Genomic DNA, 288,358 nt, shown 5'->3' with positions numbered 1-288,358 from the left:
CTCTTCACCAACCCCGTCAGGCCGATGTTGTTTCAAGCTTACTACAAGTTTACCGGACTCAATGTCTCCCAACTGGAACGTATGGAGCAGAAGTCTGGGGATTTTCAAATTGCTCAGAATTACAAAGAGAAGAGAATAGATTTTGCCGGAAGATCCTGGGGGGAGTTATTAGTGCACCGACCTTCGTATGCCACAATGAATTAAAATTGCACTACATTGAGGATTTTATAAGAGCCAGACCTGCATTATTTTGGTTAAGGATTTGGCAAAACCCAGCAGCCTCCCTTTCCCGTGAGATCATTATGGATTGCCTGCAAAGTGAGAATTCGAGTCTAATCCCATGGATAAATGCGGTAGAAAGGAGCCTTGTGAGCATCAATTATGGTCATCTATTCTCAAACCCCGACCAGATTGACTGCTCCCATAAAAATTTAGTGAGAAGGGCACTCTACCAACATTTCCATAATGAGAGGGAAAGAGTGGACTCACTGAAACAATCCACAATAAATTACTTAATGATCCGGGAATTACATACTGAATCTCTGATGTTACCCCAGCCCTATTTACGAAAAAAAATGGGCAGGTGGAACAGGATTTTATTATTTAGATTCAGGGACAGGAGCATTGTAAATCTTATCTGCTTCCCACTGGGCTACACTAAAAATTTGTCAAAATTAAACTGCCCTTGTGACCTTGGTGGTACTCAGAGTATGCTCCATTTTATTTTTGGCTGCGGGTTTTACAGGAAATATACAAAGTATTACCTAATCCCTTATTGCAGGAAATACAATCTGACTGATCACAATCATGCTTTTAGACACTTTTTAATGCTTGAATCAGATGAATTAATTTTTAGAGTTACTGGCTTCCTCAATGCAATTGTACGTTCACGCAGGTCTTTGAAAATTGAGTAATTTTATTTTGTATCTTGCACATCAAAACCTAATTTACACACATTTAATGCTTTGCATCTGTTTACATATGCATTTTTGCACTTTGAAGCCTAATTTGCACAAACTTAACGTACTATACTAGTTTACATATGCATTTTGCACTTTAAGGCCTAATATGTATAAACATAATGCAATATGTCTGCCTTGCTCCTATAAAACCAGAGGTTACATCTCAGCATATTTTTATATTTTGTATGTATATGCATAGCTTAGTAAGAAAGTATATTTGTATTTTATTTGTTGTTTTTGTAAGTCATATTTTTTGTTACCTATCATAAATAGTGGCCCGGAATTGAAATATCAAACTGTGTATTTTAACTTGGATCTTGTGCTTTTATGGATGATTTTTTGAAATCCGAATAAAGTCTATTTGAATTGAATTGAATTGATATCCTGTACTAACGACTGAGGAACAGGTTGGAGGAAAATGCACACAGAAAACAAAGCACTTAACAATGACAGGTAGTAGAGACTCAGAAGATGATTATTTAGAAGATATTTTAATGAAAAATCCTCCGCCTTATCAAGAAGGACCGAATAGAACAACCCTGAGTGGCCCAGTTCTAGATACACCTTTAATTCCACAGGTTGTACATGACAAAACAATAGAAAGGGTACTTCTAGAAAAGAGAAAGGGAAGCGATAAATAAAAATAGAAGTTAATTAATACAGAAAATGTCCCAGTTAAACACACATCCTGAAGCTCTGACTATACCAGTGACTATAGGTCCTGTAGTCCCACTATATGGGGATAAATCAAATTGTCCTAAAACACCCGTCATGACTACTCCCATCATTGAACCTAGAAGAGGAAAAATAATAATTGATGACCAAGCTAGTGAATGTGAGTCAGTGATTTCATTAATGGACTTACCGCTAACAGGGCAAATAAATGACACACCGAGAAGGGACACTCCAGGTTGCTCAAAAGAATTACGAATAGGGACATCCACAGGGACGAAAAATACCACCATAGTAACCCCAGAAGAAATAGAAAGATGGGCCCAGGAAATAGAGAAACCAAACCCACCACTGAAAATATTAGACATTCTCAAATTAAAAGTTGAATTAGAAGAAATAATAGCTGGAAATGTAGGACTGGATAGGTTAAACACCTATAGTGAAGAAGAGTTACTGTTCATTTGCAGAAGCATAACCAGAAATACGAAAACATTTCATGAAAAATTGACAGATTTGGCCTCTGAAATGGGAATTGAGATAGGGTGATCCAAGGTGTTGCAGAAACCCTATAGAGCAGAATTTTCTGAAAAGGATTTGGAAAACATGAATCTGTCGGGAAGAAAATTGCAGATAAAGGAGTTGATGACAATAATGCAAAAATGGGGAGATTTAGATAGATGGAAAGTCAGATGGACAAAGAAAAAGGAAGAAGCACAGACAAATCGATCGACGTCTGAATAATTGATGAAAGAAACAGAGAAGGCTGAAAGATTGTACCCAATGAGAGCGGTTCCAGGAGGGGGATATGTAAATGTCCCATGGACCCGACAGGATATTTTATAATTTACAAATGATTTCCCTAAATTGAGAGAAAAGCAAGTGGAATGGTATAGACAAGTTGAGAGGTTTGTGAAGGCTTTGAAGGTTTTGTGGAAAGATTTGGATGGTTTATTTGACATAGTGGTGCCTGCTGATTTGTGGACTGAATGTAAAATTACAGTTGATTGGCCTAGTGATGAGAACCCAAGAGATGAGAAAACAGGAGCCCCGTCAGAGGAGGTTATGAAGAAATATAATCACTTTCTTAAAAGGGAAAATTCCCTCAAAAGAAACAGATTGGATAAAGATAGATAGAACAACCCAGGAAAAGGATGAGTCTGTACATGCTTACTATGAGCGCCTTTTATAGGTGTTCAAGCAGTATAGTAGATTTGCAATATCGGAGATAAGGACATGACTCATTTTGTGTATCGGTTTGTATCAGGGTTAAGACAAGGGATATCCCAAATGATTAAGCAGCACAATCTGTGCTGGCAAGCGAAGCCCATAGATGAGATCCTAAAATATGCAAAATACTGTGGAGATGAAATTGACAATAGACAAAAGAATTTAGCGGTGAAAGTGATGTGGGCTCAAGTGAAATTAGCAGAACAGCAAGAACTCCAGTTACAGAATCAGGCAGGAAATACATGAAAGGAGAAAGGTCATGGTGAGAATAATGGGGGTAAACCAAAAGGGCGATTGAGCAGAGAGGAAGCAAAGAAAAAGTTTCCCTGTCATGGGTGTGGAAAATTGGAGCATTGGAAAAATGAGTGTAAAAGTATACAGAATAATAATGGCCCAAATCAAAAGTTTAATCCACAGATGCAGAATGAGGTGATAATGAGTCAACCGCAGCAGGTTGTAAACCTACAGAGTTAATTGCCACCTGCCCCTATGCCAAATTTTGTGAGTCAAACCAAGTACAGTACGGACACGGGATTTCAAGAAGGAAGTGGTAAGAAAAAATTTGTAACATCGCAATTTCTTTTGCAGGATTCTTATTTTGATGACAATACCTTATGACAGTGCCTGAGGAGGGAGGAAGAGGAGTGCGTACTTGGCTCATCCTTGCCGGTAGATCAGTCAGGTCCATATATCGATGGTAAGGTGGAAGGAAATGACATTACCTTCTTGTTGGATTCTGGTGCTACCCGTTCTACTGTGAGAACAGCAGACATCCCAAACCTACTCCTCTCGGGAGAAGCGATCCAAGTAGTGAGCGTTTCTAATAAACAAATTAGGACTCCAATTACAAATCCAATGGAGGTACTTATTGGCAAATTTAAAGAGATGCATAAGTTTGTAGTGTGTGACTCCAGTCCTGTGAACTTATTAGGCAGAGATCTATTGTGCAGGATGAATAGCACCATATTTTGCACACCGGATGGTGTTGCTATTCAGACTCCAGGTGAAGACAGAGTGTACAAACTCATGCTAGCAAGACAAGGAACAGAAGTAGAAGAATTATATTCTGTGATGACAAAGGATGATTACCAAAAGAGGTCAAAACAACCGTAAATCCTGAAGTGTGGGATTTTACAGGAAAAGAAGTGGGATTAATGAAAAATATAGATCCTGTGAAAGTGACTGTAAAGGAAGGTGCAGTTTACCCAAATACTTGACACTACAAAATGAGTCCTGAAAAAAAAAGCTGGTGTTGCAGCAGAAATTGATCGAATGGTCGAGCAAGGCATTTTAAAAGAAACAATGAGTAGCCCTTCTAATTCACCTATAATTGGCATCAAAAAACCTAACGGAAAATATAGGGTAGTACAAGATTTACGCAAAATAAACAAGATTGTTGTTCCATGCTGCCCTACAGTACCTAACCCTTCAGTGATTTTGTACCAGATACCATGGAAGGCAGGATGGTTTACCATAATTGATTTATGCCATGCCTTTTTCTCTATTCCATTGCATCCTGATAGTCAGTTCTTATTTTCTTTCAAATTTGAGGATCGAATTTATGTTTGGAATCGCGTTCCTCAAGGGTATCCTGAAAGTCCTTCGAGTTTTAATCAAATTTTGAAAAAGTGTCTTGAAACATTAGTGCTGCCTAAGAATTCAGTCCTGGTACCGTATATTGATGACCTGCTGGTCGCATCGAAAACAAGGGATGACTTTGTTACTGATTCCATTGCTTTATTGAACCATCTAGCCCAAGGTGGACATAAAGTGCCCCCAGAGAAATTACAGTTTTGCCAAACAACAGTTAAATATTTGGGACACCAGATACAGAGAGGACTAAGAAAAGTAACCTCTGAGAGAATAAAAATAATAAGTCAAATGAAATTGCCACAAAACCAGAAAGAAATAAGGATGTTTCTTGGTGTTGGAGGATATTGCAGACAATGGATTGTAGGGTTTTCCCTATTGGCAAAACCTCTGATACAAATGACAAAAAAGCGAGCAAAGGACCCAATAGAATGGGATGATCAAAGCATGGAAACCTTTGTAAAATTACGAAAATGTCTGTGTGAAGCACCTGCTTTAGGTATGCCTGACTATTCGAAAGAATTTGCACTGTTCTGTTGCGAGGGAGATAACTGTGCACTCTCAGTATTAATACAGAGACATGGTCAAATGTGACGTCGGTGGCATATTTTTCTGCTACTTTGGACCCTGTAGCATCTGCATTGCCTGGGTGTCTAAAATCAGTAGCTGCAACGTGCGTGAGTCTGGAACAGAGTCCATTGTGATGGGACACCCTGTAAAAGTGTACGTCCGACATGCAGATGTAATTCTTTGAACAAGAACCCAAACTCAGTATCTTACCCCAAGTAGAATGACAAAATACGAAAGAATTATACTAGGGGCTGCAAACGTGACCATAGTCAGATGTACTGTTCTTAACCCAGCTACTTTGTCACCAGATCCATACAATGAAGAGGTGAAGGATGAAGTCGAACATGAATGTCTTGACGTGACGAAACTCAGTACCAAACCCAATCCTGACATACAGGAGGAACCCTTGGAGAATGCTGAACATGAGCTCTTTGTAGATGGCTCGTGTATGCACCATGAGGAAGGTTCACTAAGTGCTGCTTATGCTGTGTGTATATTGGCAGGAATAGTCGAAGCATTCTATTTACCAGGAGTCAAGTCTGCACAAGTAGCCAAATTGATAGCTTTAATTAAAGCTTGCACAAATGGGAAAAATTGAAGAGTAATCATTTACACTGATAGTCAGTATGGTTACGGGGTTGTGCACAACTTTGGCCAGCTCTGGATGCAGAAAGATTTCCTGACTTCTTCAGGGTCTCCCATTAAAAATGGACATTTTGTGAAAGAATTGCTTGAAGCAATACAATTGCCAAAAGAAGTGGCAGTGGTCAAGTGTGCTGCACATCAGTCAGGAAATGACCATGTGGCGGCACGTAACCGATATGCTGACCAGGTTGCCCAACACTGTGCCAAATATAAAATGACAGTGAACAAGAAAGTAGAAACATGTGGATTCAGCTGCCAACGTATGCTACTTTCAGGATTAGAAACATGGAAAGAAGTAGGAGAACTACAAGATGAAGTGAAAACAAGAGAAAGAGAGGATTGGGAGAAAGTTGGTTGTCAGAGAAGGGCAGAAGACGGTGTATGGGTTTACTTAGATTGCAGACCAGTAATGCTAGACTGTATGCTTGCACCAATGGCTAGAATGTATCATGGAGACTCTCATATAGGCAGAGATGCAATAATAAGACTTTTCAGACAAGATTGGTTTAATGCAAAGTTCAGGACTGTTGCAGAGAGTCTTTGCCAGAGATGCTTAACATGTCAACAAATGAATCCAGGCAAGAAAACCATAGTCAGTATGGGAAGAATTGGAAAGGCAGAAGGTCCCTTTGTAAGACTGTAATTAGATTTCATTCAATTGCCAGTTTGTCGAGGTTTAAAATATGTACTTGTCATAGTCTGTTTATTTTCAAAGTGGGTGGAAGCATACCCAACCTGAAGAAACAACACCCTGACAGTGGCCAAACTCCTACTGAGAGAACTCATTCCTCAATTCGGTTTTCCTGTAACCATTGAATCAGATAGAGGGTCTCATTTTAATAATGAAATAATTTAGTTAATTTGTGAAGCATTCAAAATTGAACAAAAGCTGCACTGCGCATACCGCCCAGAGACTTCTGGAGTGGTAGAACAAGTAAATGGCACAATTAAGTCAAGATTGGGAAAGGTGTGTGCATCCACCCCACTGGACTGGCCTGATGCTTTACCTCTTGTTCTAATGGGACTCAGAAGTATTCCAGACAAGAATTACTGATTGAGTCCCCATGAAATACTCATGGGAAGAGCAATCAGACAAGCATGCATACCAGGACACACGCTGTTGAATATATCTGATGATTTGGTGCTAGAGTATTGCAAAAAGTTGGCTGACCAAGTGCGTTCTATGTCTCACCAGGTTGGAGAAGACGCAGGCGCCAGGCAGTCGAACCAAGCGCATGATCTGAAATCCGGCGACTGGGTAGTTGCGAAGAATCACGCTCGAGAATCGTGCCTAGCACCAAGGTGGGAAAATCCACATCAAGTTTTATTGGTTACAACGACAGCAGTAAAATGTGCAGGTTTGCCTAATTGGATTCATGCAAGCCATACCAAGAGAGTACCAGCACCTGACGAAGACGGACCTCAACTGACTCAAGCAGTTGGGAATGCTGAAGATCCAGAGTAACAGATCCTGAAGTAACTGATCAAGAACAGCCGAGCACCAGTCAGGATGATTGGATTCCAATAGTAGAGATACCTGAAGTAATTGTAAGAAGAAGGAGCCAAACCAGATTAGTTAGTCAAGAAAAGAGTGAGGACCAGATAGAAGCAGAAGAACCCGCTCAGGTAAGGGAAAATACGATTGTTAGGGAACCTGAGCAGGACCAGTCAAGGAAAGAACAATCTACTCAGATGGAAGAAACTGAAACCACAGCTCCAGAGTCTGAGAAGGGACAGATAGGCTTAGAAGAATGCATTCAGGCGGCAGAAAGTCAAAGTGCAGTAAGACCTGATCAGGACCAGACAGGAAAAGAAAAACAAGTTCAGGGAGAATCAACCTGTTTGTGAATACTAATAATTGCATTACATACGTTATACAGTATCTAGGGGATGCTTGCCTATGTGTATTACTAACCAGTAACTGGAGTCTCATTAAAATGACCAACAAAACGTGGGAATTTCACTGCGCATGTGTCTACTGCATCTACGTATTATGATGTTTTCTATGCTTGGAGGGAAACTTTTGCAGCTGTGCAATAGCTTTTAAAATGGCTGCTTGAAACTCACATGTTAATGCGCATGTTTTTGCTTAAACTAAACTTACAAGTTTTACTAATTGCTAATGCAAAAGATATAAAGAAGTTAATGGGATTCGAGTAGAGATAGGTGGTATACAGTGAATTCATTTATTTTCGTATTCTAACATGTTTTTCTCTGGCTTTATTATTAGTTCGTATTTGGGCCTCAGAGGGTGACTGCAATCCCTACCCCCTTGGTCTGTGCGCACGTGCACTAAATCCTGCCCGGAACCATGATGACACTGTTGAAACCCAGCCACGGTCAAGCTGGGGAGAATCTCATGAGAACTTAACCCATCAACTCAGACAAGAGCAACAAATATTACAAATTGTATAAATTGTATTGATCATAGTATGAAATGCGGGTGGAAATAAAGCTTTGGGAAAGTAAATTAAGGGGCGGTAACATAGAACAATGGACCTAAAGTAAAATATTACATTTAATATGGTGTGATGAACTCACCTCCTTGCCCTGTCCAATCAGAAATAGGGGATTCACGATATTGAAACATTTGGGGGTGGGACACGAACACAGAATAATATAATTTAGGTTAAGTAGTTAGAGATCTGTCAGACCCGTCATTCCGACTCGTCACAGACCCGACACGTATGCTGCCACAGACGCTGTCCGAGACGCTGTCTCAGACCCTGCAGATGCCAGAGACCCTGCTCGAGAGACCGAAATACTGATCGATAATCCAATAATCTAGAAGGTGAATCGCAGAATAAAAGATCGAGGAGAGTAGTGCCAGAGAGGGGAGCAACGCTGGCGTTGCACTTAGAAGAGGTCACCTTCCCGGTTCTGAACCTGTCCTGATCCTCTGTCTTCCACCTGTCCCGGTGGACTCCATCTGGCTCATCTTCAAGGAGTTGGGTTCAACTATCACCCTAGGTAAATATAGTTCTGTGAAATCTGTCCTTGTACCTGCTCTCTCTTCTCTCACTTTACAGGTACTGTCATCACAATATTTTATTCAGACTTATTATTGAACACTTGAATTTCTTTCTTGAAAGAACCCGATGTTTGCATGTATTTGATCTTTGACTCACAAAACTTTGATCAGATATAACTTTTAAAACTCTTTGAGTCTGTGATTATTGGAGATAACCTTAAATGTTATATTTCTGCCTATACTACTAGCTACTAGATTCATTGACCAGAGGACATTTATTGTCAAGAAGATTGGATTGGTAAGATTTAGGTTAAGATAACAAAATATTGCAGGTAAAACAAAATTGACTACGGCGGTACTACTAGCTTATTTTATGAATGTTATGGGCCCAGGTGAGTATATGGTGTGTGAGTGACCCAAGCTGGTATCCGCTGGATCCGAAGCACTAATAGGTGTGAGCTTTCACACCTGTTATCAGCTAAGTGATTGAGTAATTGGAGAAAAGGATTTCTTGAACATAGTCTGCTAATTTAGATCCTAAAAAAGTGATATACAAAGCATTATACTGTGTGTTAAGAGGGAGAGAAGTGAATATGTTCATTCACCCGGTTACTGGACTGCCCACTTTGTAACAAGGAGATCGACACTCTAATCCTGGCTTCCCCACTTGACTTAATTTTGTGAACATAGGCAAATTGATGTACTCCACTCTGTCTCATTTGCTTGATTGTCAAATTTGAAAGCGCTTGCAAGTAATTCAGTTGACGGTGTGCACTATACAAATAAAAACACACTCCTATATTGTTTACTAAACAATAATGTATCTTTTTCCTTTTATTCTTTACCAAGCAACTTTTTACCTCTTGTTCTGAGTCCAGCAACCTCTTCTTCTTGTTCCTGGATAAGTGACCATTTAAATTTCGATCATGGCCAAGCTACCTCTTGCCTTGCATACCTAGCACAGCAGTGTCTTGCCTCTTGTTGTTGGCTCAGCAACCTCTTGCCTCTCATTTCTGGCCCAGCATATTTTTCTTTCCCCTCAGGCCTTGCCCAGTGACCTTTTGTCTCTTATTCCTGGCTCAAAAACCTCTTGACTTTTGTTGTGGCTATGAGCTATATAAAGAAGTGATCCATTATTGAATCTCACAATAAGTTCTTGAAAAGTGGTTCTGAAATAAGGGCAATGTGGTACATGTAAAGGAGTGAAGTTTACTATTAAACCTGCTGTTGGTCACTGCACTAGTAAGTCATGATTTGGGAGGGAGGCAGTACAGACACTGACCAATTTTGTATTTGGAAAAGGCAGCTTTATTGAAACAGGTGCACATCACAACAGTATCCAGGCAAACCCCCTTACAAAACTAAAACCTTGCTATATGGCCAGTGAACTAGCCCCTAGCGCCCACCACCCCTACGCACTCCCCAAACATACCCAACCTGCAGCGAACTCATTAACTGTATTACATTTCACCATTTACAACTTTCTATTTCCCCTACATTCCATGAGTATCTATAACTCTATCAGAGTTGTTCACCTCTGTGCCCCAGCTCCAGCCTAGGTCATAAATCTGACCACGTACCGCTCATTATCAGGCCCTGAGACCTGCAGCCTGATGATAATATTGTAAAATAAACACAGCCTTCCTTTAACTTTAAAAGGAAAATATGACCTTGTGCTTAATTAAAAATGAACTCAAGGCTGTGAGCTACTCTGAAAGTGTCTGGGGGATACTGGTAGCTAGTGATCGATTGTTTGGAGACACCTGATCTATATGAACCTGTAAGTAACCAAATGTCCTAAACTGAACCTTTAACTACCTGCCTACCCTCCCTTTGCACACGGTTCCCCAAATGGCAATGCCAACCAACTTCTGCAAACTCCTGTCAAACTTTTCATGCCCCCCGTAGCACCTGTTTAAAGCGACAACGTACACAATCCTTGTCTCTGGGCAGCTGTCTCAACAACGGAGCCCTACTAACAACCCATAAAAAAAACCTTTGCAATCCTGAGTAAAAGGATAGGAGGGAGAGAAAATATTTCAAACCTACTGTCACACTACCAGCCACCAGGTCATCTGAGCCTAAAATGGTGGCTAGTAGCCCAACTTGACCCCTTAAATTACAGTGGGCTACTTTTGGCTATAAACAAGCTCAATACAAAATGGCAGTCGCTGGACTCCACAACCCTCCCAATGCAGACTTTCCTTTGGTCAACTGCCCCCCAAATCCCCCATGTGCCCACAACCCTTTTTTTTTTTAAAGCTTTATTTAGTTTTGAAAAACATAACAATGTGAAAATATCGGCTGTGCAGACAGTTAAGAGCAAGTACGGAGATACAACAATACACTTCCCCCTCGTATACAAAAAGCAGTTCAGCATCAAGGCAGCGGACCATAGAAAGACCCCCATCAAGAGCCCACCATTCTCATCCGCCCGTGCCCACGAAAGGGAAAGGACGCAGTCAGGGCACACCAAACATGCTCAACGGACACCCCCATCTTTGGCCCAAATCCCCCAATGCAGCCCGCCTCGAGAGAGTACAGCCCCCCAACACCCAACAGGGAGGAATACCAGAACTACCCTACTCCCGTAGGCAGTATTCCGGAACTGGCTCGCGGTGGGGAAGAGCTCGGGAGGGTAGCAATATAGGTCTTGTAGGGGACCCAGATATCTTTGGGACGCGCCACTGCAGGGAGGAGACTGGCGTAGATCTCGCTATTTGTGCTGCAATAAGCCATAGACGTGAGCCATGTCCCGGCCGTGGGGGCCGTTCTACCGCCCCAATGTTTTGCCACCTCCCGCTTGGTGAGTAGCAGGCCCAGGGAGGCAAGCCTGCGGACATTCTTGGGGAAATTTACTGTGTAGCCCAATAAAGCAACCTCCGGAGTGGGAACCAGCGTGAGCCCCAACATAACGCCAAGGATCTCATGTATCTGCGTCCAGTATGATTGCAATCTGGGGCATGTCCAGGACAGGTGCGCAAAGTCAGCGTGTGGTGCAGCGCATTTCCAGCATGTGTGTGGGCGCGTGGGGTCAATGGCGTGGAGCCTATCAGGGGTCATGTAGCAGCGGCGAAGAAATTTATAATGGAGGAGCTTATGTCGACTATTGAGTGATATCGCGTTAGTGACTTTGCAACAGGCGGTCCATTGGTCATCTGTAATCGGCCTACCCAAATCTGCCTCCCAAGCCGCTCTCAATCGGCCATCCTCACATGGAACCAGCGCTGCACATGCCTTATAAAGCTTAGAAACCATATGGGCACCAGAGTCTTTGTCAATGAGGAGAGTTAGGGGCTCGAAGGATGCAGGCTCGAGAGGGAATCCCGCAATGTCTGAACGAGCCGCACAATAAAGCCGGCGCAGGACAAATTTGTCCATGAACGTGGCCTCACTGAAGCGCTCCTCCTCCGAGACAGAAAATATGTGGCCCCCAGGGTAGAGGTCTCCGATCTTAGTAAGATGAAACTTGGTCAAAGTACGCTGCACCAGTGCCTCCCCCGTGCCAGACAGCAACCCGGGGTTGGGAAGTGGAAGAGAAGAGGAGTAGAGGAGAGGCTGGGCTAGATAGCGAGTAAGGCGATGCCACGCCCAGCTGGTGGTGGACACCGTTTGAATATCTACTGGGTCCCGGGCAACCCCCTTTGGCAACACAGCCGCCAAACGGCCCGGGAGAACGAAATCCGCCTCGGGACGCAGGAACGGAATACGAGCGTCAGGGTGGTACCAGGCATAGGCGTGTGCACACTGAGCAACCAGATAGTACAAATACAGATCCGGTACTCCGAGGCCGCCCCTATCATGAGGGAGCGTGAGGGTCTTCCAATCGATCCGGGGGTGCTTCCCGCCCCATACCAGCCTGATCAGCTGGGATCGCAGCGTGGAAAAAAAGGCCCGGGTGAGAGGGACAGGGATATTATTGAAGAGGTATAAAAATCTAGGGAGAACTATCATTTTTATGATTGCAATTCTGGCCGACATGGACAGCGGGAGCCTCAACCATCCCTCCACCTGTGCCTCCAGCCTATCCAAAGCGCGGCCATAGTTGAGGCGGATGAGTTCGTCCGTGTTCAGATGGATCTGTATGCCCAGGTACCGAACCGAGTCAGAGCACCACTCCAACGGGAACTCGCACTGCCATGGGGAGGTGCTGCTGGTTAATGGGAAAATTACGGACTTATGCCAGTTGATGCCCAGCCCGGAGTGTGCGCCGAAACGAAGGATCTCCCGTATCAGGGGGGCTAGGTTGACCTGCGGTTCTCTTACATACAGTATAGTGTCATCTGCGTAGAGGGAAGCAAGCAAGGGACCCGTCCGGAACTGGAGACCCCTGTGGAGATGGCGCTCCTGGAAATGCCGGATCAAGGGGTCCATGGCCAAAATGAACAGTAGCGGTGAGAGTGGGCAGCCCTGCCGCGTACCACGCGTTAGAGAGAAGGGACAAGACAGCGTGCCATTGATACGTAATCGGGCCGTGGGGCGGCTATACAAAAGCCGCGTGGTAGCAAGGAAGTTCTCCGGCATGCCCATACGTTGCATGACGGAAAGGAAGAAAGGCCATTCTAGGGTGTCGAAGGCCTTCTCGGTATCCAGGAGGACCGCCGCAGCAGGCGTGGCCGGATTAATTCTATGCAGAACCGTGAAAAGCGTCCGCAGATTTAAAGACGTAGAGCGGCGCGGGACGAAGCCCGATCGGACGGGCGAAATGATGAATTCCATCAATTGAGAGAGCCTGTTGGCCACTATCTTTGCCAGGATCTTGTAGTCAAAGTTTAAAAGGGAGAGGGGCCGATATGAGCTACACAACGTCGGGTCCTTGTTTGGTTTTGGAAGTAGAACTATTACCGCTTCGCTGAGGGTAGCCGGAAGGGAGCCGCGCTCCAGCGCCTCCGCATACACCTCTATCAGCTGTGGCGCCAGCAGATCAGAAAAGGCCTTATAAAAATCCCCGGAGAAGCCATCGAGGCCGGGGGCTGTGGACCCGCGAAGGACCTTAATCGCCCCGCGCACCTCCGTCACAGTTATAGGCTCCGCCATGAGCTCCTGCATGCCCTTATCCAGGAACACAAGCGCGATCTCCGACAAGTAGGCCGCACGAGAGGCTGGGGATTCCCCCAGCTTGGTCTTGTATAGTTCGGAGAAGTAGGTCAGGAATTCGTCTCTGATCCCGGTGGGTGTAGTGTGGAGTGAACCATCTACGCCCCGCACCTCAACTATTAAGGACTTACCATACGGAGGCCTCAAAGCCTGAGCCAGCGTGCGTCCCGGCCTGTCCCCCTCACCATATCTACGCGCCGTCTGGTACTTCCCAAGATACAGAATCTCTCTGTCCGCTGCCTCCCGAAAGTCAGTCAGGAGGCAAAGCCGCCTAGCGGACACGTCACCAGCCGGCTCACGCTGCGCTTCAGCATCAATCGACTCTAGCTGTGTCTCCAGTTGCTTAATGGTCGCGCGCAGCGCCTTCAGGACCCCAGCGTGCTTAGCTATGCAAATCCCCCTGATGTAGGCCTTAAACCCCTCCCAGAGCACGGCCTGAGAGTCTACAGATCCTGCATTAATCGTGAAATAGTCTTCTATCACCTCAGAAATCTCGTGGACAAATAAGTCGTCCAGCAGTGCTCTCCCAGGGAATCGCCACTGTCGCTCAAAACCCTCGGGGCGCGGAACATCCAAGCAGAGCGACACAGGGGAGTGGTCTGAGTACGTTCTAGGGAGAGTAAGTAGCCCACGAAACCATGGGGACAGGGCCGGGGACAGCAGCCAATAGTCAATTCTGGTCCAAGTGTTGTGTTGCCCCGAGAAATGTGTGTAGTCAGTGGTGTTCGGGTTGCGCCTGCGCCAAATATCGACTAGGGAGAACTGGTGACAAAGGTCCAAAAGTGCGCGCCGCGCCCTAGGCTTGGAAGGAGCAGCCCCAGACGTGCTATCCAAACCAGCATCCAGCAATAAGTTAAAGTCGCCGCCAAGAATGAGGCCCACTGGTTCAAGCGTCGCAAGCTGGGCAGCCAGCGCATGAAAAAATTCCGGGGAATCAGTGTTAGGGGCGTACACACATACCAGGATGACCGCATGACCCATTAATACCCCTCGTACTATGCAGTAGCGTCCCTCCGGATCCCCCCTGAACAGCTGGCAGTGAAACGGGACTCTCTTGTGAATCAGCACCGCGGTGCCTCGGGCATAATTGCTAAAATTGGAGAAGTATCTATGGGCGCCCCAGGAAGCTGCAAAGCGCGCGGGAACAGAGGTGTGTAAATGCGTTTCTTGCAGAAAGGCAATGTCGACCCTGTGTCGATTCAGATAGTGGAGTACCTGCTTGCATTTTCGTTGATTGTTCAGGCCTCTGACGTTCCAAGACATGAGAGATAGGCCAAGGGGGGTTTCATGTAAGCCTATGTGTACCGTCGCTGCCATACCACTAGCACTGAGAGCAGGAAAGCAGAAGCGTCTCCGTGTATCCGCAAAGTTACAATCTGACCAGCCATGTCAAGAATATCAAAACTCCCCATCCCATCCCCCCTCCCCCCACCCAGCCACATCACGCAAACGTGAGGCAAACCCCAACCTGTGGGAAAAAAACGAAGCTCCAAATAACAATACCAATGATATACAATTAGACAAGAAATAAGCATTTTAAGCCAAAAGTGCTCCCGGCGGTGTCAACCAAAGGGGAATGGCAACGACCCGCCGCCGACCCAGCACCACAGAAAAAGCAAGGACATAACAAAGTGTCTCAAACTTCCCCATTGCAAACAGTCAGAAAAAGAAGTCTAAAGCTGGGATGCGGGCACTGACTCAGCCAGGCCCAGAGCCGGAAAACAGGTCCTGGCTAATCGCAGAACCACTGCGCGGAGGAGAGTGTCCATCCTCATCGCCCCCCGAAGGGCCCCTGCGTGGTTTATATGTTCGGCAGAACTCCTGTACCGCAGTAGGATTGTCAAATATCCGCGGTCGGCCATCGATGTCAACCCTCAGCCGGGCCGGATACAGCATACCATACTTGAGGCCTAGGTTGCGGAGCGCCGCTTTCGCCCCAACATATTTACGCCTGGCCTCCTGTACCATGGCGGTAAAATCTGGGTAGAACGAGAGTCTCGAGCCCTGCCAGGTGATCTCGCCCTTCTCCCTGGCCAGCGGCAGGGCCGTATCCCGGTCTCGGAAGTTCATGATCCGGGCGATCAGAGGGCGAGGCGGGAGCCCCGGGTTAGGTAGCGGCCCCAGGGAGCGGTGCGCCCTCTCGACCACAAAGCCTGGTGTAAAGGAGTCTCTCCCAAAAATGTCCGACAACAGTTGCTCAACAAAAACATCCAGCCTGCCGGTAGCCGTGGATTCCGGAATCCCAGTGATTCGGACGTTATTGCGCCGACTGCGCGATTCCAAGTCCTCGTTCTTGATGGCCACGTCCTTTAGTATGCGCTCCAGCCGATCTAAGCGCTTGGTGTCCTGCACTGCGCCATCTTCCACCGCCGATATTCGAGCCTCAGCCTCCACCAAACGCTGATCGTGGGCCTGGATCTTCGCCCCCATCGTTTCTAGCGTTTTGTTCAGGGCATCAAAGCGTCCATCGAGGGCCCTGAATCCAGCACGCATCTCTTGAAGCCAGTCAGGGGATGGAGCAACAGCCGCCGGGCCAGAGGACTGGCCCCCAGCAGGGTCCGGCATGTCCGGGCGACGGTCCGCCGGCTGATCGTGGAGCCTTTCAAAGGGCAGAGTCTTTTGCTTGGGGTCCTTCCGTCCCATGCCCCCACACGGCCAGACTGCGAGTCGCGGGTAGGGGGCCACAAGGCGGCTGCAAGGCGCTGCAACGACGGCCCAGGAAGAGGAACGGCTCTGCCACTTCTTTGGCCCGTAGCGTGGGCGATGCAGCGGTCCCCCGCAGTCTCCGGTCACGCGGCACACCAGACCCGGGCACCAGCACCGGCCGCACCGCTACCAGGCGACTTCTCCGCGCCAAAGACCAGGGAGTGCCTCCTTGGGGGTCCGAGCCCCGGACCAAGCAGAGCGGGCGGCCAGTGGGGCGTCAGCAGATGCGGCCAGGTGACCCAGGGCCGGGGAGAGGGAGACCGGACGGCGCAGGCCGCGAACCCCAGGAGCAGCCGAGCAAGGTCCCAGGGAAGGGGGTCAGAGGCGGCCCGGGCGCTAGGGTCAGCGCGGATCCCCCCCAGCCCACCCCCACCGCCAGCCAGCCGTTCCGTCGCCCCCCCATACCCCCAGACTGCAACAGCCCGGGGAACCCGAGAGGGGTCAGCGAGTGAGGCCGCGACCGCGGCGCCGAGCAACGGCCCAACGCCCGGACCGCTCCTGGCCAGCGGCGGCGAAGGGGGCGAAGCAGACCCACACCAGACCACGCCCCAGCGCTCAAACGCCCCCCCCCCGGTTCCCCCCCGGCCACCCGCATCACAACCGGCCGCCGCCGCCGCACTAACCTCCCCGGCCGCCGAGTCAGGCCGCCATCTTGGACATCAGGTCCGCTCGGTCCTGGCGTTCGTCGGTCGCTCCGGGCGCAGTCGGGGCCAGATCGCCACTCCGGGTCGCTGCAGGGGAACAGGGGAGTCAGCGCCGGGTCCGGGCAGCCATCGCCCGCATCAGGAGGTCGGGAAAGACAGGTTTAGCGCTGAGTCGGCTACGGAGCTTCAACACCGCGCGGCCATCTCAGCCCGCGGCTTGGCCACGCCCCCATGTGCCCACAACCCTTGGTGGAAAATGGCTGGGCGCGGGCGACCTGGGAAAACGTAAGGGGGACCATGTATTCTTCTGGGGACATACAAAAGGAGTGCTCCTGACAGGAGGGTCGGGGGGGCACACGTTGCACTGTGCAGACTGGGTGGTACCCAAACACCACTGACAGAAGGGGTACACCTACAATCGTATACTGGTATGGAAAAGAGATAAGTGCCACAGTCTTTTCTTTCCTTCTTTTTCAGCGTTTACTGTACATTGTGCACGGTTCATACAATGGAAAAAGTATAAATAAAGATTTGAGTAGAGAAAAGAAAACCTGCTGTTGGCATGTTGGGGATGAAGCTGATGCCCAGTGTCATTTGGGAAGGCACTCTTGGGCTAGCACCTCCTAGTTCTAAATGCCTTCAATACGCATATTGGATTGCCAGGAGCGGGGTGCTTAGTCTGAGGGATGCTCACCTTTTTCCATGATATGGAAAATTTCTGTTTCACTAATTTGGTTAATACCCTAAAAGCTTAAAAAAATCAACTACTTGCTTGAAAAGTGAATTTTGCAGTCCCTTTTTTAGCATAACAGAATTTGGTTTAATGAATGAATGAATATTAGTCTTATAAAGCGCAAACTTTGCCCAAAGGTGTCAAGGTTCTCACATCTGCTACCATTGGTAAGTGGCAGCGCAAAAGATGCCATGGACACTAGTGCAGGTAACAAAATGGGCCTGATTTCCACTGGATGGGTGTTAAAAAGAATCCATAATTGGGGTTGAGTGGATCCCGAGATCTCCTTGACCATGGTGCCACTAAAGCCTTTGCTTCTGTGAAGGAAGATGAATTACTCCTTCCTAATAGGTAGGACTTACTTTAAGAAAAGCTAGTACATATCGTGCATCCCTTACCTCAATCTGTGAGTTTAGGTGCTTGGTCTGCAAATCATAATCCGATCTACATCTGGGCCATTCTTCTGAGAAGCCATCCATTTGATAAGAAGCCAAGAAAAGAGTGCTCAACGCGACATAGGAGAAAACTGACCATTTTTTAACACTGGGCTTTACCCAAGAATAACCCTTTGGCTTGCCATGTAATATTCTTCTGTTGATATTTTTTGTAACTATTTCTGGAATTCAATTTTGTCATTAAAAGTTCTACTCCTGAAGACTCTGACACAACTCATTTCTCTTAGCTATTTAATACATTTCAAATTTCTGCAATAACTGGGGCCCAGGTTATAGTTGGTTGGGAGTGGATCTCTTTATACCATGTACAAGACATTGAGCCTAACGGTAAGTATTCGGCTATTAGCACTGCAGTGTAAAAATTGTGTTTCAAGTCTTGGTTTATATTACTAGCCTCAGAAGCTGTTAAACGCTTCAAAAACCACCATTTCCCCAAAAAATTAGCCCACTGACTTATGTAACATTTCGCATAAGGTATGTGAATATTGGACTCTTTTTTTTGGTCTTGGGGATTACTTCTGGTTTCAATCTGATTCTACTGAGTGGTAGGCAACCTGGTTTTGGTTTGGATGCAGTGGCTCTGTTTGCACACAATGTTTCACCCTGGGATTTGGGTTAATTGAAGCGAGTGTGCATTGCCTGACGTTTCAGAAACAACGAACTAGGTAAGGAGGTGTAATAGGACCTGCCAGAGCGTTGCATAATCCTGGCCTGTACCCATTATTATAATCCTTTTCACGGAGAACAATATCAACGAAGGAAACACAACACTGTTTTTCTCAGTGCCTTGAGGGATGTGTTGAGACCAGTAAATGTAGGTCCTATGTCACTCCTACCTCAGAGAGCACTTCCTGCTGAAGTTTTTAGGACTCTTGGCACACTAAGTTGGGGCTCGTCGATGGATCCTTTGCCTAGGTGGCTGAATTGAGAGGAAAAACAGGGCTTTAGGGTTTGAGCTCTTTGCAGTGTGCAAACAAGGTAGTTAAAACCAGAACTGAACACCAAACTAGAGACAGATGGCTGTCAGCAGGGTTGAGAGGCAAATCATGGTGGAATAGACAATTGTCTTGTAATTACCAGGACTCAAACGCAAGGCAGGAAACTACAATGGTGCTGTGGGAGCAGTAAACTGCAAATAAACCCCAGTTGTGAGTAACAGTTTGACATGCCCTCTAAGGTACCTGACTAGAGATATAGCCTGCCTCCTCAGGACTGGGATGGTGGATTGCTCTCCAAGCCCTCCCTTGCACAGATGGAGGGAAGTTAAATTCTTAGTGTCTCTGATGATCCGCATCAGAATGTAAGCTAGAAATGCATGGCAGTGCGAATGATCAGCACTTGCCTGATGTGGGGGCAAGTAGGTCATTGTCAAATGAGGCTGATGGAGAGGCCCTGGCAGGCATCTCACCAGAGTCCAGGAAATACCTGTCTTGCCTAGGCACCCTTCAGGCTTCTTGTTGCCACACAAGACAGATCATCATCCGTGCAGACATTACGGGCTGCCAAATCACCTCTTCCTCCGGAAAGATTTGTCAAAGTTCCTCAGCTTCTGATCCCAGGTCTCTACCCACACTCCTACACCCCCAGGTGACTGTGAAGTGGGGCTGGGTAATTTCCAGTTGCTCAGGTGACGGGGCACTAAGGTCACACCTAGAAGCGCTCTCTCCTCTGATTGAGTGTTCTGGTTATTTCATAAGAGTCTCTTGATGATGGGAACTAATCAGGGCTTAAAACATTCTCCCATTTCTCTGTCCATGTCTCTAGAGGTGTGGGCTCCAGACCAAAGCCTTAAAGTAGAGAAGCTAGCTGTCAGTAGGCTAAGTGTACACACTATGGGGGCAAGAAGGAAATAATGGCTTGGCTACACCTTCCCAGCACAATGTTGAACCTAAAAAATAGCCAGATTCCACCTCAATGATAACCTTGTAATTCTGCTCTATAGGTAAAAAAAATCAAATAGATCTGTTACACATATTCTTTCACTTAACACTGTGAATCTAAAAATGGGTTGAGCATCAGGCAAAGAAGTGATTCTCTCCACACAAAGTGTTGTTTTGTGATGATTTGTATGCAAGGCTCCCTTTCTGCGTGGTATGGGTTCTGCTTCTAGTGTACCGGGGCTTGGTTGCTGTGGTTCATGCACTAACTCTAGGACATTGTATGGCCCAGAGCTATCCATCTCCATTCGATCCAACACACTGTTCAGGGTCCCGAGTTTTCTCCACTACTGGTGTGGTGGCAGTAGAAGTGCTGGTGGTTTTGGCTTGTTTTAATGGAACACTGACCAGCTTTCTTCATTTGAGTGTCAATATGCTGCTAATTCATAAGTCAGTTTCTCTTTCTGGTGCCTCTTAAAGGTGGATGTTGCATTTGGCTATACATAACTGGTCTTTGGGCCTGTGTGTAGTTCGGTCGTGGGAAATTTCATTGGGTATCTTACAGGACAATTGTGATGTAGAACATTGAAATTTCTGAGTCCACCCTTCCTTTGTACCTTGTACAATGGAATGCCTTGGAATTTGTTGACTGCGAGTATATGGTACCAGATTACGCAGGGCCTGTAATGTAAATACCACTAGAGGACAGCAACACATATTGTGCCATCTACTACAGCAGCCACATCAACACGGCGTCAGGCCTACCATTACAGCCGACTCGAGCAGTTTACTAAACTGCAATTCAAAATGTCAAAATAAACCTGTTTGACAGGTCTAAAACTTCCTTTTAGATATTAACCAGTGGTTATGGTACTGCATGAATACTTTACACATTGCCTCCAAGTTAAGCCTGTCTGCTCTGTGCCATAGCTACCAGGAATTTTAGCTCATATTCATTTAGTTACAATAGTGGTTCACCCTGACAAGGATTGTGTTTATTACTTAATGTGGGTAGTCATCACCTTAACGAGTAACCCAGTACCTCTCAATATCCAAAGTTGCAGCCGCAGCAGCCGTTACTGATCCTTGACACATACAATCTTGCTCAATTTGGCATTCTTGGCTGCATCTTGGAAAGTAAGTTCATGTGCTTTTTCCAGTTATTTTGTGGGATCCTTGACCTTACTCAAATATGTGTATGGGCCACTGCCAGTAGAACTGATTCACATGTCCATTGGTAGCCTCAAATTCCTCACAAAGAAGCGGTATTAGGGAGCTCGCCCGGTGGGGTGATGTTTCCAGCAGTTCTAGGTATGCACAATCATTGAATTATGCTGACTAAACCGAGGCTTCAAGTATTTTTAAAGTATGTGGCATGACCAAGTATGTACGACTGAAGTGCCCCATGTGAGTGTTTCTCTCTCATAATGAGAGAGTAGATCTAGTCTTCTTGAATATTATCAGATTCTCCATTGATGTAACCTACTTGAGAAGTCTCTCCCATGATTGGAATACTGTATGGATGTCTACCTGTCGTGCATTAGGAACTTGTTGCAGCAAACCTTAGCTTTGGATGCCAATAACGAGGTCATTCAAATCCAATCCATAGGCTTACTGGTGGGTAGGGTTTGGATCTCTGTAACTCTTGCTGACTCGGTGCGTTATTACCTGCCTGAGTTGATCTCTCAATGTACTATCTTTTTGATGGGTCTATGCATTACTTACTTTTGTGCTTGTTCCTAATGCCGTAAAAAGCGACTAAAACTTTTCCACCAGAGAACGTCTTCTTTGGATTGAAGTCAACACCTTTTTATCCAACTTGAAAATGGCTAATTGCATAGAAACCTGCTATTCAGCCCCTCAATATTAAATGCTCTGCCTATCACCTATTTAATATGAGCTAAAGTATCCATCAGTGTACAAAGTTGGGATACTTTAATTCACCTATGAATTCAGTGACCAAATAGAGGCACAAATCTGCAGCCCAATTGCTCTTAGAAAGCCTTGAAACTGAGGTGATGTACAATCTCCTCTTTATCTACATACGAAAAGGTTTATACCTTATAAAACCAGATTTCTGAAACTATATATAGTAAATTAGAAAGAAAAAAACATACACACTTTATTAATGCACATCTATTATAAGCAGAAAGTAACAAAGGTCAATGTGGACTTTCAGTATAGCAGACAATGGCAGACATGCGGTGTTACAAATTCACCTTAAAGGACAGAAATTAAATTGGAGCGTTTTCAAAATAGACTCGAAATGAATGGCAGCCAATGGTAGTACTGTTCCCACAGCATTGTTTTACAGCTAGAAAACAGAAAGTCATATATTGGATTTAAAGTATCTGTTCTTTTTCCATGTTTAGATAGTAGCCAAGGTTCACCGCGGGTACCTACATTTGGTAGCCATTGTATCACCATCCGTGTCAGTCAGTTGTGTCAGCATTCCTTTAAGCATTTATTTAAGCTTTTGCAGTTTCTGGTAAAATGTAACCAGTTAGAGAATTTAGTAGTCATTGTCTGCCTGTCTGCTCGTATTCAGTTAGTGTGAGAGGCAGGAGGGAGGGGTGTGCGGGATGTTCCTTGTTACATAGCTAGTTAGCGTGTCATAAATTATGCCACAGGCAACATGTGACACATTTTCTAATGACAGGCAAGTTCCTAAAGTCAGAAGTTGCATGTAATCAGAACAATGGTGTATGGGCTATGTACACTATCCCATGTCTACCCACAGTACAAAGGATTTAGCAGCTGGTGGGCTTTCATAAATATACAAATATTAGGACCACATAAAGAGGGCCATAGGGATCTTAAGAGGGCATTATATATTGCCAAGCGAAGTGACTTCTGTTTCGAAGGACCCGCCTACACATTTCAGAGACGGAGACCGCTAGCTCCATGTCGTCTCGACGAGATGTTTCCAGGTCTACTTATTTCTGTAAATCATTGCTATGTCCAACTGGTCGGAACAAGGACTAAAACTCTCAGAACACCTTAGGTTATGAAATGAAAGCTTGGAACTAGAAGCATGGCATCCAGACAGCAAGGTGGGTTGTGGCAACCGTAATTTCATATCCAAACATTTTTTTAAAAGTTTTTAGCTCTACTCAAGTAACCCTCTTCCTCTGTAAAAAAGAAAAATCTTTATTTTACAGCAGAAGGCCAAAAATTACGTTTTTACCCCGCAAAATGCAACAAAATAAGATTTTAAAAGCTATGATATACGAACACAGAGAAAGGAAACGAAAGCCTGATGATTGATGTATTTGTAAAAAGGTGTAGTGTCGCGAGAACACCTCACAGTGCGACCAGAGGACTGTCCCTACATTCACCCGGTCAAAACCCAACCAACACAGGCATCACCAGTCAGATGACTCTGCTAATAAAATGGAGTTGGGCGCACATGGCCTCTCTGTCTGTATTGTCTTCTCGGCTATGGGACTTAGGACCTCAACACCACATTGGTGACAAAGCGGACTGACCCCCATCGGCTGTCTCAGGCCTGCCCAAGATGAGGTGTGAACTGAGGGTGCAGTGCTAGCACCATGACCTGCTGCTCACCCCACATTGAGACAGGCGAGCCTTTGCCTGGAATTGGTGGGGATAGAAGCGAGCACATGTAGGCTTGTGCACGCGTGGTCTGTCTATTACTACAAGATCCAGTGAGTAATTGGGCCCATAGCCTGCTCAAGATCGCCATGAAGGCCATCACCTGCTGAGGCCAACAAGGAAGCATTTCATTACCCCACATAAAGGACAAAAGAAAAGGGGCGTGTACTGGAGGCCTGCACCCATCAGTGCTTAATTTGAGCCGGTGCTTGCATCAGACTTGGATCCAGATCAAGACAGTGAAGAACACAAGGGGTAAACGAGGAAGACGGAAAAAATATGACAAATAAAGAAAGCAGGAACTTGCAAGAGAGAGCTACAGGGGCAGTCAATGTCTGGTGATGGATTAAAGAGGCATGAGGTGGACTCAAGACTACGGACCCTTGATATTAGGCCCCATGATCTTTGACACCGCTGGTCGCAGGCTTCTGAACAAAACTTTGGGCCTCACTCATATTCTTTTACAAATAAAATACTACCTTCTCTGCACATAGGCCCGCCCACCAGCCTTCCTCTTCACCGAGAGTATCCTATGCAGTTCCAAAGTCATGGAGGCTCCATCTGTTCACTCCCAGCCCTGTCCAGTACCACACATCAGGCGTTACACTAATGCAGGCTTCTCCAACATGTAGCTCGTGAGCTACTGGTAGCTCTCCAGCTACCTGTAAGTAGCTCCTCAGTGAAGATGCCAACCTACTAAATTAGAAGTGTTTGCTTGTTTGAATTAACCCCTTGCGTGCGCACGACGTCTCCCGGCCGTAGTGCATTACGGTGGGCGTGTGCGCACGACGGCCGGGAGACGCCGTGTTCCCGAACGCCGTTTATTTCTCCTGCACAGCGGGAGAAATAAACCCGCACGCAAGGGGTTAATGTATGTATACAAATATTGTAAAGCACGTTTTCGAGAAGAAATTGGGTGCATTTTCAGGGCTTCTAATCTGATGTATGGTTGAATTTCCACAATATATTTATAGCTGATTTTTGAGTGATAAAAATCAAACAGTGTTGAGGAGACTAAAACTAATATTATCATCTTGGTGCTAGGGTCATTGTAGCTATGGCTGTTATGTATTGTATTGTATTGTAATTGTATCTATATAGCACTTACTACCCCTGATGAGGTGTCAAATCGCTTTTTCGGCGAGCAGCACGCTACTCCGGAACCCATAAAGGATTAGTGTTGAATTAGTAAAGTGAAATATAAAAGTGATATGAGTAATGGATATGTTAGTCAGTTATTTGTATTGAGATAGTGGAGGGATAGAAGAGGGAAAAAGGTTTGCATTTATATTGTGCTTGCTACCCTTGATGGGATGTTGAAGCGCTTTTTCGGCGAGTTGCATGCTACTTCGGAACCCATAAAGGATTAGTGGTGAATTAGTATAGTGAAAATATGAAAGTAATTTGAGTGGTGGATATGTTAGTCAGTTATTTGGATTGAAAAGGATAATGGATAGTGGAAGGATAGAGAAGGGAAAAAGGTTTGCATTTATATAGCACTTACTACCCCTGATGAGGTGTCAAAGCGCTTTTTCGGCGAGCAGCACGCTACTCCGGAACCCATAAAGGATTAGTGTTGAATTAGTAAAGTGAAATATAAAAGTGATATGAGTAATGGATATGTTAGTCAGTTATTTGTATTGAGATAGTGGAGGGATAGAAGAGGGAAAAAGGTTTGCATTTATATTGCGCTTGCTACCCTTGATGGGGTGTTGAATCGCTTTTTCAGCGAGTAGCATGCTACTTCAGAACCCATAATGGATTGGTGGTGAAGTAGTATGGTGAAAATATGAAAGTAATTTGAGTGGTGGATATGTTAATCGGTTATTTGAATTGAAAAGGATAGTGGGTAGTGGAAGGATAGAGAAGGGAACAAGGTTTGCATTTATATAGATCTTGTTACCCCTGATGGGGTGTTGGAGTGCTTTTTTGTTGGCTAGCACTCTACTCTGGAACCTATACAGTGTTAGTGGTGAATTAGTATAGTGAAATATGAAAGTAATATGAGTGGTGGATATGTTTGTCAGTTATTTGGATGGAGAAGGATAGCGAAGGGGTAGAAGAGGTAAAAAGGTTTGCATTTATAAAGTGCTTGCTAAGCCTGATGAGGTGTTGAAGTGCTTTTCTGCCGAGTAGCACACTACTCCGTAATGGACATGTTAGTCTGTTATTTGGATTGAAAGGGATAGAAAAGGGAAAAACGTTTGCATTTATATAGCGCTTGCTACACCTGATGGGGTGTTGAAGTGCCTTTTCGGCGAGTAATATGCTACTCTGGGACCCATACAGTGTTAGTGGTGAATTAGTATAGTGAAATATGGAAGAAATTTGAGTGGTGGATGTGTTAGCCAATTATTTGGATTGAGAAGGATAGCGAAGGGGTACAAGAGATAAAAAGGTTTGCATTAATAAAGCGCTTGCTACCCCTGATAAGGTTTTGAAGTGCTTTTTCTGCGAGTAGCACGCTACAACGGAACCCATAAAGTATTAGTGGTGCATTAGTAAAGTGAAATATGAAATTAATTTGAGTGGTGGACATGTTAGTCTGTTATTTGGATTGAAAAGGATGGTGGAGTGATAGAAGAGGGAAGGATTTAGAATTGTTTTTGTTTGTTTGTTTTGGAGCTCTTAGCAGTAGGAGAAGGCTTGGGCTGAGTAAAAGGGAGGTGGAGGGGGATAAGTAAAAGTGAGGTGGAGGGGGAAGAGTCAGAGGGAGGGTTTAGAAAGACTTGTTTTGGGGGATCGGAGTAGTAAAAGAGTTATGAGATGCTGCAAGAAGAGGTGGAGTAGGGAAGAGTCTCAAAAGGGTTATTTTGGGGACCAAAGTAGTGGTATGGGGTTTCGGATGAATGAGAGAGTGGAGGTAGAGGATATATTGATAGAGGTATAGGGTGAGCAATAGGGTAGTGCATTGGAAAGAGTAGTAGAAAGAGGTTTGAGATCAGTCAGAGAGTTGAGGTAGAGAATATATTGAGAGTGGTATAGGGTGAAAAATAGGGTAGTGCATTAGAGATGCTGAATTAGAAAAAAGTAATAAATAAGTAAAAGTAATAAATATATAGATGCAAAAGTAATCAATATATAGATCCATAAGTACATGGAAGGTATATAGATGCATAAAGGATGGTAGTAGATGTAGATTAAAGATGCATTAAATAAACTCTGGCTTTCACGTGTTAATGCACTTTAAATTATTTATATATATATATATATATATATATTACCTACTGGCGGTCGCCAGTAGGTAGTTATAGTTAGGACCCTGTTTCCATAGGAAATCCGCAACATTCTATTTTGAATAACTTTGGCGCCGGTCGACGAATCCTCGCGAATTTTTCAAAACAGGTGGGGCGCTACGCTCCGCTCCTACCCTGAAAGTCTCGGGGGGATTCGTCAAGCGGGGGCTGAGAAAAAAGGGGGGTCCCAAAACGCGTTTTCCCCATGCATTTTTCCATAGGACCTTTAGACACAGCTACAGCCCGAACGGCTGAACAGAATTACTTGAAATTTGGCAGAGAGGTAGCCATAAGGTCAAGGAAGTGCCTTTTGTAGGTTTGGTGTAAATCTGTTCAGTATTTCCTGAGAAAATAGCATTTAAAAGCATATATATATGTGGGCGGAGCCTAACCACACATCTCATCCTGAGATCTGATTGGCTGTCAGCACTTCATCCAAGAAGTGTTGGCAGCCATCTTGGGACCAATATACATGATAGCACCTCATTAAAAAGCATTGCAGTTAATAGAAGGTTTTAAGACTTTAGTTACATTATAAATCATTTGTTGATGGTACCATACTCATTTTAGGAATTGTGGTATGTTCTAAGGTGATTTTACCATGTGAAAAAGCCTTCTGCTGGGATATCATGATTGAGAGAAAAATATTTTCTCATGCTTTTACCACAGAGGTTTGGAAGGTGATCTATAGGCTAAACTGAGAGCATATTTTCTGTAAATTCACATTATCTTTCTCAGTCATGTGAGAATGAAGTCTGACATTCTCAGTAAAACATGTACATCCAACAAGGGCAGAGACTGTCAGTTGATTCCTTTGTGTTCTACTGCAGCTTCCCAGAGTGTTCCAAAGAACTACTAGAGCGCTAACAGTCCTACTTATGATAAACGTATGGCACACCTGAAGCCATCTTGCTTGGATTAAAGTGGTAACTCTTAAAACATTTAATTTAAAAAGGAACAAAATGAGGGGGTTCATTTTTCCATAAAAAGTATGATTAGTGCTGCAGAAAGAAAAATTAGGGCACATTTTGAGTGACTTCTCAAATCCTCTTCTATTTCATTAAAAAATTCTGACATGCAGACTGAAACATGCACTTTCAATACCAGCAGCAGTTTTCCCTGGTGAGCAGTAGCTTTACTACAGTGATCTAATGAGCAAAAAGAGTGCTAACATTCTGAATTTATGGCAAATGTGTGACACATCTGAATGCCTTCTTGATGGAATCAAAGTAAAAAACTGAAAGTATTTCCTACTGAGGAGACTGCAGTAAATGAGGAAATTAGGAAACTTCATAACAAATAAGTCTCCCAAGATGGCCACCAGAGACAAAAGAGCCCAAATGTAGCCCAAATATCACCCAGATGTAGCCCAAGTATAGCCCAATGACAGAATGTCCCAGAATGTTCTTAAAAACAACTAGAGCGCTTACTGTCTTCATTATGACAAAAGTATGGCACACCTGAAGCCATCTTGATTGGAATAAACTGGTAACACTTAAAACATTTAATTTAAAAAGGAACACAATGAGGAGGTTCATTTTGCCATAGAAATTATGATTAATGCTGAAGAAAGAAAATGAGGGCACATTTTGAGTGACTTCTCAAATCCTCTTCTATTTCATTAAAAAATTCTGACATGCAGACTGAAACATGCACTTTTAATACCAGGAGCAGACTTCCATGGTGCAGTAGTTTTACTACAGTGATCTAATGAGCAACTAGAGTGCTAACATTCTGAATTTATGGCAAATGTGTGACATATCTGAATACCTTCATGATGGAATCAAAGTAAAAAACTGAAAGCATTTCCTACTGAGGAGACTGCAGTACATGAGGAAATTAGGAAACTTCATAACAAATAAATCTCCCAAGATGGCCACCGGAGACAAAAGAGCCCAAATGTAGCCCAAAATCACCCAGATGTAGCCCAAATATAGCCCAATGACAGAAGTGTGCAAAACACTTATTATTTTGTGTTTTTGCAGTGTTATATAGTGCAGACTTGTCAGGTATTGGAGTGCTTTACATGAGCATTGGTTACATCACACAAGAACAAATTCATTTTGGTTGTAGACATGGGGAGACTAAGTGATTTGACCAGATTCACAGAATGTCGAGCTGAAGCAGAAACTTCAACCTGGTTCCCCAGTTGCAAAGTCTGCAGTTCTGGAAGTAACACCACATCCTCTCCCCTAAGTGCAAAATTTAATCAAGTGGTCAACTGGATAAAAAACATAAAGATAACAAATAATTTAAAAGTGCTTTGTCGCTATTTGAAAACTCAGAAAATATGTCCTTATTTTAGTCTTTTAGAGCACTAACCATAATTTTGATGCCAATAAGACCCTCTCATATATGTAATTTCTAAAGGAAATGCTCTAGGTATTACAGTTTTGATTACATCAAGATGATGTCAGGCGTTCCACACTTTTGTAATAAATATAGAATGTTAGCAATCTAGTTGTTCATTAGGATACTGTTGAGAGGCAGAGGCCAGGGGCACGGACTCTGAAAATTGAAGGCAGGTAGGAGGGTGCAAAGGCAACAATTTAACCACACTGAGCAGGCAGGAAGGGCCGTGGAAGCACAACAGACTATGGAGGGCAGTGGAAAGGGGGGCAGGGGCAACAAACCAACAATACAGGACTTGCAAGAGAGGCTGTTGGAGGGAAGATCTATTACGGGTCAAGGAAGCTAGGGGCGGTCCCCAGATCCCCGGGAGCCACCACAGAACTGAGCAGGAGAGTGAGTCAGGGACAAAAGGGGCACCTTAATTTGAGCCGGGGTGCCTAGGAACGCTTGCTCCAAAAATGAAGAAAACAGACATATGAGACATGGAATTGGAGGCAGAATACAATGGCAGTTTAATGAGAAGATGCAACTTCAAAGAAACCGCAGAATAGAGACAAAGTACAAAATACAGAATCCAGATAATCATACAGCTGTCATGATATTCTCTGTATCTCAATTAATGTACTGACAGAGAGAGAGAGAAAACACATCTATAAATGCATCATGAGAAACAAGTTACACCAAGGAAAATGTTACCTAGGGAACACTCACGTTTACTCTTAGAGCAAGCATTCCTGCAATTACAATACAAAATCTTTTAAATGCAAAAGTAAAGAGAACAATGGTTAAACATAACATGACATTTCATATAGGTAAAATAGAATAAGATACGCAAAGCAGAGCAAGACATTTTAAGCAAAGGAAGACAAGAGCTCCCAGCTCTTGGGGAAAACCTGCACTGCCTGTTAACCTACATACAGACGGCGAGGTAGTCCGTCGATATCTGTGGGTGCTCCCTTTTTATATCATTTTGTGGGCTCCTTTGCACGCTACATCTACCTACGTATGCTACCCAAAAGCTTCGTCTGCAGATTTTACCAGACATTTCGTCATTTACCCACTTAATGCTGACAATGGACTGGGTGAAAAGGTCAGTCTCTCAGGCCAATCGCTTATCGTAAGTTCCATAGAGCAAGCAGAAAATAATGGGTATTGTACGGGAATTCATTATATTCATGTATAAAATTTCATCAGTTCTCCTAACTTGACGCTCTGCGGTTGCCACTTCCTTAAAAGCGGGAAACCTGCCCAGGAAGCAAGTACCAGTCCAGGATGCAGCCTACTGTATGTCGACAGCTTCAGGGGGATGTTGAACTTTGATACCGAGCACGGAGCACTCGGGTAGGGTGGGGGCTACTAGTTTGGAGCAGAAGGCCTCGCAGACCTGCCTTCAGACTGCTATACACTAAAATTGCAGAGCTATGGTCAATTTAACAAAGAGGCCTACATATTGAACAGAAGGGCCTACACAGGGGTTTTATGCTGGCTGAGTGGTAAGGATGTCTCAGGATAAATATATAGCAACACAGGACCCGCTGGTCAATTTAATACGGCCTACAAATGCAGCTGGCAGGGCAAGGACAAGGGTCTCATACTTCAGGTGTGGACAGAACGGGCCAGGGGGCCCCTGTGATACAAAATCTACCCTCCTTCAAGGCTGTGGCAATGTAATAGACCATTGTGGGCAGAAGGAAGAGGCAATGGTAGTACAACCATACATGCCAACAGACCCGATTCAGCCAGGAAACGTCCAATGTTTTTAAGCTCAAATGGGCTTTATTTGATCTGTCTCCTGTCTACAATATCCTCTTTTTCAATGTAACTCAAAGGGGAAAATCAATACCCCAGTTTTTTTTCAAAATCTCCCTCTTACCAAGTTCAAAATGTTCGCAAGTATGGTACATTGGATCATGGAAGGAAATGGGATAGGGACATGGACTTGGATAACAGAGGACAGGAGGCACATGGAGAGGTGCACCAAACTGACCCTGCAGGGCAGGCATCAGGGTTTGCAGCAGCACAATACACCACACAGGGCATGCAGGACGGGAGTGCAGCACAACAATCCATAGAAAGCAAGAGGGAGGGGACAGGACCATGCACATGGACAACAGAGAACAGAGGGGCAAGAGGCAATGGTAGCTAGCTGACCATAATGGACAGACAGGAGAGAAAGCTGCAGCATAACAGACCATAAAGGGCAGGAGGGACGGATCAGGGGCATTACAATGGAACAGACAAGCCAGGAGGGAGGGAGTAGGGCTGGGGGCAAGGGGGCAGGGCAGGAGCAGCAAGATAGCCATGGAGGTCAGGCAGGATGGGCACTAGAAGCAAGACACACCATGAAGAGCAACAGTGAGACTGTGATGGCATACACACAGACCATGGAGGGAAGGTGGGAGGGGGTCAGGGGCAGCTAACTGACCACACAGGGAAGGTGGGAGGGGCCATGGCAGCACAGAAGACCATGCATGGCAAGTGGGAGGGTTAGTGGCAGCACAATGGCTATGATGGGCAAGAAGGAGGGTGGAGGGGCATGCACAAAGGACGATGGAGGATAGAAGGGAGGGTCAGGACCTGTGCACAGACAAGAAAGTTCAGGGGAAGGGACCTCACAACAGACCACACGGGGCAGGCAGGAGGAGCAGTTGCAGCACAACAGACCAGGGAGGGCAGAAGGGTGTGGCAGTACAATGGACCATGTAGGACAGGAGGAAGAGGATAGGGGCATGGCATGTGGACAGGCAGGGTGGAGGTGGCAGGGACAGGTTACAGTCATTTGACAATGCTAGGCAGGTGGGAGGGGAGTGGCAGCTCAACAGAACACTCAGAGTAGATAGGAGTGGCAGGTCCATGGGACATGGTGGGCAAAAAGGATGGAGCAGGGGCATGCACAAAGACATCGGAGGGCAGGGGGAAGGAGAATAGGGGCAGCAAGCTAAGCACAGAATTTAAGCAGGAGGTCAATGATGGGGCATAGAATTGGGCAATGGAGGGCAGGAGGAGTGGACTGGTACATCATACTAAATTGAGGGCAGTGGCAGCACATCAGACCATGCATGGCAGGAGGGAGGAGGCTAGTCCATGGATTCACACAACAGAGGATAGGGAGGAAGGGGATGGGGCAGCAAGCTAACTGTTCTGAGAAGGCGGGTATTAGGAACTTTATTGTTTTTAAAACATTGTGTCTGTGCGAACTACTTAAAATATGAACAAGTATGCAGCATAATCTCACTTTTATTCAGGAAGAAGAGGACGTTTGTGACTGTGACTCCAGGCTCACTTGGCAGAAACACCCCCTGACCCTCCACCCCCTATCGCAAAATGTAATGCCTGTGAAAAGGGTAGGTGAACACAGTGTTATATAGAACATAGTCCTGAGAGCACGATTGAAAATGAAAACTAGATATAGTGTATGGTATAAACTATGCACCAAAAAGTGTGATATAAGATGAACCGGGCGTGAAATATAATATGCAATACATTGTGCGCAATGACAGATTCATTGGAGAGTGCGAGATAGCACAGGCACTAGCGCGTGCTATGCGATATGCGCCTTGGAGTGTAATATGCACAGGGCAGTGTTGTGTAACCTAACTAGTCTTTAAAGTTGTAATATAAAATATGTGCTGGGGAGTGTAACGTTGCATATGCACTGTGACAAAGATATGGATCCCAGATTGTAATATGTATGGCATAGCACTGTGCGTTATAACATAGGCATCGAGGAAGGCACGTTAGATGGGGCAATATAACCCGTGCGAAGACAAGTGTGGCATGACATATTCACGGGGTGGTGTTACAGTGCACATGGGCTAGAGAGTGTCATAGCATATGCACTAGCTAGTGGAATACAACACAGAGGTGTGTGGCACTCGGCAGGCAATGGTGGGTGTAACACAGCATTGGGCTCTGTCAGGAGCGCCCTGCGACTCTCAAGTGATGTTCGTCCCCTTTCCAGAGAGTCAAATAAAAAGTATTACACATCCGGATGTGTGTTTTATTAACCGTGAGGGGGGTTTCTTGCATAGTTTTGGTCGAATTTTTGTCGAATCCCCTTTGAATGGCTTGGTGTGCATGTGTATTAAATGTGCCCGTCAATAGCTACCCATGTTTGTATAAATAAACGACAAGGGTGTCTACCGGGATTAGGCACGGTAGGGCATCAGACATGTCAGAGCTTCACTAGTGGTGTAAATACATTCCACGTGGATTCATTGCATGCATAGTCGCCTTTTAATGAATATCACGCAAATCGTCATGGTGATAGGTACGTACGGTTTGTCCAGCATGTCCTAGGTGTGTCTATAAATATATATTTTTTAAAAATAATAAAAAACAGTGGCCGGCCCTGGGGATTGGGGTCAAAAAAATATAATTAGGAGACTGGCCCTGGGGGATGGGGTCATCAGGGCCAATAAATTAGAATAAGAAGGGGAACCAAACAGCCCCCCTTCTTAAAAAACTAAAATAAATAAAAGACTGGCATCGTGCCGTAGGCCATGCCCCCTCCGTGCAGCACTCTGCAAACGCGCCCCCAACAGGCATCTCCAGTATGCGCCAGGGAGCTGCGCTGCAGCCAGGTGTTCTGAGGCCAAGCCCCTTTTTACACCTCTCTGCAACGCAGCTCTGTGGCGCTTACTGGAGGTACCTAGTGGTCTAGTTTGACCCTAGGGACCCTTAGGATTCAAGGGGACTTAATCTCTCAACTTAGAACAGCCGCAGGGCGCGTTTACACAGTGGTGAAGGGAGGGACGGGGCCTGAGGTGACGTGTGCAAACACGCACTATGGCACGTTTTAAATTGGGGATATAATTTCCCTTCAATACTGAGGGCCCCTGGGGGCTAACTAGCCCACCAAGTGCTTCCAGTAAGCGCCACTGAGCTGCATTGCAGAGAGGTGGTCCAGGCCGTGCCACTTTTTACACCTCTTTGCAACGCAGCTCTGTGGCACTTACTGGAGGTACCTAGTGGGCTAGTTGGACCCTAGGGACCCTCAGGATTCAAATGAACTTAATCTCCCAACTAAAAATGGACACAGGGCTTGTTTACACAGTGGTAAAGGGAGGGGACGGGGCCTGAGTTAACGTGTGCAAAAACGCCCTGTGGCCTGTTTTAAGAGGTAGTTTTAATCCCCATGCCCTATTATATACTAGGGGCTTACAGAGGAGGTCATGCTAATCACAGGGGGACCCCCAACGCATAATGTTCTCTAGTGTATGTAGGTGTTTTCACTGTATTCTAAGTGTCTTTTAACATAGCACTGGCTCTAGGACTGGTTAGTCAGACTCAGTTACCACCAGTATCCGTCTGAAAAAGTTGAGGGTACAGGATGATTTTGCAACAAGGCTTCTTTCTGCTCTTCTTTTTGTTCTTTCTGCACGTTATCCTTCTTCCTGCACTTATCTTCGTATTTGAGGACTTCTGTTGCTTCTTTCTGCACTTCTTTTGTTTCTTTCTGTGCATTTTTTCTTCTTTCTTCACATGTCCTATCTCTGTAGGCATAGTTAGAAATTAGCATTTAAAAAACCTTTGAAATTCACAGAAAAAACCATAGGTTTCAGGCACGTTATAGTTAGGAATTAGCATTTAAAAAACCTCAGAAATTCACTGAAAAAACCATAGGTTTCAGGGGTGTTATAGTTAGCTGGACTTTTCACTTGTACAAAACCATTGAAATTCCCCCGTTATAGTTAGTTCAGCTAACTATAACTCGCGCGCCCGCAATGCACTACTGATGACGTCACATATTACATCACTCATGACATGGTCAGTGACATCACTCATGACATCACTGATGACATCTCAAATGACATCATTGATGACATCACTGATGACATCATCCAGTGAATGTGTGTTTTTCTGAAAATTAAATATGTTTTATATATGTATATCTCAAGGTCAATGGAAGAATAAATGGTTATATAAGTGTCTAAATGGATGATTTGTTTTTGAAAAATTGATTGTGTAACTGACTGATTAAGTGTATCATAGTGAATACATGGCTTAGTGAGTAATGTTTAAATATGTAAATATCTGTATCAGTCTCTCACTTTGTGTATAAGTGGCTGCATGGGTTGGTGAGAAGCTACATGGGTGTCTATATAGGTTATTAGTTGGTTTTTTGAGTATCAGTCTGAGTGTCTGCATGGTTCGGTGGGGGGTATTACGTAGTGCATAGGTGCATGAATGAGTGACTCACTGTATGTGTTGAACACAGCATGTGTGCAGGACTGTATGGGTGGATGAGTGTGTGTATGGGTGTGTTAGTGAGTGAATGACTGTCTCTATAGTGTCTTTATGAGTAACTACATATGTTTTAAACTAGTATATGTGACTATTGGTGTATATATGTGAGTATATGTGAGAGTGAGAGATTGAAAGAGTTCCTGTATGAATAAGTATGTGTTTCTATAAGTGATTGTTTAAAAGACTAAGTATGTGTAAGTTTCCGTAGAAGTAAGTATGGTGGTGTGTGTATAACTGTATATGCAAGTAAATGTATGTTTGATTCTTTATTAGCATGAGTGACTATGTGTGTGAGTAACTCTATGGATGAGTGGCATTGTGTAACAGGATGTATAGGTGTATGAGTACATATGATGAGTGAGTACATGTATGAGTGACTGTATAGGACTGTTGGTGAATGAGTGGATGTGTATGTGGATCTTAGAATTACTGAAGAGGTTGTTGTAACTGGTATTGGTATGTCCATTGTTTTGAAAATTTTAGTCTCTATTTTTGAATGTGTGTATCAAAGGTTATATTAGGGTGAGAGGAGGTCTGCCACTCTATCACAAGGATGATGTCATCAGTGATGTCATCAGTGATGTCATTTGAGATGTCATCAGTGATGTCATGAGTGATGTCACTGACCATGTCATGAGTGATGTAATATGTGACGTCATCAGCAGTGCATTGCGGGCGCGCGAGTTATAGTTAGCTGAACTAACTATAACGGGGGAATTTCAATGGTTTTGTACAAGTGAAAAGTCCAGCTAACTATAACACCCCTGAAACCTATGGTTTTTTCAGTGAATATATATATATATATATATATATATATATACACACATATATATATTATCTACTGGCGGTTGCCAGTAGATAGTTATAGTTAGGACCGAGTTTCCATAGGAAATCTGAAAATTCTATTTTGAATAACTCTGGCGCCGGTTGACGAATCCTCACGAAATTCTCAAAACTAATGGGGCGCTCCGTTCAGCTCCTACCCTGAAAGTCTCGGGGTGATTCATCAAGCGGGGGCCGAGAAAAAAGGGGGGTCCCAAAACGCATTTTCCCCATGCATTTTTCCATAGGACCTTTAGTCGAAGGTACAGCCCGAACGGCTGAACAGAATTACTTGAAATTTGGCAGAGAGGTAGTCCTCAGGTCAGGGAAGTGCCTTTTGCAGGTCTGGTGTCAATCTGTTCAGTAGTTCCTGAGAAAATAGCATTTAAAAGCATATAAATATCTATAAGCGCGCACCGTGCGCGCACCGTGCGTGCACCGTGCGAGCACCCTAATGTGCGCGAGCATAATTCTGATTAGTGGTTACATGTTAGTCAACGTTTGAATCGGTCGAAATCAGGAAGTGTCGGCCGCCATTTTGTTTGTTTTCAGTGCGAGAGTGAAAAAGGAAGGTGGCGAACGTGAAAAGGGGGCAGGGTAGAGAGTTCCTGACCCCCTAGCCTTTGTCAGGGGGTCCCTGAAGGACCCCGAAGGCAGAAATATTTTTTTTTATTTTATTTTTTTAAATCGCGGGGGTGCGCGCACCGTGCGCGCACGGTGAAAAACCAAAAAAGAAATAAATAATTTTTTAATACGTAGTTTATTGTAAGATAAATATATAAAAAAAATTATAATACATAAATAAATTAGCATTTAAAAAACCGTACAAATTTACTGAAAAAACCATAGGTTTCACACACGTTATAGTTAGGAATTAGCATTTAAAAAACCTTGCAAATTCACTTAAAAAAACCAAAGGTTTCACACATGCTATAGTTAGGTGGATATTTCACTCGTAAAAAACCAATGAAATTCCCCCGTTATAGTTAGTTCAGATAACTATAACTCGCGCGACCGCCACTCTATCACAAGGATGATGTCATCAGTGATGTCATGAGTGATGCCACTGACCATGTCATGAGTGATGTAATATGTGACGTCATGAGCAGTGGATTGCGGGCGCGCGAGTTATAGTTATCTGAACTAACTATAACATGGGAATTTCATTGGTTTTTTACGAGTGAAATATCCACCTAACTATAGCATGTGTGAAACCTTACGCGTACGGTGACAAAGGCTAGGGGGTCTGCAACTCTCTACCTTGCCCCCTTTTCACGTCCTCCACCTTTGTTTTTTAGTGTGAGACACACAAAATGGCGGCCGACACTTCCTGATTTCGACCGACTGGAATGTTTACTGTCATGTAACCACCAATCAGAATTACGCTTGCGCGCGGCAGCATGCGCGTACGGTATGCTTACCGTACGCGCACGGTGCGCGCCTATAGATATATATGTACTTTTAACTGAAATTTTCTCAGGAACTACTGAACAGATTGACTCCAGATATTCAAAAGGCACATCCCTGACCTGAGGACTACCTCTCTGCCAAATTTCAAGTAATTCTGTTCAGCCGTTCGGGCTGTACCTTGGACTAAAGGTCCCTATGGAAAAATATTATATTACATCACTGTATTTAGACACTTATTTACCCATGTCTTCATCCATTAATCTTTAGCTATACATATATAACAAATATTTATTTTTCAGAAAGACACATATGTCATCAGTGATGTAATATCTGACGTCATCAGCAGAGGATTGCGGTCGCGTGAGTTATAGTTGCCTGCAGTAACTATAACGGGGGAATTTCATTGGTTTTTTACGAGTGAAATGTCCAGCTAACTATAACATGTGTGAAACCTATGGTTTTTTAAGTGAATTTGCAAGGTTTTTTAAATGCTAATTCGTAACTATAACGTGTGTGAAACCTATGGTTTTTTCAGTGAATTTGTACGTTTTTTTAAATGCTAAGTTATGTTGGTTTTTTTTTCAGGTTTTACACCGTGCGAGCTCTGTGGGCACTCGGTGTGCTTCGCGAACCGAGCACCCACGGTTCGCAGTGCGCGCACCTCGCGATTTAAAAAATCGCTAGGGGGTCAGAAACTGTCCACTCTGCCCCCTTTTCACGTTCTCCACCTTTATTTTTCACCCCCTCAGACTGCGAGTGACAAAATGGCAGCCGACACTTCCTGGTTTCGACCGATTCGAATGTTTACCGACATCTAACAACAAATCAGAATTGCGCTCGCGCACGGAAGGGTGCGCGCACAGTGCGTGCACGGTGCGCGCGTATAGATATTGATATGCTTTTAAATGCTATTTTCTCAGGAAATACTGAACAGATTTACACCAGACCTGCAAAAGGCACTTCCTTGACCTTATGGCTACCTCTCTGCCAAATTTCAAGTAATTCTGTTCAGCCGTTCGGGCTGTAGCTGTGTCTAAAGGTCCTATGGAAAAATGCATGGGGGAAACGCGTTTTGGGACCCCCCTTTTTTCTCGGCCCCTGCTTGACGAATCACCCCGAGACTTTCAGGGTAGGAGCTGAACGGAGCGCCCCATTAGTTTTGGCAATTTCGCGAGGATTCGTCAACCGGCGCCAAAGTTATTCAAAATAGAATTTTGAGATTTCCTATGGAAACTAGGTTGTAACTATAACTATCTACTGGCGACCGCCAGTAGATAATATATATATATATGAATGATAAAAAGATGTACTTATTTATGCAGTCAATTATATACATGTTACAAACATAGAATAATGTAACTATTAGTAATATGTACATTTGTTAAGCAGAACTAATGAATATCTATATGTATGTATATATTTGTTTAAACATACCTATTCTACAGGTTTATACTAAGCAATATACATATATAGGTACATATCTGTAGAACAAATAAATGCTTATATACAGAGAGATATGCTGTATTTTTCTATCTGTTTGCCTATGGTGGTTATGTGGGGAAGAGCCAATTCTTGAGTAGTATTCTGAAGATAAGGTGGTTATCCGTGGACCTTATGTTGGGAAGGTAAAGAGTTCCATAGTTTGGCTGCTTGAACTGAGAATGATGTGCCACCCATGGTTTTTTCTTGTATCTTGAAATTTTGAGGTGAGGTGCCACTCTAGAGCGGAGGTTCCTTTGTTGAATGTGTTTGGTGATTTTATTCCTGATGAAAAGCGGTCCCGTTCCATGTATTGCTTTGTGGGTGATACAAAGCAGCTTGAACGTGGATCTTCAGGCAACCGGTAACCAATGCAGGGCTTTCAAGGAAGGGGAGATGTGTTCTTGCGGTTTTATATGTAAGAGTAGTCTGGCAGCAGAGTTCTGAATCCGTTGTAGTTTTTTGATGGTCGTTACAGGTGATCCATGGTAGAGGCTATTGGCGTAATTGAGTTTGGACAAAACAAGGGAGATGGTAGCCTGGACCTTGTGTGGAAATCCTAAATGGGGGAAGATTTGTCGCAGAGTTTTTATAGTAACAAAGCTTGATCTTGCTAGTTTGTCCACTTGGGCATTCATGAATAGCTTGGAGTTCATTGTCATTCTGAGGTTTCTTACTTTCTTCGATATTTTAGGTGGTGTTCCCGGATCATCGGGCCATGTGGCGAGCAAGTCATAATGTTTCCAATAGCCACACGTGAGTATTTCCATTTTGGAAGCATTCAATTTGAGATGACTGACATTGATCCACAGCTCTGAGACATCTGAAAATTGGCGAGTTTCTATGTGTCTTTGGGGCATTGCAGTTGAAGGAGTATTTGCGTGTCATCTGCATAGTTATTGCACGTGAGGTGAAATTGATTGATCGGTGCCAATAATGACTTCATGTAGATGTTGAAAAGCATGGGCGCGATAATAGAGCCTTTAAGGACCACTGCTTTTGTGAAGTACGGTTTGGACGAGAAACGCGGGGTATGTATGACATTAGTTCTGTTGCGAAGGTAGGATGCGATCCAGTCTAGAGCAGTCCCCACTATATCGGCTTCGTAGAGTCTTTGTATTAGAGTGTCATGGTCAACCATGTCAAAGGCAGCCGAGAGGTCCAAGAGAAGTAGCGCAGCAACACCTTTGCCGTCAACTGTGTTCTTCAGGTCATCCCAAATGGCAAGGAGGGCAGAATCTGTGTCTCTTCCTGGACAAAATCCTGTTTGGAAGTCTGAAAGTATGGCATTCTCTTCAATGAATTGTGACATCTGGGTGAAAGCTGCTCTTTCTATCAGTTTGTCCAGGAAAGGTCCATTTGAAATCGGTCTGTAGTTGCAGGGTTCAGTGGGTCCAAGTTTGTTTCCTACAGTAATGGGCGTATGTATGACTTTTTGAGTTCTTCTGGAAATATTCCGGTAGTTAAGGAGCTGTTGATGATTCTCCTTACTGGTGTGGCAGCAAAGGTTGTTAAAAGAATTGTCTTGAAGGTTTGAGGTGGACACGGGTCAGAAGGACTGCCAGCAGGTCTGCTTGCTTTGACCAGGTCCATCAATTCATTGTGTGAAATGTGTTGGAAGGAACGGAGAGGCTAGGTTGGAGTATTCTTGGATTGTAGCTTTGTAAAACGGTTAGTGCTGATGCTTTGGCTCTGTTTTAAGTATGAATCCAATGTGTCTTCTTTGTCCGTGTAATGATTTGCCAGTTTGTCTGTGAACTCTTGAGTAACAGGATGAGCTGCTTCTAGGCAATTTGGTTTACGAAATTCATTGAGAATATAATAGAATTCTTTATTTGCACATTTAGCATTTTGAATTCTGTCTGGATAGTATCTTTTCTTAGCTTTTTTGATAGTTGATTTGTATAATCTGTTAATTTTCTGTAGGCAAAGTTTGTCTTGGTTGGCATTTGTTTTGAGCCAGGCACGTTGCAGCTTTCTAATTTATTGTTTAATCTCTTTCTCATCTGCATGTCTCCAAGGTGCTTGTTTTCTTTTGTTCTTTTGTGTGGTTTTTAGTGGTATCAGGATATCAAACGCTTCCTGTAGCCACTCATATAGTTTTTGATCAGAAATTATTGTTTCTAGATCTCTACTGGATGTTAGTTGTGTTTGTAAGTGTTCCAAATTGAGTTTGTTCTACGGCCGATAGGTGGATGCACATAAGGTGGTTTTAGGCGTGTCGCTTAATGTTGTTTTATGTTGGAAGGCAAGCAAATGGTGGTCTGACCATGTGACTGGAGTCATCGTTTGAAAGGTAAGTAGTTCTGTATTAGCAAAAATTACATCTAGGATGTGTCCAGCAATGTATGTGGGTTTGAGGACGATCTGATGCAGGTTCAGTGCTTCTAGGACAGCGATGATTGTTTTTGGTTGGGGCATATTGGGTTTGTCAAACCAAATTTTGAGGTCACCCAGAAGCATAGATTGGAGTGTAGTGTTATCAGGTTTGAAACCGTGTCTAGAAGTGCGTAGGGAATGTTGCCTTGCTAGGTGGAGGTCTGTAAAGGTGCAGGAAGTTACAGGAGTTAGATGGTGTAGGATTATATCTGGTGAAAAGGGCCTCACAATTTTTTATGGAGATGTCGTCAACTTTAGTGAGATGTAATGTTTGTCTGAATACAACAGCTAGGCCACCTGCATATTTGCCTATATGATTTTGGGTGATCGTTTAACTCATGTAGATGAAATCCACACTGAAAGCATTTTTACATTACTGTAAACTGTGTCTGATGCAGTGAAATTATCACTGCTGGTAATATTTGCCTATGGTGGACAGTAATGTAATCTTGTCTGGTTTGGCAACTATTACAACACTAATAAAACTAGTAGTTCTGGCAGCTTTCATTGAGCATAAGTAGCTCTTAGTTCAGAAAAGGTCGGAGACCCCTGCACTAACGCATTTCAGTGTGGTGTTCCGTATCACCGCACTAAAATGCAAAATAACGCATCTCCTCAGCTGTCAAGTCGGAGCGCTGCTATAATGCACCATAACTGTTGAGCTGCACTGGCAGAGCGTGGAGCGTGCTGCTCCCAGCAGGCTGAGGGGTGCAGCTGGGCCTGACTCAAGATCTGCTTGCAGCTCGAGTACCCTGCTACAATGTATCTACTGTAAAAACAGACACACATGAGGGCCCTACACACGCACATATGATGTCACAGAGTCAGTGCCGAATGTCTTGACTACTAGTAACTAAGAGTGAGTGAATTCTCTGAGACACACAGTTTTATGGGTGGGGCGTTAGTCACGGGTCCGACTCTGTCCTACGGCAGCATTTGATCATGTTTTGGGTGCACTCAGAAATGCGCAACAGTGAGGCAGTCGGCAAGGAAGCTTTGCATCTCCCACACAACCCGACATCCACCTTCTGAGCGAGGTGCATGCCTTCCAGACGCATATTCCCTGCTCCCACCTATGTGCTAGTTCCAAACCAGAACAATAAATCAACTCTCAAAGCACACTAACTGTGCTGACCCATCACTGTATAGGTATGTCATGGTACCTCCAAATAGCCCAAGCAAAGAGAAGAGGTCTCAAGTTCATTGCTACCACTTCTCTTGTACTGAATACTATGAGACGAGGAAGTGCTCTACCCATTGCTACAGCCTGCTAGACTCCTCCCCTTCAAGAAATACAGCACCAGTTCCTCGCACTTGCACACAGCCTTTGTAACTGCCCCACCTGGTGACCATCTCACATTCCAAACAGCCTGACTACTCAGTACCAGCGTAGTCACCCCACCCGAGCACCTTACTCGGTTTGCTGTAAGTCCCTTTGCTCCCAGAAGGGATACCCAAGAGTCTGGTTGTCACCTATCTTTGTTGTGCTGCTCATCCTTACATAGACAGACGCCACCTCCACTGGGTGCTTTGCCTCCACCACTGCTGTAAACATCTGTTGGCTCCCTCGTGCAAGGTAGGGATTCGGAACTGTTCCTCAGAGAATGAGAAATGTACCAAGGAGTTGGTACGTGTGCTTATCACGCGGTCGGGTCAAAGTGAGTGTGGGGGAAATTCTCCTTTAGAATGTAGTGCCCTCACACACCCTTTCGAGTGTCATGCTTCATCATTAGGCGTTGCTCCTCGTGGGGGTGGCGCTGCAGTCCCTCACGGGCCCCGCGAGAGGGCTCTTTATCAGAGATCTTTTATGGAGACGCCGCAGTTGTGCATGGGGGTGTGTGGGCCTCTAAAAAAGGGAAGTGAATTAGTGAGTTAAAATTGCTATGCGGAGCCCAGAACCAAAGTTTTTATTCACGGGTTCCGTATAGCAAAGGTTAAAAATAATCCTGGAGCTCCTCTTCGGAAAAAATGGTTGAGGGCAGATGTTTTACTTACTGCTGCTCTCAGGATGGGTGTAGTGTAGGTGAGTGGAAGTCCTACAGAAATGGAGTCAACATGTTTCGCGCTGTTCTGCTGGTCCATAAGGGATCCATTAGCGCTTCGTCAGGACCGGAAATAAGGTGAGAGAAAATGTTCATGAAACCAGGTTCCAGGGAAGAAAAGAACTGTGAACCTGTAGTACCTTAATATTAAAGGGATCAAGCGTCCACACGCTGATAGGAACTCTTTCTTTAAGGAACCTATACCCAACCTGGTGAAATAAAAAGACACACGTATGGAGACAAAAGAGACAAAACAAAACATATAATGTAATTCACTTTTTCAATGATGGTCAAAAAATACTCGCATGTTGTGTTCATATTGCAAGTAAACACAATTGTGTGCTCAATCAAACAGGCATGCACACAACATTAACATGCAGGTTAAACGACCTGGTGCCGGAGCGTGATTCTCCCTGTGCATATGGTCAGAGATAGCAAGATATCTCTTTTTTTCATCTTACGAACACCGTCAGAGGACTGGCGTCCACCTGTAACGGTATTCCGACATCACATTCCCTCTCCTTAGTTTCTCGACTTGCCACCACCGAGGCGCCGACGGAGCCCATCCCCTGAACTAGAAGGGTAGGCACGTGACTTTTAGATCAAGCATGACCATCATTGCAGGAATTTTTTCCTACATAGCTGGTAGTAGCACGCATTAGTTCTATTGTAACTGACATACCGCCAGCTTTTGCCTCGTTATACTTCACACGATATACGTACCTATTGACAGATATCTTGCTATCTCTGACCATCAGTCTCCACCATTGAAACCGAATCACCCTCTTGGTTCTGTTTTAGACTATATTTCACATGCTGCTGGCCATTTGCGGGGTTGTTTTTATAAGGCACACGATCACTGATAATTGCCTATAGAACACGTACCCCAACACAGCGGTCAACTGCACAGGGAGAATCACGCTCCGGCACCAGGTCGTTTTACCTGCATGTTAATGTTGTGTGCATGCCTGTTTGATTGAGCACACAATTGTGTTTACTTGCAATATGAACACAACATGCAAGTATTTTTTGACCATCATTGAAAAAGTGAATTACATTATATGTTTTTTTTTGTCTCTTTTGTCTCCATACGTGTGTCTATTTTTTCACCAGGTTGGGTATAGGTTCCTTAAAGAAAGAGTTCCTATCAGCGCGTGGACGCTTGATCCCTTTAATATTAAGGTACTACAGGTTCACAGTTCTTTTCTTCCCTGGAACCTGGTTTCATGAACATTTTCTCTCACCTTATTTCCGGTCCTGACGAAGCGCTAATGGATCCCTTATGGACCAGCAGAACAGCGCGAAACATGTTGACCCCATTTCTGTAGGACTTCCACTCACCTACACTACACCCATCCTGAGAGCAGCAGTAAGTAAAACATCTGCCCTCAACCATTTTTTCCGAAGAGGAGCTCCAGGATTATTTTTAACCTTTGCTATACGGAACCTGTGAATAAAAACTTTGGTTCTGGGCTCCGCATAGCAATTTTAACTCACTAATTCACTTCCCTTTTTTAGAGGCCCACACACCCCCATGCACAACTGCGGCGTCTCCATAAAAGATCTCCGATAAAGAGCCCTCTCGCGGGGCCCGTGAGGGACTGCAGCGCCACCCCCACGAGGAGCAACGCCCGATGATGAAGCATGACACTCGAAAGGGTGTGTGAGGGCACTACATTCTAAAGGAGAAATTCCCCCACACTCACTTTGACCCGACCGCGTGATAAGCACACGTACCAACTCCTTGGTACATTTCTCATTCTCTGAGGAACAGTTACCCTCCTATTATATATACTGTATTCTGAGGGAGCACGGGTACTGGACCTTTTTCTAATTATGCTCCCGGTCCCCCACTCTATTTGTATTACGAGGGATTCGGAACTGACATCTGACAGCTGGGGCTATTGCATGCTAAAATTACCCTGGGCTGGGCAGGTAAATCACCCATACTGCTGCCCATCAAGCTGGACAGGATGTTCTTGAAGAAAGAAGGAAGAGGAACACCTTGAAGTTCCCACAGTGGCCTCTTTGCTGAAAGTCAGACCAATCATGTTGCCACCTGTAATGGCGACCAATGATATTGCGCCTGCAATCTTATCCAAAGGCTCCAAAATGAAACCACAACATGCCCGAGGGATCTGACTGAGCCTGCTGTCACTCAGTAAGTCAATTATATCCCTTCCTCATCCCTATTAAGACTGACCAGAGAGGTGAAGCGGTACCTGCAGAAGAGAGAGTGCCAGATATATAAATTATTTCTACAGTATACAGCCCAGAGGAAAGAAGAGGAACTGATCGCTTCCTCAAGGCCCTGCACGCTCTGTTTCAAGGCACTACACTTTTACTTAGTCTCAAGAATTGTGCCTGCCAGTAGAAAGTGCCTATATGAACACATTCCATTGAAGTTGAAACATTTGAGGAAAAGCTGTTATTGCAAACTTCATGGCCCCCCAAACCACTCCAACATTCCTGCCTACCAGCCACACCCTCCAATACAGTGCCCAACTTAGTGCTGCAATTGGTAACACACAAGCTTGAGACAAACAGATGTAAACTTTGAACACAGACTGAAGGGCAGAGGCTGACGAGAAAAAATAGGGCACACATCCTGGCGGTTTTAGACCAGCTCCAACACTATAGCTGCACCCCTTCCCCCACGCAATAGAAGCTCCCAGAAGAGGGAGAACACAGGCATGATTGCCTCACCAGACTGTTTTGTACCTGTGAGAAGGAAGTGGTTGATGCCTGCTCCCAGGGTACCCCATCCATTAACTCCAAATATATTTAACTACCTAAAAACTGACTTCAATGCTGCAACAATATACATTTTGCTCTACGCTGCTGCAACATACTTTTGTCTACAGCCTATGGCTGCCATGCAGCCACAAAACAGAAAGCATATGGCTGGGTCCAAACTGATTTGGCATGATGTGCAAAATAACGATAGACTGGGATGCGGCCCCGGGTAATTACCAGTAGCTGAGATTATTAAGGCAAGCAGTCCATTACTTTTTTGTTTATTTGACTGAAGAGCTCGTTCTAGGATTTGTGAGGCCCCGGGCAGAACAGGTACATTGGTGTTAAAGCTGGATTAAGTGAAAACACATTAAATTAATCAAGCTGGGTGATAAAACTTGGCATGGGTCTCTGCAAAACTGATATGATTTCTCCAATGTTCACTTATTATATCTGGATTAGTGCATGATTAAAATTCCAAGTCAGATTGTCTCAGAGCTATATAGCGGAACTTCAAGTGACTCCACAGCCCTCACTTTATGCTAGTGAATTTCAATATAAAGCATTTGATTTTCAGCTGGCCTGGGTGATCAACACAAAAGGATACATGCTAGATCGGGTGAATGACCTTCAAGTGCTGCAGCAAACAACAGAAAGCACAATTTGCAAAAGATAATCACGCATATCATGCACAAGTTAGGTGGCAAATATATTGGCACGCAGAAGCACCAAAAGCTGGACCATGCCTGCACACTGAACTCCTAAACACAGCAATTACTCTCAAACTTCTTTTTTAAGAGGTTCAAAGAGCGGAACTAACTTAAAGATTAGAAGAAATGGCTAAAAGGTGACAACAGTTGTCAGGGAAAAAAGTTTGCCAAAGGCTACACTGGGAGCCAGTCACTCAAGAGTCAAGGTGTATATTAAAACAACAAAACAAGAGCCACTTACTACAGTTAACTATGTGAGGTTTTCTCCTATTTGGAAAGGAGATGTAGTATCGTGGAATAGGTAGATTGGTGGAGATCGTACTTGATTTTCAACATAAAGCTAAAGTAAACCCAGAGATTTACAGTTCAAAACATTTTGAGTCACATGTCCCTAATATCTGAGAAGACACTTGCCAATTTGCAAAGGGACCAGCAACCATGCCACTTGACTCCATTTAGCGTAAGTAGAAACCAAATTGCACCTGCCCTCTGGTAAATCCACTGAAACTTGGTTAAAGATATAATTGAATGCAAGACCATTTCCATCACCCTGAGGTCACTACAGTCACACCCTAGGCAACCTAACCAAACACTGTTGGTCTTCCAGCCTCCAATGCTTCCCCAAACCAATTGGCTACCTACTCACATAGGCTCAATGATGGACAGATCACTCTATGTGCATGGAATGCCGCCCCCACTCCTCAGCTGCCCCCCTCCACAGCCCCCTCCTCCTATACACTTCTCCGTCTGCCCCTAACCTCTCACAGAAGGCCACTTCTATCTGTGCTTCTGAAAAGCCGCAAATTCCCTGGGCCTCAATGTCACTCCTTGAGGTCTGGGATTATTTATTGTGGGAGGAGGCGCACATCATACTGAGCTTGCCCGGGCCAGCCCATTGTCCTTCTGCACATAAAAATGAGCCAGCTGACTTTGTGAGCACAGCTAGACTGACTCAGCGCCTCTTTTCTGCTGATTCTTCCCAATTACATCCACCTCTCCCCTCCATGGTCTACCTTTGACCCTATCTCTTGCCCAGCTTATTACGTACTTTTGCTGGTTCAGCCCCTCTTATATCCACTTTACCCTTGCATTAGCTCCTCTTCACTTCTCATCTCTCCCTAAGCATTTACCTTCTCTCTCATTCTTCTATTCCTACATTATATTTCCCCCTCAATGTTCTGCTCTTTACCTCTCATCTTTCCACCCAGCCTCTCATCTTCTCTTGCTGTTCCTATCCCTCTGAAATCCTCATCTCCCTTCCATGCTCTCCTCTCCTATTCATCTCTCAACTCTCCACCCAGCCTTTTGTCTTCTCTTGTTGGTTCTGTCCCTGTTACATAGACCTCTCCCTTTCTTCCTTCCTTCTTTCCTCTTACCTTCTCTTTCTGATTCTTCTCTTCTTAGATTGACCTCTACATCTCTGATCTACTCCACACCTTTCACCTAGCATATTACTTTCTCTTGCTGGGTCTGTCCATCTAAGATCATCCTTTCCCCTCCTTTGTCCCTCTACCCACCAACCTTTTACCAACTTGTGATGGTCCTGCTCTCTTCCATTCACATCTCTCTTGGTCTCTTGACTCTACTTATGGCAGAACCAGCCTCTCTTCTATCACCCCTCTTATCCCTGCACTACCCTTTACCTCTCATCTCTCCCCAGCCTCTTAATATTTTCATTGGTTCTGCCCCACTTACAGCCATTTCCCAATTTCCAATCCTCCCAAAGCCTCTTATATTTTCTCACTGATTCTGCCCCTCTTAGACACGTCTCTCTTCTCTTCTCTTTCCTTTAATCTTCTTTTCATCAGTCCCCTTCCTTTAACATTATCTTGCTGATTCTACCCCTCTTACATCCATCTCTCTCCTAGCTTTGTCCCTTCTCTTTCTGGTTCTATCCTTCTTATATCCATCTCAAGCCTCCATGCTCTACACTTTACCCCATCTCTCCCCATCACATCCACCACTCCCTCTCTCTCCCCTCTGCTTAAGTACTCCTGCTGGTTCTGCTTCTTACATCTCCCATCCATATACTGCCCCTTGTGAGAAAGTGCCCTCTTTCTTGCATGGTATGCCCCCACTTTTTGCTGAATTGTTGATGTTCTTTGAGTGTGCCCTGGGCTCCTGCTTTTCAGGTACCCAGGGCCTATATTCCTTCCCTAAAATTGCATTAAAGCCTAAACCCAATTGGCATCTCTGGCCACATGTCAGACCCTGGTAAATGGTACCACAGGTACCCAGAGCACTGTGACCAGAGAAGGCCTCTAAGGGCTGCAGCACTTATTGTGCCACCCGTAGAGGTTCTGTAACCTGACACACACACACTGCCTTTACAGGCTGCGTGTCTTGGTGCAGAACAAAGTGAAGAGTCGATATGGCACACATCTCTGTGTGCCATGCCCACAAACCACTGCCCTGGCATAGATCAGTCACCCCTCTGGCAGGGTGCACTATACCAGTGGTGAGGGTACAGGTGCATGAGCCCTGTACCCCTACAGAGCCCAAGTCTATTCTTGGGCACTGTAAGTGCAGTGCCGCCATTAAGAGTATATGGTGCTAGGAGTTTTCATTATGAACTCCACAACACCATAATGGCTACACTGAAGACTGGGAAGTTCAGTATCAAACTTCTCGGCACATTAAACCCACACTGATGCCACTGTGGGATTTATTGTAAAATGCACAACAGAGGGCATCTTAGAGATGCCCCCTGAAACTCGACCAACTTTCTAGTGAATTGACTGAGTGGCTGCTTAGGCTGCCTCCAACTGACATGTTTCTGGACCCTTGGGTCGAGAGCCTGCTGCTCTCGGGAGCCTGAAACAATGCACATCCTGGGACGAGGTGCCAAGCCTCCTCCCCTAGGATGGGCATGGTTCACGAAGGGGAAGCTTCAAAGGCATGCCACCTTTGTGAGCCTCCCCAGACCTTTTGCTGCTTTCAGCAACTGGTCCCCACTGGTTCTACCCCCACTTTGGGCAGGAAAAACAAGTGAGGGAAAGAGGTGTGCCCACCTCTGCCAACTCCACCCCTCAGGTGGGGGAGGCGAGGTGAAGCACAACTCTGAGTCCCCGCCATCTTGAGGATGGGGGGGACCTAGCCAACCAGGGACAGGCTCCTGCCCCCGCCCACTGGAGGGTGGCACGATAGGGGGTGTACCCACTCCAGGGAAGGGACCCATTGGTCCCTGCCCTTTACCTACCTGTAATGCTTCTAAATCTAGCATTTAGGGGGCACCCTGAACCTTGCTTCCTCAGATCCAGATAACATACAAGAAGAAAAAAAGAAGAAGGACCGAACAGCTGTGCAGCAGCTAACAAGAGGACGATGCCCACTGACTTGGCCCCAGCCCTACCGGCCTGTCTCCCCTTCGAACCTGCTCCTGCGAAACAACGGTGTGTCCTACAGCCAGCAACCCTGAGAACCCCGGAGGACCTGCCTGCCTTCACTTCCAAAGACTGCTTCTTCCGTGAACACCGGATTTGTTCAAACTGCAGCTTCTGGCTCCGGCTGGGCACTGCAAATCCAGCCCACTCTGCACCCGCCAAACTCGGCCCGAGCTCGAGTGGAAAAACACAATGAGGAGGCACCCCCAGCGATCCTGAACTGAGATCCGGCGATCCCTGACCTGCCTCAAGCCTCCAGCCGACACCGGCAGCCTAAATCCAGAAGGCCCCCCTGACCGCGACCCGGAGCTGGTAAGAAGATCCGACCCCAAAAGGCACCCATGCACCCGACGCCCCACGACCTTGTGTGCCCAAACCAACGGTGCCTAACCAACCCTTAACTTCCCAACTTACCTCTTGAAGTGGTGGTTGCACCCAGAAGTCCTTCATCTCCCTGCTTGCAGTGCTTTTGCAAACCGAAGGTTCTCCATAGAAAAGAACAGGGCGCCCGACGTCAAAACAGCACTCTGCACCCGTCCGACTCAGTGCCGCTGAGGGTGCACCTTTTGTGCTACTTTGTTTGCCCCTTTGCCCTGACCTTAAACCCTAGGAGCTTTGCTCCCACAACCCAGTGGCCTGCTTGCCAGCAGCCACCAACCGGAGGTCCCCTATCCTCCATAGAATAACATTGGGCCTCAACACTCTGCACCCGGCCGCCCTAGTGCCGCTGAGGGTGAAACAACAGAGCATCACTGACCCTGGGGTACCCCTGAATTTAACCCCAGAACCTTAACTCCCACAGTCGATTACTAACCTGTGAACCGATAACCTGTTTTTCCTCCATAGGATAACATTGACAATTTTCTTCCCAAAAGTTTCTAAGTGTGGAGTTTTAAAATCTAAAAATATTCTTTAAAAATCGCACAAATAACCAAAACGAATTTACTAACCTGTTTGCAGGAAATGTTCCAGTGCTAAATCAAGGTATCCAGCACTGAGTTAGAAAAGTAATGTAAAAAGTAACTTACCTGTAATTTACTGAAAAAACCTAATGCATCAACTGTACAATTTTGATTGCATTTTCAAATTGTTCTACATTCAGTAACTTATTTCTGCAAAGTATTTTATGCTTACGTGAGCCAGACTTACGTGGTTCTAAAATAAAACAACTGTATATTTTTTATACAAAAACAATTGGCCTAAAGTTCAGTTCTTGAGTGTGTGAATTCATTCGCTGACTGAGTGTGCACATCAAATGCTTAACACTGTCCTCTGATACTGCCTTACTGCTCGACCACTCTACCAAATTAGAGAGTAAGGTTCTATCTAACTTTAACCTCTGCCTACCTTTGACGTCACCTGGACTCTATACACACTATACCTCGTTTTGGTGTAGTATATATAGAGCCAGTTTCCTACACCCCTCACCTCGGATCTCTCCCTCCAGCCGCTTAACATTTTAGCTTGTCTGTCCCCTTAGATCCACCTCTCTGCTTTTAAATTCCCAAGACTCTCTCACATTGTCTCTTACATTGTTTTTACTTCTCTTACATTCACCTCTCCCTTACAGGCTCTACACTGTGTCTCATCTCTCCCCACTCTCTTACCTTTCTTACTGATTCTGCCCAATTACATCCATCTGGTACCTCATGTCGACCTATAGCCTCTAACTTTCTCTCTTTCTACCCCTCTACATTTTCCTCTGCCTCTCTCCCTCAGCCTCTTACCTGCTCTTGGTGGTCCTGCCCTCTTACATCCATCTCTCACCAGTCCCTCTCCCTGCCACTTAAGTCCTCCTTAAGGGCCTATTACATCTACCTCTTACATCCATGCACTACTTTTTGCCTTTCATCTTTCCCTCTAACGTCAACTTTTTTGCTGGTGCTGTCCCTTTTCCCCAGCCTCTTGTTGCGCCCCTCTTATATACACATCTCCCCTCTATGATCTACTCTTCATTTTTATCTCTATCCCGCCTATACTCTACTTTTTCTAGTTTTGCTCTACCCTTTCACTGGAGGTGATGTATCCCAGTGGCACAGCCATCCAACAGAGGCTTCATCAGTCATGTGGCCATACTAATAAAAGGAAGCTGGTTGCACATGCCTTGGCTCCAATTATACCCAGAAACCCAGTGTCTGTGTCCTCTTTTCGCAGTTAGGTGGGCTTAGAGTTCCACCATTACAGAAAAGAATGTTGGGCATGCATTCTACAACTTTTCATGAAATATCTGTAGTGATTTAAAACTATATTGTGCAATAACTGGATTAAACATAAAAGTTCAGGTATGTTTTGAATGGTAAACCATGCCACGTTTCTTAGATCCATGCATGATGTACTGCTCCAGTCCAGTTTTTTTCCCCTTTGAATTTCGGGACATGTAGTTATGTTTGCTTTATTTAAAATGCAGGATCACAAGTCCCAAAATTTAAGGGTAAAAAAAACTAGACTGGAACAGCAAATCACACATGGACCTGGGACACTTCACACCTAAGATATTCATCAACAGAAAATAATATTAGGGGGGCGTGGCTAAGATGGCCGCCGAGACGGACGCGGCTTGCTGAGGCTCCGAGATCGGGCTTTCACCTCGCCTGTTCTCGCGGAGCCTGGGGGCGATCTACAACACTCTGAGGCTGCCCTGAGGTGCGGGGAGTCTGGTGCTGGTGGCACGATAGCGGAGCGGCACCTGGGCACCCAGATTCCGAGGCGGGAGCTGATCGGACGAGGAGGAGTGGACCGCAAAATGGCGCCCGCCCGGCTCCGCCGCAGCCACTGATGAACTGCGAGCCCGGGATCGGAGCGCTGGAGGTGGAGATCCCGCTCCCCGCAGGGGCCAGCTGACTGCCCCGGGAGCGGATTGCCCGGAGCGAGGGAGCTGCTGTGACGAACCACGGGTTCCGGTGCCCCGGGGGCGCCGGTGAGCCCCCCCTGTAAACCCCCCCCGTGTGGCGGACATTGGCGGTGAGTCGGGGCGCCACTGAAGCTGAGAGGGGGTGAGACCCGACGAGGGGTGCTGTGGCAGCAAGTACTGGCCAGCAGGGACTGACGCCACTGTCGACCAACGCGGCAGGGAGGTGACCGGAGGGAGACCTGGACGTGCAGTGCGACACTGGAGGCTGTGAAGCAGGTTAGCCCGCGCGGTGGTGCACAGGTCGGAAAGTGACGCCGGGGGGGGGCGACTCCCACGTGGGGAGGCCTCCGGTGGTGCCTACAGAGGCGTCTGCCTGACTTTAAGATGGCGACCGAAGACATCCTGGCATAGTGACCTGGGAGGTGGAGCGGCGAGACTGTAGAGTGTTGCACGCCAGTTTTTGTGACTCGGGGGTGCTGCCTGGAGCCCGCACTAATTGCGGCGAACCCCCCAGGGGTCTGTCTGGAGTACAGGAGAGACGGCGGGAGATCCACGAGGCGCTGCACTCGACTCAGTCTCCCGGACCGAGTACTGCTGATCCGGCGGCGGAGTCTGGCCCGGGGACACGCGGAGGAGGGCTCTGGCTGCAGGCAAGCGGGAACTGGTGACTGCTTTGCCCTCCTACTCCACAAGCGATACGGCCCGGCAGCGGCGCCAGGTGAAAACGGGTAGCGGCGGAGCGCCAGAGGGCTCAGGGCCTGCCACGACCACACCTATCCCGGACACTGTGCCCGTTTCGCGTCTGCGATAGCCCTCCTGGGGGACACCATGGGCAAGACCAAGCCGGGGGCAGCATCAGGGGTCCCGGCCAGCACGCGCGGAGGGACCCCGGTGGCCGCAGGATCGAATGGGGAGCCCTCCTTGTCGACCAACCTGGATCGGGTCCTGGAGGCGATTGAACAGTCGCGGCTATCCTTGGAGCAGCAGTTGGGCACCCTAACTACGGACGTCAATCTCCTCCGGGATGACCACCGTAAACTGGCAGATAGAGTCACGGACAACGCCAAAGCGGTCGCCGACATCCAACCTATGGTGGACGAACACCGGGAATCGATGCACGCTTTGATGAGTCGTATGTCCACCATGGAAGAGCGCGTTGATGACCTGGAGGGGCGGTCTCGACGCTGCAACATTCGCGTCATTGGGCTGCCGGAGGGAATTGAACGGGCAGATGCGGTGGAGTACGTCGAAACCGGGACTAAATCGTTCACCCCTGACGCAGACCGCACGGCCTACTTCTCTGTCGAGCGGGCGCACCGTGTGCCGGCTCGTCGGCCGCAGCCAGGAGCCCCACCTCGCCCGATGCTGGCCAAATTCCTCCACTTCAGGGACCGAGACGCGGTGCTGCGGGCGGCCCGGCAGGTGGGCCCGCTACGCGTCGAGAATAAGACTGTCATGATCTTTCCCGACTACTCGCGTGCGGTCCAACGCCAACGGGCGTCCTTCCTGGAGGTGAAACGGCGCCTTAGAGCAGAAAACATACAATACTCTCTCCTATTCCCGGCCCGTCTGAAGATCATCCACGGCGGTGTCACCCACTTCTTCGCGGCGCCGGAGGAGGCGCACGACTGGGCGGACCAGAACTGTACGGGGGGCCGGCGGACCGGTCGCCCTCAAGAACAACGAGCGAAGGTGGGGGGACAGAGGAGGCAGCGCTCACGGAGACGACGACGCCCGGGTACCCCCGGGGGGCCGCCGCACACTTTGGGATCACTGGACTTAGAGCAGATCGTCCAGGAACGGCGCCAGGCCCTCAAGGCGGCGGCGGGCCTTTGCCCGGCCTCCCCGGCGACGGACTTGGAGCGTGCCCCCCATGTCTTCACGTCAGAGGAAGAAGAGGACAGTGAGGCGACACAGTCCGGAGTGGACTCGGGGGCTCTGCCTTCAGTCACCCCGCGAACAGCTGACGATCTGATATGACTAGCTCTGTGTAGAGGGCCACACATTCGCAGCGGAGGGTGATACTCCCCACCCTGTGTATTTGCCGGCCCGGCGCTCATGGCGTTTCCCCCGTTGCCTCGGGCACTTTCATCCCCTACAGCGCTCACATTGCCCACGTGGCTAGCCATAGATACTGCACATAGCCCGCTTGTAGAGCCTTCAGCAGCCGCCAGTCGACCCCCCTTCATTAATAGGTTCATGCTCTCATGCAATTCGAGAGTCAGTTTGGACGTATCGCGCCTGGCAATATGTCCCCCGTGTTGGGGCAAGTTACGTTCGCCTCACCCTAGTTTCCCCTTCCCTTCCTACGCACACCTACTGCACTATGTCCCTACCCACGCGCCGCTGAGCTGCTGCGTTGATGCACTGGACCCACGGGGGTGGGACGCAGGGATTAGCGCCGGGGGCCCCTGGGGGGACCCGACTGACCTGCCCCGCGACGTACACTAGACACGGGTACTGATGGCGCAAGCCGGTAAAACCACAATCCTTACACTGAATGTGCCGGGCATGCATACAGCGCGCAAGCGATACTCCATTTACGCATACATCAAGCGCCACCAGGCACAAATTGCAATCCTGCAGGAGACACACCTAACGGCGGGGGAGGTGACAAAGCTGCGCAGACGCTGGCGGGGGGCCCTTTATGCCACAACTTACTCCGCATTCGCCCGCGCTGCCCTCATATGGGTGCGCCCGGGAGTGCCCTTTCAGGAATTGTCGCAAGTAATAGATCCGGAGGGTCGCTATGTACTATTACTCGGTCGGTTAGACGGCCAGACGGTATTACTAGGCAGCGTCTATGGGCCGAACGTTGATCAATCTACATTCTGGGACACACTGTCCAATCCCTTGAGCGCATACGCGCAGGTGCCGTGGATCCTGGGGGGCGATTACAATTGCGTACAAGACATAATCTTAGACAGATCTCACCCGCCCCTCCCCACTTCCCCTATTGTCACGCAGGCCAAACGGTTTACGGCCTGGATGCGTCATTGGTCTCTGGCGGATGCTTGGCGGACTCGGAACCCCACCGCAAAACTGTACTCGTTCCACTCCAGACCGCATAACCTTAGAGTGCGCCTGGACTGTTTCCTTTGTTCCCCCACCATCCTCTCTACCGTTCTGGACGCTGACTACCTGGGTAGAACCATATCAGACCATGACGCCCACACGATAACATTGCAATGGCGCCCGCCACATCCCCCCGTCCCCACTTGGCACCTTCCACGGGACAGTCTTGAAGACCCGGTCTTCCGACAAACCTTGGCGGACCACATCAGTCACTATTTTAGGGAGAACGCCGGCACGGCCAGTACGCGAGCGTCGGAGTGGGATGCTTTTAAGGTGGTCACGCGCGGCAATTGCATTCGTCATATTGCGGGGGTCCGACGGGTTCTGGAGGGGGACATTCAGCGGGCGGAAGGGGCACTGGCCGCGCTCACTAAGGAGACAGACCCCGCTAAAGCCACGCCAGCAGCGTTAGCCAGTGCCGAGACTGCGTACGCTGCAGCTTTGGCAAGCATGCGTCGGTTCAATTTCGCGGCATACGCTGCTAGGGCCCACACAGAAGGAGATCGCGCGGGCGCCCTATTGGCGTGGCTCCTACAGCAGGATTCCCGCCTTCCGACCATTACGGCCATTCGTGATGTCCAGGGTACCCTGGTGTATTCACAGGGGCGGATACTCAAGGCCTTTCAAGAGCATTATATGCGCTTGTACACTAGGCCCCATCCCCCGGTGTCGGATGATGCCCGGGCTGAGTTCCTGGACCGTGTTCAGCTTCCCCGCATAGACCGCGAAACGCGTCTGGACCTAGATCGTCCTCTCAAGGCGGCCGAGATTCGGCACGCCATGAAGGCGCTAGCCAGTCATAAGGCCCCTGGCCTGGATGGCCTCCCCCTTGAATTTTACCAGACTTTTGCGTCCCAGCTGGTCCCTCAACTAGAATTGCAGCTCCGGGCAGCTCTGGACGCGGGAGCCCTACCTCGTTCCATGCGCGAATCCGTTATAGTATGCCTCCTTAAACCCGATAGAGACCCGCATCAGCTAGGCTCCTACCGACCCATAACTCTACTGTCAGCGGATTACAAAATCTATGGGAAGGCCCTGGCGGACAGGTACTCCACGATCCTCCCACGACTCGTCCACCCGGATCAGAATGGATTCGTGCCGGGTAGGCACACCTCTTCTAATATCCGGCGGTTGTTCCACGTGCAGGACCAGGTGCGAGAACGGTTCCCTCGGGCAGCGTGTCTGGTGCTGGATCTCGAGAAAGCGTTTGACACGCTCTCCTGGGCCTACCTGTTTCAGGTCCTGCTACGCATGGGCTTCGGACCCAAACTGCTGGGTTACACTCGGCTCAGTTACTCCTCGCCCAGTTCCAGAGTGCGCATAGGCCCTCTCATCTCGGACTCCTTCCCGATCCAGCGTGGTACCAGGCAGGGGTGCCCCCTCTCCCCCCTCCTATTCGCATTGGCGATGGAGCCGCTGGCGACCCTGTTGCGCGGGGCGGGCGAGGAATGGGGCATCCCGATAGGCAATTCTACCCACGTAGTATCATTGTACGCTGATGACGTACTCATATATGTCCGTGACATCCCGATCGACTTGACCCCTATATCACGCATCCTGCATGATTTTGCGGAGGTGTCTGGCCTTAGGGTGAATTGGGCAAAGTCCACTGTCTATCCCTTAATGCAAGTCGTGCCCCAGGGTCCGATACGAATAGGAGATGCTGACATCTCGTGGAGCCCCCAAGCGGTTCGATACCTCGGCGTTAAACTATATCATACGCCGCAAGATATCTATGAGGGGAATTACCGCGCACTGATGGGTAACATCCGATCCCTGGTACATTTTTGGAAGGGTTTCCACTTGGCTGTCCCGGGAAAGATAGCCGCCGCGAAGATGATCCTGGTCCCGCGCCTGCTTTACCTCTTCTCCAATCTTCCGGTGGTTCCCCCGCGATCCCTGTTTCGGGAGTTGGATACCCTGCTCGGGACCCTCGTTTGGGGCAACGGCCGCCGGCGTATTGCTCTGGCAAAACTGCAATTGCCTCTTGATCAGGGTGGGTTGGCGGCTCCCTCATTCGAGGCGTATTTCCTTGCCGCCCAATTACAGTGGGTGTCGCGTTGGACGGCAGGCCGGGCACAAGAGGAGCTGCTCACGGAGACGGGGCGGATTCCAATCCCCGCTGTCCATCGCATGCTGCTGCCGGGTGCGGCACCGCCGTTATCCCGGCCCCTCCAGGTCATGACGGCGCGCGCCTGCTTGGCGCGTGTTCACCGACTCAGCCGGGGTACTCCCCTGTACTCTCCGCTGCTGCCACTGGTGGGGCTCCCTAGGGGTCGGGCGTATTACACAGAGCAAATGATGCGGGTGTGGACGGATCGTGCGGTGACGGAGGTGGGGATGTTGTTCTCCGGGGAGAGCTTGCAGACCTTCGATGCATTGATCGGGGACTTCGAGCTTCCCGGGGGGCAATTCCTTCGGCACAGGCAGCTTCTCACGGACTGCCGCAGGCAGTGGGGGGGGATCGATACGGAGCCCCCCACGCACCCGGTTCTCCATGCGATACTGCAGATGGGGCCGGGTCGCCATCTTGTCACTTGGATTTACAAAGCGGTGAGGACCCTGCGGAGTCCTACGTTAGTGATCCTTAGAGAACACTGGGAGGATGACTTCCAGCGGCCTCTACATGACAGGGAGTGGACCAGGGCTCTGGAATACACGAAAAAAGTGTCCCGCAACTATCGGTTTAAGAACATACAGTTGCATATATTGCACAGGGCGTATCTCACCCCCGAAAAGTTGCAGAAATATTTTCCTAACGGCGTGTTTGGCTGCCCCAGATGCCCGGAGCCTGCTGCCTCGTTTAAGCACATGTTTTGGGATTGTCCGACGCTCCACAGTTACTGGCATACAATTCACAATGCCCTCAAAACGATAACAGGGTTTCAGGACCTGGACACATGGGAGGCGTGTGCGTTGGGTATTCATGGGCGACATAAGCCGCAGAAAGTGGAAAGGAAATTTGCTTTCCTGGTGTTGCTCCTCGCTAAACGATGCATTGCTATGCATTGGAAGACGCCAGAGGAGCCCCCTCTGGCGGCATGGGTGGGAGCAGTTAAGAAGTGGGGCAAGGCGGAGGAAACCACACTTAGAACTGAGGAGGCCCGGGGGATGCGCAAACACCCGATCTCCATGCCCTGGGCCATGTTAATGCACGCTTTCGCGCAGGAAACAGCGGCTGTGGCGAGCTCAAGGCCGATTGACCCCCCGGGAGCGCCCGCGACTCCGGATCCCACCCTGGGAAACGCGCAGGCAGTCCAAACACCTGGTGCCTCGCAGAGGCAGACACCACAGGTCCCACCGCCAGATTCCTCATAGGCTGTGATCGATGCCCCCACCCCCCCCTGTCCCCTCCCCGCCTCCGCGTCCGCGACCACCCCGGCCTTCCCCCGCACGATGGTCCAGCTCTCGAGCGCATAGATACAAGTATTTCGGATAGGCGACATAGTGCACCCCTATTCCCTAGTTCTCTGTCCCCAGTTAGTTCGCGGTTACTCACTGGCTGCACTCCTATAGCCTCTACGACATCCCTCACAGGGATTCAATCACACTGCATGGCATCCCTGCGGCGAGGCGATCACTGCGAGCTCTGGGGGGCCATACCCAGAGACTGGTCCCGAACACACACCGGCAGCCCCACTCAGGGAAGCGGCGAATGGCCTGAGGGCCCATGAGACTGCGAGACCGAAAGGGCTGTGACCGGGCGCTTCTGATATGTAAGTCTCTGTGATGCTGGCGATACCGCCTGTGCCTGCGTGTAGTACTATTGTTTATAAATGCCAATAAAAATGTTTTACAAAAAACAGAAAATAATATTAGGAACGCTTAAGATTGCTCAGTGAGTTATTTTTACTTAATTTGCCGTGGCTTGCAGATCACAAGTTAGAATCCTAGCACGGCATATATGCCTTCTATAATTGGTATATTGGATGATGGTAACATCTTTTATTTATAGACTGCTTATGACGCCGCTGATAACGACGAAATATTTTGCTAATTTCCTGCAGCCTGCTTCCCAAAAAAACGTACAATTTGACAACTAGCACAGCAGCATGCATATAATCTGTGGCTGTCTAACCCACTTTCAGTCATTATTATACAAAGTTTGCCCTCGAATTCTGAATAGAACTTTCCGAGTTAGAGTTCTTCGTGTTTTCCTAAAACGAAGGTAGTGCAGTTACCTTTCACATCCCGTTCTAATATGGCGACCGTCCTCTTTAAAAAACGAAGGTTAGTGTGGGTCGATTGTAGTTCAGTGATCCGTTCGAAGATGGCGGCTATAGTCTGCTTGAACTTGGCCACTTGCCCTATGGTCCCCGCCCCTTCCCCTCGTTCCATATAAACTGTTGCTTCTTCTGTGACTATGTCCCGTTCAGTGTCTTGTCCCCCCCCCGGTCCGTGCATGCTCACCACTGCCTTACTCCGCCAAACCCCCGCTCGCATTGCTGCAGCCATGAGCCTCAGCACCGGGACCTTCAGCAACACCCAACCTCTGAACTACCGCGGGGGCGCCCGGGTGCATCCCGTTGATGGCACCCAGAAAGAAGAGGCTTTCGAACCCGCCACAGGTGAGAGGGTAAATGTAGGTGTTGGGAAGCGGGGGGCACGAGATGGGCGGTGCAGCCTTTGTCATGGAATGGGCTGTGGGCAACGAACGCGGTGAGTATTTCGTGACCATATTTCCTTACAGTTCTACTGGAACTGCTTGTTGAAGGTGATTTTTGGCATTGGACTATGGCTGCCAGAAAAAGACAGTGACTTATAAAAAGATAATATGGGCGGGTGCATTCGATTGATTGAGATATATAATTTTGAATTTGCAAGCAGTAGGATCAGAGGGAAGAGATTTGACTTCTAAAATGTTAGGAACAAATGTGGGTCTCAAATTGGACATTCGATCAGTCACTTTACAGCACAGTAGGACCGCATGTTAGAGGGCCAGTGTGTTCGAATTGAAGTTCAGTGTTCTGTGTTTGTACGATGGAATTCATAAAACCTAATGCTAATTGTACTTAAAAGCTCTACTTTTAACACAGAACATTCCTGAAGTTCATTCCTTGCTTTTGTTCTTCCCAGTTTTACAGCAATTGCTATCGTCAATACCCCATATGTCCTCGTTGCTGCAAAGTCCAAAAGTCCATACTTTGTCAGCACTTTGTTTAGAGGCACTGGTACAAAAGCATTCGAACAAAAACGACAGCTTCCCTTTCTAAAAAAGGTGTGCCCGTAAATAATTGCGTTATTTCAGTTTCCCATTAATTTGCATAGTTAAAAAATGTGCAGTTATGCAGAACATCATGTCAACACGTGTTTTGTGAGATTAACATTGCTTCCTCCGGGCCAATACCTTATACAACGAATATCATTTACTTTGCAGAAGGTGTAACCGTGAAATTTGGTCACCTTCCGAACATCTGAAGGCACTTCGACAGTTACCGTTCCTGAATAACTCTAAAATAAACTTTGTGTGCTGGCCTTGTACTAAAGAGGGGGTATGTTTTGTGACATTTGCCCTACATATTGAAATGTTTAATGGGGTTAAAGAACTGGCGCACACTTGAATCAAACTCAGTGCCGTTTAGAGGCTGGCGCCAACTTATGACACGCTTCTTTTACCAAACAAAACCCCAATATCCTCACTTTCAGATTCGTTGTTGGACTCGGGTATAGGTGGCTTATTGACATGCGTGTTCATGCTGTGTTCATGCTGTCTAAACTTGTTGTTTGACTTGCAGAACACTCAGAAGGATTCCCTCAGTCAACCAAGTTAGGACAGATGTGAGGGAAGCAGTTTGGTTGGGCAGCAAAAAAAATCATTAATGCAGAATAGGACTCAAAATTGCACAAATTGGAGAGAGAGCCTCAATTATTTAGTGTGCTAGGTTACACATTGTAAAGAATTACACCTTTGAAACGGCAGGTGTCTACTTACAGCCTACTGTATCTTGCCAGTGGCTACTCTACTGGCCCTCACTCTAGACCCCTCGGAGACGATCCAGCATTAAGAAAAATGCTGCTCAATCCAGCATGTCATGATTAGTTTGCCTCTTCCCATTGCCACATCAATCTTGTTTCCGCTGCACAGCCTGAGAGAGCTTTCCACATCTCGCCTTCTACGCAGAAAATTAGTTCCCCAATGCAGTGACAATGATGCAGCCAGTTTCTTCTGTTCGCTTCTTGATAGAAAGGGGTTATTTCACTACCAGTGGTCACACTACTTTACTCAGATTGTCGTCCGGCTGGTTCATTTACAAGATTAGTTCCCCAATGCAGTGACAATGATGCAGCCAGTTTCTTCTGTTCGCTTCTTGATAGAAAGGGGTTATTTCACTACCAGTGGTCACACTACTTTACTCAGATTGTCGTCAGGCTGGTTCATTTACAAGAAGGTATGTGGCTGAGCCCGTGACCCTGTGGCAACCTTGTATACGAAGCACTGCAGGACAGTGCTATACAACTACTATCTTCACTCCTGCTGGTTGGGTAAGAACATTTTATTTTGAATGTGTTGTAGTGTCGTGTGATAATGTGCAGTGACACCCTTGTGGTTCTCGGTTGACTCTTTAAAAAGTTACGTAATCAGTTAGGGTGTATTTGGGTGGAGTCAATAAAGTTGATGACTCGGTGCGTTCAGTCAGTGGTTGCATGCAGAAGTATAAAGACGTATGTTACAGAGCTCTGTGTGTAGCGTGGTCATTTATGTGCCCCAGATCTGCGGAGGACGCTACAACTGGCGATTATTAGAGGATGCGTGGCCTGAAGGGACAAGATTGCTCTCCCTGAGGGTTTGCAGTGGTCCATCAAACTGCTCAGCCTGGCCAAGTACCACGCATCAGGCGTTAGACTAACTCATTTCAGTGTGGTGGTCACCATCACCATACTGAAATGCGAAGTCGCGCATAATGACTCCTCCTCAACACTAAGTAAATCGTGCACCAATACTGAAAAACAAAAGCTGGTGTCGTTAGGAGTAGCAGCGCACTGTGCACGCTGCTTCCTGCATGTTTGGAAGTGAGTCTGCAGCTATAAGCTGCTACAATGTAACAGAATTCAAAGCCACGTGCTGCAGCATGATTAATGACTATACATTCATGAGTCATGACGCTGTGGTGTGAGTGGGCAGCTACAGTTCAAACAAACTAATGGCAGGCAGTGGAAGCTGCAGCTCTGCTCGCAGTATGACAAGTTGTGCAACAGTTATTTTATCAAACACTCAAATTACCTGACCGGAGGCTCACCTCACCCTGCACGGACTGCGGCGGAGTTGACCCTCAGCAGCCCAGCACACCAGCCCCTCCTGTGTAGCTGCTGGTAAACCACACCATCATCCCCGGGCTGGTGTTTGCTGCTTCGGGAGTTGTTGCAGCGAGGTGCAGCCTGTATGAAGAATTGTGTTGCAAAGTTAGTAAGTAGTGCCTCGTGAGGTATATCTCTCGGCTGCAAAATGTGTTTTTGGTATTTTATAAATGGCGCCAGTGATGCCGTTTCAACTACCTTCATTTTTCTAGGATTCTGCTTTGATAACTGCATGCAGCGTTAGAAAGGGTCTAGGAAAAAACTAGGCTGATGTAAGTGAGTGATCATCAGTTGATGTGAAGGGGCTCCTGCTAGAGTGACCATTCTCCCTCCAGAATGCAGCAGTAGTGGGATCAAGTAGGTCTGCCTTGAGCATGGGTTGCTTAAGTCAGACAGCTGAGAAGGCAATTAACATATTTATTATCTTACCGGAATGTACACTTCCTTGAGTTCACTTAATGGTGGAAATGTTTGGAATGGAGATTTTTTTTTTTTCTTCCTATTTAAGCCATGTAACCCATCTTAAAGAGACTAAGCACAGGTTTAAATAATACATAACTGATGTGGGAAGGTGCAGCACTGATCAAGGGTTCAACCTGCCCTTCATGATGACAAAGGAGAACCAGATGGTTGGAGACAGGATAGAGCCCATTATACTTCTTAAAACAAATGTTATCATGCCAGCAAAACAGTAAAATTAACTGTCTCCAGTGCCGCGTCTATTGTTATTGAAAACAAAGGTGCACACATGAGCTGCTTCCACATCATGGCAAAGTCCAGGATCATTTGTAGCGAACATGAGGCATAAGAAAACTACTGTACAAGCACCTGTTCTCCAAAGTACTTCATCGAGTGCATGTCTACTTTTTTCAGCACAGCTACTGACATGGGACTGATTTCAACAACAACCACAGTGCACACTCTGAAATAGTGAGTCCATTCCTGTTTCATGGACTAGGGGAAGCTCTGGACAATGAAAGTGAAACTTCATGTAAATGAGAACATTCATCCAGTTGCTCACCAACACTTTCATAGTGCTTTTCATTTACAGGACGCCGGTGAGAAAGAACTATAGACACTGTTAAATCATGAAATTTAGGGCTCTACTGGTCCGACACCATGGGTTTTGCCTATGTTACTGGTGTATAAGAAGGACAGTGGGAGTACAGTGCACAGTTACATTGATATGCGCCAGGTCAACAAAGTAATCAAGAAAGACCTTCAGGTCAGCACATAGCAGATGTAATTGCACAGCTGAATGGCACCGGGATACTATCAACTCCAGTTGGAAGAGAACTGTAGGTACATTACTATCTTTTTTCAACTCATGTTGGTTTGTTCAGATAAAGACTGTTTTGGTGGGTTATTGGCTGCATAAATCTTTCAGGTTGTCATTCCCTGAGTAATTCAACCTGTCGCACATGTGTTTAACTACAGTGATGATATATTGGTGTTTGGGACCACACAAAAGTAACATGACCAACCTCTCGCACAAGTATGTTTGCTTGCTGATGCAGGTCTCACTTTAAATGCAGAGAAGTGTGCGCTTCACAAAACCAAACTCTTATTCTTTGGGCATATATTGTCTGAATGGGGAAGGACTCCTGACCCTGAAAGTATTAGCATTAGCTTGTACCCCACAAGATGTAACAATGCTGCGATCCTTCTTAGGCATGGTCAACTATTGCTCCAGATACATTTGTGACTTTGCCACTATGCGCGGATCTGTTGCTGCGCTAGAAGGAATCTATCTTAATTCAGCTTTATGCCCAGCTCTTTGTGCTGATCAGTCAACTTTCCATTTAACAGCAGGTGAAAGCCCTGCCACCTCGCTGTTTGGGAGAGCTGTTGGAACAAAATTAATGCAATGGACCAGGAGTCGAGTGATAGACACAAAGTTTGTGTTATGGACCCTACTCCCAAAAGCAAGATGAAGCCATGCGGTTGGGCGCAGATGCACTCTAGACACAGTTTTCAAGAAAGGTGAGCAAGTCCTAGTCTAACCGAAGCGAAAGCGCAATTCTGATGCTCCATTTGATGCTGATCTCTTGAGTTGTAACAAGTAAAGGACACCTGGTTGAGCACTTAATGTCCCGGAAAGTCCATTACGAAAGACTCATGTCATTTCAAGCTCCTGCCTCGATGTTCGTCAGCTCCAGACCTCACGAGTGAGGCAAGTCCAATTGAGGGACCTAGTCCAGCATCTGAGTCTACATCTACGATGACAGTGCAAATCCCTCACCTCTTACAGCTTGATCGGAAAGACTGGTGCGAGCACCTTGATGACTCATTGAGGAACTCTAATGTATATATGTTTGTACTTTTTATTTAACAAGGGGGACATTTAGTGTTGTATGAATATGTGCTGTAGGACTCCTTGTGGTCCTCAGCAACTCATTACAAAGTTACAAAACCAGTTGGGGTGTGTCTGGGTTTGGTCAAAGTTTGATGCCATGCGTTCAGTTAATGGTTACATGCTGTAGAACAGAGTTGTGGGGGGGGGGGGTGAGTAGGGGGACCAACTAGTAAGGCCCCTTTCTCTATAAAGGGATGTGGCGGAAAGAAGAAAGTAGGGAGTGTGATGGGCTGCCTCAAATGTAACGCTCCTCCACTGGTTCAGGGAGGACCTGGTCTGGGTGGACTGTTCCTATTGGAGCTGGGTCAAGACTGATTTGCTAATGGCTGAGTCCAAACTGAGGTGGCATAGTGTGCAAAAGAACGATGGACTAGGGTGTGGCTGGAGTAATTACCAGTGGCAGAGATTAATTCCATCCATCACTTTTTTGTTTACTTTAATGAGTGTGAAACACCAGTGTGTCAAGAAAGAAGGTGAACCTTGAGGCAGTAAGTGTGGAGCACAAAGCTCCCCACTAAGCGTTTGTGGAGATGGTGGGAAAAAATAAACCTAAACACACCACACTGGGTGAAAACACTGAATTAACTCCTTACCAAAGAAACCTGCTCCACTGCCAGGCAAGTCTATTAAAGAGGTAAACGGGACTCTTCCCCCTTTTTTTTTTTTTTTTTTTTTTATTAAAAAAAAAAAAACAACAACTATTATGCACACCCCATCGGGCTTCAGTTTTAATTAAACCAGTCATCTTATTTATTTTTTTCCCCAAACTGCTCTTAGCAACCACCGGTGTTTCTGCTATAACCACCAGTGTTTCCTGCTAGACATCATTTAGAAATCCAACAATAGAAAAACTGTATATAGTTAATTTACCACAAACTCATTGTGCTTTGTCCAGTTGTGAAAATGTGTCTCCCGAACCTTTGTAAAATATTGAGTTCTGACTTCGTCTGGTTATAATTTCTACTACCTTCTTAAAACCACTTTCTAAAATCTAGTCATCTTGGGAAAAACATGCTGATGCCTTGTGAGATCTGCCTGGCACTATTCTGCATTGAAACCTGGCCATCGTTCTTATGGGTAATTTTTACAGGGCTAGACACGCCTTGTATTCCACAGGCCGTTTCTCTGGTGGATTGGCGGCCAGTTTTCAAAGCCTAATGCTGCTTCTGAGGCTTCTCACTTTCCCCAACTCACCAAAGTTAACTGCAGCGGGCACAGAAGCTCCTGAAGAGAAACAGGGAGGGAAGGGAAAGGTAGAGGGGGAGAAGAGAGAGAAGTGAGAATGGATTGAAGAAGATATTAGATGATGAGGCTGGTTTGAGGACTTTTACCAGGGCTGCTGTGGCCCCCTAGTCCAGCCCTGAATGTGGACCATTACAGACGTCTCTGGGTGGACCATCACACGCATGGAGAAAAAGGTTCTGCCTGATTCCGCCTGCCCCCAGCTTGGCTCACAGCCCTTGCACCCACATTAGGACTTGACTGTGGACATTTCAGAGGCAGAGATGTCTTTATGCACCGCCTGGCACGAATACCAGCAGGATTACGACCCTGCCATTTTGAGGAGAGCACAATGACACAGACTAAAATGTGGGTCCCAAGAGTAACTTCTTTGAGTTGCTTGGTTATTTGGTAGGTGTGCCAGGTTCAAGGCTTCTCTGCAGACGAGTGCTGCAGAAAAGGATAAATGTAGTATGCATTAATGATAAAATGACAGACAATCGTGTGTAAATTCAAAGATGTGTAAGAATTTTGAGTTACAATGAATTGACCATGGCATACCTGCCAAAATATTGCTGGGCAGAAATAAAATTGGAAGGATTTGAGTGATGTAGATAAGAAGCAGGACAGAGCAAATGGTGAAGGGCATCATGTTTGTCAAGACTGCTTTAAACCTGGTTACATGGTCTGGAAGTGTAGCCTTGTCAAGGGTTCTCTCGTCCAGAGCCATGTAGCAAATTGTCTTGTGTGCACGAACACCACTGAAACCGAGCTCGACAGGCTTTGCAACTAGTGCTGCTGATCCAGAGCCCTGCAGCGTTGTTTTTCGTTGTGAATGAACAAAACGGCTTTGGTGCAAATATTTGCGGCTTTTATATTCACACTTGTGGATCTGGGCGGGTTGGAGCCTCATGCTGTAAACAAATGAAGGTCCGCTAGTTAGTTTTGACTCTTGAGGGGGGTCGGAAGGTATTCTGGTTACACCTCTTGAGTTGCATAGGTTTGTTCTTTTAAATTAAGAGTAATTCAAACCCATCCCCTCTGCCGCTCCGATTTTTCTTTTTTAGGTCTCGCCTGCGAACGCAGCGCGAAGCGCTGCTTTCGGCGAGATCTATTGTTGCTGACTTGCCTCGGAAGTGGGACAGGAGATGTGCACGCGCAGGCTTTTGGCGGATTTGAGTTGGTGTACGCGCTTACAGCCACGCGGCGTGCACATCTCCTGTCCCCCTTCCCTCACAAGCCAGCATGCAGTTTCACTTTCGATTGACATTAACCCCATGGTCCCCTCCACAGGCCCGTGATTCCCGCTTCCTCTTTAACACAAGAACGTCTGGATACCTGCCCCCACAAACCAGCCCTCCCGCGGACGTAGCTCAGGCAAGAGCGCAGCTTCTGCCCCCCACCCCCATTCCTCGCCGCCTCACCTCTGGGGGCAGACTGGTCGCGATGCTCTGCCGGTGGTTGTTGGTTCTCCGGCCCCGGCCCTTGGGCTTCAGAGCGGCGCTGCTCTCCAGGCCCGAGCAGAAGAGCTCGGCCATACGGACCTCCATGGCGTGGCTCCGACCCCCGGACTCCCCGCCCCCCACCCGGCAGCAGCGGCTCAGTTCCGCAGGCCCTCTGACACCAGGCCGGAGCCGGGCCTGCGAGATACACAAGGGGGCGGGGCCACAGCGAGCGCACTGGAGCATTTAAAGCACTGCTTCGACTGGCACTGATTTCGATGATTGCTGCGGGATCACATCAGACTTGCACAAGATCTCTCCCAGGATTCCTGCCAGGTTCCGAGCGTACACAGGTGCTATCCATAGGCAACTCCAGCCTGAGCAGTGCCGTGTGTGCGCAGCGGGGAAGCTGCAAGGAGCTCGGATGGGGGAAGGCTCAGGATCCTCAAGTGTAAAGTTAGCAACAGATGCCGCGCTCACTGTCCAGGCTCCGCATCATCTACAGCGAAATCTCTGCAGATAGTTAGAACGAGCATTTCTCGTAAGTGTTTGTGTTTTATCGTTGTGTCAGCGACGCGTTGCACTGGTTTGACTACTTCCGTATTCTCTGACTCCCTCAAAAAAGTCATGCCCGAGGAAGACCTCCCCCCCCCTACACCTCCCTCCAGCTACGTCATTGTCTGAGCGCTGGAGCTGCTTTATGTCCGCTGCGCTATCCAGAAGTCGCGTGACCCACCTCCCGACCCGCTCATCATGCCGGCCGCGACTAGTGTGCCACATTGAGGCTGTCACTCAAGCTGGTAAGTGCCCGCGGCCTGTACAAGCTGCTTGCCGTGACTGCACTTAACCTTCACCTTTGGCCCCTGCTTGTCCTTTCCTCACCCTGCTGTCCCCGTGCACACACAGCTGCACCAGGCCTTGAGCACTAAACTCTTATGTCTCGCACATAGGTCAGGATCCCGCACCCTCAGTAGCGCTGCAATTACCGTCAGCGTGACAGCTCGAGTGCGCTGTTAGTGACCCTGCCTCACTGTTCATGTGCCAGGCTGCGCGTCTCGGCACAACAACACAGCAGGTAATGCTGGAGCCCACGGAAGTCGAGAGTTATACAGACGCCAAAGTGCAACACCCTCACATTTCATGAAGCAGAATTACAGCCCGTCTCCTATTGCCCTGAATGTCAGTCAAAGGAAGTGTCAGGATCACCACATACACAGCCCATGGCTACTGGCTTTGCTGAATAAGTGCCCCTTCTCTACAAGTTCCGTACACAGCGCACCTAAAGTATGTGAAGGATCCAGCCACACACTGTGCTGCTACACCCTCCGCAGCATCTGCCGCGAGTCCCCAAACATGTCTACAGAGTCGCTGTGTAAGTGCAAGAGTGTGTAAGGAACCGTGTGATAGCAACATCCTGCTGGTCACAGTGCAATCCAGCTTTTCCGAGTTGTTTCCACCGCCTGACCCTCTTGCACTTTTGAAACGCCCACCGCAGTGCCTTCAACGCTGTGTGTGCTGTGCAGGTCTCTCTCCGCAGTTCCTCCAGGGTCTGTGTGCAGGCTTTTCCCCTATCACTTCAACCTCGCCATGAAGTGCATCCTCAGGCTCGTCCTGGCCTTCCAACTGGCCCTCTGCGTGTGCCTGGCTCAACAACAACGTGAGTTTATCAGCTGCGTGCTCTCACTCAGGGGGTACTCATTCAGTGGCACACCTAGAGTGCCAGGGGCCCTGAAGCAAGTAAGGAAATGGGGTCCCGTCCTCTGGTTTCGTAGTTAAAAACGCACTTTAATGGGGATAAATTGGAGCCATCTCACCCATGGTCCTCGGTGTCACTGCACCTGCTGCTCCCAACTCTGGCCCCGGTGTCGCTGCACCTGCTGCACCATCAATATATACGCCTGTATCTATTCAGCCCCCGGGGCTGTCGGTCCTTTGCACAGTCACTGTAGGCGCGCGCTGCTGTCATTAGGGTGTCCACCTCACTCCATGTCCTGGTGATCACTGTTTACATTCCTTTGCTTTCAAGACACCGTGATGCATTCTGGGTGTTGCAGTCCGGATTTGCTGCCACCAGTCACTGCTCTCACTAGAGGTTGTGTTTTTTCTCTGTGCTGGGAGTCTCTTGGTGCTCTGCACGCGCACTCAAGAACCGTCACTTCTGTCTGTCCACCCGCAGGTGCCGTCACTACATGGTGCTGTCTCAGTTCTTTCAAGGGTGTCTAATCTGACTCTGCTCTCACCACCGTTACTGTCCTACCCACAAAATGGAAACTGGCCGCTTTCTACTTGCACTCATGGCCTCTTTTTACCGACTTCACACCCCAGGGCTCTCAACGACTGCCTCTACTGTCTCCTCACACTCGGGTTGTCAGTGCTGTTCGTTCACATCCAAAGCTGCTTGTGTTTTCCGCTGACAGTCACTGTTAAGTTCAGGCACTGCATCCTGCTCACTGCGGGGTTCTGTCTGTCTTATACGTCGACTATATATATGCTTTCCTTAAATCGGAGTTTCCACTACTGTCAGTTCACACGTGGGCAGTGGCTGCTTTGTTTCACACGTAGGTGGTTGATTCGTGTTGTATTGCAGCATTTATATAGCGCTTACCACCCTTATATGGGGCACTAAAATACTTCCCTACATGGGTAGCATGCTGCACAGTGCAGGCTGTGTGGTTGGAAGTATAGAATTGGCATTTTTTCTGATGTTATTGTTTTTTACTTGCGTCTGTATGACACCATAGACTGTGCAGGTTGATGGAGTTGCTCTTATATAAACAGTGTTACAGCAAATAGCTTGGCATCAAAGGATACTTGTTTTTTTTTTTTTTTTTTTACTTTAATGAGCACAGCGCTATACAAAGCAATAGGTGTTGCTTTTGGTATAGTAAATAACAATGGCAAAAGGCATTGCCGTCTACAATGCCAATAGCTCCAAAACTCGCAGTTGCGAGACCTATTGCATTGTAAATGCTTGTTGTCTTTTTGTTTTTAAATTTTGGCAATAGGCATGCAAATTGTAATTTTGTACCTGGGGCATAATTAACCCTTTACACCAGAGGAGAATAGAAAGGGGGATCTAAGTTATGCCGCTGTTTGGACACTCCTTATGACCATAATGGTGTGTGGGGTTGTGTTCCTGTTCTGTTTTTTTGGAGTATATTTTTCTGTTGCAAACTTAACAGCAAGCGTGGATCGGTATGGCAGAGACTCAGGTACCACAGTGCCCTTTTCTCGCACTAATCTGCATATTTAGTCGTTTGTCTCTGGGCTTCAAGAAGCAACGGAGAGGATCTACACATTAACATGCGAATCACATGTTATTATTATTATTATTTTTTTTTTTTTCCTGTCTTCGGTTTTTTGCTAACCCACACCGAAGGCACTTCTTTGAGGTTATTGATTGTTTCGCAATGGCTTCGTTTAAAGACACTCCGAGGGTGGCCAGTTCTGTATAGTTGCAGACCTGCAAGGAGAGTTTGCCCATTGAGGGCCCAACATTTATCTTGGGAGTTGTTTAAGCAAGGTCTTTAACACTTTCCTTTCTCATTGGTTACAGTAGCATATGCAAATTACTTACTCGCTGAGCATAAACTGTGGACACTGCACCTCTGCAAACATGATCAGCTACTTAACATACTCCCTCCCCATTTGAGGCTTTGTTCCCTTAGCCATCTAGACTCTCAATTTGGGAACATCAGACTACCTTGCGCAGATTTGTGGAGGTACCAGAGGCTCAAAAGTGTTTCTATTCTTGAGTCTTTCACAGCTCAAGATGGTTACAGTGTGTAGTGAGTCATTTTACAGCCTTACCAATGAAGTCTAATGTTTTCTACCTATTACTCTGCACCTGGAATAAATACTCTTACTTCAGAAGGACCTCAAAACCTTGCTCTTTACAACTAATTTTTCAGTCTTATTTCTTTACCTTGCATTGGTGGAGTGTGTGGCCTCTATGCCTCTCTGACTTATGGGAATCCCTGTGCCCCATGGAAGTTTCAATCATTAATCAAGCTAGTGGGCAGTACTGTAACAGAATCCTAAAGTGACTGAAATAAATCATTTGACACTCTGACAGTTCTACAGTTCTTGCCACCTCAACGTCTGCTTCTGGTTCTCACAGTAGGGTTGCTCTTCGTGGTTATGTGCAACTAAGAGACTAGTTGGTTCCTCTGCACATCTGTTGCTCTCAATTGCATGCAATGCAAACTAGTCTGTAGTGCACCCCATGTGTTCGGTCATTCATCCGAATAAGCCTGTGTTTCATAGTGGTTATGTGGTAGGCAGGGCCCTTTCTAATTGGTGCTGAAGGCCTTGCTAGTAATGGTGGGAGGGCAAAGGCGTCCATCCCTCCATAGTGGTGCGTCCGCTGTAGTTCATAGCAATGGTCGTCTTGAGACTTAGTTTTAGAAGATATCTAGTCCTCCACAATCTGGTCATATTGTGCCACAAGTTCAGTCATCTGGTGTAGTTCTTGGGTCTTTAGTTCAGCCTGAGACTAAGCTGGGTGCCATCTTGTACATGGGAGGGGAAAAAGGCGCTCCTCCTTTAGAGGCTGTGTACGGATATAAAGTTATCTGGGTCCATTTATTTCAGATAAATCAAACCGAACAGGCCAACATAATTTTGATAGGAGTTTAAATCCAATCCTTAATTGAAATGCGTTCTTGGGGTTAGAGTATTGCTGGTTTATGTTGATGCTGGTTGGCAAACCTCACTACAAGCATTAATCTCTCATGCAAGGCCTGTTGAGGCACATGAATGGGCTCCATTATGTCCAGGAATCTGGGGTCAAGTTGAAACAGACTTCACTGTCACCTTCTGCTGACCCACAGTAGCTGGGATTTGACTCTTTGAGGATGGGCCAAGGGGCACAGTGGAGTAGGCTGGATGTTTGTCCAACAAGTTGATTGTTGGCAAGAGAACTGTTAACCTCCAAAATGGTATAAACCTAGAAGATTAGATAGGCTATGGAGCACACATAGATGAGATCTTTTCAGTATTTTGATCAGTACTGCCCTAAGATGGGTTGTAATTCTTTGTCTTCTGTGAAAGTTGAGAATGTTAACAGGGCAACATGCATGGTTCTACAGCGATTGTAGTGTATTCCAGCAGCAATGATTAAGGAACTGTAGAAAGCTGCACAGTACTGTGCACTTGTTACACAAAGCCAGTTTTGCTTAAACATGCTTATGTTTTTTCTCTTCAGGTCGAGTGATAACCACCATCACCTGCTCTGGGGAGAAGGAAGTAGATCTCGCTATCCAGAGTGCCAAGCAGGCTTTCAAAATATGGAGCCAGAAATCTGGGACAGAGCGGGGCCGGGTGCTTCTGGAGGCTGCCAGAATTATAAGGGTAGGACCTTCTTGCTGTAATGTACATTGACACCCAGGCATACTCCCAGTGTTCGATTGTGAATGGGGTTAGACCTAAGGATGCAGCTACCCAGGAGTTTGGTAGACCTTGCTCCATTGCACAGATTCTGTTCTTGGCTGGAAATGTGGTTTGTAGGTATCCAGTTAAGAGGCGATGGGCTCTCTGACTCATCCCACTGCTCAGTCTCTTCCCCCATCATATTGAAATACAATTTGTTTCTTGTTTTCTAGCACAGACGTTCCTCAGTACTTTTTCCCTTGTTTGTGGCCATCTGATCTCTGGATAAGAGCATGAGCAAAACGTTTGCTTACCAGAGATAGATGGGTCAGGTCTTTGATCCTTCTAAACGGCAGAGATGTAAGGTGTTCCGGCAGCACTCATTACCAAAGATGGAGAGTGATGAACAGAAGTCCATGGCGGATTATGCTATGAATGTATTTTCTTTCCATTGCATTTGGTACTTCTAGTTAACTTGCAGGAGTAGCTAAGCTCTTAAGAGGCCAACATTAATCAACCTGCTTGCGTACAAAATAATTCAGTGCCATGGCACTGGAGGAGCTATGAAATCCGAATCAAGTTGATGGAGATAGATTTGCAATTTGTATCCCTGTGATCCTGGTCTTTGTGTCTTTGGTTATTGAAATGTTCCACAGAGATCTTTACTCGGACCATTTGTACTGTCAATTAAATGCAACTGTCTGACTAATTCAAACTTTTGAAGTGATGGTCTGTAGCTAAATTGCTCATTCACATCTGATCTTTAAATTCCACCTGGCTGATCAAGAAGCTTTTAGGAGTTTTGCTCAAAGTTGTATAGAAAAGTAGATACCAGCAGATCAACAATAGCGATTGAAATATGAATCGGTTTTAAACCGAAATAATGGCTGTGGCAGCCAATGATATTTATCCCTTTTCTTCCAAAAGCCCAATGATTGATAGATCCCTATCCTCTCTGGGCATGGCAGAGATGCAGGATTTAATGGTATGCACTATTTAGACCCTGGGCTGTCCTTACCATGTTTTAGAGTTAATAGTGGGCACTCTGTAAGGTGATCTAATAAGACCGTAGGGCCAAGGTCTCATGTACTGTAAAAGAGAATCTAGTCATTCATGTTATATCTACGAAGGCCCCAATTGCTACTGTCATAAGCCAAGGGAATTAATGTAATGGGTCTCTACTAAGTCCTCCCCCACCCCCTTGCCATCTCAATTCGGTGACTGATCTAGATATAGGACCCAGCTCATCATCTTCCTCCATGCTGAACATAATGGTCCTGATGGAAAAAGCATGCATTGCAGGGTATCTTCGAGGCCGTAGTATGGAATACAGACACACTGAATACCTCGTTGACGCAGAGTAAGGCAACGCAGTGATTTGCACTGCCATGTCTTGCTCTATATCTATGAGGCCAGGCAAAGCCATGCAGGGTGACTTTGCACTGCCGGAGCATCAAAAGAAGTGATGCTCTGGTGATGCAAGCCTCTTATAAATCAGCCCCAAAATATTCTGTACATTTTTAGGTTCTTCATTGTCAGGTAGCTACATATAAATACTGGGCAGCGTAAATGAAAAGTAAATATAAAAAGTTGTTACTGAGTGGGGAAATGCACTGTAGTACATTATGAAACCTCTTAGTTAATGCACTGGAGAGGTCTGTGTGTGACCAGAGAGCCACAGAATTAAATATTGATTGGTGCAGGGGAGAATAGTGACTGTATTTTTTTAGTGCTACAAAGTCACAGCCTATGACAGAAAGCACTGTAAATATGTAAGTCATTACTTTACACTTGCATTACACGGTGTAAGAGTGCTGCAAAACAGGTAAAAAAAATTACAATAAAATGGTGCTTCCAAAATGTAGATTTTAGTAATACCTGAGCGTATGTAATGAAATTCTTTTTTTTTTTTTTTTTTTTTTTTTTTTACATCCCTCTACCTTCAACACACCTTTAGGGGTACTAAGGGCTGTGTAAATGAAGTTAAAATTAAAAGCAAGCACTTCACAGCTCAGTTATTAATCTTTGCACTACCACTCAAAAAAACAAATCTTTGTCATCACAAAGCTTGGAGTGATTTGATTAATTACAGCCCGAACCAGCTCCCAAGAACCCTTTACACTTGCTGATTTAACAGATGGGTACATTTCTCTTTCACTCAGGCAAGCCGGGACTCAAAGGAAAACTTTTCACAGCACATGAGACTCAATTGATGGAACTTCAGCTAACAATCTAAATTAGCTGTCCCAGGTCCGCTGTCTTTTCCAAAGTGAAAGAAAATGTTTTGGATTGCTGGCACAAGTGAAGCTGGGGAATTCGAGACCCCCTTCCCAGGCCTCCACGCGCCCCCCGGGGGTCCTGCCCCACAGATTGAAGACCTCTGCCTTAGACAAAGCTGTGTTTTGGCACCCGTACTATTCTCCATATTTTTGGCGGATCTACCAAAGATCTTTTGCCTATCCAATAGCCTTCGCCCTAAACAGAAAGGTGCGCACGTTAGCGGTCTTCTTTATAGAGACTATCTAGTGATCTTGGTTTTGATCGAAATTGACCTCCAGAGGAAGTGGGATGCCTTTGGTGATTTATGCATTAAGAAAAAAATATTACATCTGGAGAAAACTGAAGTGCTTCTATTTGGGAATAAGTAGATAAAGTTCAACTGGACCCAAAATAATGCCAAAATTGAGATAGTTAGTAGTTATAAGTACTCTGCGATGTGGTTCGGTCATGGAAAGTGCACTGTGAATCCCTGCAGGCAATAAACCTTTTGTCTTTAGGAGAACTTAAGAAATATGATAACCTGTGTTGGCAGCGTATCGGGGAATGATAAAGCCACAGTTCGATTATGGCTTGGAGGTACTTTGTATTAGTGGGAAAACAAACTGCGATTCCCAAAGAGGGTAGCTGCTTAAAAAGATTACTCATACAACCACGGTCTACCATGGTCCAGGCCATTGGGACCGAAATCGGTGTAACTGCATGGACATATTTAGCATTTGCAGAGGCGTTAAACTTCTGGCCATGTGAAGATAGTGATGAGTTCCCAAAATATCAACACTATGTCAAAAGGAAATCATGAATAGTGAATTCAATTGGGCAGGATCGTCCAGGGGTAAGAATTAATGACCTTCGAAAGAAATTAACATTACAATGTAGTATGAAGGATCTAATAAAAGTTATCTAATGGTGACAAAACAGGCGGCCAGGAAAGAAGATCTGAGATATTTAAGACATCCGTATCTCCTCTGATGAATTTACGGCTTTAAGAGGAAACTTTCTCCTATCTAGAACATTTACAAAATGTATGTTTAAGACGGTGTCTTTTTAGATTTAGGTGTGTGGTTGGTAATTAGGTTTTAACTTCTCAAGCACAAGGTTCCGTTTTAGATGAGGACAGACATTGTAAATGTGGTCTTAAAATGCAAGGGGATTTGGGAGCGCTAGAGGGCGCACAGCGGAATGGCTGCCTCCTGAGACCGCTCCGCCAGACGGGGGAAACAAACGATGCAACGGGCGTGATGCACGCGCCGCCACTGCCTGTAAACGGCACCACGGACGTCGGAAGGTGGCCGCCGCCTGTGGCGAGTCTGGAGATCGTGTGAGCGGGCCGGTATCTCCTGAAATGCGGCCTTGACCGTTCCGCCGCAGGCGTTTCTAACGGCTGACAAAATGGCGGCGCCCGGGGAGACGAAAGCGCGCTGAGCCTGGATTATACAGCGGCGATCACGGCGAGCTGTGTCTGCGGAGTCGGCGACGCTGGATGCTGCCCCCACGGGTTGACCTGGAGCTGAGGGCCAGGGGGGCTCCGGAGCGCTATGTGACGTGAGAGGCGGTGTGGCGCGAGGCGGGGACCGAGGCTGGAGCCTGACGGTGAGCTGGCGCTGACTCGAGACGCCGAGCTGCGTGCCCCGCCGGCATGAGATGGGGGTGAGTGCTGCCGAAGCCAGCGGTGAAACACAGCAATACATTGGATGGCAGGACGATAAAGTAGCGAGGTTGCTGGAGCGATATTGACCTGTCTGCTCACCGGGAGGCGAGGGAACTGGAGAACCCCAAGCTGACGCGGCGTGAATGTGAGTGAGACTGCTCCTGCTTGCATGTCGCGGTCTGCCACATAAACCAGGAGGTGTGACCGGTGGGAGGACTGAGCGCCTGGGGCATACGAACTGCGGCCCGCCCGGACGCCGATGCTTGCTGAGGGCGAAGCGGCGCCTGTAGTGAGACGAGCGGCGGTGCAGTCGCGCGTTCGCCTGAGGAACGATACGAGGCCCTGAAGCTGCTGCCTAGCTTCTCAGAAATACATCACCACTGCGCGAGGAACACTGCAGCTGGGTGGCCCTGCGGGCAGATATAACGGGGGCACGAAGGAGTAAGGCTGCGAGATGGGAAAGCCGGAAAAGACGCAAGCCAAGCTCCAATTTGAAACCAAGCGGCAGGCCAAGGGCGCCACGATGTCGTCGGACACTGCTACGGATGCTGGGGAGGCGACACCTCAGGGCATGGAGGGAGCTCTGAGGGCCATCCAGCAAAGCCTGCACGACATTCATGGAAAGCTGGATACTATCACGCTGCGTGTGGACAACATGGCGGCCAAGCTGGATTGGCACGGTGAGCGGCTGACGGAGGCAGAGACTCGCATCGGGGCAATCAAGGATGCCTCGCTAAACACGGCCAAGCAGTGCGCGGAGGCCGAGAGGCTGCTGGAGGCGCTGCGGCACAAGACTGAGGACTTGGAGGCGCGCTCGCGACGCAACAATGTGCGCATAACGGGGGTTCCGGAGTCCACCAACATAGGCAGGATGGAAACCTATGTTGAGGAGATGATTCGCAGCGTCATTGGGGTGGACCAACTTTCTCCGATGTTCCTGATTGAAAGAGCGCACAGATCGCTGGCCCCGAGACCGAAACCTGGAGCGCCCCCGCGACCAATAGTCGCTAGAGTCTTGAATTACAGAGATCGTGATACCATTCTCAGAATAGCGAGAGATAAGAAAAATGTTGCATACCAGGGCAACGCGCTAGAATTCTACCGGGACTTTACGGTTGCAGTCCAGCTAGCACGTAAGGAATTCAATCCGGTTAAAAAGAAACTACGTGATCTTGGTGTGGACTACGCCATGCTCTATCTGGCCAGGCTCCGTGTCACACATGGGGGCCGGGCGACAATGTGTCACACTCCCCAGGCGGCACACGAACTTGTTAAAAAAAATCGGAGCCAGGCACAAAGAGAGACAGAGGCAAGATCAAGCGGCGGACACTGACTAGAGGATGGCCAACGAGAAAACGCTCAGAGCGGCGATGACACCACCCGGTGTGAGCTGATGTTGCAGCCACGGCGTGGGATGTGAGTGCGTGCTGGCGCGGGCGGCCCCCCTGGACTGATGGGGACTGCATGGGCGGGCGCCACGATCGCGACGGCCCGGGCTCGGGCCAAGCAGGTACCTGGTAGCCCTACTGATACGCTCGCCCTGGTGGGCCCACGATGGCTTTTGGTCCGGGACTGCAGAGAAGGTACTGTTTTAATTACCCGGGCCTTGCCTGGGGATACATACTGCCGCTATGTACTGCTACTGCCTGCAGGCCATGGGGAGGGGACGCTGCAAACATGTTTGGCGGCCGGAGAAATGGAGCCGGGGGGAGGCGGCTGGGACCTGGGTCACTAAGTCGGTTGCGAAAGGGCTAGATGCTGACTGGCATGGTGGTGGGCAGGGTCCACTGCACAGCGGGTAATTGATGAGTTGCCTGTCGTGGGGCGGGCCGTGGGAACGCCTGTCTAGACAAGAGGCCATCGGTCCTCGCAAGAAAATAAATCCCCGTCCACATCCATTGAGTTGGATGGAGAGGTGTGCTCTAGGTGGTCCCCCGAAGCGGGTGATCCCCGAACTCAGTTGAGTTAATGTTTGTTGTACATTGTGGGGAATGTCTTTGGCATGGTTGGGATTCTGAAGTGGGTGGGGGGAAGGGGGCCGGGAAGTTAACAAGTTGGTCACTGTGCATGAGACGCATCGCTGAAGTCCAAGTGCTATTAGACAGGAATATCAGGGTCCCTCTGTGTCTCGCTGGTCGCTGGGGTGCGCCCACTAACTGCGGGCTACAGGGTTTATCGCCACCACTCCTGGTTCATGGCTGAGAAACGCTTAGGAGCTGCATGCATTCGACTGCTTACATGGAATGTGAGGGGGCTTGGTAACCCCAAGAAAATTAGGCACACGCTGGCGCACCTAGACAGGCTGCGCGTAGACATTGCACTGTTGCAGGAGACTCACTGCGCACCGACGCGCCAAGTCAACTTGGGGCGAAGATGGGCTGAATCGATACACCACTCCTCGTACTCATCATATGCGCGGGGGGTATTGGTACTGGTTAGAAAGGGATTAAAATACGTGATGGACAAGGTTGAGGCTGACGATATGGGGCGCTTTGCACTTTTAACGGGTCTCCTGCGAGGACAAAGGTTGGCTATTGTCAATATATATGGTCCTAATGTAGACGACCCGCAGTTCTATCACTCACTGTGGGGGTAAACTGCGTGATCTCCAAGTCCCCCACGTGATCTGGGGAGGGGACTTCAACCTAGCACTCTGTGACGACGTCGATAGGTCCGGAGTGACAACGGAACCACAAACGTGCACTGCGCGTCCTACGGGACGTAATGGTGGACAGGGGACTCACTGACATTTGGAGAAGTAGGCACCCAGACGACCGTGAAGCCACGCACGTGGCCGCGGCGCACGGTAGCTGGTCCCGCATAGACTACTGGCTGGTGACTGGGGATATCGCCCTGTGGACGCGCGAGGTCCGACATTTGCCCCGCACGCTATCGGACCACAGCCCGGTGCTCCTTGCCCTGGAGCTTCCGAACTATGTACCGCCTCCCTTTAGCTGGAGATTTAACGCGAAGGCATTACTGGATCCCATATATGCTGATGCCATTGGGCAGGCGATACAGGACTATTTCGCTAACAATGCGCCTACTACTGACGACCCGGGAATACTCTGGGAGGCCTTTAAGGCCACCATACGCGGCGTCTGCATAAGCACAAACGCTGGTATCCTTAAGGATATACGGCAACAAATACAGGCAAAGGAGGAACGGCTACGATAGCTGGAACAGGACTACATCGACACACAGCACGCTCATACACTAGGGGACATTCGACAAACACTTACTGAATTCCAAAGTCTGGCGGACGATGAACTAAAGTATACAGCGAAGAGGCAGGTAGCACGGGCGTACGGGGAGGGTGGCAGGCCGGGAAGGCACCTGGCGGCTAACATATGTGAAGGACGCGCCCCGCAAAATATACAGACGATCCGAAATCAGCAGGGAGAGAGGAAGTGCGGGGAACGAGAAATACTGGGGGAATTCGTAGCTACCTATGGAGCGATGTACGCCTCCCGGCCAACGGCCGCCACGGCCGAAATTGTAGAATACCTAGACGACGTGGCGATCGCGTGGCTGTCGGACACACACAGGGAATACCTGTCGCTGCCTATAACAGTAGAAGAGGTCTCGGAGGTGATTCGCTCGCTGCCGAATGGTAAGGGCCCGGATGGGTTCACGTGTGAATTCTACAAGGCCTTTGTAGATCAGTTGGCCCCTCGCCTGGTGGCGATGTACGGCAACGCTCACGAGCAACAGCACCTACCGCCGACTCTGCGTGAAGCAATACTACTGGCGCTGCTCAAACCACAAAAGGATCCAGAGCTCTGTGATTCATATAGACCACTATCCCTAATAAATGTGGACAACAAGATCCTGGCAAAACTACTTGCTGCCAGACTTAACCCCTTGATGCCCAACCTGATTCTGCTCGACCAATCTGGGTTCATACCGTCGCGCTCCACCGCGCACAATACTCGTACGTTGTTCGCACTATCTAACACCCGAGACAAAGGTGGCGGCGGTCTTCCTGGACGCGGCTAAGGCCTTTGATTCGCTGGAGTGGCCCTATATGAATGCGGTGCTGCGAAGGATGGGGTTCCCGCTCAGGTTCCTCCAGTGGAGACAATTACTGCACGACGCTCCAGTGGCACGGGTCCGGGTAAACAAATATATTTCAGACCCCATCGCTATTCAGAGGGGGACGAGGCAGGGATGCCACCTGTCCCCCCTCCTGTTCGCGCTGGCGCTGGAGCCCTTGGCGTGCAAGATCCGGCAGGGCCACCACCACTCGGCTCTGCAGTTCCCACAGAGGCCGCTGCCTATATCACTCTACGCCGACGATATGCTGCTCTGTGAGGGATCCCATGGACAACCTGAACTCGCTGCTGCGGGAATACATTAAATTCGCGCGCCACTCCGGTATTAGTATAAACTGGGCCAAGTCCATGATTATTCCTCTGACGGACAGCACGCGGCCACACCCAATGGACTATCCGTTGGAGTGGAGGACTGATCCAATAAAATATTTGGGTGTGTGGTATCACAGGGACCCAGAAATTGTGATCCGAACTAACTATGGGAGGACGATTGATGCACTGGAGGAAAAGGTGGGGAGGTGGATCCAGTTGCCACTGTCTCTGGCGGATCGCATCGCCATCACCAAGATGGTGGTGCTGCCTAAACTACTTTACCTATTCAATAACATCCCCATTCATCCTCCTGCAGAGGTATTTAGGCGCATCACATCGATGGTCCTCCAGCTTATTTGGGCGGGAAAAGCAGCACGGATCGAGTTGCGCACGCTCTCGTTGCCATATAGCAGGGGGGGGGTTCGGAGTACCCGGGTTTTTTTTTTTTTTTCTTTTCCTTTACTACCTCTGTGCGCACTTCTGGTACCACAATTCCATTCCTCACCCACACTGCAATTGAAGGAGGGGACGCTCTGCCGATCCCACTGGAAGCAGTTATAACTCACCGCAGACCTCCCCTGCACAAGAACGACATTAACACAATAGACGCTACAAATAAAGCATGGCACACTATGGGGCGGAAGGCTAACAAACTACCGCTGTATGCCCCGGCGCTCCGACTCCAGTGGCATCCGGAAATCTCAGTCACGCAAGAGGAGAAGGGGTTGGAGCTTTTGCGTCAAGTGGGCATTGACACCCTGGGAGATCTGTACGAAGGCGGGACTTTCAAAACACTAGATCAACTGACGTTCATTAGTAATATGTCTGCGCTGTTCCGATTTAACTATCATAGGCTCCAAAAAGCTGTGAAACAGCTGTACCCAACATACCCGGTGGAACCACCGGAGCTGACAGCCTTGCAATGGCTGATCACCACACCCGCGGCCAGACACCTGGTGTCCACACTGTACACGAAAATTCAAATAGACATAGCGGCGGGCACGAGTGCCTCCATGGAGAAGTGGAATAGCTGTCTGGACACTCCACTCACAGAGGAGGAATGGGCTGCTGCCTGTACACTGACGGGCATGTTGACGCCTAATGGCAATCTCCGCATCCTACACTTCAAGTACCTACACCAGACGTACTACACGCCTGCCAGACTACACAGATACGGGCTGCGGGAGGATTCTAGATGCGGGCGATGCGGGGCAGAGGGGGTGGACTTTATTCACTTGGCGTGGGCGTGCGGGGCGATAGGGGAGTACTGGATGCAAGTGACGAAACTTCTGGGAACTATGGTGGGCGGTGAGGTAAAAACCTGCTTGCTGGGTCTACTTCCTGACTTTAGAGCATTGAAGCGTAGATTCTGTGTTATAGCGTTGCTAATGGCTAAGAGGAGGGTCTCGCTCTGCTGGAGTGGCAGAAGGATCCCGAAACCTAAAGACTGGCTTGTGGATTTAACGCATTGTAGAGATACCCTGAAGACATATGAGGAAGAACTTCCTGCCAGATCAAAGCCAAAAGACTACTGGGTGTACCTGACACAATACTTGCAATCGCATTGAGAGAGCGGACTGCTGCTGTCATGTGCGACAGATGGAGGGGTACATGGGGGAACCTCTGATTCGGACTGGAATGCTACGGCTTGGAAGATGGCTGCTGTTGTACTGTGACCTGTATGTTATGGTTGTATTTGATTGTCTAAACTTGAAATGCTAATAAAAAAAAAAATGCAAGGGGATTTAATGCATGTTTTAGTGGATTGTTTGTGGTTTTTAACACAACTGAAGATTTTATTGAGGCCAACTTTACAAAAATACGACATTGGAGGAAGTGGGCAAGCAGTTCACTTATTATTGGATATGCGTTTCTTGTTGTAACCTGTGCTTCAGGGCTTTTTTTTTTTTTTTTTTTTTTTTTTTTTAAATGAATGACAAAATCTGAATAATTTTATTAAAATATAGGTCCGGGGTAGATTTTGTCGTGAGATTTGGATTGACAGCTCAAAATGGTTTTATAATTTTGTGTAATGAGTTTTATTGTGCAAGGGTTTCTGAAGACTAAGGCCTAAATAAACTTATGTTTTTGACTGACTAAACATCCCTTGACTTTCCATAATTTCTTAAGTACCCAACCGTTTTCTAAACTGGTTTATTCATGATAAATTATTCAGGTGAAAACATGTGGATTTATCCTAGCACCAGTGCAAATGCCTTCTAACACCAAGAGGTCATGCTTGGGCTAAAGGTTGAGAGACAGACGCACACACACACTCTTTTAATTGCAATTCAAGGGCTTCTATCCAAGCTTAGTTCATTTATACACATAGGCACAGCAAGGCACAATGTTCCAACTTAAAGTCCATCACTTTGAGCACCTAAAGACATGTTAAATTGTAAGGAATAGAGCGAGCCTACTCGACTGTCATGATGCCTACTTTGTACACTAATTGCTTATACTATTGCTCAGTTTAGGCTGCAGTGTGAACAATAAAAACTAGTATCAAAAGTTTAGAACGACTGATCTGAGACTTCCCTTTAATTTGAGATTTATGAAAGTGAGATGGATCTAGATCATGTATTAACCATTGTAGATTATTCTATCTACAGTATCTATGACTGGGTCAAATGTTCTCTTCTGAAGCTAAGCTAGTTTGTAGTTTATTCCATAGTTGGCAAGCTTGTATCAATTGTTTTCTTGTTTCATCCTCCAGGTAAAGTAAGTCAGATAGCTGTGGTAGATGGCTATTGCTGCTGAGTTCTTGGTCTGTGGGTCCTGTGACAGAATTGTTTGAGTCATTGGTGTGCGTCCACTATTTCTGGAAAGAGAAGGTGTGTTAAGAGTTTGTTTTGGAAGCCTGCAAAGTATATTTTGGAGATTGTCTTGTAGGCATTCTTGAATTGTTGGCTAAGTTCTTATGCTGATGTGTATTGAGGTTCTGTATTTGGTACAGCTCCTGACGAATGCACAGCTTCGGCTGGATGCTTATTCTTTCTTGATAACATTAATGAGAGCAAGGGTGGAGGTGAGTTTATCCTGTGAGCTTAGACAAACAATCCTTTTATGCATAAAACCTTCAATTGGAAGTGAAGCCAGCGTAAACTCCAAGCAGTAGGGAAGTATGGAATTTCAGTTTTCATGCTAAGTGGATCAGTAAATCCTACATTCTCTCTACATATGGAATGGCTGTTTCATAATCCTTGGAGTGATAGGTGATACAAGACTACTGATCAAGTTGCACAAAAACAACGGAAGAGGAAGGGAACACAACACTACTACTCCCCTCGAGGGATTAATCTCAAAAACAAAGTCCGTGTGAATTAAACAGAACCTCTTTGGGTCAAAGGAGCACAGGTCTGCTGACTCAAAACAATCCTGTACGTTGTTGAAAGGAAGGTAAACCTACAAACATTGTATAGGTTTTGTATAAAGCCCTCACTCGCCAACCTGGTTGGTGACATGCTTCATCATCGGGCTCCACTGGGTATGGCCGAATGCCATCCCAGTGTGCTACAACGCCAGATTACTGCGGAGCGGGGTTCGTGTGAGGTGACAGTGAATTTAAAAACTTCCAATTGAGTCAAAAAAGCAGTTTTATTTGTTTTGCTAATTGGAAATATTAAAAAGGAAGAGTGAGGGTCAAAAATTAGAAGACCAGATTCACTCTGTGGCGGTCAACATGTTTCTGCCTTAATGTATGGTTAACAGGCTTTCGTCAGGACCAGAGTGGAAGTGCAGAGTCCCGGCGGTATGAGCGCGCTAAGGCTCACCCTACCGTGGACTCAAAGTGTGAAAAATATATATACAGTGAAAAATCCGCCAATAATTATAGTGGTTGAGAGAAAAGAGTTTATTTCGGAGGCATATCCATGTGAAGCCTCACGGATCCCGGGAGGGGGGTGGGAGCAAATGGCACACCGCCCTCGTTGCTCAGCACCCGTTTGGTACCTGTAGAGCCTCACACCCGGGTCCAGAATATCCAGGGTCCAAAAGTTGTAACACAAGATTCTTCTATCTGTTAGTACTCGCTTTAGGAATTTCTGGATTCTGAATGCCAACTAGTTTCAAGAATTTTTTTTTTTTTTTTCTGTTCCACTGCCCATGTCTTTCAAGATCCTTATCTGATCCTGCTCCGGTTCTCCAACAATTGCATTTTCACCTTCCTGAGCTTGTTCTTCTATACCTATCCGGTCTTCACTATTCTCCTGTATTTCTAACCTCGTTTGACTGCTTATCCTTCCAATTACTTCAGGTATGTCAACCACTGGTATCCAGTCATCCTGACTTGTGTTTGGCTGTTCTTGGTCCGCTACTTCAGGACCTCATAGGCTAGATCCTTCAGCTGCACAACCTTCAGCAGCCTCAACTGTTTGAGTCAGTTGAGGTCCTTCCTCGTCAGGTCCTGGTACTCTTAGTATGGCTTGTGATGGAGCAGGTAGTGCAACATTTTGTATACCTCCTCTATTTTGCATGAAAGTATTAATTGAATAACCTACTTATTATAATTTACTAATAGTGTGCCGTGACATATTAAAATTAACCAACCTGCATACACAAATTACACGTGTGAACTTGCTATTTGCGTGGCAAATTAACTCTAATAACAAAAATACGTACGCATATTAATAGTAGTATATGTGATAATTAGCGCATGCTTTATATTGCTTTTGTGACGTTTGCACCTTCGTGGAGGACCGTAAAGGTGAATATACTGCTTTAAATGTTGCTATATGCTAGGAAAATTCTAATACATGAAGGGATTAGTGAGGGTATAACATTAGAAGCATCATTTATTTGTATTAATTACTCTCTTGTGTTTTGTTTCACTTCACTTGACATTTTGGCCTATCAAACATGGCGGCAAAGACCGAGTTCAGAAGTGGCCAACGTCTCATGAAGCGCGAAGTCTACTGCGCAGAATCGGATGGCTCTGTGAACTTCCTAACTACCTCTGTACACGCCGTTCTTGTCAAGGATAGGTTATTGGTAGACTGCCAAAAGACCCTGGATATTAGAAACTGGTATAAATTAACAATGGAACTTTTAAACTAGAAGTCGAAATATTGCAACAATCGGAATTTGGTCATAACCGGAAACATATCGGCAAAATTCATGTGAACCTGAACTATACAAAATCGGATGTTTCCCCTGACCAATTGGAACCTTTCTCCGCCCAAAAATGTTTCATGTCATCCCGAAATTTATTATAAAAAGAGTAGCAGAATATGAAGGAGCTATCTATTCTTTTCGATCACATTCGGCGGTTATTATGACTGCACACCCTCTTTAACCCCACTGGCGATGACGGATGCTGACACGACTTCTGGTCCTTTGATCTTTGGGACTGTAACGTGCTGAGCAAAGGACTTTCGGACTCTGAGATCTGACCTGTTCTTTGGACAATTTAACGACAAAATTCGGTTTTGCTGAGCCAATGAAATAGAGAAAACCCAGATAGCCAGAATAGGTAAATATGGTGTTCTGTGATTTAATTAAATTGATCTAGAAATTCTAATAATTTGAAGAGACAAATGCTAATTTAATAATTTTAGATAAACCAATATTGATTAACAGAAATTATGAGTTTGTGGTTCTTCGTTAAAGAGAATAGAGGATTCTGAGTCTTAAATGTGTTTTAGCTGGTTCTAAATCGCCATCAACCAATCCAACTATTTGGTCCGATCGACCAGGTGGGCGAGTGCCTTGATTAGGAATCTATAGGTGACGAATGTTAATGTGTATATGATGTAAAATAACTTTTCTTTCCCTATAGGTTATAAGGTACTCCCACCCACATGTCCAGCGCATCATTCCCCCCTCCTGTGTGCAGACCTGTGAAAGAGAAACGTGCGAGTGTTGGTGTTATGGGCCCCACCAATGAATGCGTGTGTGAATGAGTTAGTGTGACGGCGGATCTGCGAAGCAGGGAGGATAGTTGTGCTCGCACTTTCTCCCCGAGTTTTTGTTCGCGCTGGATCAGTTTCTCCTGGTAGCAGAGTTATGGTTATATTGCATTGATTATTGACTGTGGATAAGTATAGGTTTATGTATTAACACTCTATGTTGAGTCGTGTTGCGTTCCATGTTGTATGACTACTTCTGGGATGTCGGAAGTTTGTAATGATTCCGTAGTAGAGCAGAGGTAAGCGCTGCTCTCGGAAGACTAAGTTGTTGTTGTTGCCCTGTAGGTACACGGGGATGAACGTGTGACGATTGAAGTTGCAGGACGCATTGTCTGGGTTCGATTCGGTAACATCATCGTGTGTTGCCATTAGGGCCACTTTCTGTATGAGAGAAACGTATGGTAGCGAAGGTCATCTGTGAAATTTTGGTCTTCGGTACCAGGAGTCCAAAAGGTACTCTGATTATGCTTATCACTGGAAAGGTAATAGGTGTTCTCTAAGCCTGCTAGAAGGATAAAGTAGAGGGAAGTGCTACTTTATTAACGAATGTCATAATTTTGTAGTAGGACAGACTGTTCGCTGCTCTCGGGAAAGACAGTATTCTGTGTGAATGAACTACATTTCTGTATGAAAGTGCGTGGACGAAATAGCATTCGGGTTAATTGCGAACTCTGGTTTTATTTCTCAGGAGCAAAGCGTCTCCAACTAGGTGTCTTAATTCTGGAGAAACAGTTAGCTAATGCTTGTTAGAAGGGTGAAGTAGAGGGAAGTGCTACTTTATCAACGGAAGTAATGATTCCGTAGTAGGGCAGAGGTAAGCGCTGCTCTCGGTAAAAAAATGAATTCTTGTGAAAAAGGTCAGGACTATCCTTTGTTAGCGAAACAGATAATGGTGGCGTTTTTATGTCGTTACTAACAGAATTTTAGTAAAAAGTGAATGTAAAGTTTACCGATAAATTTTGTAAAGGAGGGGTCAGCAGGAGCAGCAGCAGTGAGAAAAGCTGACGTCAAAGACCGTGCTGAGATTGGTCAGTCAGTAAGAGACGTAGACGCTCCAGATTGGTGAGTTAGTGAGAGTCGCGATGGGATTGGAGGATTGTAAAAGTGACATAGACGCTCAGGGTTGGTGTGAGTCGCGCTACGATTGGATAGAACAAACAAAATAGTCGTAGAAGAAAACTAGCGATACAGAAAAGAGGACATTATGTATTATGATCCACCAGAAAAGGAGAAAGTCCTGGTTTGGTAAAATCAAGAACATATTTCAAAAGGACAAACAGATTGTGACTAGAGAGGGACAGTTGCTTCCTCCAGCAAAATCACCTGCATCTTTTAGGATTACGAAATATGGTTATCATACATGTATTTGGTTAGACAATTGGGCAAAGTATACAAAAGATGATGGAGTTTTGGCATTTCCAGAACATGGTTCATTTAATTTAGCGGTTTTGAGAAATCTGAGAGAAAGAATGATGAAATTAGAACCGAGACCTAAACCTACACAGTTTGAAGCATTGACAGAATGGGAAGATGAGATGTATGACCGAGAACGATAACGGAGTGGCGGAAGGTATAGATATATGTTTGGTAGGTCATATGGACAAGAGAATCATGATGATAGAATGAAGAGATGGTGAAGTGCGAATATGACTGATGGGTTGTTTCCTATAAGACATGTGGAAGAAACTACTAGTAGAAAATGTACGGAAAAGAGAAATAATACAGGATCAGAAGGTCATAAGTATGGTGTGCATGAGTCGGAGGATGATGTGCTTGAGGACATGTTTTATAAAAATCCACTCCCGTATCAACCAAATTCCACATTGACGTCGAGTGCCCCAGTAATAGAATCGCCGCAGAATATAACATTTGAAACAGTACCACATGAGGCAGGAAAAAATAATCCTTTTAGAGAAACAGAAAATACTCAAGTTAGTAAAATGACTAATAAATTCAGCTGAATTGGCTAGAACTACTTTAGAATTGACTGAGCAGATTAGAGCATTAACTAAAAATATGGAAGCAGTGACTCTTCCGGTAACAATAGGACCTGTAATGCCGATTTTTGACAAACAGAAGGATAGTGAGCATTGTCTGACGATTACTTATAATGGAAACAGAGAAAATGAAATACAAAGACGAGATACAAGAGAATGTGTGGGGACAAACTGTAGGAATTTCTGAACAAAGTACTCCCAAATATTTGACAGTAAATCAGAGTTTAGTAGATAGAGCAATAATGACGACAGTCAGTACCAGGATCACCAAAAGGAATAGAACAAACACGAAATGACATGATTCCTGTAGGTCCTACTTCTGATGATTTAAGTGATTGGCTAAGAAGTTTACAACAAAAATGCTGAGCCTAAACCTTTGGATGTGTACAAATTTAAAAATAGTATTAGAGGAATTAATAATAGGGACTATTCCTACAGAAAAATTAAAGAGCTATCCGGATGAAGAATTAATGTTTCTTTGCAAAAGTATAACGTGGAGAGCCAGGAATTTACATGCAAGACTAGAAGAAGTGGCAAATGAAATGGGTATTGATTTTGAAAAGGTAAAGTCATTACAAAAACCATATAGAGTAGATTTTTCTGAAAAAGACATTGAAAACCTAACCACGACAGAACGAATGATTCAGATTAAAGATTTAATCATATTACTGCGAAAATGGGGTGATGTAGACAAATGGAAGAGTAGATGGTTTCGAAAATGAGACGTTGCAACGGATAAAGCGTGTTCAGCTTACCCAGTAAGAGAAAAAGAAAAGGTAGTAACTGAATGTCCCATGAGAGAAATTCCAGGTGGAGGATATGTACATGTCCCCTGGACTAGACAAGATTTTTTGTCATTTACCAATGATTTTCCTCGACTGCACGAAAAGCCAGTTGAGTAATACAGGCAGGTAGACCGGTTTGTGGCGTTATCAAAAGTCCTATGGATTGATTTGAACAGTCTTTTTGACGTAATAGTACCTGCAGATTTATGGACAGAGTGCAAGGTAATGATTAGCAGGCCTACACAAGAATACCCTAGAGATCCATAAACAGGTGCCCCTGATCCAGAGGTAATGAGAAAATATGAACAAGTAATTACCCTTCTGAAAAATAAAATACCTCCTAAAGAAACTGACTGGGTAAAAATTGATAGAACTCATCAAGAAGCGAAAGAATCGGTACATGCGTACTATGAAAGGTTGATCCTAGCCTTTAAACAGTATAGTGGTGATAAGCTTGAGTGAAAAGGATTTAAGTCATTTTGTAGATCGATTCGTGTATGGATTGCGACCTGAAATAAGTAAAATGATTAAACAGCATACAGTAGATTGACAAAATAAAAAGATAGTTGAAGTACTAAGACATGCAAAATATTTTAGTGATGAAATTGAGGCAAAGCAGCGTAAATTAAAAGAAAAAGCCATGTGGGCTCAAGTAAAAGTAGCAGAAAGACAGGAAGCACAATTGATTGAACAAGCAGCTGGTACAGGTATGAAACAAAAATGTAATATTGGGAAAGGACAATTTAATATAGATGAAGCAAAAAAGAAATGGCCATGTTATAATTGCGGAAGAATGGGGCATTGGAAATCCGAGTGTAAATTTCCCCCGAGTGCTAATGGTGATAATGCATCATTGAATTCACAGGTGCAGAAAGAGGTGAGTTTTCAACAGCAGCAGGTTGTTCCCCAACAGAATCTGGCACCAAAACCGCCTTTCCACAGTATTGGCTACGACGTGATGAGTGAGTCAGAAGAAGGTTATTGACGGTGCCGAGGGGAGGAAGAGGAGTGCGTACTTGGCGCAACTCTAGAAGTGGACCAGACAGGCCCATTTGTGGATGGAAAGGTAAATGACGAAAACATTACTTTCCTAGTTCATACTGGTGCTACTCGCTCAACTGTTAGGTCAGCTGATGTTAACAATCTTCCTCTCTCGGACGAAACGATCCAAGTAGTTGGAGTATCCAACAGACCGATAAAAACGTATCTCACTGATCCAGTAAAAGTTAGCATAGGGAAATTTTCTGAAATGCACCGCTTTGTCGTGTGCGATTCAAGCCCTGTAAATTTGTTAGGGAGAGATTTACTGTGCAAGATGAATTGCACCATATTTTGTACTCCAGTTGGTATAGCATTTGAGACTCCAGATGAAGATGTACTGTATAAATTTACTATGGCTAATATGGGACCTGAGATTACCGAGGCATTTGCTGTATTTAACCCTGAAGAGCTTCCTCAAGAGTTGAAAAAGACAGTGAAGACAGAGGTATGGGATTTCACAGGAGAAGATGTGGGACTAATGAAAAATGTAGATCCTGTACAAGTCGCTATAAAAGGAGTAAGTTACCCAAATATTCCACGATACAAATTGACACCTGAAATAATTGCAGGAGTTACTCCTATAATAGACCGAATGATCATGCAAGGTATTCTGAGAGAAATAATGAGCAGTCCATGTAATTCACCATTTATATGTCTGAAGAAGCCTAATGGAACATTTAGAATAGTACAAGACCTGAGAAGAAACAAAATCGTTGTCATGTCCCATTGTACCAAATCCATCTGTGCTTTTGTATCAGATTCCTCATGATCCAGAATGGTATACAGTAATTGATCTGTCATGCATTCTTTTCCATCCCATTGCATCCTGATCGCCAAACTGGAACGCAAAGATTAGTTGACTAACGTATCTTGGCATGGTGTCGAATTCCACAGGGGTACACAGAGTCCCTCAATATTCAATCGGATATTGGAAAAAGTCTCAAAGATTTAAAAATGCCTGAAAGTTCAGTTCTAGTACAATATATAGATTTGCTTGTAGCATCAAGAACTCGAGAAGCTTGTGTAGTGGATACCATTACATTGTTGAATCATTTGGCAGATGGAGGACTTAAAGTATCCCCATCGAAATTACAATTCTGTCAGAAAGAAGTACAATATTTAGGCCATAAAATTGAAAAAGGACTGAGAAAAGTAACTGCAGGTAGAATCAAGATAATAAAAGGAATGAGAGCCCCAATGACACAAGTTAGAATGTTTCTTTACTGTAACTTTTCCCTGATTGCAAAACCTTTGGTACGCTTAACCAGAAGTGATGTAAAAGATCCTATTGAATTAAATAAAGAAGAATTGACGGCTTTAAAACAATTGAGAGACAGTTTGTGTGAAGCACCAGCACTCTGTATGCCTGATTATGAAAAAGATATTGAATTCTATTGCAGTGAAAGAAATGGATGTGCACTTTCTGTATTAATACAGAAACATGGAAAACTAAGGAGACCAATTGCATATTTCTCAGCTATATTAGACCCTGTAGCTGCAGCATTGCCAGGTTGTCTGAAAGCTGTAGCAGCCACTTGCAAGAGTTTGGAACAAAGTGAAGGAATTGTGATGGGATATCCTGTGAGAGTGTTTGCACCTCATGATGTGGCAATCCTTTTAACAAGGAGCCGCACCCAGTTCATGGCTCACAGTCGTCTGACTAAATATGAGAAAGTTCTCCTAGGTGCAACAAATGTGAGCTTGGTGAGATGTTTGAATGTGAATCCTTCAACGTTACTGCCTGATGCTGAGAATGTGGAAGTCGGAGATGATGTGGATCATGACTGTTTGGAAGTGCTTGACTTCTGTACCAAACCTCGACCTGATATAAAAGATGTACCTTTGACAGAAAGTGACTGTGATGTTTGTGGAAGGATCATGCTTGAGAACAGATGAGGGAATTCTGAGTGCTGCATCTGCAGTATGCACAGTAGCAGCTGTTTTGGAAGCATCCTGTCTGAAAGGAGTAAAATCAGCCCAAGTTGCTGAACTATTTGCCTTAACAAGAGCATGGAAGTTGGGAAAGAATGTGAGAGTGACTGTGATAACCGATAGTCCATATGGCTTCGGTGTAGTTCATGATTTTGGCCAAATTTGGTCACAAAGAGGATTTTTGACATTGAGTGGAACTCCTATAAGGAATGCTGAAGTGGTTGGAAAATTGCTTGAGGCGGTACAGCTGCCTAAGCAGTTAGCCGTTGTGAAGTGCGCAGCCCACACAAAGTCCAATGACTATGTATCGGCTGGCAATCAGTTTGCCAACGATATGGCTCAATATTGCGCACAATCAGAATTCATTAAATAGGGGAAGAGAGAGAGCAATGAATTCATGTCCCTTGTTGTTTACTAACACTGTGAATACATGGGAGGAAATAAGGCAGTTGCAGGAAGAAGTGGGAGATGAGGAAATGAGACAGTTGGTAAAAGCTGGATGTGCACCACGTGAAACGGATCATGTGTGGGTTTATCAGGATGGAAGACCAGTTATGCCTGATAGCATGGTGTCTGTCATGGCACGGATGTATCCTGGTCAAGCACATGTAGGAAGAGATGCAATGATCAGACTTTTTAAACAGACATGGTACAATGCGAAATTCAGACTTGTAGCTGAAAGCCTTTGTCAAAGATGTCTTATGTCAACAGTTCAATCCTGGAAGAAAGACAGTGGTAAGTCTGGGAACGATAGGTCGAGAAGGAGGGCATTTCACCAGAATGCAGATTGACTTCATTGAAATGCCCCCTGTAACAGGTTGAGGTATGTTTTTAGTGAAAGTTTGTCTATTCTCATGGTGGGTGGAAGCATATCCAACGAGAAGAACTGATGGAATTACAGTAGCCAAGCTATTATTGAGAGGGTTCATTCCTAGGTTTGGTTTTCCAGTCACAATTGAGTCCGAGGAAAACATTTTCATAATGAAATGATGAAGTTAATTTGTGAAGCATTGAATGTACAACAGAAACTACACTGTGCCGATTGCCCAGAGGCTTCTGGTGTGGTGGAACAAGTAAAAGGCACTATTAAAAACAGGCTGGGAAAAATGTTTAGCCACAGGTTTGAAATGGCCTGATGTCTTGCCTCTGGTACTCCATGACTATTCGATCAATTCCAGATAGGAATACAGGTCTGAGTCCCCATGAAATTGTCATGGGAAGAGTAATGCGACATGTCTTCATACCAGTCAACAAGCTATTGCCTATATCTGATGACTTGGTGTTGGATTATTGCAAGGGGTTGGCTGACTCCGTTCATTCTGTGTTCCATCAGGTTGGATCGGATGCCACCACTCTTGAAAAGAAGCCAGCTCATGATTTGAGCCTAGGGGACTGGTTGAGAATAAAAGTGCACAGAAGACGAAACTGTTTGGTCCAACGTTAGGGAAAACCACATCAGTTGATCTTGACCACGACCAGAGCAGTAAAATGTGCAGGAGTGAAGAACTGGATTCATGCTAGTCACACCTTGCGAATTCCTTACCCCGTGGATAATAAAGATAATAAGGAGGGAGAATACTTTGAAGAATCAGATACAAGCTCTGAATCAGATACTGAAGAAATAAGAACGAGAAACTCCTGAAAGGGGGGAATCAGAAAGTCCAGCTATTGCACCAGAGAACCTTCCTTTAAGGAGAAAGTTACAGATTTCTGACACCAATCCAGAATCAGACACCGAACCCGTCCAAGCACAAAAGAGAGTAAAAATAGTGAAGAGACCTGTAAAAGAAATTTTTGATAAGACCGTCCCGAATGAAAGTTCAAGAGAAATTCCACCTGAAGTAATACAATTAGATGGTAAGGTACCAGATACATAGAGTGAGTGGAAGATTTTTGCGGAAGACCCCCGAGGAGTTGTAGGGAATTCACACATCCAGTTAGAGGAAGAGACGGTTAGTCAGCAGGAAGATTGTGTGGAAGAACCACGAGGAGAGACCGAAGTAGGGAATAAAACGGAAGTGGTGGAAAGAAGAACAGTTGAAAGAAAGTCAAGTTGGAGCTGAATCAGAGGACAGTGATGAAGAAGTACCAGAAGGTCGAGTCCTGAGAGAGAGCCTGGAGAACTGAGAAAAATGAGAGGAAATTTGGCCCAACAAGATAAAAAGGTTAAAATACAGATTGACACGAGTGAATTCATCTACAGCTGACACGAGTGAATTCATCTACAGCTGAACAGGTAAATGAAGTGTCTAGCCAAGAGAAATTGAAAGATGTGGAACAAACTACAGTAGGAGAAAATAAAAGAACGAGAGAACCTAACCAGAAGTATAATTCGCCGGAATGGTCATTAGTGGCATTGCCTGAAATAAAAGAAAAGACAGACAGCCAAGGGGATTCAGAGGTGACTGTACCAGGAGTGGTTGAGGAAGACTAAGAATCGGAAATCCTGAGTTATCTTGTCCGACATCGGAGAAGAGACGGATGTTCAGGAAATTCTGCAACAAGACTACGAAAGGAAAGTGAAAGACTATCAAATTGAAAAGATAAAAATGTTCAAAATGGAGAAACAAATTACCGGAAAAGACATAGAACTGAAAGAACCAAGTAGGTGCTTAGAGCCTTGGGTTAGACAAAACTAGTTGTGAAGTAGAAGAGGCCAAGTCAAAAGACACTGATAATTTTTCGAAATGGCAAACGCAGAAAATAGAAAATCCAAATGTGTGTTCCTTAGAAGATGGTTCAAAATGTGTTGTTGTTGTTGTACAGGATTACTAATGCTTCTGTGGAGTGCGTTGGCGCTAATGGTTTCATTTAAGGTTGCACTAGAAACAATAGAAGGACATAGCAAGAATAAAACTAATGTAGACAAGACTCAGAAGGTATATCCGATTAAAATAGATAGAAATTATTTACATAAAGATCAGTCTAGAACGGATTTTTCTAACCATGTATTTTCAAAATTACTATACGAATATGTGTAGACGATGGACGTGAGGGATTGCTACGTCTGTATGCAGTTGCCAGCGTCTGTATCTGAGGGAGTGACTTACCATCACCTCCCATTAACATATGGAATAACATGTAGTGTAATAGTAAGTTTGTTTTACAAAATAGGGAAATTAGAATATTAATTTTCAGACGTAGATAATGTATTTTCACAAGTACCTGTAATTAACAAGTTGAATAAAGTAAAACCTGGAAAAGTGTTAGGTGAATTTTTCAGGAGAAGGAGGAGAAGGTTTTCTTGGATATGGCTGAAGAAAGGAGATTGAAAATGCAAAGGAAGGTACCTGAGGGAAAAGAAGAAAAGACAGTCTAGGATGTTGAAAGAGAAAAAACATTTGAAAGGAGAAGCTAGTCCAACACTGGCTTTAGATTGGCCTCAGAAAGGGAAGTTGTGTATTAGAAGGGATCGCACTCCATGTGATAATTATTTTGTAGGCACTAGTGATTGCCATGATACTTATAGTATCATGGGTGGATGGGGATTTAAAGGAGGAAATGATCCAGTTTTCCCTGGACTATTTGATCTGCGGGAATAAAGCATATTATCGATTACCAGATCATTGGTATGGCACATGTTATCTAGGCTTGGTTTTCTCAAAGATATTCCATGTGGGAAGAGGAAAAGATGGTGCACATGAGTTAGGTAGTCCACTAACACGTGGGAAAAGAGAATCTTGGTCAAAAATTGTAAGACATTTTTGGAGCGTTAATACCAGCAGTGCGAATATCTCTGAATGCACACAAAATTAGAAAACTATCAACAGTAGTGGATAGCTTGTCAACAAGCACCGCTGGAGGATTTTTATTAGTAAATACTGAAATGGTTGCCATGCGTGCCATGGTAATGCAAAATCGACTTGCCCTTGATATAATTTTGGCAAAAGAGGGTGGAGTCTGTGGAATGCTGAAAGTTCAACATTGTTGTACTTGCATTCCTGACAAAAGTCAAGATTTGAAGACCTACATTAAGAATATAACTGATTTGCATGATGAAATAGTTCCACTGGAGGTTGAAGGTATTTGGGACAAGGATTTCTACTATTAAGAGCTTCTTACTTAACCTAGGTAGTACCTTTTTATTGGTAAAATATGAATTCCAGTAACGTGTGATTATTTTAGTATTCTAAGACTAAGATGTTTATGTAGCAAGAAAAGGAAATTACAAAAACATATATAAAGAAAAGAGAGAATTTGAAGAAATAGAATTAGAAGAGTGGAAAGATAATATGTATAGAAAGAGAAGAGGAGACGGAGGAAACAGTTATGTAATCTAACAAAAGATTGAGTATTGAATTCATTTCTTTTACTACATTTTTTCAAAATTTAAAGGTAGTGTGGTGATGTTAAAAAATCACCAAAGGGGGGATTGATGGAGCAGGTAGTGCAAAATGTTGTATACCTCTATTTTGCATGAAAGTATTCATTGAATAACCTACTTATTATAATTTACTAATAGTGTGCTGTTATATATTAAAATTAACCAACCTGCATACACAAATTACACGTGGGAACTTGCTATTTGCATGGCAAAATAACTAACTAAAATACATACGCATATTAACAGTAGTATATGCGATAATTAGATATTGCAAGCTTTATATTGCTTTTGTAACGTTTGCACCTTCGTGGAGGACCGTAAAGGTGAATATACTGCTTTTAAATGTCGCTATATGCTAGGAAAATACTAATACATAAAGGGATTAGTGAGGGTATAACATTAGAAGCATCATTTCTTTGTATTAATTACTCTCTTGTGTTTGTTTCGCTTAAGTTGACATTTTGGCCTATCGAAAACATGGCGGCAGAGTTCAGAAGTGGCCACCGTCTCATGAAGCGCGAAGTCTACTGCGCAGAATCGGATGGCTCCGTGAACTACCTCTGTGCACGCCGTTCCTGTCAAGGATAGGTTATTGGTGGACTGCCAAAAGACCCCGGATATTAGAAACTGGTATAAATGAACAATGGACCTTTTAAACTAGAAGTCAAAATATTGCAACAATCTGAATTTGGTCATAACCGGAAACATATCACCAAAATCCATGTGAACCTGGACTATACAAAATCTGACGTTTTCCCATGACCAATTGGAACCTTTCTCCGCCCAAAAATGTTTCATATCCTCCCGAAATTTATTATAAAAAGTAGCAGAATAGGGAGGAGCTATCTATTCTTTCCAGACCTTTTCGATCGCATTCGGCGGTTATTATGACTGCACACCCTCTTTAACCCCACTGGCGATGACGGATGCTGACACGACTTCTGGTCCTTTGATTATATTTGGGACTGTAACGTGCTGAGCAAAGGACTTTCGGACTCTGAGATCTGGCCTGTTCTTTGTGTTTAAAGTATTTTATTCATTCAGCGTGACACATCCAAACTCGTATACAGCAGTATAAGATCGGCAAATGAAAAGGAGCGAAAGTCCGGCATGACACAACATTTTAGTACAAACGTCCCCCGCCACCCCAACGTCCCAATGCCCCACCCAAATTTCCCCCCCACCCCACCCACTGTCCAGTGCGCTACTAACATGCAATCTCCCAAAGCTATAGGTAATTGGGGAGGAGGGTCTTATCCCTCTCACTGATCTGGCGCTAGCGGGCTCGTAAGCCGCAGGAGGCGAAGGTACCTCGGACAGGTGAGCTCCCGGAACTCTGTGAGCAGCAGAGAGTGGAATGGTTGCCACAGTTCATTAAATTGCGTTCCATCCCCAGCCACCACCAAAGACAATTTCTCCATACCCAGCACGTGCCAAAGTCTGTGGAGCCAGCCCGTTATCGTGGGTACTGTGTCTGTACGCCAGTATATCAAGATATTCTGAACTGCAGAGCCGAGTGCAATGGCGATCTGCCTGCCTCTTCTGGACTTGAGGGGATACATTAGATCGTTTGGGAGTCCTAGCAGGGTATATGCCGGGAAGCGCGGGAGCTCTATGCCGAAATGAGAATCCATTTCATCCAGCACTTCCTTCCAGTAGCCAGTTAAGAGAGGACAGTCCCAGAGAATGTGCGTGAGTGTACCCCGGTGTCCGCACCCCCGCCAGCATGTGTCTGTCTTACTCTGGTCGAACTCATGGATCCGCTCAGGTGTATAATACCAGTAAGTGGACACTTTAGTAAAAGTATCAGTGAGGCCCATATGATATGCTGAGTGGCGCGCCCTATAAGATATGTGGTCCCAGTCCTTGGGGCTCAGTGTCCTCCCAAGCTCCCGTTCCCATCGAATCCTCCCTGGATTGTGGAAGTGTGTTGAAGGTAGTTGCAAAAACTTATACAGGTCCGAGATTAGTTTAGAGTCCGATGTACGGGACAACAGCCATCTCTCACACGGTGAGAGCATCCTATCCGCCACATCCCTCACCTGTGGCTGAAGGGCCCAATGCCGAACCTGCATATAACGGTGTCTCTCCGTTTCGGGGAGTGAGAATTCCAGCCGAAATTGTGTGAACGGGATGACACCCTCGGGGCCATACAGGTGACATAATGCTCTGCATCCTGCCTGCCGCCAATGTGTGAAGGCTCCTTTCTCCATCCCAGGGGTGAAGGCAGGATTATCCACTAGCGGCGAAAGCGGCGAAGCAAATGTGGTGAGGTCATATCTAAGGTAGGTCGCATCCCAGACCCGCAAAGGTACCCTAGTAATGAAAGAGGCGTAGAGATTCTTAGGCCGGTGGGACCGGTGTAGGAACGGTATCTCCTGCAGAGGCCGCCCCGCCACCACTTGGTCCTGGAAAAGCCAATTCTTATCCGACTCCCACCTGCACCATTCGACCAAGTACCTCAATTGCGTCGCCTGAAAGTATTTACGGAAGTCGGGAATACCTAGGCCTCCAGCGTCAGGAGACAAAAGGGAGAGGGTCCTGCGTAACCTAGGCTTTTTCCCCTGCCAAATGAAACGGGCTACGTCCGACTGCAACTGCTGTATCCACCCCTTCGGCAGCAGCGGCAGGGCCCTGAATAAGTAGAGCACTTGTGGCAAAATCGTCATCTTGACGGCAGCAATCCTACCCAACCAGGCAAGAATGACGCGATTCCAGCGGCCTAGCTCGTTCTTGATCTTGGCACCCAAGGCCAAGTAGTTGGCTGAGACCATGGCTGGCAACGTAGGGGCAATCTGAATCCCTAAATATGGTATCGCCTCCGAGGACCAAAGTAACGGGAACCTGTTCTGCAAATATGCCTTAGTATCAGGCACCAGGGAGATATCCAAAGCCACCGACTTCCCCATATTTACTTTAAAGCCCGAGACCGTGCCGAACGCTGCCAGTTCTTCCATACAGGCCGGAAGTGATGTCCGGGGTGTAGCCAATGTGAAGATGACATCAGCGTAGAGACTGACCGCATGGGTAAATCCACCCATCCGTATCCCCTCCACTGCCGGCCGCATCCGCACCCTTTGAGCGAGCGGCTCCATGTAGAGAGCATGCGTGAAAGTGGACAGCCCAGCCTGGTGCCTCTCTCGATGGGGAAGGATGCGGAGGTGTGGCCGTTAACCCGGACCACTGCGGAGGGCTCCTTATAGCAGTTGAGGATCATAGTGCGAAACCGTTCTCCAATACCCGCCTTCACCAGCACTTGTTCCAAGAAGGGCCAATGCACGCGATCAAACGCCTTTTCTGCGTCAACCGCGAGCATCATCCTCTCACCCGGAATCCGGGAAGCCTTTTCCAGCAGGTGGACCACCAGTTTTGTATTATCCACCGTCTGCCGTCCCGGAACGAAACCCGCCTGATCCGGGTCGACAAGGCCGGGTAGATGGAGCGCCAGGCGGCTTGCCAAAATCCCAGTATAGAGTTTCAGGTCGACATTCAGGAGGGATATCGGCCTATAAGATCCACAGTGTTTAGGATCTTTCCCCGGTTTGGGGATGACCGTGACGGAATCCCGCAGGAGGTCAGGCAAGATGGCTCCAGGTTCCGCGAAAGAGTTGAAAAGGCGGGTGAGGATTGGGGCTAACGACCCGCAGAACGTCTTATAGAAGAGGGCCGAGTAGCCATCGGGACCTGGTGCTTTGCCGTGCTTGAGTCTGGCAATGGCTGTCACTACTTCCTCTATGCTAATGGCCCTGTTCAGGTTGTCCGCCTGTAGGGGGTCCAAGGAGGGCAGAGTGACCGAGTCCAGGTAGGAGGTCATAGCCGGTACATCCGGCGGGTCACCCGCGTAGAGGTTTCCGTAGAACCCTCGGAACGCGGCCGAGATGCAGGCATCGTCTGTTACTGCACCACCTGTGGAGTCAGAGTTCTTTCACCAACTGGCTCTGCCTAGTGGCCCGGAGTCTATTGGCCAAAAGTTTGCTACAGCGATTTTTTTTTTTTTTTTTTTTTTTTTTTTTATTTTTTTTTTATTTTTTTTATTCCCCCCCCCCCCCCCCCACCCCCCCAGTATAAAGCGTGGCGCAGTCGGAGGGCCGCATATTCCGCCCGGTCCACATCTAAGGCGGCAAGAAGTTTCCTTGCTTCTTTAAGCTGCCGCCAAATCCTCGGAGCCCCAGTTCTGCGGTGGATCAACTCCAGTTCCCGGACTCTGTCAGTAAGCTCATCCCTCTTTATCTTGCGCTCCCTATTTTCGGCCGCGGAGATTGACAAGAACTCCCCCCCGGAGGACCGCCTTCAAAGCTGCCCACCGGGTGGCTCTGGTGGTATCTGTGTTATCATTGTGTGCCAAATATTCACTAAGTACCTGCTCAATACGGTCCGTTACCGTTTTCCTGTGGAGCAGAGTATCCCGGAGGCGCCAGACCCTCGCCGGGGCGGCAGACGGTGGCAAGCAAAAGTAGGCCGCAACAGGGGCATGATCCGACAAGGAAATAACCCCCATGTCCACGGCAGACGCCAGGGCCTGCACCGGTGAGGTGACCAGGAGGTGATCAAGCCTCGTGTAGGTCTTATGCGCGTGGGAGTAGTAGGAGTAATCCCTGTCAATGGGGTGCTTATGACGCCAGAGGTCCTGGAGGTCCACCTCCGCAAGTCTAGCCTTACAACCAGCTGAGAATTCTCCAACTTGCGGGGAGCGCTGCGCCGATCTGTCGACAACCGAATCAAAGACCATGTTAAGGTCGCCCCTGAGGATAACATGCCTATCCGGCGAGGCCGAAATCTCTTCCACCGCAGACTGCAAGAACCGCTCCTGTTTATCATTGGGACTATAAAGGGAGCCTATCGTGAATGTAATGCCCCCCACACGAAACCTATGTGCCAACATCCACAAATTTGCAGAAATTAAAGGGAGGATGTGCTCCCCCCTGAAATGTCGAGCCACTAGAATCGCCACCCCGGCCGTCTTGGTAGTACCGGAAGAAAAGAACTGCGTCGGAAATTTACAAGAGCGTAGCCTATGTGTGTCCTGTGGTAACAGGTGGGTTTCCTGAAGGAGGCATATGTCCGCTTGGGCGTTTTCTAACAGGGAAAGCACCGCTCGCCGCTTAACGGGATTGTTCAGACCCCTGACATTCAAGGTCACGATCTTAAAGGTATGAGGAGGCATAGTAGGAAATGTGTGTAAAGGCGCAAGTGTCCTGCGTGGTGCTCATAGTAGGCGGGCACACTTCCCCCCCCCCCCCCCCCCCCCCCCCCCCCACTCAAACCGCAAGTCAGTCTCCCAAAAACAGTATGCAAAGCCTCTCCCCCCTGCGCAGCGCGGCCTAGTACCAACCACCAGCCCCAATGTGACCAGGTCTTCCACCACACACCCGCCAACCCCACAATCCACCTCCCCATCGTCACAGAGCAAGACAAGGTGGAGAAACTCAGGCAAAGCAACAAATCTTAGCACAGCGCACTGGACAACTCCTTCCCCCACACCCAACTCCCACAACCCCTCCTGGTACCCCAACACCCCCAAAACAACCCCTTCCAAACCCAAAACACTATCCCCGTCCCCCCAAGAAAGGAGTCCAGGAAACCATTGTCCAAGGCCTACCTGAAAAGGCAAGTCTATGGAAAAGTCTCGAAAGTGGACGTCCAGCCACGCCACGCTCCCCCCCCCCCCTCCCCCACCCCCCCAGGCCCCCAAACCTGCAGCTCAAAAAAGAAGCGATGTCGCTCTTCCCCCCCCCCCCCCCCCCCCCCCACCCGAGAATTCCTAGGCGGTCAAAGCAACCTCTCCTGTCGCCGTTTCTCTAGCGACCTCACGCACAGCATTATCCATTTCAGCCCGGATAGTAGGCGAGTCCGGTCTCACTGATTAAGTCGAAGACCTGCGGCCAGGGACCGATTGCCAGCCATCCCTGGCAATCCGGCGACGACGTGGAGTGGGGGCATCTTCGTCAGTCGCCGTGATGCCCAATACAGTACAGGTGTCCTGAAGGGAGCGCAGCTGATGCAATATTCCGTTCCAGCGGAAGATAATACGAAAAGGTTGGCCCCAAGAATATTGAATGTCATGCTCCCGCAAGAAGTCAGTCACAATTTTAAAGGACTTGCGTTTCTGTAGGGTGACCACTGAGAGATCTTGAAAGAGGGCCACCCTATGGCCTCAGAACTCCAAGGAGGGCTTAGTGCGAGCCACCCTTAGAATCCTTTCCGTCAGGGGATAGTCCGGCAGGTAGGCCAGAAGATCGGGGGGAGGCGCCGGGGCTCTGCATCGTGGGCCCACTCTGTGTGCCCTATCGATCCTGAGAGTAAAGTCTGTCGGCTTACCCAGGACTTCCCGGAACAGATCCTGCAGGTAGGTGGCCGCGTCTTCCCCCCTCTTCTCCGAGCGGAACGCCCCGGACCCTGATGTTGTTCCTCCGGGAACGGTTCTCAAGGTCCTCCACATGGGATTGTAGATCAGTCTGCTGGTCCCGGAGCCTGATCACTTCCTGCTGGAGCTGTGTGAGTTCCTCGTCCCGGGCATGTCCTGCTTCTTCCACAGATGAGACCCTTTCTCCTAGGCCATCAACCTCTCTCCGGACCTCTCGCACTTCCCCCGCCACTTCCTGCTTGAGAGTCTGGAAGTCCTCTCGAAAGGAGCTAAAAAGTGACTCAAGGAATGGCCTGGTAACTGGCGGCTCCCCTCCGCTCTCCCCCTGTGAACTGCTAGACTGACTTGGGGAGGGCTGTCCGCGGTCTTGCCGTGCATTGCTCCTGTTCAACATTTCCGGTAGGGTGCGGTCACCCTTCCTGCTCCCCTTGTGGCCGGCCATCTTGGGCGCCGAATAGAAGTGTTCAATCCTCACCAGCGACAGTAGCGTTCACTACACCGCCTAGCTACCCGCTGGGTGACCGCCCTAGCTGGTTAGGCCGTCCGTCCGCTCCTGTGGTGCAGTCCAGCACCCGTTCTCCACCTCCTCGGGCGTCCACTCCTGCCAACTCCACCTCAGTGCTAGGCCGGTGGAACGTAGCTTCCAGTCCAAAATGGCGTCCACAGTCCGTAGCACGCTGCCTCGCAAGTAGCTCCCCGAGCGGACCCCAATCCGTTCACAACAAGGGAGCCAACAAGTCACCGCGGTCACCCGCTTCAATGGCTTCTGAGACCCCGCTGGGCCCGAGTTGCACCGCCAGGCACACACCACCTCCTGTTTGACTTCAGCGGGTGGGACGGTCTCGTGCCCCGAGCCAGTCCAGGCAGGGCCCCCGAAATCCTCGGCACCGCTCCAGTCCCACCCACGGCCGTAAATTGGCCGTTCTTCTTGGCGGGGCACCAACTTCTCGCCGCCTCGTTCGCTTTCGCTCAGCGCCACAATCAGCGACTCCTCTACAGGCCGCGCCGGCGGCCTCCGCGCAGCGCCTCAGGCTCGAGTGTGCTCACAGGGCGGACCCAACGGCACTTCCGGTCGGGCCGCAGCTTTCGAAGGTCGCGGCTCAGCTTCCACAGTCCGCTAACAATGCCTTCTGGTGCACAGATTTTCCTTCCAGCAAGGTCCGCTAGTTCTCCACTGCACCCGCTGTCGCCGGCCAGCGACGATGGGGGGAGATCAGCAGTGAATAAGGTGCTCAGGGGCCTGGGCCGGAGGAGCTCGCCGAGGTCGCGTCCTCCTACACCGCCATCTTGGCCACGCCCCCCTGGCCTGTTCTTTGGACAATTTAACGACCAAATTCGTTTTTGCTGAGCCAATGAAATAGAGAAAACCCAGATAGCCATAATAGGTAAATATGGTGTTCTGTGATTTAATTAAATTGATCTAGAAATTCAAAAAATTTGAAGAGACAAATGCTAATTAATAACTTTAGATAAACAAATATTGATTAACAGAAATTATGAGTTTGTGGTTCTTTGTTAAAGAGAATAGAGGATTCTGAGTCTTAAATGTGTTTTAGCTGGTTCTAAATCGCCATCAACCAATCCCAACTATTTGGTCCGATCGACCAGGTGGGTGGAGTGCCTTGATATTTAGGATTAGTAATCTATAGGTGACGCATGTTAATGTATATGATGTAAAATAACTTTTCTTTCCCTATAGGTTATAAGGTACTCCCACCCACATGTCCAGCGCATCATTCCCCCTCCTGTGTGCAGACCTGTGAAGAGAAACGTGCGAGTGTTGGTGTTAAGGGCACCACCAATGAATGCGTGAATGAGTTAGTGTGACGGCGGATCTGCGACGCAGGGAGGATCGTTGTGCTCTCACTTTCTCCCCGAGTTGTTGTTTGTGCTGGATCACTTGCATTTAATCCAATTAGGCAAGCCTGCACATTTTATTGCTGTTGTTGTGACTAATATAACCTGATGTGGTTTTTCCCACCTGGGTGCTAGGCACGACTCTCTAGTGATTCTTCACCACCACCCAGTCACCAGGATTCAGATCATGTGCTTGATCCGTCTGCCTGGCAACTGCGTCTTCTCCAACCTGATTAGAGAGAACGCACTAGGTCAGCCAGTTCTTTGCAATAGTCCAGTAACAAGTCATCCGATATATTCAACAGTTTGTGTCCTGGTATACATGCCTGCCTCATTGCTCTTCTCATGAGAATTTCATGGGGACTCAACCCTGTACTCCTGTCAGGAATGCTTCTGAACCCCATCCGAACAAGAGGTAAAGCATCAGGCCACTCCAGTGGGGTGGATGCACATACCTTTGCCAGTCTCACTTTTATAGTGCCAATCATTTTTCTACCACTCCAGAAACCTCGGGGCGATATGCACAGTGCAGTTTTTGTTCAATTTTCAATACTTCACAGATTAGTCAAATTATTTCACTATTAAAATGAGACCCTCTATCTGATTCCATAGTTACTGGAAAACCGAACCGTGGAATCGGTTCTCTCAACAATAGTTTGGCAGCTGTTATACTCTCATTTCTTCTAGTGGGGTATGCCTCCACCCACCGTGAGAATAAACAAACTATGACAAGTATGTACTTCAAACCTCTGCAAGGTGGTAGCTGAATAAAATCTAATTGTAGCCTTATAACTGGACCTTTTTGCTTTTCCAATTTTTACTGGGCTGACCACTGTTTTCCAGCCTGGATTCATTTGTTCACAAATTAAGCATCTCTGGCATAGACTCTGCTACGCTCCTAAACCTTGGGTTAAACCAATCCAGTCTAAAAAGTCTGATCATAGCATCTCTACCTATGTGGGTGTCTCCGTGATACATCCTAGCAAATTGTGAAAGCATACAGTTTGGCATTACTGGCCTGACATCTAGGTAAACCCACACGTCCTCTTCTGAACTCATTTCACATCCTACTTTCACCCATTCTTCCTTTTCTCTCAATTCTACCTCCTCTTGTAGTTGTCTTACTTCTTCCCATGTTTTCAATCCTGAGAGTAGCATAAATTGGCAGCTAATTCCACTTGTTTCAATTTTCTTGTTTACTGGCACTTTATTTCTGGCACAGTATTGGGTAACTTGGTCAGCATCCCTATTACCAGCTGTCACATAGTCCTCTCCTGACTGATGTGCGGCACACTTGACCACTGCCACTTCTTTTGGCAATTGTATTGTTTCAAGCAGTTCTTTTTATGAATTTTCCATTTTTAATTGGGGATCCTGAAGACGTCAAATCCCTCTGCATCCATAGCTGGCCAAAATCATGCACAACCCCGTAACCATACTGGCTATCAGTAAAAATGGTTACTTTCCAATTTTTCCCAATTTTACATGCTTTAATCACAGCTATCAATTCGGCTACTTGTGCAGATTTGACTCCTGGCAAATAGGATGCTTCGACTATTCCAGCCAATGTACGCACCGCGTAAGCGGCACTTAGTCCTCCCTCCTCATGCCGCATACACAAGCAGTCTACAAATAGCTCATGTTCAGCATTCTTCAAGGGTTCTTCCTGTGTGTCTGGACGGGGTTTGGTGCAAAGTTCTGTCACGTCCAAACAGTTGTGTTTGACTTCATTTCTCACCTCTTCTCCATATACATCTGGTAATAAGGTGGCAGGATTTAATACGGTACACCTGACTATTGTCACGTTTTCAGCACCTAATCTTATTCTTTCGTACTTTGTCATCCGACTAGTAGTAAGGTACTGCGTTAGAGTTCTTGTTAAGAGTCTCAACTGAATGTGGAACATGCACCTTTACTGCATGTCCCATCACAATTGACTCGCTTTGTTCTAAACTTATGCAGGTTGCAGCTACTACTTTTAAACAACCAGGTAAAGCTGAGGCTACAGGGTCCAACGTAGCAGAAAAATATGCCATTGGACGTTGCATCAAACCACGTCTCTGGGTTAAAACAAAGTGCACAGCTATTCCTTTCACAACAAAACAATGCAAATTATTTCGAGTAATCTGGCATACCTAAGGCAGGAGCTTCACACAGACACTTGCGTTATTTTACAAATGCTTCCATACTTTCATCCCATTCTATTGGATCTTTTGCTCGTTTCTTGGTCATTTTTATTAGAGGTTTGGCTAGCAATGAAAACCCTACAATCCACTGCCTACAGTATCCCACAACTCCAAGGAACATTCTTATTTCTATCTGGGTTTGCTGCAATTTCATTTGTCTTATTATTTTTATTCTTTCGGGGTCACTTTCCTTACTCCACGTTCTATGGTGTCAAAGATATTTGACTCCAGGTCTGCAAAACTGCTATTTTTCAGGGGACACTTTATGCCCTCCGTCCATCCGCCAAATGATTTAACAAGGCAATTTAATCAGTAACAGTCATCTCTTGTCTTAGACGCGACTAACAAGTTATCAATATACTGTACCATTACTGACTTTCTGGGCATCACTAAGGTCTCTAAACACTTTTTCAATATTTGATTACAAATCAAAGGACTTTCAGTATACCCTTGAGTAACGCGATTCCAGACTAAAATGCGGTCCTCGAATTTAAACGAAAAGAAAGACTGGCTGTCTGGGTGCAATGGAATGGAGATAAAGGCATGGCATTAATCGATTACAGTAAACCATCCTACCTTCCATGGTATCTGGTACAAAATGACTGCTGGATTTGGCACTACCGGGCAACAACGTTCAACAATCTTGTTAATCTCTCTTAAATCTTGAACCATTCTTTATTTCCTGCTGGGTTTCTTAATGCCAATTATAGGTGAATTGCATGGACTGCTCATTATTTCTTTTAGAATACCTTGTTAAATCATTCGATCAATTTCTGCTGCAACACCAGCTTTAACTTCGGGATTTATTTTGTAGTTGTGTGTTTGGATGGACTGCACCTTCCGTCACGGTTACTTTTCCTTGGTCTACATTTTCCATTAGCCCTACTTTTTTTCCTGTAAATTGCCACACATCTGGATTTACTGTCCTTTTGACCTCATCTGTTAAATCGTCTTTTGTCATCAAAGAATACATCTCGTCTACCTCTGTGCCTTGTTTATCTAACATGATTTTATAGACTCCGTCTTCATCTGAGGTTTGAATTGCAACACCGTCCGGTGTGCCAAATATTGCGCTGTTCATTTTGCACAGATCTCTTCCTAATACATTTTCAGGACTGGAGTCGCACACCATGAATTTGTGCATTTCCCTGAAATTGCCAATGCGTACCTCCATTGGTTCTGTAATAGGAGTTCTAATCTGTTTGAAACGCCCAGTACTTAGATCGCCTCTCCCAAGAGGGGTAGGTTTGGAGTGTCTGCTGTTCTCACAGTAGAACGGGTAGCACCAGTGTCCAACAAAAAGGTAATATCTTTTCCTTCTACTTTACCATCAATATATGGACCTGACTGATCTACCGGTAAGGATGCGCCAAGTACGCTCTCCTTTTCCTTTCCCTCCCCCAGGCACCGCCATTGGTCGCTGTCATTGAAATAAGTTTCCTGTAAACGAAATTGTGGTGTTACCGAATTTTTCTTACCACTTCCTCCTTGAAATCTGGTGTCCGTACTGTACTTGGCCTGGTTCACAAAATTTGGCATAGGGGCAGAAGGTGGCAACAGACTCTGTAGATTTACAACCTGCTGCGGTTGACTCATTATCACCTCATTCTGTGTCTGTGGATTTACATTTTGATTTGGGCCATTATTCTGAATATTTTTAGACTTGTTTTTCCAATGCCCCAATTTTCCGCACCCATGAGGGGGAAACGTTTTCTTTGCCTCCTCGCTACTCAGTCTTCCCTTTTTTGTTTTTCCCCCATTACTTTCACGTTGGCATTGCCCCTTTCCTTGGTTTCCTGTCTGACTGTTTAGTTGGAGTTCCTGCTGTTCTGCCAGTTTTACTTTGCCCACATCACCTTTTCTTCTAACTTCTTTCGTCTGTTGTCAATTTCGTCTCTACAGTACTTTGCATATTTAAGACTATTGTCTATCGTCCTTGCTTGCCAACACAACGTGATGACGAATCATATCTCCAATTTCTGGGTTTAACCCTGTCACAAATCGATACACAAAATGTCCCATATCTTTATCTCCGATATTCTCAAATCCGCTGTACTGCTTAACGACTTGCAACAGTCGTTCATAAGAAGTGTGTACCAACTCATTTCTATCTTGGGTACCAGAGGACTACAGATTGCTGCCACTCCCTGCAAGAAAAGTCCCCTGAAGGCAATTGGGCAAATGACTGATGCCAGGTTGCGCACCATGGTAGAGGCTGCAGGAAGGGGAGCTTCGTACTGCAATCCACAGTTGATATCTATGATTGGGAATTTATAGGAGGGGTCGATATGCCTGACCTTCATCACCTAAATGCGCCTAGAAATGTTGCTAGGGGGGATAAAATGAAAAAGCTCTATTTGTCACATGCAAACTAAAGCTCAGAAATATAACTGGCACCTAAAAGGAGGTAGTTGTTACAGGCACCAGTATAGCCCGCTTAAAGTGTGGCATGGGAATTTGAGGGTAGCCACGTTAGTAATTCATCGTCCCAAGTACCAGATAGTCTACTTTAGTGTTGAAAGTGTCATCAGGACTCGCAGGGTTAGTGTGATCTCAGCACTTTCTAGACTTGTTTTCTGAATTGTGGCCCTGTTCTAGCCTCGCTGAGCAAATGAATGGGCAGCAGTTTATCAGGAAAATGGGAAGGCATCTATCCTATTCACATTTGGAATATTACATCACTGGGCTCAGGTGGAGGCTGCCCCCTGTAATGTAGCAGTCCGAAAATGGCTGTTTTTATTTAAGACCATGGAAAAGGTGGTGGCGTAGGATCTTGGGTATTTGCGGCTTGGATAGCATGAGGGTTTGGAGAACAGCTTTCCATTGCTTGCTTTGGAGCACTGTTTCTCAGGGTGGTGGTTAGAGAAACTAGCTACAAATTGCTGTGCAACAACCTGTTAATATTTTGGTGTGTAAAAAGGCGTCCTGCTTGAGTGGTTGAATGGTCCTGATCCACACTTGACCCATGGGTCCTCTGGCGCTATCTGGATTTACAGCCTCATGTGTGGTGCTTTAAGCCATACGTTAATGTGGTCTGTGTTTCTGCTGTTCATGGAAGTGAGGAACACTGGCTTAGTAAACTGACTTCATCAATCAATATGTGTGAATATTGATATGCTTGGCAAAATAATTTTAACAGTTTTATGCAGTTTGAACGGGAGTCTGCATATACTTGAATTGAAAATATATTCGTGAACCTATCCAGACTAGATCTAAATGTATATTATTTGCGCTGTCTAGGATGTTGTTCATTTAAAGTGGATGATAATCAAATTTGCATGTAATTTGCCTGTTTTCTTGACGCGCAATCGGTACATTTGTGTGTTCTGTTTAATTGCCTTGCACAGCTAAATTTATATATTAAAAAAAGTGGGAAGGCTTTTTTGGCTTGAAGGGCTGTCATTTTAATATTTGGAAGACTGACCCTCAACCAAATATCCGTGAGCTCAGTGGTAGTCTTGCAAGCATTTCTGTAGTATACAACACTAAGATATGCACGGAGGAAACCATTTTGTGTGTGCTTTGTTTTTTGTTTTTATTAAAAGTATTATGCATATTTTACACTATATGTAAGCAGATGCTAAACTATTCGTACTGATGCTTTATGCAAGTATGTTGTCCTAAGCTTACTAATAGGTTTATAGCCAGCCCTCTTCATTCAATAGTCATTCACATGTCTCTTCCGCCTATCACAGCATGGGGCAATGGAAAAGCCCACGTTAGCCTTTGGCTAACTTCAGTGTTAGTGACTGCATTCTGCTCTTTCACAAAGAATAGATCCGCACAAAGTGGTTCGCTTCACTTCCTGGGACAGGTATGAGAGTGTATTTTGAAAGGCCCCAAACTTTTTTTTTTTTTTTTTTTTTCTGCCTATTTTTTTTTATTTTTATAGGAGTGAGAGCCCACCACCACCTCCGAAATAAAGTTAAAACAAAAGATGTCAAAACGAAATAAGCATTGGCAAGGCCAACAGGCTAGCAGCCGATGCCAGAACTGCTTGATTTGCCAATGCTTGTATTGATTGTAGCACACCCATCCTATTGTGCACCTGCTACTTAAACTTTTTTTAAAAGCTGCTGCTGTTGCTTTTTTCGGCAAAGTATTGTTTTTGCACCGTTTTTCCTGGTCAATATAGGGCATCAAGCATGGCAACAGCCAGATTATTTTATCAGTACCAACTATATGACATAGACACTCTGTGGTTAGGACAACAGTTTATAACTTGCATGACAACCATGGGAACCATAACATACTCGCCAAATGCAATGCTTATGTCCTCACAGATAAAATTACCAAGGTTGTAAATGATTGCACGGATGACATTATGTTCCCATTCCCCACAATAATATGAAAGTTGACTGCAACCGTAGTGTTCTCAATTGCTTTGAGTATGTTTAATTACACTGTTTTTAGGTATCGTGTATTGTTCTAAAAAATAGTACTAAGCATTTGATGTGCAAGTTATGATTTGCATGGCTGTTAAATGAGTTATGAACTGTGACCCAAACCATAACTTCTCATTTGTTTTTCTAAACCTACATTCAGGTGTTCTAACCAAAGCTAAACTTGGCTTCATTGTGGTGTATGTGGTTTTATTTTCCCACTAAACTTTCGGGGTTCAGCCATTCTCAGCAGAAGCTGGCACGGTGAACAACCCACCACAGATGGCCAAATCCCCCAAGTACGAATCTGACAATGGGTTTGGTGACTTGTCCAGGCCTGCTGCCACCACCCACTGCTGTCACCACCCACTGCACTCATTCCTTTCTTTAGAGGGAGTTATTTTTTTTTTGGGGGGGGGGGGGGTCCGAACGGGTACCTTACTGTTATGTTTCAGATGTGAACATTCTGTGGATAAGTTCAGTAGAGGCTTGCCGGGCATAACTGATCACAAGCCACTCTACAACCCAAATACAAGTAGAACTTTCCAGCAGGCAAACCAATCTCCCTAGCAAATATATTTACTGTAAATACATTTAAATCACAATATAAATATGGCACTACAATATCAAAATAAGAACTGACCTAAATCCATCTATAGTGTTTGTAAGTCACCCCTACAGCAGGCCTTTGAGCCCTAATGGCAGAGTGCATTCTATTTTAAGTGAGGACATCTACATGAGCAGATGCCCCTGTGATGTCTAGTTCTATTACTAGATACTGAAAGTGAACCAGGAAGCCATCTTAAGGTATGTACTGGGCATTGGCCAAAATGAGTTCCCCAGCTATATAATGACTTTACTGAAACTTAAGGTGTTTGACATCAAACACCTTGTATGATTCCAGTGATGGATGTAGTAATACATGCACCCAGAGGTAACCTTGTGAGAACTTTTCCAATCCTGGTTGAATAATGTTTGCTTGAGGAAAGTGTTTCTAGTAAAACAATCATTAATGTTTCCGTCAACTTGAGAGGCTATATCAGTAATTTACTTTTGTCACCACCCCACACCGCGGCCTAGAGATATGGATCTACAGGCCTGTTGGTTTGATAGGATGTGTATGGAAACGACCAAGTCATTACGCAGTATCCTGAATATGACCCCCAGGTATAAGTAAGTTGTAGCCAGATACAGGATGGCTTATAAAAATGCCATTAAAGACCGGAAACCATCTTGGAGAAGAAAGATGGGTAAATCCTTGTGTTATTCCTTGTGCCGCATGATCTCCTGGCTTTTTTGGGAAATTGTTTATAAATACCATTCTTATAAGATCAGAATGCCGAAGCTTGCAATCCACATCACGTAGGAACAAAGGGTAGCCCATTTTAGTGCTATTTATATCTTCAAATACCCTCTATCTGGGAGCAGAACTCTGAGTGAGGGGTTAATTACCTGCTGGCTATAAAGGTTGAGTTCCACGAGGTTGCGACTTGCATTTCTCAGTCCTAGTGGCAAGGCCCCAGGCCCTGGCGCTGTCCCAATAGACTTGTATATGATGGATATTGAATTTTGGGCCCCTTTTAATAAGGAACACCCTTAACTTGAAGATCCAAATTAGCCTATTCCTGTCACACGCTATAATCATACCAGTATTTAAGAAGGGGAACAGACCAAACCTGCTCTGCTACAGGACCATCTCCTAACTCTATTCTATCGTGAAAGTCCTTAGTGTATTGTCCTTTTATAGAATCCACTCTTAGTGTGAAGAGTCGAACATCTTGTCGGAGGTACAGTTTGAATTCAAAACAGGGCTTGGCAACAGAACAGTTGCTCAACCTCCACATGCCTGTTAGCAAATATACAGATGCCTAAAAAGGGCATTTATATTTGTACATCATGGGCTTGACTTTCACTGTTTAACCCCTTCAGTGCCACGCCCTTTCCCCCTCCTGTGCCGGGCGTTGCACTAGTGGGTGGGGTTCATGACGAGAGTCTCGTCATGGGCACAGCTCAACCGTGCTCCATGACGAGACTTATCTCGTCATGGGCACTGAAGAGGTTAATATAGTGAATAGAGCTAAATTATGGAGCGCACTTTCTGTAATGGGAACGGATCCCTCCTTAGTTGATTTTCTCCATGCTCTACACACTGGTATTTTTGCCACCGTGAGATCTGGGACAGGGGGTGAATTTACTCTGTCCTTTTCTCCAAATCTAGATGGGTGCGTATTGGGTCCCATTTGTTTTTATTGTACACCAACAATCTTTGTCCCTTTTTAGGTCGAGCCTAGTGCAGCGCACAAGCACTGCTTAGGAGATGACCTCTTGGTATTGGTCTGTACTTTTTGGAAAACTCGTGCATGTACTGCACTGTTTCCAATGAGCACTCGTGCGTGTATAGCCTCCACCTTGCAGGAGTGAGCAGCTGTGCCATCTGTTTCCAATTATCGTGCCTGCGCTTGTTTACATTTGCTTGGCTCGAGTTAATTGGAAACAGAAGGCGGTCGCATTCACTTTTGCGGCTGCTTGTTTCCTGATGATTCTGACTGGGGCCATGTTTTTGCTCTTCCCTGCCTTGACGTTGTGCCCACTTTCGAAGTGGGACAACGGCCAGCTATCTGCACGTACCACATATCACAATAGCAAGTACTGAGTCCAAATGACCCGATCTTTTATATCTCTAAAGCGATAAAAGGACTGACCATGCCGAAGGCATCAACCTGACAAATGAAGCAACACATCACCTGCCCACAGGTAACACGCTTAACCTTCCTTCCCCCCCCCCCCCCCCCCCCCAACAGTAGTTTATTGCATGTTATGAGACATAAACAGCCTTTGAGACCATCAGTGACGACCACACACAGCAGCGTGCGTCACCAGGGTGGGATAAATCATTTAAACTTGTGACAAGTACATACAGTGTATGACTTCACACAAAAAAACACAAACATATTAGTAAACACGTCACTGGGGAGAAACCGGAGATGAGCAAAAAACAACCCCACAGGTAACAACCGCCCCCAAGAGTATCGTTTTTTACTCTTTATACATTCTGACTGCATCACAGCTCAAACAATTCCTCCCACCACACCCTCCACACTGGAGGAAAACGTACCTTGTGTTTATAGCTGGTTATTATTCTCGTCGCCTCCTTTCTATTTAAGCATTGTCTTGTCACACTCCATCCTCTACCTGGCTTAATATCTTAGTGAAGTCTGCCTTATTCCCTTCTATATGCAGGCGACCAATCATACCTCTCCTAACAAATCACAACCTCTCCTGTGTAACCGCTCCGTGCTAGCTCGTATTACTCGACCACATTACTCAACCACATTTAATCTATTTACTCATCCCATTTTCATCCTCACTCCTATCCTACCACAAGAAACCGGAGTAAATGCCTCCTACAAATTTTCAGAGCACAAGTTTAACCCAGTAACAAACCGTAGACCGCATTTACTTATCACCGCAGGATTAACCACAAACTTTGATGGGTAGCACGCTACACTGTAACCTAAAGTGCTTCAATGCCTCGTTAGAAGTAGAAGGCGCTATGTAAATTAAATTACAATTCAAGACCTTGTATTATTGATTTGAAATAGAGCAGAGGTGTTGGCGCTGTCTGACATCCACTTAGATCTGTTTAAAACGTGAAATTGCAGCCCAGATGTAGTGCTAGCTCTCATATTACAGCCCAGTGGAAATGCTAGTGCTGTCAGATTACACCCAGCTGAAGTGCTGGCTCTGTCAGGTTACAGCCCAGTTGAAGTGCTCGCGTTATCTGAAGTGACAGTACTGTCCAGCCTTACAGACTGCCCACCTGGCGAGAAGTGACAGTACTGTCCCACTGCGCACCCGGTGAGAAGTGCCAGTACTGTCCCATTACATGCACTGAAGATTTGTGGACATGTCTGTACTGTCCAGCCTGCTCGCTGTGACCATGTCACCCTGGTTGACCGGGCCTGCGTTAGCCTGCCTGTTTGTTACAGGTATGTTGCTACTAAAACCAGAACCTAGGCCTATATAGTTTTTTTTTTTTTTTAAGGTCTCGCCTATTCTATCCCGCAGGGATGGATAGGCGAGATTATAGTAAGCAGTCCGAAAAGTCTACCTAGCTGCGTATCGCGTACAGTTCATGTGAACACAACCATGCACATTCTTTACAGCTTCCATTTTCTACCAGACACTTTGTGCGTACGCGCTCTCCCTCTGTTGCCACACGCATTCAGCTCACCAGGCTGCACACCCCCTCACTCTCCATATGGGCGCACGCCTTTTCTTTGATCTCCGCCGCACGTTCTCACCGGCTCCTCTCCGCCCTCGGGTCTCTCCCCTTCTGTGTAGTTCCGCCCCGCCCTCTCTTTCTCGCGTTTTTTTTGGTGGGGGGGGGGGGGGCTTTGTGTGACTGACTACTTGACCTCGTGCCTGTGAGTTTTGCATGCGTCTATTATATTTACTTACTTTGAATGTTTTTTTTTTTTTAACCGCCCACGCGTCTTTCCTCTTCCATGTAGTTCCCCTCCGCCTTTCTTTCTCGCATCTTTTTTCTGATATTCGGCTTTGTGCGACTGACTACTTGACCTTGTGCCTATGAGTTTTGCATGCGTCTATTATATTTATTTACTTTGTTTTTTTTATTTAACTTTACGCACCCAAACACGTTCATGGTTTCCTTTCCTTCTTACATTCTTATGCAGGAAAAAAAAAATCACACTCCCCACAAACGGCACTTTTATCCTGTCTCGCCTCTGTGTTTTGCTGTCTGCCCTCGTCTTCAATAGTTTCCAGCCTCTGTGTTCTGCTTTACGCATCCAAATACGTATGCTTTTGTTTGAGTTTCCTGCTTACATCCTCATGCAAAACAAACAGCACTTTTATCTTTTTATTCTGTTTTGCCTCACACAATGCCCTACACACATTAGACCACACAAAATGCCTCATCACACACTGCCCTACACACATTAGCCCCCTCACACTCTGCACCCCCTCACCCTCAAATAAATAAGAACACAGTTTACTTCCAAGGCACTGCAGTCATTTACGTGAGCCAGTGTCCGATTGTGTATTTTTTTTTTTCAATACTAATACAGCCTTTAAAAAAAATAGAAATACAGTTTACTGACCAGTCACTAACACACACTGCCCCCCTCTCACACAGACCACACACACTGCCCCCCCTCTCACACACTGACCCCTTGACACACTGCTCCCACTCACAGTACTTTAGATCACACACTGCACCCTTACACCCCGCACACACACACAGCCCGCACCCTTGCACACTTGCACTGTGCCCTCATAAAATTCCCCCTCACACACTGCCCCCTAGTTCGTACGATGTCAGTAGGTGCCTTTTCTAAATTTTAACAGAAACAAACGTTACAGGATCAAAGCGTTTCTAAAACGCATCAGTAGATTTTTGGATTTTTTCGTCGGTTAATGTCTATTGGTGCTAGGTGTTTTGTGCTTAAATTAGAATTATTGTTTTCATTTATTTAACAAATGAACAAAGTTCACGCGGACGTTGCGGTCTGAAAATGTTGTGGCGCGCCGCGCTCTCCCTCTGTTGCCACACGCATTCAGCTCACCAGGCTGCACACCCCATCACTCCATATGGTCGCAAACCTTTTCTTTGATCTCCGCAGCGCGTTCTCGCAGGCTCCTCTCCGCCCACGCGTCTCTCCCCTTCCGTGTAGTTCCGCCCGCCTTCTTTCTCACAACTTTTCCGGAATCTCGGCTCTGTGTGACTTACTACTTGACCTCCTGCCTCTGTGCTTTGCATTCATCTCTTATATTTATTTACTTTTGAATGTGTTTCATTATTTTACTTTACGCACCCAAACACGTATGCTTTTGTATGACTTTCTTTGCTTTCCTGCTTACATTCTGAGGAAGATCACTCCCTCCACTAACAGCGCTTTTAGTCTGTTGCGCCTCGCTGTGTCTTGAGGTCTGCCCTTGCAAGTCGCCTGCAACTGGTCCTTCACACGCACTGCCCCCCTCGCACGCGGACCACACACACTGCCCCCCTCGCACGCGGACCACACACACTGCCCCCCCCTGTCTCGCAGACCACACACACTGCCCCCCCCCTGTCTCGCAGACCACACACACTGCCCCCCCCTGTCTCGCAGACCACACACACTGCCCCCCCCTGTCTCGCAGACCACACACACTGCCCCCCCCTGTCTCGCAGACCACACACACTGCCCCCCCTGTCTCGCAGACCACACACTGCCCCCCTTGTCTCGCAGACCACACACACTGCCCCCCTTGTCTCGCAGACCACACACTGCCCCCCCTGTCTCGCAGACCACACACACTGCCCCCCCTGTCTCGCAGACCACACACACTGCCCCCCCTGTCTCGCAGACCACACACACTGCCCCCCGTCTCGCAGACCACACACACTGCCCCCCCTGTCTCGCAGACCACACACACTGCCCCCCCTGTCTCGCAGACCACACACACTGCCCCCCCTGTCTCGCAGACCACACACACTGCCCCCCCTGTCTCGCAGACCACACACACTGCCCCCCCCCTCTCTCGCAGACCACACACACTGCCCCCCCCCCTCTCTCGCAGACCTCACACACTCTCATTTTAAGCATTTTTTTGTTTTCGGTCTTCGGTGCTATGTATTTGGTGCGAAAGTTAAAACTATTGGAATTGTAAATGACAAAGCTATTTTCAAAGCTAACACATAAACACAATTTGGCATTTACAATACCAATAGCTCAAACTTTCCTAATGCGAGACCTATTGCATTGCAAATGCTTGTTTTTTTAGTGCCTCACTCGTGAGATTGGGAATGTTGGGTAATGCGCACCGGTTAGCATTACGTATTGTTCGTTGTGGTTTCGCTTTCTGTTTGAGACCTGATTTGAAAGGGAGTCTATTTACACGGCTGGGATTGGACTCGTATTTTGCTGTACGCATTCTCCGAAATGAAGTGGGTGCTGCAGGGGAAGGTTCGGAGCCGCTGAGTGTACAAGAATGCAGACGGGAAGCCTGTGTGCACTTGGATTACTGCCTAATACAAGTTCACAGAACGCGTCGTTAAGCAACCCGGGCGTTCTTCACAACAAAGAAGATGCCTTTCCAACGTAAAATATTGTGTCTTTCTGGTCTTCATGATGGTGTAACTGTTATTTGTTAATCGTTTTTGTTCTTCTTTGGACTATCTGAGGATTACGACCAATTGACAAAGTCCGTACTACTCTCATACAAAAAAGGCTTTTCAGTCCTCTGCTGTACACACATTTTTTTGCAACAACATAGTACCAGCCCTAGAGAGAAAGCTGCCCCATCTGACCCCCCCCCCCCCCCCACCCCACCTCAAATTATTTATATCTGCACCAAACTCCTTGCTTCCGGGTATACCTGTTGAACAATGATGACAAACGAGTTAATTAAGAAATTGCTTTAATAACTTTTGCCTTATCATCCATATTGGGAAACGTTCTATGACCACAAAGGTAGTATTTTTCAGTTTTTAAGAGTTCTGTTTAGACTAATAATGACATCAGTGGAACAGATCATCTCATAACCTTCGGCCTTATGATGACGTTATAGAACATCGCATCAATAGAATCCCAGCTTAGAGGAAAGTGGCTTTTGGCCCAGGTGGCATGGTGTGGGATACATGATATGGTGTTAAATGAGTGCTGTCACCATCCTTAAGCTCACGCTTGTGGTCGTCACAAATACAGTGCACTGGCACCAGAGTTTGAATACCGCTCTTCCCCCTTGGCTACATTGTGTGATCCTAGACAAATAAACGCATCTGATAATTCTTATACATGTCTCCAGCAACTATTGATTCTAGAGAAAGCAGGCGGAATTCCTTGGGGAAATAAAGTTTACATTTTTTTTTCTCTAACTACGTCCCCAAATAAGTTAGTCACTCTGCCCCAGCCCTACCGTTTACTGGCTTGTCTCACGCACTAATATGCCTAATAAATATGTTGGCTTTCACCCACGATAATGTAAAGCATAACTAAAAAAAGTATAAGGTCCCAAAGGCGAGACCCATTGGCTATGCCAATGCTTGTTAATCTTACATGGCCAGGATATGCCCACGGTAAATGCTACATCTTTACCCACTTATTAGATGTTGATGACTGTTATTGTCCCAGACCACTATTGGTTGAAAGTCCTCATTGACAAATTTTGCAAGTTTGTGGGCAGCCTTGACCTCGATACCATATAAAATGTTTTAGGTTAGTATGTGCACCAAAACACAGTAGATCCAGAGTATTTTGTGTCGGAGGGGGGGAGGCGGGGGTAGAGATGGTTAGGGGTGTGTTTTTTATTTATTTACTGTTTGTTAACTTTTTGATTCCTTGGAAACTTTGGGCCATGCATATCCACAGGTTGTGTAAAGTTCTTCCTATCTGTTGGCACGCTGATGAGTTTTGAAAGTGTATAAACGTAGATGCTTGCCCCTTTTAAACTTTGGGCAGGGTTGTGGGTTACTGCCTAACTAAGCAAGGGAAAGCAAACCACGTTTGTAGCCGTTATCTGGGTGTACTGCCAAGCAGCCCCACTTCTTCGTGCACAATGAATTGGGTTTGGGATATGTGGCAGACCATATTGTAATTGGCTCCTATGTTATTTGGCTGTCACTATGATCGAATCCCAGTACATTTCTCAATTGCAAGATCATATAGGAGTGTTGCATGTGACCTGGGCCAGATCATACCTTGAATTAAGCAGTTTTCTCACGTATTGGGAAGACCGGAGTTATTCACCAACCTTTCTGCCATCAACAGGTGTGAGATTTCTTGGGCAAGAAAACAATACTGGAAAAATACTACAGGTAGAGAAGGTGAAGAGCTCCTTAAGTCTACTTTAAGGGACTGCATAATTAACCAGACAGCTGGGTTGACCGAGCCAGATTTGCATTGGGTATCTATTCCTTGGGAGAGATCCCCCCTTAAAGAGTTCCGCCTGTGAACTATCATTGCCTTCTCCATTTCCCTCTGGGGCAGTTTTTGATACGTAACTGGAATTAGGCCAAGCCCTAAATTGAACTGACTAGGACAGAGCCCTGCGTGGAAAGCAAATTTGTTTTTTGTTGTTGTTTGAGGGGAGGGGAGGGTCTTTCGGTGGGACGGCAGGAGATGTGAGGCAGTCAGATGGGAGGAGGGTAGGGGGTTGATGTGGCCCTAACAATTATGCTGAGGTACATTAAGTGCTGATTGTAAAGTCTTAAATGAGACCTGATTGAGACCAAGATGGAAGAGCTGCTGGTTACATGACATTGTCAGGCAGCTCCCTGCTGCGCCCCTCTGAATATTGGCGCCCCTGACCTGGACCCAGCTCCTGCATGCCCATAGCCAGCCCTAATTGTAATAGTCTGAACGTGTGACGCAATTCTCCTCCATTCCTTTTTACATTTCGTGTGGGTTTTTTTTTTCTTCTACATGATTATTTCTAGTGCCAGTTCTTGAATACAAATGTAGTCATGCACTCTTTTTCTTACGCGGTTTAGGCAATTCATTAGTATGTAACTCTGTGGGAAGCTTTTTGTAAAGCGATATTACCCATCGGAAATCGATGCTCTTTAACATGTACGGTTTTATATGTATTTAACTGATCAAAAAATCTATATTTGTGATGTTGTTTTATGATTATTTTAAATCAAAAAAATTGTTTGCATGTTTACCTCAGTTGGCATCTTTCAGAGTACCAGATGGCTTTGAATATTGTGGTTAATCCCAGTTGCTCCTGTCGGCTCACAAGTTGGGCTAGCGGCACATCTCCCTCAGTCTCCTGCCTCTAACCAATCACTTCTGATGACATAGGCTAGTTGTCCTTCAGGGCTCAGACTGACCCCCTTCAACCCCTGACTGTCACACCTACTGTATCCTTCACCCCAGGGCTTCGAGCAGTCGCCGGCCTACCTCCACCCCTTTCCTCCTCTCCCTTCCTGGGAGGGCAGCTGAACGTTGGTTGCCTCTCCTTTGCTCAGCTGTGCCCTGCGCTCCCTTCCACACAACCGCACTAGTCCGAAAAAGAACAGGAGAGCACAGACCCTTAAAAGAACAGGAGAGCACAGACCCTTAAAAGAACAGGAGAGCACAGACCCTTAAAAGAACAGGAGAGCACAGACCCTTAAAAGAACAGGAGAGCACAGACAATCGACTTAAGTGCCGGGGCAAGCGAAGCTCTGGCATCCCAGTAGTCTGAAAGCAGGCAAAGTCGTGAGGGGTGCAAATAAAGGAGTGTTGGTGCGCATCAAGTAGGGCACAAGCAGAATGAGCCACTTCAGCAGCCTGCCTGTTTCAGTGCCCCCGGTGGCTATGTGTTCTTCTCTTGTTGTGCAACCACATTGGAGTGGAGCGTAGGACCCAACCAACACCATAACCTGCGGAGCTGCTCAAAATCCAACGCATTCTGAGTGTAGTAGTAAACACTAGACTTGGTGCTTTGTTTTCCATGGGTCAAAAGGGCTGCCTCAAGGCTGTGTGCAAAGCTGTGAGGTTGTTACTGGTAACGTTAAAAGCCAGTTTGAAGTATTAATGGAGGCTGCTGATGTTGGGCGGCATGGGGTTGGGCTGCATGGAGTTCAAGACGTGACCACATTGTTGTTCTCCACAGGAGCGGCAGAAGGAAATTGCGACACTGGAATCTATCAACAATGGAAAGTCCATCTTTGAAGCCAACATTGATGTGGACATTTCATGGCAGAGTCTGGAATACAGCGCTGGTCTGGCAGGCAACTTGTCAGGTAACCTAACTATTTCAGACGAAACTGGGAGAAATGCAAAACAAATTAAATAATGGAGCAGGGCATGTGTTTTAAGGCCTGTTCGTCTTTAATACTGTACTCTGATGTTTCTTAACTGGGTCTCATTCCATTGTATTGAAAAAATGCTAGGTGACCCTGCTCACCATAGCCTTCCCTTTGCTGTACACAGCTGTGACCGATCTCCCATGTATTAAATATTAACTTTGTTTATGCCCGAGTGATAATGCACTCCAACAGGATGAAACCATGTCAAAAATAAACCCCCCCCAGGGCCCAGAATAGAAAGCGCTGTCTAGCCAGATCTGTTCGACAAGCTAGCAGGATCTCGATTCTGGATCTCTTTCAGCCATACATATGCTAATATATTTCCGCAGCGTGCAGCTTTTTGCTTCGGACCTCGCTACATTGCCTTTTCTCACCTTGTTTTTGCCAACGGTGAAAGTATTTTGCCATTGTCCCCAAGTTTGTGAACCTATCTATACAAACAGTACCCTTCTGGCTACTGCATATGTTTGCACAGTTCATGCTTCATACTCTCACACTTATTATTGCCAAGCAAGTTTAACTGTGTAGTGCCTTTGTGAATAAATCTAAATTGTGGACACAGGGATTCACTAAATGCGCTGTATAGCATCTATATCGTTTACATGCATTATCAGTGGGGCTATACAGTGGTTTGCCAACGGTTTCCTGTTTCGGGAGGCCTGAGGAATGTGGGGGGCTTACCGATGTTATCATCCTGCACAAATTGTCTATACCTTGGTTTCAGTTCAACTATGGCTTTACATCCTTTGCAAAATTCTGTCATTGTTTGGGTTCTAAAGCGCATCTTAAGTTTACTAAAATATGTCTTGAATGCTTTCTGAAAATGAGTAGGTGTATGTTAAAAAGGGTGTGAACGTACATATTATTTTGAATTTACTTGCATTATTTAAATTTACTTTTTGTCGCTGTTCCATGTTTTTTGGAGGGATAGTTTTTATGTAGGTTGAGACTTTACTTTGAGTATGAAGGTCTGCCTTGTACTCTGCTTGCAAATTGATTCACTTACTGATGTGGGCCTCACAATTATGGGCTATTCTGAGATCATCCTCTACCTTACCCGGCCAAATGGCAGTTTTGTGCACTGCCTTTGCCATACAAGCAAGTGTTTTTCGGTTTTTCATAGGATTCCCTCCAGCTCTACAGTTTCCCTGCATCCTACCACCTCATGGAAAGGCAGATTTTTTTTCTCCATAATATGAACTTTGTTTTTGATTTCTTCCCACAGGTCAACACATTCAGCTTCCTGGTGGATCGTTTGCTTACACGAGGCGAGAACCACTTGGGGTGTGCGTGGGAATTGGTGCCTGGAACTACCCTTTCCAGATTGCTTGCTGGAAGTCTGGTCCGGCTTTGGCTTGTGGTAAGAGCTAGATGCCGATCAAGCAACTGAGCTGCCATATTTAAATAAACTGTTGCCATGTGTGATGCAGCGTTTCACACACCTATTGAATGCTGGGCTGGAATATCTAGATCTCTTGCAGGCATGTGCAGTGAGTGCACCTGTCTGAATGGAAATGCTTGTGGGGTTGGGGGTTGGTCCCCAGGAGCCCCTTTCTTCCCTTCCTAGGGTGTGGGAGGGGACACTCGCTGTGCGCTACCCTGTGGTGCACAATCGCTGCTCCTCTTGACTGCCTCTTTGCTTCTATGCCTGCTATAATAGGGTGTGCCCCCATGCAAATGAGGAACCACCACCTTAGATAGCTCTGCCATATATTTAGCCGTAGCGCACACAGATTGCATCCCATCCCCAGGGCACTTATGATCATATGGTGCCCTAGATAACGTGCATCTCTTATTGCTGTACTATGCATGGAGCCTAACCACCGCCCTGCCAGGGCAGTTTCCGGTTAAGTTAAAGCCTCATTGAAATTCTTCCCTGCAGTGTGCCAGTTAATTATACTCTAAGGTTACCTGAGCTACCCCACAGTTATTCTGCCAACACTCTGCTCTGAAAAGCTTCCTTCTGGAGTTGTGTGAATTTAGTATGGTATTGCTGTAAAGCCTCTTGGGCGCTGCCTATGCCACCTTTCTAATCCTCCTGTTTTCTTATTCTAAATGGTTGATATCTACCCACAACAGAAGCCGGTCACCTCACCCCAACTTTTAACCCATTGGTTAAAGGAGAAACTTGGCCAACTTGACATTTTAAAGAACAGCTCTGTAGAAGGCCCCCTCTTAACATACTCATTGTGGGTGAAAACTGATGCAGTATACATAGAAAAATATTCAAATACATTAAAAGGATATTGTCATTCAGGATTAAGGTTGTCTTGTGTGTTTTGAGCAAATGCATTGAGCGGAGGACCTTTTACTGACCCTCTCTTCCAAATCCGAGATGGGTTGTCCTTGTGGTGGTGCATAGATTCTGCACATATCAAAGTCCTCCTCTGCAGCCCCGCTGGAGTTGTTTTTCCTGGGTATGTCAATATTCATTGCCCTGTATGGAGGGACCCAACAAATGGGCACCCACAGAAGCTATCGCCAAAGGTTTCCTCATACCCAGCCAGTCCCAAACTTCCTGTCGGGTCCCCCCACCCCCAAAAAAGGATTTGGCCTTGTGTATAACCTTTTAATTCTACAGGTAGAAATTCATGTATGTTAATTGCATGCACTTTTTCTTTTATTGCATGGAAGGAGCTTTGCAGTTGTTGCATCTAGACCGTATAGTCTGGCCAAATGCTGATCAGTGCAGTCCATGATAAGATCTGGTGTCAGGTGAGATTGCCAGAGTATTGCATCAGTCCTCCTAATTTAGGAATCTAGCTTTCTTAGGCCGCGGGTACGTAGAGGAGCACCAGGTGGAGCCTAGTCATCGGGTATCTGTGTGCCTTTTCAATAACCAAGCAGTGGAGTATGACTTCTACAGAAATTCAAGATCTCACCCAAGTGTCTATAAAGCATTCAAGGTTCACCCTTCGCCACCCCAACAAAATTGAATGATTCTTTGTGACATGCCCTCTGCATCCTCCTTTCAAGATGACCCACCACACCCTTAAAATATACAACCTCTGTTTGGAGAGTTTGAATTGAACTTTCCTGGTGGAGACTCTAGCTCTGATTTGGTGACGCATTCCACAGTCTTCTTGAGTTTTTGGCACAGGAGACAGTCTTTGGCCCCAACCCCACTGATCTGTGTTTCTAGTGTTTAGTGTTGCACGTTAACTTGAAGATTCTTTCAGTAGTTAACTGTTTTAGTGGAATCGTTTGGGCATGTTGGGTCATCCTGACTCTGTGATAAGAGTGTCTCTGCAAATTTGTTTCTTACTTTGAGGGCTGCTATCGCCTGTTGCATGGGGTAGAGGAGGTGAAGCAGGAGTGCAGGGAGGCCCCGCACAGATGACCAGTCTGGGAGCAGTACAAGGCAGTTCAGCTATGGCACAAAGAGGGTCCAGTGAGGGAAGGGTTGGCACCATTCGCCAAGATCATTTAACTGAAGGTTTCCCCTCAAAATCTATGACTCTGCAGTCAGTGTGGTGCAGCCGATGAACCACGGCCAATATTTGGCACTGTACCGGGGGACACCAGCCCATCTGGTACTGCAGTCTGACAGCTTCTGCTAGTGGGAGTAGCGGCCAGAGAAACGTGACCCAGCCTGCAGTCACCCAGCAGCCCTGTAACTTGTATCACTAGGCAGCTTCTCGATTTAAGAGTGAAGGACAAGAAAACCGGATTATCTCAAGGTCCCTTGATTGCAGTGGCCAGACTCCCTCTCGCATGAGTTCGTGCCATATAAGTTCACTGTAGTAGGTCCTAATCTGCCCCCACAGAAGTGCACAGCTGCCCTGGTCCTCCACCAGTGATCCTTGCTCGTGGAATCAATCAATTGATCTGTACTTGGAGAGTGCAGCTTATAACCTGTGAGGGTATCCAGGTGCTGGGCTGCTTGGCTTGGTCAAAAAAGCAGGTCTTGAGTCTCTTCCTGAAGTTTCATTAGTTCATTGGTGGTTCCTGTGTACAGTGCGTTGCTGTAGTCCAGGCATCTTGTGATTAGGGCTTGTGTGACTGTTTTTCTCATGCGTATGGGGAGCCAGTTGAAGATTCTTCAGAGCAGGCAGAGGAGACTGTTGATCTGTCGTTTCATTGTGAGTTTGCTTTCTAGGATGATGGCGAGGTTGCGGGCATGGCCTTTTGGGTGGGGTCCGAGTTTGGCGGGCCAGCAGATGTTATTCCAGAGGGAGGCTTGGTTGCCAAAGATCAGTACTTCGGTCTTGTTAGTGTTGAGCTTCAGGCAGTTGTCCTTCATACAAGCTGTGACGTTTCTCATGAAGTTGTGGAAGTTGGTCTTGGTGGTGGTGGGGTCTGCTGAGAGCGAGGGGGTGAGCTGGGTGTCGTCTGCATAGGATATCATGTTGACATTGTTGGAATCTAAAGCCTTTCATCACTAGGATAATTACTCCTCTGGCATAGGCAGAAAAGGATGACTTAGTGCGGTGTACGACACATGTACTAAGTGTGTGATAGTCTTGGGTGTGATGTGAGTCTTGTAGGAGGGTGATATTAACATGGTGTCTGTCTGCGAATGCTATCACTTGGCTGAACGTATGTGGGTTGTTAAGCCCTCTGACATTCCATGTCCGATAATTGAACATAGTTGTCTCATGGTTTCTTTGCATAAGGAAATGCTAAGTGAGTGATGTTTCTGTAATCTGCTTGTTTATTGCGAGGATGCTGATCTTTCAATTTACCATCAATACATATGCATGTAGTGCCATATGATGCAGGGAACGCACCAATAATTAACGTATAGCCAGCCCACCCACTCTGGTGTCCCAACTCCACTAGGTCATACCCCATCGTAACAAACAGAAATGATACAAAACCATCACTGAAACCCATATGGGTGAAATGTAGAAGAATAAGACCTAACATATTGCAACTCAAGGTGCAAACCCGAGTGCTGGCCATAGTCCTTCTCATTGACAGGGGTGGGAGGAGGATTGGTGTGAGGCAACAACCTTTTTGCTGGTTTCAACCAACTTTTTGCCCCCATTTTAATTAGGCACTTGTGTAATTGCTCTGAAATGTCCCGAGCACTGCTAATCGGGACCCTGCATGTGCTGTGACTCTTAAAAAGGTACATGGTTCATTACCTTGTACCTAGTTGGCATAGGTTAACTTACTTTTAACTCTGTAATATATGGTACCAGGTGTACCTAGGGCCGTTAACTTAGTGTCCCTGCAGCTCTAGTTGTGCCACCGGTAAAACATAGCTTCCAGTTTGCCTCTGCAGACTGTAAATGCAGTATAATACTGCTAAATAGTTTGCCTTTTCAGGCCAATATTCTGCCCACCTACTTTCTTGGGGTCCACTAACTCATTTTAAAACCATATACAAAACCCTGACAGAGCAAATCCACATAATCTCTCCTGTCATCCTGCAACTAGTACTGCAGCCTCTCCAATTTAAATTGGAGTATGCCCCCCCCCATGTAGAAGGGGCCTCGCGTTCTCACATCCCCCCCCCCCCCCCCCCGTAAACCCCATTTAAGGGACCGCCCCTGGCCCACCACCTTGCCATAACTGTGATTTGAGTTGGCTGCCGCCGACAGTGGGTAACTGGGTGCTTACACTATCTTCCAACATAAAAGTTCCAGGTGTATGGTGGTCTTTAATTCAGTACCCTGCTCCAACACACTCCTTGCCCTCCTGTCACACTGACTGACTTACCTGCTTTACCCTACCGACACTTGGGTGGGACATCCCTGAAAAATCTGGTATGTCAAAGGCACGCCTCTGAGGGTATACGTTGTGGGGACGGGCCTGCTAGGGGCCATGGTATGCAGCCACAAATCTGTGTCTAGCTCCCCCATTTTCCTTATCTATCTACTGATAGACTTGCCCTAAATTCGTCGTCAAATCTAGCTCGGCCTATCTTCCCTCCCCCACCCATATAGCAATCTATATATTTTTCTCAGTATGCGGTGGCGTAGATCAGAAAAGCGACCATCCCATTTTCTTTAGTTCTTACACCCAGGGCCTGCCAGCTCATTCTTCTTAGGACTATTCCTATGCAGAAGCTTAACTTCCATGTACCCCCCCTTTCCATATGCTTTCCTTCTACACGATCATCAAATGTGTTCCCAGAGGCTTGGGGATGCCCATTTTAGGGCAAATTTAGTTTTAGATCTTTACTCTCCGGCATATCTTTTTCCACCTCTAAATCCTTATCCCCATTCTCTGCATCCTTCACCTCCCTCACATTTGTGTTCACCTGTGTACTTGCATCTCCTACCTTGGCATCCTTAGCGTCCTCAATGCCTGTCCCTTGATCTGTTGCATACTTACCCATCCATGAATGTGGTGCACCCTTTTTTTTTTTTTTGGTCTCTCCCCTACTAAACCCCCCCGTCTTGTCTTCCTTCTCTACTCCCCCCTTTCGTTTTTAACTGGCCGTAGGATTGGCACCCGCTCTGAAGCCTTCTGATCAGCAATGGTTTGCCTTCACATTTGTGTATTTTTTTTTTTACAGGTGCAAAGGAAAACTACCCTCACATTAGAGCCCCCCCTCTTCTCCCTGACCTACCTCCAAATCAACGCCCCACCATTCACATTCTGTCAACCACTCTTCTGTGTCGTAATCCACGATTTTTCCCATCCTCAATCTCCTCGTACTTCTTGTAGTCCAACACAGTCTCGTCCAAACCTACCCCATTGACCCTGCTGCATTCTTACTGGGCCATTCCCCTTCTCAAAATCCTCCATCACCCCAAACCTCAAAATACTGGTCACAATCCTGATTGTCCATTAAGCCATGCTGTGGCATGGAAGTTGTCCTGGACCCACCATGCACCATCCTCCGCAGGTCCAATGGTGACATTCAGCTGGCTGCCCTAGGCCAAGCTTTCGCTTCTTGCCGGAGCAGGAAATCTGCACCAGACGTCCCATTGTTCAGTATCCCCTACCTGCACCGCTGTGCCCGCTGACTAAAGCTACCTGCGTTGCTTGTTGAGAGTTTAAATCACTGCATTTCATACATCGAAGGTCAATTAATTCAACACCATAAAAATAGTTTATAGCATCTGTAATTTCCAGCTCTAAGTAATGACTTTTTTTTTTTTATAGCATAGTTCAGGTATAGCAACCATTTCTAAGAGGGGATTTACTTTATCCTATTAACAAGTCTCCCTCACACACTTCTAGCCACTGGATGGTGAAATCCGATTCTGAATGCTATTGTACTTTATATTCTGCTATTTGTCTTTGCAGGAAACTCAATGGTATTCAAACCCTCTCCTTTCACACCACTCTCTGTTGTGTTGCTGGCTGAGATTTTTGCTGAAGCTGGGGTTCCCCCTGGACTCTTCAATGTGGTTCAGGGTGGAGCCTCTACTGGCGAGTTCCTTTGTAAACACCCAGATGTGGCCAAGGTCTCGTTCACTGGGAGTGTTCCTACAGGAAGTAAGGTAACTAGCTCTTCGTGAAGATCTATTCTGAATTCTGCTGCAACAGGCTCTGAAGTTAAAAGCTCACAGAAGTATGAGCTGCTGTGTGAGGGGTATATGTTTTGAAGCCATATAAAGTAGTCCATTTGTTATTTAAGGGGAGAAGCATCAAAATCTGATGTACATTTGTGCAGGACATAGTCCAAGCATGCAGTAAGAAAAAAGGATAGAGCAAAGTACTATTTTTAATTTTATAGTTTTTGTGTGAACACAGTTTCAACTAAAATGTGTAAAAGACTTGTAATACTTGACTTGGTACTTTCCCTGTACGAGACCTGTGCAGATAGTCCTAGCCTGGAAAACCAGATATTTAGCCTTTGTATACCAGAGCAACATCTAGTTGTGGCAAATAAAATGCTGCTTCAGGTTTTGCTTATCTATTCATTCTGACTGCATTGCAGAAGGAATAGGTAATCCAAAGGTTGTCCTGAGGCTGTCTAAAATGCACCAGAAATGTCCACTCAAAGCCACAATCGAATTAGTAGCTTTGCAGATAGTTAACATGATCGTTGCACTGTAAAAAGTGGCCCACTTAAGGATCACCTCATGCATATTTAGAAAGTCTGGAGTAATTTAGTATCCTCACTGTCAAAACACGCACATTGTTCAGACCTTGATGTCTCAAAGTAACCATTCAGTCTTTGACTCAGTGGCCCTTGTTTCACAAAAGTAATTCCAGGCAGACAACGGGTTTTAAAAGTATAGTTGCATGTCGCAGTAGTGAGCACAAAACATTGTCCTGCCAAAACATCGATTCCACAATAGTCATTACCATAATATTGTGACAGTAAGTATATATTTACTATTATTAATACCTTGACTGTGTGTATTCTCAAGATACCCACATTTAAACATGTATAATTTGATTTTATTTATATATTTGCATTTCTTTGTACAAATATATTAATACTACTTATGGTTGAAGAAAATATAGATATTCTTTTGGTCTGCTTAACAAATGTATGTATTACTTTGTGGTTAAAATATGTATATTTGATACTTAACATGTATATAGATCACTACATAGTTTTCATATAAGGTATTTGATTAGATGATGGGTCTCTTATCAAAATATGATCATAACAATTGTACCTATGTGCTGCACTATTGAAATATCGGAATATGTTAAAAAAAAATATATAATACACAAATTAGCTTTACATACAGCAACACTTGAAAGTCTGAGTTACTAACTATCAATATATGCACTTATGGTATGTTATACAATGCAACATTACCTCTTATTTTTCTTGTACATGTATACCCTTTCTATGTAGTCCTGTATCTATATATGTATTACTTGACTTAAATCAAGACATTTGTAAAGCGCGCTACTCACCAGTGAGGGTCTAAATGTGCTGGCAGGGAGGGGGTGCTGCTACTGCTCGAACATCCAGGTCTTGAGTAGCCTCCTGAAGGTAAGTAGGTCTTCAGTCTGCCGTAGGAGGATGGGGAGGGTGTTCAGGACTTGTCGGCGAGGTAGGAGAATGATCTGCTGCTGGTGGTTGCTCTCCGGATGCGGGGGACGCTGGCGAGGCCGGCGGAGCGTAGCTGGCGTTTCGGAGTGTAGAATGTGAGTAGTTTGAGGTATGCTGGTCCGGTGTTGTGGAGTGCTTTGTGCGTGGGTGAGGAGCTTGAAGGTGATACTCTTGTTGACGGGAAGCCAGTGCAGGTCTCAAAGGTGGGGTGTGCTGTGGCGAGGGATGTCGAGGATCAGGCATGCACAGGTGTTCTGTATGTGTTGCAGTCGTTTCAGCAGTTTGGCCGAGGCTCCTGCGTAGAGGGCGTATCCATGGTCCAGTCTGCTGCTGATGAGGGCCTGGGTGACCGTTCATGTAGTGTCGGTGGGGATCCACCTGTAGATCTTTCGGAGCATGCGGAGGGTGTTGAAACAGGAGGATGAGATGGCATTGAGGTCATGTAGAGCATTGAATCGAGGATGAATCTCAGGTTGCATGAATGGTCGGTGGGTGTTGGTGCTGCTCCCAGGGCGGTCAGCCATCAGTTGTCACAGGCAGAGGAGGTGGAGCCAAGGATGAGGACCTCCATCTTGTCCGAGTTCAGGTTTAGGCAGCTGTTCTTCATCCCTTCGGCGACTGCTTTCATTCCTTCGTGGAGGTTGGTTTTGGCGTTGAGAGGGTCCTTGGTGAGCGAGAGGATCAGTTGTCTCGTCGTCGACGTAAGAGATGATGATGATGATGATGATGATGTTGTGCAGTCTGGCGACGTGGGCCAGCGGGGCCATGTAGATGTTGAACAACATCGGGCTGAGGGAGGATCCTTGGGGTACGCTGCAGATCTTGGTGGCTTCGGATCGGAAGGGGGGAGGCGGACGCACTATGCTCTGCTGGAGAGGAAAGAGGTAGTCCAGTGCTTTGCCTCGGATTCCTGCGTCGTTGAGGCGGGTGCGTAGGCCGCGGTGGCACTGTGTCAAAAGCAGCTGATAGGTCCAGGAGGATGAGGGCCACGGTCTCGCCGTTGTCCAGCAGGGCCCTGATGTCATCAGTGGTGGCGATGAGGACAGTTTCGGTGCTGTAGTTGCTGCGGAACGCGGACTGGGACGGGTCCAGGATGATGTTCTCCTCGAGGTAGCGGGTCAGCTGTTTGACAGTTTTCTTGATGACCTTTGCCAGGAACAGGAGCAAGGAGATGGGGCGGAAGTTCTTGAGGTCCTTGGGGTCTGCTTTGGGTTTCTTGAGTAGGGTGTTGATCTCGGCGTGCTTCCTGCTCTCCGGGAAGGTCGGGATCTCAAAGGTGATGTTGATGGCTTTGCGGAGGAGGGGTGCGATATGGCGCTGGCTTTGTTGAAGATGTGGTGAGGGCATGGTCTGATGGGAGCCGGAGTGGATGGTGCTCATGATTTTGATGGTGTCGTCGTTTGTTAGTCCAGGCGAGTAGGGCGTCGCCGTGGGTGGTGGTCGTGGGGTCTGAGGTGTCATTGGCTGCCGTGGTAGACTGGTTGTCGAAGTTGTCGTGGATGTCTGCGATTTTGCGGTGGAAGGAGGAGGCCAGGGAGTTGCACAGGTCTTGCGAAGGTGGGATGTCGTTGGTGCTGGAGCTGGGGTTGGAGAGTTCCTTCACAATGTGGAAGAGCTCTTTGCTGTTGTGTGTGTGGTCGAGGCAGTCCTTGAAGCTCTTTTTGGCGAATCTGATGAGGTGGTGATGTTGGCGCATGGCGTTCTTGAGGGCTGCTTGGTTTTCTGGTGTCTGCTTGAGGCGCCATTTCTTCTCCAGCTTTCTGCAGTTTTGCTTGGAGGTCCGCAGTGAACCAGCTGGCAGTCTTGTTGGTGCGACGGAGGGGTTCTTGATTGGGGCGAGGGTGTTGGCGCAGTCATTGATCCAGCGTCTGAGGTTGCTGGCGGCTGCATCTGGGTCGGTTGTGTCTGTGGGTGGGCCTCGAGCAAGGGGGGTGTGTAGCTGGTCTTCGGTGATTTTGCTCCAGCAGCCGTGGGCGATCTGTTGGGTGCGGTGGTGGTAGGCTTCTCGAAGGTTAAGTGGACGCAGCGATGATCGGTTCGGTGGTGTGGCTGAAGGAGACGTGGGAGCTTGCGGAGAAGATGGGATCCAGCGTGAGTCCAGCTGTGTGGTTGGGAGTCGTGACGAGTTTGAGTCCCAGGTTGGTGAGCAGGGTGGTGGAGTTGGTGTCGTTGTTGTTCTCGAGGTGGAAGTTCGGGTCCCCGAGGAGAATGTAGTCCGTGGACTCGAGTGCGTGCTGACTAAGTCGGCGATGGAGTCACTGAACTGTGGTCTGGGTCCGGGGGGCCTGTAGATCAGAGTTCCTCTGAAGTGGTGTTGGATCCGTGCGGATCTGGAAGTGCAGGTGTTTGGTGGTGTTGAGGATGTCGTCGGAGTTGGTTGAGACCTTGAGGGTGGATTTGTGGATGATGGCGATTCCACCTCCTACTCCGTTCGTGCGGTTTCTGTGGGTGACCTTGTAGCCATCCGGGATGACTATGGCGATGTCAGGTGCCGAGGAGTCATTCATCCAGGTCTCTGTCAGGAAGGCGACGTCCGGGGAGGACGTGTCAAGCAGGTCCCAGAGTTCAACTGCGTGTTTGCATGCGGAACGGGTGTTCAGGAGTAACCCTGGGCGGACAACTACGCTACGTTCGTGAAGTTTGCGTAGTTTGTGCTGCTACGCGAATTGCACGTAGCACAGTGCAAAATCGCAGCTGGGCGGGGGGGGCTGAGGGGACGGGGGGGATGGACGAATTGGGGGGGGGGGTGGATGAATTGGGGGGGGGAGGGGGGAGGGGCAGCGGCAGGAAAGCAGGACCAGCAAAGGACACAGAAGGCAAAAACGGCATAACTAAGCAGGGGGAATGAAAGGGGGAGAAAAAACTAGCACAAATGAACAATTACAAAACAGGCAACAGCAGCAAAAACAGGCAAAAGCAGGAGAGCCAACCTAGGGCCTACCCCTGGCCACCAGGGATGAGGCGCAGGTGGTAGCCTGCGGGTGGAGGCGGGCCTTGAACTCCCACTAGCAGCTGGGCTCAGGAAAGGGCCACAGGCTGGTGGAGCTGGGGAGCGACCTGCCTGGATTAGGGTCAAGGGTCGCTCCCTTCACTGTGCAGCGGCCGCCATAAGGCTCCTACTGTAGAAAAAAACCTTCAACTCTCTCACATGCACTCTCATATCCTATACCACTCCATGTATCCTATGCCCCCACTCTGACTGATCCCATACCTCATTCTACTACTATGATCCCCCTTAGAATGCATTCTTGACTTCCCTCCTTTGACTCCTCTCAAACCTCACCTTACTTATATGATTTCCTAAATATCACTTTTTAGACTCTGCCCCTCCTCGATTTTCCCCCCACCCCCTTTATCCTATTCAGTCAAACTAACGGACTCCAGTCCACCTCTCAAATTAACAGATATTTCCCTATACTATTCCTTTTTGGGTTCCGGAGTAGTGTGCTGCTTGCCGAAAAGCGCTTCAATGCCTTGTTAGGGGTAGTAAGAGCTGTATAATTAATACGTTTGAAGTGAAGAATATTTCAGGATGATCTTAAAAATTTCAATATTGTGGTAGAAGATCGAAAAGTAAATTAGCTTCTTTTACAAAGTTCTCACAGGTAAAGTAGAACAACAAAAATGTGAAGTGTTTTGATATTGCATTAAAAATAATAAAGTGGATAGCCCAGCAGGGTTTTTTGTACTTGGGGATTTATATTTCCACCGACCCCATTTTACGATACGAGAAGAACTTGCTCCCTCCCTTGGCACGTCTGCGACGGGACGTGGCGGGCTGGCGGCGGTTGCCGCTTTCCCTCCTTGGCCGTGCCGCCCTGTTTAAAATGATGTCTCTTCCCCGTTTCCTCTATGCCCTGCAGAATACCCTTGACTTGGTCCCGGACAGTTATTTCCGTGAGGTCGAAAGCAACCAGCGCGCGCTATTGTGGGAAGGGCGTCCGCGCATAGCAATTGCTAAGTTGACGCTTCCATGGTATGACGGTGGTATCGCGCTTCCAGACATTCGACGTTATTATTGGGCCACTCAGTTGAGCGCGATTAACCATGGTGTATATGGTCCGGCGCTGAGCCCCGGCTTCGCCATGGACCTATGGTTACTACGTGGGGGTAATTACCACAGAGCGTTGTACTCTAAGTCGTCGGACTTAAACCTTACGGGGCCCACCAGGGTGGCCGTGCATGTATGGAAGGTGGCGACGGATTTACTGGGCTGGAGGGGTAAGCTTACCCTTGCCACCCCTCTGTTTGACTCTGATATTCTGGGAAAGCTTTGGCATACAAAAGGGTTTGAGAAATGGGACCTGATCGGCATATCCAGGGTTGGAGACCTTTTGGTAAAGGGTAGGATAAAGTCATTCGAGGAGCTGCAGAAGGAATATGAGCTAGGGAGCACGGAGTTCTTCCGATACGCTCAAGTGTGCCACGCCTTGCGGTCAGTCCTTGTAGAAGGGGAGAAGGTGCCTGAGTCTTCTCCGTTAGAGGACCGGATCCTGGATGGCCATATGCCAGAGAGTACGATCTCGCGCATTTATAAGAAACTAATTAATGTTCGGGCGGATCTTCTACTAGGGTTGCGTGAGCAATGGACCAGGGATGGCCTCGAACTCGATGATGAGGATTGGCAGTATGCAGTTTCTTCTCCCAAAGAGGTCGCGATCCCCGCGCGCGCGCCTGCGGCTGGTGCAGCTTAAAATACTCCATAGGGTCTACGTGACGGGGCCCAGGCTGGTCCATATGGGTTTCTCTGAGGAGGGCTTATGTAAGAGAGGCTGTGGTATGGTGGGCACCTTCCTACATATTATTTGGGAATGCGGTGCGATTATGGAGTTTTGGAAGCGAATCCACGATGTGATGGGGGAGGTGACGGGCATCGTCATGCAGCCTGAGGCGCGGTGTTGTCTCCTGAATGTTTGGGGTCCTACTGACCACGACGCGGCACAGACTCAATGGGTGACCCTAGGGAACATGGTAGCCAAGCGCGACATCGCTCGTCTGTGGGGCTCTACTAGGCCTCCTACATTGACAGCGTGGATTGAAAACATGGATTGGAGCATGTTTAGGGAGAAGACAGTGTATTGTGCTCGAGGGCGCCCTCGGAAATGGCACTCTGTATGGGGGCGATGGAACCAGTACAGAGGGGGCATATGCCTGCCCCCATACCCGGACCCGCCTGAGGAGCAGCTCTCCCCTTAGCTTTCTTTCCTGCTTTGTACTTCTTGCTGCTATGTGTTTGTCTTCTTGAGTCTCTGACTTCCCCTCCTTTCCCTTGTTATCGACCTGTGTCTGTTGGACGAAATGGGGCTCGCTCCCCCTGATGGGAACCCTTTTTATGCTTTCAGTACTTATCGCCTTGCTTGTGTTTAGGTTTGGGTTTGGGTTTGTGTTTATTTAAAACTGAACCTTTAACTCTCCTGCCAGTGAAATGTGGACGCTCGCATGTGTTGTTTCTAAAGCTGCCGTACCTCCGGGTTGTCGGCTGAATAGCTGTGTCACTGATTTAAAAGAATAAAGGTTTTGGGGGGAAAAAAAATAATAATAAAGTGCACGAACCGCAATATGCATCTATGCTGTCATCGGAGAAAATTTTCCAGCATTTCTGTGAACTAAGTAAATGATTGCCCTAGCATCTCAGCTGACGATAAATCATTACATTGTAAGGTAGAAAAGCCCCTGTATACCATAGGTATGGGCAGGAATCTATTGTTTGCATACATGACGCATAGACATTCATAGCCACTGCTCCTCCCAAAACTTGCAAAATGAGCCCTGTGAATTCCCCCCTCTCCCCCCTCTCCCCCCCCCCCCCCCCCCCCCAAACAATCTATTTAAGTGTGATGCTTTTCATAACTGGGATTCTTTAAGAAACCCACGTTAGGACACAATTGAAAATAAGCACATACAAATTGGAGTACTATAAATCAGAATGGTCGGCTTATAAAAACAAGTTTAAGCCGCCTTCCATATTCAGAACTGTTGTTGTAGTGACCAGTAAAACAAGTGAAGACTCTGGGGACCATCTTATGGGATTCTCTTCTGTTCTGTCTTTTGATAGAGGTCAGGAAGTCACAAACTTTGCAAAATGTTTGTGAAACTTTCAAATGCATAGTGGCTGGGTGCTAAACATTGGAGTTGGCGATTTCGTTTTGTAAAATTCTGGATTTGTAATTGCCTTCTTAAAGAAATTGCACCCTAAGCTATTTGTCAGTGTTTGAAATAGAACCTTCAGAATTCTCCTCATTAAATTTAAATGGGATATTACATGAATTTGAGAATGTCTATGCCTCCTTATTACATCAAGAGGAGCTACTTCATAAGCTCCGGCGTAACATATGCATAAAAATATAGGATAGACAAGTAATCCTCTTTGCAGTATTACAGATTTTTTAGTAAGGATATTAATACTGATGCTCAGTAAATCCGATTGGTGTGCTACAGATTGCATTTCCTTTCATCTGTATTGCATGAAGAGTGCTCAACTCCAGCTATCCCAACTTAATAACCAGCATTGAAAATGCAATAGGTGTCGCCTTTGATTAAGTTAAAGCCATTTGCTTTGCTATACAATACCATTAGCAAAGCAAATGGCTTTAACTTACCGAAAGGCGAGACCTGTTGCATTTTCAATGCTTGTTGTATCATGCAACTAGTTTTATTTTTCATATGAGTATTTAATTATTCATTTATATACAGGGGTTCTCTCGAATGGTCCCTAAAGTAAAGCCAAATAGTCCAGCAGCATGCCATGGTCAGGAAAGATTTTCAATGTACATTTTTAAGCCACACCCTTAATTATACAGGGGGCAGCCCCCCGCCCCCCCTCCCTGTTTTTAATATCATTTACAGCCATCCTTACCCTGAGCCCAGACTCCCTGCTCTTATCTTCAGTCACACCACACGCTGCTTGGGCCTCGTTCCTTGAACCCAAAGGGAAAGCAGGCAGTGAATAAAGTGACGCAGATCTTTTGACCGACGCCACCTGGTCAATCCCCGTCTCCTCCCAAGCCTAGAGTTGCTAAACGGGTCCAGCGTCCCCAGGATGGGAGCCATTAGCGCAAGGTTAATTGCCAGTTTATCGTCTGCCTAACCACCTCTGGCTCCGCTGCCGGCAATTAAGTGAAGCGCGAGGGCTGCGCAACGGCTGTGCTAAAAAGTGCCTTAAAAACCTGAAGCACAAGATTGGTATTCACTAGTTACTGGCTGGATTAGCAAAAACCTATGAAGCAGTGATCTTTATTTTAGAACTTTCAAGTCACAAGGTGTTTGATCTGGTGCAGTCCGGTGTACTAAAAACTGACAGAAGTGAGAAGCGGTTCTTCGCTGCTACATTTAGGCGGCCTATGTTGACAAGGCAGGGAGGGCCCCTCCTGAGCCAAGGTTCTGTCTCCGGAAGGTTTTATCTGCTCTCCCTAGAGTACCGTCCTGATTAATCACAGTGGTCCTAGTCTCAGCCGATGTCGTGACTGCCGGTACAGGAGCCGCATTTACCACAGGGTAGGGCTCAGAGGTTTTCACTCTTCTCTTGTTCCGTCTCGCGAAGCAGGATTTGCCAAATGCTTCCAACATCTCTCAGGAAGACGCTGCAATTTACGACCAGAACAAATTAACTTAAAAAAGAAAAAGGCGTGGCTAGCAGCCGTAGAAAATGGCTGCAGCCTAGGGAGGCTCCGAGGAACCCTCCTAACATCCGAACATTTATCTGGCGGCTCCCTCTCCAGAATATTGTAGCTCGTGATAGTGGAGGCCCCTGAGCGCCCGTTCATCCCGGCCCGAGGTTGATTGAAAGGTCCAGGCGGCACAGACGTCGCGGAAATGACACGGGGCCTACCCCGGCGAGGTGAGTCGGGGAGTTAAGTTCAAGCGGGGCCGACCGTGAGGGCTCGAAGTGCCGGACAGAGTAAGGCGTGAGGTGTGGCGGACCGGAGGCGGCCGGGAGAGGCCCCCCCTCTGCTGACAGCGAACCGGGAGAGGCGTGTTTCCCATAACGGAGGCGGTACAGAGAACGACACCAGCGTTAAAGAAGCGGCAGGCTGACTGCCGCTTCAAGGACCTGGCGCGCCTCCCGCAGTCATCAAGGGGGGTGCATTGAAGAGACTGTGCAATTAGAAGGCCCACTATACCACCGCTGCACTCCCGCAGTCCTCCAAGGCCAGGACAGCGGTTTAGTTGAATCACATGGGATGATTGTAATGGCCACGCTCCTGCCCAGGTATTGCTCATGCATTTAATTGACACAGTCTGTTTGCACAACGTAAGCGCCATCAAGTTGCCCAAAGTTTTGCACATGCACCTTTCTTGAGACTTACAACTGAACGAAGACGACTCTCTGGAAAAGCCACCCCACTGGTCACATATATGCACCTTATTGTGACTAATGTAAAGGCCTTCTCTTGCCTGCACATTGATTAATTATTTGGCGTCTCTTTACCTGTGTTAAGGATAGTACAAGGGAGAGTTGATCGCGCTTAGTAAAGGCATGCATTGGGCTGTAATATCCCTCTGGCAGGTGGCGGTGACTACCACCCCTGATCTTACCACTTGTGCGAGCATACCCCCAACACAAGTGAGCGGCAGGAATGCGAAAGGGCCGAACCAAGCAAAGCTAGAAAAGTACGCCTATACAAAATCGCAGCCGGATCAAGCAGATCAAGATACAAATTCCGGGGCCAAGTACGAACACCGCAGAAACCCAAGAAGTGACGCTTGGAGATATTATGGCCACATTGAATAAAGTGCACACGTCCCTGGACTCGTGCATTGGATCTCTCTCAGCAGAACTCTCATTAATCCGAGCGGACCTTAATAAAATGTCCACCAGAGTATCAGAGGTGGAGGTCACGGCAACCACCCTAACTAACGACACGGCCACGCTTAAGAAGCAAATGCAACAACTCACAGCGGATAACAAGCTGTTGGCTGCTAAACTGGAGGACCAGGAAGGGCGGTCAAGATGAAATAACATACGCCTTATAGGTGTGCCAGAACGGACAGGTGGCCCAGCCCTTGACCTGTTTGTTGAGGATCTTATTACAAATCCTCTACACCCAAGGGGCCTCTCTAACTATTTCTCCTTTGAAAGGGCGCATAGAGTCCCAGGAGGCCGACCCAGACCAGGGGCCCCTCCACCCCTATCCTAGCTCGTATTTTTAATTACCGGGACAGACGTAATACTGCAGGCCGCACGTATTGCGCCCCCTCTGAGACTCGACAACGCTAATATTACCATCTTCCCGGATTATACTGCAGCAGTTACGAAGCAGCGTCAATGGATTTCTCGTAGTAAAAAAGACAGTCCGCGAACGTGGGATCAAGTACTCAATGCTGTTCCCTGCAAAATTAAGGGTGGAAGCCGAAGGTAAAGCATGGTTCTTCCTGTCGCCGGAGGACGCCCAGGAGTGGCTGGAGGGTTGGCACAAAGCCTCACGTTCGGAACGCCGGAAAGGAGGACATGACCACCGTGAGGGAGCTGTAAGCGCGAGAGGGACTAGAGTAGTCGGCTGTAAGGGGAAGTGACATTAATTACTGAAGGAAAGAAGGACCGAGCTGCAATGATAAGGCGATAGCGGCCTGGACATGCTGAACGGCTGAAGTCTAGAATTCGGTCAATTTACCAGACTATCTACGACTCCATTGTAACTACACCAATGCAGCCTCGCACAAGGGCTCGAGGGAGTGACTATCGCGACAAAAACAACCCAATGTGGGGGGGGAAACCATGCCTTCCAGTCGCTTAATGTACATGAACTATCAGAGAGGGAGAAGAGACCGCTACTAATGAAGATGGAATATTGGGTTTACAAGGACAGCGGACGATTGCTCTCACCCCCAAGTTATGGTATTGGGGCAGGGTACTAAGCACTCTGCACTGTTTAGGTCGTGGGTAGTTATAGGTCCGTCAAGCAGGCAGGGAGGGAGGTAGGTAGGTTGGGCTGGATTGTTATTACAGTATTGGATGTTATTGGTTATTCTTTTAAGGGCACTGGCTACAAATTTGTTTGTATGTGTTGGTTACAGGAAGTGCATACGATCTAAAGCACTGACTGCACGCTTTAAGTATGACAGGAATAATGGTTCAGGATCACTCAAAGGCTGAGTCACCAACGTTCCCTGTGTGCCCAATTGTTCCTCTATCATTGGTTACATGGAATGTCCGTGGGCTAGGGACAAGATTAAGAGGTCTAGTTTTACAGTATTTGAAACGGTGTGCACCAGCGATAGCCCGCTTACAAGAAACACACTTAACGGGAACGACCTGTAGAGCGCTGGACCGGTTTGGTTTTAAAATGATTGTGCACTCTGAGTTTTCTTCCGGATCATGAGGAGTGGGTAGCCTGGTGAGAAAGCAGTTCCCGCTGATCATTAACCAAAAATGGACAGATGACCAGGGCTGCTTCGTGGCTATAGCATGTCGGTGGGAGGGGAGATCCTTTAATGTGGTGTCTGTGTATATATCCCTCCAGCGCTCCACGCAGTGGCCCTCCCAGCACTCAGTAAGTTTCTGCTCGCTCTCCCAGAGGGGGAAATGATAATTGGGGGAGACCTTAATGCCGCAATCAGCGGGACTCTTGACCAATATCCTCCCAAACCTCACCATATCAGACTATCTCGCATAGAGTTTTCTAGAAGCCCTTGGTCTCCTGGATGCCTGGAGATGCCGTCACCCCACGACACAACAGTTCACTTATCAATCAGGAGTATATAATAGCCTCTCTAGGATAGATTACTTCTTGACGTTAGCGGACAGCTTGCAGAATGTAGTGGACATAGAGATCAGACCCAGTGGTATATCGGATCATTCCCCAGTGCTACTAACAAACACGTGCCATCACGTGGTTCGACGACGCATTTACCCCATACACCCAGGATATTTGAATAATCCCAAAATCCTTAAAGACCTTAGCACTACAACACCGCACTATTTTAAACAAAATATAACGTCCGTTCCATCTTCAGCCACCCTCCGGGAGGCCTATAAGACTCTTATTTGTGGACAAGCCATTACATCCATAGTGGGCCATAAACGTGAAAAGTGACAGGAGTTATTTGACATAGAATTGAGATTACATCAGGCTGAAGACCGTCATACACAACACCCGACGTTAGAAACGTCCCAATCCTTGCGTATTAAGCAACAAGAATACAGGGAATACAAAAGAGATCACAAAGTCCAAGTTGAAGGATACACAACATAAGATCTATGAAATTGGGGATAAGGCGAGTAAATTTCTGGCCTGGCTCGACAAAAAAGAACGAGCAAGGAATTGGATAGCACAGATAAACTCAAGAGGGGGTGGTGGTCTCAGACCCTCAAGAAATTGTAAGTGGACTGGCCAGGTACTTCGCCCAGGTCTATGCGTCTTCGTCAACCAACATGGTTGAGGAGGCACAGGTTTCCCTTAAAGACCTCAAAATGCCCACATTAACACCAGAGGCAACCCACACGCTTGAAGCTGACCTCACGACGGAAGAATTGCAATTAGCAATCGAGTCTCTGCAGACGGGGAAGGCGATGGGGCCTAACGGCATACCCATCGAGCACTATAAAAGGATGGTGGGCACACTTCCCCACCTGCTAAAAAATGTATATCGAAAGTCTAGATGCGGGAGAACTCCCGCGGGACCAAAGAACTGCCACCATAGTGGCAATTCCCAAACCCAGGAAACCTCCTGATGAATACACCTCATATCGCCCAATATCATTGCTTAATGCTGAAGCTAAAATACTCGCAAAACTTTTGGCGACTCAATTAACCCCGCACATGACGGCCCTAATACACCCAGATCAATCTGGATTTATGAAAGGTCGCAACACGGCTCTTAACCTGAGGCGCCTTAATGGGGTGATAGCCCGTATACCCTATATCCAAGAACCAGCTGTTATTCTCTCGTTGGACGCCCGTATGGTGTTTGCTCCTTGTATGCAGATGACGTTTTGCTATACCTGGCCTCTCCCCAGACGTTCCACTCTAGTGCTACTGAACATCTGTGAAAATTATGGGAGTGTATCTAGCTATACTATTAATTGGTCTTATTTGTACTTTCCGGTCCGCGACCGCGTCTTCCTAAAGAGTGCGATCTCCTAATCACAACAGAATGGTTCAAGTATTTGGGTATCTATGTGACACCAGGGGCTGAAGAATTCATAAAAAAAAAAAATCTAATACACCCCCCGCAACCCCCCAACTCCCCCCCCCCCCCCCCCCCCAGAACGTCTAAAACGGGATACAGCGCAGTGGCACACATTGCCTATGACGCTGCTTGGGAAGGCAGCGCTATTTAAAATGATAGCGCTCCCACGGTTTCTCTAAGCCTTAGAAAATACTCTGTTTCCGGTACCAGCAAGTTATTTTAAAACTATAGCGACAGAGGTCTCCAGTTTACTATGGGGAAACAAGCCAGCGCGTAATGCAATGGAAAAACTGGTTAAGAGCTGGTATGATGGGGGTATAGCACACCCAAATATACAACTGTACTACTGGGCAGCAAAGTTGAAAATAATCAATCCATGGATTCACGCCCCGCAAACTGACCCTGCATTCCAGGCGGACAGATATGTGTTGGGAGATGGAGGTGTCATGGCAGCCTTATACAATAAAAAATGATCTAACCCACTGATTGGCCCGACGGCACATACAGTTGACATATGGTACTCTGCGCATAAACTGGGATGGCAGGGAGTCATTACACAGCTTACTCCACTCTGGGATACACAGCGGCTGGGGCGACTATGGGTTAAGGGCGGGGTGATCACGTTCGAACGACTACAGGGCCAATACGAACTTGCACCTTCTGAACAATTCAGGTACATGCAGATTAAACCTGCACTACAGGCAGCTATACCACCAAACACCGCATTGACGGAGGCCTCTCCCTTAGAGGATAGGCTACTAACTGACTATATGCCGAAAAAGGCCACCTTTTTTACTTACCGTAAATTAATTAATAACCTACCTGACCCAACGCAGGCATTGAAGGACAAATGGTCCGTGGACCTTGGGGAACTCGACGAAACAGACTGGCAGATGGCACTCATCACCACGGGAAGTTGCAATACCCTCCAGATTAAGACTAGTACAACTAAAGATATTACACCGTGTATACTACACTAGGTTAACCCTACACAAAATAGGGAATGCCATATAGTGTGGTACGTTTTACCACACTATATGGCAATGTCCGAAGATCATGCCATACTGGGTGGCAGTGATGAGGACCATATCGCAGATGGAGGAGGTGTCGGTGGTACCAGAGCCTAAAAGATGTTTGTTAAACATATGGGAACCCAATTATCTGAATCGTCCAGCACAGGACTGGGCAACTTTGGGAATGATGATCGCCAAGAGAAATAGAACTAGATTGTGGGGCTCCAGATGCTCACCAACGATCAATGAATGGTGTATAGACATGGATGAAGCCATGGTTGCAGAGAAAGCTACATATGTTAACTGAGGCTGTCCCCAGAAATGGGGGGAAAGTGTGGGGAGCCTGGAACAAATACAGGGGCTTTATCTGTGACCCACCCGACTTACCGAGTGAGGAGATCCTGAGTTGAAACGAGGAGGGGATGCAGCGGATTGGATGAGTTAATAGGTGTGATATATCATGTAATGGCTGTTACAGGCACAAGGACTAAGGAAACTGTACCAACCAACTATAATGTGTTTCATTTGTAAGACTTTGTTATGCCCTAACTTTAATAAAAAAAAGTTTAACAAAAAAAAGTGATAATTTTGTACAACTGGTAGTCTAAACTCTAACTATTTAAAAGTGTTTTCATATGTAAATAATGAAGAAGAAACAGTTTTGATGAAATAAAATATTTACCTAAGATCTCACAAAAAAGGGGGGGGGGGGCTGATTATTTTCAGATTTGAGGCACTAGTGTGCAGCTATTTTTCCTAGAGGCCTGCCAAACCCAAGACAGTGCGTTTAAATAAAGGTGGAGGGAATTGCGTCAGATGCTGTCTGGAACATTACCACAGGAGCCTGCTCTTTCTCTGCTTTCGGGATTCCATGGATTTGGACGTCTCCAACAGGAAGAGCCGCGAACCCAAGTGTCCTGGCCATACTCCAATAACGATCATACTCTTGGCTTTGTCCTACCTGCCTGTGTGAGAGAAACAGTAATGCACCCTCTAATGTGCAAATGCCTTGACAATATGCAGCGCACAAGCATGTTCTATCAGTCCCAATACTGTCCGCCCCCAGGGGGCGCGCAATCCTGTCCCCATCAGTCCCAGTACAGTCTGCCCCCAGGGGGTGCGTGAGCATGTCCCCATCAGTAGTCCCAAGCATGCTTGTCGGACATCAAGGCATCACTCCTGTGACTCTCGTGCTCTTGGGAGGCATTTGATAGGGTGCCCCCCCCCCCCCCCCCCCCACCCCCACCTCCAGCAAGTAAGAAGAGCCAAGCCACGGGAGTGATTCCCGAAAGGCAGCTGGCCCTCGCACGCACAAAGCAATTATTTTACTGCCTATTTATCATTCCCAAGTAGGAAGAGAAAACGTGCACCAGACTTCAAATAGATGGCCGTAGGGAGGGGGTGGAGGTCGTTGACTTTTTCTGAAGGTTCCTTGAAAAGCGCTTCCTAAATTGCACTAACTAATCGAATCACGATGGGTCCAAAGATCAGGCTCGTGATTGCACTGGTAATTGGTGTTTCGCTGTGAACACAAGCATGGTAACACAGTGGGTTAAACACATCTGCCGTTCCCGTTATTATGACGAACAGCCCAATATCGGGTGGGCCGGCTACGTCACAGGGAGCAGACTCGAAGGCTCACACAGGAATCATTCAACTCATCGACGGGACATGTGGAACAAGCGGCAGTGAAAGCGATCACTTTTTTGTTGCTATGACAACGCAAGCATCGCAAGATTGCGTCGGGCTGTCCACAGTCCAACGGACAAGCGCATGCTATCTGCTATGGAAAGATGATGAGAGCAGCCATGTTTGTCCATGCAGACGCGTGCATGCGAGTGTTGCGCAGAATCGATTCCAAAAGGTACTTGCAATAGCGAGAGCACCGCATGCGCTGCTTTCGCTAGGCGAGACCTAAAACTCACTATCTCATATTTCCCCGACAACTGAGCCCAGTGGAATTGTTGTTAATGTATCCTGGTTGTCGGTTTTACCCCTTTTTCTGATCATTTACCCTAGATGTGTGGATAAATGTGCAAGGCCCATTACAAGTGAAAGCTATACTTCCACCGGTCAAACACAAGTAGGGTATGGGATAACAGTATTGGATTGTGTGTTAATTTTCTCTTGTAGGTGACCGTGTAGTTGTTGGACAAAAATATCAAGTACACTGATCCAAATAAATGTATGTGTCCATATTATGTTTGGCTCTTACAATGTTTTTATTTTGTTCTCCCAGATAATGGAGATGGCTGCTCATGGGATCAAACCAATTACGCTCGAGCTGGGGGGAAAGTCCCCTCTCATCATCTTCTCTGACTGTGTGCTGGAAAATGCAGTGAAAGGAGCAATGATGGGCAACTTCCTAAGTCAGGGAGAGGTAAGCAATAGAGTGCCCAGAAGTGCTTTCAAAACTAAGCGTTTGTTGGGCATGGAAGTAAACTGCCTGCCTCAAAGCACCTTGCAGGCTGCAACACAGGATTGCGTTTGCACAGCTGAAGATGGTAAATGCTCTATCTCCTTCACTAAAAACAATGCAACCTTGGCTGCAGTTACAAACCACTAAAATGAGCCTATTTGTTTTGTCAAGCGGGAAAGTCCAATTTCCCTAACCTGCTTTTTATTTTTTTATTTTATTTAAACCTGTCATTGGTTGGGTTCATAGAGCTACAATAGAATGAATGACATAGTTTTGCTATGTTTCTTCTTAAAGCCACTCGCAACCTGCTGTTTTAGAGCTCGCTTGCCGATCACTTGTTTCAGAGTCCTTTCTGATTCTTCCTCGTAGAGCATACCTCAGGTGAAAGTCTATCCATGTCTTGAGTGAACCTTTATTCACACAACCTGACCAGAGCCCAAGTTGTGTACATTTCTTGTGTATTTAAAATTTCTAAGTTGAAGTGTATGTAATTGGTCAGCAAATAACATTTAGCAGAGTGAAGTGCTGGCTAGACGTTGCAGCTCTAACATATGACTATCATGGAAACTGCACAGCACTTCATTTTGCCAGGATTCCTCAACAACCTGACCGGAGCCCTGTATATCCTCCATAGGTCCGTTGGAGTGTACACCGTATGTAATGACAAACCGTTGTAGCACAAAGTAAGAATTAACTTTGCTTCCACCACTCAGAAGTAACAAGTAAGGGTACTTAAGTCACTTTAAGAGTGCATTCCAGGCACATGTGCTCACTAAATGGCAGCCCCAGATATTTGTATAATTTTACTTGTCCATGGCTGAGCAGTGTCATAACTCGCCCTGATTTTCTTATATGTGAAGATAGAGTTCTTGGTCTTATCCACCTTTAATTTCTGTACTGTGTGTGCCACAAATTGCAGGTTGACTTCTATATGTCCCATCTGTTGACCCACTCCTGTGGTCCGTGAGCACAATGTCTGCATTCATGGTACTTGGTTTGTGTTCTCAGCAAAAGTATCCTCCAGCGATGCAGGGACAAGTCTGTGGAATTCAGGCTTAACCGTAATTGAATAAGGACACCAACCTTCTTAACACCATGTTTGGTCCTAACATGATCCATCACTGAACCCTACAAATGTGTGTGGACTCAAACCTAGATGTCTATGCATTATCCTCCTAAAATGTGTCAGCAAAGGTTCCGGAATCCCACATTGCCAATTTCCTCTACAGTATTACAGTTGACTTTATATTTAAAAAAAAGGTCTAAATCCATATAAACTCAATTGGTGCTAGTATATTTCTACTTTGTCTGGTATGTTGAACATTAATTGTGTACTTGTAGCATACATGGTTCTGAGGATCATTTTGAGCCTCACTTCAATGTTCTTTTCATACCAGCTCACTGAGGTTGGTCTCAATCATTTTGTCACATACAATGTGTAGGAAGCTGGGTTTCAGTTGCAGTAACCCACCACCCCACTTTTTGCCAGACTGCTGATGCACTTTGACTTGATGTGCCCTGGGTCTCTGCCAATCTGGTTCCCAGGGCCTGTGTACTTCCACAAAACTGTACCTTGTACCCCCCAATTGGCAGCTCTCTGGCCACATGTCAGTCCCTGGTAAAAGGTACCATGGGTACCAAGGGCACTGTGGCCAGGGAAGGCCTCTAAGAGCTGCAGCACTTATTGTGCCACCCTTAAAGGCCCTGTGCATTTACACAAACACACAGCCAGTGCAGGCTGCGTGTTTTGGTGCAGAACAAAGTGAAGAGTTGACATGGCACACATCCCTGTGTGCCATGCCCGCAACCCACTGCCCTGGCATCGGTCAGCCATCCCTCTAACTGGATGCACTATACCAGTGGTGAGGGTACAGGTGCATGAGCCCTGTACCCCTACAGTGTCTAGAGCAGTTCTTAGACATTGTAAGTGCAGTAATGCCATTAAGAGTATATGGTGCTGGGAGTTTATCATTGCGAACTCCACAGCAGCATAATTACTTTACAGTTTGGTATCAAACTTCTCAGCACATTAAACCCACACTGATGCCTGTGTGGGATTTAATGAAAAATACACTCAGAAGGCATTTTAGAGATGCCCCCTGAAAAACGACCAGCCTCTGGTGGGTGCCCTGACTGGTACTCACCAGCCTGCCACCATGAGACGTGTTTCTGGATCCCTGGGGTGGAAGCCTTCGCTCTCTGAACCCAGAAACAAAGCCCTTCCTGGGTGGAGGTGGTCACTCCTCCCCAGGCCAGGAAGAGTAATCTGTGGCAGGGGAGCTTCAAAGGCCTTGCCGCCTTTGTAATGTGACCCCCAGACTCTCCTGCTTTCAGGAACAGGCCCCCTTCCTGTCTCCCCTCCTTTTCGGCGGAAATACGGGCAGGAAAAACTAGCACAGCCCAGGTGTGCCCACATCTGCCAACCCTACCCCTCAGATGGGGGAGGTGAGGTGAAGCCCACTCTTCAGTGTCTGCCATCTTGCAGATGAGTGGCACTCTCCGATCAGGATTAGGTATTGTGCCCACTCCCCCACGTGGTGTGGGCACACAAAGGGTGTAGTCACCCCATTGGCTACTGACCTTGAGACCCCTAAAAACACCCCCTAAATACAGTATTTAGAGGGCAGCCCTGAACTAAGACTTATTCCTGCAACCTACGAAGGACGAAAGAAGACGCCTAGCAGATGAGACTGCAGAGATGAACTGACTTGGCCCCTGCCCGTCTGCAGTATCCAGAGATCCTGCACCAAATGTCGCCTTGTCCTGCAGCCAGCGACCTCCAGAACCCCTTGAAGGACTGAGTGTCTTCAACAAAGACTGGGTCTCCTGTGAACAGCAGGAAAGACTCCGAGCCTGCTGAGAACAAAGAAACCAGACGCCTGGAACCACCACTGCATTGACTCATAGTCCACCGATCGCAGCGAAATCCCCCAGCGCTTCCGAGTCCACCGTGGGTTGACCCCCTCCAAGACTCCCTGACCTCGCCTGCAGCCTCTGCATGGAGGCCCCCGCCCCCAGTGGCCCGTGTGAGAGTGCCATCTTTCTTGCATGGTATGCCCCTACTTTTTGCTGAATTACCTGATGTACTTTGACTGAGTGTGCCCTGGGCTCCTGCCAATCAGGTACCCAGAGCCTATGTTCCTTCCCTAAAACTGTGTTGAAGCCTAAACCCAATTGGCATCTCAGGCCACATGTCAGCCCCTGGTAAAGGGTACACTAGGTACCCAGGGCCTTGTGACCAGAGAAGGCCCCTAAGGGCTGCAGCACTTATTGTGCCACCCTTAGAGATTGTGCCACCCTTAGAGAGCACACACCACTCCCCCCCGCCCCCCCCCCCCCCCCCCCCCCGCAGGCTGAGTGTCTGGGTGCAGAACAAAACAGAGTTGACATGGCACACATCCCTGTGTGCCATGCTCACAACACAACACACACTGCCCTGGCATACATCAGCCACCCCTCTAGCTGGGTGCCCTATGCCAGTGGTTTGGGTGCAGGAGCCCTGTGCCCCTACAGTACCCAGGTCCATTCCTGGGCACTGTAAGTGCAGTGCTGCCATTAAGAGTATATGGTGCTGGGAGGTAGTCAACACGAACTCCACAGCACCATGATGGCAACACTGAAGACTGGGAAGTTTGGTATCCAACTTCTTAGCACATTAAACCCGCACTGATGCCAGTGTGGGATTTAATGTACAATGCACGACAGAGGGCATCTTAGAGATGCCCCCTGAACCTAACCTTCAATCCCCGTCTTGTCTGAGGGGCTGCCTAGGCTGCCACACAGGAGACATGTTGCTGGACCAGAGAGCCATCCGCTCTCCTGGGCCTGCAACAATGCACATCCTGGGCGAGGTGCTAGGTCTCCTCCCCCAGGATGGGCAGGGAAAGCTTCAAAGGCATGCCGCCTTTGTGAGCTTCTCCAGAACACTTGCTGTACTCAGCAACTGGCCGCTACCGGTTCTGATCCCCCACTCAGGCGGGAAGACTAGCCAGAAACCCCAAAGAAGGAAAGGGGGTGTGCCAGCCTCCGCCAACCCCACCCCTCCGGTGGGGGAGGCTAGGTGAAGCACATCTCCGGGCTCTCGCCATCTTGAAGATGAAAAGCCCTGCCCAATCGGGGGAGTGGCAGAATAGGGGTGTACCCACCCCAAGGAAGGGACCCATTGGTCCCTGCCCTCTACCTACCTGTAAAGCCCCTAAATTTAGTATTTAGGGGCACCCTGAACCTTCCTTCCTCAGATCCAGATTCGGAAACCAGAACAAGGAACAAGACCTGCTGTGCAGCTGCTAACAAGAGGAAGACACCAACTGCTTTGGCCCCAGCCCTACCGGCCTGTCGACCCTCGAACCTGCTCCTGCTAAACCCCGGCATCTCCAGTGGTCAGCAACCTCAAAACCCTGGAGGACCTGACTGCCTTGTGACTGACTACCTGGGACTCCCACGAGCAGTGGTACTGCTCAAAGCAAGTAACTGATCCCTGGCATCAGCCTGGAACCACGAACCTTGCACACTCTGCACCCGCCAAGCCTGGTCTGTGCCGGAGTTGACAAAGACCTCGGACGTCCCCCTGGCCACTGTGACCCCCGAATCCAGCACCCAAGGACCCACCTCGACGCTCCTGACGACACCTGCAGCCTCCGAACCAGGGACCCCTCCAACCGCGACCAGCAGAGGGTAAGATTTCCCGACGCCAAAAGGCACCCCGGCCCCCTGTGCCCAAGTCCTGGGTGCCTACCTATCCTCCAACTACCCAACTTACCTCTCGAACTGGTGGTCGCACCTGAAGAATCTTCGTCCCGAGCTTGCAGCCTTTGTTCGTTCTTGAGCTTCTCCATTGCAATCCATTGAGCGCCCTACGGCTCAAAAGCACCCTGCACCCTGCCGCCCGAGTGCCCCTGGCAGTGCAACTTCTACTCTAATCTACTTCTCCATTTGCCCTGAGCAAGTGACCAGGAGCCCAGCTCCCACATCCGCGTGGCCTGCTAGCCAGTGGCCACCAAACAAAGGCCCCCTGCCTCCCATAGGATAACATTGGGCCTAACTCACGCTGCCCCTGTGCGTTGAGGGTGTAACCACTGTACTTACCTGACCCTGGGAGACCCCGAGTCTATGCCCAGAACCTTAACTCTGCCACTCGAGTCCTTACCCAAAAGCCGATTACTCACTTTTCTTCCAAAGGGTAACATTGACTGGTTTCACTTGGAAATTCTTCGAAGTGTCGAGTTTTGAAACTTTAAAATATTCATCTAAAATCAGCCGAATTACGAAAACTAACTTACTCACCTGTTATCAGGAGAGATCCCAGTGCTGGATCTTGGTGCCTGGCACTGACCCTGAAAAGTAATTACAACCGTACTTACTTTTTAACTTGATTTTCCTCCCTAGGATAACATTGCCTGGTTTTCACCAGAAATTCTTCTGTCGATTTTGCAAACTTACACCTATTCGTTAAAAATCGCCTGTATAACAAAATCACATTCTCAACTGTTTACAGGAGTTGCCCCAGTGCTGGATCCAGGATGCAACACTGAGTTAGAAAAAGTAACCATAACCCTACCTACCTGCTAAGTGAATTTCCTCCCATAGGATAACATTGATGATTCTATGTGAAAAAGATTCCAAGTGTCAACTTTTAAAATACAATATTTCCTTAAAGATCATAACTGTAACCAAAACGTTTTTACTCAACTGTTTACAGGAGATGTCCCAGGACTTAATCTAGGATCCAGTCCTGTGGTAAGAAAAGTCATCCAAAAAGTAATCTATTGCATTTAACTAGAAATTCCCGTTAAGCTCAATGTAGAATTGTTTGAAATGGTGTTGCCTATTGCAAAAGCTGTAGCTATTGCATTCAAAAGTCTATTGCCTATTGAAGTATTTATCTAGAGCATCTCATTCTGAGAAAGTATATTATGATACCCATTGTTGGTTCTAAAATAAAACTATATATTTTGATACAAAACCATTGGCCTAGAGTTCAGTTCGAGTGTGTGAGACCATTTGCTGACTGAGTGTGTACAACAAATGCTTTACACTGTCCTCTGATACTGCCTTACTGCTCGACCAAGCTACCACTTTAGAGAGTAAGGTTATATCTAACTTTAGCCTCTGCCAAACCTCTGGGGACTGTGGACTCTGCACTCTGTACCTATTTGGGAACAGTATATACAGAGCCACTTTCTTACAGCCCAGTAAGGTGAAATCAGACCAAGACCAGCCGGCCTGCGCCCTTGAGAAGAGAACCCGAGGTGCACCTGCTTCCCCGAGCCCTCCAACTTACCTGCCCAGCTGTTGGTTCCTACCGGAAGTCTTCCTGGACCGAGCCTGCAGATAAACTAAACCGAGAATCCCTATTGAAAACAACAGGGCACCTGATGCCAAAACAGCACCCTGCACCCAGCCGCCCCTGCGGGTGTACTTTGGGTGCTAACTCTGATTCCCCTTTGCGCCGAGCCTAACACCAGGAGCTTTGCTCCCACAACCTTGTGGCCTGCTCGTGAGCCGCCACCAGCCGAAGGCCCCCTATCTCCCATTGGGCCTCGGCACCCGGCCTCCTTAGTGCCGCTGAGGGTGTTTTGAGAGTGCATCCTTGACCCTGGGGGAACCCTGGCTCTAACCCCAGAATCACGGGGCCCTGAGCAAGGGTAGGACGATCGCTAGTTGCCTGCCTACTCCTCAACCGGAGCAACAACGTGCTCTGGTTGATCCTCGTCAGCCTTGACTAGTAAGCCAGGGGTCTACAAGTATACCCTAGCACTAGCATACAAGTATACTCCCTACTGCTTCTGGCACTCTCAACCTCACTAGCCAGACGGTAGTGCACACACTACCTTAGTTTGATGGTCCTGACAAAATGCCAATTGACACTTTTCGGGCAGCCTGGGCATGAAACATGTTGACCTTTGACACCACATCAACCCTTTAGGAACATTGCTCCAACACAAGGGTTCTCACTATTTTAACCAGGCAAGAGCTACCTTTAAAAATAAACTTCACTCAGTAGGATTGCTCAGAACCTTTTTAACCACTTAACTTGTGCACTACCTAGCCCCCACACCCACCTTACGGCTTCTTCAAAAGATCCCCGATAAAGAGCCACGGTCTCAGGAGCCCGTCGGGCATTGCAGCGCCAGCCTGACTAGGGGCAAATGCCCAAATGATGAAGCATGACATCCCTCGGGGTGTGTGAGGGCATGCCCCTCCCTTGTTCCCACAAGGAACTGCTCACCCTTCTAAAACAAATCTAACCCCAGAATACCAACTCCACAAACTTGCACTTACCTGTTAACCGATAACTCCATTTCTCTCCGTAGGAATACATGGACTGTTTTTCCCTGCAAAATGTTCTAGGCGTGGAATTGGTTTTGTATAGAACTTTGGAAAAAAAGCAAAGAACTAAAAATTGCCTACTTACCTTTTCTCTAGGAAATGTCCCAGTGTGATCTCTAGCTGTATCACACTGAGTAGAAAAAGTAACCTGAAAGTAATCTAACAGTAATTTCAACTGTTTTGAAAGCATTTACAAACCTGTAACGGTAATTTTCATTCAGCTTGCTTGTATTCAACCTGCCTTGCCAATTATCCTAAACACCTACCTGTGCCAGGCTTGATTGGTTCTAGGAAATATATACAACTAAATGATATTTTTATACAAAATCAAATTGGTCTGAGTTCAGTCTTTGTGTGTGACATCATTTGCTGATTGTGTACAACAAATACTTAACAATACCCTCTGATCAAGCCTTACTGCTCGCCCACACTACCACAAATAGAGAGTAAGGGGCTGTCTACTTTTACCTATGCCTACCTTTGGGGTTCCACTGCACTCTGTGCACACCATACCTCATTTTGGTATAATATATACATAGCCAGCTTCCTACACAATGCTACTCTTACTCAGAGCTTAGGAGGCCAAAAAAGTTGTACAACTCCAGAATTTCACTAGTGTGTATGCCGTCTGCAATTGTTTAGGTCCCAAACAAGTAATCACTGCTCATCAAAAAAAAAGTTGAGAATCTTGATAGAAAACCTTGCATTCAGAGCATCTGGTCCGCTACAATGCCAGAGGTAGGATTTAGCGGATCCCTTTTTAAATTACCAGTATTGTACTTAACAAGATCTAGATTACAACTTGATGGATAATGATGATTATCCACACGCTACACTTTTCTGTATCCATACAGTGTGAAAAAGTGTCAAATGTTTATATAATTTGGTAGCCGAGATGATACTTGGAAGGCCGACATTCTACGTGGTTTGCTGCCTTGTACTTTTTTTCTATACTGTTTAACATCAACAGTTCCTTTTCTGCTGGTATTAGATTGCGATTTGTGGGTCAAATATACTCCATATGCATGAGGCGTCATTTTCATTGCATCTACACATTCTATGCATTTTGTTTTTAAAAGATATAGCCCGTGAATGCTTGGGGTTGGTACCCATGAGGATTTGTGAGTATTAAGGGTGTAATGTGGTTGTACTCCGGTAGTACATTAGGACTTATGACGCAGATGGTAATGGACAGTTCCCACCATGAATATTTGCCAGTAGAAAATTGGCTCCCGAGGTCCCATGGCAAACGCTAGCAAACGGGTCTCTTTGGGAGCACCACCTATCTTGCTTATTTCAATTTCCATACTTTGTGGTTCTAATTCCCTTTCTTATAATTAGAGTGCAATCATTTTTCATGGCTGTCTCTTGCCTTCAGGTCTGTTGCAACGGCACCAGGGTGTTTGTGCAAAGGGAAATCCTGGACAAATTCACTGAAGAAGTGGTGAAACACACCAAGAAAATCAAAATTGGTGACCCTCTCTTGAAAGACACTAGGATGGGCCCTCTCATCAACCAGCCCCACTTACAAAAAGTACTTGGTTTTATCAAGAAGGCCAAAGAGGAGGTGAAGAGCTTTTGTTTTGTATTCATTTTCCTTGTTTTTAGCTGTGGTAAACGTTTGCACTATATAAACCTAATGCTATGTTATGATGTACATGTCTTTTTTGTGTATTAAATGCTTCTTTAATGCTGCAGCTGCCAAGGGGCAATTCTATCGCTTGCTGTTTTCAGACCCCCATTCTCATCCTACTTCAAGCCTTCCTCTTTAAATCTCCCTTGTGTTGCTTTTCAGTAATCCTATTACCGTTCATTGTTAATTATCTCCAATAAACATCAATGTTTCTTATTTTGACTTGTAGGCTTATTTTAGTTTGTTTCCTGTTCTTTCCCTCCTTCACCATAACTCTTCCCTATCCCCTGAAAAGATTGGAGTGTTTATGGATGATAAATTTGATGTAACCGGTCCTCTGAGATTTCAGGAAAAAAAATATATATAAGATTCTTTTCACAACCACTGGAGTGTAACTGTCCGTTTTGTGATGAAAGCATATCTGACTTGTCAGTTACTTGCAATATTCATCCTGAGTTGTTCCAAATTGTTTTGTGTGCAGGTGTAAGGAAACAAAGGGCTATTGGTGCAATCAGAGTAGTTATTTGTTGTGATTCAGAGGAAGGTTATACAGTTGGCTTGAGATCCCTGAAATTGTTTTAACTTATTTGAAGGGGACAAAACTAAATGTCGAGACACCACATGGGACTTGTGGAACAATATCTTTAAGCCCATAATAAACATCAGTCAAGCCAACCACCTGCGCTTGTAAAACCTTATCTAGTGCTTTGCGTGTATATGTTTGTATATCTATATCTCCCTCCTTTTGACTATTTTTTTTTTTAACTCTTTGCTGTGTACTTTAATGGGTGGTCACTTGTTGATTTAGAAACTAGTGAGTGTCTGAGCGGTCTAATGTTCAGGATGTTTTATTTTCTATCTAGGGCGTTAAAGTGCTTTGCGGAGGGGAACCACACACACCTGACGATCCCAAACTGAAAGACGGCTACTTCATGACTCCTTGTGTGCTAGGTGAGACAACCACCTATAATTTTGACATGTAAAGAATTCAGTCAATTCAAACTTGCATCATTCAGGTTCTTAAGTGCCTTAAAAGTACATACATAATAGACAAGCATCAAAAAACAATCCATCACAAAATGCCGATCAACTGTTAAAATAACAGGAAAAAAAGTCGCCCGCTAAGCAAATTCCTCAGGTACATGGTAGATCTTAACAAGCATTTGCAATGCAATAGGTCTCACATTTGTGAGTTAGAGCTATTGGCATTGAAAATGACAATGTTTTACCAATGGTTTTTTTGGTTTAGTGTAGTGAAAGTATGTGGTGTGGAATTATGTGGGTTGTATTGGAATTGTTAGTTGTTGGAATTGTGTGATGTGTATTTGTGCAGTGAAGTTTTGTCATGGTGAATAGATCGGGGTGAGAGCTGCAAAGAATAGATGGGAAGCTAGAGAGGGATGGGTAGTTTGTGCAGGAAGTGATGGATGAACTGGCGATAGAGGAGCAGAAAGAGTGTATGAGAGAGCCATGAAGTACATTGTCCTGGGTGTTGTGCAGGCCAAGGATTGAAGAGCTATACAAGGAAGAGAAAATTCGAGAAATGGGATTACCAGAAAGTAAGCGACATTTTCCTTCCCATAAAAAGAAAAAAAATCTGTTGGCTTTGTCAAAGCGTATTTATTCTGATGTCTAACTCTGTTTGGTGCTGGCTATTCAGCCAAAGTCACCAGGGTAGAACTGGAATTCTATATACTCTTGCCTTCCCCTTTCCAACTTACTGTGCTTTTGACTTCTTGGACATATGGCAATGTATAAAACACGCTGACATATTTCACTTAGATCTTTAAAACTGAAAATAAATTTCGGCAATTTCATGGCCTTGCCGTGGTAATAGAAACATCAAAGATGTCGCACTTTCCTAGGGATGTTTAGCCGCCATGGCTATGTTTTATGAAAACATGATTTTCCCAAGCGCTTTAAATATGTAAAATGGAGTTGTGCCTGTTTATTTTGTGCATGCAGTATACCAATAAGTGTTGACAAAGCATACAGGTTTGGATTTTGTAAAGGGTATGCACTGATGAGACACAACATCCAGGCTTTCGATCACACAAATGTCCAGCGAGCAATACAGAACTCATACAGCACCCAGACACAGCTGCAGGGCAATCATGCACACTTACCACTAAACTTCAACTAGCAGAAAGGCACACAGGCACTCATGAACACAGCCACTCATGGGAGATGTAGTCACCTGCAAACACAGACCCACAGGTAGTCCGAGAAAGCTCATGTAGAGATGCAAAATCCCATAAACTCGCATGCAGCTGGCATAACGTGTACACAAGACAGCCAGTCAAGGCGAATGGACTGATAGATGCAGCCTTTATGTGCATTTTGTCTTCAGCCCTAATGCACAGCACATGAAAAGATGGAAAAAAACCATGGAAAATAAATGCCCACTGAATCCTTGGTCTCTGTCTGAAATGGTGACATACGTTAGTCTCCATGCCCTTACAGTAGACAAAATATAAAAAAAAAGAAAAAAGTAGCACAACACTGAGGATAAAAAATCAGTCCATCCCATAACAGTTAAAAAGTAGTGAGTAATAGATCTGAGAGGGCAGCAAGGATGGTAGTGATGGAACGCGTTTGTTTACTACTAGTACTCAAACTAGATAGCACATTGTGGAACGGTAGTTACAAGACTGGGTATTACCGCTGGAATTCGTCACCACAAAACGTGTGATGTATGTATATTACAGCCTTCCAGCAAGAGCGGTATTAAAGTGTTAATTTAAATTATTGGGAAGAAGGCCTATTGAAGAAAAGGAACAGTGTTAAAATGACATTCACTAACAGAAAGCAACCTTTCTTGTCAGTGGCCTCGCAGGCTGGTGGTGTCTGATTTTGCAGCGCTGTCGCTCTCTTCCTTTTCCTGCAAATGTTTTCTAGAAAACAGCGTGGCAGCACAGGGTTTCTGGAGGGCTGATTTCTCTTGCTACAGCTCTTTTTTTTATTTTCTAAAAAGCTAGTGTTCGAGGCATATGAGCTGTAGATCATATGCTTTAGCATAGATCGCCATCTGGTGTTGGGTTCAGATGTTTGCACTTTGTTTTTGTTCGCAGAAGTTTTCAGTCATGCGGTAGGTGACTCCTCCTTTCGGTGATGGTGCGCATGGGCATCGGCTCAATCCCCAGATAGTTTTTTTTTTCCGCCATCGGATGTGTATTGCTGCAGTTCGGTATAGTTTTCTAAACCCTTCGACGTGCAAGCCTCTACCCTTGATGGTATTGTCTATCAATTGCAGTTTCCATTCGATGTACATCGTCTAAAATCTAAACCTTTGATTGGGAACTTTGAGGCAGGCCGTCTGGCCTACCTGTGCCGACCACGCCAGCAGTCGATGGAACGGACTCCATTCAAGTGATGTCCTGGGTGTCGTGTTAAGTTTCCACGCACCGACTTGCACGAGGTCTGCAATCTCTGCCTATCCCCGGAACATGACGAAAAGGACTGTGGCGTGTCGATCATTCCGATCGAAGAAAACCATTTGTGGCCGTCGGGCTCGACGCCACGGGATGCACCACGTCAGCGGATCCATACCAGACCTCTTCGGCGAAGATTCTGATTCCCACCAACCAGATCCAGAAGCCGAGGAAGAACTGGTCTCCGTTTCCAAAGCCGATTCTGACATGGAAGATGAACAGACCATCACTCCGGGTCAACATACCGTGAGTAAAGATCCCCCTGTGCCCATTCACCCAAAACCTGTGGCTCCGGTATAATCAGAGCCCGAGCCCCAAGAGTTTCAGATGCCCCGCCCTCTGGCTTGGCTATGAAGCACCAGCCTTTGGCCTCGAGCCAGCCTCATTCCGGTGCCGAACCAACGTCTTCGGCACTGAAACTAGGCTTTGCCAGTCTCCAAGACACTGGCATCAAACACTTTCTACTCAGAAGTCCTCAGAACCGAAACCCGCCAAACACAAAGACCCGGAGCCAAAATCCACACCTAAAGCCTCGGAGCCAAAATCCACACCTAAAGCCTCGGAGCCAAAATCCACACCTAAAGCCTCGGAGCCAAAATCCACACCTAAAGCCTCGGAGCCAAAATCCACACCTAAAGCCTCGGAGCCAAAATCCACACGCCTAAAGGCTTGGAGCCGAAACCTGCTAAAAAGCACTGGGACTCAAAACACTTGGCGCCCAAAGATCCTCAAATTAAATCCACTCCATCCAAAGAACCTTTACCTGAACAGCCACCTTTGGATCCCAAACAAGAGACTCCGCATTGACCCTAAAACTGGACCCCTCCAGGTCATTTTGCCTAAAAAATGGAAGCTGGATCTCAGAGGATCATCCTATACCTCTGAAAAAGGACATGGGTACTAACCCTCATCCCCCTTACATACCTCCCTCTCCTAACCCAAATTTGATAATTACACCATCAAATTCACCACCATCACCTGACACACAGGACGAGGACAATGGGGATGAGGACCACTATGTGCCACATGACATACCACAGGACACTGATCCCTGGGACAATTATGATAAAGATCCAGACCAGGATAACGATCCCGACCTGTATCCCTCCAGACCCTCCCCACCTGATGATAACTTTGGTTTTGTGCAGCTTATTAACAGGGCTGCTCAATATCACGGAGTGGAACTACACTCAGACCCTCTAGGAGAGGATTTCCTTGTGGAGACATTCACACATTCACAAAGGTCTACAAACACCTTACCAATGCTCAAGGGCTTACTGAAACACACTGACTAAGTATTCAAAGACCCAGTTAGCGCCAGAATACTAACACCTAGAGTGGATAAAAATACAAACCCGCTCCTACAGACCCGGCACATATAAAAGGCCAGTTGCCTTTAGACTCTCTTGTTGTTACTAATGCCCATAAGGGAGCTAATTCTCAAACCACAGGCGACACCCCTCCTGATAAGGCGTCTCAACTTATTGATGCCTCACTCAAAAGAGTGGCTTTCCAGGCGGCTAACCATTGGCGTATTGCCAATGCTCAGGCACTGGTAGCACGCTATGATAGGGCTCACTATGACGAGTTGGAAAAACTCATGCAACATCTGCGGGATGAGTATAAAACGAAAGCGAGCGACCTCATCCAGGAAGGGAAGCTCATCACAAACACTTCTATAAAATGCGATCTAGATGCAGCAGAAACAGCATCCCGTGCTATCAACACTAGTATATTGTTACGCAGGCATGCTTGGCTTAGAATCTCTGGATTCAAGTAGGAAGTATAATCCTCCATACTTAATCAGCCCTTTGATAAAGAGCATCTGTTTGGACCATCAGTAGATACTTAATTAGAGAAAATAAAGACACAGAAACTGCAAAGTCCATGGGGGCCTTACAATTGCCTTCTAACCGGGGTCCCTTTCGCCGCTCCTTTCATAGTGGTGGCTCAAAAACAGCGTCCTCAGAAAATCCCTCCTCCTCGTATAAAGGTAACAACCACTCTAACTCCCCCATTTTAAAGGAAACTACAGAGGAAATGATAACAAGGGACGAGGCAGAGGTAACTCCACCTGCACTTCCCCTGCCAATAAGCAGTGACTTCCTCCGCTACCCCCGATCATCCCACCCCTGTCGGGGGACGTCTCTCACAGTTCCTACCGGTCTGGAATTCCATTACCTCAGACAAGTGGGTAAGACAAATAATCCAATATGGTTACTGCCTGGAACTTACCAGCACTCTGCCAAATGTTCTTCCAAGGCAACGTGTAATGTCACCAGAACATTTCACACTCTTGAAACAAGAAGTTCTCTCTCTTAGAAAAACTTGCGATAGAACCAGTCCCATTCCATCATCGGGGAACAGGAGTGTACTCCCTGTACTTTCTAGTTCCAAAAAAGGACAGCTCTCCAAGGCCTATACTAGATCTCAGACAGCTAAATCTTTACATTCAATCAGACCACTTCCACATGGTCACCCTCTGACAAGTGCTTCCATTGCTTCAACAAGGTGGCTTTCTATCCACTCTGGATTTATAGGACGCCTACTTCCATATTCCCATTCACCCAGCTCACAGAAAATATCTCAGTTTAGTGGTGGAAGGACACCATTATCAATTCAAAGTTCTCCCCTTCGGGGTAACTACGGCACCCAAGAGTATTCACCAAGTGTCTTACAGTGGTTGCAGCTCATTTAAGACAGCACATTCAGGTCTTCCCTTACCTGGACGACTGGCTAATAAAAGCCAAATCACAACACAGCTGCATACTCCACACTCACAAGACCGTACAGCTGCTTCACGACTTGGGATTCACAGTAAACCTCACCAAGTCTCATCTTCAGCCGTCCAACACACAAGCGTATCTAGGAGCTACAATAGACACTTGCAAAGCTCTAGCATATCCCAACCCAGTCAGGATACGCCATATGCGAAATCTCATTTTATAATTTAGCCCCAACACTCACTACCAGCCTGAGTGTTCATGCAATTGATCGGCATGATGGCTTCTTGCATTCTAATCGTCCCTTATGAAAGACTTCAAATGCGTCCCCTACAGGAATGCTTGGCATGTCAGTGGAACCAGGCTCAAGGTCAGCTAACAGATCTGGTGTTGGTAGACGGCCGCACCCATCGCTGTCTGCAGTGGTGGAATACACACAACCTTTCCAAAGGGCGGCCATTCCTCGACCCAGTTCCACAGATCGTGTTAACAGCGGACGCAGCACTCGATGGTTGGAGCTCATCTTCAAAAACACACTGTTCAGGGCACATGGACCCTACAACAGAAACAACTTCACATAAACTACCTAAAGCTACTAGCGGGTTTTTTCTGGCATTGAAAGCTTTTCAACTGCATCTAGTAGGCAAAGCTGTCTTAGTCCGTAGAGACAATATGACCGCAATGTACTACATACAAAAACAGGGAGGGACACGCACTCTACAGCTTTCACGTCTAGCTCAAAGCATATGGAAAGGGGCCATACCTCAAAAGATGTATCTCCTCGCGGAACACCTCCCAGGAGTAAACCACCAGATCGCAGATATGCTGTAGTAAAAAGCAGATCCACGAATGGGGACTACGTCCTCAAGTTCTGATCCCATTCTTTCAAATGTGGGGCTATCCAGAAATAGATCTGTTGCAACACACCTCAATGCAAAATGCCCATACTTCATGTCCAGTTATCCACACCCATCATCCAAAGGCAATGCGCTATGGATGAATTGGTCAGGCAGATTTGCTTCCGGTTTTCCACCTCTCCCGCTAATTCCATTAGTCGTTCGGAAGCTCAAACAGCAGTCCCCCCACAATGATACTAGTTGCTCCATCAGGGGCTCGACAACCCTGGTTCACAACCCTATTGGTACAATCAGTAGTTCCTCACCAAAAACTGCACCTCTCCCCAAGCTTCTCACTCAGAACCATGGAGAGATGAGACATCCAGATACCAGTCAACTCAACCTTGTGATCTGGCACCTGAAATCCTAGTTTGGCTACCTTTATCTCCCGCCAGACTGCATGACCGTCATTAAAGAGGCTAGACGCCCTACCATTAGAGCATGCTACGCTGAAAAGTGGAAGTTTTTTTTTTTTTTTTTTTTTTTTACTGCACAAACAATCAAATCAATCCACTAGATGTTTCAATCCAAAACATAATTTGCTACCTATTACACCTACAGCGTTGTCATTTAGACTGTACATCTATACAGTTACATCTTGCCGCTTACCTACAAAACAGACATTTGTCTGTTTCGCGTGCCCGCTATCAAGGCATTTATGGAAGGACTTAAAAGAATCATCCCTCCTAGACTTCCACCTTCTCCAATGTGGAATCTTAATATAGTCCTTACAAGACTCATGGGCTCACCATTTGAACCTCTGCACAAATGTGAGCTACAGTTTCTCACTTGGAAAGTAGCTATTCTTCTAGCCATCACATCTCTCAGAGTTGGTGAGCTCCAGGCACTAACTATACAAGAACCTTTGTTACAAATTTATCAAAATAAAGTGGTTAGGACTAATCCCAAATTTCTACCCAAAGTAGTTTTTGCCTTTCATCTCAACCAGTCCGTTGAGCTACCCATATTTTTTCCTCAACCAGACTTAGTGGTAGAACGTGCTCTTTAGATGTAAAAAGAGCATACTATATTACATTGAAAGAACTAGATCTATTTGAAAAACAAAACAACTGTTTGTTGCTTTTTCACCACCGCATAAAGGCAATCCCATATCAAAAGCAGGTATTGCACGGTGGATCGTTAAATGCATCCAAACATGTTATATTAAAGCTAAGCGTACATTAACAGTTCCCCCTAGGGCGCACTCTACACGCTAACTAGGGGCTTTTATGGTATTTAAAGGGAACATACCCTTAGATGACATCTGCAAAGCTGCAACATGGTCTACACCACACACATTCACAAAGCACTATTGTGTAGATGTGTTAGCGAAACAACAAGCTAGTGTGGGTCAGGCCATTTTAAGAACACTATTTCAAACCACTGCCACAGACACAGGTCAGCCACCGCTTGGTAGAGAACTGCTGTATAGTCTATGCTAAAGCATATGATCTACAGCTCGTATGCATTGAACGGAAAATGATACTTACCTAGTCTGCATCTGTTCTTGGCATATACAGCTGTAGATTCATATGCGCCTCCCCGGTACCTTTGTCTGTTGCAGTATCATCTAACTTGGATATAATATACATCCACATCTCTTTCTACTCTTACTAACTCCATCACCCTTGCAACCAAACAATCTGGGGATAGAGCTGATGCCCATGCGCACCACCACCGAAAGGAAGAGTCACCTACCTCGTGACTAAAGACTTCTTCGAACAAAAACAAAGTGCAAACATCTGGACCCATCACCAGATGGCGATCTATGCTAAAGCATCTAAATCTACAGCTGTATATGCCAAGAACAGATGCATACTGGGTAAGTAGCATTTTCCTTTCATCCGGGACCTATTTGACTTACAGACACCTTTGTGGTTCCAAAAAAAGCTCTCCCTTACCTAATTGCGTACAGGATTCCTTGGTGTATTTAAACCAAGTGTTTTTTTTTTAAGCCCTATCAAGCAGCAGGCTGTCCTTTGCTATCAGCTGATTCAGGGAGAGGGCGTCATTAGACCATAACCTGATCCAACCCAACAAAGGACGCAGAGCTAAAAGATCACTGAGATAACCCACCCCCAGTTCTTCATACACACACAGAGGGGGGTGCTCTGCGGGGCAGAGAGTAACTGCCTCAATAGTTTACCAGACACCTGAGAGATCAAAGAGCCATATGCCCCCAGATCTCGCTGCCTTTTGCAGCCTTAGAAGTACATTTGGCCTGATAGATCTTTGTCAGTCTTAAGAGGTTTACTGCCCAACCTTGATGCAGAAAGTTCTGTCAAATAGTTGGCCCTACATGTGCGTATTTTAGGCATTATATCAGTTGTGTATGTTGCCAGACCAAAATGGCATGATTAAACTGTAATGTTTCTAAAGAGCAAGCTCCGTTACCTCTTTAATAGAGTTTGAAAGTACACTCAGTTGTGGCTGATAAGGGAGCGGAGCAAGTAGTTAATAATTTACCCAGGTTAAAAAAACTGCTGAAGTGAGAATGCAAAGATAACTCTTTTACTCAACAAATTACTAAGTGGTCACAATAGCTCACCTGCCGGGGCTTCAGCCCAGTAAAAAAAAAATTCCTCTCTAAGAGGATTCTTCCTGATAACACTCGTGGTCCTGTGGTAGCTGATTATTTAGGTTGTATGATGGAACAACACAGGGAAATACTCTGCATGCCTTCACCATACATTTTTCAACCCGCATTGTTTTTAGAACGCATGTGTTTACAATGTATGCCTTTATCACTCATTGTTTGTGTGTATGTGTATATAGATGTATATTGTATTTGGGGGGGGGGGAGACCACCCCCGAACTTACCTTAAATGCATGGTAAAGGCATACGTTGTAAAAGCATGTGTTCTAAAACCATATGTGGTAAAAAAAAAAATGCGGGGTAAAGTTAAAATGTGGTAAAAACCACGCTAAAGGCTGTTTCCCATTATATAGCAGCTTTGTAATGCCGGTCAGCTGTTTTGTTTACTACTTTTGTCTGTTCATTCATGGTTTACCCCAATATGTGGTTTCAGGCAACTGCAGAGATGATATGACCTGTGTGAAGGAAGAGATCTTTGGTCCTGTAATGTCCATCCTACCTTTTGATACTGAGGAAGAGGTCCTGGAGCGAGCAAACGACACAACATATGGTCTGGCAGGTGGAGTGTTCACAAGGTATGCAGGGAGCACTTAATGAAGCACCTAAGTGGTTTCTGTGGAAGGGGATGCAGCTGCAGTGTAGCTGTATAATTCTTCGTGAGTCGTCTGATCCCTAGCTGCCAAGGCTTCCTGTCCTTACTAACCTCACCCCTGGGATTAGCAACTCCCTGCCTAAGACTTCTTGCAGCCTTGTGCTCCACAGGATGGAAATATCCTATAGATACGTGCTCGTAAGGGGGCATTGCTTGATGGAGCGGTCTTTGGGAAGTGGATGGCAAGTAAACGTATGTGCATAAATTGTTTGGGAGAAGGTTGGTGTCGAGTGGGTTTCAGAATTAAAACTGGTGAGTAAGCCAGTACACATTTGTGGATGGAGGTATCCTAGGGATGTTGGTGGTAAGTAGATTTGTGAACCAAGTATTTGTGAGTAGGTGAGGTCATGTATGTCAGAATGAAGGGGGGTGGTAACTGGATGATGGCTCCCTTGTGGAGGTGGCTGGTAAGCAGAAAAAGTGATTATCTGCAAAGATCTGGATACCCTTACCACATGAATCTTATTTCCTGTTTGTACACAGAGACATCCAGCGAGCCCACAGAGTGGTGGCAGGACTGCAGGCTGGTATGTGCTTTATCAACAACTACAACATGGGGCCCGTGGAAGTGCCATTTGGAGGCTACAAGAAGTCTGGTACGTCGCTCTTCGCGTTGGCAGGTTTCCTCTAGTTGAGAAGGGTGCATACGTTTGGTCTTGCAGATGGGGAAACTAGGTTGCTGTTAATATAGGAACATGACATTGATGTGGTCACTGGTCTGGACTTGATACTGTGCCTCAGGGAGTGTTTGATGAATATATTGGGGTGGCAGATTTGGCATCAAGCATGGCTAAGCAGTACAAAGTCCTTGTGTCCTGGTAAATACTGTGCACTTGGAATTTATAGCAGTGATTTGACCCAGGACTGGAATGATTCATTTGGTTTTTGATTGCTTCCACTCTCCAGCATTTATGAGCACAAACCTGATTCTAGAGAGTACTTTAAAGGACAGAATGTGTCTACTAAATATATACATCCTATAGTAAGCAGTGGAAAATACTTATTTGCGCGCTGCACATTTGACAGTCTCTGTCTAGGTTTTCTGAAAATATACACCTGTGGAGAGAGGCAAAACCTCAAGTAATTGAATGGAGTTTTTAAAGTCATGATGCCAGAGAAGCACACATACTTTACCACTATCTAGCAGTGGTAAACTGCTCCGATTTCTACGGTGGACTGGGTGTCTACGTATGAGAGTGGGTGTGTTAGTGACTGTATGCATGTTTAAATGGCTATGTAAATGACTGTATGGATTAGTAACTGGCAGTGTTATTGGGTGTTTGGGTGTGGAACTGGGTGTGTGAGGGACTATGATTTTGCAAATAGGTATGCTTGTTGCTGTATGGGTGGGTAACTGGGTGTGTAAGTGTATTTGTAACTGATTGCCTGTGTGTGAGTGGGTACAAATTGCATACTTTAAAGCGAGCACCCACAGCTAATTCCTAACACATTAATCACTGGCTTAATACAATACCTAGATTTTCAGTATAGCAATTCCTCTTCCTCCTTTGCTGCTCACTATATTTTAGTTAATGTTCTCATCTAACCTCTTGTCTATTTTGCCATCTACTACACTGTCTAGAAGTAGCAAAGTACCTAAAATGGCTACCCTTCCCCATGTGCTCGTACACCTATACTTAGCAAACCAGACCTCCTGTCATCTTTTATTTTTGTTACTCCACTCCTAAATAGTCACCATTTTTAACCCTTTCCGGGTTTCCAGGAAAGACGTCCAATCCAAAGCAGCATTCATCGCTGCCCCCGTGTAACTTTGCGGTGGATCCACATGAAAGACCTTAAAAGCATTCCACATTATTAATGTTTTTTAATTGTATTTCATTTTGTAAAATATTACCAGTTACAAGACATGCACTTCCTACTGAGAATTTACATTAGCCTGCTTTTCTGTTTTACACAGCAGTCCGTTTTGTTCTTTTACCTCTGTTTCCATAGTAACCACACTTCCAGTGGTCTCTGCCTACCAGTATCTGAAACTTTCACAAGACTTTCTCTAAAAAGCATTCTAGCTTCACACCAACTATAGCAGGTGTGGTTGACTGTTACCAATCCAAAGCATATTCCAAACAACATCTTTATTTTTATTTTTGCCCCGAGCCAATCACAGTGGTAGGTACGTTTTCTGTTAGTCACAACCTAATTTTAGTTCCTTGCACATCCCCACCATCCAGTCAAAAATGTTATTTTTTATTTTATTTGCTGTCCTCCATTTTAGCTGCCTTTCATCTTCAAAACTGCCTCATTCTGCTGCAGCCTTTCCCTGTGTCCACTTCCTACTTGTCTCCAAAATGACCAGAGTCTAGAATGTGGACCATAGTTTTGTGTTTTGGGCCAAAGAGAGTGCTAGAAGGGGTGCATTGACTTGGACCTAGGTTTATCTAATGTAGGCATTCAACGGGTTGGCCAGAGAAGATTTAAGTGACAATTACTGACTTTGGTTAAAAGCATTGCTGATTGCCAACATCCAAACGTCATGATTGTGCACTTTGGTGGCTGTGACGTAGGCACAATTACTGGGGTAGGACTTGAAATACTAATGAAGGATACCTTTGGCAAATGTTGGAGAATGTCAAGGCAGTATGTGGGGAAAAGTGACACTAATTTACAGAAGTAGCAGTGGTCAACCCATGTGTGTCAACAGATACAGAAATCCAGGAAACCGGTCAATAATAAGACCACATCATGGGCACAAATGTATGCTTCGATATGGACGGAATAGATTGAAAAGACTGAGTCCATTTAACATATGGAGGCAACAGGGTGTTCCTCAACAACTCCAAAGACTGCATCCTGGTCTATATTTAATTATCATCTACACAAAGGTTCTTGTGGGACTGTGAGTGGCTGTATGGGTCTGTGAGTGGGTGTGCGAGTGGCGTATGGTCTGTGAGTGGCTGCATGAGTCAGTGACTGTGTGTGTGGCTGCATGAGTCAGTGACTGTGTGTGACTGTGTGTGAGTGCTTGTGTAGGTATGTGAGAGGGTGTGAGGCTGCCTTTGTGGGACTGCGATTGTCTGAGTGGGTCTGAATGTGTTTTTTGTTTGGTTTTATTTCCTCCCCAGAGCGCATCTATTTGCGATGCTGTCATTAATTTACACTGCCCAGCATAGGTCCCCCCCTGACACACCTCTAACACACCTATAGGGTCAGGGTACCTCTACCATGACCCCTTTAATCATTTTGCAGATAGATTTTTAAGACCACAATCATTCCCAGATACTTAAAATTGCTCATGCAACTTCCTGATGAGGCTGTGGTCAGCCAATCACAGCATTGCTGGTGGCGCGTGACTTTACAGGTCCACTGTGAGGGATCTGTGGATGGTCCTCGTCCTTGGATCTACAAATTTGTTTTTCTTTGAATAACTCTGCACCTACTGAGCTAATTTACACCAAATCACCAAAAGGGCTCTTTCTGGACCAAGAGCTATCTCTCTGCCAAATTTGGTGTAATTTCATTCAGCAGTTCAGGCTGTAGTCTTGTTCAAAATCCCTATGGGGATATTGCATGGGAGACTAACATTCTGTTCGAGAAATATGAGCTGCAGATCACACACTGTGCATAGATCGCCATCTGGTGTTGGGCCCGGATGTTGGCACTTTGTTGTATTGGAACAAGTCTTTGGAAGTCACAAGATGGGTGACTCCTCCTTTGGACAATAGTGCACATGGGCATCGACTCCATCTTCGATTTGTTTTTTTTCCGCCATCTGGCTCGGATGTGTTTGTCGCGCTCCATTTCGGTGTCGTTACCGTTCTCCTTTTCAACGCGCAATCCTTCACCCATTTTTCAGTATTGTTTCGATCGCGTTTCCCATTCGACGCACATCTCTCAACTTGAATTCTTCGATTCCAATCGTCGATGCAGGCCTTCGGGCCTAGCTGTGCCATTAGGCCTTTGGCTCATGGAAAGGACTCCTTTCAAAAAGTGTCCTCAATGTGGATCCAAGTTTCCACACGCCGATCTTCACGAGGTGTGTAACCTCTGCCTTTCGCCCGAACACGAGGCCAAAGACTGTCCAGCTTGTGCCTCTTTCCACTCCAAGAAAACAATTCGGGATCGTCGAGCTCTAAGAAGCATCAACATCGATACCGGACGATATCTTCCAAGAAGGCATCAATGTACCGGAGCACCTCGAAGAGGGCAACATTAGCGCCTCTGACGTCTAAGACATCACTCCCGGCCAGCGGGTCATAAGTACCTATGTCGGTTTCTCCCCCCCCCCCCCACACACACACCACAACCATTCACAAGAAGGCTTTTTTTCACAACTTTACCTTCGGGCCTAGGTGCACACCGGGACAAAACTTCCCATGCCCCACCTTTTTGGGCTCGGCAAAGGAGTAGGTACATAAACCTTCAGGCCACTCTGGATCGAGTCCGCCTACTGTCTGTACCGAAAACCCATCCCCGGCACCGAAGAAGAAACCACTGTTTTCATCCACACTGACACCTGGTTCCACATCGGCGCCTTCGGCACCGAAATGTGCTGGTACAGACGTCTCTGCCCCGAAAGAAATCGTCGGAACCAGCCAAACAACCGGTTTCAAAGACTGACGCTCAATCTTCTAAAAAAAAATCATCGCAACCAAACAATCAACCGGCTCCAAAGACCACTGGCGCTCAACCTTCGGATCCGAAAAAATCAACGGAACCAAAGAGTCGGTTCTGACGACCCCCAGCAGAATCCAGGAAAACTCACGATTCCAAGCCTAAGCAGCAGAAAACCACTCCAAAACCTGTGCCACACAAACAATCGGACCCGAAAAAATCAACACAAACGGCACACTCCTGAGGAGGAGCTTTTTCGGCCTTATCCAACCCAAAAAACTCATGAAATAGACCCAAAGACAGGTCAACCTATACTTAGTCCATCCAGGAAAATGGACAAACCTGTACCAGCTCCACGCCCAAAGAAGAGACATTGTCACTTCTCCTTTAAGAATTCCTTCTCCACCTCCCCCCCCCCCCCCACACCACATCTCTCCTATGCCATCTCCAGTACCCTCACAATCTCCTCCACCACAGGATGACCCCTCCGGGGAGGAAGGGGATAATGACCCTTTAGGGGAACCTAGTCACCATAACACCCCAGAGGACCCGTGGGAAGATTATGGCACACCCAATGTCCCTAATGCACCACAAGATGTCTACCCATCTAGACCATCCCCTCCAGAGGACACTATAGGGTTCACTCAGTTCATACACAGAGCTGCAGAATACCACGGTGTGAATTTGCACACAGACCCTGTAGAAGAGGATTTCCTCATGGACACTTTTGCACCATCTCAAAGGTCCACTTCCATTCTCCCAATGCTAAAAGGGGTAATCAAACGCGCTCCTGAAGTGTTTAAAGATCCTGTAAGGGCTAGAGCCAAATTACCCTAGGGTGGAAAAGAAGTACAAATCTGACCCTGTTTACATTAAAGGGCAACTACCCTTGGATTCCTTAGCCCTTTTCCTGGCGTTGGCGACTACTAACTCCCAAACCACAGACTATGCTCCACCTCCTGATAAGGAGTCAAAATTGTTGGACGCAGCTGGTAAAAACAGCGTCCCAAGCAGCCAACATATGGAGAATTGCCAACACACCGGCTTTGCTGGATAGGTACGATGGGGCACACTATGACGAGCTAGAGGCTCTACTACAACACCTTCCAGATCAATATAAAACAGGAGCCAATGATCTCATCCAGGAAGGCAAACTCCTAACTAATACCTCCATTCGTTGCACTCTGGATGCTGCAGACACAGCATCCCAAGCTATTAATACCAGTGTCCCTTTACGCAGACATGCGTGGCTACACATTTCGGGCTTCAAACCCGAAGTTCAAACTACCATATTAAACCAACCGTTTGACCAGGAACACTTATTTGGGCCTAGTGTAGATTCATCTTTAGAGAAGATGAAAAAAAGATACCGACGCTGCCAAATCATTGGGAGCTTTGCAATCGCAAGCTCCCAGAAGTTCCTTTTGTCGCTTCTCTGATGGGGGCGCCTCTAGAGGCTTTAACACTGACAACCCCTCCACTTACTACAAGAGTCCCACCCAGACCTCATCTACCAGAGGCTATTACAGAGGAGGCTACAGGGGCAATAAGAAGGGTAGAGGCAAAACTACCAATACTCTCACTTTCTCCACCCCCAAACAATGACTTCCCTCCACTCCCCCCGGACCACTCTACTCCGGTCGGGGTAAGATTGCTACAGTTCCTACCTGTCTGGAACACCATTACCACGGACAGGTGGGTGAGACAAATCATCCAATCCGGTTATTGCCGAGAACTCGCTTCAACTCCCCCAAACATACCCCTCAGACAGCGCCCAATGTCAACAGAGCACTTAACGTTCTTAAGACAGTAGGTGCTTTCCCTCCTACAAAAACATGCAATAGAACCAGTTCCCCTGCATCACCAAAACAGAGGGGTTTACTCCCTGTACTTTCTCCTTCCAAAGAAGGATGGAACCCTGAGACCCATCTTGGACCTCAGACCATTAAACCTCTACATACAATCAGACCACTTTCATATGATTACTCTTCAACAGGTCCTTCCTCTACTCAAACAAGGCTACTTTCTTGCCACCTTAGATCTCCAGGATTCCTACTTTCCCATTCACCCTGCTCACAGGAAATATCTCCGGTTTGTATTAGATGGTCAGCATTACCAGTTTAAGGTTCTCCCATTCGGAGTCACCACTGCTCCCAGAGTCTTCACAAAATGTCTGGCAGTAGTAGCAGCCCACTTAAGAAGACCACAAATCCATGTCTTCCCATATTTCGATGACTGTCTCATAAAAGCCAAGTCGCATACCCAGTGTTTAAATCGCACACACCACAATCCAGCTACTTCACGACTTGGGGTTTACCATAAACCTCACAAAGTCTCACCTCCAACCGTCCCACATCAAACAATATCTAGGTGCCACAATGGACACCTCAAAAGGCCTTGCATATCCCAGTCCAGCCAGGATAGCAAGTGTGCAAACCCTTATAACAAAATTCCAGCCGCAACACTCCCTTCCAGCTCGAGTGTTAATGCAACTAGTAGGGATGATGGCCTCTTGTATACAGGGGAGCTCATCTACTTCATCACACCATACAGGGCACATGGACACCTCCGCAAAAGCTACTCCAGATCAACCATTTGGAGTTGCTAGCAATCTTTCTGGCATCAAAATCATTCCGGAAACAGATATCGGCCAAAGCTGTCGGACAATATGACAGCAATGTACTATTTACAAAAACGGGGACGACGTACTCTGCGGCTGTCTCAACTAGCACAGAGCATATGGAGGTGGGCTATTCCTCAAAACATATTCTTTTTAGCCCAACATCTTCCAGGCATTCAAAATCACATGGCAGATCTGTTAATTCGTCAGACGCAACAGATTCACGAGTGGGAACTTCATCCACAAGGTGTTCAACCTTTTTTCCTAATGTGGGGGCAGCCAGAGATAGATCTCTTCACCACACATTACAACACAAAATGCCCAAGCTTCGCCGCCAGATGTCCACACCCATTGGCCAAAGGCAATGCATATGGATGAATTGGTCAGGCAGATTTGCGTATGCTTTTCCGCCTCTCCCACTCATTCCATTAGTGGTGCGCAAGCTGCACCAACAGTCACTAACACTGATCCTAGTTGCTCCAACATGGACCAGACAACCATGGTACACAACATTGCCGGAACTATCAGTCCTGCACCAAAAACCACACCTCTCCCCACAGCTCTTAACACAGAACCATGGAGAGAGCCGACATCCAGATCCAACACAGCTCAACCTGGCGATCTGGCTCCTGAAGTCCTAGAATTTGGTTACCTCAATTTCACCTGACTGTATGAACGTTATCAAAGAGGCTAGGCACCCCACCACTAGAGCCTGCTATGCAGCCAACTTGAAAAGATTTGTTATATACTGTAACACCATCAATTCTTTAGATGCCTCCACTCAACACATCATGTTACCTGCTGCATCTTCAAAGATGTAATCTAGCATGCACATCGATTAGATTACATCTCGCTGCCATAGCAGCTCAAACAGACATCTGTCATTGTTCAGGGTACCTGCCATTAAAGCATTTATGGAAGGCCTCAAAAGAATAATTCCTCCCAGGGTACCACCCATGCCAGTGTGGAATCTAAACATCGTCCTCACAAGACTAATGGGTCCTCCATTCGAACCTCTGCATAAATGCAAGCTACAATTTCTTACATGGGGAAGTCTTTCCTTGTGGCCATTACATCTTAGTCGGTGAGCTACAGGCACTAACTATTCAAGAACCATTTTTACAACTCCATCATAAGTGGTTCTCAGGACAAATCCCAAATTCCTTCCTAGAGTTATCTCAACCAATCTGTTGAGTTGCCAGTGTTCTGCTTGCAACCACAAACCGGTACAAAAGGGGGTGGTGATGGATGGAGCATCAGAACCAATCAAACTCTCACACCCAGTCAACAGATCTGGGTTTGATCCATCACCGTTCTTTAGCCCACTCTGCCACCCCAGTTCAGACATGGCCATATGCAAATCAGTCTGACCCTGTGCCTCATGGGAACAGTCCAGCCCGAACTGCCAAGCCAAACGGTAGCAGTAAGAGCTCTTCATACACTAGACGTAAAAAGAGCACTCCTTTACTATATTGACAGAACAAACAAAACCTTTTCGCAAAACAACTTTTTGTATCCTTCTCACCACCACCTTGCAATCCCATATCAAAGTCTGGGATTGCAAGGTGGATTGTCAAATGTATACAAATTTGCTATCACAAAGCAAAATGTACACTATCTATTCCCCCTAAAGCCCGCTCTACCCGCAAAATAGGGGCTTCAATGGCATTCTTAGGGAACATTCCCTTAGATGATATCTGCAAAGCAGCTTCATGGTCTACACCGCACACATTCACAAAACACTATTGTGTAGATGTGCAGGTAAAACAACAAGCTAGTGGGGGGCCAGGCTGTACTCAAAACACTATTTCAAATACTGCAACACATACTGGTGGTCGCCGCTGAGGAGTACTGCTATGCAATCTACGCACAGTGTGTGATCTGCAGCTCATATGCCTCGAACGGAAAATGCTACTTACCAGTATGCATCTGTTCTTGGCATGTAGAGCTGCAGATTCACACGCGCCCACCCGCCTCCCTGGCTACCTTCTGTTCCAGTATTATCTTAATTAGATGCAACCATACATGGGCATCTATTTCTTACAAAACTCCATTTCCCTTCTTGGCGATAAAACAATCTGAAGATGAAGTCGATGCCCATGCACACTATTGTCCAAAGGAGGAGTTCCCCCCCCCCCCCCCCCCTCCCCCATCTCGTGACTTCCAAAGACTTGTTCCACTACAACAACAAAGTGCAAACATCCGGGCCCAACACCAGATGGCGATCTATGCACAGTGTGTGAATCTGCAGCTCTACATGCCAAGAACAGATGCATACTGGTAAGTAGCATTTTCCTTTACCCTCCCGCGCCCCTTTTTCTCAGCCCCCTCATGACGGAACATTCCAAAATGCTTCTTGCAGAACAAGACAAACCGGGCCACTTTTTGGGGGGAAATTTCGTGAATATTTGTCAAACGGCACCAAAGTTATTAGCAAACCAAAAAACACTATTCCTATGGAAACTAAGTCCTAACTAAAGCGGCTGCTAGTAGGTAATATATACATTCGACTAGTGTTGAGCAGGATGTTTGTGACTTGTTTTTCTTCAAACAAGTCTGAGTCATAAGACCCATTGTGACACAACCTTTGCTCCACAGTGTTCTAGCACACTGGCTCCACTGCAGATTGTTTTCTTTCACCATTGTGTTCAGACGTTTAGGAACACTGCTCCGCGATTGACCTGATAACGCACTGGTTCGTTCTTTTCAGTTTCAGTAGTGCAATCTGTAGGAAACTGGATTTTTGTTGCAGTAGTTCCTCTTCTCCCCCCCCCCCCCCCCCCTTTTTGCCTGATGTTTTATGCAACTTTGACTGTGCAATGGGTTCCTGCTAACCAGTTCAACAGTGCCAGTATTCATTCCTCAAAACAAAGTAACTGCCCAATTGATCCCCAGTTGGCCAGGCCTTTAGCACCTCTAAGTCCATAGTAAGTGGGTATAGGTACCAAAGAGGGTCCCTAAGAGCTGCAGCACATCTTGTGCCACTCTAAGGTACCCAGCACCAAACTCATGCAGACTGCCACTGTGGGCTGCGTGACCAATTGCTCTAAAGTGAAAACAAGACATAGCCCACACCCTGTGTGCTATTTCCTCTAACACTGCATGTAATATTTGTAAGATACTCTTACAGCAGGCATATAATGCACCCTGCCTTAGGGCTGTAAGAACATGAGGACATATCTGCATGATCAAATAACACTGATTCCAGTGATGGATTTATTAATACCTGCACCTTAGAGGTACCACCTGAACCCTACTAGCCCTCTAGTGTGCTGGCTGACGTGTCCAGTGCCACCACAGACCAGTTTCTCCACCCCTAGGAGGAGAGAGCCATGCTCTCAGAGGTCAGAAACAATTCCTGCTCTGGCGGGAGGTGTTTACACGTCCTCCTACTCCAGGAAGGCTAGTAAATCGGCATATCAAGGCAGGAGGCTTCAAAGGCCTCTGCCGCCTTTGATATGCGGTGCAAGGTCTCCCCAGACAGGGGGAAATGCCAGTCTGCCCTGGGCCCATTTGGCACCAGAGCAGGCAGGAGAATTAGCCATACAGGAGGTGTTGCACTGCCAGGCTGGACACCTAGGGTGGGCAGCCTGAAGTGAACACAAACCTAGGAACTCTGCCATGTTGTGTATGGTAGAATTCGGAATTATGGGACAGGCTGATGCCCACTCCCTAAAGGAAGTGGTCATCTAGGGAGTGTAGTGACCCCACAGGTAAGTAGCCCATTGGCTACTACCCCCTCACTCCTCTTATTTGAGTGTTTGGGGGATCCCCTGATACCAGGAATTCAGATTTCGATGGACACAAAAGGAGGAGTGGAAGATGACTGCGGACCGGAGAACAGAGTAACAGAACTAACTTGGTGCAAACTCTGACAGCTTGCCTGCTGCACCCAACCCTTGTGGAGCAACTAACTCGTTCTGCCGATATGCAGACTCCAAGAAACCTGGAGGGCTGCCAGTGCTTCGCCAATTGCCAAAGAACCACCCTTAAGAGTAGAGGAGCTACTCCCCTGCAGCCGCAGGCACCAAAGAAGCAAGGTTTGGTTTACCATCCTGCTGCCTACCGGAACTACCAACGCTGCAGCTGCCCTAGGTCACTGTGGTCCTACAGATCCGTCCTCACTCCAAGTGTGGGGACGCCAGGACCGACTATCTGCGCAGTACCAATGCCGGTGGTACCGGACCCCTTGCAGCAGCCAAGGCATGTTGTGTCCAGTCCGAACACAGACGCCAAGGTAAGCCGACGTGCACATCGAGGGACTTCAAAGACAGTGAGACCCACATTGAGTGACCCAGCTGTCCTGTTTGTCCCTCTTCAGCAGAAACCAAGACTAAGAGTGAGCCTCCGACTGCCGACACCTCAAAATGTCTCTGCATTCATGCCCCAAAGCCTGAATCCGTGTGAGGGGGATGGTGCCCACAGAGTATTGAGGCCCACAAGAATCGAGCCCATCCTTTGATCTGGCCAGATTGGACTACCAGTGGCCGCCTGCAGCCTGTTTCTGCAGGCTCCCTCCAATCGCGAGTGACTCCAGCACCGAACCTGACGTCAAAAGACATCTCTGCACCGGAGTCCCACAGCCGAAGGAGAAGTTGACCAACGGTGTCCCTACGTGCCAGAGCATCTCAAGGGTCGCGCTCCTTGTGGGTTCCCCCTGTCTGACCTCCAAATTCCAGCTTGTTTCCTCTTCCTGACCTGATTGTTCCCCATTGAAGTGGATGGGGCACCCAACGCCGTAGCTGAACCTGAACGCCCCAGAGCCTCCCAAGGTGACTTGTTGGTGTGGCCTTGGACCTTGCCCCATACTCACTTTAAGGCCAGGAGAAGGGTCTGTAGGTCGCTCACAAGTGCCTGAATGGAATACATGTTCACTTCCAGGGAAATCCCATCAGTATTCATAAGCATTGAATATTCACGCATAAGTGCGGGGATCACAGAGCACATATATACATAACATTTTTATGTGTGTGTTTTTATAAGTGTGGGGGGGGAAGGTGTGTGTGTGTGTGTATCTATATCCTATGTTAAGGGCTAAAAATCGCCTTTGTACATTGAGTTTTCCTTTAATGAACCTCCTACCGGACTCTAGTATTTCTGTAACTCACAGAGAATAGAGTTCAAAAGCACAAACTTTTTTGTAGAGAAAAATGCAAGGGAATGCAAAGGCATTGTTATCCAATAGGCTGCATTAAAGCATAACTAGTGAATACTGGCTCACTGGCACCATGTCTTTAAGATCCCCCAGGATCTCCTGTATCCCATCATGCCCCAAAGGTGTCAGTTCATTTTTTCCATCTCCTTCAGTGAGGATCCTAGAGCACTGAGCTCTGTTTTTGCCTTTTTTGTCAGAAATTGCTTTACAAAGCTAATTTTTCTGTGCTTCACTCAATGTCTTTTTCCACCTAGCATGAGTAAGTATTGTTTTCTGACAGGAATTTTAGTTTTTTCCTGTCAAACATGCTTTCTCTGTCAAGTGCCCTGCCTGTGGCAAAAAGAAGGCAGAGCTTGACACCCCCCCCCCCCCCCCCCCCCCCCCACTCAGTCTGCAACTTATGCCTACCTGATATCCTCTGCCGGAGTCTTGCCACCATTGTCAAACTCTCTAAAAAGACCTTTAAAAGCGAGAGAGGAAATACTTCTCCATGGTCTTCAAGACTCCATCTTCTTCCAAGACTAACTTTCTTCACAAGGCTCAATCCAGAGCCAGATCCCCTGAGAGGCATGAAAAAGGAGAACAAGATCAACATCCAGAGGTAGGAGAAGTGCCCTTCACCTCGAGGCACCCTTTGCCTGCCTTACAGACGTCCGTGGCGAGACGACTACCACCAACATCTAGAGACAATAGGCCGGGAAGGTTCCATTGACTGTGAAACACAAGACCTCAAACCCCACGTCATCAAGTGAAGTCGCTTGACATCGCCACAAGAGAAGTCTCTGGCCACGGCAGGTCTACACCGATCAAGGCAGGCTCACCGGACAGATGCTCCTGTCGATGGCCGCCCATTGTAGTTCGACGTCAAGGCATACCACAACGAAGACTCCAACTGTGTCCCATCACTGCTCAATGTCGAGACACACTTCACCGAAGCAATCTCCATCTGTAGCAAATAGGTGCCATTCGACATCTAGACAGAGATCTCCGTCCTCTCCAACCAGACTCTGTTCATTGAAGCAGTGGTCTCCATCGACTGCAACCACACGTAGCCCGATGTCTAGGCAGATTTCTCCATCGAAAGCAACCAGGAACCAATAGATGGCGAGACAGATACCTCCTAGGCAATCTCCCTTGACAGCAGCAAGGTGCCGTTTAACATTGAGGCCTCTTATCGCCTAAGAGACCACCGTCGACGAGGGCACCTCGTCACTTGATATCACGGCAGCATTCGTCCACTGATGGGCTTACGCAGCATCCTCTGCCACCTAGACAAATGTTACAGGGAAGAGCTTCAGCTGTGTCTCCAAGGGCTTCCTCCCATTCCTCTGCATGGGGACAAAGATCTGTCCACCAACTAGAGGCTACACAGTCATCTGTTCCGCTGGCTCCACGTTGGCTGGAAATTGTTCACAACTGGCCTGTTCTACAGAGTCCTGATTCACAATACTCAAGGACCTATTCACCTTCATGGGCTCCCCAAGGGCACCATCTCCAAAGCCAACTCCGCGTCACAACTCCAGTAGCTCTCTTAGGCCTCAACGAGATTCAGAAGGAGTAGATCTCTACGCAGAACCAGAACAAAATCCCCCGTCACTTACCTGAAGATCTAAAAGTCTCGCTCCTGCCACTGCGCATGTAGATCACCTACGTGGTCTACATCCACCAGATCATCAGAGGGATTACTCACCAACACTCTTGAACACTCTGCCAGTAAGAGTATCCCCAGTAGATGACTTAACTTGTTTAATGAGGTGTTGGTTAGCGGGGCTGCCAAGCTGAACATTGATATTCCAGCACCCGCTACAACTTCATCGGTCATTTTTGAGACCTTGCTTCATAGGTCTTCCTCAAGACCATTGCTGCCTTTGGTCCCAAGTCTGCTCCAGCCAGTCATGGATATATTTTTTCCTTCTGCCTCCCTTCGAGCGGCTCCACCAAGGATTTTAAAGAAATATAGAAGTCTCTGAATCGAGACCTTTTATTCCTGAGAACCAACCCTCCAACAGACTCATTCTAGCCGCCTCCGAGAAGACGCCATTTCTTTTTTCACTTTTTTTTATTTGTTTTAATTCCATTTCATTTTGTTGTCTACCGGTTTCCTGATTCAATGTGGTTTGGTAATATTTTATTTCCTGCCTGACCCCTTTGCCCCAGACAAGAAATAAAAAAAATCTAACTGTCATGATAAGTTCATGCATTACTTTGCCATGAGTCAGCTGGCTGGAAAATATCCGAAGCTTTCCAAAATGAAAGCCCTATGTTAGTTTAAAGACCTTCTAAAGGCACAAGGAAGTTCTTGAAGTTTGTGACTACGGAGATGATACCTATATAAAACATGGCCCTACATGTGTGATTTATATTCTTTTATTCTATAATCTGTGCTTAAGACGTCTGTATTTCTGACTGACCACTAATCAGAACTTGGTTATCCCTATATTAATGGTGAGGGGTGGTGAAGATGCCTCCATTAGACAGACTAACTGGCATAGTAGTGAGGAAGATCACTCACTACATTAACAGTGAGCAATGTACAGTAGTTGTTCTACAGTGTTTACATTTTATCCTTGATGTCTCCCACTACCTTGGTTCCTTCTGAACTGCAATGTTCAGTATTGGTTGTAAACGTCCTGTTTGAAAATGTTACATTCTAAGCATGTTTGGTTGGTGGGTCTTATGGTTCAAATTCAATCCCTTAGTTGTATTTGTCTTGCTGTGAGTGTTTCACACCCATTCTGAATTGTTGCAGTTATTTAATGTACACATATTCTATACCACTGATTACAGTGTACAATTGTCTTTTTTCTCTCTGCTTCAAAAAGATATGGAGAGTTAAATGCATGTTTTGCAAACACCCATCATCTACTTTACTATCATTGCGCACGCAAGGGTTGATATCAGCCACTTGAAAAGAATGTGAGTGTAGAGCAACAGAATATCGTAACTGGTGACCTAATTATTCCTTTCCCAGCATAGTATCTTCTCCAGATCCAAATACTTGAGTATGCCAGTGGAAATAACTTTTAAATTAAGAGACCAGTTCCATCCAATTGTAGTTTTCCAGCATGTTTATCTTAAGATATATAAACGTCGAACATGTCTGCCACTTTTTGAGAACTTATTGAACTAAATCACTTTTAAAAAGATAAATAATACTGCTTTTCACTAGATGTCTTGTTTTAAAAATACAATTGTGTTTTTTCTTTTTCTACGAACTTCTATGTTAAGAAGGAAAAATGAAACCAAGGAAATAATACAAAGCAAGGAAAATGAGCTGTCACTTTAAGGTTGTCAGCCGCCTTGCATGTTCTACAATGCAGTGCTGTGTTCTGACAGCCTTCGTTCTTTGCTTCTTTCAAGAGTAACTCACTCCGTTCCCTTTTATATGTGCAGACCCCTGATTCCTTTTGCTAAGGCATTGAGTTGCTTATGAATCTAATGATGAAGAAAAGTAACTTTTACTTCTCCATCATGCAATTTTAATCAATAGCCATTGGATGGAAAAGAAAGTTCTTCTCCATATAAGAGTTTGCAGGAAAACCAGGGGTCGAGTGATTGAGAGGAGAAAGCGAAATACTGCCAGACGGTTTTTCAGATAGATTTAACAGAGCGGCATGGCCACCTGAGTGTCAGTACTTAGGTCAGAATTAAGAAGACCGTCTGCGGAAAAGGGATGGACAGGCCACTAAATATGTGTGAGTAGGCTACCTTAGTGGGTGTAATGGCAGCTAAATTAACCTGTTGGAGTAGTGTAGGCCTTACCAGGTAATGCAGTTTTTCCTTTCACGTTCTTTTGGTCAGTCTTCTTGCTCAACCATAATATATTAAAGCTAAGCGGCCTTTTTAAAATTTGTACCTCTTTTCCCTTTGCATGCAGCTTTTAACATGGAACTTTATTGCCATGTTTTGATGTGCTATGTTGGCATAGAAAGGTACCTTATATCCATAACTGGACCATTGCAAAGATTATTGTAGAATATAAGCATCAATATCTGTTACGTCTTGTTTAGGAATAAAGTTGGCTCCTCCATCAAAACGTTACAGAATTAGATTTCTGTGTGTCTAGGCTAGCTGCTCACAAAATATCCATCTCCTTAACGCGTGATAAGTAATTATCTGTACTTTTTAAAAAAAATACATAGGAAGAGATCCACTGATTCAGGAGCCATGTTTTTAAGTGCAGTTAGATCTGATCTGTTGACATGCTCGACTGTAACTCATCCGAAAGGCTGAGATGGTACAGGAATCTCTATATGCATACCAGAGAAAGGAGGGTATTGCTTAATGTGGATTCCCTCCGTTTTAGCAGGACGTTTGCCAGAAGAGAAATGGGGGCAGTGGGGTGAATCCTGATCTGCTCTGAGAAATGGAACTCCACTGCAGTTGGGTTTCAGATAACCACACACAGCAGCTTTGTTTTTAGGTCTCACCAGGCGTTGGCAGCGCGCATGCGCTGCTCTCTCCATGCGAGGGCATTTTGGAATCAACACTGATTACAAAGCGTGCATGCGGACGGACAGATGTGCACGTGCGGTGTTGGATTACACGTGATATCTCGCTTGATTTGCTCCCGATACGGACATAACAAGCATTGAAAATGCAATGGGTCTCGCCTTTTAAGTCAAAGCCATTTGCTTTCCTAATTGCTATACAATACCATTCGCTTAACTTAATCAAAGGCGAGACCTATTGCATTTTTAATGCTGGTTTACTGTTGCGCTGTGATCTAACTAGTCTGTGGGAAACACCACATAGAAGTCATGCAGAAATGTACAGTTTATACATTTGAAATCTGCTTTGAAATAATCAATAACTTTGAAGTGGATCACAGTAGTCCGTGGATCTTCGCCTATAAGCCAGTGCTTGGGCTTCTGTGGACTGGGTCCTGTGCCTCGTTCATTGTGGTTTTATAGGGATAGTTCATGTGTTTGATGTTGACAGGGGTGAGAACAAATTGTGGATTAGATGAACCATCGTGAACTATATCAAGTCCTTAAGACAAGTCTTTTCCTTTCCTAGCAAGAACTCTTGGGTCATTTGGGGTAGGTAGAAGTGTAACGTGCTATTCAGCCCTTCGTGGAAGTGTCTCTTAATAGTCAGCCGTGATAAGATTTGTTTTGGGAAAGGCTCCTTCTGAAGTATGTACTTCTGTGACATCACCAAGTTGAGGGATTTGAGGGTTGCTGGTTTTAAAGTCCACTTGTCTTCGTAGTCGCCAGATCGCTAATCCCTGACACATTTCTGAAGAGGAATCCTGTGCAGCCGTGCATGAGAAACTAAAGTACAGGATGCCATTGATCTCAGAAGGGATGAACTGTCTTGTATTTTTGGTTGAGGAATAAGTGCAATTGTAACCACTTCTTCATAGGAAACATTCTTGTTTTGCATGGAGTACTTGCATTCCTTCTGCCTAACGCTCCTCCTTGCTTTTTTGTGTTGGTTTAAGAGGGCTGTTGAATTGTTGTGGTTCATCTCGAGCCATAGATGAGGTCCTGGGAGTTGTTTGGATAGCTGAATGATTTCTGGTTGAAAGTAGTCTTGAAGGACTAGTTTACGTACGGATAGACAAAAATGAACTATGCAAAGCTGGACTGCTTCCACTGCGACCTATTTGGATATGGCTCAAAAAGCGAACTTCGCACTGAAGAGTGATACCTTGTTTTGCCTAAATATCTACTGTGCTTCTTAGGAATGAGCATTTTGAAATGTCCCCTAAGAAGCTCTATGCAGCACACCCATCACTATCGAACTTTCAGTCTTTGTGCATCTGAGAAAAAAACGGTAATGTGCAGCCACCCAGAATCTTTATTTCCCAGTTATCTTCATCTCTTGGTTTGTTGAAATTGAATTGCTCAAAAGTGCATCCTGGCTTCCCTGTTTCTAAGCTGGTGTTTACATCTTGGTCCATCTTCATTTATTCAGAGAGACTGCCTGTGTTCAAGAACATTTTGGTTGCTTATAATGATGGGAAGCTAAACACGTTCTTACATTGTCCTATACTATGCTAAATCATTACATAATGTCCCATTTTGTACATGCGAGAGCAAGAGAGAAGACTATCAGTTGGTTGCATTGTGGTGCTTTTTCAATCTTCTGTTCAAGGGCTTTTTAAGACTGCTAAAATGCATATGGGTATACACACATTAGAACCGTCTCAGACAAACCTAAACATCGTGCATCAATAGCATTAGATTGTGCTAATTGTTATTACCATATTGATTGAACATTATGTGAGGCACATAGGTGAAACGTATTTGTCCACCTAAAGTTTGAAGAAGCTTTTGAGAGTGAAAGAATTGGTGAATAAATGAGTAATCTCCTATTATGTTCCAGCGGGCAACAAGGATAGAAGATGGGTAGCTTTGGAAGACTAGGCAATAAACCTACTGTAAAATGGTTTAGGAGAGCAGATGGTTACAGATGAGGTGTTGGTATCAAAGGAGAAGTGAGAACACATACCATTACATGTATGGTACCTATGTAACTCTATAAAATGAACATCGCTCTTCCCAATTAGATATTGCATTATTTTTAACACTTACAGGGTGAGAGTGACCAGTACGCACAGAGACGTTGGAACTTGATTCAAAGATCAGATGTGACAAAATGGCTTTAAACAAAGAGGCACTTGCTAAGGATTTGAACCTAAAAAGGTCAAGAACTGACCGATCCTACTGCATAGTGCCATACCTGTAAAATTATCAATCACCTATGCGGCTGCCTTGGACCAGAGGACAAATGCCGTTGTCTATGATCTTGAGGCGTCCAGTTTGTCAAAAATACTATATCCTATCTGTGGCTTAAAAGTAGCCTGGTATAAGAGGGAGCTGTGCATTTCTTTGGAGCTTGCCTGGAAGTGGCATTCCATGTGTCGCAGGCCACTATGATGGCGAGGTCGCCCATATCCTATAATACGTAATCAGCGAGGTAGAGCGTAGACCACCGTTGAGATCCAGACAAACTAAACTGGTGTTTAAACTTTATTGATGACAAACCCAGGTATGTCTAAAATAAAGGACGAGCAGGTACACAGAGGGCAATGACTCAGAACTGTATCTTATCAGCCAAAATGTTTCTGCCCACCAATTCTAGCTAAACCAGTCTAGGGTATTTTTCATGGCTTTTGGTTCCCTTAACTAACATCGGAGGCTATGATCGACAAATTCACAATTGTTGTTGTTCTATGTAATTTACTGATAGCCCAGCTGAATACTACCAGAGTCTGGATTTATGTAACCATATTAACCTAGTTGCAAAGGATTAAGAAAAGATGCAGAAAATTAGAATTTAAAAACTGCTTTCCTACATCAACATATGCTTAGTACTCATACTCTTAATGTGGGCACTGTCACTGCAAACTAACACATGTGACAGGCATAAATGCCTCAAAGGAATGCATGCAACATTGACATATGGGATCAACAGTGTTATAAAAAAAATGTATTTAGAAAGACTATTCCTTACCCTAGACTATAGGGGATACCAGCTTCCTAGTCGAGGAAGGGGGGTGATGTCCTGTGTAGTGCCACACTAATCACAGGGTAATTAAATGTCAGTGGTATAGAACAGGTATTTATACATGGAGGGGGGGTCAAATGGCCCACCTTTCACTTAATCTGGTGCCCAGGTTTGATACTGTGCGCAGGGAGAGACAGCACAAGACACTAATTTTTAGAGGAATGTGTTGCATACATTGCCCGCACACCATACCATTTTACGGGCCGCAGTTCGTGTTCTGAGCGGTCCACAAAACTTTCATTAGTCTTATTGTGTCAAAGGTGTATTTTCCATCCAATCTTAAGCCGCTTGACTAGTGCAAGCCAATAGCCGCTTGTATATATTACAGTCCACCATGTGGTCTTCACGTCCCAGTCCTGCATCTGTGCAAACAGATCTTCAAACTTAATACGGCCATGTAGAGGCCGCGGATAACATATGACAGTCCCCGTTGTGTAAGGAGATCAGCACACAAGTGACACACACGTTTTATACAAACTTTTGTTAAGCGGTACACAGAGTTGCCAATGCTCAGCATAGTGTAACTCCTGCCCCGTTGCCCACATACCTGTATGGCGTTATTGGCAAATTGGACTCTCACTCAGTGTGAAAGAAGTTCAGGCATACTAGTGAATAGTCTGTTATTGAACGTTTGGCACACTCTTTAAGGACCTGTGTGAAAAGGTGCAGTGAAAACCGGATTAGAAAAAGCTCAACTACACGTTCTTTTGCAAACTAGAAAACCTTAAAGGTTTGAAGTGAAATAAAAGTTGTGTCTCTAATTGAAATGTTAATTCTAGGCTAGCTGAAATGATTCAGAGGTACTTGCTCCAGAAATGGTAAACATGAACAGGGCTAAAAGCCACTGCATTGCAGTGAGAGCCCCGACACGGCCAGGCTGCATTAAAGTGGCCTTCTCTTTGCTTAGGGCCATCAACATATTGGTTACATTTGTTTTGTTTTCTGTGTTTTTTAAATGGGTGCTGAGGGAGTGGAAACCAAATCAGCACTGTTTGGAAAGGAGTGTTCAATCAAAACTGTCTTTTTGTAGTAATTCTAATAAGTTTATTTCAAAAAGAGATTACATTTTGTTAGGTGGTTTCTGAGATCATGCACTAGGTGAAGACCTGTATTGCTCATGAATATGTATAAAATCACATGATTAAAAACAACTCCTCCAGTTAAAGTTTTCTGCATGTTTCGGAGGTAGAGAGACCAGCAATCTTGTGGAGAATTGTCACATGTATTACATGTAAATAACTTTTCCCTAGTGCATTTTTTATTTGTTATTTCTATATTCAGATGTATCAACAGTATCTCGATTTTGCTACTTTATTCTGCCTGGTGTTGGTATCTGTTTCCCCATTTTGCACTTCCAGTGTGTTCTGATTCCCACTTTTTTTTCTCCTTTTTCTAACAGGCTTTGGAAGAGAAAATGGACAAGTAGTCGTTGAGTATTATTCGCAGCTGAAGACTGTCTGTGTGGAGATGGGCGATGTAGAGTCTGTTTTCTAAGCAACTATTTTGAGCATTTCAGTTGCCATCCAATCTAAAGATGCCATCGAAGTACCTAAGAAAGCACTTACTTTGTTCATTGCCAACATCTGCTCCCTATAAAATGTGATGGTTTATAAATTGTATTTTGGAAAATATTTCTTTTATTTATGAATTGGAATCTTGCACGCTCGTCATTGAAAGCCTCTAAGGAGGGTGAGGCCTATGTGAGTTCTAATTCTGGATAGTGCGCTGCTGTGTGGAGTGAGGATTGCAACCATCCTCACTGATTTTTGACTCAGTATAATCATAAATCAACTTTATTTCGGCTCAGTTAAACATTAAAGTGCGCAATACTATATATATATATATATATATATATATATATATATATATATATATATATATATATATATATATATATATTCACTGAAAAAACCATAGGTTTCACACATGTTATAGTTAGCTGGACATTTTACTGATAAAAAACCAATGAAATTCCCCCGTTATTGTGAGTGCAGGCAACTATAACTGACGCGACCGCAATCCTCTGCTGATGCTAATACTGTATTTAGACACTTATTTGCCCATGTCTTCTTCCATTAATTTTTAGCTATACATATATTACAAATATTTTTTTTTCATAAAGACACATATGTCATCAGCAGAAGATTGCGGTCGCGTGAGTTATAGTTGCCTGCACTAACTAGAACGGGGGAATTTCATTGGTTTTTTATCAGTAAAATGTCCAGCTAACTATAACATGTGTGAAACCTATGGTTTTTTCAGTGAATTTGTACGGTTTTTTAAATGCTAAGTTACTTTACGCCATTCGTGGCGTTGCGCGCCCAGTTAACGCAGTTCGTTCCGTGCGCGCACGGTGCACTGCGCGCACAGTGAGCACGTGGTGCGCTTCGCGCACCGCGCGCCCACTTTACGCAGTTAGTGCCGTGCACACACGGTGGTCACGCGGTGCGCTGCGCGCACCGCGTGCCCACATTATGCGGGATGGGCCATGTACGCACGATGCGCTTCGCGCACCGTGCGCACATGGGGGACATATTATGCGCATCTTTTTGAAATGTATTCTTAATTTTATTGTTATATGCCATGCACAAATGGTGCCCTTCGGGCACCATTTGCACACGGGGTGGCACCGTGCGCACATGGGGGACATATTATGCGCATCTTTTTGAAATGTATTCATTGTTAATTTTATTGTTGTTATATGCCATGCACAAATGGTGCCCTTCGGGCACCATTTGCACACGGGGTGGGGAGAATGTGGCTAATTTTTTTTTTTAATAATTTTTACCGTACGCGTACGGTAAGCGTAATCTGCGAATTTCCGAAAAAAAAAAAATATTTTTTTTGGGCTTGAGGGTTGTTTGGGGACCCCTATATCAATGCTGGGTGGTTAGGATGTGACGAAACTGCCTCTTTAGACATTTTTTGGCTTCGTTTTTGCTGCCCAACTCAGAGAGCGAGAGAGAAAATGGCGGCCGCCACTTCCTGGTTTCGACCGATTCGAATGTTTACTAAGATCTAAGAGCCAATCAGAATCGCGCTCGCGCACGCCACCGTACGCGTACGGTAAGCGCACCGTAAGCGCACCGTAAGCTGGCTCAGATATATATATTGATTTAAAGGCTATTTTCTCAGAATCTACTGAACAGATTTACACCAAACCTACAAAAGGCACTTCCTTGACCTGAGGACTAGCTCTCTGCCAAATTTCAAGTAATTCTGTTCAGCCGTTCGGGCTGTAGCTGTGTCTAAAGGTCCTATGGAAAAATGCATGGGAAAAACGCGTTTTGGGACCCCCCTTTTATCTCAGCCCCCGCTTGATGAATCTCCCCCGAGACTTTCAGGGTAGGAGCGGAGCGTCGCGCCCCACCTATTTTGAAAAATTCGCGAGGATTCGTCGACCGGCGCCAAAGTTATTCAAAATAGAATGTTGCGGATTTCCTATGGAAACAGGGTCCTAACTATAACTACCTACTGGCGACCGCCAGTAGGATATATATATATATATATATATATATATATATATATATATATATATATATATTATAACTACAAGTCTCAGTTCAGGCCAGTAAAATAAATAATTGTACAGCATCCTTTGTCAAATCAATTGCTGTAATGCTCCGATAAAACCGATGGAACAAAAACCTCAGGAGTCCCTAAAAGAAACTCCATTAGGGGTCCGCCATGTCCCCCCTGGATTATCTAAGCGGGAGATAAAACGTCAAGGCATACAATTGGCTCCGTAGATATTCAGACCTAAAAATGAGCGGGTTTGGTAAGTGGGGTGTGATGGATTTGGTGATGAGGAGCGGGTTGACAACTGATCGCAGTGGCTCCAGGCATGTTTGCCCGGATACGGCTGATTCTCGTACTTCCTGGGCTAAGGTGAAATGGGTGAAGGCGGTAGGATGGAAGTATCAGCAGCTACAGACCACAAAAGCATCTAAAGCACCAGCTCTTTCATAATCGTCCACAGTTTAGTATGAATGAGCTTGCCTTGTGCTTGGAGAATGAAATCGCAGACTTCAACATGCATGTCGGTTCCTTCTTACATACATATGCCTGCATTGTGGCCCATGTCCTCTTCATTGTGTTTACTAAACAAGGAGGTTCTGCCATCCAAATACTTTATGCATCTAAAATACGCCTCCAATAGGACAACCTCCTCAATTCGTGCCTCCTGGTGTTAAGTGTAAGGGAGACATTGTGTAGGAGTGTTTTCCTTTACCTATTGAAGCTGTCCTGTTCAAGTTTGTAACTCAAGTCGTGTAAGTCTTTAATTCAGTTAACAGTGTTCGTAATGATGTATAGGGGCAGCTTTTTTTGTTGTTGTTAACCTGTAGTGCCTTTCATCTGTGGTGTGTAGGTTTTTATTTTTAATTCTGGTTGTCCCCTAACAAACAGATGGGTGCGTTTGTCTCTGCCTTGGTTTCCTGGGCAATTTGATGTCTCGTACCACTGCAAGTATTCGATCCAGGGATCTGTAAGGCAGATATTGAAGGTTCATTGCTTAATTCTGCTACTGTGTACCTCCTAATTGAACCATAAGCATTAGCTTGAAGCCGAGGTCAGAAGCATTTGTAAGGAAAAAGCATGTACCCTGGACTGAGTAATGGCTCTGCTTGTTCTTCTGCTCTTTCAGTAGCAAGCCAGCGGGCTCCCCAGCATGATGTCTAAGACTTTATCCACCCCTGTCATGGTCGCCCTAAGGAATCCATGGCCATTGAACCATTTTAACTCCTGTTAAGTCTTTTATGTTGTATTGGAGCATATGCTTCCATAAGCGGAAACCTCACTTGCTTTCTTCTTCTTCTCTTGTCACTATCCTTAGTATACAAATGGATTCTGTGTTCTCTTTACGTTAAATGCCTGGATATCTAAGGTTTGCGTGGGGCTTTATATGGGTAAGAAAATAAACACTATGTACTGCTTCCTGAAGCCCCTGTACAAAACCTTTCTCACTTACAAACCTCTCCAAAACACTCCCCTGATTTCCTGGCTGTAAACAAAAGGCTGGCTAGTGAACGCTGTAATCCATGAACTCTTTGAAACCTCGGCGGATGAAGCGCACACAAGCACTGTCGGGATGAGCAGGTGTATTATTTACAACTGTCCTCAACCTTAGCCTAGTATGAATCTAATTTTGGACACTCCTCATTTAGGCAAGCAAGAGTTTGTTCCCAGTAACCTAACAGCGGAGATCAGATATACACTTAAACAAATATACTTCATTCTGAACACGTCTTGGAAAGGTGCCTGCTGCCCTCCAACTGTGGTTCTGTTTGGCTCCCTATCTGTCTGTATTTTATTGTACTGTAATGGCCTTTTCTTATGCCTATTATTACTCTGAGGTACTGAAGCGTGTTACAGTGAGTAGCTTGTACTTCCGAACTCGAGGTTAGTCCAAACGACTTTTCAGTGATTAAGTTTAGTCTTGTGTTTTTAGGGAATGCATGCCATGTATTCATGCATTCACTTCAGTTTCTTTGTGGGACGTTATTTGTAGATAAGTGACATTGTTAGTAGGTGCTGTGTGTCTTCAAAGAATTGCTTAGTTGGCTGAACAGAAGGCTAGAAGACACTCTTGTAGGGTTTCAGAGCAAGGAGAGGTTGTGATCTTTGGCATGAAGGCAGTTCGCAGACAATGCGAAGGGGCATTCCTCTTGTAGTAGAACAAGGAGATGAAGAGTAGCATACGAAGAATGGTAGGTCAGTTGGGAGTCAGTTGATGGTAGGAAAGCAGAGGGAACGTATGATAGTAAGTGTAAGAAACTGGCTCGATATATACTACACCAAAATGAGGTATAGTGTGTGTATAGAGTCCAAGTGTCCTCAGAGGTAGGCAGAGGTTAAAGTTTGATAGAACCTTACTCTCTAATAGTGGTAGCTTGGTCTAGCAGTAAGGCAGTGTCAGAGGACAGTGTTACGCATTTGATGTACACACTCAGTCAGCAAATGAATTCACGCACTCAAAAACTAAACTCTAGGCCAATTGTGTTTGTATAAAAAATATACTGTTTATTTTTAGAATCGAGCAATCCTGGTACAGGTAAGCATTAAATACTTTTCAGTAATAAGTTACTGGATATAGAACAGTTTGAAAATGCAATAGAAATTGTACTTTGTTTGATTTACAGGGAAGCAGTAGTATGCAACACCTAGCAAATACAGTACATTGAAATGAATAGCTTTTTCAGTAAATTGCTGGTAAGTTACTTTTAACGTTACTTTTCTAACTCCGTGCTGGATACCTAGATTCAGCACTGGGACATTTCCTGGAACCAGGTAAGTAATTACGTTTTGGTTATTCGCATGATTTTTAAAGAATATTTGCAGATTTCAAAACTCCACAATTAAATCTTTTTGGAGCAGTACATTGAAATGAATAGGCTTCCTCAGTAAATTGCAGGCAAGTTACTTTTCGAGTTAATTTTCTAACTCGGTGCTGGATACCTAGATTTAGTACTGGGACATTTCCTGCAAACTGGTAAGTAAACTTTTTTTAAAGAATATTTTTAGGTTTCCAAACTCCACACTTAGAAACTTTTTGGAGAAAAAGTGTCAATGTTATCCTATGGAAGGAAAACAGGTTAACGGTTCACAGGTAAGTAAACAGCTGTGGGAGTTAAGGTTCTGGGGTTAGACTCAGGGGTCTCCTAGGGTCAGTGATGCACCGTTGTTGCACCCTCAGCGGCATTACGGTGGCTGGGTGCAGAGTTTTGAGGCCCAATGTTATCCAATGGGGGATAGGGGGCCTCTGGTTGGTGGCTGCTGGCAAGCAGGCCATGGGGTTGTGGGAGTAAAGCTCTTAGGGTTTAGCTCAGGGCAAGTCGGGGACCAAAGTAGCATCAAAGGGGCACCCTCAGCAACAGTAGGGCGGCCGGGTGCAGGGTGCTGTTTTGAGGTCGGGTGCCCTGTTTTCAATGGAGAACCTCCGGTACAAAGAAACACTACAGGCTCGGGGAGGAGGATCTTCTGGGTGCGACCACCACTTAGAGGGGTAAATTGGGATGTCGTGGGTTGGTTGGCACTGTTGGTTTGGGCACATGGCCGTGGGGCGTCTGGTGCAGGGGTGCCTTGGGACATCGGATTTTCTTACCTGCTCTGGTCACGGTAGGGGGGGTCCTCTGGGTTGAGGCTGCAGGCGTCGTCTGGAGGCAGGTCGCAGGTCTGGGGTCGCCTGATCTCCGGTCAGGATCGCTGGGGGGACCTCCTCGTGGTGTTTTTCCACTCAAGCTCGGGCTGGGTTCGGCGGGTGCAGAGTAGGCTGTTTTCACGGTCTCCAGCTGACACCAGAAGCTGCAGTTTAAACGCATCCAGTGTTCACGGGAGAAACAGTCTGGGAAGTGAAGGCAGGCAGGTCCTCCGGGGTTTGTGAGGTTGCTGGACATGCTGGGATTTCACAGGAGCAGGTTCGAGGGGAGCCAGGCCTGTAGGGCTGAGGCCAAGTCAGTGGGCGTCGTCCTCTTGTTGGCTCTTCGTCCTTCTTTTCTTCTTGTAGGTAGGCTGGATCTGCCTTCTTGGTTCAGGGCTGCCCCCTAAATACTGCATTTAGGGGGCGTTTTAGGGGTCTGGGGGTCAGTAGCCAATGGGCTACTGACCTTAGGGTGACTACACCCTTGGTGTGCTCACCCCATGTGGGTAGTGAGCACAATCCCTAGTCCTGATTGGAGAGTGCCTGCCATCTGCAAGATGGCGAGCACTGGCGAGTGGGCTTCACCTCGCCTCCCCCACCTGAGGGGTGGAGTTGGCAGAGGTGGGCTCCTGGGCTGGCTAGTTTTTCCCGCCGAAAGGGAGGGGAGACAGAAAGGAGGCCTGCTCCTGATAGCAGGAGAGGCTGGGGGTCACATTACAAAGGCTGCCAGGCCTTTGAAGCTCCCCTGCCACAGATGGCTCTTCCTGGCCTGCGGGAGGTGTGAACACCTCTGCCCAGGAAAGGCTTTGTTTCTGGGCTCAGGGAGCGTAGGCTCCCACCCTAGGGGTCCAGAACCATGTCTCTGGTGGAAGGCTGGTGTGTACCAGTCAGGGAAACCCACCAGAGGCTGGTCGTTTTTCAGGGGGCATCTCTGAGATGCCCTCTGTGTGCATTTTTCATTAAATCCCTCACTGGCATCAGTGTGGGTTTAATGGGCTGAAGTTTGATACCCAACTTCTCAGTTTTCAGTGTAGCCATTATGGTGCTGTGGAGTTCGTAATTACAAGCTCCCAGCACCATATACTCTTTTTGGCAGCACTGCACTTACAATACCTAATGTGCTTAGACACTGTAGGGGTACAGGGCTCGTGCACCTGTACCCTCACCACTGGCATAGGACACCCAGCTAGAGGGGTGACTGATCTATGCCAGGGCAGTGGGTTGTAGGCATGTCGCACAGGGATGTGTGCCATGTCTACTCTTTACTTTGTTCTGCACCAAAACACGCAGCCTGCAAAGGCAGTGTGTGTGTGTGTGTGTGTGTCTCTAAAGGTACATGGCCTACAAGGGTGGTACAATAAGTGCTGCAGCCCTTAGAGGTCTTCCCTGGTCTCAGTGCTCTGGGTACCTGTAGTGCCACTTTACCAGGGGCTGACCTGTGGCCAGAGATGCCAATTGGGTTAGTTTTGGGGTAAGAACACAGGCCCTGGGAACCTGATTGGCAGAGACCCAGGGCACACAAAGAAAAAGTGCGTCAGTAGTCTGACATAAAGTGTGTGTGGGGGGTGGTTACTGCAACAGAAACCCACTTTCCTACAGTAAGGATTCAAGTTTAAATTGTAATGGAGACCTTGACAACTCTTCTCCACTATGTTGCTAAAAGATTGCAGTCACTCTTATGGTGTAGAAATAGTTACATTATTTGTTTGTGAGCACTTTTATTATCTACTTTTGATCAGTACTAGAATCGGGACAATGATCTATCCGCAATATGGATTGAATTTTGTTCTCCTGTATTAAGGTATCTCAAATTGGACCCAGCTTCTGTCAGGTCAACCGAGTCGATGGTCTTCATGAAGCTGGCACATGAGTGCATCTAACATTGTCAGGCTAAAACGGTTTTATCCATTCTTCTAACTTCCTGATAATAGTTCTTATTTTTGCTTTGAGGGAGTTCCATATTTGGCTATTCTGTACAAGAAAGTAGTGCTTCAAACTGATTTAATCTCGTAAGAGGAATGTTTCAGGAGAGCTAGTCTGGCACTCAGGTTCCCACTTTGGGGGTGATGGTTGATTTTCATTTGGAGAATTTCCAGAACTTTGCTTGTAATTGCCTTGCAAGTGAAACACAATAGATTTGAATGAAGATCTTCTTGCAACCACTAACCAGTGAAGAACCTTCAGGAGACGAGAGCTATGTTTTTTGTAACTATGCATGTAAAAACAGTCCTACTGCCGGAGTTCTGAATTATTTGGAGTCTTTTCATGGTTAAGAGTGGAGTTCAGTATTCTACTCAATTTGCATAATCCAGATTTTATAGGACGAGTGATGTTGTTGCTTGAACTTTTTGATGAAATTCAAGATGTGGAAAAATACAACCGTGTTTTTGCAGTGTAGAAAGTGGATTTAGGTAGTCTGAGTTTTCATGGAGAGTGCAGAGTCCATTATAACTTCAAAATTTCACAATACAAAATGAAGTGATGGGTGTAATGCTGGCATAGGTCTCAGTTGGTGACCATTGCTCAGACTGCATTCCAGTCGATTGTGTTTTTGGCCATTGTGTGACACCAGTAAAGTACCAGTCAGATGCACATAACAGTTTCTTCCAGAATGCAAGTGCAGTACTGATATTCAAGCCCTCTTACAGCTTGATGCTAGTAAATTTCCTGACCTGTGAATCCAGATTCCACACTGGCACCCCTTAATGGCGTTCTTCAATGTGCAGCATGTCTTTTCCAGGGCCTGAAGAAATATGATCATCTTTCACCCTTATGGAACTCCATTGGTGCCCCTTGTTGACCCAGACATATTTAAACCCAGCTACATCATTTGCAGAGCAATCTCAACCAGCACTCTGCTTATTTTGCAGGCAGGCTTGCTGTCTCTGGTGGGTCTTGGCACTCCTACAGACTATAGAAAGTGTAAAAAAAAAAAAAAGACCAGGCAGCAGTTCCTTTAAATTTATGCATTCAGGATCTGGGACTGCATCCCATATCCCTTAGGACTGTTACAAAGCTGCTCCAATTTAGAGAAGAGTAGAAGACTGTTCTCTTTAAAGAACACATCACAATGCATTAACTGTCTACAAACCTGCTATCTCATTGCCTATATGCTTGTCTTTGACCCTAGACAGTGCTCTGCTGCCTTTTGGATAGGTGGTACTTCTATATTGTAAACCTATGTCTAAGTCAGACTTGGTCTGGATCCAGTTGAAACGGTCTAGCCTGGCAGGCCCCCTTGAACTGGGAACCGAATCACTATATAGGAAAGTGAGAAGCTATCCAAGCCAGAACACAGAACTAACTAAATAGTTAACTCTCTGTTCACTGTAAATAACTATAATATGACCGTTATGAGTTTCAGTTGGAATGCTTCTGAAATTCCCCAATAATGGTTAATTATTGCTCGCCCCCAAATACACTGCTGGTTAGACTTTCAGGTGATGTCTGCATACCTCTGGGAGGCTGGCTGTCATGCAGATGTTCCAGTTTGGAGGTTTTTTTTTTTTTTTTACAAAGGGAGAGGTTCAACAAAGTGGGGTGGTTCGAAAAAGAAGTATTAAAACTGGGATACAAACTGATGTATATCCACTGTCTGAGGTTTCGATAGGGTTTTGGGTTGTCTTTCAAGCCTCATATTTAGTTTCTTTCAGACACTGTCTTAATAGGTCATGGCTCGCTAGTAGGTAGCAGTGCTTTGCTTTGTTCGCCCTAAGTTGGCAGGGTATGCCCAGACGTGGGTCCCTTGCTCACTTTGCCACTGGATTCAAGCTAGCCTGGCTGACGGCTGATTAGCCAGAAACCGGTCCCAGGATGCATGTTTCCGGTCCAGGGAAGACATGGCTTGGCAGTTCAGGCTGGACTGTTCCCATGAGGCACAGGGTCAGACTGATTTGCATATGGCCATGTCTGAACTGGTGTGGCGGAGTGAGCTAAAGAATGATGATGGATTAAACCCAGACCAGTTGACTGGGGGTGAGTGCTTGCAATGTTCAACACTCCTCCATCATCCCCTTTGGTTTTGCTGGCTCCAAGCAGCAGTATCCAAAACAAGGGCACAATGAAGTGAGATTTCTGCAACTGGCTCTCTGCTACTTTCCTGAAGTGGTAATGGGGACAGAAAAGGGTCAACCCTGCCTAGCTAGACATTACTTACCTCCCCTTAAACAGAAATTGCATTCCCACCATATCCATCTGCCAAATGACAGTGTTCGGGAAGGGCAAATCAGGAGCCCTCTGCCAACCAGGATCTTAATGAATTTCTAAGGATAATCCCTTTATTCCCCCCAAACCCCCCCCCCCCCCCGTCACCTCACTCCAGTGCCTGCGTCTCCACCAGTCAGTTACAGGAATGCAGTCAATGCACTTCTACTGTCTGGAGAAGCTGTATTCATCCTCCATTGCCTGGCAAGTTAAATCTGGAACCATTTTTAGGTCTCGCCTGAGCCAGCGCATGCACTGCTCTGGCGAGACTTTTAGTGAGTGGGGTTCAGAAAATTCTACCACGCGCTTTTGCGTGCGGCATAGAGCTTGCGGTTACGCTCGCGCGCTTCCGTCATGGCTTATTAAGTGCATCGCTCGCGGGCACCCTTCCAGCCCGCGATCGCTTTCACTTTGACGGCCGATTCACGCGCGCGCACAACTCCAGTCTTCCATGCCATCAATTGTTTCTTATTCTCGCAGATGAAGTAACCACTGAACTAAGCTGCCTAACCATGCATTTTAGCTTAGCTCTGGCTCTCACAATGTTGTGACTTCAGGGCACCTCAATTTAAACCCCTTCGACGCACATGACGGAACGGTTCCGTCATGCACGTCGGTTGCGCTGTGCGCATGACGGAACCGTTCCGTCATGGCCCCGCCCGCGCACGGAATCTTCAGCGTGGCGCGGAAATCCGCGCCGCGCTGAAGAGGTTAAGCACCAATTGTCCACTTACTGTTCGTTGTAGTCTGCGCAATATTGGTTTGCGGACGCGATCTCAATCGAAATGGGAAAAGGTCGGCGTCACCTTCCGAAATTGGAGAACAGGATCTCCAGAACACCGTGTTTATCCGAGACTCGCCCCGCCCTTTCAACGGAGTAGTAGAATTTCTCTTTTCTCGCTGTATGAATGCTGCTTTGCGTAAAAAAAAATTGAAAAAAAGTTGTGCTACCACTATGTAGTGGGCTGGCCTCACATGTGCAGAATGTACAAGTAGACACTGTAGACGTGGCCAGGTAGGAGTAGATGAGGTTTATTGAGATCTAGGTGTAGAGGTAGTAAATCCAGAACAGGCTCCACAATAGGCCCCAACATAGGCCCCAGCATTAACCCCACCAGGAGCAGCCTCCTAGCAGCTCAGCCCATCTTCCCAACTGTCTCAGTCCCACACAGTATCTAAGCATTCCACCCACACTAACATTCTACGCGGAACACTGACACTGGCTGAGCAGCTAGGTACAGAATGAAGGGAACATAATAACATGACCTGAGGATACTACACATCCTCTTCCTTTACACTGAAAATTAATAAAACCTAAAATAAACCCAAACTACTAATAAGCAAACAAATAAATACAGAAATGTACACAAGATATGAATAGTCCATAAACCCAGGAATGCATGTAGAAATACATCACGAGAGGGAAAACAGACACACTAAGGAGAAAGGAAAGATGCAAGCATAGATCAACACACTAACACCATCCCCTTCCCTTAATACTGAACAAAGAAATTTTTTAGAAATGAAATAAGAGCTCACATACGACAAATGAATATGATACCCAGAGTAGAATCCTACGGGTATAAATGTCTATGGGTAGAACAACACCCAAGAAAGTACTTCTCAAGTGAGAAAACTGTGACGACAACTCAAAACGCCACCTCTCATGTAAGGGACACTATGGGACTAAAACCCACGTGTTTGGAACTAACACCCAAATGTAAATAATACGTCACATGGGACTGAAACCCACTGACACGTGAAGCATGTAAAACCGACACGCAGCACAGTGTGGCATCAAAAGATGGCTACACACACACAGAAGACAGCGAAAACGTAAATGAAAGGACCGATACCCAACATACACGTAAAGGTAGGACTAAAACCCCCTTTAATTTAGTAAATAGGACTGGCACCCATTACTAATTGCATAGGTGGGACTCTAACCCCCTATAACGGAGTAAATGGGACTGACACCCAAACTCAAAATAACAAAGGTGGGACTAAAACCCCCTTTTAAAAATGGGGCTAAAACCCATTCCTATATAAATTACCGTGAACGTGGGGTGATGGGACTAAAAACCCACTCCCATCCCTAAGCAGGGATAAAACTATCTAAAGAGGAAATGGGACTAAAACCCACTCCTATCCCTTAGGCAGGCAGGGATAAAACTTTTGAAACAAGGGTCATGGGACTAAAAACCCATCCCTATCCCCTAAGCAGGGATGCGTAAATAAGAGACTTGGGACTAGTACCCACTCCCATGCCAACAAAACAAGATCTATGACATAGCGATAAAACAACGTTGGCATACAGAAAATCATAAGACATTGTAGAAAGAAATAACCATTTTTGCAATAAATCAACTCTCATGTGAAACATTCTTTTTTTGCATTAAATTCTTCCACTTATGAAAAAAAACATGTTGCGTGAAATCTCTAAAACATGTACCACAAACTTGTAATTCAAAAGTCAATGGTGTGCCTGTCACCGCGACAGGCGTTCCAAATAACAATTGAGCACTATTAAATTGAGCACTAATAAATGTAAATAGTATTTGTGTCCAAGTTCTTGAACCAGAGAAAACTTTAAACAAACTCTACGTTTTTTCTTTTAAATTCCAATTGCTGCGCTAACGTCAGGTCGAAAACAGAATGCTGTCCAAATAAATTACCTGTACAATTTGAGTTAACATAGGACTTGGCTGCCAACTGTACTCGCTTGTTCCTGCTTCCACGAAACTTTAATGAAGACATAGAGAAAAAAAAACGTGGTTGGCAGATTATGAAACAAACGTGGTTGGCAGATGATGAAATACGAAAGAACACACATCACCAATGACAAAATGGAGGCACGCCGTCTGACGTTGTACCGGATGGCTCCCGGCATCTCCCAGCATAGATACAACCTTTGGCAGCCAAAACGTGCATTAGAATGAAAAGGACGTCATAGGAACTGCTTCGCGCAACACATTGACCAGGTGAGGTGCACGAGCCAGATTTGAATTTTTAAATAAGCGCAACAGTAATTCCTCACCAGCCAAGCAGTATAGTAAATGTATTTTCCTCACACAGATGGCCCAAAGCGGCAGACTAGTCGAAGGGTCAAGAGTCAACATGAGGTCACATTTCCCCACAGCCCATCGCTCGGTTCATAAATCTTTCCGTATTTCACTCGCTTCCTTCAAACTTGACAGCTATTCTTTCCTCGTACATTGCTCACTTTCTTACAACTTGGCAGATAGTAATTTATTGCATCCATTAAGATGCCACAGTTCCAGTCAATAAGCGAAACTTCAACAACAGCAGACTTGAGCACGAAGTAGCACACTAAGATTTACTCAGCAAGTCCAAAACATGCAACTGTAGAACACACTTTCAGAGCCCATGGAAAATTGAAGTCTAAAGCTTCTGAACAGCCACAAATTTAAAACTGGTTTCCTTTCGCCAAAGAGAACATTTTAACCCCGCACTGGTGGGCAAAGTCACAAACAGCCAGAGATTACCTTGTCACTTTTGGCTCAAAATTCCTTGGTTGTGGCACAATAGACGTTTTTGTAGGCTGTAGATGTAGACTGGCTTGTAACTTTTTTTTCTGATATAGTAGATGATGGGATGAAGACACAGCATGCCTGGGCTGGGCTGTCCGGTGTGATGGACACTGGTGGGGCAAACAGGCATGCTTGACATTTCTTTTTCTTCAGCATGTTTCTTTTCTCTTCTTTAAATTTCTTGACGCTTGTTTCTTTTTTTTTTTTTTTTTTTTCTTGACCTTAGTTCTTTTCTACACGTTCTCTTTGTCCACTCTTCATTTTTGCTTGACTTCATGTTGCTTTAAGCGTGAGATTTTCTCCAGATCGTCGCCATAAATGTAGTGGGCTGGCCCCACATGTGCAGGATGTACAAGTAGACACTGTAGACGTGGCCAGGTAGGAGTAGATGAGGTTTATTGAGATCTAGGTGTAGAGGTAGTAAATCCAGAACAGGCTCCACAATAGGCCCCAACATAGGCCCCAGCATTAACCCCACCAGGAGCAGCCTCCTAGCAGCTCAGCCCATCTTCCCAACTGTCTCAGTCCCACACAGTATCTAAGCATTCCACCCACACTAACATTCTACGCGGAACACTGACACTGGCTGAGCAGCTAGGTACAGAATGAAGGGAACATAATAACATGACCTGAGGATACTACACACTAGATCCCCAGAATCTATTTTAAGCTTGTCAATAGCAATGTCCACTAGGGACTCTTAAAAAACTTCTACTATTAGCCAACTCAATGGTAGTGTTTCTTACGTCAAGAAGTATAAAATATCTTTACCGTATTCCATGCCCCCTTCTTCTCGACTGCTGTCTTTTTGTTGCAGTGTAAGAGAAGCTAATATTAAATATCTGGAATCTGCGTTTCCCCACAGGCCACTCTTTAATGTAATTTGCATAACGCCCCGCACAGGTCTGTGACTTGCAGAAATGAGCTACGAGTATCTTATGACGAAATGCGATATTTTTGGTAGGGGATGTTTATTATTTTTCTATTTGCGATAAATTGTTTTATTGCTAACGTGATATGACGTTTTAACGTCTTATAGTATATTAAATGGCTCAACGAACGTCAAAGGACCTCACAAGCGGCAGCAATAACGCACTTCTTTCTGAATTCAGAAACTGCGGACTGTTCTTTGCAGCTCCTAGGCAAAAAAGACCCCCATGCTACGCCTTTGACACCCCATCCTCCTTGGTAAATTCTGCCGAGGAAGGCATTAACGAAGAATCCATCTGTTTAGTATTCTTTCAAATTAATTCGATTTCCTCACTTGCAGTGTCTTTATTGTTCTTCAGTGCGTCATTCCATGAAACGACTTGTTTTTTCAGTCACTGCGTTTAGGTAACTTCCTTTGTCACAATATTTTTTTTTTGTGGGGGAGGGGTGGGCTGCTTATACAATGTAAATACTAACTTGCTTACGGCCATATGGAAGGACCAATACACCCAGAAAATAAAATATGTTTATAATGTTTTGTGTTAAAACAATATGAAGACCAAAACAATATACAGTGAACCTGTGAAAATTGCACACTTAGTGAGCAAATTTGGTGGAAGTTGCAATTTTCTATCAAACCATTCGCGAGAAAAAAAATTACTTTTTTTGGGTCCAGATATCTCGTACTTTGCAAACCAATATGACCCTCTTAACAGTAGTTGTTGTCCTAAATCACATTCTGTGGGTTTAAGCGACTACACGGTTCAGATCACAGTGTGACCACCGAGCACGCTTTCAAGAGAATGAGACATGTATTATTTGAGGTCTGCTTTATTTGTACACTTTGTATGGTGTTTCACGTCCTTTTTTTTAAAAAAAAAATTGTTTTTTAACTCTTACAAAGTGCGACTTGAGCGCGAAGACGCAGCCCTGTGCAATGCAATAAAACAACAAAGGGCAATAGCTGCACAGACTAACACGGTACAGACTGATAAATATAACATAGCAGTCAAAGTCCATAATTTAAAGGAAAACAATGTTGTTTAAACGTTGTGGCCATTACTTGCGCACCCTTATTTTGCCCGCTAATCCCCATAGTCAGCCGTTAATTGTGGCTTCCCTCCTCTTTCTCTTCAGCCAGTCACTATAAGAATGGAATCTCTTTTTAAGGTCTCTTTGCAGGTGTTACAAAGAGCTCAATTAGACCTCTCCCTACTTGCCGTTGCTCTTCCAACTGTGCAGTTGGTGGACTGGGACAGTGCCTGGCAGGATTTCAACACCATGTTCTCCCACTGCCGCAATTTTATGACAAGACCACAATCTCTTATTATGGTTCCAGCTCGGTAGATCGCACCAGAGTTAAAACAAAAAACACAATTTTGCAGAGTCACTGGTAACCAATGAGAACTGTTAGGACAACCAATTATAAACAGTCCTGGTACCTAATGACCCAGGCCCAACAAATCCACTTTCTTTGCTGCTCACAACCAAGTAAAGCATTCCAAACCCTGGTCAGGTACAGCCTTAACCACATCTTAAGAACTGCAACCAGGGTTTTAAGTGGGCAGGGTCCCTCCAGGCTTTAGATCCGGTAGTAATTTAAAATGAATATTGAAAAGGGTCCTGTTCGGGCCCTTTATTCATGTCCTTAACTCTTCATTAGGGATGGACAAATAATTCTGCTCTGTCGGTGGAGTTTGCTGAGTTTTGCCCAAGTTCGACCAAAACACCCCCAATCGCTGAGTGGCAACGTTTTTTTTCTCCTGTGTGGCTCTCCAACGTTAAGCTGGGAAGCACAAGTAAGAATTTGATTTCCCTAGCTCAATTTTCAGGCGGTAAAACGTCTCTTCAGATTTTTCAACAGAGGCCATTGCGGCAGTTCATGACCGTTTGCATTGAGAAAGCTGCAGCTTGAGTAGAAAATTTACTTGAGCAGTAGATAGAAGCAGCGCCCTCTGGCAGGCCGAGGGTGCCGTTCATGCTGATTTTACAGTGCGGAACAGAATCCTGGCGCCAAAAATCCACGCAAGCAGCGCAACATGCTGAATTCTGCCTGTTCTCAGAACAACGCGGAATCTTGCAGAGTTTTATGTAACCCTGCAGAATTCTGTGGAGTGAAACTCTGCAAGTTCCACCCACCCCTACTTTTCATACAAATACACTGAGTTTTGAACAATGAGTTTAAAAAAACGTTAAGGTAATCCATGTCCTCCTTGCTTGTATTTCACAATCTTTACTTAATCTTGCCTTCCCTAGAGTTTGCTTTTTCCAGGATGTTGTGTTACACTTTTTTTTCTTCCAGTCAGCATATTACTAATGTCTAGTGCATAATTTGAATTGAGTCACATCCATGTGTTCATAATGGGGCTCAATTGAGTTGTGGCTGAAGGCAGTTTGAGCTTCTCACAGTGACTGTCGGGGGCAAAAAGGTGTCCAGAATACTTGGTCATCCAATCCTTGGCCTCTCCAATGGTCAAATATTCCAGTTGCGATTCTATGCAAATGTGTGGGTAGGTTGGCATTCTGCATGAATTTTAGTGCATAGGTTTAAGCCACAGTCATAATTATATAGGTCTACCCCTTTCAGGGACCCCTCTCTTTTCCCCCCTCCCACTTAAAGCCCTGACTGCAAGTCACTTGAGCAGCCCCGAGGCATGTGAAAATACTGGCAGCCTAGGTATGGGTGCCTAGGATCAGGTGTGTCGGGCCGCCTGACCTAGGTGTAAGTCGTGAACCATGGTGTCCCTATGCCCTCAAGAGCTTCGACTGTGTATGGAAATGAGCAAATTCCACCCACTACCTATCCCTCCTATGAACTCTCTCAGCAACTCTGGGTTCTACCAAAATATATTACGAGGGAGAAGGAAGATTTATCAGGGCAAGTTTAGAATTCAGTGGCAGGGAGAACAGGGCACATCTGTTCCTTTAAGTACTTCTTGGGCACAATTCTGAGAGTGCACCAGGATAGGGGAAACACAAGCATTGGCATAGCCAATAGGTCTCGCCTTTGGGACCTTAGAAGTGTTTAGCCATGCAACAGGTGATGTTGTTGCACCAAGGATATTGTGCTGCATAACTAAATACTTTGAAGGTCCCAAAAGCGAGACCTATTGGCTATGCCAATGCTAGTTAATGGATCCTACCGGTCCCAGTATATTGTGCTGAGGTTTGTCTGTGAGCTATACATTTGCCGCACTCTTTCCTGACACAGAGGAAGGTCTGGTCATCCTTTAGAGTCACAAAAACTCTGTACCCTTTCACCACTTTTAATGTGACTACCCACAAAACATGACCGATAGTCCTATGCCAGCTATGAGGGCATGCTTGGTGCACCCCTCCAGGTCACGTAAGATTCTGGACCTTGTGTTACAATGGGCAGGTCTAGGCCTCTGTGGACTTCTTAGATTAGTGTGGTTATGGGGAAAACCCTAATGTCAGGGTACCAATTTTTACATGCAGTTGACTAGTAGTCAGGGCAAGTTTACCATCCAAGGGGCATTACTGATCCAACACTTCATGGCAACTCACGTGTTAATAGGTGTTACTGGTGACACCACACAATACTTCACTGTTGCCCTTAATTACCTAATTTATGATGTCATGAGTTCACTGTGTCTACTGATTGTAGGAAAGTAGGATGTGCTTCTCATGGTTATCCGCACTTTTTGCTTGATGTTGCACTGTTTTTGTCTAGTCTGACTGGGATCCTGCTCATCAGGACCCCAGTCTATCCGCTTTCGCCTTTAAATGGTTACACAAGTACTGTGGTACACTCCAGATTGGATACTGGGGTACCCTTATGAGACCCTACTATATGGTACCCATGTATCCAGGCCATAGGTACCCCAGAGGCCTCCCATGCGCTGAAGCATGTATTGTGCCAGCCATGAGACAATGCAAAATGGAACTACAGGTCTGCTACTGCAGCCTGTGTAAGATGGTGCATGCACCACTTACCTTGTACATATGTTCACTATATCTATAGGTCACTAGACTTAAAACTTATAAGTCACCCCTATAGCAGGCCTTATCAATCCTGAAGGCAGAGTACTGGGTTTTTAGTGAGAGGGTGCCCCTGCACGGGCAGAGCCCCTCTGCAGCCTTCGGAGACCAGACCATTCTCCCGGGTTGTCTGACTCAGCAGGACATATAGGTAGAGGTGCATTATAATCTCTCGGTAAATACTATCTCAAAAATGGCTGCAGATATACCTATCTTGTTTGGTATCAAACACCTTGGAATCATATCTCCACAACGGTAACCGGTGTGGGAGGTATGAATCCACCCTTCAGAAGTGAGCTTTGTGGGGTCACTGGTCTATCCGGTACCAGCTCTCTCGACCCAAACAGCACAAAATGGATGCTGCCGACCAGAGATACCTTTCTGCCCTCCTGCTGCTGAGCCAAGCTCAAGCAGAGGAAGGCAGCACAATAGGCATCCTGTCACAGGGAGGCTTGACCACCTCCCAGACAGGATTTAGTGTATTGGGGCTGGGTGAGTGCACTCGGAGTGCTTGAAAGTCTGCACTGGGGGCACATTTGGTGTCCCTGTGCATAGTCCAGCTCAAACCAGTTGTGGGAGCCATTGGCTCCTGCTCTGGCGCGAAACTGGGCAAAAGACATGGGTGTAACCACCCCTCTGTCCTGACCCTCCCCTAGGAGGGCAGTCTAATTTGTCCAACCCTCTCCCGAGGGTATAAAAGGACTTACCTGGCTGTAAGACTTTAGATTTTCTGTGGACAAGATTCTACAAGAAGAAACCACTGACCTTCAACCGTCTGGCCACTTGGGACTTTGACAGGGCCTGACTTCATCTACCTCTCCGTCTAAAGCTTTGTCTGTGCCCTTGCTCAATACAGGCTCCGTGCAGGACCTGTGGTGCACCAAGGACAACTGAAGAATCTCCCTTGGAGTGAAGGAGCCACTCCTCTGCAACTGCAGGCACTGTAACTCAACTGACCGGTCTGCTGCTCCCGAGCTCCTACAGACTCCGAAGATTTCAGCTACACAGGAGGTGGGTTTTTGAAGGTCTCTGAGGTCGATCTGCCCTCTCAGCAAGTTTGAGACCAGTATTCCTCGTGGGGTCTGCATAACCCGAACCCCTGTGCATGGCGTCCATTTGCAGTTGCATATACTTGTTGGCGATTCCCGAGCTTGTGCATTGGACTCCGTGTAGTCTTGACCCTGAGCAGTATTTGCACCAAAGAACTCCGGCCTCCTCGCACAGAGTGCTCCGTGGGCTGGTACTTTGCAATCTTGCTCAAGGGCCCCACACGACTCCTGGTCATTCGGCCTGTGGGTCCCCCTGAGGGTCATCTTGAATTCTGTTTGGCTTTCCTGGTTGCTCCAGACGTGCACTGACTCCCCATTGCTTGGTGAGTCTCCTGGACCTTGCTGGTCCACACCGTAACCTGCTTGACCTCTCTGTGTGGGTTGCTTTTGCCAAGGCTTGTTGGTGCTCCAGCCAGATACTAACTCCTCAGCACTCGACATCCTTTGTGGGACAGCTCACCTCCGGCTCCTGGTCGTCCTTGACGCCTCCTGGTCCTTGTGACTGTAGAATCCAGCATCCCTTCTTCGCACCTGAAGCACCCGACATTGGTGGGCATTTGTCTACCAAGCCCCTGGTCACCCTGAAGTGACCCAGAGTCTGTCCCCTGTGCTTTCAGGTTCTTTCCTTCTAGAATCCAGGCTTGGATTCCTCCAGACCCTTTTCACCTCCACGGCAGCAGTACTTCTTCACAGCCCTCCATTAAGAACGACGGCGGTTTCTGACATCACTCCAGACCTATGCACTCTGCTCCTCCTGGATAGGTAACTCTGGTACTACGGTATCCACAGGTGGGGTGGCTGTCCAACCTCTTAAGGTCCAAGTTTGCTTGCAGTCCTCCTAGAAAAGTCCTTAAACTTTAAAACTGTAATCGCAAATTGTATGGAACCCGTGGTCGTGTTAGCACACTGCACCCGTCCTCCGTGGGGTCCCTATCTACTCACCTTGGGTGATTCCTTGGGGTCCCAGCAATTCTACGTGCTCCAGACTGTCTTGACTCAGGTCGTGATTGTTATACCACTATTTTAGTATATGGTTTTGTATCCTCATGGAGCCCACTGTGTATTGTGCTACTTACAACTGTTCTATTGATCTCGTATTGTGTGCTTTGTGTTGTATCCTCGTGTAGGGGATACCAGAGAGTGTTGTATTAATAAGTACATATTTTTATATAACTACTGCGTGGTTCTCCTTTTATTTAGTCAATATAGGAGGTGATATTCTGGTAAAACAAGCTGCTTTACATTCCTTCAAGATTAAGCCTGAAGGCTGCTCTCCACAGCTGCCAGTAGGATAGCTTTCTAAAGGTTATCTTTGACCTCGACCATCACAAAGGTCATTTTGACTGGTGCAAGGTGCCCACTTTAATTAGTGGACAGCGTATACCAGGCCAACTTCTCACATTGGTGTGCAGTGGTGGGGATTCAAGCCTGCATTGTTTTACGAGAAATCTCTTTGTATTGATTAACTGAAAACCACTAAAGTATTCAGGCACATATACTTAAAGATTAGAATAAGAAAGTTCTACTGAACTTATTGGGTAGTCAAGCGTTTAGCACACCCTTTCTCCAACCTAAGAGTTTAGTTCCCACTAGGTTAGGTAGGTCCATACACAACTCCACACTAGTTCTGTCTTCTAAAGGAGAAGCCGGTGGGGCTCTGCCTTCTAGGTACAATGGTCTTACGTTTCAGGATTTGAAAGCCATGTGTGCTTCTAGGGAGCTGAAGACCGGGAGAAATGCCAACACCCAACGTCTCATTGGAAGACCTTAGAAAGACGGGTCAGATGAGGTAGAATGAGTGGTTGGGACATGGAATCAAGACTGGTCAGGAGGCGACACCTTTTATGACCTAGATTAAAACCCTGGCCGGAAGGTTCAAAATGATTCCAACCTGGACAACTTAGATCCTCAGAGGGTGGAGAAGGCCCCAGTGGCCCTCTCGTTACTCCTCCTGGGAGAGTACAGAGTTTACCTAGGAGATCTAGATCTCCTTCTTCAGACTCTGACCATTCGGGACATTCTATAGGAACCTCCATATTTCATAAGAGAGTGAACTCTTATGAAAGACCATGCCAATTTCTAGAGCTTGAGAAAGTCGCGTTTCGGCTCAGGCAAGAGCAATTGACCTGAGATAAGGAATCCTTAGAACTCCAGAAGGCTAGAAAGAAATTGGGACTAGAGTTCCATGGTAGCAGCAACAGTGTCCCTAGGGTTAAGGAGAATACATATGACCATAGGAACCTGGTCAAGATAGTCCCTCCCTACCATGGTAGGGATGACATCTACAAATGGATGACTGCTTTAGAGAGGGCCTGTAAAGTTCAGATGGTCCTTCAAGAGCAGCGGGCAGCTATCTTGTGGCTCTCCTTTGCTGAGAAAGGCAGAGATAAGCTGCTCATTGTTAAAGAAGAGGATGCTGACAACTATTCAGTCTTGAAGAGTGATCTCATTGATGGATTTGGCTTAATCACTGAACAGTACAGGATTAAGTCAGACACCCAGAAGACACAGGCTCAGGACTGGGTAGACTTTGTAGATTGTGCTACTAAGGCTCTGGAAGGCTGGTTACTTGGCAGCAAAGTGAATGATTTCAAGGGATTGTACAGTTTGATTATGAGGGGGCAGATCCTTAATTGCCAAAACCAGTTGTTGCATCAGTACTTGGTTGACTCTGAACTGACTTCTCCCCAAGAATTGGAAAAGAAGGCAGATAGATGGGTCAGAACCAAAGTGAAGCAGAAAACCCAGACCACAGGTGGTGACCAGAAGAAGCAAGATGCTAAACCTGCAGAGAAGGATAAAGACCAGCAGTCTTCGTCAGGGTACCAAAAACCTGGGTTCTGAGATGGGTTCTGGCCTAGTCAGAACTCCAGCTCAGGCTGTTTTAGTCTGTGATGGAGGCATGGATATTTCCTCCCTATTTGTAAGTCCCAGTAATCTGGGCAAATACAGACAACAGCCTTTAATAAACTGTAAGGAGGCCATGGCATATAGGGATACAGGAGCAAGTGTCACAATGGTGACAAAAGATCATGTGGACCCTAACCAGATCATACTTGATGAGATGCACCAAGTGACCAATGCTAGCAATGTTAGGACAGACCATTCCTTGGCAAATTTTCATTTCAGCTGGGGAGGGGTAACTGGCCCTAAGAAGGTTGTGGTTAGCTCAGACCTCCCTGTAGAATGCTTGCTGGGCAAAGATTTGGAAACTTAAGTGGAACTCATGACACATGCAGCAATGTTGGGCATCTCTGCAGATGTGTTTGCTGTGACTAGGTCACAGGCCAAACTGTCTTCCACAAAACAGGCCCTGGATCCTGGAAACATGGTCCAGGTGCCTTCCAAGAGAAGGAGTAGTAGGGCTAAGGCAGTGTCTCTTTACCCCCCCCCCCCTCCCCCCGCCCCGACTCAGAGTGAGGATCAGTCTCATGAGGAATATGATCCCAGTTCCTGTGAAGGATCTGTCACAGAGGAACTTGAACCTGATCAGGTTGAGTTCTTGGGGACGGGGCCCTTCCAGGGCAGATCTGAGTCAGGAGCAGCACAGCTGCCCCGCTCTTGAACCCCTCAGACAGCAAGCTGTGGCTGAGGCTGCTGGGAGGGCCAGTGGGTCCCACAGGATCTACAGGGATGAAGGGCTCCTTTACTCGAAGGGTAGAGACCCCAAGCCTGGTGCTACTAGGAGGTTGGTCATACCTCTGACGTTTAGGGGCTTCCGACTGACACTGGCACATGCTATCCCTTTAGCAGGACACCTAGGCCAAAGTAAGACTTGGGACGGGAGTGCCCCTTACTTTTACTGGCCTCATATGTCAGAGGACACAAAGGAGTTTTGTCGCTACTGTACCACCTGTCAAGCAGTAGTAAGGCTGGTGGTACCACAAAGGCCCCCCTGATGACACTACCTGTGGTGGGGGTTCCCTTTGAGAGGGTTGGGATTGACATAATTGGTCCCATGGATCATCCAACTGCCTCTGGGCACAGATATATTCTAGTGGTGGTGGACCATGCCACTAGGTACCCAGAAGCAATACCCCTTAGAACCACCACAGCTCCTGTGGTGGCCAGTGTCATCCTGGGAATTTTTATCAGAGTGGGTTTACCTAAGGAGGTCTTAACTGACCGAGGTGGAAACTTCATGTCCAGTTATATCACTGCTATGTGGAAGGCATGTGGAGTAAATTACAAATGTACCACACCCTAACACCCACATCCTATCACCCACAATGCAATGGGTTAGTTGAAAGGTTCAACAAAACCCTGAAGGGCATGATCATGGGCCTCCCATAAAAGCTTGGGCGAAAAAGGGATGTCCTGTTGCCCTGCCTTCTCTTTGCCTACTGCAAAAAGCACAATTGATGGACAGAATGCAGAACAATGTCATACAATCACCGCAGTACAGAGATCTGGGCCTAAATCCATCATTTTTTTGCTCGCCATTCCAGCTTGGGCCCAGCCATATGAAAATCAGCCTTGACCCTGCACCCAATGGGAACAGTCCAGCCCGAACTGACAGGCCAGGTCCTCCCTGGACTGGAAACAAGCATCCTAGGACCGGTTTCGGGCTTTCAGCACTCATCAGCCAGGATAGCTTGACTCCAGGGGCATGGAGAGCACAGGAGTCACGTCTGAGCATACCCGTCCCACTCGGGGTGACAAATACAAAAAGAACAATTGATGGACAGAATGCAGAACAGGGGTTGGCTACAGCCCTTTTGAACTTCTGTTTAGACATCCAGTTAGGGGTCCTTTGTGTTTAGTGAAGGAGGGATGGGAGATACCTCTCAAACCACCTAAACAAGACATAGTGTACTATGTACTTGGTCTCTGCTCCAGGATGGCTGAGCATATGAAGAAACCAAGTAAAACCCTTGAGGGTAGCCAAGAATTACAGAAAGCTTGGCATGACCAAAAGGCTGGGGAGTGGGGGGGAGGGGGGGGGGCGAGAAGAGCGCAGGGCATGCCAAATTTGTCTGTAGCGAAAGTGTTCTGAGCTGGCTAGGTCATATTGCTCCTGCAAAGAGGCGAATGTTTTTATGTCCCCCTTTTCCCACATGTCCTGGACGCGGGAAATACCTATTATGTCCCACTTGTCGAAACCCTATGTCTGCCATAGGTGTCCCAGCCTGGCGGAATCCCACAGGGGTGCGGCCAATGTCAATCTACCCTCCCAACCAAGTGATCTAGTGGCAGTGTGCCATTCTGATATCGAGTGTCCAGTGGGGCAAGATATTGGAGGACGAGCAGGTTTGGAATATAGTGTTCTGTTGTAGTTTCCGCCCGGGAGCAGCTACCTGTCCATTCGATAGCCAGGATCGTCAGGGGACCCATAGGTGCCATGATTAATGGCGGCCAGGTGGGCGGTCCAATATTATTTCTTAATGTCCTGGAAGGCATTACCACCATCGTACCATTTCAGCGTCAACTTGCTGAGGACAGTGCGTGGATGTCCGTTCCACAGAGGCTCCCTCTGAAGTCGTTCAATCTCTTTAAAGTAAGTGGGGGGGACTACTTCCATTGAGTTTTGAAGGGCGTAAAGAAAACTGGGGAGGGCCGTCCCCAAGAGTAAGAGTTCCCCAGCTGGCTATATCTCGCTGCAGACGGCGTAGCGTGGGGAGAAGATTGTTGTTATATCGGAGTGCGGGGTCCAGGGATACAAATATTCCGAGGTACTTGAACCCGGACGTTCTAATTTGGATTGGGCAATTAGAGGGTAGTTCAGGCACCTCCTCGTCCCCCCCCCCCCCCCCCCCCCCACCACCCCACACACCACACCCCGTAAAGCGGATACAGGTGGGATTTGGTCCAATTAATTGTAATTCCGGAGTATTTACCAAACACTGCCAATATACCCAGTAAAAAGCTTCGAGATTTCCGGGGGTTGGTGAGGTATAGTAGAATGTCGTCCGCGTATAGAGCTATACGATCCTCCCATTCTGCCAACCAGCGGAATCCACGGATCGACAAATCCTGTCGGATCCAGGCCGCAAGGGGTTCCAATGCCAGGGCAAACAGAAGGGGGAGAGCGGACAACCCTGATGGGTTCCTCGGCCAAGAGAGAAGGTATCCAACTGCTTGTTGTTAACAACGACCTTGGCCAGAGGCGCCGCGTATAGGAGGCAAACCCAGCCGATTAACTCCTCCCCGAACCCCATCTTCCGGAGCATGGCGAAGAGATAGGACCACTCTAGTATATCGAATGCCATGGTGGCATCTAGGGGGACCAAGACTGCTGGCTCGCGAATCTTATTTGCTCTACCTAACACCCTGTGTATACAGCAAAGATTTAGTGCTGTGTTCCGCCGTGGGATAAAGCCTGATTGATCTGGGTGTACAAGGGTTGATATGACCTTTACCAGGCGATTGGCGAGAACTTTAGCAAGGATTTTCGGCTCGGCATTAAGAAGAGAAATGGGTCGATATGAAGTACAGTCTGTCTTTGTTTTCCCCTCTTTGTGAATTACTACAATATTGGTTATGCGTTGGTCTAGTGGGAGTTCTCCCAACTCCCTGCTTTCCTTGAACATGGCTCTGAGGTAGGCTGACAGTTTGTCTGGGCAGAGTTTATATAAGTCTATGGGTATCCCATTAGGGCCAGAGGCCTTACCAGATTGAAGCAACCTGATGGCCAGGGCGATTTCGTCCATGGTCAGAGGACTGTCCAGTAGCTGCTTGTCTGTCGAGGCGAGGGTGGGCATATTGATATCTCTCAATAGTTCCACGGAGTCCTCCTCAGTATGCGGCATTCCGCCCTGTAAACCGCTCCGAAGTGAGAGGCTATGTCTTGGGGGTCTACGATATCGACTCCAAGGGTGTCATGAGGGACCGGAACCAATCTATTTGCCCATTCTCGACTGTACAGCCAAGCTATCAATTTCCCTGCCTTGTCACCCAAGTCATAGATTCTCCCAAGCTTTTCCTGACCCAAAGTTCGAGCTGCCTCCATGACGAGGGCTTTGTATTCAGATTGCTTAACCCGCAGTAGATGGAGCGCCTCTGGAGAGTCGCGATCCACCAACTCCCCTTCAAGTCTTAGGATATCAGCTTCCATGTCTGATACTACCTTCTGGTGCTCTCGCCTGTGACCCGATATCAAAGACTGGGCTTCCCCCTCTGATTACAGTCTTAAAGGCCTCCCAGAGTATTAGGCTAGAGGTCACAGTACCTACGTTTTCTGTAAAGTAGCTGTCTGTTGCGAATAGGAGTCCTTTGCGTAGTTTGGGGTTATGAAGGTGTCCAGGATTCATAGGGGTGATGCGACCCACCCGTGAATGATCCAGGAGGAAGTGAACCCAAAGTGGTGAGTGATTGGAGATGCTTCTAGCTAAGTGTCTAACCTCTCTGATGTGTGATATTTGGGAGCTAGGAACCAGGATGTAATCAAGGCGAGAAGAACTGTGGTGAGCCTCAGAGTGGAATGTGTATTGCTTTATTTTGGGGTTGAATGTGCGCCAGGTATCTATCAGTCCCAAGGCCTCGAAGGTCAGGCAAGCCACGGGAGGAGGGCCCCAACTCCCGCGGGGGGATGTCGATCAAGGTCCCCCGAACACTCTGAATTAAAGTCGCCACCCCAACACCACTCGACATTCTTCGTGGGACAGCTCCCCTCCGGCTCCTGGTTGTCCTCGACGTCTCCTGGTCCTCGTGGCTGTTGAGTCAAGCATCCCTTCTTTGCACCTGAAGCGCCTGACATCGGTGGGCATTCGTCTACCGAGCCCTTGGTCACCCTGAAGTGATCCAGACTCTGTCCCCTTTGCTTTCAGGTTCCTTTCTTCTAGAATCCAGACTTGGATTCCTCCAGACCCTTTTCACCTCCACGGCAGCAGTACTTCACAGCCCTCCATTGAGAACGATGATGGTTTCCGACACCACTCCAGACCTATGCACCCGGCTCCTCTGGGATAGGTAACTCGGGTACTATGGTATCCACAGGTGGGGTGGCTCTCCAACCTCTTAAGTTCCAAAGGGTTTGCCGGAAGTCCTCCTAGAAAGGTCCTTAAACTTTAAAACTGTAACCGCGACTTTCCCATAGAATTGTACGGAGCCTGCAGTCATGTTGGCACACTGCACCCGTCCTCTGGGGGGGGACCCTATCTACTCAACTTGGGTGGTTCTTTGGGGGTCCCAGCAATTCTACGTGCTCTAGACTGTCTTGACTCAAGTCGTGATTGTTATACCACTATTTTAGTATATGGTTTGGTCTCCCCCTGGAACCCACTGTGTATTGTGCTACTTGCAACTGTTCTATTGATCTCGTATTGTGTGCTTTGTGTTGTATCTTCGTGTAGAGGATACTAGAGTGTTATATTAATAAATACATATTTTTATATAACTCCTGTGTGTTTCTCCTTTCATTTAGTCAATATAGGAGGTGATATTCTGGTAAAACAAGGTGCTTTACATTCCTTGAAGATTAAGCCTGAAGGCTGCTCTCCACAGCTACCACTAGTATAGCTTTCTAAAGGTTATCTTTGACCTCCGACATCATAAGGGCCGTTTGTACTGGTGCAAGGTGCCCACTTTAATTAGTGGACAGCATATACCAGGCCAACTTCTCACACTGATTGAGAAAGGCCATATATTACATTAGTACCTGTTCTATATTGCACTGTATTATACAGCTTTTTCAGCATATTATGCATCTTTTACATGTCTTGCACCGACAGGCATGAGTACAATATACAGGACTGCTGGTGCATATACCCGTGTGTCTTTGGGTAAGCACAGTCTTACCAGAGGTGATAACGTGTGCTAAAAAGATTTGTGTCCTCACCTCAGTCTCCCTTCTATAGTCTTTCTAGTCTCACCTCTTGCTCTCTTACCAGTGCCTCATTCCATCTCCCACACTTCTGTACTTTTAAGGTTTCATTTTCAACAGACTATGTCCCAGATCTGCCCTTTCAAATTGCTGTAGGGATCCCAGGGTTTCACTAATGGTAGTGTCCAGGAATGACAGTGTACTGTGGCTCTCTGAGGGCACAACGCACTTATTGTTCATGTGTATCTACCCATGCTCTGCACTTCGTCTCCTTTTATGTCTGTTCTTGAATAACTGTAATGAGAGGAATGAAGTGCAAAGTTCAGGGTGGCCCGCTCCCCCTGTTTTTGTTTTTCACCCCGCTTCTTTCTGCGACTCCTAGTCCTCCTCTCTATTTGTCTCTCTCCCTGTGCCTCTTTATCTCCATCTCCCGTGTTGCTATTTTCTTTTCTCTTCCTGTCTCACTTTCTTTGTCTCACCTATTTCTGCCTGTCTTGGTCTTTCTCTTGAATTTCTCCCTGCTTCTCTCACTAGCTTTTGTGGGTTTCTGTTTCCTGTCTTTGTGTCCATCTATTCCTCTTTCTATTGTCACTCACTGTCTTTTAGTGCTCCCATCCCTCTCTGTTAATCCCGGTCTCTATCTACTTGTCTTTCTCTGCCTATCTTTCATTGTTTCACTATCTTTTTCTTCACTTTTTACTTTTCTCTCCCTTTTCTTCTTAATTTGTCTCTCCCCAGACTCTGCCTTTTCCTGCCTCTCTCACTCTATCCCTCTCCATTTTCCATTCTCTCTCTCTCCTCCATGCCTTTTGGTGACTTTTCCATTCTGTTTCTTCTGATCACTGTCTTTCTCAGATTCTCCAGTCTCCCTGCCCTGGGCCATTCCTAATGACTTGTAAGTGAACACCCTTACATTTATAGTTTGTCCAAGTAAAGTTTTACCTGTGAAATGTTGCCCACATTGTCACGCCTCAAGTTTGATTTGTAGAAGGCCGGGCTTCTTTTTTAGTTTCTTCTTCTGTAGCTGCAGGCACAGTAGATACTGATTTCTCTTGCATCCCTTCTACTCCAAAGTTTAGGGGTTATTCAATCTCCCAAACCCTTCATTTGCTAAGCCTTGCCTTTCTAGAAGAGTGGATTCTCCTCACCATTGACCCCCCACCAGTTGCATGGCCTGCCAGTTATTCATTAATTTCAGGTATATATTAAAGGCATACAAATTATATTATAGCAGACATCAGTAAATATTAAAATGTTGCGGCGTTACAATACGAAATGAGGTTAGTCATGAGACAAAGCTTTAAATCCTATTCAATAATAATTATTTGAAACTGCTACTGGCAATATATAAAACTATGTAAAATCCCTCCAATGCACGCTCCCTTCAAGATAATAGTCTTCTTGCTGTATGGACAATGTTAGGATTTGGCTGTATTGTATGGTACGGCTGTGCGGCCTTGCTGTGTAATACTCGCAGAAAGTGTCTTGGGTCCAGTTAGGCTCGTTTATAAAACCTTGAAGCTCAACCCTAGGCAGCTATGGATTTGAGCAGCAAGGCTTAAACAAAGGAACTAGTGTAAAGCTTTTAAGAGCACCAAACAATTAAATAAGAAAGCCACACAAAATGAAAGTTATCCAACACCAATTTATAAAAATAGATTATGCTTTTATGAAATTTGTTGACCCCAAGATGAGTAAAATCCACCAGATTGTTCTGGTGATAGTTTTGAAGAAAACTTAAATCACAGTTTAACCGCAAACCAGTATTGGGACTGTTACCTGGCCACCAAAGTGTTTTCCAGTCCAATTCCAAACTTTACTACAGGACCGCCATAGACTTTAATGGAGTGGTCCTAATGCTTCGGATTCAGGAAATGGAAGATGCTCTAGCTGCTGTGCAGTCAATGTGGGTGCCGTTGCGGTTATTCCTTGATCCACGAGTTAGGTAGGGTGACTTTGGCCACAGAAGTTGGGGTTCCTTGAAGTCCTATTTAAGACAGTTGAAGGCCAGCTGCGGCTGCACTGTTGATCTCTACACACAGCGGTCCCACCGATATTTTTTGATGGAGGCTGGTGTCCCTCTTCTGCAACTGATCTGGACTCAGACGACACTCCTGGGTCCGGTTTACTATGGTGCAACTTTTGGCTGTCAAGAATCGGTCTCTTGGGGGCACCCAACTGCAGGCAGTGGAGATGCTTCTGAAGAGGCTGCTGACTTGCCGAGTTAGGCTATTTCAGCTTTGATGGCCCTGGTGCTGGTTCCACGGGGTCAGCCGACTGACCTTTAGAGTCACTTCTTGGTCTGGGGCACCACTTTTCCCGGAACCAGGAGCCAGAGGCACAGTCCTCTTTGCTGTCCCAAGGTGTGGCAGGTCTAGTCCAGCAGATAGTGCAGCCTCTCTTTGCCAAGTCCAGGGGCCAGCCAGGCAGTCCTCCGGTCTTTGTTCCAGTTCCGCTATTATCTGAGGTTAAGGGTGCCTTATTTTCCCCCCCGAAAGTGCCCTAGGAGGGTGGGGATTTAATTGATGCAATCAGTAGCCAATTGGCTACCAGGTCCACACCCTCTTGGTGATGACTTTCCAGCTATGTGTGGCATTTAGAAATTCCAAAGTGCACTATTCTGCCCACTCTCAAGATGTCTGGACCCTTCCTCGGATATTAGGAGCTTGGTAGCCCTCCCTCGTGGTGTGGCTACCTGGGGGCTGCATGCCCACGAGAGAACTGGTTTGGGCATGTCTTCCTGTTCTGTTGCTGCCGCCGGCCATCTACCTGAACAAAGGGCAGCCCCTCGAGTTTGATCAACATTTGCCCACCAAAGGCGGCTTTGCCTTCTAAGCTCGCCTCTTGGGTTAACACCCTCACTGGTATCCTGAGACTGGGAGGCAACACCTCCCCCTGTAGCAAGCTGCTATGGTTTCTGAGCCTGGGAGTCATTCACGCCACTCCCCAGGAGGACAGAAAGCTGTCTGGTGGTCAGTGACCGTGTGAGGCCACTGGAAAAATTGGATCACAGTGTGTCAACCTTCTAAAAGTTGCATTTCTTTAATAGTGACGTTAAATTCGACTTGGACATCAAGTTGGGTTAAATGCCATGATTAATTTGGTACCTTACAATACTCATTTAAGTAGTCCCATTCAAAAGAAAGCCGGGCTGAGTGGTCAGCCGGTAACCCTGTGTTAGCCAATGGGGCTACTAACTCTCCCACAGCAAAAAAACATGCCCTACTCCATAATGTAGAGCTTCCTGCCTTAGGGCTCGATAGGCCTTCCTTAGGGGAGACTTACATATGTTGTTCAGGGAAGTAGGGGCTTGCCCTTGGTTTGAACGGCAAAGTCGAATTAGCAGTGTTACCACTGTCTTTCCAGTCTGCAATGGCAGCATGGGAGCTATTTTGTCTCTAAGCCTGGGAGTTGTTCATACAACTCCCCAGGAGGGCAGAAAGCAATCTGGTGGCCAGTGACCGTGTGGGACCACTGGACAAGTTGGGTCACAGAATGACAAATTTCTAAAAGTTGCATTTCTTTAATATTGACATTAAATTTGATTGGACACCAAGTTGGGTTTAATGCCATGATTAATTTGATACCTTACAGTACCCATCTAAGTAGTCCCCTTCAGAAGTCAGCCAGGCTAAGCGGTCAGTTGGTAACCCTGTGTCAGCCAGTGGGGATACTCTTCCACAACAAAACGACAATTTGTAAGTGTTGCTATCAGGGCATATGTATAGAATACATGGCCTACTTAATAATATACAGATCCCTGCCTTACAGCTTGATAGGTTTTCCTTTGGGGAGACACATCTATTTCTTAAGAGAAGAGGGGGCTTTGCCATTAATTTAAATGGCACGGTCGAACAAGCAGAGTGCCCACTGCAGTGACAGGCTGGGAGCCATTTTGTGCTGTGTCCCCCCTGCCCCCTCCAGGCTTCAGCACTGATTGTGCCACCTTGTGTGTGGCACTCTGCCTTACATGCCCCGGGCACCATATACAAGGGACTTATAAGTAAATCAGTTAGAACATTGGCACTGAGGTATAGTTAGCAAGCCTCAGTGCACCCCAAGTCGAAAAACCAGCAGCATCAGTACAACAAACACGGGGATGAACATGCAAAAAGAGCATTTTCTTACATGTGAAGATTTTCATTTATTTAAATGTTTTCCCTTATACTGCTTAGCTGATTATTCCAAGCAGTGGATACATATCTCATTCTGATGGATACTTCTAACTGCAGATTCCTTACTTTGTGAATACCTCCCAGGCTCCAGACTAGATCCAGAGATGTTTTCGTTCACCAATTCCTATGCATGTTGGTAGATGGTGTCTTGCGGCTTTGTCAACTCCATCCCTACATGGAACTGACACCAGATTTCAAACCTCCTTACATCTTAGGGATTCTTGATCAACATGCCGAAGTCAAACTTGACTCCACTTTCCACAGGCTCAACGAGTCCATGACATTTGGGCTATGATCCTGATGATGAGAGGTCCTCTGAGGCTTCTTGGCCTTCTTGCTTCCTGCATCTTGCTCGTGGAACTCCCCAGATGGAACAGGCGGGCGTTGCAGTGGGACCTTAAGTCTCCGTGGGTTCAGCACCAAGTAAACCTAATGGATTTCATTCAGGTTTGGAAGGAGACTGCGAAAGATCTGCAGTGGTGGATGCTTGACCACATTTGGATTGGAGGCAGACCCCTTCTCCTGTTGTGTAGTTTGCCAGACTGATTCTATGTACTCCCTCTGAAAATGTTGTACTATAGACCAGCAAGTTCACAGTGCCACCATAAGCCCCCGTAAACCTAGTAGGGTAGCAAATGGCTTCTGGCAACCCTGGTCCCCCAGGAAGTGTGGTGACAGATCTAGAACCCTTTTGCTCAGACATTCCTGCTCTAGTACTCTCAGACAAACATACAAGAAATGCACAGAGGGACTTTTTCCAATATTTATGAAACCAGTGGAATTCTTTTATAAAATACATGTGCTGCAATGATCAATAGACAGAAGCAAATGAAAGTTACTAAAAGCACCAGAACGGTGAACTGAATAAAAAGCTCCACCATGGTGGTAAAACAATGTGTATTTGCAGGCATTAAATACAATATAGAGAATTGGTCGTATTCCTTCGCAGACCTCAACCGAAGTGTCTAGGCTGAGTGTGTGTGTGTATGTACAGCCAAGGATCTCTGTACTGGAGGATCCGACCCCGGTTACCTGATGGGAAAGCATATTTACGAGCTGGAAACCTTTGCAGGGACAAGTCAGCAAACTGCTGGGCAGACGCGTCCGCGTGTAGAGACCTCGCCAATATAAGCAAAGTGCTCCTCTGCCTAAACCCTTAAATGCTTGTTTATTTATTTAAAAAAGTATCCTAACGAGTCCTGTGCAAACCATCTTTGTTTTGGTCGCTAGCTAGCAATGTCACACCGCGGATAAAAAATAGAAAGACGTTTGCACCATGTGTGTTTTGATCTTGTACATGGTGTTCAAGGAATCATAATAATGTTAGGCGAAGCAGGATCTGTAAGCAAAGACGTTTCCGAGAAATGTGTGTAAAAGGTTATTGTGTAAAGGGGACGGCAACTTAAAATGTATCCATGATGAAAGATGGTGTTGGTTCCAGGTGAGCCTACCTCAGACGCCTAACACCCACTCTTCAGAAAAAAGGACAACCCAGAAGCCATCTAAAAAGCCTATAAAACTATATAAAAGCTGTGGCACAAAAGGGTCCATTGTATAAAATCCACTTTAAAATCAAGCTTGGAAAAAACAGGCAATCATAAGTTTGAAACTATAAGCACTCAGAAGGCTATAGGTTTAAAATTCATAGAAATTGAGGGAATTTAAAAAGGTTTTTGTAAAAATTAGGCCAAATCAAAAATGCTTTCACCAAATGGAATAACCAACTGTTTGTGGTCCTAGTGGTAGACTAAACATTTATTGTTCGAGCAACTGCAGAAGATGTTCCTAGAGGCATACCTCGAAGCAGGTTTATAGAGCAAATGTGGTACCCATCTGGCCCCCTCAGCAGCAGCTGAGGGAGTGACCACAGCCTGTTGACAATCCGCAGAGCCAAGATCCAGTTCACTAGAAGCTGAAGCATCCCAAGGGGGCTCGAAAAAGCAGGAAAGCAGCAATGGAATACGCTGGGTTACAACTATACAAATAGGCCTTTAGGGGGTCCACCAGTACATGCAAGTCTGACTGCTCAACCAGTTGTGATCTGAGGCATAAATCCAGGGCACATTCGAAGGTGCACAGTAGACCGCGGAATACAGGTTGTATGCAGTGCAGTCAGACAGGATGAAAGGACAAGAACCAATGCTCATTCAGTTCCTGAGGAAGCAAAAGACACACAATTGATGGACGGAATGCAGAACAAATCAAAACATTCACCCCAGTCAAGAGATCTGAGTTAAATCCATCATTCTTTTGCTCACCATGCCACCCCAGTTTAGACCTGAAGCAGAGGTGGGCTGAAGAAATGTACCATGCGTTCACGGCTCAACAGCACATGTGGCAGTGCTCGATCCATGTTGTTTTGAGCTGGGACATCCATTGCGGACCTTTTATGTCTCGTTTTATCTTTTTGTCCTGAGATGTATTCCCTGCCTCCATATATTTCTGTGTAATCTCATTACAGTTTCTACAAGTGGCTTGTGTGTGATGAGTGATTGACTCAACACTGGGGTGAAGATTTATCATAGTGTTGTCTCCCTTACATCATGCATGGTGTCGCAAGGGCAATGCAATACTAAAGGGGGTAAAGATCCTTAGTGCACCGACAGTTCTGTTGTTGCCGCTGTGTGTTGTGTGGATAATCGAAACTTAAAAGCTTTCCTGTTATTTTAAGCTATTTCGCCATTTTGGCTATTTTAAACCAAATTGCATTTTACTTTTGCTGCTATTGTATTGGGAATTTGATTGTTATTTTAGATAGTTGCACCATCGTTTTTCAAATACAAGAATCATTCGTAATCCTGTGTCTCATTTTAAAATACACATCCTCAATTTCGTTTTTACTAATCTTGTGTAAACCCCTGATTGGGAACCCTGGAAAGTCTTTTTGGGGAAGTCATTCTACTTGTAAACACTTACTTGTTGGTTCCTCCATAATTACAGTCGCGCTCGACCCTGGCGGGACCCGGATGTAGAACGGGCCTGCACAGCACACGGGGTTGGCGCGCTAGTCTTTCCTCGCCCTCCATTAATACGGAGCACTTATTAGGCGTGAGGCGACGGACGTGCGCAGCGGTCGCGCCTTTGGCGTGCCGAAGTCAAGCCCGTCTGCGCCCGTCCGCGTCCAGCGCCATGATCCCTGGTCGATCTTGCCCCATTAGATACAGCAGGCTGGAGCTGTTGGCCTGTGATCGAGGCTGGTGTAAATTACACAATTTAACCCCATTAGGTAAGACCGACTGTGCAAACTGCTTGTTTCGCATGGGTGGCCTGAAGGAGGAAAAAATAGGGGAGAGGGAGGGTAGTATGTCGAAAGCTTTTGAAGATAGGCTGAATGTTCCCCCCCCCCATCAACTGTTAAATAAGGTGGTTGGTTATCACCCGGATGTCCAGGAACAATACGTCCAATGCATGCTGCTTAATGTTCGCTCTTTGAGCAAACATAAGTACCAAATCGAAGATATAATTCAAAACACCAATATCGACATGATGTTCCTGACTGAGACATGGGCAGATAAAGCCTCATGTCCAGATTGGAACATAGCCCTTCCTCAAGGATACGTGGTGGCATCACATAACAGAGAAGGTGGAAAAGGGGGGGGGGGGGGCATTGCAATCATTCACCGAGAGTACATTAACCTACGGATACAGCCCATTCAAGATCTCTCAGCAGAAGCCCTGCATTTCATCATTACTAGAAATAATGTCACTAATCTTCAGGGTCTTTTACACTATCGTCCGCCCGGCCCAAAAGTAGGATTTGCTCAATCATTGATGACCTACCTAGAATCCCAAACAGATCAAGGCTCATTCCTGTTGCTTGGCGACTTTAATTTCCATCTAGAGCTGGGGGAAAATGCTGACACGGAAAGACTTCTTGACACTCTCACTACATTTAGGCTTGCCCAGCTGGTTGCTGAATCCACTCACCCGGCGGGTCACACCCTGGATGGTATCTTTTCGAATGACCTCAATATAGATGTGGAAAAAGTTACCCCTTTAATTTGGACTGACCACCATGCAATTTTGTTTCGGATCAGATTTCCTCTTCCACCATCACAAAAACAAATAAAATCTACTAAAGTTTTGACTCGACGGTGGAATAAAGGTAACGCCGAGGATCTCTTAGCGGCCCTTAATTCAGGTCCGGGATTACTACCTCAAGATTGCAACACGGCTGCTCTTAATATCAATGACTGGTTACAGTCAGCGGCTGATCAGGTAGCTCCTGTAAGATGGTCTACCATTAGAAGGCATAAGCCAACCTCCCCCTGGTACAACTCCCAGCTTAAAGCTATTAAGGTTAAATGTAGAACTGCTGAACGTAAATGGCGGCAGGAATATGATACATCCGCAAAAGTGATATATAATACTGCCCTTAAAGACTACAAGATGGCCATTATTGAGGCAAAAAAGATGTTTTTTGCAAACAAAATTGATGAAGCAGGTAACTCCGCCAGAGAGTTATTTTAAACAGTTAATCTACTCTCTAAAGCCCAGCTGGGCTCCGCCTTTCATCCAGACCAAAATCTGTGTAACAAGATGGCCATATTCTTTCAAAAGAAGGTTCAAGACATCTATAACGACCTTTCGCAGATTTGCCCACTCCCAGACAAAGGGCAAGAATCAACAGTGACAGTGAGTTCACCTTTTGAGGAACTGGCTAGCTTCCCCGCGATTGGTTCAGAGGAAGTCAGTGATATTCTTCTGTCCCTAAAATCAGGATCATCTACTGATCCTTGTCCTGTCACTATGCTGCATCGGATCGCAGGTAGAATAGGGGAGGTGTTAGCCCCACTGTTAAACTAGATTGTAGAACTTGGCACATTTCCGCTTTGCTGGAAGAGGGCAATTATTAAGCCGATATTGAAGAAGGCCACGCTTGATCCTACTGAGCCAAAGAATTATCGGCCGATTGCCGGATTACCCATTATGGCCAAAATCATAGAAAAATCGATGAATAAAACGTTGACCGACTATCTGGAAACAAATGAAGTATTGGATAAAGCCCAACATGGTTTCAGACCAAGCCATTCAACTGAATCTGCCCTCATAGTTGTCACAGAAGAGATTCGTAGAACCATAGATCAGGGGGGAAACGCAATCTTGGTTCTATTGGACCTGTCGGCAGCTTTCGACACTGTGAACCACACAGTGTTGGTCCAACGACTCCAAGAGGTGGGCATCAAGGGCACAGCATTGTCTCTCCTGTCTTCCTTCTTGGATGGAAGAGTTCAGAACCTGAGCTGGGAGGGTCTGCAGTCGGAGAGTTTCTCTCTGCCATGTGGGGTACCTCAGGGCTCTGCCTTGTCACCCACACTTTTTAATATTTATATGCTGCCATTGGCCACCCTGATCAGGAGGCATGGTTTTGAGTTTACAGCTTACGCCGATGATTCTCAGCTTATTGTCTCTATGGCTAAACATTCTGAGAACACGGCGGTCAGGTTCCATGCCTGCCTAGAGGAGATTATAGCCTGGATGAATCATAGCTACCTTAAGATAAACACCGATAAAACGGAAGTTATGGAATTTGGCCAGGGACAACCCCGATGGGACGCCTCATGGTGGCCTACGATGGCTGGACAGTGCCCTACTCCGGCGTCCAAGATTAGAAACCTGGGGGTTATTTTTGATTGCAAATTAACCTTTTCAGCTCAAGTAAACAGCCTTACCTCCTCTTGTTTTTTCCTGATTAAAACTCTAAAGAAGTTCTTTCCTTTTATCAGGAAGGAACAACAGAAACTAGTGGTGGTGGCCCTCCTGCTTTCAAAGTTGGATTACTGTAATGGCCTATTTTTGGGAATTGACAAGACGCAAATGAATAGGCTTCAATCACTACAGAATGCTGGTGCCCGATTGCTTTTGGATATACCTAGAGGTAAACCCACCTCTGAGGCTATCCGAACCTTACATTGGCTCCCAATGCAGCATCGGGTCGAATTTAAGGCTCTATGTCTTGTCCATAAGGCGCTTTACGGAGGCGGGGCAGGGGTTATGCGCACATTATTTAGATCTTACATCCCAGCCCGACCATTACGATCGGGTAACTTGAAACTTCTCTGCTTGGATAGGATTAGGAGAGTGAGATGGGGTGGCAGAGCGTTCTCACACCGTGCCGCTCTACTATGGAACCTACTGCCTGTAGCCTTGCGGCTGCAACCTAACAGATTGGCGTTTAGAAAAGCCTTGAAAACTCTGCTGTTCACCAGAACATAGTTGCAGGTGATAGGCCTGTTGGCTCCACTAGGTTCTTACCCTTTTCAGCGCCAAGACGCCACGGCATTCGAGCGCTTTATAAGCATATATCCTATCCTAAAGTCAGATTTACCAAGCAACCCAAGGCCACCTTTCCTTTCCCTGTGCTGCTTGGTTAAATTGGAGTAACTCACAGCAGCACAAGTTGCTGTCATGCGTTACTCTTCCCCAGGGAGGCCGTCCATGGATGAAGTGTGAGTGTTCCCACGCATCCACCCATGGATTTTGGTGCATTCCCAGATTTCCAATGATCGGTAGACCTGGGAAGGAGTTAAAATGCTACATTCTTCCCAGGGTAGTCGTAACTATGTGATATCTTTTTCTCCTTGTTTTCTTTATCCCTCTTTCTAAGTGTGCTGCATACTGCAGCACACAAAGAGAGAGTAATATGCATCAGAGGATTGTTCTTGTGCAGGTGTCCCTTCCTGCACAGAAGCAATACTGTCTGTCATGCAGACACCCTTGCAGCATGGCACAAGGGGGGCCTGGTTGGTGCTATGCCTCAAATTGTGGGCTAGCGTAAGAAAAGACAGGAATGTGCCATATGATGTTAAATACGGTGTATTCCTGCACTGTTCCTTTCACGCAGTGCAGCAAGGCGGCTTGCTGTGTGAAATATTGATAAATCTGCCCCTTTGTTCTTTCCCGAACAGGGAATTTAAGTTCAGTCAAGTGTGGCTGTTTCACTTCTCTGAGCAGTGTTATTCTACACTTAACTGTTGATAGTTAAAGGCAATATTATCAAAGGTTTAGTGTTGCCCTTGTACCACGAAAGGAGACGTAGGACAAAGCAAAACCGAGAATGAGATTTACCAAGCCATGCAAGGCCACCTTGCTTGGCCCTGATAAATCTGGAGTAACGCAAGGCAGCACAACTCACTGCTTTGCATTACTGTGTCTCAGGGAGGAGTTCCATGGGTGGAGCTTGGGTGTTCCCACGCATCCACCCATGTATTTTGGTGCATTCTCAGATTTACCATGAGTGATGGATCTGGGAATGAATCAACAAACTACAACTTTCCAGGGGAGGCATAACTGGGAGAAATATCTTTATTTATTCTTGTTTTTTTCCTCGTTCTATGTGTGCTGCATTTTGCAAGTGTTTTTGGTCAACTTTGCGGAGTTCCGCATAGTGGAACGCTGCCCAGGCCTAGTAAACATTTGCATAAAACTTGACACCATGATGAAATGTCAGGCTTGAGCAGTCACACGGATGGTAGCGGTTCTGATCCGCCTATGTGTAAGGATCTTGATTCCTTGATGATTGGTTCAGACAATGCTCAGTTGATGGGCCAATTTAAATGACCTTTGGAAATGTCTGATGTTTACTATGATGACGATTCCTATCAGGATACCTTTTATGATACTGATGAAACAATAACAGCCAACAAATCTAAAACCAATCTCATTCAGGAAGAGTTTGTTGATGGTGGGGGTAATGCTATGTTTAATCCTGGGCTTATGCAGCATCCTTATTTTAATGAATGGTTTCCACTCACTTTTGTTGACGTATGTTGGAGCTAATATTAAGTCCTCATTAGATCGCGCCATTAAAATGAAGATGCAGGCTGAATGTCTGAAGCCATCTATTTCTAATAAAGCAGCAGCTATGCCAATCGTAGACCCTAAGATTGCAACCTTTCTCTGTCAAAAGGGTAAGGACCCTAGAAAGGGAATAGACCGGCAATGGTCTTCATGTTAGGACAAAGTATCGGATGTCCTGGGCTCTCTCACCAAGATGTTGTGACCCGAAGAGAAATAAACGCTTCAGGATGAGATTTAGACCCGGATGTTGTCTCCAATTGGGCAATCTGTTATTTGGGCATTGCCAGGCCTTTTTTTTTTTTATCCTTTGAGAGGCTTAAAAGTCCTCTTTTGAGAATAGACCGTAAATTTGCAGGAATGGAGTCTGATGCTGTGAGAAGTTGGCTTGGTATATGCTGGTCACTAGTTAAAGTGGCCACCTTGCACCAGTACAATTCGACTCTTATGGTAGATAGGTTTAAGACAACCTTTTAAAGAAAGCTATCCTAGTGGTAGCTGTGGAGAGCAGCCTTCAGGCTAAGTCTCAGAGGAATGTAAAGCAGCTTGTTTTACCATATAATCTCTTGAATCACTAAATGAAAGGACACCACACAGGTATATATATATATATATATATATATAAAATATATATGTATTTATTACTAGACACACTCTACTAATCTCTTTATGAGATTAGAAGTCGAGGACAAATGCACAAATCAACGTTTCACAACAAATTAGGCACTTATATGGCTGGGGCCCTAGGGGCGTACCAGACCATATACTAAAAAAGAGGTATAAGAAGAACGACTTGAGAGGGCCTAAGGTCTTCAGAAGCGCTGGGGCAGCACTAATCCACCCAAGGCAGGTAAGTAAAGGACCCACGGGAGACTCATGCAGTATGAGAACACAGCCGCGGATCCCAATAGACTTCAAAGGAGCAAGTCGTGGTTGGAATTTTAAAGTTTTAGGATACTTCGGGAGAGTCTACAAGCAAGTCGCTTACAGGGTAAGTAGTTCTAGAGCCAACACACACAGGAGCTCCGGAGAACTCGAGTTACCTCACCCAGGGAAGCCGGGTGCATAGGTGTCTTTTGGTGTCGGGTTGCGGCGTTGTTTTCAATGGGAGCCAAAGAAGACTTGCTGCTTGTGAAGACAGGGGAAGTGTCCAGTGGAATCCAAGGCTGGATTCTGAAGAAAGAAGACCTGAAAGCAGAGGAGACCGTGTTCAAAGTCACTTGCCAGTGACCCGGGGCCAGAAAGCTGGATGCCCACAGTAGTCGGGTGATTTCAGGTGATCATGGGCGTCTTGACTCTTCAGTCACGAGGTCCAGGAGGCGTCGACGATGACCAGGAGCTGGGTTCGGAGTGTCCCAAGAAGTCTGCAGCTTACTGAGGTGTCGGTAACCGGTTTGGAGCCAACAAGCCTTGGCAACAGCAAGTCTCGTGGAAAGTGAAGAAAGTCAGCGGTGCAGACCAGCAAGGTCTAAGGGACTCACCCAGCGAGGGTAATTCAGGGCAGGCCTGGAGCAACCAGGGGAGCCCTTTGGTTCTGTAGAAAAGTCTTCTGGGGACCCACAAGCCAGCCAGCAAGGGATCGCGAAGACACCTCGGTAGGATTCACTCACCAGGAGCCCACGGTCACTCGGGATGAGGTAGGCCTCTGATTTTCGGAGGAAATCCTGCTGGAGGTGGTCCAAAGCACAAGTTCATAGAATGTTGTGAAGGGGTTGCACTCGACAATAGTGCACGGTACCCGGGTATTGCTGTTCCTCATCACTCGTGGGGTCCACTCACCTCCGCTTTGCTAGAGACTCACAATGGCCGTCGAGAAGTCAGGAACTCCACTTCCGGGGCTGCAGGGACTCCGGCTGGAGGGGGAAAGTTTGCGACCGTTAATGCAAAGTTTTGGTGCCTGCCAAGCAGGCGAGTCACTCCTTGACTCCAAGGGAGATTCTTCAGTCTTCCACAGGTAGTGGAACGTCGAAGGTCCAGGATTCTTCTTCAGAGCGTCATCCAGGGGTATCTAGTTTGCAATGGCAAGGGTTCCCTAACTTATACTACAAGGAAGGGAGGGACTAGCTCTATGACCACTCCCATGGGAGGGTCAGGGGAGTGGGTGGCTACAGCCACTTCCCTTTGTCCAGTTTCGCGCCAGAGCAGGGGCTGGTAGCCCCTGAACCGGTTTGAGCTTGCATATGCACAGAGGAGCCTACTGCTCCCCCAGTGCAGGACTTCAAACCACTCTAGGAGTGCACCCACTCAGCCCCAATACACTAAATCCTGTCTGGAAGGTGGTTACACCTCCCTGTGACAGGATGCCTATTGTTGGGCCTCCTCCACTGTGAGTTTCGGTCAGTAGCAGGAGGGCAGCCCAGTGTCTGTGCTGGTGGCATCCATTTTGTGATGCCAGGGCTCTTCAGGATTCTACCGTATTTCCACAGTGGGTACATGTCTATCCCTCTAGAAGGGTGGGATCATACTCCCACACCATTTACTCATGTGGGGGTATGATTCCAAGGCGTTTGACACCAAACACGACATGTTTTGATGCAGCCATCCCAAAGTTAGCATTTACCGCTAGGTTATAATGTACTTAAGAGTATATGGTTTAACCGCATCCACAAACAGCCACAGAGAATGGACTCTGAGAGCTGCAGAGGGGCCCTGCTCAGGCAGAGGCACCCAGTCACATGGAAACCAAGCACCCTGCCCTCAGGATTGTTAGGGCCTGCCTTAGGGGTGACTGATAGGTTCCCTATATCTCAACTTACACACACATATAAACCTATGTCTCAGTGAGTCTGCTTCCCAGGGGTGGCATAATACATGCTTCAGCCCCTGGTAGGCCTGTGAAGTACCTATGCCCTTGGTACCTAAGGTACCATATACTAGGGGATCATAAGGTACCACAGTATCCAATCACTAGTGCATCTAATATGCACTCCAAGTTGTTTAGAGAGAACAGAGAGGCTGGGGCCCTGATTAGCAGGGACCCAGCCAGACTATAGCCAGAAACCAGTGTAAACATCAGAAAAAAGTGGGGGCAACATAAGTGCAGATCCTACTCTCCTACAGATGCTGAAAGTTTGGCACAGGGTATACTTTTTGGGGATTAAAATGTATGTGAACGTACACTATTCTGGATAAGGCTCACACGTCCCTCACACAGATGTTTGGTTGGGGTCTCTGCCAGGGCTGGCAGATTCCGGGGTCACTTCGTCAGCCGAGGGACCTATCTCAGACAGCAGGTGAATCCCTATAAGGCTGCCTTCTACCTACAATGAAGAAGAGGTGGAAGATTCTGGCCTTTTTCTGGACATACAAGGGAAGAGGGAGCTCCAGGCTAGTGTGCTTACCCTTCTGCATGTTCAAGTTGGGGGGCAGATTGGCCCTTTTTACTGAGAAATAAGATCCATGGGTTTTTACAAACTGTAGGATGTTTTGAAACATTTTCTCTCAGCCCTTTTTCAGGTAAGGCCTCCAATGCCAATTTTTTTCCCAATGAATAGGTTCTTTTAGTATCCAGAGAAGTGGACAAGCTATTCCTCAAATGAGCTATAGAGAAGTGTGTGTTCGCATTCTCAGGCGTTTGTGAGCAACATTAAAAAATCTGAAACAGTACGGAAAAAGAACAAGAATTTCAGACCGGTTATCAACTTAAAAAATCTGAAACAGTTCGTAGTGTACAGGTATCTCAAAATGGAAGCTGTGGTGGCCCTGAGGGGCATACTGCTGTTGGGGGATTGGATAATGAAGCTAGATTTGAAAGGTGTGTATCTGACAGCCCCCCTTATTTTACCCTCAAAGGAAATATCTTCAATTCTTTTCAGGAACTCAGGCATTTTGGTTCAAGCCTCTTCCTTTAGGTCTTTCTCCATCCCATTGGTGCTTTATGAAGTTTTTAAAACCAGTGGAAGCCTTTCTCAGGTCACAGAGCATCAGGAAGCTGTGATGTATCTGGACGATATGATTTTTAGGGCTAGGATAGGACTCTTGATTACGCATGTTCAAGAAGCCATGGACTTCATGCAGTATTTGGGTTTCATCATAAATGTAGAGAAATCGGGTTTGATATTTTCAAGAACTATGGAATATCTAGGGTTTCTAGTGGATGCAGAACAAGGGCAATAAAACTTCCAGAAGCGAAGCTTAATACTATCAAGAGAAAATTGAGGAATGTTACGAGGTCCCTTTGAGACACCTTGCCAGAGTTATGGGTCTCCTGGCCTCTTCATTACAGTCCATATTTCTAAGGTCATTACATTACCGGGTATGTGGAAGCTTGAGAGGAAATAGAATGGTGGATAGACCATTTGGTAACCTGAAAGGGTTGCACCATCTTTCAGACTTTCCAAGATCTAGTATTCGAATCCGATGCCAGTATTCACAGATGGGGCGCAATATGCAGCAGTGATTGGACTGGATGAGGATGGTCTGAGAAGGAGCTGATAGGGCACATACATTGTTTAGAGCTTCTTGCAGGCTCCTTTGTAATCCAAACTTTAGCAAAAGGACAGGCAAGACATTGGATTCTCTTACGCAAGTACAATTTAACAGTGGTCAGATATGTAAACAAGTTGGGGGGGACACACATGGTCAAAACTTTTGATGGAGTTTGCAAAGCTCTTTTCAACATCAGTTGTCTCTCAAGGCAGAATATCTACCGGACCAGAGGAATCTCATAGTCGATTGGTATTTGTGGAGTCTATCAGACTACGGTGAATGGAAATTGGATGTAAGCATTTTCAGAGCTTTACATCTCCTCTGGGGTCCCTTCGATATAGACTTTTTTGCCTTAAGATTAACACAACCGCTACCCAGGTTTTTCAGCTGGAAGACTAATCGAAAAGTACAAGCTTTGGATGCTTTCCTACAGGATTGGTTGGGAGGGGGACTCATTATGATTTTCCCCCATTCCTTTTGATATCGAGATTTCTTGCACAAATTCACAGGCAACAGCCAAAGGTGGTTCTGTGACGCCCTTGTGGCAATCTTAACCTTGGTCCGCTCTGTTACTGGAGATATCAGTGGACCACCCAGTGTTACTTCTGATGTCTCCTCGCATTTTACTGAGTCTACAGATCGGAGGATATCTTGAGAGCTGCATATTGGTCTAGAATATCCGCATTCTGTACTTTGTATTGCAAAATCAATTTAGCATACATCCTTGCCAGATTACTTTCTTATTATAAAATTGCAGATTCTCCTAGCCAGTTATTAAGGACAAGAGGTGACCATTATCCCTCCCTCTCTTCCCACCCTAGTATATCTTGTGTCTTTATGTCCTAGCTCACGCAGCCACTCCACCATCAAGCTGATCCTCAGTGGACCGGGATTTGATGTCACAATCAGGACTTTCCATGGACTTCTCAAATGGATCATTTTACATCACGGGATGACATACTTTAACTGGGACTGGAGATGCTTTTGTTTTATGTATTACTCTGTTTTACGCACGGACTTTAATACCTCACCTCTCGCATCAAGAAAAGAGGAAGACGCTGTGATTCTGGGTCCTTTTATAGGCTCCTTTTGGTTTGATTTCCTGTTTCACTTAAATGCATTATGGGAAATGTAGGGGCATATTTTCAAAAGAATGGTGGAGAGCGGCGTTAAGCCAAAATAGCTAACGATGCTTTCCGCCATTCTGAAAACAGAAATGCACGCTGCTGTACCATGACAGAAGCATTGTGATTGGTCTGAGCACCGTGGTTCAGCGCTTAGACAGGGACTGGGAGGCTGTTCATGTTCTCCACCCAGGCTGTGCTTAACAGCCCAGTGTAGAACATGCTAAGTGCGCACATGACCGTTTTGCCGGCCAAAGACTGCCATGTGCACTTAGAAAGTGCCCCAACCTCTCCTCCTCCTGCTTTGTGAGCAGCCCTGCCCCGCCGAACTGCCTCAGCACGGAAAAATAAGATTATAATAACAGCATGTTATTATCATTTTATTTTTCCTTTTTTTGCAGTGCTGAAACCCAGTGGGTACCAAAGGGGATGATGGACGGAGTGTTTGAGCAAATCAAACACTCACCCCCAGTCAACTGATCTGGGCTTAATCCATCATCATTCTTTAGCTCACTCCACCACCCCAGTTCAGACATGGCCATATGCAAATCAGTCTGACCCTGTGCCTCATGGGAACAGTCCACCCCAAGCTCTATTCTCAAAGGGGAGGGATGGGATATTTCGCCAGTGGTGGAGATGATGGCATACTCTGCCACAGACCGGCTGAGAGTGATCCTGGGGGATCGGACTAGACCGGTTTTGCAGTGGAGAAGGGGATCATGGCTTGGCTCGACATCTGGTTTCCTGACCCACGGGGCCAGGGTGAACCACGTCCACAGCCCTACAGAGGTTGCTGAACTTGCGGGGCCCGCTGGTTGGAATAGGGTTGGAGCGGTTGATGGCCCCATCGGTTGCCACAAAAGGAGCGAAAAGTGTATGAGGCCCTAGGGGTTGTGGTGAGGCCCAAAGACTTGGCCGTGGCCTGCAAGTCTTTGAAACGCTCAAGAGCAGTATCTGCTTTGTCTCCGAAGAGACAGGAGCCATCAAAGGGCATGTCAATGAGGTTAGCCTGGACATCCCCCGAAAAGCCAACGTTCTCAACCAGGCCTGGCAATGAACGGCTACTGTTGTGGAAATCGCTCAGCCCAGCGAGTCCGTCGTGTGCAAGCCACATCTGATGGCGAACTTAGCTTTGTCTCTCCAGTCTGAAATAGCTTGGGAGAGTAGAGCCCGGTCCTCCCTCCTGACTCTGGGTATCACTTTCGCAACCGTGTCCCATATTGAATGCGAAAAGTGGCCCAAAAGACGCGCAGTGTTCACCAACCGCAATGCCAGACTGGTGGAAGAAAAAATGTTCTTCCTGAAACTCTCCAGTCTCTTGGATTCCCTTTCCGGGGGTGCGGAAGGGAATATGCCACGGGAAATGGAAGCCTGGACAACCAAGCTTTGTGGGGTGGGGTGGGTGGTGAGGAAAAGTGGGTCACCAGTTGCAGGCTGATGGCGGCGGGCAATCGTCCTATTCACAGGAACCCCTGTGCTGGGTTTGGACCAGGTGCCCAGAAGGACGTCTGTTGAGGCCTCATTAAAGGGCAGTAGGGGTTCCCACCTGATACAGCAGGCTGCAGGAGCTCTGACAAAACATCAGTCTTGACTGCCACTGTAGGGAGTTGCAGGTCAAGGACCTCTGCAGCCCTACGCACCACCATGGCAAATGATGCTCCTCCTCTGTAGCCAGGGTAGGGAGGAAAGCATGCCAGAGTCTGGGGAGGTGTCCAAACCACTGGCATCACCCAACTCCTCGAATCAGTCTACATCTTGTTGGTGCGGGATTTCTAAGGGGTCCTGCTCCCCCTCCCAATCTTCTTCCTCCATCCCTAACCCTTCAGAATAGGGCAGGGTGAATGGCATGGAGCAGTACAGCTCTGGTCTAGGCATCGGGGGACGCCCGACTGGCTCCGTGGCATCGGAAATGAGGATTGAGGAGGCAACACCTCGGACCTCGGCGTCAGATGCGGCACCAGGGAAGGTCGCTGTGGAGGTGCGACCGGCATTGGTCTGGGAACGGGTCCAATCTGAGGTCGTGGGACTGTAGCCGGAGCCACAGGCATGGGAACCATGGGGGCCCATCCATCCTCTGAGCCTGCGGGGCTCGAAGGTGCACCAGCAGGGTCAGACTGCCAAATATGGCGCTCCTGGTGTCATAGTACTCCTTCAGTTGGGCAGGGGTCGCTCCCAGACGGAAAGGCAGGGAAACGCAGAGCGGGGCCTTGAACGCTGAGGTTCCTCCACTGCATCGCGAGACGGGTGGGGCGAAGTCGAAGCACACCAACTTCTTGTGGTGCCTCTTATCTGACTTTGATGAAGAGGACTTCAATTCACCGGAGCGGTGCTCAGGCCTTCCTCTCGTCCGAGACCTGGACCGGGATCGGGACCGACGAGGCAATCTCCGCAGTGCCGGAAGCCAGGCCGTGAGTAGCTGTAGGGACCGCTCCCTCAAAGCCTTCAGAGCCATGGCCTGACCGCCGAATGAAATGAAGACGCGGAGCGTATGTGAAAGAAAGAGGATTGAATAGATTCCTAGAAGAAGAAAGGATATCGCCGATACAAACTATAAATTGAAAAAGAGCAATCATGGATACAAAATAACAAGATAAAATGAATTAAGATCCAACTCCTCCTCTGAAGATAGAATAGAAGCTGTAATTTTTGGCTATACACATTCTTTTATTGGAAGCAACATTGATGTCCAGATTATCAGCTTACAACAATTTTGGCATACATCATCGCAAAGCGGAAGAACACAATTTGAGCTCCACTTACTATTTGAAGTTAATGAACGTGAACATCAAAATATTAGAGGTGTAAAATCAGAGCGGGTTCCTGACGAAGGCCTAGCCGAAACGCGTTGCTGTCAATCGACCGCCTATGTGTCCATCTATCGCCCACAAAACAAAGTCAATCGACCGCTTATATGTTCATTATTTGTACATAAAGTATAGAATCAGGAATCAATATTTTTGCACTGTTTTTTCTAATTTGTTATTGTCTTTTAAACGATTAGTGAAGTAAAACCATAACAAAAGAAGTGAGAAGTCATTATGGGATTGTAAGCATGCACTGCCAACTTATCAGGAAAAACTAATCATGTTCTAATTAGTATTCATATGTAACATATTGCAATTGATTTATATGCATATGAGTAACATGATAACATATTGATATACTGTTATCTATGACTGTATATGTTTATAGAGAAGAAATAATTCACTAGAAAAAGAAAAAAGAATGAAAATGAAATCCAAAAAAATATTTTATATTCCATACTAATTAAAGAGATATATCATAAACATATCAATTTGTTTGTCTCACTAAATATATATACATGGTTGTCAGGCATGTATGTTGAATGTTTATGAAATTTGAGGTATTTTTGTCTAACTGGGAGTTGATCTGCAACTATTGTGCATTCTACACCGTGCCCGGTGTCCACTTTTTTCCATATCAACCATGGGGGCCCATCCATCCTCTGAGCCTGCGGGGCTCGAAGGTGCACCAGCAGGGTCAGACTGCCAAATATGGCGCTCCTGGTGTCATAGTACTCCTTCAGTTGGGCAGGGGTCGCTCCCAGACGGAAAGGCAGGGAAACGCAGAGCGGGGCCTTGAACGCTGAGGTTCCTCCACTGCATCGCGAGACGGGTGGGGCGAAGTCGAAGCACACCAACTTCTTGTGGTGCCTCTTATCTGACTTCGATGAAGAGGACTTCAATTCACCGGAGCGGTGCTCAGGCCTTCCTCTCGTCCGAGACCTGGACCGGGATCGGGACCGACGAGGCAATCTCCGCAGTGCCGGAAGCCAGGCCGTGAGTAGCTGTAGGGACCGCTCCCTCAAAGCCTTCAGAGCCATGGCCTGGCAGTCAGAGCACAACTTTGAGGCGTGGTCGCACTCTAGGCACCAGACACACTAAACTGGGGTCCATGACCAACATTGCATGTTGACAGGCGCCACATGGCTTGAACCCCAAAGTCTTCTTACTCGACATAACCTAAACACACTAACGAAGTTGACAAAGGGTCGGAAAAAAAAAAAGTCTGTCAAAAATTGACAAAGGGTAGCTCTCTTCAGCAGATAGGCGCTGGCTGGCGCGGAAAGAAAAGTACGTCCGCACACCGGAGTGGCAGTTATATTGACGATGCGGACGTCACAACGACGACTAACATGATACTGACGACGTCACGCGGAGTCGACCAACACCACCTACCCGCACACAGGGGTACGGCTAAGAAAAATCTTCTGGATCCAGCCTGACACCTAGACGTTCAAAGGTAAGGAATTTGCGGCTAGATGGCTCTATCAGATGAACAAGTTACTTACCTTTGGTAATGCCTTACCTGGTAGAGACAATATCCGCAGATTCCTTACCATAAAATATTCCTCAGGTGTTAGACTCTATCCAGAAATTTGTGAGCAATTCCTATGCATGCTGGTAGGCGGCGTTGTTCGGCTCTAAATGGCATCAATCGCAGCGGAAGTGACTTGCGCCAACCCCAGTGCGCTGAGCTCAGTTCTTGACTGTACTGTACGTGCAGCATGGAGTCAAGCTGAGGTGAAATGACTAGTGTGCCAAGGTGAGGTTCTAAAGGATCTCTTGTATTGTAAATGAAATACAGTTCACAGAAAGGGGAAAATGGGAGGGTCGGTAAAGAATGTGCGGCTAGATAGCGTCCCTACCAGATTAGGCGTTACCCAAGGCAAGTACCTTCTATATTTAATAGACACTTCTAGCCACAGATTCCTTACCTTATAATAGATACCAAAGCAATCTCTTCCTGGAGGTGGGTGTGCGGACTGTGTTACACTAAGAAGTCCTGGAGGACCAAATAGGTGAAGTCCCCATCATGTCAGCCTTGACTGTCTAGACAGTGGTGTTTGGCAAATGTGTGTAGCGATTACTTAAGCAATGTATTTCCCTGCTAGGTTGGGTGTTGGTAATAGCCAGGAGGCCTTGTTTTTTAACTTCCCACAATTTCTTTGAGTGATAGATTCTCCTCCATCTTGTGAGTTGCAGCCTACCTGTGCCCCAGATTGCAGTGAGCAGAGTCCAGGAAGTGGTAAGGAGGCAGACTAGTGCTGTCTCTTCCCTAAAAGAGTTTAAAAAAACGATTTTCCCTATCTGTGATTACTGTCTTTGCCTGTGGCTGTTACAGTTTAAAATTGTAGTTTTAACCTGCCCTTGATTGCATATTTCATTACCTGTTTTGTGTTCGAACTTGCGGTTTTTCCTGCCCATGATTGCTTCCATTTAACATGTTGAATTGTGGGATTTGCAGTCCTAAATCTCTGTAGTTTTTCCCTCTCATTCACGGTGACTATCAGTTTTCCCTCCAAATTTCCCCTTGTCTCTGTGCTAAGACCTGTATGTTAAACAGTGCACCCCCGCCACCATTTTTGTGTTAACAAGTCGGTGAAACCAGCCACCCCCCCCCCCCCTCCCCCCAGCAATAGGGATATTCTACATCAGTGTGCTCTGAGGCAGCAGTGATCTTCTGTGTGCTCTTTAAACTGTGTTTAATAGGGACTGTTCACTTCGTTTTTTGGCCAGGAGAGGGAGTAAAGTTTTATACAAACACTATTTTCAGAGGACAAGTTAGGCCCTTACCTGCAGAAGTCCAAAGTGTGGATTGAGCCTGTCTGTCTCCTAGGAGATTCTGAACAAGAGAAGCAGCTCCAAACTACCTGGCCAGCAAACTTTGTCTGAGGTCGCTGGGACCTTATAAGTCTGCTAGTGGTAGGTACATGTATACAGAGATTGGTGGTTGTATCTGATGTTTCTATTGGATTAGGGTTAGTGTCCTCATTGGTTGGGTATTTGAGGGTTCTGATTGGTTTCTGGGTCTGCGATTCAATCAATGTAGGGTTGGGGCTAGGGTTAGGATTTCTATTGGAAGTAGGGACTAGGGATTCCTGTGTTATTGCTTGTTGGGACTATGGTGGGACTAGGGCTAGGACTAGGCCTTTAATTGGAAGTAGCGATTAGGGCTTCCGGTGTGATTGGTTGCTGGACTAGGTGTGGTACTAAGAGTAGGGTTCGGCTTTCTATTGGAAGTAGGGACTAGGGCTTCCAGTGCCATTGGTTGCTTGGACTTGGGTTGGGATTCCTGGTAGGGCTAAGGCCTCTATTGGACATAGAGATAAGGGTTTTTGAAAGTTATTGGGTGCTTGGACTAGGGCTGAGATTGGTTTAAGGTCATGGTCTCCTATTGGTTCCCATTGGCAGAAGGGGTCACCTGATTACTAGGGCTATAAAAGGCCGAGGCTTAGGGCGTCTCAGCCCAGGTGTCGAGGCTAAGGGCAGAGAGGACAAGGGCAGTTGCCTGTTTGAGCCTGTTAAGGGCAGAGAGGACAAAGGAAATTACCTGTTTGAGCCTGTTCGAGACTGGTCTGGACTAGGGCCAGAAATGCTGCACGTGTTCACATTCAGTAATAGCTATCCCACACCATCCACAAACATAGTAACACATTCACACCAAATGTACACCACACACAACCCTATGCACGGACCAATGTACCAGCATGCACTACAAACCCAACCAAACCACATCTATACACCCTTCTATCCCAACTACCACACATACCCACCATCACCTACAAACAGTACACAACTCTATCCTATACCACTAACCAAACCACTCCTCACTAACACAACCCCATTCAACACCATACATAACTACATCCCATCCAAACACACGCTCCCTGCTCTAATTACACCTAACAGATCACCTTTTATCACTAACAAACATATATTCATCCTTCCATCATTTGTCCAACAAACACCCTCCTCTCCCTACTACCATAATAATACTAACGCAAAACACACAAACTGCACACCACCACACTTTTTAACTCATGCAACAAACCAGTCTAAGACAAACTCTCACCTCTACTTCATTCCCTCCAACACACCACATACACTCTACTCATAAACACATCACCACCCCCTCTACCTTACAGCCTCCTCTCACAAACAATACTATACAACCAAATCCATTGCATGAAACAAATACACCAGCACCCCTTTTCACTACTCCTCAAAAACAAAACATATCACACACACCAGCACAACAAGATCTTCAAAGAGAAACACCTCGAAATACATACCATCACAAAATACAAACATATACCCACACAAAGGAACAAACTCCAATTCCAAGCTTTCTCTCTTCCACCAGATATAGCAACACAGCAACTCTCTTCTAACCGCCTCTCATCCATTAGACGATTCAGAACCTTACTACATGACCCACATGCTGCACCACCGCCCCTGACTCATACAACTTCCACCAAAAACACACGCAAACTACATAAGCGACGTGCCACACCTCTCAACTTTGCTTCCTCATGTCTACTGCACAACAATGTTACACCACAAAAACAACATAGCACACCAACTCGCTCTCAAACACCATCTCCACCACATACACCAGCAGACCCATCAAAATGCCTTCTCAGCATGCTGGATGAGGAACATGATACAGAACAGCTACACGATTGCTATCCTAATACAGCTAATGCCAGCACTAAAAACACACCTGCTACAAACACACACAATACTGTTCACTCTACTACAAAACAAAGTCTCACCATCTCCAAAGGCCATTCTCTAAACTGTCTACTAATAAATGCTCGATCCCTCTCTAAAAACAAACATCACATCTACGACCTTCTTACAGATGCAAAACCAGACATACTATTCATAACTGAATCATGGTTGGGAGATCATATGGCTCCAGTCCTGCATGAAGCCATTCCTCTAGGCTATCAAGCAATCACCCAAAATCCTATAGGCAAAAAAAGGAGGTGGTCTAGCTGTTGTGTTCAGGCAAACATTACATATCACTAAAGTTGATGACATCTCCATAAAGAATTGTGAGGCTCTTCTAACAAGATGCAATACTACACCGTCTTCATCCTGTAACTTCCTGCTCCTTTGCAGAGCTCCACCTAGCAAGGTGAGATTCGCATGCGCACTTCTAGACACAGGGCCCGATTCACAGAACAAACTTAAGACAAAATCCTAAACTTACTACCATTTTCGTATTCACAGAAGGCACTTACTCATTTTGGTATTCACAGAAGACACTTACTCACTTCGGTATTCACAGAAGTTAGGAGTCCTAACTTTAGGACTCCTAAATGCCTTCTGTGAATACCGAAAGTCTTAAAATTAGGATGTTTCTCAATTTAGGAGTCCTAAAGTTAGGAGTCCAAACTATACTACTACTAAACTGAGAAAAATCCTAATTTTAAGGCTTTCGGTATTCACAGAAGGCATTTAGGAGTCCTAAAGTTAGGAGTCCTAACTTTACTACTACTAAATTGAGAAAAATCCTAATTTTAAGACTTTCGGTATTCACAGAAGGCATTTAGGAGTCCTAAAGTTAGGAGTCCTAACTATACTACTACTGAACTGGGAAAAATCCTAGTTTTAAGACTTTCGGTATTCGCAGAAGTTAGGAGTCCTAACTTTAGGACTCCTAACTTCTGTGAATACCGAAATGAGTAAGTGCCTTCTGTGAATACCAAAACGAGTAAGTGACTTCTGTGAATACCAAAATGGTAGTAAGTTTAGGATTTTGTCTTAAGTTAGTTCTGTGAATCGGGCCCACAGTTTCTAACCTGATAACAATACACTCCAACCTATGCATTCTGGGTGACCTTAACATTTGGTTTGACAAACCCAATAGGACCCATCCAAAAACAATAATCACTGGTCTAGAGGCACTGAACCTGCATCAGATTGTCCACAATCCCCACACACATCGCTGGACATATCCTAGATGTCATTTTTGCTAATACTGAACTAGTTACCATTCAAACTATAACTCCAGTCACATGGTCAGACCATCACTCGCTTGCTTTCCAACATAAAACAACACTAAGGGACTCACCTAAAACTAGCTTACATCCACCTTTCGGCCATGGAACCAACTCAATTTGGAACACTTAGAAACACAACTAACATCAAGTACAAATCTGAAAACAATAACTTCGGTTCAAAATCTATATGAGTGGCTACAGGAAGCTTTTGACATCCTGATACCACTCAAAACCACACAACAGCACAAAAGAAAAAAAGCACCTTGGAGAAACTTAGAAATAAAATACATAAAACAACAAATTAGAAAGCTGCAACGTACCTGGCTCAAAACAAACGCCAAATAAGACAAACCTCACCTACAAACAATTAACAGATTATACAAGTCAGCTATCAAAAAAGCTAAGAAAAGGTACTATTCAGACAGAATTCAAAATGCTAAATGTGCAAATAAAGAATTCTATTAAATACTCAATGAATTTCGCAAACCAAATTGCCTAGAAGGAACTCATCCTGTTACTCAAGATTTTACAGACAAACTGGCAAATCATTACACGGATGTATGATGCTACATCGCAAACGTTTTCATCGCAAACATTCACATCGCCGTCTTTACATCGCACACACATTCACAACGCACGCTGTCACAACGCAACCCATTACATCGCTCCACCATTGAAATGCATACAAAACACAATCATTACGCACACAAACACCCCGCATGCTTTAACATCGCATATTTTCCGCGAAATAACACACACTACCCCCAGCACGAGCACACTCTTCCTGACAACACAGTAATCAGCTCTAGCATTGATTCTTCCACAATTCTCTTTCTGCCAGGAAGGAACCAATTCTGACGAAGGTACATGACGTCGAATTGGGTAAGTTCTGTAAGTAGAGTCGCCTGTAATGCTTTCTTCTGACAAATTCCTCTTTTCGCCACAAGAGTCAGCTATTTTGTAATTGTAATTGGTAAACGCTCTGCAGCTCGACCATAGACTCGATTGATTACTGCAGGCTGTTCTCGGAATTTGCGGATAATACAAATAATGAGTTCTTATGTTTAAACATTTGAGAGGAGCATGTGTATAATTGTGCTTGACCTATTTACATTGTTTCGTCGTATTCTTTCATGATTTTAACATATCTTCATCTCAACTCCTCTACGCATATATTTAGTGATGTTTAATGTCATCTTCTGTAGTTGTTGTATGAGATGTATTCTCACCACACGCAGTGTGCTAATATCACAAGCATCGTGATTTTAGGGGCGGAATGCATCCAATTTTCGCTTACAGATGGGTTTGTGGTTGGGTTGTTTACAGAGGATTTATGTGGGCGTTTTAGTTTTGTTGTGTCCTTTCAGTTCTGCTCAGCTTTCGTGACAGTATATGAGCAAAAATGATTATTCGCTCGCCCCTGACCAATAAGGTCTTCTGAAAGCCATGCTTTTGAATTCTTGTAAACCAAATCCAGCCTTCCATTCTCCCGAAAAAGTTAATTTTAGGACCCTAAATTTGTTAATAATAGCATAATGTATTTGAAGCACTTAGAAACGGACTTGGAGTGGTGTGAAGCTCTAGATAAAACAGGCTATTATGAATGGTGTGATAAGGCTTTTCAGTAGGGTCCCGATCCCCTTGACCAGGAGAGGTGGCTGAACTCTCAATCAGTTGGAAGCAGAGAGGCAGAACTCTTCTCTCTGAAGTGGGAGGGAACTGTCTGTTGGGCAGAGACCTGACAACGAGAACAATTAATCGGAGTGCCAATGTCTGGGTCCTTTTCACCTGGGCTTTGTGGAGGGAGGATTGGCCCCATGCTCTGTCCTCTGGGCTAAAAGGCATGTCTGACCCGTGCAGCTCAGATCCTTGGTCCTGTCACACTACAGCCTTGTCTGGGGAGCTTTTCTAATCCTCCAAGTGAAAAGTTGTCAAGGCACTCAAGGAGTTTTCTTAGATCACCGCTTTATCAAAGAACCAGTACAGCGACACCAGCTCTGCATGCACGAGGATTGTTCTCGATACGTAATGTAATGCTTGCATAGGAAGACATATCTGTAAAGTTATTGAAACAGATATATGTGAAAGATATTAATTTTTGGAGACTGGGGCCTCCGATAGGGATCACGCTACTACACAAATAACATTACCTGTGTGGAGACAATAACAAATCTGTGGGAGGAGCAACACGAGAGGTCAAGCTGCTGCGCCCAGGGAAGAGGTTGGAGGAGGAGGAAACAAGCAGGGCTACTGACACCCTTGCTCAGAATATTAGGACTTTAAGTTATAAATTGCAAGTCACCAAGGGATGTCTCTTTTGAAAGCAGTAACCTGCATATTAACCCTCTGCACTAACCTCACAGAGGTCACAACCTCAACTATACAATACACTTATCTCTTTCCAGGATGATAATTAATCACATGAGTTTTCTTGACATTTCTGTGAGGCCTGGTAATTGCCGGCGGAAAGAAACGCTGCAGCAGGTGCTTCGAAAGCATAATAAACTTTCAAACACGGCGCCCCCCAGGACAATTTGAGTATCGTCCACTTGGTGGCAGCGGAGCCCCATATGCTCGGATATGCGAAGTAAATGTGCATGCGACCTAAAAACATCATGTGTTTCCCGTTGCACTTGCTTGCGTTGTAAACGTTAGCGAAGTAAATGTGCACGCGATCTAAAAACCTGCGGTGTCAAGCCTCCCGCGATGTAACAGCCGCGTTGCGATGGCAGCGCGTGAATACAGAGTCGTTGTAATGGGTGTTTCCCCATCACACATACAAAGCAGACACATTGGACTCATACTTAACCCCTTGCATGCCCGCCCCTTTCCCCGCCCAGTGCCGCGCCTTCCATTAGCGGGCGGAGTTCATGACGAGCTGGACTCGTCATGGGCACAGCGCCACCGCAGCCCATGACGAGTCCAGCTCGTCATGGGCACTGAAGGGGTTAAAACAGAAACAAAGTACAAGCACTAACCCCTGTACAAAACAACAATCCAAGAATACTCTAACCCAGCCTCTCCGTTCCTTCCAACACATCTTACACGATGAATTTATGGACCTGGTCAAAGAAAGCAGGACTGCCGGCAGCCCTTCTGACCCCTATCCACCACAAACTTTCAAGACAATTCTTTTAACAAACTCTGCTTCCACTCCAGTAAGAAGAATCATCAACTATTCCTTAACTACCGGAATATTTCCAGAAGAACTCAAAAAATCACACATCTGCCCTTTACTGAAGAAAATAAACTTGGACCCGCTGAACCCTGACAACTACAGACCCATTACAAATGGACATTCCTGGGCAAACTGATAGAAAGAGCAGCGTTCGCCCAGATGTCACAATTCATTGAAGAGAATGACATACTCTTAGACTTCCAAACAGGATTCCGTCCGGGAAGAGGCACTGAATCTGCCCTCCTTGCCATCTGGGATGACCTGAAGAATATAGTTGACCGCAGCGGGGTTGCTGCGCTAATCCTCTTGGACCTCTCGGCTGCCTTTGACACGGTTGACCATGACCCTCTGAAACAAAGACTCTATGAAGCTGGCATAGAGGGTACTGCTCTAGACTCGATCACGTCCTACCTTCGAATCAGAACTAATGTCATCCATACCCCACCTTTCTCGTCCAAACCATACTCCACAAAAGCAGGGGTCCCTCAAGGTTCTATCATCTCACCCATGCTTTTCAACATCTACATGAAGTCATTACCGGTACTGATCAATCAATTTCACCTCACGTGCTATAACTATGCAGATGACACGCAAATACTCCTTCAACTGGAGTGCCCCAAAGACTTTGAAAAATGCCCAATTTTCAGTTGTCTCAGTGCCGTGGATCAGTGGATGACTTGGAGCCATCTCAAATTGAATGCTTAAAAAACGGAAATACTCACGTGTGGCGATTGGAAACATTACGACCCACTTGCCGCCTGGCCTGATATACTGGGATCACCACCTAAATTATCGAAGGAAGTAAGAAACCTCGGAATAATCATGGACTTCAAGCTGTCGATGAATGCCCAAGTGAACAAACTAGCAAAATCAAGCTTTGTCATTATAAAAACGCTGCGACAAATTTTCCCTCATTTGGGATTTCCACACAAGGTCCAAGCTACCATCTCCCTTGTTCTGTCCAAACTCGATTACACCAACAGCCTCTACCAGGGATCACCTTTAACGACCATGAAAAGACTACAATGGATTCAGAAGTCGGCTGCCAGACTACTCTTGCATATCAAACCGCAAGACCACATCTCACCTGCCTTGAAAGTCCTACATTGGTTACCGGTTGCCAGAAGATCCATGTTCAAGCTACTTTGTATCACCCACAAAGCAATACATGGGATGGGACCGCTCTTCATCAGGAATATAATCACCAAACACATTCAACAAAGGAACCTACGCTCTAAAGGGGCATCTCGCCTCAAAATCCCAAGATACAAGAAAAAAACCATGGGTGGCACATCCTTCTCTGTTCAAGCAGCCAAACTATGGAACTCTTTACCCCCCAACATAATATCCACTGACAACCTCCTTATCTTCAGAAAACGAATCAAGAATTGGGCTACATGTACTTGCTTCCATTGTGCATCTATGAACCTTCCATGTACTTGGATCTGTGTGTCTGTTACCTTTCTCCTGAAAAAGCATATCCAATGCACTACCCTATTTCTCATCCGGTACCTCGATCAATATCATTAATCTATATATACTTACCTCCTTTATGCATCTATATACTTTCAATGTACTTATGGATCTATATATTTATCACTTTCTTCTAATTTAGCAGTGCAAATGCACTACCCTATTTCTAAGCCTATACTTCTCTCAATATATCCTCTGGCCCAACCTTCGGACTCATCTCAAACTTCTTTCTACTACTCTTTCCAATGCACTACCCTATCTCTCACCCTATACATTATCAATATATCCTCTACATCCACTCTCATTTATCCCAAACCCCATACCACTACTATGTTCTCAAAATAACCCTTTATAGACTCTCTCCTACTCTACCCCTCCTTGCATCATCTGACACCTATTTTACTGTACTGGTTCCCACAAAACAAATCTTTATAAACTCTCCCCTCTGACTCTTCCCCTCAAAAACCCCTTTTTACTCATCCAAAAGCCTCCTCCTACTGCAATGACCTAAAAAAAAAAAATACTCACTCTTCTGTCCCTCCACAATCCTTTTCAACCAAATAACAGACAAACATGTTCACTTCTCAATTTCCATATTTCACTATACTAATTAATCACTAATCCTTTATGGGTTCCAGAGTTGCGTGATACTCGCCAATGAAGTGCTTCAACACCCCATCAGGGTTACCAGCGCTATATAAATGCAAACCTTTTCCCCTTTTCTACCCCTCCCCAACCCTTCTCAATCCAAATAACTGACTAACATATCCACCACTCAAATTTCTTTCATGTTTTGCCATACTAATTCAACAGTAATCCTTATGGGTTCCAGAGTAGCGTGCTACTCGCCAATCAAATGCTTCAAAACCCCATCAAGGGGTAGCAAACACTATATAAATACAAACCTCTTTCCCTCTTCTATTCCGCAATCTACCCTTCTCTATCCAAATAACTGAATAACATATCCACCACTCAAATTACTTCATACTTCACTATACTAATTTTTAACACTAATCCTTTATGGGTTCCGGAGTAGCGTCCCACTCGCGAGAAAATCGCTTCAACACCCATCAGGGATAACAGGTGCTACATGAATGCAAACCTTTCTTCTCTTTTATCCCTCCGCTACCCTTCTCACTCCAAATAACTGACTAATATCCACCATTCAAATTACTTTCATATTTCACCATACTAATTCAGCACTAATCCTTTATGGGTTTCCGGAGTAGTTTCAACACCCCATCAGTGGTAACAAGCGCTATATACATACAAACCTTTTTTTCCCCCTCTTCTATCCTTCTGCTATCCTTCAGAATCCAAATAACTGACTAACCTATCCATCACTTAAAATTTACTTGCATGTTTCACTATACTAATTCAACACTAATCCTCTATGTGACCCGGAGTAGCGTGCTACTTGCCGAAAAAGCGCTTCAACACCTCGTCAGGGGTAGTAAGCGCTATATAAATGCAATTACAATACAATACAATAAATAAGCTCCCCCAGGGAGATGGGGCTTGTCCTAAGACCAAAAAGCAGTTGGTTAGAACTAAAAACAGGGGAAAGAAGGGTGGAGGGGCAGTCCCCTCTAGGCGACAGGCTCGACAACAATAGAAAAGAGTGGTCAGAGAGGTGGCGGGTCGGATTGGAGCGAGATCATGCTCTCTAAACCAAAATAGTGATGTGGATGAGAAAGAAACAGAATCAAATGGAACTTCCGCTTCTAGTTCTGATTTGTAGGTGACTTTACCACATGTCTCGCTTGGCACATCTAATGATATTTTTGATCACCCTCCCACACGTGCTAGGCGCAACAAGTAATGTCACCAGAAACAGTAAACTAGATTCCATATGTCAATAATGAAAAGTATATTTGTTGTATTGTCAATGTGGGAACATAACGTGTGGTTCATTTGCACAGAACGAGATGCTAAATGATGTGTGGGTGGCATTATTCTGAATGAGGGGTGGTAGGTATGAAGTGCGGCGGGGAGGCGAGTGGATGGTGCAACCTCTTATGTGTAGTATGGAAGGTGTGAGTTATTCAGTTTGGATTGGGAGTGTGTTTCTTCTTATCCTGGAGTTGGGGAATAAGGTTTCGGATAAGTAGGTTAGAAAGTTCAAACGTCCCTATCGCATTGTATATGTGTTGGTGTCTGGCATACCGTGCGTAATCAGTGGAATACTCTGGGGAATGTGACTCAGATTACTCGCTTCTCGTGGTACCTGGAGATTGGGAAGAGATATGGCAACAACTATGACGTACAATTTTATAAGTTGGAATGTGCGAGGGCTGAATAGCATGACTAAGCGCTATATAGTTCATGCATATTTAAAAAGACAGGGAACGCACATTGCACTTCTGCAAGAGACCAATCTAGCAGCTTTATAAAGGGAAGCTTTACCGAAAAGATGGCGGGCCAGTTATATGCCACCTCTTACTCTGCTTTCGCAAGAGGAGCTCTGATATGGATTTGTCCTGGGGTACCTTTCCAGAAAATAAATGAATTATTGGACTCCAGAGGAAGATATGTGGTGGCAACGGGACGTTTAGTTGGCCAGAACTTGAACATTGTGGCGGTCTATGCTCCAAATACGGGTCAGGTTGGGTTCCTACAGAAGTTAAGTAGGAAATTGGCACCATATATGATGCACAACATACTTCTGGGAGGTGACTTCAATTGTATCACTGAACTATATCATGACAGATTGCTTCCACCCCTGATGAACTCTTCAGTGCATCCTGTTGCTAGGCAATTCAGGAAAGATGGGGATTAGTGGATTCTTGGAGATGTTTACACCCGGTACTAGGGCTATTCATACTTTTCAGGACTGCATGAACTTCATGTGTGATTGGATACATTTTTGTGTCACCCTGGGGTGCATCGTGAGGTGCGAAATGTGGACTATTTATCCTGGATGGTCACGGACCATAACCCTGTCATGCTGTCATTGGGATGGAATAGAGAGCGGTCCTGAGAGCTGGATAGGCACTTGCGGGTGGAGACCTTGGAGAATCCTGCATTTTGCAATGTTATTGGTGACGCAGTGGAAAAATATTTTCAAGATAACGAGACCTTGCCTTCGTCTCCTCTGACGGAGTGGGATGCATTCAAGGTTGTTATTCGGGGTGTTTTATTGCAAAAATAGTGGGGGTAAGGTGTACCTTGGTGAAAGAGATTGAGACACATGATAATGTGCTGCGTGAACTCAAGTTGGCAAGGCCGGGAAATGCGGCTCTAAAACAGCAGCTGTTAGATGCCAGGGAACAAGTAGCAGTAGATATAGAAAGTTTACGCTGTTTTGACTACAGAGAGTATATAGCCAGGGTGCATGCGGAGCAGGATAAGATGGCTTCCAAATCCTAAGAGTAGAAGAACGCAGATACTGGTGGTGGATGCTAAAGATGGCACACACCTCTATACAGAGAAGGCCATTAATAGCAGATTTAGAGAATATAATACACTGCTATATGCCCCTACTCCGGAGTTGCCACCTCGGTGTATCTCTGAGTTTTTAGACCCTGTGGAAATGCAGAGGATTATTGTGGAGGAAGTGAGAGACCTGGGTGGAGAGGTTACCATTCAGGACGTGAAGGCTGCTATAACGCATATGGCGAGAGGGACGGTCCCTGGGTCGGATGGATTCCCTGTGGAATTCTATGCTGCTTATTAAGAGGTGCCGAAGCTGGTCACTCTCTACTTGGCTGCCCGTGAGATGGGCTGCTTGCCCCATACAACTGCCCAGTCATCAGTAATCCCATTATTAAAACCAGGAAGAGTTCTGAAGGATGTGCAGGCTTATCGTCTGTTCTCCATGCTAAATTTGGATTATAAAATTCTTAGTAGAGTTTTGGCAATGCGCCTGTTAACATTACTGCCCAAATTAATGCATACAGACGAGTCTGTGTTCATTCTGGGATGAAATACAGCTCATAACATTAGAAGGGTGCTGGCGATTATGGAATCAGAATTTGCTGAGAAAGAAAAGCAGTGATTGCAGCAATTGATATTGAAAAAGCCTTTGATAATCTTCGATGGGAATTCCTTTATAGGGTTTTCAATAATAAGGGATTGAGTGATGGGTTTGTCCAATGGGTGATGCTCCTGTATGCAGCTCCTAATGTCAGAGTCTGAACAGGTAGGAATATCTCTGAAAAGTATGTGGTGGGAAGGGGTATGCAGCAAGGCTGCCCCCTTTCACCATTATTGTCTGCTATTGCAGTTGAACCACTAGCCAGCAGTGCTAGAAGTGGAGGAGTCTATGGGGGTGGTGGAACAGGACATCCTGCATTATTCAGCACTATATGCTGATGATATGATGTCATCCTGAAAGGCACAATTGTAGATTTACCTCATGCAATTAGCCTTCTAAATCTTTTTGGAGAAGCTCCAGGTTTATGCTTAAATTGGAATAAATCATATTTGTTTCATTACTGAAGCATGTGCCGCAACCTGAGGATCTAAGGGGGCTTACTTGGGAGGGAACTTGCTCGAGATATCTGGCGGTGCGATTATACCATGCACCCTCTGATTTATTAGCGGGTAACATTGGCGGGGCAATTAAAAACCTACATGCATGTGTAGAGTTCTGGAGGACACTGCCGCTTTTGGTAGCAGGACGAATAGCGGTAGCAAAAATGGTAGTGTTACCCTGATTGCTTTACTTTTTCACAGCACTGCCTTTCGAGAACTATATGTGTTGTTGATATCACTTATATGGGGAACGCGCAAGTGCAGAGTGGCTTTGTCTAAATTACAATGACCAAGAGAGGAGGATCACAGGGAGAATTTGCAGCACCAGATTTGGAATCCTATTACTTAGCAGCGCAGGTGCAGTGGTTTCTTCAGTGGATCTACTCACAAAAATTTCAAGAGGAGGCAAATTTGGAGATGTTACTAGATTTAGATGTGTTGTATAGAACCCTCTTGGCTCCCAGGAGACAAGTGCGGGGTGTGCCTACTGTGTTGAGGGTTGTGCAACACTGTTGGCATTGTGCACTCCAACAAATGCATGCAGAGGTGGCATATGCCCCGGATATCCGGTTAAAAGGTTTGGATCAAAATACTCCAGATGGTTGATTGAGAGGTTTAGCAGAATGGGTGAGCCATGGGTATATAGAATAAGATATCTTTATAGGGCTGGAGTGCTTCTACCATTTGAGGAACTTTCAGCCACTTTTTAGATCCCGAGAGGGCAATTTCTATTGCATCGGTCAGTAATAAACATATAGATCCACCCCTTAACAAATTTCGAAACGAATAAACTCACAGGTCTTGTGTGTTTCCTACAATGGTTGGAAGCACATAGTGTTTGTTTAAATACCCCTTACACACCAATAGGGCCCTTGGTGTCATGCTTCATCATTGCGGTTTCCCCCCCCCCCCCCTGCTGCGGCACGGGGCGTGCTACTACCTACGACTACGCAGGAGCACTGATGTTCAGTACTATGTGAAGTGTAGAAAGATGTGAGTGGAAGGGTCAAGGGAGAGTGCAAAATGTGTGTTAAAAAGGACTTGGCTCTTGCGGACTAATAATTTTAATATTCCTTAGGAGCTGGTACTATTAAAAAGGTGGGTGGGAGGTATCCTGCTTTAATGAGCGATCCCTCCTGGGTTTGTCAACATGTTTCGAAGCTCACCGGCTTCTTCTTCAGGACAAAAAACTGATCCCTTCTATTCTCACTACGCTATCGAATCAATGTCAGTAACGTAGGAAAATCAGTGGAAAAATATACATACAAATGAATTAACTTAGAGTAGCTATTGGGTACTGTATCTTATGCATGATTAAGTGCTTGTTTCACTATGTGATAATCTGAAAGAAAAAAATACATAATTAAAACAGCAAGACAGTGTGCTGCCTCCAGCGATAATAGTGGTGACCTGAAAAAAAGTGATGTATATAGTGAAAAAATATCTATAAATATGTATTCATATCGCCATTATCGTGTAGCATTGCAATAGTGCTGTGTCCTGCAAATAAAAAGAACAAAACTTGACACACAAACACTTAACAAAAAGCACACACTCTATATTCTGACTAACAGGAATAGTGGTTGAAGGGATTTGAAAAATTAGCCTCTATACTCTCGAGGTGTCGAACCATTAGTGGCAAAGTAATTCTCAGGGATACATACTTGTTTCAATGGAGCCAATGCCCCATGAGCCTTAGAATGGGTGGAAAAGGGTGCCTACAGTCAATTTCTGTAGATAAAGGAAAATGGGAAGTGAATATCAGAAGAAGCCCCTCTGGACAAACAGCTGATCTTGATGGCCGGCTATGTCGTACTCACTGACTGTAGGACACTGCCTCGCTTCGATATCGCCTCCCCGCATCTCCGTTGAACACTGAGACCGCGGGGCGGTGTCCTTGAGTAGAGACTCTAATTGCTTAATTTGCCGCCCAAACAGGACAATCAGTACTGTGCTTACTGCCATGTGTGCCCCGGAAGTAGTTGGCTAGAGAGAGCACGTACCTATGCTAGCATTAGAGAAAAAAGAATGCTAGAAGGATAACCGGTATGTGAAAACGATCAAAACGTGTAGTGATTGTCGCTACCCTATCTATTCTCCGCGTTGCCGAAGTGAATGATGGTATTTCAGTGAATGGTCAAGTGCTCGACTATTAACTGCGCTTTGAAGAAAAAATAAATATATAAATGTACAGAAACGGTGGCTGTGGCAACGTGATCCGTTATGGTGAGCGCCTCAATTGTTGTGGTGTCACGCTTAGGGTTGACGTTATGCCACGTTAGAGGGAGACTGTCCACTGATAAGTCTCCATGAATATTGTTGTGGCACTGTATAGCTGATTAGCACTGGACATCTAAGGATGTCAATAGACCAGGACAGAATACCCCCTTATAAATGTCCTAAGTTGATGATATTGGTGGGTGGGTCAAGGTCAGCGATACTAAAATACTCTGTCTATAGATACAAAGTGTCCCACGAGGCATTTGTGAATAGGTAATCATAGGGGGTTCAGGGTCATTATGTATCAACAGAATAGGCCATTATGGTCACAGATATTATTCAATCCCAAATAATGGGTAGAGGAGTGTGTTTACAACCCATTATCAATAAAGGGGACAATTGTGATAACCTCTTTAGCTTCACGTGAATTTTCCCCAGAGTTTCTCAGACCAACTATATGGGTGCCCAAACGGAACACCCACCGTTGTTCTTTCTCTGACAGGCCACTCTCGCCATTTAGTTGTTCAATGACAGTCCATATTAAATCCTTTTGAGGCTCCCACAGTTCAAAATTCTCCAATGTTTATTCACTATTTTGGATATCTGACTCGAGTGGGTATTGAATGTGGTGACACAAATTGATCTCTCCTCTTGTTCCCTTGGTATTGCCTCCGTGTGACTCTGCCCATTCCTAATCTTGCCCCACTCGCGCCATCCGCTTCCCTCGCTTCCCGCCACTGCACACTCGGCCCCTCCCTCCCCTGTGCCCATTCCCGCCTCCCAGCTGAGTATCCCTCCCCTCCCCTACATAATGCAAACCGCTGCGGGGGAGAACTTGTAAGACCTTGACCTCGGTCACAGGCCTGCACTCTCCCCAACAGCTCCTGCAATCAGCTGCTGCCTCTGGGCCCCTGCCTTGCGAGGTCAAGTCTACTGCCCTGTGCCCCGAGTACTGCTATTGGTTTTTTTTTTCACTGTAATTTGTGCTTGCCTTTCTACTTTCTGTGCCAATGTATTAATCTTGTATTTTCTTGCCTCCGTGTGACTCTGCCCATTCCGAATCTTGCCCCCTCGCACCGTCTGCTTCCCTCGCTTCTCGCCACTGCACACTCGGCCTCTCCCCTCTCCCTGTGCCCGTTCCCACCACCCAGCTGAGAGTTCCTCCCCTCCCCTACATAATGCAGACCTAAGGCAAGCCCGTCTGCGCCCGGACGCGACCAGCACCAGGAACCCTGGTTCTCCTAGGACCCTACGCTAAGATTTTACCACCCTCAACGCACCCACACCGACTGCGCAAGAGCCTCACTGATCACCACCCATGAAGAGTTCGCATGCAGAGCCTGCCACAGATCCTTCACCATCGACAACAACCCCACCACCGCTGAAGGCTCGCCCGCCGTACACACTGCCAACACCCTGACTTGCGTCCTCCTCAACGTGCGATCCCTACACCATCACGCCGTAGAGGTCTGGGACCTGATCGACATCCTCTCGCCCGACATCGCCTTCTTTACAGAAACCTGGACCAACACCACCTCTGGCCCCAACATCGCCACTTCCATCCCTGACGGCTACAAGGTCCAGAGAAAAGACTGCCTCCGCCGCCCAGGAGGGGGACTCGCCATCGCACACAAGACCCCCCTCCGAGTCTCCACTTCCAGCACGAGTAACCCACACTCTGACACAGAACACCTCCACCTCCAGATCCAGACCAGCCCCAGGACCACGCTACGTAGCACCCTCATCTACAGACCTCCAGGCCCACGCACCCAGGCCGCGAACACCATCGCCGAGATCCCTGCACCCCATGCAATCGCATCCTTGGACTATATCCTCCTCGGGGACCTGAATTTCCACCTCGACAACCTCAGAACCCCCCACTCCATCACCCTTCTCGACAGCCTCGCCAACCTCGAAACAGCTGGTCAACACACCGACGCACAGAGCTGGCCACACTCTGGACACTATCTTCGCAGGAGGAACTAACATCCGGTTCAGCCACACCACCCAGCCAAACCTGGACAGAACACCACTGTGTCCATTTCACCTTCAACACCACCAGCGCACCCAAGCCCATCCCGCGACCGCCACAAAGAAACTGGAGCAAGGTCACAGAGGAACTCCTCACCACCACCCTCCGCCAAGACCCCACCAGTGCCTCGACTGACTCCAACTCCGCAGCCACAGAACTCCTCCACTGGATCACCCGCTGCGCCAACACACTCGCACCCCTCTGGCACCCCGTCAAGCAACGCCCGCTGAAGGCCCCCTTGTTCACCACGGAACTACCAGAAGCCAGACGCCCATGCAGACGCCTAGAGAAAACAGGGCGAAACCAGAAAATCAAGGAAGCACGGAACACCCACTGGAACGCCCTGAAGCAATACCACCAGCGCATCAGGGACACCAAATGGAACTTCACGAAGGACAAAATCCAGGCCAACTCGATCAATGCCAAGGAACTGTTCAGCGCGATACAGTAGCTCACTAAACCACTCAGCGAAGCCACAGACGTCACACCCTCCCAGCAACTGTGCAACAAGCTCAGCACATACTTCCACCATAAGATCAAGAACCTCTACGACAACTTCAGCGGACCAACGCAGGACATCACCCCCCCCTCCCCCCATTGCGGCCGACCAGCCTACAATCTCGACCTGGAAGCCCGCTACCATCGAACTCATCACTGCGACCATGCACAAAACCCACTCAGGAGCCCCCACAGGCCCCTTCCCACCGCACATATTACACAGGGCCGCTATCGCACCCGAACTGGAACGAACCATCAACGCCTCCTTCACATCCGCCACCTTCCCAGATGACTGGAAGCAGGCGGAGGTTAAACCCCTCCTCAAGAAGCCCACGGCCGACCCTACAGACCTGAAAAACTACCGGCCCATCTCTCTCCTCCCTTTCGCAGCCAAAGTAACAGAGAGACTCGTGAATACCCAGCTGACCACCTTCATCAAAGATAACTCCATCCTAGATGCCTCTTAGTCTGGATTCCGCAGCAACCACAGCACCGAGACCGCTCTCCTCGCCGCCACAGATGACATCCGCCTGCTACTCGACCAGGGACACACCGTTGCCCTCATCCTGCTAGACCTCTCTGCAGCATTCGACACAGTCTCCCATCGCACCCTTGCAGCCAGACTTCACGACGCCGGGATACAAGGAGCCGCCCTTGACTGGATCCGATCTTTTCTCTTCGGCAGAACCCAGAGGGTCAGACTCCTGCCCTTCCTCTCTGAACCCACCGGCATCAACTGCCAAGTAACCCAGGGCTCATCACTTAGCCCCATGCTCTTCAACATCTACATGGCCCCCCTAGCAACCATCGTCGGGCTCAGCATCATATCTTATGCAGACGACACCAAACTCATCCACTCACTCATGAAGAACCCTGTTGACACCAGACTCCGCTTCCAGGAGGGTATGAAGAACGTGGCAACCTGGATGAACGACAGCTGCCTCAAGCTCAACTCAGAAAAAACAGAGGTTCTCCTCCTCGGACCCTGCAACTCCGCCTGGAACAACTCCTGGTGGCCCTCTGCCTTAGGAAACCCAACCACCCCTACAGACCACGCACGCAACCTTGGCATCATCCTCGACTCCTTCCTCGCCATGAACCGCCAGGTCAACGCCGTCGCCTCCACCAGCTTGAACTGCCTGCGCATCCTCCGCAAGACCTTCAAATGGATCCCCCCAACTGCAGAAGGACCGTCACCCACGCGCTTGTAACCAGCAGACTGGACTTCGGCAACAACCTATACGCCGGGATCAACAGATCTCTCCTACACAGACTCCAGACCATCCAAAATGCCGCCGCCAGACTCGTCCTTGGGACCCCCACGCCACGAGCTCATGATTCAACACCTTCGAGATCTACACTGGCTCCCGGTTGAGAAGAGGGTCACCTTCAAACTCCTCACCCTCGCCTACAAAGCCCTCAACAACATTGAACCCAAATACCTCAACGATAGACTCTCCTTTCACGTACCCAAGAGGAACCTCCGCTCTGCCGACCTCGCCCTGGCAGAGGTCCCACGCATCCACAGGAGCAGAACAGGTGGCAGAGCTTTCTCCTACATCGCAGCCAAGACCTGGAACGAGCTCCCCCGGAGCTTGCCCCCCCGCCCCGCCTTGAGACCCTCACGGGTGAGTAGTGCACTTTATAAACCCCTGATTGATTGATTTAAACAAACACTATGTACTTCCCACCATTGTAGGAAACGCACAAGACCTGCGAGTACATTCGTTTCGAAATTTGTTAAGGGGTGAATCTATATGTTTATGAACATTTCTAGAGGCGGACGTATCCACCTCCAGTGCCCTCTCTGAACACTACCTCTTCACTCCCTCTTTTGTTTTTTGTAGCTATCGGTCGGTAATAGCCAGGGTACACCTCCACTGGGGTATGGGTTTAGAGGAGCCTCAAATGCATAGTGCTTGTCAAATGTTGTGCATTACATCTGGTTGCATCAAGGCAGAGATGTGTCTTTATCAGGAATTAGGAAACTGTATGGTAACATCCCTTGTAGGTCTTAGAGCGAAGTGGGAAGAGGACTTGACGCACCCTATTTCCAAGGTGCACAGGGCGAAAATTCAGGCAAGTTTGAATACTGTCTCTAGGAATGCAAAATTTAAACAGATTCCTTTTTTTCCATACACAGGGCATATCTAACTCCGGAGAAAATAGCTCCGATTTATCAGGGCACAGCCGTAGTGTGCCTTAGATGCGGTGAACAAGAAGCGGAAATGATACATATGGTGTAGTCATGTCCATCTTTGGTGGGATACTGGAGGGAAGTAGTCTCCTGTATTAAGGAGGTGACTCAAAGATCTATTGAATGTGTGCCTGTGGTCTGTCTTCTAGGGGGATTTCCAAAACCTGCTAGGTGCAAAAACACAACAGGGTTTACTGACTTGGCCCTGGTACTTGCCAGACGGGAAATAACCACGCATTGTAAGGTGAATAGGCTGCCCAGGGTAGTGAAATGGAAAGAGGAGCTATGTCGGCTGACGGGCTATTGGAGTGCAGTGTTGTATGGTGAAGTAAGGAAAGGAAGAGGAACTACTGACGATACGAGCATGGCATCATTTATTAGAATGCTTTAACAATACTGATATGGTGGATGAATCCAGGGAAGAAATCGAGTAGAAGCAGAAAAAAATAACTTCTGAAATGAAAGGAGAGGATTAGGGTACATGTATTCACATATTTGAAATGTACTTTGTGAAGCACTATGTAAACATAATGTGATGGGGACTGCACTTTTGGATGGGGTGAGTTGATTAGTTATTGTAATGTTTTATTATAAATGCTAATAGAACTCTGTTTAAACCACAACCTACTTCTAACCCTCTCAATGGCTCCTTTAGCTAAACAGCTAATACTTCCTGCTGCAAGAGAGAAAGGTGACCCTTCTTCCGCCGATCAGAGAACAGTGGTAAAGGTGGTGGGGTTTGCTGGAATGGAATGGCAGTGCCTCAGTGGACAAATAAAGCACTCACTTGTCTGAAGGTATTTCCCGCCATTGGTGAAAGTGGTACCGAATCTTGCCATTAAGCGGGTGCCCATGATATAATTAGGGCAAACTAAAGAGGCTTCTGTGTTGTGGTTGCCCTGGGGAACGAGGATGGAATGGGTCAAACTCTGACGCTGGTTCCCACGAGGTCTGTGGAAGCCACGTCTGTTGCCACAAAAGAACTGCGATGCCTGCTGGCTGTGATGGCTAGGGGGAAATGACTGCCGCTAATAGCCTCCCCCTATAGCCACGGAGGAGAGGAAGGTTGAATGCAGCTGTCGTGGAGTCACTGTGAGCCCCGAAAACCTGGAGATGGTCCTACTCTCCTTGGATCTTTCCAGAGCCACGTCCGCCTTGTCACCGAAGAGGCAAGTCCCATCAGAGGGCATGTCCATAAGGGAGGCCTGGACATCCCCCAAAAAGCCAGTATTTCTCTGCCAGGCATGGCGCTAAAGCACCACAATTAAAGCACTGATTCTGCCCAGTGTGTCGGTTGTATTTAATCCACAAGGTACTGTGAACTTCACTGCATCTCTCTCATCAGCAATAGCTTGTGAGAGTACGGCTTGAGCCTCATCCAGGACCATAGGCAGAACTTGTGCATCTGTATTCCACACTGTGTGGGAATAACGACCCAATAAGCACACTGTGTTCATGGACCGTGGGCCCCTAGGAGGTCGAAAGTCACGGCTAGAGTTGATCCGGATCCACCAATGGATCCTAAGGAGAGGACTGTCACCGAGGGTGGACCCACCGGTGGAGCTCCAGTCTAAGACCCTTCTGCACCCATGAGGCCGAAGGCACTCCGGAGGGGTTTGGCCACCCAAAAATAAGGCTCATGCCATCAGAGTTGGGTGGGAGTCACTCCGGGTAACTTGGGAAAGTAGGAGTGGACCCCGTGTCAGAAGCCAGTTCCACAGGAACAATCTGTGAATGGGGCATTGATTTGTGTCATCGTTCCCTCGCATTGTCCAAAGAGTGGGAGTGACACGGAGAAGTTGAAAAATACTTCAACTTGGCTGACTTCTTATAGGACTTACCAGAAGAAGTCCAGGAGCGCAACAAGGAAGGACTCAACTGACTTTGGAAACAGGCCCATTACCTCTCACGCGAACGGGACCTGGAGCAGTGGAGACCCGCATGGCAAGCAGCCAAGAGCTTCATGGCCCGCTTGTGGAGGGCCTTGGGTTTCATGGTCTGGCATTACGCACAGGATGCTGAGTCCTGGCCCACAGACATACCAAGTGGAAGTCTGTCACCAACATTTGGTGATGACATGCTCCACAAAGTTTGAACCCAGTAGGTTTCTTCAGCGATATATTCCAAAATATAGTGAAAAAAGGCAAACTAAACTTTGACAAAAGAATTCAGTGAAAAAATTACTGACGGGAGCCTTGTCCGTTTTCGTACAGAGATTGCTGAAAACAAATCCCAGATACAGTCTGACACCTGGTGAATATTCTTAGGTAAGAAATCTGCAGCTACAAGTCTGTATCAGATGTGGAAACAACTCTGACCTAAAGCCACACATCATACATTCGCGATTGCCGCATACTTCCAATGGGATCAAACTCCTTCAAGTCAGACAATCCAAACATTAAACAAAAACATTTCATTTTTCTAAAATGCTTAGAATGGCTCACATAGGTAACTCGACAGGTACTTAAAGACATAAATGTACAATATGTCCTAAGAGAGGCTCCTATTAGCAAGGTCATGCGTGTTTTGATCAAATGACAGAGGCTTCAGTAGGCGTTTAATTTGATTTTTAAATTGGTAATAAGATAGATTAGGATCCCAAGGTTGACTAATCTTCAAAGAAACAAATTATTTATTCAAAATGTTTTAAGAGCTTTGTTTTGCTTTCATGCCTGAAAAGGTTTTAGCCCTTATTTGTGCTTTTAAAGAACCTGCACTTGTCCTTTTCGTGCCTTGCTACAACCAGCTTTAGCTGTCTGTTGCAGACTTCACTGTATACAACACTACAGTCAGCTCTTGCTCATGACTAGATGGTGTCAATCTTATTTCCTGGGTCTTTATTGGTGACTTTCTTCCCTTTTGTGTGTTCGTCCCTTTCCTGAAGCATGATGCTTCTCAGAAGAGTGCCAACTACTGTATGGCAGCTTGGTGATGCCCTAGATGTTCTCCTTAGCCTTTCTTTTCCCTCCATTGCGTTGCTCCTCTGCAGCGGGCTATGTGCCAGTAGGCAGTATTGTTAAACCCTTGATGTTGTTCCATTGCACTATCCAGTAATGCCGCTCTCCATGCGGTAGTTCTGCACACTTTGCCAGTGACTTTTTAATCCACAGGCAGTGGCAAAACCAACAGTGGTGACTGGCCAAGCTAAAAATATTGAAAACAGTTTCAAGATGGCACCACGTTGCATCACGCAACATGTGTTGCTCCATAATGTCTTGCAACACATGGCCGTTTTGAAAGTATCGAAAACATTGTTTTCAAAATAGCTGATGTGTTCTGGAACGAAATACTGTATGTGTGTCACGGAACACGGCAGCCACTTTGAAATAATAGAAAACAAGATTTTCTATACTTTTGACATGGCTAGTTGAGCATTGGCAAGACCAATCACCTCACCTATTCTACATTAACAAAACAAGACCGTATGGCTTTGACAATGCTTGTTAAATCTGAACCGTAGCTTCAAAAATGATCCTTCCACTCTATCCTGCCGCTGAAGAGAAAATTCCAAGCATACATGTCAGGTGTTTCTTGGCAGGGAGAATATTGCCAATTTGAAAATGTATTTGTGAATAATACAGTCCCATAGCTCAACGTTGGAAGCAATTTAAGGGCTGATTCCGAGTTTTGTGGACCAACCACCCAATAACCGAGGCCGTGACCGCCAGAAGACCACAGCCCTGGTGACACTCTATGCCACTTTAATCTAACTCCATGACACTTTACGCTACGCCACTCTACAACACTTTACTCTACTCTATGCCCGTCTCTCTATGATCTTCACTCTACAACACTCTCTAATATGCCACCCCACAACACTCTATGGCCTTCCACTCTATGACAGTCTATTCCACTCTACAAAACTCCTGCACCCTCCTCTCTATGCCACTCCACAACAATCTACACCACTCCACTATGACACTTTACTATACTGCACTCCCCTCCACTATAAAATACTTTACTCCACTCTTCGCGCCGCCACTCTACGACACTCTGCACCACTCCACTCAAAGCCACTCCACGACACTCCATGCCACTTAACTCCACTCTATGACACTTTACTCCATGCCACTCCACTAGCTGCCACTCCACTCGGTGCCACTCCACTCTACGACACTCCAGTCTACGACACTCCATTCCACTAACTTTTAGCCATGCTGAACAGCAGCTACGCTGGTGTACAACATGGCTAAAACACATTGGCCAATAGCTCTTGCATAAGCTTCTTGTTCTTTATAATTTCTTTGTCCTTATGCTAATGCCTCACCATATTTCTATATGGTACACACAGTCTTCAAGGGTAATTGATCTTTATATTTTATACCACCATATAGGATAGAGTCTAGTGGTGCCGCCAAATCCTCGAGCAGTGATTCAAACCGAGTACAGCATTAGCGAATGAAGGGATTGCCCTCACACTGCTGCTGTCACTCACTCCCAAGCTAATGGGTCTCGCTTGCAGATGTATTCCGAATGCAGGTGCCAGAGCCAGATTCAGGCCCTAGCATATAAAAAACAATACTTGTTTAAAGGAAAATACAAGCAAGGAGATACCAAAGGACATGTACAGGTGGTCTTCTTTATTTCCAGTGGCAACAGCGAACACAGAACCTACTCCAAGCAAAACTTTAATTAGGTTGTTTTAGAAGTTTACTATGCTATAGGGAATGCCCAATGGCCAAACAAGTCAACTAAACAAGAACAAATCCTTATATATCACATAAATGGTTGACTCTGCCAAAAGAGTCAACCAGGAAACTGAGATAAAATAATATATATATCCACAAATAAATACAATGGTTAGAGGGAGGTTATAGTTAAGTGCAGATTTTACAAACACAAAACCACAGAAATTCAGCAGTTATAGTTATACTTATCTCAAGAAACTATAACTCGTGCCCCTGCCCTGCACAGTTTTCTCATCAATACATTTGCTGCAAATGTTGCAGTGATATTATCAATGATGTCATAGAAGATGTCACGATTGATGTGACATGGGGTAATTAGCAGGGAATGGCGAGGGCGTGAATTGATTTATGGTTTTGTAATGAATGTGCCATTTATGTGGATAAATAGCCTGATAATAACCGTCGCCCATCACCATCTCAGTCTTATTTAGCATATTATAATATAGTGATGTGTAGGCCTGCCTAGTAAGAATAAGCTACGAAGTAGGGCTTGATTATGTCTCTTTCAGATCCTGACTTTATCTTGTTTAACGGCAGTGCTTCTTATTGGCTTTGGCATGATCTTATGTCATCTTGCATACTAATTTTGCTCTTTTGCGTGAATAGAGGCTTATGCTTGAGTGACTCCATTTTCTAAGCTTCACTAGGTGAGAAGGGCATGTTTTCCTTTTCGCACTTTACTGACCAGAAAGAACTGGATCTTGTCAGAGGAATGTGCTCGCTCTGCTCTGAAGCCATAACAGACGCCTGGCCAGCTGAAGCTGTGGCCTTGGTACGGAGTGGTACGGACTCTGATGGGAAAAGGGGGCGAGGCTAACCAGGAGCTTCGTCTTACTAAAGGAGGTATCTGGGTTCTGTTCGGTGGAAGTTCATCACAGGGCAGACGTGCAGCTGTGGCGGTGGGGCGTATAGTGTCACTACTGTCTCCTGTTTCGGCCGAAGAACCGTACTCCCCTTTGGCGAAGTGGAAACGGGATAGACAGACAGTTGGTGAGGTGTTCCACTAATTTCTAGTTTTCCTACTGTTCTTGCTTACTATAACTTTATTTTCAGGATTCCATACATTTATCTACATATATATATTTCTACATATATGTTTGCCTTGATTGTGTTTCAATCATATTATTGATATGTTAGAGTCTGCTATGATAGGTGCATTTGGCTTACCGTGTGGTGCTATTTACTAGTAAATATATCCCAGATATACCAATACGTCTTTTCCTTGTAGCAGGAGGTGTGGACTCTTCTTGGCCAAGTATTCTGTTGTAGAAGGATGGGTGAATTCCCTTCTAGCAGGTAATTGTGTTATAGGAACTTGTTCTACTCCTGGCAAGTGATGTACAAAGTATATCTTGCTCTAGAGAAGTGTTGTGTGTGTTACTTTGGTCTAGAGGAGACTCATGTGATATTGTTTTCTTGCCTTGCCTTTGGGTAGTGTTGAAAGTTTGCCCACCTTAGGAAGTGCAGTGTATATGTTCCATAAGTTTGGAACTGATATTCTCTCCCTGGGAAAGTGACGGTACATACCTTGGTCCAGGGGAGATCCGAGACCTTTCATTACAGGTTTCTTCAGATAAGTATAACTAGAACTGCTGAATTTCTATGGTTGTGTGTGTGTAAAATTTAACCTATCTTTAATGTCCCAGTAATCTTTGGTTGTTTTTTTGTGAATTTCTTAGGATTTTTAAATTATATTTCCTAATTATAATGTCCCTGTAACCTTTGGTATTTGCAGTGAATTTCGATGTTTTTATTAAAGTGGCGTGTGTTGGCCACAGGGCCTGGCCTGCAGCCTGCAGCCAAACCCACACTGCGCACGGCCTTTGGCCTGCTCAGCCAGGGGTTGGCAGCAGGGCCTGGCCTGTGGGCAACCTCCGGCATGCAGCCAGCCTCACATAAATGGGGGCAGGGGCTCACAGTCCCCTCCCAATGCCGATTTCGGACCTAGGGCCCCCCTCTCTCATGGATACCCTTATTAGGAAGGGGGAGGGGGCAGAAAGTCCCCCCTCCCTGGGCCAATATTGGCCCCGGGGACTGCATTCCCCAGGGACCACCCAGTATGGTGGGTGCCCTGGAGCCCACCCAGGGCACCCACTGCATATTAAACAAGCATTAAAAATGCAATAGGTCTCGCCTTTGATTAAGTTAAAGCCATTTGCTTTGCTATACAATACCATTAGCAAGGCAAATGGCTTTAACTTAATCAAAGGCGAGACCTATTGCATTTTAAATGCTTGTTGTTACAGCACCTACATTACCTACTGCTGCCTCTTTGCACTGCCAAGTCAGAAGTTTGCAGGCCAATGCCTTCCATATAGGGATAGTACTCACGACGAGGCCTCTCGAACTACAGGTAGCGGATTTGGACACAGAATGACCTGTGCCACTTGCCTGTAGACACACAAGCATCCATCAGCCAACACCTACTCCATCCTGAGAAACTCAATGCTTGGAATTACAAAGGTTTTGTTTTTTTAAAATGAAGAGCCTGAGGCAGTATTGAGCTGGTGGACATCTCTTTGAAACCATCCTAGGAGCTACCACAATGACAGAGTGTAGAGGCACAGGGTTAGGTGTGCAACCAAAAAACAAAAAAAAGAAATGCCTTAACAGCGATGTGTGATCCATGACACTAAACAACCAGCCCTGTACCATTGCAATAACCACATAGTGCAAAGTCAGACCCTGCTTTCTTGAAGGACGTCTGCTGCAACCACAACAACGTTGGTGAGACCCTACCTCCTGCAAGATTTAATGGCCACAAAACATCTATTTCATCAAGGCACGCTTCTATGGAGCTCAAATTCTCGAGCACTAGAAAGGCCGTGGTTAGAAAGTCAACAGTCCTAAGACACAACTTTGGTACATGGGCGACCTCCCATTACGACCCACATGGGATGTAGCCATCAATAACGCAGGAGGACATGCAGTGCCCCCAACATCAATGGTGCTAGAGGCCAACTCACCACAGTTACGTCTGTATTTTAACGGCAACCAGAGGACTGGAAACCAATGTTCTCTGCTTCCACCAAGGACCACGGTACCCTTGCAATGGCACTGTCCCTACCCTCCACATATGAACACCGCCTCATAAGCACTCCAAGGCCCATGGTACAAAAAATAAGTAATGCCATAGACCACAAAGGTGATCTTCCATTACCATCCGACCAACCTACATACTCCTTTGAGACATGGTCGAAGGAATAGAGCACACTAGTATTCTTGAGCGGGGAGCACCAGAGTCCCTTGCAGGGTTTGAGAGCGCAGGCTAGTAGCCTGGGCTCAGGCCTGAGGCTGGGATGACCAGGCACCATTTGTTATTTGAGTATTAATGGAGCTCCCCGTCGTGTATTGGTCACTGCATTCACTTGTTTTTAATGCCTTGGGAAGGGAAGTTAACATGCAATATTTTATCACACCACTCGTATCATCAGACAGACTTCTATATAACATTTAAAATGCGTTATTCTTAGTCACCGACTCTAAGGAGTGGGCCTTGGCTGATCTGTCACACGGGCTTGAACTCTGAACTTGTCTTCTACATGGAACCCTTCCACGGGTTCCCCTATGAATGCGTGCTGCACACTGCTGCACTGTAATCCCCAGAAGAAAGCCGGAGCAATGAACAGATTATTGTGGGATTACGGGGGCCTGTTTCCTTCTTGTCGACATCATTCGTAAACATTGTTTAGACAGCTGCGGGGAGGGGTGGGAGAGACAGCGCCGCTCAAAGACTTCCCTTAAGATTGTACAGAATTCAACCAACACAACACATCTCCCAAAACTTTCTAGAAAGATTCGTTTAAAACCTGTAGGCCCGCATGGCGCTGTGGGGTTAAAAAAGACTACACGACGTATTTGTGCGTGTGTAGAAAAGCGACTGGTATTTGGAAATTGTGCAATTGTGAATACCATGCCCACTTTTCCTTCAGTAAAAGGACTGTCTATTACGCCTTCGCCAACCATTTATTCAGCAGTGTTTTGTTCCTAAAATTGCGACGGTGAGATAAGACCCGAAGTCCAGCCAGGTCAAATGCCTTTCATACCTCAGATTCTCAGACTTGGCAGCCGAGTTTGAAAAGATGTATGAGTTTTCTCCTGTGTGAAAAACAGTGCCAGAGGCAGCTTCGTAACCCCATTAGCATAGCTTCCCCCCCCCCCCACCCACCCCCCCCACCCTCCCAAATAAGGAGGCGTTCGATTACGAAAATATATGCAGTGCAACATCTGGGCGTCTCAATGTCAGGTTGTCTAATATTTTTAACTACCAACGAGTGAAGGATTTGAATCCTCAAACTGTGTTAACGCTTTGCTTACCTTTTCTGTGCTCAACATCCCAGCAATTCCTGACATTTACAATTGTGTACGAAAAAATAGTGAAGGCAGGCAGACAGGTAGGTTCACACTAATTTAAATCGCCACCTGTACCCGGAGCTGTGAAATTAAACGTCTCCTACATCAGTCTAGTCACATACCACCCACAGCCTCGTCAGTAACCCCAACACGGTGACAACGGCGACCGAGCCCAGGACAAGCATTTTAAAAAAACATTTATGTTTTAAGTTAGACATCGGCAGAGCAAACTCCACAGTATTTGTTCCCAAAGTATTTACACTTTATTTCCCCTTCAACAAATCATTCTCAGCTAGGTAAGCATGCAACGGATATGCAATCTTGCAACTTTAAAGAGGTCCTGGGAAAAAGTCAGCTACACAGAAACTGCTTAACAGCAGCACTGGCACTGTAAGACACAAAAACATTATCTGCCGCTACAAAGGAGTGAGTGTTAAAGAGCAGAGAGGGGACGCCAGCTAGCAATGCCAACTGAGAAAGAACAAGCGTACCGTACATCTTCAACAGGACACCAAAGTGAAGAAAAAAGTGCACACCGCCTAATGAAGGACTGTTTGTACTGCCGCCGGTAAGAGATCCAATCCCGCAGGGCGTGGATAAAAGGAGACAGGGTGGCAACAAGCAGCGAGTGGCATATCAATTGCACTGGCTTTGGCATAATTCGTGACACACAACGACGCGCACAAATGAAAACGTAAGGCGAAGCTGGGACGAGGCTTTTGGAATCGTATCGGTACCAAAAAGCCTCGTAAAACGAGGCAGCACATGAGCGCATGCGCTGCCTACGTCAGGCCGAGACCTAAAAAGGGGAGAGGGGCAAGCAGCTAATATTGGCCCCGGGGGCCCAAACCCTTGAGACCCAGCAAGTAATTGGTGGGTGCCCTGGAGCCCACCCAGGGCACCCACTGCATGTTTTTTGGGGGCCGCAAGGGCAACCCTAATCCTCCCGCAGCCCAGCCAGCTCCCCACCTGCAGCGGCACCGGCGTTGCTCCCGCCTGCAGAGACCAGCTAAGAATGCTGCTCTCTGTGAAAGAGAGCAGGTTTTTCATCTGTTTCCCTGCCTACTTCACAGCGGATAGGAAAACAAATGAAGTCTGCTCCCAGCAGGCAGGAGCACTTTTCAGGCTCCTGCTCGCTGGGACCGGGCTTAGTGTTTTTTCTCGCTTGGAGGGAGCTTTGAAATTTCTCCCGCCAAGCAAAAGCAAACACAGGCTTCCCTGCCGACACCAGTGCAGGGAAACCGCTATGTCTGGGGGTGGGCACTCCGGGACATAGCAGGGACCGACCCTGGGGTTTCCAGGGCAACTAATGGCACAGGAAAGGGGGTTGCGCCTGTAGGAAAATATATATAGATATATATTCACTGAAAAAACCAAAGGTTTCAGGGGCGTTATAGTTAGGAATTGGCATTTAAAAAACCTTAGAAATTCACTGAAAAAAACATAGGTTTCAGGGGTGTTATAGTTAGCTGGACATTTCCCCCATACAAAACCCTAGAAATTCCTCTGTTATAGTTAGTTCAGCTAACTATAACTCGCGCCCCCGCAATGCACTGCTGATGACGTCACATATTACATCACTCATGACATGGTCAGTGACATCACTGATGACATCACTGATGACATCTCAAATGACATCACTGATGATGTCATCCATGTGATAAATTACTGCATCTTCTCACACCCTAATTTAACCGTTGATACACCAACTCAAAATTTCAGACGTCCATTCTCAAAACCATAGATACTCCAATACCAATAACTACATACCCACTTATTAACTCTTAGGTCTACATACACCCCCACTCATTCACCTGTACAGTCACTCATACTTACCGTCACTCCGTACAAGACTTTCATATGCATTTATACACCTACAGAGACACTTACACACCACCAATCGTCCATAGAGGTACTCTCACACCTAGTCAGTCATGCAAATATTTAATTACACTCCCATTTACTCACCTATGCAGTTATACACACTCAAGTTCACTTACTCATAAAAATAGTACCAAATTCTTACGCTCTTATACAATCATTGATACAAGCACACATTCATCCATACAGCCACTCTCACAATCACACACTCTCACATATAACCACTTATATACTCTTACACTCATATATACTGCCTTTCACATATGTAGTTAGTCACAAATGTACCACTGAGATATACATTCAATCCCTAACACACCCATACATACACTCACTCAACCATACACTTCATCACAGATGCACTCTTAAAACCATGCACCCATAGAATCACCCACTCACACATCTATGCACAGAGTCACACACAGCCTACACACACAAACACTCAGGCACCCATACAGATACTCAGACAACCAATCAATAACCCATATAGACACTCATGTTATAGTTAGGTGGATATTTCACTCGTAAAAAACCAATGAAATTCCCCCATTATAGTTAGTTCAGATAACTATAACTCGCGCGCCCGCAATCCACTGCTCATGACGTCCCATATTACATCACTCATAACTTGGTCAGTGGCATCACTCATGACATCACTGATGACATCATCCTTGTGATAGAGTGGCGGTCGCGCGAGTTATAGTTATCTGAACTAACTATAACGGGGGAATTTCATTGGTTTTTTTACGAGTTAAATATCCACCTAACTATAACATGTGTGAAACCTATGGTTTTTTAAGTGAATTTGCAAGGTTTTTTAAATGCTAATTCCTAACTATAACGTGTGTGAAACCTATGGTTTTTCAGTGAATTTGTACGTTTTTTTTAAATGCTAATTTATTTATGTATTGTTATTTTTTTTATATATTTATTTTACAATAAACTACGTATTAAAAAAATTTTTTATATTTTTTTTGGTTTTTCACCGTGCGCGCACGGTGCACGCACCCCCGCGATTTAAAAAAAAAATATATTTTTTTCTGCCTTCGGGGTCCTTCAGGGACCCCCTGACAAAGGCTAGGGGGTCAGGAACTCTCTACCCTGCCCCCTTTTCACGTTCGCCACCATCCTTTTTCACTTTCTCACTGAAAACAAACAAAATGGCTGCCGACACTTCCTGATTTCGACCGATTCGAAAGTTGACTAACATGTAACCACCAATCAGAATTACGCTCGCGCACGTTAGGGTGCTCGCACGGTGCGCGCTTATAGATATTTATATGCTTTTAAATGCTATTTTCTCAGGAACTACTGAACAGATTGACACCAGACCTGCAAAAGGCACTTCCCTGACCTGAGGACTACCTCTCTGCCAAATTTCAAGTAATTCTGTTCAGCCGTTCGGGCTGTACCTTCGACTAAAGGTCCTATGGAAAAATGCATGGGGAAAACGCATTTTGGGACCCCCTTTTTTCTCGGCCCCCACTTGACGAATCACCCCGAGACTTTCAGGGTAGGAGCTGAACGGAGCGCCCCATTAGTTTTGAAAATTTCGCGAGGATTCGTCAACCGGCGCCAAAGTTATTCAAAATAGAATTTTCAGATTTCCTATGGAAACTCGGTCCTAACTATAACTATCTACTGGCGACCGCCAGTAGATAATATATATATATATATATATATATAAATACACCCAATGCTAATCTTCATGAAAATTAGCGGGACACTTGCTCCGGGTAAAACAAAGGATTTATTGAGCACAAATTCAGCGTTGTCCTTTCAGTCCGTGAAACGCTTGGGCAGACGCGTTTCTGGCCGGAAATGGCCGTCATCAGTGCCGGTTTCACAGGTAGGTTCGTGTTTCTGGGACTCAAAGACCACTCCTTATGAAATGGTCTCTCGGCTCCTCCTCCATAGGCAGGTGTGTTGAGTGCGCTTAAGGCTCCAGGCACAATGCATGATGGTTCATGCAGTCTTTCGTAGTTCCTCATTACAGTGAAGAGGAACTCCCAGCATCAATCATGCTACCAAATACATGGCGTCGGACTGCATACCACCATAGAATTCCCGGATATGATAGTCCCGCTCACACCATTGTTTAGACCCTTATCAGGCAGCTCAATGCTGCCTCCTCTCTCCCCTTGCGAAAATAATCACCCATTGGTAATGTCTCTGCTCGGGGGGGGCACCGCGATGTACCCAACGTACTCCAGCCAGCGTTTGCTAATGTTCGCGGGGCTCCAGAACGAGAGGGCGTGTCCCAATGCCGGTATTAGCAACCGGCTAAATATACACCCAATGCTAATCTTTATGAAAATTAGCGGGACACTTGCTCCGGGTAAAACAAAGGATTTATTGAGCACAAATTCAGCGCTGTCCTTTTAGTCCGTGAAACGCTTGGGCAGACGCGTTTCTGGCCGGAAATGGCCGTCATCAGTGCCGGTTTCACAGGTAGGTTCGTGTTTCTGGGACTCAAAGACCACTCCGTATGAAATGGTCTCTCGGCTCCTCCTCCATAGGCAGGTGTGTTGAGTGCGCTTAAGGCTCCAGGCACAATGCATGATGGTTCATGCAGTCTTTCGTAGTTCCTCATTACAGTGAAGAGGAACTCCCAGCATCAATCATGCTACCAAATACATGGCGTCGGACTGCATACCACCATAGAATTCCCGGATATGATAGTCCTGCTCACACCATTGTTATATATATATATATCACATCCACAAATCCCGGAAGTGCGGAGCTTCAAACACGGCGGTCCTGGATGGGCTCCGGTGGCCCCAAACATTCAAGACGCAGCTCTTCGAAAGTAACGAATAGAAATCCAGGACATCCAGGAATGCTATTGACAAAGTTTTAATCCAGGCAAAGTGGTAGCCTTCACCAACGCGTTTCGCAATAAGCTTGTTCACGGTGTGGTTTGCAATACAAACACGTTCTCTTTACATATGCGCATTCAATGAAATAGAAATGGGACTGACGGAGGAGTATGCTTGCAAAATCAGGGTGCCATTTTACAATGGTATAATGTAACGAGTTTGTTATGATCCAAATATAAGATTTAAAATGTATATACCATATTACAGTTTACTGTGTCATTAATTCTGAACAGTAATTTAAATAAACAAAAATTCATCCATTTTTACGAAATTCTCGTCATCTAGATAACAATGCATTTATACTCGTAGTCTGAGATACAGGCGTAAAAAGCCCTGGTGGGCAGAAATAGAAAGCATATTAGCGTGAATAATGTACCCAAATAGCATGATTGAATTAAGGCATATTAAGATAATTAATCATGTAAATCGTCATATTAGCCCAAGTGGGCTTTCTATGTTCTTTAATCCATAGCATGCCTGAAGGGTTGGTAAACTAGTCCATTTGATAGGGACTGTTACCATGGTTGTATAATAAATATTTCAACGATACACACTGAAAATTTCATCATGTAAATAAACAAGTTTAGCCCAAGTGGGCAATCTCTATTTTGCAACCCGTGGCATGCCATATACAGAATTTAAGAAAAAATGGTAAACATGATTCACTTGACGTTTCTTCACGTACAGTCACTTCACATCTGATGTATTTTTTGAGAATGCTACATCAAGGAAAACAAAAAAGAAAAGGAAGGGAAAGAAGGGGAACAACTGAAAAGGGAATAGGAAAGGGAAAAAGTAGGGAGAGGAGAAAAAGAAAGACAATACATTTAATAAGTCGTTCAACTACTCATCTCATTTTAAACTTCTCCTTCTCTGTAATATACCTCTCACAATAGGCTTATAAATCATTCTTAAAATCGTAAGCAAAATCAATAAAAGATATAATCCACTAATAGTATACATCACATTACTTCACAGGTGTACAGACATCTCTTCACTTGAATTCAACCCTGTAGGTGTAAGTGTATCAAAATTTATTATGAATCTCGATTCCATCCGTCGTAATTCACACTGTCTGTCACCACCCCTCTCGAGTCTCGGAATAGTGTAGAATACTGCAAAGGACAACAATTTTTCATTTTGGTTGTGTTCCCTAAAGAAGTGTCGTGCTACTGGGTATTGCACGTCATTTTTCTTAATTGCACGTAAACGTTCAAAGACTCTTTTTTTTGCTCGATGGATGGAGCTCCCTATGTACAATTTGCCACAAGGACAGCGGAGGCAGTAGATACAATAATCTGTTTCACAGGAGAAATTCCCTCTGATTTGATAATCTCTGTTGTCATTAGGGAAAACTATACCATAAATGTGGTCAGTAGTACAAATTTTGTTGGTTTTAGAACTTGCAAACATTGCAAAGCATGTGCTAACAGTAGAGATTGTAAGTCCTTAGTTATCCCTAATGACAACAGAGATTATCAAATCAGAGGGAATTTCTCCTGTGAAACAGATTATTGTATCTACTGCCTCCGCTGTCCTTGTGGCAAATTGTACATAGGGAGCTCCATCCATCGAGCAAAAAAAAGAGTCTTGGAACATTTACGTGCAATTAAGAAAAATGACGTGCAATACCCAGTAGCACAACACTTCTTTAGGGAACACAACCAAAATAAAAAATTGTTGTCCTTTGCAGTATTCTACACTATTCCGAGACTCGAGAGGGGTGGTGACAGACAGCGTAAATTACGACAGATGGAATCGAGATTCATAATAAATTTTGATACACTCACACCTACAGGGTTGAATTCAAGTGAAGAGATGTCTGTACACCTGTGAAGTAATGCGATGTATACTATTAGTGGATTATATCTTTTATTGATTTTGCTTACGATTTTAAGAATGTTTTATAAGCCTATTGTGAGAGGTATATTACAGAGAAGGAGAAGTTTAATATGAGATGAGTAGTTGAACGACTTATTAAATGTATTGTCTTTCTTTTTCTCCTCTCCCTACTTTTTCCCTTTCCTATTCCCTTTTCAGTTGTTCCCCTTCTTTCCCTTCCTTTTCTTTTTTGTTCTCCTTGATGTAGCATTCTCAAAAAATACATCAGATGTGAAGTGACTGTACGTGAAGAAACGTCAAGTGAATCATGTTTACCATTTTTTCTTAAATTCTGTATATGGCATGCCACGGGTTGCAAAATAGAGATTGCCCACTTGGGCTAAACTTGTTGATTTACATGATGAAATTTTCAGTGTGTATCGTTGATATATTTATTATACAACCATGGTAACAGTCCCTATCAAATGGACTAGTTTACCAACCCTTCAGGCATGCTATGGATTAAAGAACATAGAAAGCCCACTTGGGCTAATATGACGATTTACATGATTAATTATCTTAATATGCCTTAATTCAATCATGCTATTTGGGTACATTATTCACGCTAATATGCTTTCTATTTCTGCCCACCAGGGCTTTTTACGCCTGTATCTCAGACTACGAGTATAAATGTATTGTTATCTAGATGACGAGAATTTCTTAAAATGGATGAATTTTTGTTTATTTAAATTACTGTTCAGAATTAATGACACAGTAAACTGTAATATGGTATATACATTTTAAATCTTATATTTGGATCATAACAAACTCGTTACATTATACCATTGTAAAATGGCGCCCTGATTTTGCAAGCATACTCCTCCGTCAGTCCCATTTCTATTTCATTGAATGCGCATATGTAAAGAGAACGTGTTTGTATTGCAAACCACACCGTGAACAACCTTATTGCGAAACACGTTGGTGAAGGCTACCACTTTGCCTGGATTAAAACTTTGTCAATAGCATTCCTGGGTGTCCTGGATTTCTTTTTGTTACTTTCGAAGAGCTGCGTCTTGAATATATATATATATATATATATATATATATATATTACCTACTGGCGGTCGCCAGTAGGTAGTTATAGTTAGGACCACGTTTCCATAGGAAAACCTCAACATTCTATTTTGAATAACTTTGGCGCCGGTCGACGAATCCTCGCGAATTTCTCAAAATAGGTGGGGCGCTACGCTCCGCTCCTACCCTGAAAGTCTCGGGGGGATTCGTCAAGCGGGGGCTGAGATAAAAGGGGGGTCCCAAAACGTGTTTTTCCCATGCATTTTTCCATAGGACCTTTAGAACGAGCTACAGCCCGAACGGCTGAACAGAATTACTAGAAATTTGGCAGAGAGGTAGTCCCTAGGTCAAGGAAGTGCCTTTTGTAGGTTTGGTGTAAATCTGTTCAGTAGATTCTGAGAAAATAGCCTTTAAATCAATATATATATCTGAGCCCGCTTACGGTACGCTTACCGTACGCTTACCGTACGCTTACCGTAAGCTTACGGTGGCGTGCGCGAGCGCGATTCTGATTGGCTCTTAGATCTTAGTAAACATTCGAATCGGCCGAAACCAGGAAGCGGCGTCCGCCATTTTGTCTCTCGCACTGAGTGTTGTTTATCAAACATGATGGCCAAAAACATGTTACGGGGCTGTTTTGACAACTCCCTCCCACATAGTCATGTTGAGGGAGTCCCCAAACATCCCCCAAGAGCAAAAACGGTTTTATTTTTTGTTCGGCAATTTCGCGGGGTACGCTTACCGTACGCTTACCGTAAGCTTACCGTACGCTTACGGTAAAAAAATAAAAATAAAAAAAACACTATCCACACTTACCCCACCCCCTGTGCTTTTGGTGGCCGCAGGCCACCAAATGTGCAGGGCTTATTAATAGAGAAAAAAAACGTAATTTTGGCAACATGAAATTATAAAATCGAAATAAAAAAAACACTATCCACATTGACCTCACCCCCTGTGCTTTTGGTGGCCGAAGGCCACCAAATGTACAGGGCTTATTAAAGTTGATAAAAACCGTGCACGGAACGAACTGCGTTAAGTGGGCGCGCACGCCACAAATGGCGTAAAGTAACTTAGCATTTAAAAAACCGTACAAATTCACTGAAAAAACCATAGGTTTCACACACGTTATAGTTAGGAAATAGCATTTAAAAAACCTTGCTAATTCACTGAAAAAACCATAGGTTTCACACATGTTATAGTTAGCTGGACATTTTACTGATAAAAAACCAATGAAATTCCCCCGTTATAGTTACTGTAGGCAACTATAACTCACGCGACCGTAATCCTCTGCTGATGACATATGTGTCTTTATGAAAAAAAAATATTTGTAATATATGTATAGCTAAAATTTAATGGAAGAAGATATGGGCAAATAAGTGTCTAAATACAGTATTAGCATCAGCAGAGGATTGCGGTCGCGTGAGTTATAGTTGCCTACAGTAACTATAACGGGGGAATTTCATTGGTTTTTTATCAGTAAAATGTCCAGCTAACTATAACATGTGTGAAACCTATGGTTTTTTCAGTGAATTAGCAAGGTTTTTTAAATGCTATTTCCTAACTATAACGTGTGTGAAACCTATGGTTTTTTCAGTGAATATATATATATATATATATATGTATTTAAACAACTTGCCTTCACATATTTTTTGCCACTTTGGGATTCATTTAAATTAGCACTCAATACTTTTCCTGGATGCAATTTTCCAATAGTGCAACGAAGGAGGATAAGAACGCTACACAGCACATCACACTGCCCACGTTTGCATAACCAACACCGGTGCATTTTGGAACTTGGAGTGCCAGCATGAAAGTCACATGACCTGTTAATTGAGCACTTGCAAATTATGTGTAATAGTTCTTATCTGTGATCAAGGCTTTATCAAGCTTTATAAAGCCGAAAGGCGTAAGGACTCGAGTGGCAGAGTGGAATTAAAGGGCGTGAATCGCTTTCAAACCGGGCTCGGCTACCCTTCTTTTAAGATGTATCTATATGTATCATAAGGATTGATTACATCGCATTTGTACTTTATTTGACCTTGGTGTATATATTTGAATGAACTCTGTAATGTCGAATTCATTTGTGAATGATCTGACTACTTACGCTTTCTTGAAATGTTCAAATTGCACTTACACTTTATTCTGAATATCTATTGAGGGCGTCTGCATAATGCTGCTTAATATTTTTTATTTTTTGACACTTCGCACTTTTTTCATGCACTTTTTGCACACGTACTCTATTGAATGTGACCCATTTATATACCAGGATATATTGTCGGATGATGTTTTTTGAGCACTATGCTATGATTAACTAACTACATCTTGTGATACATGCACATAATGTGGCGACTAAAAACATGAAATTTTAAGGGCGGTCCTTCTAAATGTATATATTTAGACATTGTCTATATTTTCATACTTGTTTGTATAGTATTTAGCTAACATGTGATGTAGTGACTGTTACTTTTTCGAAGATTAGGATTTCTTCTATCTTTAGTCCTGGTGTTAACATAATTGCATTCTATCATGTTTTTTCACTGTGTCACTATATATGAATTCTGATAGGTCCAGAGCATCATGTGATCAAGACCGCAGAAGTGCGGTCGAAACGCGTCAGGCTGGGCACTTGCTTAAATCAATTGATGCACTTGTAACTGCAATAAAAGGATCTGGTAATTTCCACATTGTGGTCCGTACCTGCTTGATTGCTATAGAAGGAATCTACAACAGGATTGTGGTTATCGTATATATATATATATATATATATATATATATATATATATGTGAGGGGAAAGGATTTTCCTGTGTTCAAACCCCAAGAGTGTCCACCAAGTTTCAAGGGTCACAGAAAGGCAGCACACCAAAGCAGCAAATCCAGGTCAGTTTTAGTCAGTTTGCTCAATTCATTTATTTTGGTTTCCTTCTTTCTTTTCTTATTTACAAAAAACAAAGTGTAGAACATCAGGTAACAAGAAAAGCGACCTACGCGTTTCGGCCAAGGGCCTTCGTCCGGGTCATGTGATAGACAGTGAGGGGTGTTTAAAAAGAGGTTGGTTTGACCCGCCCCCAATTTAACCAAAAAAAAACCCAAATTCTTTTTAAAAGAAAAGGTGCAGCCCACGGGGAAAGTGATTCAGATAATTGTTTTGAAATACAAACATTTTTCGAGATGCGGCATTAATGCAAAAATAAACATGGAAAGTACTCAGTTCCGATTACATTATGTGGCATCTGTATTTCTCATTGCAACGGAAAAAGGGAGAAAAAGTAAAAGGTAAAAGGAAAGGCATCTCATGAAGTCAAGATTGCAAACATAAGACATCACGTCAGTTCCAAGCACAGTATAGCAAAACTAAAGTGTATCAGAGACATTATAATGACTATGTAGAATTCAATCTATAAAGTATAATAGTTGTTAGTAATACAAAGGTGGATGGTGGTAGTGAAAATATTGGATTCTATTTATAAAGTATAGTAATATTTGGTCATCCACGGGTGAATAGTACGTGGAATAAGTAATTATCCAAAACGGTCTAATTGTGGTAAAGTACCAATATTGTTGCTAAGATCATTATATAATGTCTCAATACATAAGGTTATATGAAATGTGCTTAAAAACTATGTTCTGTCTTGAGAAAGAGTACTGGGGACTTGCAACGACCCAAACTTAACCGCACCAATTCAGACATGAATCATATTCATTGTAATCATGTTTGCATGAAGAGTCCATTTCAAATCTTTTTCGAAAAGCATAAATGTAACAGTGGTGCATTCAGTTTGACAATTGCACCAAAATAACATAATTACAGAATTTTGTCCATACAAAAACATGATATAGACAAACCCAAATAATTAATATCTCAGAGATGTATGACAAGATTATATATTGATTTTCCTTTTTTTTGATTAAGTGTTCATTGATTGTTACTGATCTTCATAAGAAATTATGTAGCTCTGCATCTCCATTTAAGCCCCATGGTAGTTCAGTTCCTTTGAGAATGATCCACTTTGATTCTGCTTGTCGCAGCAGGCGGTCACGATCTCCCCCTCTGATATTTTGAGGGATGTGTTCGACTCCATAATATTTTAGATTGTCAAAGTTGCCATCATGGACACTCCAAATGTGCTTTGAAATATATGTATGTATATGTTTCTATGGTGCCCGTCGACACTGACGAAAGCTAAGGCTGAAACGCGTCTGTCGCTTATTTTTTGTGCAAGAATAAATAGCTAATTGGATTGAAAATCAACAAGAGTGCTGGTCCTTGCTGTTCTAATAGACAGCGGAGCGTCATATTATGGCAGCTCGCCACCGCCTGTCCGGGCACCCGTTCCAAGAGTGTGGACTCCAGACGGCGACCAAGAGGAGCAAAAAAAACTGAAAGGAGCCTGCACCACCGCAACACTGATGTTTAGCGAAACGGACTGCCGTGAAGCGGCAACAGGAATCTTTAAAACTCGCCCTGGGGGAAAACACACAGAGCGCAAGCCAGACGCAAAGTGCAGCGCAAACCAGCATATGAAGCAAATACCAGCAACTTGAAAGGCTCCACGAAAGGGAGATTAGGAAGTGGTGGGACGCCACTTCCTTACAACATTACCTTGAGGTAAACAGGATACCTCGAGGTCTGCGCATCTATACAGTGCCGGCTTATGAAAACTCGGATCCGGAATTATTGAGTGAATGGGCGGAATACACAGCAGAATCTTCTCAGGGATTGTTGAAGATTTTAATAAAATTCGCTTGGAGCGACCGTGAAAAAGCCCTAAAAGACACTGAATCCTTGGAAAACGGTATTCTTGAAACAGTGGAACAGAGCAAACACAACGAGGAGAAAGAAATCATAAAGAAATTCCTCAGCACATATGAAAAGAAGATTCAACTAAGAAAGCAACAAAAGTTTGAGAGATATGCTCGTGACTATGAGCAAGGGAGGATACTGACCTTTGCGCGAAGATATGACGTACCGCGCAGGAATTTGAGAACAGCCAAGAAAAAGGTAATTGAGGCCCAAGACACCACACAATCTGAAGTCACAAGTGCGGACCAATCAGAGGAAGAAGGAACAAGCACAGGCCAAAAGATTGAAGAACTCCTCATCCTACGGAGAAAGGAGGAGAAACAACCTAAAAGGATTAAATGGAATCTCACTTTCAACCAAAGAAAGGCTTTGATGAACTTAGAACAAGACGAAACGTTAATAATAAAACCGTCAGACAAAGGCGGCAATGTCATCTTACAGACTAGAGACAATTCCTGTAAAGAAGCCCTACGACAACTACAGAATAAGGACAGCTATGCTCCAACCAGGGAAGAGAACTATATAAGGAGCATTCAAGATTACGCGGATCTCATTGGTAAATGGTATGGAAAAGGCATACTGTTGAGAGAGGAATTTTTATTCTTACATAACAAACACCCTAAAATTCCAACTGTTTACCACCTTCCCAAGGTCCATAAAGATGCTGCTAGACCACCAGGGAGACCAATCGTGTCATCATTAGGGGGATTAACAGAAAATATGTCCAAATTCATTGATTATTTTCTTGCACCCTTCGTCACGCAATTGTCTTCCTATACTAAGGTTGGAATTCCACAGCCAGGATTGCCAGACTGATGTCAAGATTGCAAGAATATAATTTTACCACTGTACATGTGCCAGGGAAGAAAAATGTCATGGCAGACTGTTTATCACGTTTACCGTGTAAACAAACCACTGGGCAGCATTAGGTAATACAGTGGTGGAACCCATATCTGGAATATTTTCATCCATTTAAATGTCATTACCTGCGGCTATTTTAATTTGTTTGTGACCTGATTGCACCTGCGGCAAAAAACGTGGCTCAGAGTGAGAAGGAATTGATGTTATGTGGACATTTTAAAAGGAGTTCTACAAGTAATGGCAGTAATTTTTTTTGAAGAGTGAGGCGTTTTAAAGGATGTCCACTACTTATGGAGTCCGTTCCGTGTTGAAGGTGATCAACAATCGGAATCATTTACTTTTGCAGCGATCGGATTTAATTTACTGGTTCGTGTGTTTGCACAGTGAAGCGGATAGTGTTTGGGCATCATTACGATCCAAATAAAACAAACAAAACAAAAAAAACCAACTTTGAATATACACATTACCGCGAGCTGGCTGGCAACGGATCATCATTGCTGGGTGCGCGGAAGATTTCGTCAGCACGTCACGTTGTTCACGCCAGTAAAGTGAAATCGTCCCACGCACAGACACCATCTTTTGGTAACTAAGGCAACGTAATTAACATCTCGACGTTGTTTTTGACAAAACGCTGTGTTTGCAATGAAAAAGGGAAGTAAGTACTTTCATTATATAAAATCCTGAACGCATCGAGTGAAACTAGAAACGGTTATCAGAGGAAAACTACAACAGAATTAGACATTTGAGTTTGAGGTTATTTTTACTTAAACTTTGATTTGAACTTCGTCAACGTCAATCGGAATGCATTCTATTTAAACACCAATTTGCACAAAAAGGCTTGGATAAGTGCTGGAACAAAACTGCACATATATTGCATTTAGTTGTAAAAATAAATAAAAAAAGAAGAAAGGTTAGCTAGTTTTTTTTTTTCTTTCTCAATTGTAGTGAATAAGTTTATGTAGTTTGGAGTATATATATATTCCTTTTGTTATTTTTTTTTTTTTTGGTCAACATGCAGTTCGATCCACCGGCAACATTTTTACAAATCAAAGGCGATCCACCCATGCCTTGGCCAAGGTGGAAAGAGGAATTTTTTAACTACATGAAGGCGATTGATGGTGAAAGGATGGGCGCTGAAAGAAAAAAGTATTCTTTTACATTGTTTAGGGTCAGAGGGCCAAGTAATTTTCAGATCTCTCCCTCGAATTGTTACACAAAATGCAGGTAGTGGCGATTCAATGAATGTGTACACAGAAACACTGGCAAGATTAGAAAAAAGGTTTAAGCCAAATGTAAGTATTGCTTTAAATCGTTTTAAGTTTAATACCAGAAAACAAAAGGATGATGAATCTTTTGATGACTTTTTAACATCGCTAAGGTCTTTAAGCATGCATTTGAATTTTGGAAGAATGTGTGACGAAATGATACGTGACCAAATTATAGTCCGCGTAAAGTGTAAAAAAATTCAAGACAAGCTATGGGTCATGGGTGACCCAAATCTAAATGAGACTATTGCGACAGCCAAGGCTCAAGAACAATCTGATTTATGGATGGATACAATAAAAAATAACGCTGAAAAGAAAACGACAGAGGACGAAATATGTACTGTTGGTCACAAATATACATCTAAACAAAACACAACAAATGGAAAGCATTATTTAAATCGCTCAAAACAATATGTCCATCAAAAACCTTTTGAAGGACCTAATAATCAAGGAGTGTGTTACAGATGTGGCAACAAATCCCATTATGCTTCATTTCCTGGGTGTTCAGCTTTGAAGAGAGAATGTAAAATATGCAATAGAATCGGACATTTCAGTAGCATGTGCAGAGACAGACGCACACAATTTCACAGACAAGGGTCTATTTCAGCAGTGTCTGAAGAAGAAATGCCAAATGTGAATACTGAAATTAACCACAGTTTTGTTGTTTCTTTGGTGGGTAACATCACACAAGGTCAAATCTGCTCCCCCAAATGTGTTTTTCAGGTATGTGGTGTTGATTTACTCCTCATGGTGGATTCTGGTTCCCCGTGGACCATCATTTCTCACGAATATTATATTGAAACGTTAGCAGACTACATGTCTATTGACAAACTAGAAACACCAGACATAATTGCTGAAAGTTTCTGTGGAACAAGAATTGACATTATTGGTTTTTTCTTGGTCAACTTACAATTTAGACACAGAGAAGCCATTGTTAAGCTATACATCTCTCAAAAAGGAGTCAATGTATTGGGTTGGTTAGATCAATGGAAATTAGGAGTTACACTTAATGCCAGATCTAAAGTACCGGTATCAATATGCGATGATCGTCTAATGAACACAATTGCTCTGGTTGAAAATCCACAAAGAAAGGAAACAAAATTCACAGATAAAGCGGAAAATCTTATTGGTCGTTTCGGTAGTGTGTTTGCAGACAAACTAGGCAAACTTAAAAATTTCTCACACAAAATTTTGCTGAAGACAAATAACAATCCTGTGGTACAAAAACTCAGAAATGTACCTATTAACATCAGAAATGAACTCAAACAAATGTTAGACGAACTACTCAAAGACGGCATCATTGAACCTATCGAGTCATCTGAATGGGTTTCTCCCATAGTTTTGGTACAAAAGCCTGACCAAAAGTTGAGGGTATGTGTGGATTTAAGAGCATTAAATTCCAACATCATAATTGACTGCCATCCTTTGCCTAACATCAATGAACTAGTTTCTCTTTTGGATGGTGCAAAAAAAATTTTTACCCTCGATCTCAGATCAGCTTATCATCAAATAGAGCTCACAAAGGATTCTAGAAAATACACGTCGTTCATTACCCCGCAAGGATTATTCCAATACACACGCATGCCATTTGGGCTCGCGTCTGCAGCCTCGGTATTTCAAAGAATCATGTTTCAGATGTTCAGAGATAGTGACTCTTATGTAAAATGTTTCCAAGACGATATGTTGGTTTTTTCAAAGAACACATCGGAACATGAAAAACACTAAGAGAATGTTTGTAGAATTTTTGTAAAAAATGGTTTAACTCTCAAGGCACACAAATGTGTATTATTCAAGGAATCTGTGGAATACTTAGGCCATACTCTTTCAGAAGATGGAGTCGTTCCAAAAATATCCAATGTAGAGGCCATCTCTAAAGCCCCGCCTCCAGAGAATAAGGATCAACTGCTTTCTTTTGCTGGAATGTGCGAATACCACAGCAAGTTTGTTATTAATTTTGCCACAAAAATGGAACCTTTGAGGATACTGCTTAGACAAGGAATTGAGTATGTTTGGGGAGATGTAGAACAACGATCTTTTGAGGAAATTAAACAGGATATTATAAATGCCCCCACACTCAAACCTTTCCGATTTAACTTTGAATGTGTTATCACTGTGGATGCGAGTTTATATGGTTTGGGTGCAGTTCTCTCGCAAAAAGGGAAATGTGATGAATGGAATGTTGCTTTTGCCTCAAGGACACTTAATGAATGTGAACGCAAGTATGCGGTCATAGAAAGGGAACTGTTGGCTTGTATGTGGGCAATCGAACATTTCAGGTTATATGTGTGGGGTTCCAAATTTAAATTGAGAACAGATCACAAACCTTTAGTAAACATACTATCAGTGGGAGGTGGTTGGAATTCCACAGCCAGGATTGCCAGACTGATGTCAAGATTGCAAGAATATAATTTTACCACTGTACATGTGCCAGGGAAGAAAAATGTCATAGCAGACTGTTTATCACGTTTACCGTGTAAACAAAGTGCGATTAAGTCTGTTATGGATGCTGATTTTGTGGTTACTATTGAAGACGAAATATTTTTTTTTTTTTTTTTTTTTTTTTTGAAAAACCTTTATTGACATTTTGATCATTGACAAGTATGGGCCTACAACCCCCCAGGGCCGGCCGCTAAGCAATCAGAGCAATAAGGTCAAATATAAGCACAAGCGGCACCTCGGTAGCAAAATCTTCATACTAAGATAGTTCGGCCTAGGAGCCGCGCAGGTAGGACACCAGGAGAAAAGGGGTTTTTCATTTTATAATGAAACAAAACAGTAGGATCAGGTGCCGAACAATTTCCCAACAGCGATAAAGGGCAGGCCGCATAATAAATGTTAGCAATAAACAGCAATCTATCGAATCCATGGCGCAAACACAGGAAAGGATGGGGAAGAATATCAAAAACAGTTGCGCCTGCAGGCCCCCATACCTAACGCCCAGAAAACCCCAGGAAACTGTGGCACACACGGAGAGACAACGGTTCACAGCAAAAGAGGCGTACCACGCTGATCCCAGAAAAGAAGAAACAAGAAGAAACGGAGAAGAAAAAGGAGGCCATGGAAAAAGAGAGGAAGACTGAGAAAGAAAAGAGTCCCCCCCCCAACCCCCCACCCTGCACCTCTGCAAATGAGTATGGCCCCTCCCCCCAGCAGTGTGCCTGTCGCCCTGGAACTAGACCCGAAATATAGAAGAAACAGGGAAAAAGGAATAAGAAAGAACCCCACCAGGCGGGGGGGTGGAGAAAATATAATAAACTGGAGGAGGGCCTTCAGAACATACCCCCGGCTTCTCCCTCCCGCACAGTAAGGTATCCCAACAGCAAACAATAAGTAGCACCAAATCGACCATAACAAAAGGGGGAATGGGGAGCATTGCGCACCGAATATGCTAGTAACTATGTCCTGGGAGTACACAACCGTGAGTCCGCCCGTCTACCAGATGACCACCCCGAGGGATCAGCCTCATCCCTGACCACTCCTGGCGATGCTGCCCATGCCTACCCCTCGACCCAGTGCCATGTCCGACGTTCCAAGGTGAAGGGATGTCCCAAAACAACCGGGAAGCGACGCACACAGGTGGGGTGGAGGTCTCAGAACGCCAACACAGTCCGCCCCTCGGAGGGACATCTTTCCCAGTGCCGCCCCAGGATCTGCACTGCACACAAGGTCCGGGAAGGCTGAATCATCCAAAGTAGACAGACATTGCTGGGAAAGTCCCCGGGTCACCGGAGGTCGTGCACGGGATGAGGCCACCACCTTCCACTCGGAACCACTACCTCCGGAACAGACCAAACCCTCAGTCAGCCGATCATACGGTAGCATACTGTCCGGAGTGTCCGGCTGTGCACTAATCGCAGGGATGGCCGCGACATTATCCTCCTGTGTGCAGTGTAGGAAGTCCCTGTGTAACTGTGGACCAGCATACCGCCATTGTCCCAACGCTGATGCCACACCGTCGATCTTACTCCCCAAGACCTCGATGCCACGAGCCAAGGAGAAATGAAGGGCACCAAGGGCCTCAAGGAGGTCGCCGTACCCCCGCACTGCTTCCCGCGGTCGCTCTGCCACACTCCCAAAAGTCACACACTCCCAATCCTGCTGCGACCCGGTGGACAGGATAGTAGGCTGCATCGCAACAAGATGGCCGCCGGGGGAGGCCCGACTCGTATGGGGGCCGGGACCCAGGGACAAGCACCTCGGGGTCCACGTCGCTGGAGACAGGGGTCCGGGGGCAGGCACAAAGTCAGCCGTTGCGTGGACTCGGGCAACAGTCGTCTCCACCAAGGACCAGCAGCCGCGAAAATCCGGGTGCAATCTGCAAGGATCAGGGCGAGCTAGGGGCGGTGTCCGGGCAGCTCACCGTCAAAGGCAGGGGCAAACACCGAAGAGTCTGAGAACTGTACCCCCGGGCATGCCCTCGATCCACTACGCTTTAGCAACAGGAGCGGCCGCGGCGAGATGCAGGCCGGGGGCAGCACCGCTCCGGCGGACCGACTCCACCCAGTCACCACAGGCCGTTGTTGTTAAACTGCCACCCGGCCAAGGCGTCCACTCGAGGTCCCGGCTCCGGGGCTGCACGGGCCGCAAAGTTCATCCGCAGATTTCTCAGGCGGTACAGTAGCCAGAAACCCCGGAGTCACACGATCGGTTGCCACTCTCCTTCACAAACACGATCCCATGGCGCAAGCTGAGGATCTAGTACAGGATATCCGTGCGGGATGCGGAGGTTCACGGAGCCGGGAATCTACGCTGCCGTCTCGGTCGCCATCTTGGCTCCTCCCCCGAAGACGAAATATTAATAAGTAGTTCCACTCCATCAAGAATTGAATAAAGTTAATACTTTTTTTGCAGCATATTCAAAGCATCTCCTTCGTTTCATCTCCCAGCTGCAATGCCTTAACTGCCTATCACTTTCATTGAAGCTCCACACAGAATGTAGAACCCCATTGAAAGAACAACATGTCACCTGCAGTAACCAGCAATACAGTATGACTAATTAAAGGAATACACACAGAATTACATTTTAACATATGTAACATATCTC

The 288,358-nt window shown here is 45.9% G+C and overlaps 1 protein-coding gene across 1 annotated transcript; it reads left to right on the top strand.

Moving 5' to 3' along the window:
* Positions 1-60,740: 60,740 nt before the first annotated feature.
* ALDH9A1 (aldehyde dehydrogenase 9 family member A1) lies at positions 60,741-189,265 on the top strand. The gene is made up of 11 exons (XM_085601515.1): positions 60,741-61,056; positions 74,010-74,155; positions 123,848-123,977; positions 125,269-125,403; positions 131,250-131,446; positions 148,345-148,485; positions 157,232-157,420; positions 158,350-158,437; positions 167,566-167,707; positions 168,268-168,380; positions 189,046-189,265. Exons 1-11 carry the CDS (start codon positions 60,852-60,854, stop codon positions 189,138-189,140), a joined length of 1,581 nt encoding a protein of 526 aa, XP_085457641.1. The 5' UTR covers positions 60,741-60,851; the 3' UTR covers positions 189,141-189,265.
* The last annotated feature ends 99,093 nt before the right edge of the window (positions 189,266-288,358 follow it).

Source organism: Triturus cristatus, chromosome 4_2 (assembly GCF_964204655.1).
Source record: "Triturus cristatus chromosome 4_2, aTriCri1.1, whole genome shotgun sequence".
Classification (NCBI taxonomy): domain Eukaryota; kingdom Metazoa; phylum Chordata; class Amphibia; order Caudata; family Salamandridae; genus Triturus; species Triturus cristatus.
Note: the sequence above shows the minus strand (reverse complement) of the source record. Positions and strands in the feature narration are given on the sequence as shown.

Bases quoted from the DNA above. Each gene is read 5' to 3' on its own strand.
- ALDH9A1 (XM_085601515.1), top strand. From the start codon at position 60,852: ATGTCCCGTTCAGTGTCTTGTCCCCCCCCCGGTCCGTGCATGCTCACC. The intron at 148,486-157,231 runs GTAAGCAATAGA...TCTTGCCTTCAG, and splicing joins ACTTCCTAAGTCAGGGAGAG to GTCTGTTGCAACGGCACCAG. The intron at 158,438-167,565 runs GTGAGACAACCA...ATGTGGTTTCAG, and splicing joins CATGACTCCTTGTGTGCTAG to GCAACTGCAGAGATGATATG.